Source organism: Lagenorhynchus albirostris, chromosome 4 (assembly GCF_949774975.1).
Source record: "Lagenorhynchus albirostris chromosome 4, mLagAlb1.1, whole genome shotgun sequence".
Classification (NCBI taxonomy): Eukaryota; Metazoa; Chordata; class Mammalia; order Artiodactyla; family Delphinidae; genus Lagenorhynchus; species Lagenorhynchus albirostris.
The window spans coordinates 83,728,401-84,016,758 of NC_083098.1; the positions used below are offsets into that span (position 1 = coordinate 83,728,401).

General features: G+C 42.2%; 2 protein-coding genes across 4 annotated transcripts; one reads left to right on the forward strand and one right to left on the reverse strand.

The window, feature by feature from the left end:
- Positions 1–20,944: 20,944 nt before the first annotated feature.
- Positions 20,945–187,181, forward strand: RBM47 (RNA binding motif protein 47). Of its 3 annotated transcripts, none has more exons than XM_060148307.1 (9): positions 20,945–21,154; positions 90,850–90,934; positions 151,150–151,273; positions 155,617–155,815; positions 157,959–158,031; positions 174,045–175,204; positions 176,084–176,287; positions 179,326–179,519; positions 184,527–187,181. In XM_060148307.1, the coding sequence occupies exons 4-9, from the start codon at positions 155,755–155,757 to the stop codon at positions 184,758–184,760; spliced, it is 1,926 nt and encodes a 641-aa protein (XP_060004290.1). In that variant the 5' UTR covers positions 20,945–21,154; positions 90,850–90,934; positions 151,150–151,273; positions 155,617–155,754; the 3' UTR covers positions 184,761–187,181. The 3 variants fall into 3 exon arrangements, with proteins under 3 accessions (XP_060004290.1, XP_060004291.1, XP_060004289.1); XM_060148306.1 differs by having other exon boundaries at positions 20,946–21,154; positions 176,081–176,287; XM_060148308.1 differs by lacking the exon at positions 176,084–176,287.
- Positions 187,182–234,205: 47,024 nt separating this feature from the next.
- On the reverse strand, positions 234,206–256,672 carry CHRNA9 (cholinergic receptor nicotinic alpha 9 subunit). Its single transcript, XM_060147308.1, has 6 exons — positions 256,612–256,672; positions 248,961–249,079; positions 248,529–248,674; positions 247,121–247,275; positions 237,861–238,393; positions 234,206–234,750 (listed from the first exon to the last, which is right to left on the reverse strand). The coding sequence occupies exons 2-6, from the start codon at positions 249,022–249,024 to the stop codon at positions 234,206–234,208; spliced, it is 1,443 nt and encodes a 480-aa protein (XP_060003291.1). The 5' UTR covers positions 249,025–249,079; positions 256,612–256,672.
- Positions 256,673–288,358: the final 31,686 nt, after the last annotated feature.

Genomic DNA, 288,358 nt, shown 5'->3' on the forward strand with positions numbered 1-288,358 from the left:
ACAGTTATGAAAGATATTAACATCAGGGTAAGCTAGATAAAGGGTAGCTGTGAACTCTATACTATTTTTTCAACTTTTCTGTAAGTCTATAATTATTTAAAAATAGAAAGTAAACAAACAAAAGAACTCTCTGTGTCTGACTTTAAAGCCCTGACTCTTAACCACCAGAATGCACTTTGAATTCTAGGTCCAAGCCTCATAAGGATTGGTTGATGGTTGGCTTGTGGAACTGCATTGCAAGACACCTGCCTGGTATCTCAGAGCTAAGTCATGTGTTTAAGGTAACTGGAAATAAATAAATAGGAAAAAGAATAAGTAACAGTTTGCCTTCAATTAACCTATTAACAAACTTTCAATCCGAAAACAATTAGAAAGCATGTCAGCGTTCAAATAGCTAGTATTTATATGGCACTTACTATGTACTAGGCCTTTCTCTAAGCATGTTACAAATTTTAACGTATTTAATCCTCACTCCAACCTTTTGAGGGTAGATAGCATTAATTATCCCTTTTTATAGATGATGAAACTGAGGCACAGATTTTAAGTGGCTTGCCCAAGGTCACAAAAATGATAAATGGGAAAGCCAAAATTCAGACCCAAGCAGTCTGTCTCTAGTCATTGGCATGTGCTTATCCAAATTTCTACTCTGCTCTCCACATAATTTTATTTTGAGTTACCTATGGTTTGGGGAGCACCAATGTTTGTCAACATTTAGGGTCTTGAGGCCTGTACTTTTTTTTTTTTTTTTTTTTTGTGGTATGTAGGCCTCTCACTGTTGTGGCCTCACCCATTGCAGAGCACAGGCTCCGGACGCGCAGGCTCAGTGGCCATGGCTCACGGGCCCAGCCGCTCCGCGGCATGTGGGATCTTCCTGGACTGGGGCACGAACCCGTGTCCCCTGCATCGGCAGGTGGACTCTCAACCACTGCGCCACCAGGGAAGCCTGAGGCCTGTACTTTTTAGGCCCTAAACTATGTCCAGTCATGTCCTGGTACACAGCTCAAACCCACCCTGCAGTTTCCCTGCAGGGTCTACAGAAAAGGCGTTGAAACCTCTGCCAGGTTGGCTCACTGATCTAGCTTTGCCCCAGAAACCTGGAGAGAAAAGATTCCTTTCCCAAACGCAGGTCTCAGTTCTCTATCTTAGGAGTGGGTTTTATTTTCTCTACACAAAAATAGAATCAAATTTATGCTATATAATCAGTGAGTTTGCAAAGTAAGGATTCCATTTCCCTGTGATAGTATCTGAACTGAACATGTGAACCACCAGACTCCTAAAACTATTGGTTAGTCAATTCAACTAGAAAAACAGAAAATATGCTCACTGGCATGGTTGGGCCAGAGTGGGCGGAGGAAGGCTAAATTTCTATTCACAAAGTCTGATTCATTTAGAAAAAGAAAAAAGTCACATGCCATCAGATTGGGGTTGTGTTCACTGCACTGAGGAGAAGTACAGAGCCTTCATACTCTCAGGGGTGACTAAGCCATTATTTCACTTGGAACACAAAGAACTGTTGCTTTGCACACCCCTCACTGTAATTAGCTCTTGCAAGCAGGGGATGAAGAATCAAACACGAGAGCTCCTTGGCTGTGGGCCAAACACTCAGAATTATTTATTTTATTTTGCTTAAGGAAACAGAGGAGAAGAGGGCCATGTCTAACAGCCTGTTTCTTCATAGGCCCCTGATTTATGTGCAGTGGGATGATAATTATGCACTCTTCTGTCTGAGAGCAATAGTGGGTCCTTCCAAGAGACTCAGATTGCACATGCTGGTTTGAGGCAGTGGTGCATTGGTTTGACAACCAGCTTTGGGAGAGGTTGAAGGCTGATTTGTTGTGTTTGCCAATTTCTACAGTGTAAATACTCCTACCTTGACTGGTTTCAGGCTACTAATCCGACATCACCCAACAAGGAGTTGGGAAGAGATGGGATGCACAGCAGTATGGCCATTATATACTCTTTCCACCATTCAAATGCAGTGATGTAACTAACCTTAAAAACAGAGATAATGGCAAAATGTAATGAAATAATTAGGAAATGATAAGTTTTGAGTATTTGTTACTTCATTTTAAATGGAATTTATCGAATTGTAAGCTTACATCATTTAATTTTAGTAATGGCTGTATTTAACAACTGGCTCACCAGCTGTGAGAGCCAGAACAAGGCAGCTCAAGCACCGCTGATCTGAGCCCTGTGGCAGGGGCCACTGTGTGGCATGGGCACAGAAGAACTCAAATACATCTGTCATTTCAAAACGGAGCCCACCCATTGTCATCCGGGCTTCTGTTTTCTCATTTTGTGAGAATAGTCATTCTAGAATGTCTTGCCTAGCTTTAATCACCGACAAAGCAGAGAGAAGACCATCCCTATTCCTGGTTATAGTCTGCAGGTTCTCTAATGCAAGCCTCTGGTTTTACAAAAGAGGAAAGTAAGTCTCAGAAGAGTCAAATAATCGTAATAATAGTTGACGTTGATTAAACTCCTACTATGGGGACTTCCCTGGTGGCGCAGTGGTTAAGAATCCGCCTGCCAATGCAGGGGACATGGGTTCGATCGCTGGTCCGGGAAGATCCCACATGCCACGGAGCAACTAAGCCCTTGAGCCACAACTACTGAAGCCCGAGTGCCACAACTACTGAAGCCCGCACTCCTAGAGCCCGTGCTCCACAACAAGAGAAGCCACTTCAATGAGAAGCCCGCGCACCACAACGAAGAGTAGCCCCTGCTCGCCGCAACTAGAGAAAGCCCGAGAGCAGCAACAAAGACCCAAAGCAGCCAAAAAATAAATAAATAAATAAATAAATAAATAATAAACTCCTACTATGGCCAGCGACTGTCCTAGGTATGTCATGGTTCACCAAAAAGCAGCTCCTCCTCTTGACTTTGTGTTTTCATCACGCAAGCTGCCTCCCATTTATACCTTGAGAGTAAAGACTATGGCTTTATTATTTTTATATAGCCTGCCATAACTTGCACAGAACCTTAAATATAATAGGTGTACAATAAATGTTTACTGAACTATATTGAGATATTTAGGCTCCAGACCCAAATATGCTGCTTGAACTCTTGGAAAACACTGCCCCAGTATTCCCTGTCATTGCCAAAAAGGCTTTTAGAACATTTGAGGGGGAGTAAAATATACATATTATAAAATGTACCACTTTAACCATTTAAAAATGTACAATCTAGTGGCATTAAGTACATTCACAATATTGTGCAACCATTATCACCCTCCATTTTTAAACTATTTTTAAAAAGACACCCACAATCGTTATTTTTTTGTTTATTGAATAAGTAACATATGCATATGACATAAATGTCAACAGTCTGTGAGGATTTATAGGAAAAAGAAAGTCTTCCCATTCCAGACCCTGTAACCTCCCATTTCTTCTTTCCAGAGGCAACCAGTATACATTTCTACACATCTTTGTATTCGAGGAGAACATGAACACTAGAGCTAGCTGGCATGGGTTTAAATCCTGGCTCAACCACTGACCGGCTGTGTGACCTTGAGCAAATCACTTCACCTCTCTGTGTCTCTGTAAAGTAGGGATTATAATAGTACCTAGCTCCTAGGGTTATTGTAAGGATTCATGCATTCATATGTATAAAGTACTTAGAATTGTGCAATAGGAAGTAGTATCTACTTCCTGTAAATAATACTCTGGGATTATTATCTTCCCAAAGACCTTAGTGCATATATGAATGATATGCAAGTGTGTTTGTGTCACAAGCAGTGTGGCAGCACTGAAGGGTAAGGGATGGGATGAGGCAGCAGCAGTATGCTGAGAGAACAGCATATGGAAAGTAGGAGACTGGTGATCTTCCTGTGTTGCTGACAAGCTTTGGGGCTTCAGACGTTACCTCTCTGAGCCTTTGTTTTCTCACCTGTGAAATGAGAACATTTGACCAGATGAATTTTAAGGTCCTTTTCACATTTAACATTCAGTATCTGTCTCTAACAGGTTTGAAAGGTGCCAGGACTTTTTAAGGGAACTGAAGAAATCAAATTAGTAGGTAGGGAGGAGATTTCCTCAGACAGACATTGATACTTCAGTGGGACCGAGACTCTCAGGTCAACTGTGCCACCTGCTTGAGTCATCTGGTTTCCCACATCCTCTTTCAAAGGAGCTACGCACCATTCCTCCGCACTAAGGTTCAATTTCAAGTTCACGTGGTCCAGTTCTAACAGGCCAGAGGGATTCTTTGTTGGCCTTGATGACTCATAGGGACAGTTTGCCACCTATTTTACTCACTACAATCCAGGATTACTGCACTGATAGATTCTTGAGTCTTTTGCTTGGTTTTCTTAAAAGGTAAAATTTACCGGCTGGTAATCTCTGGTTATTTTCTGGTCTGCTTGGCCAGATGGCGCTTTCAGTGATAAAGCTGCACAGCACAAAGGTTTCGCTTTGTTCTATATCTTCTCTGCACTATTTCTCAGATATCAACATTTCTACTCACGCAGCCTTTTTTTCTGAACCCAGAAACTTAGACATTCAGTGATGAAAACTGATGAGGGGGCCTTCCCTGGTGGCGCAGTGGTTGGGAGTCCGCCTGCCGATGCAGGGAGTGCGGTTTCGTGCCCTGGTCCGGGAGGATCCCACGTGCCGCGTAGCGGCTGGGCCTGTGAGCCATGGCCGCTGAGCCTGCGTGTCCGGAGCCTGTGCTCCGTGACAGGAGAGGCCACAACAGTGAGAGGCCCACGTACCGCAAAAAAAAAACAACTGATGAGGGAAGCTTCCAGAGTCTGATGAGCTTGGAGTCATCATCTAGTCACTGTTTGATTAGACATTCAAATAAAATTATGCACATTTCTTTGGAGACTCACTTTGATTATGAACATTTGAAAATTCACCGTTATTGTTGTTTTTACTACTACATTATCATTATTGTATTGATAATAAATATTGTATAGAATACTTGCATAATGCCATTCACAAAGTATCTTTTAAAATATTAGCTTATTTGATCTATATTATTATCCTTTGGGGAAATAGAGGACTGTAGATGAGAGAATAAGCCTCAGAGTTTTACCAGACTGGGTTTGAATCCCAGCTCTGCTCTTAGATTTGATTAGTCTCAATGTCCATGTCTGTAAAATGGGGATAATAATACTTAATTCATACAGCTGTGGGTGGATTTGGAAACCTAATGTAAAGAGCCTAGTTCAGTGCTTGGCACATAAAGCCCTCAATAAATGGTGGCTATGAGTACTACTGTTATAATCATTCTCCTTTTCTACATGAGGAAATTGAGGCTCAGAGATGAAGAGATTTACTCAGGGTTGTTTATGCCATAAGTGATAAATTTATGATTCAAATGTAGGTCTTTTGGATTCAAAACTTGTCTATGTTCTTTCCATGGTGTGACATTGCCGCCCAAAACAACTGTTTTAGTACACTAAAAGTGCCTAGCTTTGTGATTCAACTCGTTAAAAAGGTACTTGTTGTGTTTTTAAGTTTTATTAGCTATTTTGCTTTGTTCCCTTTTTTTTCTTGTTTTTGGCAGTGAATAGGGATTGAACCTGGGCCCTCGACTGCCAGGGAATTCCCCCCTTTACCTCTTGATAGTTTCCTCTTTCTCTTTCCATGTCTCTCTCTCTCTCTCTCTCTCTTGCTCTCATTTAACAGAACCCAAATTAGGGAATTTGAAGTGAAGAGCAATAAAAATAGTCCTTGGATTGGTTTCTGACTCATAGCGAAACAGCTCCAACTTACACTCAAGTGCCTACCTCTTTGAAAGTCTCCAAATGTGCCCTTAGATCTTTGGAGCTGGAAGTTCTCTTCCCTCTCTTCCGTGTCATCTAGCACAGCTCCTTCGTGAAAGCCGAGGAAAGCAAGTTAGCACGGGAAGTTCAAACTCGTGAAGGAGCCAGAGCTGGAACCCACATGTCCGGGATCCCAGTCCAGGTTTCTTTCTTCTTCTCTTTGCTCTTCGATGAGCGTTCTCTCTCCTCTACCCTTTTACTAAAACTAATGGACATTATCTTCATAATCCTATGTGCTGGATTCGATCATTTAAAATATCAGCTGCTTACACAATTGTAACACTCGAGACATCACAGTCATAAGACTAGCATGGCTTCTTTGGAGATCATACTGTCGAGATGGGAGTCTCCTCCCAATGCTTTTGTTCTGGTCTTAGGGTGGTAACACGAGGCTTTCTCCTGACTTACCTAAGCCTTCCTGCTTTGGGCAGAATTGAAAGCAGGGCAGTACTTGCCAATCCCGTGGTATTTCAGTGTCTCCCTATGGTCATAACCAACGTTAGGAAGTATGAAATTTTAAATCCTATGCTTGCAGGCTTCCTCCCTCCCTCCCTTCTTCCGTTCCTTCCTCCCTTCCTTTCCAAGCCAAGTACACTGCTAAACCCAAATTTGGAGATTTTCCAAAAGTTAGGCCTCTTTAAACTTGATCCTCTAAAAGATTCCTTCCCCCTTCTCTCTCCTACAGTCACAGTGCCTACCTCACAGTGCACCCAAAGGCAGTGAATTTCCAAATGCACAGAGGAGGAAAAAAATACGTGCCCAGTGTTGAGTTATGATCCCTGACTATTTTGAGCACATGACCTAAATCAAACAATGATGGTCATCTTGTGTTTTGAACTGGGTATGAATTATTTTCAAACTCTTCTTGTCACTTAAACCTAAATTTCATTCCTTACTAGCTGGGACACCTTTGGCGGGCGAGTCATTTGACCTCTCTAGGCTTCTAGTTTTCCATCAGTCCATGGCTGTGATAATAGCTCAAAGGGCTAGTAGAAGAAATAAATGCTACCTGCCTGGCACATGTCAGCCCTTAAAATATGCTAACATTCTTTCCTTCTTTGCCTCCTTAGTGCCTCTACCGCCCCTCTTCAAATCCTCCTTGGTTCTTTCCCAATTTCCACTAACAACATGGTGGAACTCAGGGTCATTTTCCTGTGCCAACTCCCATTTCTTACACTGAAGGCTGTTTAGTTCATTTCCATTTCTGCTCAGCAGGGAAGACCAACTTTCCTTCTCATGGCTCTGGAATTTGTGTTCCTCTTTGTTTGTCTGAAGTCTAACATTGTGGGGTATCAGCCTCCACCTTCGATCTAATCCCTGCTTGTCCAGGCGGACAGGTCTTCCTTGGCAGTGAGATTTTAAAATAACACCGCAGGTAAGCACTGCTGAAATTCAGCTGAAACCAGCCTTCCCTAAAGACCAGCTGCCTGCTTAACCAAAAGTCTTGGATTCCTCTCCAGGATTACATCTCCTTCTGGGCTATTTACTCAGCCCACAGCTTACTACAGAGCTGGTTTTCACCCTGTGATAAAAACTACAAAGATAGCCGCTTTCTTGAAGACTGATGGCATCTTTGAGTTGCCTCAGGCTCATCTGCAGCAATTTTCCTGTAGCCATTCCACCAAGCCACAGGCCTCTAGTCACTGGTTTTTCACACCCTTGGAATTTATTCCATGGATTGCTAATGGCTGGGCAAGTCTGTTTGGAGACTTGCCCTGCATTGAAAGGACCCTTTTTTTTTTTGCAATAAGATCACAATCAGAGTCAGTCCTGCGGGAGGGGCAAGGAAAGGTTTCCTAACCTCCTCTCAAGACACAGAATTCCCCTTGGCCCAGCAGTGCAGGGTCAGGAACGTGGCTTCCAGCTTTTTCCTGTGTACGCGGGGGTTATAGCCAGGAAACCACGGCAGAAGGTTTTTTTTTTTCTTTCATCAAATATTTATTGGGCATTTACTCTGTACAAGGCACTTTGCTAGGGCCTGGGTTGACAAGATGAGTAAGTCATAGTTCCTCATAGCTCCTAGTGGGCAAAGACAAACACACCTACACGTAATTACAATGCCATGTGACGCACATCATAAGAGAAGTCTGTGTAAAGGGCCAAGGATCTTGGAGGAAGGAGGCCCTCGCATTGGACGGTAGAGTATGGTGGATGAAAATGGTATCACAGAGGAGGTGATCGTCCAGCAGAACTTCCAGAATGGGGAGCTCAACTGACTGGAGACAAGTGGCATAAGGGCTGAAGTGGAGGAGAAAGGAGAGACTGTTTGGTTAGATTGCTCCAGAAGTAACTTCAGAGACAAGGACTTGAATGCAATAATTGATTTAGGAGATGATTCCAGGAGAGTGAGGACTGCAACAGGGATGGAAGGAAGATGCGTTATCAAGACAGTTGCCATTGGACTTCACTGGTGGTCCATTGGTTAAGACTCCGTGCTTCCACTGCAGGGGGCGCTGGTTTGATCCCTGGTAAGGGAGCTAAGATCCCACAAGCTGTGCCTCGTGGCCAAAAAAAAAAAAAAGTCTGGCATCTGAGGCTAGCATTAAAAAAAAAAAAAAAAAAAGGGGCTTCCCTGGTGGCGCAGTGGTTGAGAATCTGCCTGCCAATGCATGGGACACGGGTTCGAGCCCTGGTCTGGGAAGATCCCACGTGCCGCGGAGCAACTGGGCCCATGAGCCACAACTACTGAGCCTGCACGTCTGGAGCCTGTGCTCCGCAACTAGAGAGGACGCGATAGTGAGAGGCCCATGCACGGCGATGAAGAGTGGCCCCTGCTTGCCGCAACTAGAGAAAGCCCTCGCACAGAAACAGAGACCCAACACAGCCAAAAATAAATAAATAAATAATTTTTAAAATTTATAAAAAAAAAAAGACAGTTGCCATTGTGAGTACTTGGAGCTCAACCCCTTTGGGCAGCTCTGGGAGTCAGTGTAGCATAATGCATGGCTCACACTTACCCCAACAGAAGGGCAAAGACGTTGGAGTAGGGAGAAGCTACTTCCAGGGACACTTCTGGCTTACCCTGCCTAGGGTGCTCCTGCAGCCAAAGAAAGGCCACAGGAAGAGAGATGCAGATGTTTGCAGCAATTTTTAGTGTGGACAGGTAAATGTGGCCTGATGTGAGTGAGGTTCCCATAACATGAGACATGAAAAGAGCACCATGAATTATGGACCATTAGTGAAGGGGCAAGAGATAAAACTGAAAAAGAAAGTGGTAGTCAAATTGAATGCCTTGCTAAGGGGTTGGATTTTTATTCGATAGGGGATGGGAATCACTGAGGGATCTGGGTGGCAGAGTGCTATGGTCAGATGAGTCAAGTGCCACGGAAGCAGGACAGGTTGTGAGATGGGAAGGCAAAGCAACACCCAGATACTGGACCTGTCAGCAATCCGGATGGACAAATCAGCAGCGCTTACAGGGAGGAGTTAATTCTTCCTTCTTCAGGAAGGAACTTCAGTACTCTCAGGCAAAGCAGGACCTTTACGCTTTTATAATAATTGTACGTGCTTACTCAACCAGACCATCCGTTTACGGGATCTGGTGCCATGCACCAACCTGAGCCCAATACCTAGTGCAGGGTCTAGCACGTGGCAGGTACTCAGGAAGTATCTGACTGATGGATGACTAGGTTGGTTTATACTCATAGCCCTACCCAGAGCTATTCACTTTGCTTATAACAGGATTATCCTTGATTCCAAAGGGCGCTAGATTATATTGTGTATGCATTTTGGAAGTGGACTGCAGAGGCAGTGCTGACAGGATGCTCTGAAGTATTTTGAGTCTCCTCTGTAAGCCCAGAGCAGGTCACAGATGATGTTTCCTTCCCCCTGTGCTGCTCTCGCAAGGCCTCGGTGGAACTTTCCCTAATTGTCACTTCCATGGAGACATTTTGCCACAGTCCCTATGTCATCACCGGAGCCTGGACTTTCCCTCTGGCCTGGGCCAACTAAGTGTCCTAGCCCCCTCTTTCTGCCTAAATCGGACAGCAGTTTCTTCTGCCTGCCAACCAGAGAAAGAGGCTATCATTGTCATTCAACAAGAGGATAGTTTTCTGAAGTGGCTCTGTGACCTTTTCAGAAAATCCCCATAGAAAGGGGAAATATCCTGATGATAAACAAGAGGAAAATAGAAACAATTCAGTAGCCAAATCATTTCCGGAAGGGGCTCCACGCCCAGTGATTCTGACCCAGATCTCAAAGTAGAGGAGAGTTAATCAGATCCCACCACCACAGAGTCCAAAAAGAATCTCTAGAGGTCATTCGATCCATGACTCTGCTGTAGGCACAACCAAACTGAGTTCAATAAACAGCTGTACTTCAAGCATCTTAGGAAGGAGATTCTTTATCCTTTTCCATTAGAGATCAAAAAATTGTATGGTTAAGAAGTCCTTCAAGGAAGTAACAGAACTTATGACCTGGAAACTCATTTCATAGCTGATGAAACTGAAGCTGAGCCAGTGCTAAAACATTGTCCCTTGACCCCCAGTTTAGAAACTTCCTTCAATCACTCATCAAGCATTCCTTGAGTGCCTACCATGTGGACCTCTAGTTGGAACTGGGAAAACACAGCTCAACAAGACAGTTTCTGCACCCCCAGGAGGGGGCTCATAATCCAGTTGAGCAGAAATATTTGCATTTAATTAACTATAACCAAATGTCACCAATGCTAAAATAAAGGCATATTCAAATGCGTCTTGAAGTCTTACCAAGGTCTTTTTTGTTTAAAAAAAAAAAAATAGGTGCTAATATTTACAGCAGATTGCAAACGTTTCTACTTCTACCTCCTGCTCCAATCCTTGTGTTCATTAAGAAATGTACACATTTCATTAGGGACACACTTAATGACAATTGTGTAAATCCCTGAATTTTATTGTAAAATCAGAAAGCACACGCTCCCAACTCAAGTTGCAGTGTCAAGCTGTTATTTGTCCAAAGCGGTAAAGGAGCTGAACTGAGGTATTTACCTTCCTACTGCCTACGACCTTAGAAACTTCGTCACCGTGCTGACAATAAATGGAATCAGGTGCTAAAAAAAATAAGGAAGAATAAAGAAAAAGGAAATCTTACTACTTTCCAGGTTTATTGTAAAATCCACAATGAAACCGTTAATGCTTTTGAGGCGGGGAGTCATACAGGTCACTAGCCCATGGACTGGTTGTCATTGCCAAAGAAATAGGCTGAAGTTAGAACGTGATTTATTTGAACAATATTGTGTCAATTAGGGCCTAAAAGAAAGATGCTGGTAGACTAGCCCTCTTATCATTCTAAAAAGAAAAAATGCACTAGTTTTACCAAAGTTAAGAAAGGAGATACTACCAGGATGATAGCTTTCTGATTAGTAGGACATGAGGGGGAAAATGCCCCTGGGGACAGACAGGTAAGTGTGTATAAATTTCACTAACTCTGCCATTGCTATTTCATATGACTCTTCAATCAAGAATTGAACCTGAAAGTGTCAATCAGTGATGCATTGAAGTAAAAATGCCACTTAGATTCTGGAACCAAATCTCCTTCTGCTCCCCTATAGTCAGTACTGACCTAGTTTCAACTGCTGGCCCCATAGCTGGATGCTGTGGCGAACCTGTTCCTGGCAACTCATGGGATGCCCCACTCTCCTACCTGCAAGTCACCACCTCTCTCTGTGAATTCCTGTTTTGACTGATGGTCATATGAAGCTAGAAACCTTGGAAGCAGGTTGCCTGCTCTTTTTTCTCACTGCCACTCCCTCCCTTCTTCCTTACCACATTCAGGTGACATCAGATTCTCTCAGTTCTGTTTATTCAACAAATCAGGGAGGGTTAAACTGCAGTAAATAGAAATCATTCTAGCTGTTTTAAGCAGAAAGGGATTTAATATACACAACTAAGTGCTTATACAATTATTGGAAGTGCAGGTATTCCACTGGACCTTGAGGCCTGGCTTCCATAGTAACACTGCAGAATTGGGAGCTGCTGCATTGCCACAATCAGGGAGGTGGGGAGTTAGAAAACCACCACTGGAACTACTGAGTTCAGGGAAACACCTTTTTCCGGGGTCAGAAAGCTACCACTGCCATGTTTGCAACAAATGCATGCCATGTCTGCTAGATCCACACCAGCAAAAAATGGGTGCTCTGTGATCTACCTGTGCTCTGTGCTCTACCCACAAAGCTAGCAGCCCCATGGGATGATGCCACAGGAACACTCCACGTGTTTATGACTGTGCTTGCTGGAAGAAATAGCAGAAGCAGCCAGAAACCTGGCCCCTTCCTCACTTTTTTTTTTTTTTTTTTTTTTGGTGGTACGCGGGCCTCTCACTGTTGTGGCCTATCCCGTTGCGGAGCACAGGCTCTGGACGCGCAGGCTCAGCGGCCATGGCTCACGGGCCCAGCCGCTCCACGGCATGTGGGATCCTCCCGGACCGGGGCACGAACCCGTGACCCCTGCATCGGCAGGCGGACTCCCAACCACTGCGCCACCAGGGAAGCCCTTCCTCACTTTTATCTTCCAAACTTTGCATAAAATGGATCCGTTTGTCAGAACTCACATTGCATTTAGAGCTTCAACTGCAAGTGGTCTGGGAAATGCGGTTTTTAGCTTTCCAGCCTTTCAGGACAAGGAGGTACACTGGAAGAAGAGTAGAATGAGATAATTCACAGTATCTACCACATTCAACATCTCTTGAACAGCCACTGCCATATGGACCTGGTCATCTCATCTCTTACCTGAACCATTGCAATTTCCTCATAACTAGTCTCTCAGCTCCAAAGTTCTCCCCCTCTTCAATCCATCCTCTGTGTTGCACTTAAAACACGCCTGGGATCTTGTCACTGTCCTGCTCAAAATCTTATCACCCATATGAATATGGACCATTCTCCTTTCACGTCTCTTATCCATCTGGCCCCAACTCACCTTACCAGCTGCAAATCCTGCCACTTCACCACCCCCTAGCCTTTGGTCACACCGGGTGTTAAATGCTTTCACCACTCCTCCCCCTATCTTGCTGTTATTGTTCAAGACCTTCCCCTGACTAGAATTCCCTACTACCCTTCATTTTTCTTATTTTTAATTCCCTGTTCAAACGTTACCACCTCTAAAAAGTTCCCTTCACTTTCCCCCTCTTTCCACTCAGGCAGAATTAATGGGTTCTTCCTGGCATTTTGCATCTCTTTCTATTGCCTTCCTTGCTTTGTATTATGTATAGTTAAATATGTGTCTGTCTTTCCAATATGAGGGAATGGATCATGTTTCTATTCACCTGTGTATCTCCAGTGTGTGATTCTTGGTAGATACTCAGTAAATATTTGTTGAACAAATGAATGAATGAATGACTTGTTCACTGTGTCTAGGACACCCTATCCCACTTGACTAGCTTTCCTCTTCAGCTTATAGACATTCCGAGGCCTTTCTCCTCTCAAAAAGCAAGCTTTCCTTTGATCCTCTGGCTATTATCCTATCACCGTTCTACATTTCAAGCCCAGTTATCTGAAAGGGCTGCCTACACCTGCTATCTTCACTCCTTTACCACCCAGCTTTACCACTCTACCAAAATCACCCTTGTCTAGGTCACCAGTTATCTCCTAGTTGCTAAACAAAATGATAGTTTTCAATCCTTATCTTACTTAACACTTTGCCTCTCTTGACTTTGTGAACAAGCCTTCCTTCTTGAATCTCATTCCTTCCTGGGCTAACACTTTCTCCTTAGCCTTCTCCATGGACTCTTCTCCCTTTGTCAGGACACAGTTTCTGTCTCTAGTCCTCTTCTCTTCTCCCAACACTCTGGGTGATCTCATGGCCCCATTATCCTCCTAACTCATTTCGTATCATTCTCTCCTTCCATCCCTCCACTCCAGCTACACCAGCCTTCTAGCTGTTCTCAAATAGGCCAACAACACTCTTGCTCTGCCTGAAGTACACTTCCTCTGGGTGTTTGAGTTGCTCTGTGCCTCACCATCTTCATCCCTCTCAATGTCACCTTTTCCAAGAGGCCTTCCCAACAACTTTTTTTTTTTTTAACATCTTTATTGGAGTATAATTGCTTTACAATGGTGTGTTAGTTTCTGCTGTACCTGATCACCTTTGAAATATTGCAACCCACTTCAACTTTATTTTTCTTCCTTGCTTTACTCTTCTATTCCCTTCCCTGCTTTATTTTTCTTCATAGCTTCATGGTACTTACCATCATCAAACCTGCTGTATATTTGGCTTATTTATTATATTTTGGTGTTTTTTTGTCTGTCTCTCCCAACCAGAATGTAAACTCCATGAGGACAAGTTTGTGCCTGTTTTGTTCACTGCTGTTTTCCCAAGTTCTAGAACAGTGCTTGGCACATGGTCGGTGTTTAATAAATGTTTGTGGAATGAATGATTACCTCTACTCCAAACCTTTTTGTGTTTCCTAACTCACCCCCAATAACTGATCAGTCACTAAGCCCCATGACTCTTACCTCCTAAATATATTCTTAATCCTCGCTTCTCCATGTGCTTTGCCTCTAGTCTAGCCTCCAACAGGTATGCGAATTTGATCTCTGCACCCCCTTTTCAAAGCCCTTCTGAACTCCTTAGCATAACAGATAGTTCTCATGAACTGGTCTATCTCTCAATTTCATTTTACACTACTGTCATCCAACCCTCTAGCTATAGAGAGCTCCTTGTCTCAAACCCCTGAATCCACCATCTCTCTTGTTCTGGGGTGGTTTTCACTCTCCTGAAATACACTTGTCAACTTCTAAGCCACCTACAGGCCTCTCAGTTCTGACATCATCTCCCTTAGTCGACCCCTAAAGCCTGAGTTAAACTGCCATGAACTTCCTGGGCTTACACGCTGTAATGCCATTGGCCGGTTGCTTACCTGTTGCCGTAGAGTCTAAATTCCTTGAAGATAGGGACCTTATCTCATTTATTTTTCTGTATTCAGCATGATGCACAGAACCTAACACACAATAGATGCTTGATAAATATTGGTTGACAGTTGGATGATGGATCATAACAGGAAGTACTTACATTGGGCTTATTATGGTCTGGTGCTCTTCCCAGCACCCCAATTACAGTAACACATGGAAACTTCCCAATACTCCTAATGGTGAGGATACTGGTAAGGAGCCTAAAGACCCGGGATGGTTAAGTTATTTGCCCACAGTCACGCAGTTGGTAAGCGGCAGACACAGGATTCAGACTCAGGTATCTGGCTCCACACTGTCTGTAACACTATGCTTATACCGGTGATGGATGGATGGAAGGTGTATACCAGGATAGTCTAAGTAGAGAAACAATAGAAACAAAGGTGAGAATATTTACATTATTTTTATGTGGCTTTTATGGTCAGTAAATTTGGCCATACCTGAAATGAATTCTGTCGTGTAAAATACTCATCCCTGGACTTCCCTGGTGGCACAGTGGTTGAGAATCCGCCTGCCAATGCAGGGGACACGGGTTCGAGCCCCGGTCCGGGAAGATCTCCCATGCCACGGAGCAACTAAGCCCGTGCGCCACAACTACTGAGCCTGCCCTCTACAGCCCGTGAGCCACAACAACTGAAGCCCGCGTGCCACAACTACTGAAGCCTGCGCACCTAGAGCCCGTGCTCTGCAACAAGAGAAGCCACCACAAGGACAAGCCTGCGCACTGCAATGAAGAGTAGCCCGCACTTGCCGCAACTAGAGAAAGCCCGCGCACAGCAAGGAAGACCCAACGCAGCCATAACTAACTAACTAACTAAATAAATAAATAAATTTATAAAAAAAAAAAACTCATCCCCTACAATGTATGTGACATGAAAACCTTATTCATATTTGGACAACACACTTTGTATTCACTCTCCAATGTGACCCTAAACCTCAGATCCTAGATGAGCTAAACCCTACCTTCCTTGACACACACTTCTACAAATTGATATCAAAACATTCAAATGTATATCCACATTCACTCATTCATTCAACAAACACGTTCTGAGTGCTTCCTGTGTGCCAGGCACTGTCTTTACACTGGTACTACTGCAACTGGAGTACACACGCCCATATATAATATAATCATAGACAATATAGAATCTTTTCTGAGGCTGTAGAGTGTAGTGGTTAGGATCACGGGCTAAGGAGCCAGACTGCCTGGGTTAAACCCCAGCTCTGCCATTTTCTAGTTGTGGGATCTCAGCATTGTCATCTGTCCTGTGCATTGGTCTCTTCATCCATAAAATGGGTACAACAACAGTCTGTCTCCAGGGGTTTTCGTGAGGATTAAATAGTTAAAACATGTAAAGTGCTTAACACAGCATCTGGCAAATACTCTGTAGCAAGCACTTAATAAATGTTAGTAATTTTATGTTGACAATCTTTTTTAATAAGTTATTGCTGAATGATTGAGCTTCTTATGTGAGGCTGTCTTCCATTATAAAATAAAAAGAAACCTGGAGGTCTTCTCTGATGGGGAATAAGCCTTAAAGAGATATAAAGGAATTAACCACATTTGTTGCCATAACAAAACCATGTCTTGGTCTCGAGTGGGCCTTTAAGGGCCTGTAATTTACATTAGGGCTCCTTCTATCTCAGCAGGCGGGTGAGGCGGGCTTTGGCAGAGCTATTTGTGCAGGAAGAACGGAGGTCAAGGGACTTCTTGTATTAAAGGCCTTTCTCAAAATGAAGGATTTGGATTCTGAGATTAATGTTCGAAGTGAACCCCTGCTATACTTAATTCCTTTTTCTGTGAACTCAGTGCATTTTTAAAATTCAGTTAGGGGCCCCCCTATGGTGTGGCATGGAAACCACAAACCCAGACGCCCTTCCGATGGAGTTCACACTGCCCTCCCTCATCTTTCGACCCATGGGCTGATGACTGCATTCTAGGGTTAGTCACTGTGCTAAATTCTTTGGGTTAAAGTGTTCCCAGAAATAACATGTCTTAAATTTGCACACTTTAGATCCACTGGGGACTTAATATAAACATTTAAAAATAAAAGATTTCTTTAAAAAAGGCTTCTATGGGTAGTTAGTGGCCACCATGTGAGGAAATGAGAAGCTGTGGAAACTGTGGGGATGAGAGGTCTCTTTGGGTCGAGTTGCATTTTTTAGATTATAATAGGGTTTCTTTTCTGAATAATTTCTGTTGGGCAAAATATCAACAGCCTCAACAGAAGGCTTGGGTTCACATTGATGATTTTATCCCATCTACCAATAAGTTTTCTGTTTTAGGTAAAATTAGGAGGAATGAGGGAAACCGGTGGAAAGTAAATCCATTGAGAAGATATTTGCCTTTTTCACTTTATAAGATCAGCTCCCATGAGAAATAAACAATGAAAGCTCTCCTCGCCACAGAAGTCAACTGCTTATCATATAACCACTGTTACAAGGAATTGTTATATAGGGAAATGATTATAACAGTAATAATAGCAAACAGTTATACGGCAATTACTATGTGCCGGGCATTATTCTAAGCTCTTTGCACTTATTTGTTACATGCCTCATTTAGGCCTCACGTGTACCATTTTAGTGCATAGTCTTTGGTCTTAAAAAAAAATAACTAACGTGTTGAAACTTAGAGTGTGTCGAGCACTGTGTTTTTATGTGTATCACCTCATTTAATCTTCATGATGACCCCACAGTTAGGTATTGCATCAGCCGCAAACTGAGGCTCAGAGAGTTACGTAATGCTCTCCACAACTGCCAGGATGCAAACTTCGGTCTTATTGACATCAAGCCTGAGCTCTTTATCTTGCTGCCCTTCTGTTTGTCATAGAATTGGAAGCATACTGCACAGGGTCAGTATGCCTCACTTTCACAGGGATATTTGATGGGGTTCTTTGTGGGTTTCCATGCCTCCAAAGTGAGAAGTGTCTGGAAACTCTGGCTAGAATTTCCTAGTCCTCTCCCCACAACTAGGAGCTAAAATAATTGTTGGAACTCCTTGATTCTGTTCCCTAACTGGGTATAGGAATAGAGTAAGCATAGTTCTAGCAATAGGAATAGTGAAAAGCAGTTAAAAAAAAAAACCCCAAAAACCTGAAACAAAAAACCTTGGCTCTGCTATTTACCAGCACCTTGGAGCAACTCTTGGTAACCTCAGTTTCCTAATCTGAGCAGTGGGGTGATACAAATGATTTGTGACTTACCCATACATACACTGTTGTGATGACCAAAGATGACAATACATCATCATTGGAAATTCTATGTAGATGCATGGTTATTATTGTACTGTGGTTCTCTACAAAGGTCTGAGTCTTGCCCCTATTAATGAGGGTGTCTTGCAATAGTGTTATTTGACCTTAAATATGCGAAAGACAATTCTTTTTTTTTCTTTTTTTTTTTTTGTGGTACGTGGGCCTCTCACTGTTGTGGCCTCTCCCGTTGCGGAGCACAGGCTCCAGACGCGCAGGCTCAGCGGCCATGGCTCACGGGCCCAGCTGCTTTGCGGCATGTGGGATCTTCCCGGACCGGGGCACGAACCTGTGTCCCCTGCATTGGCAGGCGGACTCTCAACCACTGCGCCACCAGGGAAGCCCGTGAAAGAGAATTCTTTGTGAGCTGTGGAGTAGGTTTTTTCCAGGTACAAAAGGAAATACCATTTCTGGAGTACCTACTATGTGCCAGGAATCATAATGAGACTTCACCTCTCATTTGCCTCTTATAGAAATCCAGAGAGGGAGATGTTATTATTTTATAAATGAATAAACTGAAACTCAGCACAGTTAAGCAATTTGCCCAGCATCGCATAGCTAAGAGGTAAAATTTAGATTCAAACTCACGCTATGGGAAAACAATCTCCATGCTATTTGCATCCACTCTAGCACTCTGCCTTTTAGGCAGAAGGGAAAGAAGAAAACAGAAAGCAAAAGCAGGGGTCTGCAGAACTCAAATGCCCCAGGATTATGGGGTTTGCCTGAGAATTAAAATGATGGTGATGATGATGATGATAGTAATAGTAAAGACGACGAACAGACATCAAGGTCAGCCAAAAAGAAGTAATAATGAAAGTTTACATTTCTTTTGCCATAGGCTGCCACTGAAAAAATCCATTTTGTTTTCTGTACATTCCTAGGGATAGCAGTGGGAAGTAGTTAGGAATAAGAATTATACCCACTGAATAGGTGGCAGTGTACAAAACTGAGAAAGAAAGAGCAGAAGTGCCAGGCAACATTTGAGAGAAAGTAGCCAACTCAGAACTGCCATAAGGACTTGCTTCCAGGGCCATCTTCCTTGACTCCAGCTTCAGTTCACCTGCAGTCACTGACCTCCGCACTTTCAAACTCACTGTATTATTCCTGGTCATTATTCCCCAGGTTTGGCCCAGTCCTTCCTGTAGAAAAACCTGTTCTGAGGTGGAAAAAGCTGTGAGCCTGAGAATGTCCCCTCTCGAATTCTTTAACTCAGAGGGTCCCTGACATTGGGAGGCTCTCAAGGCCACAATCCAGATATTTCCGGAAAAGAAAAGAAAAATTCAAGCTAATGTGGAGTTGGAGTTTTTAAGTTGTCTTCCGGTTGTGGAGCCCTTGGGCATGCCTGGCAGCTTAGATACTGTGAGAGAACCTCGGAGAGTTCTCCATGCCTGATCTTCATGCTTCACTCTGGCTTACATACTGACAAGGAATGAATCTAAAACTCAGAAAATGTTTAATTGATCTGTTACGCCTTGTACCATAGAAAGATAAAAAAATCAAAGGGATTTAAAATGTTTCAGAGGGCTTCCCTGGTGGCGCAGTGATTGAGAGTCCGCCTGCCGATGCAGGGGAAGTGGGTTCGTGCCCCGGTCCGGGAAGATCCCGCATGCCGCGGAGCGGCTGGGCCTGTGGGCCGTGGCCGCTGAGCCTGCGCGTCCAGAGCCTGTGCTCCGCAATGGGAAAGGCCACAACAGTGAGAGGCCCGCGTACCACAAAAAAAAAAAAAAAAAAAAAAAAAAGTTTCAGAATTCTTTGCTGGTTTTAAGGAATCATTTTTTTCCAAAAGGTGGCAGATGCTGCTTTTAGATTTAACTAGAACTGAGAACAACCCCAGCCTCACCACTCAGGGAAAACTTGCACTAATTGACCTCAGTGCCTTCAATCTGCAAAGTGGGGATAAAGTACTTCATAGGATAGAACTGTAGGATCAGATAAGATGAGGTGGGTGAAAGTGCACAACAAAGTACAAAGAGCCTCATTCATGTAAAGGGACTATGATTTCTTTCTTTAAGAGTGAAGTAAAGTGGAGGCAAAAGGGTGTCAGCACTGATCACATCTTAGCCTTCAATAATCACTTTCGAATATTTATGAGGAGTTTGGAAATTATTTCCCCCGATTTCACACTGATTTTCAAATGGCAATGACCATTATTTGTCCAGCATTGGCTTTTAACTGAATAGGATAAGTAACTCTCCCAGGGTCAGACAGTAAATTAAGTGCCTAAATCCAAATTAGAATGAAGCACATCCATGGTAGACTGCAGGGTCCCGAGTTTCCTCTCTGTTAGTGAACTTCATGGAGTGTACAGGCTGATGTATTTTCACGTATCTTGTCAACCTGGCAACTTTTAAGTGAGATGGAAATCATCTGAACACTATTTTACAGGACCTTTCTTTTCCATCACATTCAAGACTGTCCACAATGAATGTAAACTGCAAAAACCTCATCGTTAGAATCTTCCAGAAACAGAGGCTGGGAGAGGTTAAAAAAAAAACAACAAAAACAAAAACACTGGCTCAAAGCCTTACAGCTAGTGAATGGCAATGCTGGATCAAGAGCCCACTTCTCTGCTCAGGACCTCTCCTCTTCACAAAAAAGCCATAGTACAAATAATAATAATTATTAAAAAAAATATATAGTGGCAGCTAACACAATGTGCCAGGCACTGTTCTAAGCTTTTTGTATGTATTAACTAATTTAACCAGCAAAAAAAAAAAATTTTGGAGTATTCCTTCACTAAAGCAGCCCAGTGAGAAGCAGCACTTTTTTTTTTTTCTCAGTTGAATGACATTGCAACCCGAAATCACAACTCCGTTTTAGGTTCCTGGTGGTGCCTGCTTCCTCTTCTAGTTTGTTTAGTCACAGAATTCGATTCCTGTTGGCCGATTACGCGCCTACAAACAGGCTTAGCGCTCAACTGAAATGCGTGAGGCTCCTTAACTCTTGTATAAACAGGTAATGCGAAGGGGTGGGGCACAGATTGCGGATTTCTTCGCGACGGGGCTGGGGTGGGAGTTAGAACTAACTACCCAGAGATCAGGCAAGGTGAAGGGAGGGCTTGGCTGCTGTTTTTAAATGCAGTGTTTTTTGTTCCCTTTCTAGAAACCAGCTGCAACTTTAGGTCAGGGCGCATTAAAATGAGCCACTTCTGAACGAGCAGCGCCCAGGCCCCAGGCCCTGCTGTGAAGGCCCCGGCAAAGGTCAGGGCTTGGTCCGCGTGACGTTCCAGCCCGTGCTCATCCAAGCGGTGCTCTGCCTCAGGTAAGGACACTCTGGGAGGTTCCCCCGTCTTCAGGCCCGCCGCCGAGCTCGCGGTGATCCTACCTGGTCAAACGACTTCTTTTCTACGGGGGAAGAACGGGGGTGGGGTGTACTGATCGGCTCGTGATTCAACAGCTGGTTCCTTATTCCTCAAACGTGGTTCTGCTTGGGTTCCCCCAACAGCCCAAAGGGGCCAGACGTCTGATTCATACAGATGTCCTCAGGTGGCGCAGGTGCCACTTCTGGGGCTGTTTCTGGCTGTCTGAAATGGATGTGACTTTTTGAGCGGGGAGAGAAGTCTGTGAGGTGAAGTCCCCAAATCTCTCCCAGTCAAGACAAGATTTTTTTTTTTTTTTAACCTTCAGCAAAGGTATCTGCCCTCCTAAAACAACAGGAATGTTGCACTGGCCTTCAGCCAGCGAAGGCTCAGCGAGCAGGATAAAATTTCAATGCAGATTTACGGGAAGTTGCCGGTGCTGGGAGTAAAAATCTGGTTTGGTGAGTTTAAGGGAAGGGAGTAGACGAGAGACAACCTTGCTACTGTGAGGCGCGGAGCCTCGGCTGGGGGAGGGCAGAGGGAGGAGGGAGGAGGGAACAGGGAAGAGCTGGAGCCGAGACTGAGCGCTCCCCGCGCGCAGCACCGGACGCAGCAGGGCTCCCTGGGCCGCCGGTCTCTCCCGGGTGCGGATCCGACGCCGCTCTGCCAGTGGAATCGCCGCGCTTTCAAGTTCACGCTCCCGCCAGGAATTTAGCCCCAGAGAGCTGCCTTCTGGTTATCGCTCCTGCTTCCCACTTTGGAATGTGCAGTTTGGGACAGTGAGAAGCCGGGGCTCAGGGAGTTTTCCTCGTAGAGAGTTTCTCTCTGCAGGTTTCCAAGGTTAAGAAATTCTGACAAACTGGAATTCCCAGAGCCTGGGAGTTAAGCCTCAAAAGATCTGTTGCTTTAAGCGGCGCGGTAGGGAGTAGCTGGACACTCCTTATTTTGGTTTTACATTAAAAAGAGGGAGGCCGAGAAGATGTTGTAGGTTACTTCCTAGCTCTGTAAATTGCTACCGGGCTGTGAATGGTGTTAATTTCTGAAGTGGGCGACTGCAAATACATAACAAAGGTAAGGTAGCTTTGGGCAATCCTTCTAACTACTGTCCCTTAATCTTACATTTGGGTCCCAATTTTGAAATCTTGTTTTCTTCCCTTTTTAGCCCTTATCTCCCCTCATTCTACCATCCCCCGTTCCGACTCTGGTATATTTAATGGGAAAGAAATGGTTTATAAAAAGATTTTAAAAGCGTCAGCTACTGGAAAAGCAGAAAATCGTATACAGTCAGCCCCATCGTTTCCTCTGGTGATGAAACCTTTTCCATACAAGAAACAGATTTTTTTTTTCGCTCTTGAAAGCATACGATTGGGCCGTCCAGAGGCACAGGTGACTTTTTAGACTCAGATTATTAAAGTTAGATTGAGGAAACCTTTATGACAGGCATCTCGCTTAAGAGAGTGGTAAGGCGGGGGTGGGGGAGGGTTGCTGGGGAGTGTGATGTCTTCTTGTACTCATTTACCTCCCAAGGTAACACTGAGTACAGGCTTAGTTGTTTAAAGTTAAAAATTCAGCCCGCATAGAAGCGTTGAGTTGATGAACTCAGACAGCTGACAAATCAATCACCGGATATTTAAGAAATCAGTTAAAATAAATGAACTGGAATATTTCAAATAAGTGATTCATTTTTTATTTAGGCAAAAGTTCATATACTCTTGGGTACTGTCCCAAGGCATTTGGAGAAGAGGCTTCTTTCTTGAAAGCTAACCAGAGATAGTGTCCTCCAGGTACTCACCCATAGGCTGTACTGATTTGAACAAAAAATCAAGCAACTTTTTTCTAGTGGCGTTGTAATGGCTCCCTCAGTTTTCTTTAGCATGAATGTAGGTTAGAAATGTGTTCTTTCAAACTTGTAATGCTGGAGTCACACAAATTTTTTAGGGCAGAGAAAGCAAAGGGTTGACAACACAAACATGAAGAGGTTGCCACAGTTTGAAGGACCATTGCAATTTAGACCAAGAGCGTCTGAGAATTGCAGGTGCCAGTCCTAAAGGGTGAAAGGTTGTCAGCAGAGTAAAACACAACCTCTAGACAAAGACAAAGCCAAGTACCCAGTCAAGGCGATGAGATAGCATTTTGCGGGAGTTTGTGTTGCTGTTAATTTAAACCATAATCCTTGTCAGATTGAGGATATGAAATCTTGGAGGGAAACAAAACTAAACCAGTCTGAAATGGAAACAGGAGGAAGGAAAGAAAGAAATTTGGGTTTTTGTATCCTTTCTTGTCTACCTCACCCTTCACCTTGTTCTGATACGTTGGGTTGGCCAAGAAGTTCGTTCGGACTTCTCTGTAACGTATGGAAAATCCCGAACGAACTTTTTGGCCAGCCCAATACATACCATTGCTTAATTACTGCACACAGGGAGGATGAGGAATCAGACATTTCACAAGAGCCCAGCTCATTACTTCAATATTTGTTAAAGGAAGAAATAAACTGACAGAAACCAATCTCCTAGCCTAACTCTGCCATGCTTCTTTACCTGACTAGGTTACACTTAAATTCTGCTCAAGAGTCTTTTGTGAACATATGCTGAAAGTGAATCAAATTTTGAAGATTTATTATCTTTCTCTTAGTTTCTGAGTTTTCAGAAACTTGTAAGATTGAAAACTCGGCATCATCACTTTACTACAATCTCTATAGTTTTAATTGTCAATGTATTTTTGATTCCCTACCTGTGCTGCTGTAGAGTAAATTTTTGCCCAAAACAGTTGGTGACGCTGAGGATGAAATCAAGATAGGAAGCAAGGAAACTATGTGCTTCTGGACACGTGTCTTCAGTACTTGCTCTGACTAGTGTATAGCACTACTCCCATTTTTTTCCCCTCACATGATAAGAGCATTCAGATTAGACAGTTCTCTTTGGTTTACTAGTAACAGAACCTGTTCTCAGTAATTTAAACAAAGATTAGAAGGTTAACGTAGACGAAGTTATTTTCTTACAAAATGAATTTGCTTTCCAAATTCTACTTTTGATCTGTTGATTAAAAATAAATCACGTCCCAGATGATTGAGCTTTGACTGCCGTAGGACAGTATTTGCCTGTTTCAGACCGGTTCCCATCTCCACATTTCAAGTCCCTTCTGATTTTTCAGGACTGGATACAGAGGTGCTGGTTGGGGGAGGGAGATCTCCTCAAAGTTGGACCAAGGTTCAAGTGAAACTATGATTCAGATTTCCCAGAGGACGCATAATCCTAGAAAAAACTGACTCTGAAGAGGGCTTAAGCTTGGGATTCATAAGACTTAGAAAAAGGATAGATTTTGCATGAATCTAGAATTTGTGTGCCACACGTTTGTGAAATTACAATGAATATGTAAATGCAGTTTAAAAAGTGTTTGTCGGAATGATTCCAAGTTAAAGGTTCTATTGGAACATTTCAGCTACTTGCCTTATTAAGAGATATATTTTTCCTCTTGGGACCAGTCTCTGTGTCTTATGACGATGTTGATTTTCTGGTTTAATATTCTAAGACGTGTGTGTTAGTCAAAACAACCACCTGCTCAGAGCAATTGTTTCAAAGGACAACTGGAAAAAGATTTTCAATAATGGCAGTGCTGGGATGACTTGGGTTATGAGATAGAAGGCCTTTAGAAACTCCAGAGAAGAACTAGCATAGAAATGATAATAAGTAATTGTTCAACTGCCACCTCAAGTTGTTCAAAACGTCTCATACGGAGGGATTTAGGGGGAAATGGCACCCTGCCACTTTTTGTGTGTGGTCCTGAATCATCTTGTCAGTAAAACGCTCCTGAGATGATCTGAGCTTGCTTTCTGATTGTTTCTGCTCCTTTCATATTTGCCTCCCCTTCTATTCTGTCAGCCTGTGTATGGGGGAAAGGAGGCAGAGGGAAAGGATATCCTTCCCTAGAAGTCAGTGTACCCCCTCTTTTCGGAACCTCTTACTTTTTGCCCGGAAAAGGGGGCAAGGAAGGAATTTTCCAGTGAAAGTAGAAGGGGAGAGAGTGTCTGGAGGAATAAAATGCCAAGAAACAAGTGAGCACCAAACCCTGTTAAGTAATGTGTTCACCCGAAAGCTCACATGGAGATTATCGATGCCCTCCCAACTATTGCAGGTGAACTGGCAACTGTAGGAATTTGAGGCTCACCCCACTTTTGTAATTCAAATGCTCCTAGTGCACTGCAATAGATGGCTCATCTGAATGAGTTCAAGATGTCATCTCTAGGTACAACCCAAAGTAAACTGATTACAAAAGGCACAAGCCTTTCTTTCAACTACGCTCCACTCTGCCTTTCCTCTACTTTCTGCAATGGTTTAAGGACACCTGAAAAAAAAAAAAAAACACAACTTAGTTTATGTAATTTAGGTATATAATACGAGCATTCTTTTTCATTGTGGATGTTGAGTTTTTGTCATCTTAGGAACTTAGTTTATGCAAAAGTGATTTGTGGGTGTGTTTAGATGTAAACAGTTTATATGTCTGTAAAATACAAAACATGAGGAAACTGATACTATGATAGAAATGCTCGACTGTATTTCATAGTTTCTCTTTTGGTAAGCCCTATCAGGTTTTAAGAGTGGGGTCATTTTAGAAATCAAAAGAACAATCTACCTTTCTGAAGGCCACTTAAGAGAGATGACATCAGAAGACAAAGGGCTGGTGTAACCCTGAAAACCCTTTGTGATTTTTGAGAAAATATCAATCCTTTGGTCTCAGCAGATTCCGGGTAGTGCAAAATGTATACTTAAAATTACAGCCATTTACATTAATCAAGAAAACAATCGCCGGCCTCAAATCACGATATTTGTCTTTGGGAATACTGTATGTTTGTGGTTCTTAGGAACATGGCGGCCCAGTGCCAAGACCATAGTAGGTGGGTGTATGTTGATGAAAGGGGATTTGCTGACAGCGTTTGCCTCCTGCTTATGCTTTGCTTTGGCTAATAGTCAATTTTGCTTATATTCCTTGAGTTTCCACCTACTGGGGAAAAAAACAACCTGATCTCAGAAGCAATGGATAATCCACATGTGAGTGAGCAAGAGTTAACTATACATAACAATGGGCAATGGGTGGAAGTGCAATAAATGTGGGGCATTGTGTAGCTGAAACAGGAACAGGACACTTCTACCTGACCAAGGAAGTGCCAGCCTGTAAAAATTATAATAAAAAATATTTACCTTTCAGAGCACTGAGACCTGGCTCAGTCATTTTAAGCATTACACATCATGCCAAAAGAAAAAAAGAAGTATTGAATAAAATGAATAAGATTTTTTTCAGATGTTAATTCTCCTAGGTCAATTTGATTGCCATTCTGAAAATGTGTATTTGGGCCTTTTGAGCTCAAGTAAAATATTCATGTTTCTGAAAAGTAGGCATCCGTGTCCATGATGATGATAGCACTGTGCCTTTTGAAAAGACAGCTTAAATAATATTTCTTTTTGTTTGCTGTCATTTATTTTTAAAAATAATAACATGGTTCTTGGTACACCAAGCCCTTGCCAAGATTAAGCCCATCTTCTCAGTCGCCTTCTCAAGACAAAGTTGCCTTTGTGTAACAACTGGGAGGATTTGGTGACACAGAAAACTCCGTGGGGCACTGCAACTTATTATTAACAGAAAATTCAATGGCCTGATGTTTTTTCTGTTGCTGTTATTTTTATTCTACCAGATAATATCTATGACATATTTCTCCATGCAGATGATCTTACTATTTTATTTTAGACTTTCCCAGGGAAGAATGTAGTGGTTGAGAATTTACGTTGGAATTTAGTTAGATTATAAAAGGCAAAAGCTGCAGCGTACTGATGCAGAGGAGAACTTGGCTCTGTGGGCTACTTTGTTCTGGGGGTAGTCAGCAAAATTTGATCGCGTGTGGAGGGAAAGAAAAGGTAGCTAGCCAGAGTGAAAATGACAACCTGGGGGGAAAGGATGACCATTCACATTAAATTTAATTTAATTTAACTCCATGGGGAAGTGTCTAAGAACACAGTCTACCTTGGTGCAAATCTTGGCTTGGCCACGTATGGGCTCTAAGCAGGTTACCTAAAAAAAAAAAAAAAAAAAAAAAAAAAAAAAAAATCTCTCTGTGACTCAGTTTCCCCAACTGTGAAATGCCTACCTCACAGGGTTGTTATAAGGATTAAATAAGTTAATCTACTGTGTAAACAGTGCCTGGTGTGTAGTCAGTATATGGTACATAGTCATCATGATACACGTCATGTTTGGATGCCTTTCTGTGTTTGAATTCTTATCTCACTATCCTCCTCCTTTCATGACCTCTTCTGCTGGTTGTAATCCAGGTTGCTCTTCCTAAGATCACTCCTTTTGACCAAGCGCCATTGCCATTATAGGCAGGCACTATTTTTGCAAGTTTCTTTTGGTTTTTGTATCTTAGTTGTATGGAGAAAATGTAACTTAGAATCACCAAGGTACTTTTTCTTTTCTCTCAGAGAGCTATATGATGTTGATTAGAAGCAAAAAGAATGATGCTATTATATCTGTCAAGTGAGAGACTGGCAAGTGTCTTGCTGACAACGGAATATAGATTCTGGAAACGGCTAATGCAAAGTAGAAATATTTTGTGTAAAATAACTTTGTTACAATACAGCAAACTTAAGTAGGTCCTATTATGACTTTTGTTGGTTAGTGTTAATTGGTCATAATCATAATCACAGTATGAGACTTTCTCAGAACTGCCACAGTGTCTTATCTGTGCACTTCTCATGGCATTTTATATCACTTGCTACTTGTACATATACTGTTTTCCCTGCCAAACAGAAATTAAGAGGCAGGATTTGTGTCTGAATAACATTTGCACCCCTCAATGTTCCTATTTTATAGTTCAGTGCTCAATAAATAAAATGAGAATTTCTTTGCCCAAATTAATTACCATCTAAAATAACGCATTTTTGCATTCCATAGGCATGTATTTTTTATATATATATATATATATATATATAGTTTTTATAGATTTTATTTATTGGCTGCGTTGTGTCTTCCGTGGCTGTGCGCGGGCTTTCTCCAGTTGTGGGGGGCTTCTCATTGCGGTGGCTTGCGGAGCACAGGCTCCAGGCACGCAGGCTTCAGTAGTTGTGTCACACGGGCTCAGTAGTTGTGGTGCACGGGCTTAGTTGCTCCGCGGCCTGTGGGATCTTCCCGGACCAAGGCTGGAACCCGTGTCCCCTGCATTAGCAGGCGGATGCCTAACCACGCGCCACCAGGGAAGCCCTATGGATCATATTTATTTGGATGACTTCTACTTTTTTCCACAAGCATTTTAGCAAAAGTTGTTGGATAGAATATGATGGAGAGGTAGTGAACTCAGAAAGCAACCAGAATGGAAGCTTTATCCACAGCTAAGCCTCTGAAAGCATGGCAGGATGGGGGAGGCCAAGGGCAGGGAGGAAGTGAATTGTTGTAGTCCTTAGGTGTGTTTAAAAGTTTATACCTCTTTTTTCTGCTCTTTAACATCCTTTTAAAGGCCCAGACTTGTTACTAGGTAATTATGAGAAGGGGAAAAATGCATTTTGTCAAAATTAGAAGGAATTTATTAGATAATTATAGGAAAAAGTGCGTTTTCTCAAAATTAGGGAGAGTGAACAAAGAGATCTACTGAGGAAGAACAATACCAAGTGAATAGATAGCTCTGTGAGCCACAGTGGTGTGGTGTTTCCAGTGGGGCTGCTGGTATACTCTTGGCTAAGGCAAAGACAAGAGGAAGGAGGGCAGGTGGCTGAAGAAATATTCAGAGAGTTGCCTACAGTGAAATTCTATTTGCAGAGCAAAGGGAATCCTGTAACAAGCTAGCTCTAACCAGCTGGTGCAAACAATAGTTTGGCCCAGGTACCTCCTTGGCTCTTTGCCCTACATTGTGGGTTCCAGGATGCACCTCAAGTTATATGTAGAGTTGCCAATGAGTAAACAGAAACTACTAACTCCGAGGGTACTAATGAGCCCTGGAATTTGTGCCTTGTATCTGCAGTGGCTCCATATTCAGAGACAATCACTCCCAGCAGATGAGACCAAGCCTGGGAAGGCAGGGATCTTAGAATATTCTCCCAGCATCCTTCCCAGAGTGGAACCTAGGAGTCACTCCCGCAGCGGGACGTGTAGGAGGCCCACAGACCCTGAATCAAATGGTAACACCCATGTTCTCACACATCCTAGTAACGTGTGAAGGGTCTTGCCTTTTCCTCATTGGCTAGAGATCAATGAAATTGTCAGGGGAACTGCAGTCTGCTTATCTGTTCTCCCTGCTTCCACCTTTGCCCTTTATCCCATATGCTTGGTTCTTGACTCAGTATCCAGAGTGACTCATAAAACAAAGTCACATCATGTCAGTCCCCTGCTGAAAACCTTCCAGAGCCTCTGTGTCTCCCTCAAAAGCCACATGAAGCACTGCCTTTCTAGTCCCATTACCTCTTCAATCACACCTCCTACCGCTGACTCTGTTAGCACTTTGCTTTAGCCACAGCTTCATGCCCCCGTGGCCTTTGCAGTCTTTGCTCCCTCTCCCTGAACCATCTTCCCCCAATACATCCACGGTTCACTCTTTCACCTCCTCCAAGTCTTTACTCTTTCTCCTTCTGTCTAAGACAGCACTTCCTCCCTCCTGTTGGCACTCTCTATCTCCCTCCCCTGCTCTATTTTTTCATACAGTACTTTTTTCCATGCTATGTGATTTTATGGCTCATTGCCTGTCTCTTCCCCACTAGAAGGTCTGCTTTATTTATTGATGTATCCCAAGAACCTTAGAGCAGAGTCTGCCACAGAGTAGGTACTCCATAAATACTTGTCAAATAAATGAATAAAACACAGGCTTTTACACAGCACGGGTATGACTGAAAGCGTAGTACTACTTGTGTGTTCTACTCAAAATATAACCACAAACACATCTTTCTGAGTAAGCATGATTTTTTTCCCCCAGACCTCTCCTGTTAAGCTGCCATATTTTCTCTGGTTTCTCTGGTTTCATTATTTTCTGTGCCACCACGAGCCCTTGATGGAGGCCATGACTAAGTAACGAGCATAGCTAAGTGTGGCCATGACTAAGTAACGAGCATAGCTAAGTGTGGGGATGGTGCAATCATTTCAGCACTTCTCTGTTTCCAAATCAAAGCCTCGTCTTTGGCAATCTTTCTGCGATTTCCATCTAAAACTTACAGCTCAGTTTTGAACAGTCTTGTGAATTGCATGCCCTACAGATAATTATGCTTGACTCACTCATGTTCCTATATTGTTTATCACTTTTTCTATTGTCATTTAATTGTAATTAACGATTGTTCTGAAAGTAACTGTCAAGACAACTTGTGTGCGCGGTTTTTTTTTTAAAACTGTCTCTTTTGACCTTTGAGATTTTGCCAAGTGCCAACTGCTGCTACAGGAGTCCATCTAGATTTTTTCTCAATTGCAGGGCTCAGTTAAGTATTTTCCCTTGACCTGGCCTGAAATGAGCGCTAATGCCTTTGTCTGAGTTGTTAATGTTTCCCCAGAACCTTTTACAAAACTTCAGTCCTGCCTTTACCAACTGGCACAACCGCTCTCTGATCTGTCGTACTGGTTTGCTAGCCCCTGCCTCACTTTCTCCCTCTGCACAATTTTCCTTGGTTTGGCAAAATTGCATTTCTTGGGTCTTGGAGGTACAGCTCCCTCTGTGCGTCTACCTGCCATTTTTAGATCTATAGCTCTGTAAGGTACTTCCTCAATGGCTGGTGGAATCCTGTGACTACTAGGCTTGGGGACCCTAGAATCGGTCTTGAAGGTGAGTGTACATTTCAGGAAGGTTCTTTGTAGTAAACAAACAAAACAAACAAAATATTATGTAAATTCTGCTGAAGGTACACCATGAAGATCCTGGCTTTATTTATTAATAAATTTATTTATTTTTTATTATTATTATTTTTGGGCTGCATTGGGTCTTCGTTGCTGTGCTCGGGCTTTCTCTAGTTGCGGCGAGCGGGGGCTACTCTTCATTGTGGTGCGCAGGCTTCTCATTGTGGTGGCTTCTCATTGTGGTGGCTTCTCGTTGCAGAGCGTGGGCTCTAGGCACGTGGGCTTCGGTAGTTGCGGCACGTGGGCTCAGTAGTTGTGGCTCACGGCCTCTAGAGCTCAGGATCAGTAGTTGTGGCGCACAGGCTTAGTTACTCCAGCAACGTGTGGGATCTTCCCAGACCAGGGCTTGAACCCATGTCCCCTTCGTTGGCAGGCGGACTCCCAACCACTGCACCACCAGGGAAGTCCAATTCAAGAAATTTTTTAAAATCCTCAGTATACCTAATAATCAGCTAATATTTCTAGTACTTTCTGCAAATCATTTTATTCCTTATCATATGTACTGAATAGGACATTAAAAATGGGTAGCATATAAATGTTAAATTAGACCTGTTTTTAACAGTATACTATGTAGATGGAGCTAGTGGTAATTATTTATGAGTTAGAAAAACTTATCAAAATATAGACCTAGTAAATAGGTATACTTGAAAAAAAAAGATGAATATGAATTAAATTGGTTTAAACCAGACGTTGAAATGACCTAGTTTTTTGGTATAGACACAGACTCAACTGTTATTTATTGAGTAGCTGTTACGTGCCAGATACTGGTACTGGGTATGCAGTGGAGAACAGAAGTTCTCTGCCCTCATGGGACTTTCCTTGGGGATGGAGATGGGACTCAGTACTCTGAAGGAACTGAGAGGTACTAGACAATAGAAGGTGGGACTCTGAGCTGGAGTGTTCTGAGACGGCTCCTCTAGGGATGTGATGCTGAAGGTGTCTGATGGAAGAAAAGGTCTAGAAGTTGTAGCATTTATGACGGTTCTAAGGCTGGAAAAAGCTGGGCATGTTGAAGGACGTAAAGGAGGCCGATGTTGCTGCATTGCTGGGAGCAAGGAGCAGAGAGGCACGAGGTAAGGTCATGGGGGTAACTGAGTCCTATAGTATGTAGGCCCTTCATGACCACGGAGAAGAGTTTTGTTCCTCCTGAGCCCAATGAAAAGCCAAGAAAAACAATTTACTTGTTAAACAATAACTGACTATTGGGTGAAGACTGAACTGAAGGGAGGATGTTGTGGCAGACAAAGAGAGATTAGAGTCCGTTTTTGAAGTTGGCAGTGAAGGTGGGGTCATGCTGGTCAACTGGGTTGACCATTTCTTCTGTGCCCCCTCTTGCCTTTTTTACAGTCTCGGTTCAGCAGTGGTATGGGTTTCACCAATGGCTGGCAGAAATAGCAAGACTTGGTGATGGCCTGGATGTGGGGTGGAGGGAAGGAATGAGGATTCTGGCTGGAGTTACTGGGTTCAGCGGGGGAGACCAAAGGAGAACAGGCTGGAGGGGGGCAGAGGGAATCAGGAGCTCAGTTTGGGGCGTGTTTACTGAGATGCCTGTTAAACATCCTAAAGAGATGTTGAAAGTTTCCCTTTTGTATCCAACACTTCTAGCAAGAATGAGAGGCCCTATTATAGGCAACTATTTTGGATTTCATTATTTTTTTTCACTGTGTCTAAATTTGCACATATAGATAAGGTGTGTGACCTTTATTTATATATAACACATGACTAAACAGTATTCGAACAAGAAATGAGCATCTGTGGTATATCGGAAACTGTGATGGGGGATGGGTTAACACTGAAGAATTTTAAATATAGCTTTAGCCATTAAGAATCTTCTAAGTCAGGGCTTCCCTGGTGGCGCAGCGGTTAGGAGTCCACCTGCCAATGCAGGGGACATGGGTTCGAGCCCTGGTCTGGGAAGATCCCACATACCGTGGAGCAACTAAGCCCCTGCGCCACAACTACTGAGCCTGCGCTCTAGAGCCCGTGAGCCACAAGTACTGAACCTGAGTACCACGGCTCCTGAATCCTGCATGCCTAGAGCCCATGCTCCACAACAAAGAGAAGCCACCGCAATCAGAAGCCTGCGCACCACAACAAAGAGTAGCTCCCGCTCACCACAACTAGAGAATGCCTGCACGCAGCAACAAAGACCCAACACAGCCAAAAAAAAAAAAAAAGAACCTTCTGGACTTCCCTGGTGGTGCAGTGGTTAAGAATCCGCCTGCCAATGCAGGGGACACGGGTTCGAGCCCTGGTCCGGGAAGATCCCACATGCCGCGGAGGAACTAAGCCTGTGCGCCACAACGACTGAGCCTGCGCTCTAGAGCTCACGAGCCACAACTACTGAAGCCTGCACGCCTAGAGCCCGAGCTCCACAACAAGAGAAGCCACCACAATGAGAAGCCCGCGCACCGCAACAAAGAGTAGCCCCCGCTCACTGCAACTAGAGAAAGCCCGTGCACAGCAATGAAGACCCAGCGCAGCCAAAAATAAATAAATTAAAAAAAACTTCTAATTCAGATTAATCCTATATATATTTAATATTTCAGTGGTAACTATATGTTTGATATTTGCATTATATATTTAACATATTGATATGCTACTATATTATAAAATATATGTGCTAAGATGATTAAATATTATATTTAATATATTTAGTATAGAATACATATTTAATATGTGTTGAATTTACATTAAATGACATGTTTAATATTGAAAACTAAGTGTAAATCATGCATGAACAAAGACTCCGTATTACGGATGATAAAAAGGAAATATTACAACCTGAAGTACAGTGGATCTCCTTGTGAGTTACAACCACTTAGAGGCATGCAAATTCATGCTGTAAATATTGGCATATACAAATGGATCCATTTAGGGCGTGCAAATATATTTCTTGTCTCTTCCTTACCTAACTTTACGAAGGGTCTGCTGCACTTCTTCACAGTATGTGAGTGGAAACTGGAAGCCAACACGGACACACTTTAAACTACACTGTGAAAAGCTGATTTGTATCTCTAGCAAACCCGTTTTTTTTTAAAATTTTTTTAAAAAATAAATTTATTTATTTATTTTTGGCTGCATTGGGTCTTCGTTGCTGTGTGTGGGCTTTCTCTAGCTGTGGCAAGCGGGGGCTACTCTTTCTTTAGTGGGCTTCTCATGTGGTGGCTTCTCTTGTTGCGGAGCATGGGCTCTAGGCATGCAGGCTTCAGTAGTTGTGGCACATGGGCTCAGTAGTTGTGGCTCGCAGGCTCTAGAGCACAGGCTCAGTAGTTGTGGTGCATGGTCTTAGTTGCTCCACAGCATGTGGGATCTTCCCAGACCAGGGCTCGAACCTGTGTCCCCTGCATTGGCAGGCGGATTCTTCACGACTGTGCCGCCAAGGAAGCCCGCAAACCCGTTTTTTGAGCTTCTAGAGCAAGCAGTTGGGGATATGATAACGAATAAGACATGAGGCTTTTGGAGCTTGGAGGGCTGGAAGCTATATCTGTACCACCACTGCAAGCACTCCTCCCCCACCAGTGGTTATTCTAAAAATAAAAAGATTGAGCTTATATTTCCAAATTTGTAGGAATAAAATGCTATATTGTGGTTTGAAGCAATGGAAAACTCTAGTCCAAAGAAGTAATGTTTTAGACAGTCATAAACCATTAATAGTAGGTGGACGTAGGAGAGGAGGTTGATAATGTTTTGCAATCACAGCTATAGAAACTGTCAACGACTGCATCTTTTCATTCTGGTATGTCAACACCAGTGGAGCCCATGAGGCATAAGCAAATTTATTGTTGCTTAATTGGGCCAAATGGTGTGGGTTTTGGTTTTGCATAAGATGGGTCACTTTTCAAAAGGATATGTAGTATTTGAAGGTTTCGCATTTATTTCAATGCTGTTTTCAATAAGGAAAATACTTTGGTGAGGAGCTACTACATGTATGTGCCTACAGCAGTGAATCATAGAGAAAAGGGGAGTCTTGTGTTTGAGGAATTGCCTAACAGCCATCTGTAACTGAATATGTGAAGTTGAAAGTTGAAAACAGAAAATAATAATGGCTCCCAGTAATCGTTGACGTTGAAGGAGAACCTACTATAACGCCAGGCATGACTTTAATCAGAACCAACTGTAAGAATTAGGTCTTCAAGCAGCTTACCCAGGGTAAATAGTGGTCAGGATTCAGATTCTTGTAAGGCTTCCCAAATGAGGTGGGGTTTGGGAAAATCCCTGGACCAGGACCAGTCTTCTTACTAAGATCTTCCCTCGGCTTAGCAGACAAGTGACTTTGGACATGGCAATTTACCTCATTGGCTTTCAACTTCTTTGCCTTTAAAATTGGATAGAAAGGAGGGGAGATTTTGGACTAGACATGTTTTGCACAGCCCCAAATTTCTCTAAGTCTTTTAAAAATTTATTTATTTATTTATTTGGCTGTGTTGGGTCTTTGTTGCTGCACGCTGGCTTTTCTCTAGTTGCGGCGAGCGGGGGCTACTCTTCGTTGCGGTGCGTGGGCTTCTCATTGCGGTGGCTTCTCTTGTTGCAGAGCACGGGCTCTAGGTGCACGGGCTTCAGTAATTATGGCACGTGGGCTCAGCAGTTGTGGCTCGTGGGCTCTAGTGTGCAGGCTCAGTAGTTGTGGTGCACAGGCTTAGTTGCTCCAAGGCATGTGAGATCTTCCCGGACCAGGGCTCGAACCCGTGTCCCCTGCATTGGCAGGCGGATTCTTAACCACTGTGCCACCAGGGAAGTCCCTCTAAGTCTTTTTTTTTTTTTTTCCCCCAAAGAAGACGTTGGGGGTAGGAGTTTATTAATTTATTTATTTTTGTTGTGTTGGGTCTTTGTTTCTGTGCGAGGGCTTTCTCTAGTTGTGGCAAGCGGGGGCCACTCTTCATCGCGGTGCGCGGGCCTCTCACCATCGCGGCCTCTCTTGTTGCGGAGCACAGGCTCCAGACACGCAGGCTCAGTACTTGTGGCTCACGGGCCTAGTTGCTCCTCAGCATGTGGGATCCTCCCAGACCAGGGCTCGAACCTGTGTCCCCTGCATTGGCAGGCAGACTCTCAACCACTGCGCCACCAGGGAAGCCCCCTCTAAGTCTTTTTACTTTCATTGTTCAAATCTGTAAAAGGTTGCTATTCATAGGATTTCTAAGGGGAAGATCAAGATGGTGGGAGTAAATGAGGACGGGGGTTAGGGATGGATTAGAAAGGCAGTCACCCTGGCATTAAGTCACAGGAAGAAAATGGCTAGGTTAGATGGACTGTACAAATCTTACAAAATTCTTACAGGCTTGATTCTTGATTCTTGAATCCCATTTGAGGTAGTGAATATTGCTGACATATAAGGTGGTTCTAGACCAGTGGTTCTTCACTGGGGGAGATTGTCCTCCAGGGGACATTTGGCAATGTCTGGAGACATTACTGGTTGTCACAGTCTGGGAGGGGCGGAACGCTACTGGCGTCTCTGGGCAGAGGCCAAGGATGCTTCTAAACATCCTGAAGTGCACAGGACAACCCCTTACAATAAAGAATTATCTGGGGCTTCCCTGGTGGCACAGTGGTTGGGAGTCCACCTGCCGATGCAGGGGACGTGGGTTCGTGCCCCGGTCCAGGAGGATCCCGCATGCCGCGGAGCGGCTGGCCCCGTGGGCCATGGCCGCTGAGCCTGCGTGTCCGGAGCCTGTGCTCCGCAGCGGGAGAGGCCACAGCAGTGAGAGGCCCGCGTACCGCCAAAAAAAAAAAGAATTATCTGACCCAAAAATCAGTAGTGCCAAGGTTTGGAAACCCAGTCCTAGGTGAGTCTTTGCTCTCCACAACCACTACAGTCTATACAACAAATAGTGTTCCTGCCTTTAGTTTTTAATAGCGTTCATCTCTTTCCTGAAGATTCAGGGTCAGAGAAGGAATTTGGGGGAGAAGGTCAGTGGCAAAGCTGAATTGAACTCTTTTCTTACGATGCAGGTGTTCACCAGCAGCCTGCTAGAAAAGTTCTCAATAGTTTATTTCTCCCTGGGACTTCCCTGGTGGCGCAGTGGTTAAGAATCCTCCTGCCAATGCAAGGGACACGGGTTCGATCCCTGGTCCGGGAAGATCCCACATGCCGTAGAGCAACTAAGCCTGTGCGCCACAACTACTGAACCTGCGCTCTAGAGCCCTCAAGCCACAACTGCTGAAGCCCACGTGCCACAACTGCTGAAGCCCACGTGCCACAACTACTGAAGCCCGCACACCTAGAGCCCGCGTTCCACAACAACAGAAGCCACTGCAATGAGAAGCCCACTCGCCGCAGCTAGAGAAAGCCTGTACGCAAATGAAGACCCAACGCAGCCAAAAATATAAATAAATAAATATATTTTCTAAAAACAGTTTATTTCTCCCTTTGCCATGGATTCAGTGCTTAATGTCAGTCACTTCACTCTTGCCTTCTCAGGTTCTGAGAATTTTTCCTTAGGTACAACTGGATGTCACTAAGATACTTCCAGAATTTTGGTAAACTTTTTTTTTCTTTTTGAGAGGCGTCTTGGTCTTTATACTTCCAGAATTTTGCTAGACTTTTTTTTCTTTTTGAGAGGTGTCTTGGTCTTTATAAATTCTAAGAGCTGGGCTTAGAGAAGGTTTGTTAGGAGGATCTTTTCAGATCTAAAGATGCCTTCAGTTTAAATCTTTAGGTTAAGAAAGAATGAAGTTGTCCTGTGCTTTATCAAGTCTGTATCTTGGATTCATCTAAAAAGAAAAAATCTTGTACAATGCTTTAAATTCCATGGAGAGAGAAGATCTATATTATATAAATACATGCTGGTGATTGATATATAGACACATTGTCAGCAACTATGGAGAAACAACAAACATTCGAGGATGTCTAGAAATGAACTCCACGTATTATGCTGACATTTTCCTCTGAAGAAACATTCTGGTCAATATGTGATGTTCTACAGATTTGGAGAAGAAAGATAAATGGATTTAGATTTGCAGTTGTTCCTGGCTGAGGGAAGCTTAGTTTACCTAGTTTCCATACGAAATTAATTACAAAGAACACTTTTTGTGTTATGCTGGGTCAGGTCATTTAAGGTCACAAAAGCTCTACAAATACCCTGTTAGATCAGGGCATTTGCAGGCTTCATGGGATATATTTTGGACAGTGTAATTCATGAATTTCTAGTTACACTCTTTGAATGTCAGTTAGATACAAACCCTAGATGCCATTATGTCTACACACGCACACATTGTGGATTCATGATCAGTGAATTCATTCAAATTCCGGGGAACTTACCTACATTTCCCTCCCTTTTACCTTTAAGATCAACTGGTTCTACAATTTACTATGTCTCATTAAAGAAGTGCTTATTTTTCTTCACTCTAAAGCTAACTTTCAGGCTTTTTAGAGGTAGCTAATTTAACTGCACCCTGGCTCTCTTGACCCTTCATGCTTTTGACATTTGAGTCCTATTCCTTTTTTTTTTTTTTTTAATTAATTTACTTATTTTTGGCTGCGTTGGGTCTTCGTTGCTGCATGCGGTCTTTCTTTAGTTGCGTTGAGCGGCGGCTACTCTTCTTTGTGGTGCGAGCTTCTCATTGTGGCGGCTTCTCTTGTTGCAGAGCACCGGCTCTAGGTGCGCGGCTTCAGTAGTTTTGGCATGCAGGCTCAGTAGTTGTGGCTCATGGGCTCTAGAGCGCAGGCTCAGTAGTTGTGGTACACAGGCTTAGTTACTCTGCGGCATGTGGGATCTTCCCGGACCAGGGCTCGAACCCGTGTCCCCTGTATTGGCAGGCAGATTCTTAACCACTGTGCCACGAGGGAAGCCCCCCGTCCTATTCCTTTTCAGTCTTCATCTTTCTGTTCTCAAGAGGCTTGTGTCTTGTATGGAAGGCCAATACCCAATGCTTGATTATTTTAGTTGCTCCTCTCATGATATTGGAGATACAGAGATACACATCTCATCTGTGATATTTTTGATGTGATGGAAAAATTTCCCAATTAACCTAAGATGATCTGTGGTTTTGCCCAACTATCAAATAACGCTTTCAATTTTGCTTCCAAAACTCTTCTTGAAAATTCTATGTGTTTTGTTGGCCTTTTCGGTAGTAATAACTCCAGCCATTTATTCATTGAGTAAATACACGTTCTATATCAGGCATTGGAGATACAAAATAGATAAGAAATACTCTGGGTTCTTAAGGAGCTCACAGATGAGGCAAGTCATGTAAGGAAAAAAACACGTTTTTGTATTTTCTATGGTAGAGGTCTTTGTTGACTCATCTAATCGATTCACTAAAAACCATTTATTTTGTGTCTACATGTATTTTCTAGAAATAAGAAAAGCTCTATTTTAAAGGAGCGTATAGGCTAGTACAGACAGACTGACAACGTTAAAAATGAGCGCCATGAAATATTCTAGATGCTGTTAGGGATCAGTAGCATCAGTTTAACCTGAGGAGGCATATGCGGGGGGAGGGGTGGGGGAAGCGTGAACTTTAGGGAACTCCTCATAAAGACAAGACCTTTAATATACTTAACATTCACATAGTAAGTGTTAAGTGCCTGGTCCTATTCTAAGCACTTTACAAAGATGAACTCATTTAATTCACATAAAAACACTATGAAAAGCGGTGCTGATGAACCTAGTGGCAGGGCAGGGATAAAGACGCAGATATAGAGAACAGACTTGAGGGCACGGGGAGGGGGAAGGGGAAGCTGGGACGAAGTGAGAGAGTGGCATGGACATATATACACTACCAAACGTAAAATAGATAGCTAGTGGGAAGCAGCCGCATAGCACAGGGAGATCAGCTCGGTGCTTTGTGACCACCTACAGGGGTGGGATAGGGAGGGTGGGAGGGAGACACAAGAGGGAGGAGATATGGGGATATATGTATACATATGGCTGATTCACTTTGTTATACAGCAGAAACTAACACACCATTGTAAAGCAATTATACTCCATTAAAGATGTGAAAAGAAAGAAAACACTATGAGGTACATACAATTATTATCCCCATTTTATAGACTTAGAAGACTGAGCTGCAGAGAGGTTCAGGAACTTGGCTAGGGTTACATAGCTTGGTAAGGGCAGAGCCAGATTTCAATGCCAGGCAACTTGGCTCTGGAATTAGATGTGATTCTTGAATGAGTCTTGAAAGAGACTCAGAGATATGAAAAACAGGTAGTTGCCAATTAGGGGGGAATCCCTAACCCCAGAGAGAGATGAGGCAAAGAGGCAGGAAGAAACTTTAGAGATAAGAATTTTATCTCATGGCCAAAGCATGTAATTTATAGACAGTAAATAAAAATGCAAACTGAAAAAGAAGGAAAAATCACCTGGGTTAAATTTGTTAAATTTTTTGTACCTTTCCTTTAAGCTCTTTGGGTAATGTATTTGCATTTTTGCACATAGTCCTCAAACCATACCACAAGTCTGTATTACTGTCCTTCATGTTAGCTCACTTAATCCTTGCACCGTCCCTGGGATATTCGTAGTCCCCATTTTACAGAGGAGGACACTGAGGCTCCATGAGGAAACAGCTTAGATCACATGGAACCCACAACCTAACCCAGGCGTTCTAAACTGATGTTCTGGTTTTTTTCTATTTCACACCTGCCTCCCAAAACAAAGGTGGATATAAAAAGAGGTATGGAAATGTATCCAGACACTGCAGATAGCTCACATGTTTCATGTCATCTTGTTTTCCCAAATCAGCGATGACAGCAGGATTAGCAGACTGACTCTAAGGAATGTTCATGTAAGACACTCTACTTCGTTGAACGGTGCCATGCTTGCAGGATTTCTGCTACTTGTGTTTACTTCATAACATGTGCTCACCCCGAGTGTGGCTTCTTTGCCAGGATCTTACTAAGAATTGTACCTGCTTTACTGACAGCGGCTTTGGCAGGTCAGTGATTATCAGAGCAGAGATTGTCATTGCTCCAACAATCTCTAAATTCAGGATTGCCATGTTTGCCGGGCACAAACAAGCCTAGTTGACAGGAGAGAAAAAGAAATCCAAGTCTAAGCTTGTTTCATTCTCGATGACAAAAGAAAGGACTTTTTATGCTGTTTTGTACATGGTCTTAATACTCAACAGGGGTTGGGGCCTCGTGTAGGCGCATGGGATCTTTGGCTACTAGGTTGGTACTTTAGAGCCTGTACGCTTGAGGACCTAATAACTCTCCGAGCCTGCTCTTCCCTCAAATGGTAATGTTCTGCTTACTCTGTCGACCCGACCGGCATTTACTGGAGCAACTACTGGTACTGGTCATTCTGATAAATTCTGGGGAGTTGCAGATGAACCACCCACTCTCCCTGCCTTCAAGCTGCTCACATTTCAGTGGGGACAGCTGACCTCTCCCACCTTACTGTAATATAACACGGCACGGGATCTGGACCAAGAGCCCTGAGGAGGGGACAGTCAGGCAAGAGAGGGGTCTTTTAGCTGGATTTTGTTTGTTTTGTTTGTTTGTTTTTTTTGTGGTATGCGGGCCTCTCACTGTTGCGACCTCTCCCGTTGTGGAGCACAGGCTCTGGACGTGCAGGCCCAGCGGCCATGGCTCACGGGCCCAGCCGCTCCGCGGCATGTGGGATCCTCCCGGACCGGGGCACGAACCCGTGTCCCCTGCATTGGCAGACGGACTCTCAACCACTGCGCCACCAGGGAAGCCCGTTGTTGTTTTTTGATACATAATTCATATATCATAAATGTCACCATTTTTAAAGTGAAAAATTCAGTGGTTTTTAGTAAATTTACAAAGTTGCTCAGTCTAATCCGCCATCTAATCCCAGAACATTTTCATTACCCTAAAAGAAGCCCTGTGCCTGTTCAATAGTCATTCCCCATTTCCCTTTCCCCCTTCCCCCACCCACTGGCAACTACTAATCTACTTTCTGTCTCTGTGGATTTGCCTATTCTGGACATTTCATATAAGCAGAATCTTATGTGGCCTTTGTGTCTGGCTTGTTTCACTTTGCCTGTATGTTTTCAAGTTTCATCTACGTTGTAGCATGTATCAGCGCTTTCTTTTTTAAAATATTTATTTATTTATTTGGTTGCACTGGGTCTTAGTTGTGGCAGGCAGGCTCCTTGGTTGTGGCACTTGGGCCCCTTAGTTGTGGCATGCAAACTCTTAGTGACATCATGCACATGGGATCTATTTCCCTGACCAGGGATCAAACCTGGGCCCCCTGCATTGGGAGTATGATGTCTTAACTACTGCGCCACCAGGGAAGTCCCTTCCTTCCTTTTTATGGCTGAAAATATTCCATTGTATGGATGTATCATATTTTGTTTATCCATTCATGAGTTGATGGACATTTTGTTTCAGCTGGATTTTGAATAAATGGACACGTTTTTGCAAGGCATAGAAAGGAGGGTGCATTTTATGGCAGATAAAACCCATCATTTAAATTAACACATATGTATGTGGCACAGTACCTGCGGAATGCCAGGCACATTTCAAGTCCTCATTACAACCCGGTGAGGTGGCAAATGAGGCAGAAAGACAATTTGCCTAGGTTACCAGCCAGTAAGTGGAGAGCTGGGGACCAAATGCAGGCAGTCTGGCTTCGGAGTTCATTGCTCAACCACCCAGTTGTGCTATGAAGCCAGGGTCGTGGGACAAGGCAAGCCTAGTCTGAGGAGCTGTCTAGGGCAAGAGGGATGCAAGAGAGCGTGACAGATGAGGCCAGACACTGGGTATCCTGCACTCAGCACTTGTCTTTGTAAAAGACACATCTGACTGCATCATTCTCCTATTTAAAAACTGCCCTCGTTCTCCATCTTTTTATATTAGTTTCCCTATGCCAATTATTTCTTGCTATCTTTATACTTTTTCCCATACCTATATTTCACATATATCATTGTTTAATATGTTCTTTAAATCAACTCACTTTAGTTTTGCTTATGCACATTTATTTAAAGTGGAACTTTATCTCCCTTCCTTAACTAGAAAAGCAGTATTTTTCTAATGCACATTTAAATAAACCAAACCATTAAGATGAAATGCCTTCACTCATTGCCACCTAAAAGCAGCTTGCACACCAGAAGGGTGTGTCATATTTATGGAGAAATTGGGGTTTGCGGGGTAAGGTTTGAACACTTTGGGCCCTTCAAAACCCTGCTTCAGTCTATGCGTAAGCCCCACATCTGGCTAGTACATAAAAGTGCCCCATGTAGTTGTCACATCAAACATGCTTCCCTTCTTCTTGGACTCATCATGCTTTTTCATGACAACATATTGTTCTTTTGACTGTCCTTCCTCTTCTCTCTCCATACTTCCTTATCACCAGCTCAAATAATTCCTCCTCTCTCAAGTCTTCTCAGATCCTCTGTGTTCCTCCAGAACTTGGCTCTCAGATGTCTTACATTGCTGTTACTTTTTTAGTGTGCCCCTATTAGATCTGAGGTGCCTCAAGGCTGGGAACATTATTTGTTGAATGAATAAATGATTGATGAGGGCCCAATAGGAAAGACCTTGAATGTGATGGTGTTATGAACAACAACATTCCCAAATCATAGAATGTTTTGAAACAAACAATGTGATTGGTCCTGTTTTTAACAAAACTTAAGTGGAGTTTGTTGTATGGAGATAGAAAGGAAGGGTGAGATCCTGGAAGCAGGGAGACAAATATAAAATAAGCACTGATTAAAATGCCAGGTGCCGGGCTTCCCTGGTGGCGCAGTGGTTGAGAGTCCGCCTGCCCATGCAGGGGACACGGGTTTGTGCCCCGGTCTGGGAGGATCCCACATGCCGCGGAGCGGCTGGGCCTGTGAGCCATGGCCGCTGGGCCTGCGCGTCTGGAGCCTGTGCTCCGCAACGGGAGAGGCCACAACAGTGAGAGGCCCGCGTAACGCAAAAAAAAAAATTAAAAAAAAAAAAAGCCAGATGCTAAAAAGAGGACCCACTAAATCTGAAAATATACATAACTTATGAGCCAGCAATTCCACTCCCAGGTATGTTCCCAACAGAAATCTGTTATATATGTTCACCAAAAGAAATGTTTAACAATGCCCTTAGCAGCATCCTTAAAAATATCGCCAAACTGGAAGCAGCCCAGATATCTATCAATAGTAGAAATAGTTAATTTTAAAACTGTGGTGTATTCATGCAATAGGATGCTATATACAGTGAGAACAAACAACTATTATTACATGTAAAAATATTTTCGCAGCTCACAAACATAATTTTTAGAGGAAGAAGCCAGGCCCAATAGAATATATATTGTAAGATTCCCATTTACTTAAAGTTCAAAAATAGACAAATCTGTGGAGTAAGAAGTCAGGGTAGCTGTCGACCTTGGCTGGGTGGTGACTAGAAGGGCACGTAAGAGGGACCTCTGGGTTCTGGTGACACACATGTTCAGTTTGTGCAATTCATTGAGAAGTACTCTCTTAACCTGTGCATTTTCTGTTTATATACATATGTCATACATCAATGAAAAGTTTATATTTTAAAAAATGGGGGGCTTCCCTGGTGGCACACTGGTTGAGAGTCCGCCTGCCGATGCAGGGGACGTGGGTTCATGCCCCAGTCTGGGAAGATCCCACATGCCGTGGAGTGGCTAGACCCGTGAGCCATGGCCGCTGAGCCTGCGCGTCCGGAGCCTGTGCTCCGCATCGGGAGAGGGCACAACAGTGAGAGGCCCGCGTACCGCAAAAAAAAAAAAAAAAAAAAAATGGGAAGAAAATAAAAGCAATTACCAAAAAATAATTTTTTAAAATTAAAAAGTCTTGTTCCAGAAAGAGATAAACAGCATACTAATGAAAAATAGCAGAGAAACTAATGATGAATGTAAGATCCTGAGCTGCTTCTCTCAGTTTTCATTTGGCTTAGTTGTCTTGGGATTTATTATCGACCATGGTTTAGCTGCAAAAGTAATAACTACTAACAATGGCATTTTGTTTTACAACATTTGAACCACATAGAGTCATTATTCTATTTCATCTTTAGAACATCTCTCTTGAGGGTTCACTATCATCCCCATTATCCAGATGAGGATGCTGAGGCCCAGAGAGATTCCTTAATTTGCCCCAAGTCACAGGACTAGTAAGTGACTGAACCGAAACCATGTCCTCTAAGTCCCGTCCACGACTCGGCCACATGGGATTGGCTTGAACTTTGAGTCTCCAGGAGCAGAGAGGAGCAGAAGGAAGCTGGTACTAATGGTGAGCCATCTACATGGTTTAACCACAATGGAAGCTTTGTGACTCATTATGTCAAGCCAACAAACAAGTAAAGCAAAACTTTTTTGGCATGTGAGTTAAATCCATTGTTCTTTTCTGCTTAAATAATTAGGGGCTTAAGTACAAATGAAAGGACCTCAAGTTAATAGAAAGAGAATGCCATTGACTCGATTGAGTTGTAATTGAAAATGTTTTTGGCCGCTTCCAGTTAGCTTTCAGCAAACAAACTTTCCATGCGTGGTCATGGAATCATCTAAGCATGTTTTCAGTTGGACAGGACCACAGGGGGTTTCTGGTTCGACATTCCATCCAATGTAGAAATGCTTCTGCAGCATTAGCGATAATCATGATCTGATAATATGTGCACTGAGAGATTGCAATGGACCAGGGGCTCATTACAGCTGTCTTGAGTTGCTGTTGTTAATATCCCTATTTTACAGATGAACAAATAGACTTCAAGAGGTTAAGCGATTTGCCCTAAAACACACAGGTAATTATAGCAAAACAGATTCAGACACAGGTCTTTCTGACTCCAAACTTGAAGGGTTTTGTTGTTGTGCTTACTTTACTGTTTCCATCTTGGCTTGAATTCCTATAGTGATGGGTGCATCTTCATGATATGTCATCCATGAGACACTTCAGGCTAGGAATGGAAAACCCTACTAGGAAGCTCTTATATTTAGCTGGAATCTTCTTTCTTTATGCAGGAATGAAAAACTGAAAATGATGCAATAGGATAAGAGCATAAATTAGCCGATTTATAAAAACCCTTTGAGTTATAGCCTATTTATAAAACCTTTCATCTATGGGGCCTAGTTTTGCTCTCAAGGTAATAATACCACTTAAGATTCCTTCTTTTGGGTGACAGTCACCACTGCAGAATTTTTTTTTTTTTGGCTGCGCAGCACGGTTTGTGGGATCTTAGTTCTCTGACCAGGGATCAAACCTGAGCCCTCGGCAGTGAAAGTGCGGAGTCCTAACTCCTGGACCGCCAGGGGATTCCCTCTCCAGAAGTTTTAAGTGAGGGGTTACATTAGTCTGTAGTTACCAGAATGATGCAAGGGCTCCAGTTATCTCTTGGTGTACAATAAACTACCCCATTTCTTAGTAGGTCAAGCAACCACCAATGAATACCTGTCATCTCTCATGATTCGGGCAGGGCTAAGCGGGGAGATTCTTCATGTTAATACATGCATCAACAAGGACCTGTTGGTGATAATCAACTGGTGGCTAGTCTGGTCCAAGGATCCAAGATGGCTTCACTCACATGCCTGGCACTCACATGCCTCAAGCCTCTATTTCATAAGGTCTCTCCTACAGGGTAGTTGAACTTCTTCCATGTCAGCCAAGCACTCCAAGGGTGACCGTACCCAGAGAGGACATCAAAGCTGCCAGTCTCTGCAGGCCTGGGGCTGGAAGCTGGCACAGTGCCACTTTCCGGTCAAAGTAGGCACAGTGCCCACCTAAGTGCACGTGGAGGGAAATAAACCCCACCTTTCAATGGGAGGAGTGTGTCAAACACTTTGCAGCAATCTTTTAAAAAATTAATTAGTTTTTGGCTGTGTTGGGTCTTTGTTGCTGCGCATGGGCTTTCTCTAGTTGTGGCGAGCAGGGGCTGCTCTTCTTTGAGGTGCGTGGGTTTCTCCTTGCGGTGGCTTCTCTTGTTGTGGGGCACAGGCTCTAGGCACGCGGGCTCAGTAGTTGTGGCGCACGGGCTTAGTTGCTCCACGGCATGTGGGATCTTCCCGGACCGGGGCTCGAACCCGTGTCCCCTGCATTGGCAGGCGGATTCTTAACCACTGCGCCACCAGGGAAGCCCAACTTTGCAGCAGTTGTTAATCTGCCATACTAAGGATCAGCGTAACTTAATCCCCATTTTTCTGGGTTGGAGGTGGTACTACCTATTTGGGTTTGAAAGTCTTGCTCAATTTATTATTTTCTCTATTTTGGGGTATTTGAACTTTAGGAACTTCTTTTCCTAATAATTATTTTATAGAATACAATCTTTATCAGTTCTAATTATTTGCTGAAGTTAAAGATGATAAGCTCATTGGTATTATAGTCCTCTAAGGACAGATTCTACATCTGACTGACAGACAAAAGACTTGCTGATATATATATATATATATATATATATATATATATATATATGATACATTTACAGTTTAAACACATATGAGTAGAGAACAGAAGGATGCTGGAGATTGGGTAGAAAAAGAATATAAAAAACCCTACATCAAAGAGTTTTTATAAATAGCTTTATTTATACTCATACTATTACATCATTTTCAGTTTTTCATTCCTGCGGAGCATTTGTGGTGTTTGTGATGTTTTGATTCTTTAAAACAGCATTTTTAAAAAGTTCTGTAATTTTGGTCAATGATATTTCTTTTTGACTTTGTTTTCCACTAGAAATTGAGGCAAAATTCAATAGTTATTTCACTACTTATATTAGTAGAAAGAATTAATTAAAATTATTTCTAATCTTTTGATCCCTGTCACACTACTCTGCTATGCAATAATACACTAAAGAATTTTCAGAAAGCAACTGTTGGGGACCTAGCCTAGCTCCCTGCCTTAAAAATGTGCCATTTTGTGGAGTTATGCTAGCAGCTGGTGTACTAAATTGACCAAAAGGTGCTGTTTTCGAAAACATAAAATGCTTTAGGCAGAAATAAAATCAAGACGCTTTGGTTGAGATGTGAATTCATTGTTGCCAGGTGCCTAGTTCTTTGTGCTTGAGATCCTGAGGAAAATCTTATAGTGATTCAAAAGCTGAAATAGGTTTTTATGGGCGAATATTTGTTTGTTTAATTTATTTTTTACCCATATAGTCATTACTGCAAAAATAGAAATGAACTTGAGCACACTCATTTTATGTGCCTTTGCTTTCACTTCTATTGAAATATTTCAGACCTCCTGAAAAGTACAAGGAATGGTATTTTTCCAAAGACCCCTGTGTCCCTGAGCCAACATAGGGAATAAAACATTAGAAAATTGAAGCCCCTTGCAAACTGCATCCCACCCCCAACCCCCTTCCTCCCTTCCCAGGAGGGGTCTCTACCCAAAATGCAGGTTTTATCATTCCCTGGCACGTCTTCTTGCCTTTACTACCTATGGTATGAACCCATAATTAACATGTAGGCTTACTTAAGGGTTGGGAAAAAAATCAAAAGAAGATCTGTTTTTGAAAATCGTATGAAGTTCGAATTTCGGTGTCCATAAATAAAGTTGTATTGGCATACAGTATAAAAACATATTGTCTCTGGTTGCTTTTGTGCAATGTGGCAGACTTGAGTAGCTAGAACTGAAACAGTGTGGCCTGCAATGCCTGAAATATTTACTATTTGATCCTTGCAAAAAATGTTTGCCGAACCCTTGTCCAGCATTCACACACACATGAACACACAGTAAGTAATCTGGCTAGAGAAAGGTTGGTGTATAGGTCTATGTGCCTTGGCCGGGAGCAGGCTGAAGTGGACAAAAGGCTTTTTTTGTTTAAATAACCCAGAAATTCTCCTTTTCTTTTGTCTCTTGACGAGAGCAATGATTGATTTTTCCCCTCCCAACCCCCATCCCCTGAATGATTATATTTTGTTCCTCTGCTCTAAGCTTCTTTTCCACTTGCACTTGCTTTTCCCACCCCCATGCCTACAAAACCAGCAAATTCCATTTGTCCTGTGACAGAAAGAACAGCTCCAAGGATAGTCACCTCCCCCCTCCTGAAGGTTCTCAACCTAGCAAAGCGCTTTGCTGGCGTCTCTGATTTGGCACATTGAGTTCCCTTGGACTTCCCTTGTCTTCTTTCTCTTAGAATTCCGGCTTATTGTACACCACGAGATTACGTCCACACCAGCTACAGAGACAGGCGAAGGTCAGCAAAGAGTAATTGAGCATATGACCTTTTAAACATAAACTATACAAAGAGTTGATGAGGAAATTTCAATTTCTTTTGCATAAAAAAATGATACCTCTCCCTTGTTTCTTTAATGATGGATCTTCTCCTTTCCCAAGCCAGAATTATGCAGATATTTGTTCCAACTGATGGTTTCCTCTTCCAGTAATAGCTGAATAATGGATGGTGCCGTGCACTCAAGGGGAGCCTGATGGTGAGCTTCATGGACTTTGAAGTCAGGCAGCCTGCCTGTTATTGGGGATACCTTGGAGTTCTCTTAGGATAGAAGAGGGGAATATGGTGTCTTTCACAAAAGACAGAATACAAAGAGTAATGATACCCAGGCTTCAATCTGAAGGAGCTTTTAAGTAAGTGAAATAAAAAGTGAACAATAGAAAATGATAAATACTACAGGGTAAACAAGCAAAGCGAGTGTGATAAAGGCTGTAAGAGAGGAACGTACAGAGAAGTTATTGGATTGGAAAGGAAAGAGATGATTTCCTTCTGGGGACAATCTGAAGGGCTTCTTGAAGGACGTGGCAGGGAAAAACAACAAAGAAGATTTGGATCAGTGGAATTTAGAGCAAGAATTTTCTAGGCCATGGGATGCATGAGCAAAGGCACTGAGGCCTAGAGAGAGTAGGTTACAAACAGATAGCAGGTCAATCTGACCTTGTATGAAGGGAACTAGGGAGATGAGAAGGGAAATGAGGAGTAACGTCTTCTGGTGAGGCAAGAACTTGAATGCCAGGCAGAGGAATTTTGTAGCTATGACAGTTTATATACTCCAACCAGTAATAGGTGTACCCATGTGATGATTGCTTTTGAGGCAGAGCTCTGGCCTCAGTTCTAGAAGACTGCTGTACCACAAGGCCTTGACTTTTCCTATCTCGGTCCAGTGTCACTCCATGCAGATTTGCTATCTTAGTACAGAAGATGTGAAAGACACTGGAACATGCTGTTTCACAAAATAACTCCAAAAGAGCCAATCTGAGCAGCATTGCACAATGGCCCCCATCCCTTCGTTATCACTTTCAAATCAGGAGAAAATCCCTGACTGTAGCGGAATTTGCTGTCCCTTGCCTTCCTCACTCTTCTACAGTTCTGGTCAGAAAAAGAGTCCAGAGTGGAAATTTTCATATTTGAAGTGGGTGGAGGAGGGGAGGAGAGAAAAAAACATTTTCTAAACTATTCCCCTGGATTGGTAGGGATATATATTTATCAGGGTTTCAAGTGCATCTAAAGTGGTCTTCCGTGGGTCTCTTTCATTTAGTAGTCAGGTATTATTCAAGGTTTCCATCTATGAAGGTGGTTTATTGAATGCAAAAATTATTTAATGTTTTTATAATAATCTGTGTCCTAAATAGTTTTCATTGATATTAAATTGGATGGGGAGGTTAGTAAACTGAACTAAGGTTCAAAGTGTCATTTCAGTGAGGACATGAAGGGGCAGAGATTCTCAAATGTGTGCAGCCTGAGTCCTGGGTCAGCATCACTCTGGGTCCAAAGCCTTGGGATCTGCATTTTGACACATACTTGAAATACAAGTTTTTTTGTTTCTGTTTTTTTATACAGCAGGTTTTTATTTGTCATCAATTTTATACACATCAGTGTATACATGTCAATCCCAATCGCCCAATTCATCACACCAGCACCCCCACACCCCCGCGGCTTTCCCCCCTTGGTGTCCATACATTTGTTCTCTACATCTGTGTCTCAACTTCTGCCCTGCAAACCGGTTCACCTGTATCATTTTTCTAGGTTCCACATACCTGCGTTAATATACAATATTTGTTTTTCTCTTTCTGACTTCACTCTGTATGACAGTCTCTAGATCCATCCACGTCTCAACAAATGACCCAATTTCGTTCCTTTTTATGGCTGAGTAATATTCCATTGTATATATGTACCACATCTTCTTTATCCATTTGTCTGTATATGGGCATTTAGGTTGCTTCCATGACCTGGCTATTGTAAATAGTGCTGCAGTGAACATTGGGGTGCATGTGTCTTTTTTTTTTTTTTTTTTTGCGGTACGCGGGCCTCTCACTGTTGTGGCCTCTCCTGTTGTGGAGCACAGGTTCCGGATGCGCAGGCTCAGTGGCCGTGGCTCACGGGCCCAGCCGCTCCGTGGCATGTGGGATCTTCCCGGACTGGGGCATGGACCCACGTCCCCTGCATTGGCAGGCGGACTCTCAACCACTGCGCCACCAGGGAAGCTTTTTTTTTTTTTTTTTTTTTTTGCATGTGTCATTTTGAATTACGGTTTTCTCTGGGTATATGCCCAGTAGTGGGATTGCTGGATCATATGGTAATTCTATTTTTAGTTTTTTAAGGAACTTCCATAGTGGCTGTATCAATTTACATTCCCACCAACAGTGCAAGAGGGTTCCCTTTTCTCCACACCCTCTCCAACATTTGTTGTTTGTAGATTTTCTGATGATGCCCATTCTAACTGGTGTGAGGTGATACCTCACTGTAGTTTTGATTTGCATTTCTCTAATAACTAGTGATGTTGAGAAGCTTTTCATGTGCTTCTTGGCCATCTGTATGTCTTCTTTGGAGAAATGTCTATTTAGGTCTTCTGCCCATTTTTGGACTGGGTTGTTTGTTTTTTTAATATTGAGCTGCGTGAGCTGTTTATATATTTTGGAGATGAATCCTTTGTCCATTGATTCATTTGCAAATATTTTCTCCCATTCTGAGGGTTGTCTTTTCGTCTTGTTTATGGTTTCCTTTGCTGTGCAAAAGCTTTTAAGTTTCATTAGACCCCATTTGTTTATTTTTGTTTTTATTTCCATTACTCTAGGAGGTGGATCAAAAAAGATCTTGCTGTGATTTATGTCAAAAACTGTTCTTCCTTTGTTTTCCTCTAAGAGTTTTATAGTGTTCGGTCTTACATTGAGGTCTCGAATCCATTTTGAGTTTATTTTTGTGTATGGTGTTAGGGAGTGTTCTAATTTCATTCTTTTACATTTAGCTGTCCAGTTTTCCCAGCACCATTTATTGAAGAGACTGTCTTTTCTCCATTGTATATCCTGGCCTCCTTTGTCACAGACTAGTTGACGATAGGTGCGTGGGCTTATCTCTGGGCTTTCTATCTTGTTCCATTGATCTATGTTTTTGTGCCAGTACCATATTGTCTTGATTACTGTAGCTCTGTAGTATAGTCTGAAGTCAGGGCGTCTGATTCCTCCAGCTCCGTTTTTTTCCCTCAAGACTGCTTTGGCTATTTGGGGTCTTTTGTGTCTCCATACAAATTTTAAGATTTTTTTGTTCTAGTTCTGTAAAAAATGCCATTGGTAACTTGATAGGGATTGCATTGAATCTGTAGATTGCTTTGGATAGTATAGTCATTTTTCACAGTATTGATTCTTCCAATCCAAGAACATGGTATATCTCTCCATCTGTTGGTATCATCTTTAATTTCTTTCATCAGTGTCTTATAGTTTTCTGCATACAGGTCTTTTGTCTCCCGAGGTAGGTTTATTCCTAGGTATTTTATTCTTTTTGTTGCAATGGTAAATGGGAGTGTTTCCTTAATTTCTCTTTCAGATTTTTCATCATTAGTGTATAGGAATGCAAAAGATTTCTGTGTGTTAATTTTGTATCCTGCAACTTTACCAAATTCATTGATTAGCTCTAGTAGTTTTCTGGTGGCATCTTTAGGATTCTCTATGTATAGTATCATGTCATCTGCAAACAGTGACAGTTTTACTTCTTCTTTTCCTATTTGTATTCCTTTTATTTCTTTTTCTTCTCTGATTGCCATGGCTAGGACTTCCAAAACTATGTTGAATAATAGTGGTGAGAGTGGACATCCTTGTCTTGTTCCTGATCTTAGAGGACATGTTTTCAGTTTTTCACCATTGAGAATGATGTTTGCTGTGGGTTTGTCGTATATGGCCTTTATTATGTTGAGGTAGGTTCCCTCTATGCTCACTCTCTGGAGAGTTTTTATCATAAATGGGTGTTGAATTTTGTCTAAAGCCTCTTCTGCATCTATTGAGATGATCATATGGTTTTTATTCTTCAGTTTGTTAATATGGCTTATCACATTGATTGATTTGCATATATTGAAGAATCCTTGCATCTCTGGGATAAATCCCACTTGATCATGGTGTACGATCCTTTTAATGTGCTGTTGGATTCTGTTTGCTAGTATTTTGTTGAGGATTTTTGCATCTGTATTCAACAGTGATATTGGTCTGTAATTTTCTTTTTGTAGTATCTTTGTCTGGTTTTGGTATCAGGGTGATGTTGGCCTCATAGAATGAGTTTGGGAGTGTGCCTTCGTCTGCAATTTTTTGGAAGAGTTTGAGAAGGATGGGTGTTAGGAAATTTTTTTTTAATGTTTTTATTGTGGTAAAATATACATAATATAAAATTTATTATTTTAACCATCTATCTCTGGAACCTTTCACCTCCCCTAACCGAAAGTTATTAAACAATAGTTTCCCATTTTCTCTCCACCAACCCCTGGCAACCACTGTTTTACTTTACTATGAATTTGACTAGTCTAGATACCTCAAAAGTAGAATCATATGGTATTTTGTCTGTTTTGTTTTTTTTTTTAGATGTTGGGGGTAAGAGTTTATTAATTAATTTATTTTTGCTGTGTTGGGTCTTCGTTTCTGTGCGAGGGCTTTCTCTAGTTGTGGCAAGCGGCAGCCACTCTTCATCGCGGTGCACGGGCCTCTCACTATCGCGGCCTCTCTTGTTGCGGAGCACAGGCTCCAGATGCACAGGCTCAGTAGTTGTGGCTCATGGGCCTAGTTGCTCTGCGGCATGTGGGATCCTCCCAGACCAGGGCTCGAACCCGTGTCCCCTGCATTAGCAGGCAGATTCTCAACCACTGAGCCACCAGGGAAGCCCGGTATTTTGTCTTTTTGTGACTGGCTTACTTCACTTAGCATAATGTCCTCAAGGTTCATTTGTAATATGTGTCAGAATTTCATTCCTTTCTAATACTGAATAATATTTAATCTATGTAGAGTACCACATTGGTTTATCCACTTAACAGTTGATGTCACTTGGCTTGATGAATCTTTTGGCTACTGTGAATAATGCTGCTATGAATGCTGGTGTGCTAGTATCTCTTTGAGTCCCTGCTTTTAATTCCTTTGAGCCTATACCTAGGGGTGGAATTGCTGGATCACATGATATTTCTGTGTTTGATTTTTTGAGGAACTGCCATACTGTTTTTAATAGTGACTGCACACATTCCCACCAACAGTGCACAAGTTTCCAGTTTCTCCATAGCCTAACCAACGCTTGTTATTTTCTGTTTTTGTTTTTTTTTAATAATAGCCATCCTAATGGGTGTGAAATGGTATCTCATAGTGGTTTTGATTTAGGTGATTGAGTCTTTTTTTATACCAAGTTTGGTAAGAGAATGTGAATTTACAGAATTGTTAAAATTACTTTACAAATGTCAGTGGTCAGAAAAACACCTTGATGTTACATAGTCCAGCTGTGCATTTTCAAGTAGTTACTTAAAAGTAACTGTGATAGAGGGTGGTGTAAATAAGAGGAAAGTAAGTTAATGCTTGTGAAATGATGCTTTCCTTGTATTCCACGTTTTTGCTGAGTCCCTATAACTGAAATCTACTCAATCCGAGGAAGAACTAAGAAAAAGGAAAAAAAAAAAGTTTAAATAGTTGGGGGAAAAAGTTGGACATTTTAAAGCAAAGGTCAAAGATTGTGCATTCAAAATCCAAATGGGAAATGGTGGCCCTCTGGAAATGAGGAGGCACTGTAAGAACAAGTGAAGCAACACTTTGTTTATGAATAGGCACTTCTCCTGAGTTGTAAAACATATTTTTGGAAGTGATTCACTCTGGGATTACCATAGAGAATCTCTCCTAGAGATGCTTTCTAGGTATTCAAAATATATATAAACTTCAAGGGATTCAGTTTTCACAGAGATTTACCTCACACCTAATTCTTGCCAGTCCCTTAAACATCGTGTGCTCTTTCTGCCATATGTCTTTTTTTTTAAAATATTTATTTATTTATTTTTGGCTGCACTGGGTCTTCGCTGCTATGCACAGGCTCTCTCCAGTTGTGGGAATAGGGGGCTACTCTTCACTGCGGTGCGCGGGACCCCCACCACGGTGGCTTCTCTTGTTGTGGAGCATGGGCTCTAGGCGCGCGGGCTTGAGTAGTTGTGGCACTCAGGCTCAGTATTTGTGGCTCACGGCCTCAAGAGCGCAGGCTCAGTAGTTGTGGCACACGGGCCTAGTTGCTCTGCGGCATGTGGGATCTTCCTGGACCAGGGCTCGAACCCGTGTCCCCTGCATTGGCAGACGGATTCCCAACCACTGCCACCAGGGAGCCCCTGCCATATGTCTTCACATATGATGTGTCCTGTGCCCTCTCTCCTACCTAGAGAACTCCTTACAATGTTTACCCTCTGGGGAGCCCTCTGGTCCCAGGTAGAACCCATCACCTGCCAAGATAGTTGTGAAATGGTCCCCACATGTCTGCTACTCCTTGTTTTTTCTCACCCCCCAGATGCTGTTGCTTTTTTTTTTAATTGAGGTAAAATTCATATAACATAAAATTAACTATTTTAGAGTGTATGATTTAGTGGCATTTAGTACATTCACAATGTAATGCAACCATCATTTCTCTCTAGTCCTGAAACATTGTCATCACCTCCAAAGGAGACCTTGTATCCGTTTAAGAAATCACTCCTCACCCCACCTTTCCTTAGCCCCTAGTGACCATTAATCTGCCCTCTGTCTCTATGGATTTATTTATTCTAGATATTTCATATAAATGGAATCATACAATATGTGGCCTTTTTTGTCTGGCTGTTTTCACTTAGAATGATGTATTTGAGGTCCATCCATGTTATAGCATGAATCAATACTTCATTCCTTTTAAGATTGAAATAGTATTCTTCTGTATGGCTAGACCACATTTTGTTTATCCGTTCATCTGTTGATAGTAGTTTCCACGCTTTGGGTGTCGCTTTTTAAGATAGCCACAGCCAAGTTTTACGCTGATCACCAAGTGAGGCACATGAGAGGTGGCAAATGGGCAGTTCACAGGCAAAATGAGGCTCCCAAGATGTGCTGTGGTTTGTTCTTCCATGTACTGTTGTCCTGCCCTGTCTTTAAAAATTGTATCAGTTGGCCTCATTTAAACTTTAAGAGAATTCTCTCTCTCTCTCTCCATCCCCTCCTCCCCACCCAATGCATGTGGATTTCTGTCTTGTTACAAAAACAAAACAAAACAAAGCTTTATCAGTCCCTGGCCTATATCCACCTGGCAACTAACAGCTAGAGTTGAGTGTGGGCTGCCCCCATCTGGCCCTTGTGTTTGGGGAAGCCGTTTCCAGTTGTCATAGCCCTCACTCCTTCTTAGCGAGGCCAAAGGTCAGACCATTTGAGTTGCTGTTTTTTCCAATTAATGGCATTAGAGGAAAGTGAAAGATGGGCTCCTGTCTCTATCAAAAGTAGAAAAAAGAGGGCTTCCCTAGTGGCGCAGTGGTTGAGAATCCGCCTGCCGATGCAGGGGACACGGGTTCGTGCCCCGGTCCAGGAAGATCCCGCATGCCGCGGAGCGGCTGGGCCCGTGAGCCATGGCCGCTGGGCCTGCGCGTCCGGAGCCTGTGCTCCGCAACGGGAGAGGGCACAGCAGTGAGAGGCCCGCGTACCGCAAAATAAAAAGAAAAGTAGAAAAAAGAAATGAAAGTGGCTTCCCTCGTTGCCTTCCATGCCCCTGCAGGCACTTAGGATCTGTGTTCTCTGTCTTACCAAGTGTTCATCGCTTTACTAATTACTAGAATTAAGGGGAAAAAAAGGTTTTATTGAGATATGATTCACACTCCCTACAGTTCAGCCGTTTAAAGTGCACAATTCAGTGGATTTATTATATTCACCAATTGCAGCCATCACCACGGTCAGTTTTAGAACTTTTAAACAGTCATTTAACCACAGTCAGTTTAGAACATTTTCATCACCTTAAAAAGAAACCTTTAGCTATCACCTCTCTATCCCCCTTACTCTCGGACGTAAGCAATCTCCGATCAAATATCAGAAGTTTTCTCTTTTTTTGTCTGGTCTTAGCTCACCGACCAGGGATTAAACCCACGCCCTCGGCAGTGAAAGCATGGAGTCCTAACCCCTGGAACACCAGGAAATCCCCAGATATCAGAATTTCTGATGGCACTGCAGAAGGGATGGAAAGGGAAGCAACACTAGACCTGTCAGCCAAAATTCCAATGCAGACACTGTTGGAGTATGACAGTGCCTCCCACTGCCACCGAAAGAGGGGGAGAGAGAGAGTGAAAGGAAGGAGAGAGACAGAGAGAGGGACTCTGACTATAGCGCTTCATCACTATATACACAGCTCATACAACTCAACATCAAACAAACAACAAAAACCCCAACTAGAAAATGGGCGGAGAACCTGAGTAGACATTTTTCCAAAGAGAACATACAGATGGCCAACAGGCACATGAAAAGATGGTCAACATCGCTAATCATCAGGGAAATGCAAATCAAAACCACAGTGAGATATGACACCTGTCAGAATGGCCATCATCAAAAAGAACACAAGTAACAAATGTTGGTGAGGATGCAGAGAAAAGGGTACCCTCCTACAATATTGGTGGGAATGTAAATTGGCGCAAGCCACTGTGGAAAACAGTATGGAGGTTTCTCAAAAAACGAAAAATAGAGTTCCCATGTGATCCCACAATCCTACTCCTGTGTATATATTTTAGAAAAACAAAAACACTAATTCAGAAAGATACATGCACCCTAATGTTCATAGCAGCACTATTTACAATTGCCAAGACATGGCAACAACCTAAGTATCCATCAGCAGATGAATGGATAAAGAAGATGTGGTATATACACACAATGGAATACTATTCAGCCATAAAAAGAATGAAATTTTGCCATTTGCAACAACATGGATGGACTTGGATGGTATGCTAAATGAAATGAGTCAGAGAAAGACAAATACTGTATGATATCACTAATACGTGGAATCTAAAAAAAATACAACAAACTAGTGAATATAACAAAAAATAGACTCACTGATATAGAGAACTGGTGGTTACCGGTGGGGAGAGGAAGGGGAGAGAGGCAAAACGGGTAGGGGATTAAGTGGTACAAACTGTTAGGTATAAAGTAAGCCACCAAGAAACTTCCCTGGTGGTCCAGTGGTTAGGATTCCACACTTCCACTGCAGGGGGACGGGTTCGATCCCTGGTCTGGGAACTAAGATGCTGCATGCTGTGTAGCCAAAAAAAAAAAAAATCTACCGGGATATATTGTACAACACGGGAAATATATAGTCAATGTTTTCATAATAACTATAAGTGGAGTATAACCTTTAAAAATTATGAATCACTATGTACACCTGTAACATATAATATTTGTACATTAACTATACTTCAATTTAGAAAAAAAAAAGATACTGTTGGTCATCTGGTGAGGAAAAGTTCAATTTGAAGTAGACTTATGTAAAGACCTTTCAGGTATTGTCATTATTCTCATTGAGGATTCAACTGTGACATTTTGAATCCTGAAAGAGAAACCACCCCAGAAATAATTCCCTTGCTGGAGAACCATTGAATTTTAAATGAGGAAGCCTTGGGTGTGCTGGAATGCTCCCCGTCAAAGCCTGCCAGACTCACCTTGCAGGCTGTCTTCTGTTTCCTGTTGGCCTAAGGTTGCCATATGAAGCAAATGAAAATTATTGGTTGTTTATCCAAAATTTCGATGTCACTGGGTGTTCTGTGTTTTATCAGACAGTCTTCTCTGGTCACAGCCCAGTAGATCTCATGGCTTCGTGTCTGCTCTGCACCACTGGTTCTTTGAGTTGCAGGGTCTGGGAGGGCTTTGCACACCTCTTAAAGAGGTGGGAACTCAGTGGGGCAGGCACTAGGCTGGGGTCGCTTTCCGGTTGACACAGCCAGGCCCCATGAACTGTCCAGGCAAAAGAGAGATTTTAGAAAAAACAGACTTTCATGTCTGTCATGGTGCTGTCTAGCAGCGGCCCAAATTTTGGGCCTGGTTTCATCACCTTGACCCAAGGCAAGTCACTATAATGTCTTGGAACTGCATTTTCCTCTTTTTACTTCCTTGAAGTGAAAATACCAGGAACCAGCATCTGTTTAGGCACTACCCTTTACTCGTCTGATGTAGCAACCCTAATTAGTGTGGCATCCCCCTCGTGCCCTGCCCTGGGTACCTCATTTAATTTTTACAATTATCTTTGAAGAGTGTCATTAGACCCGTTATATAGACAAACCAAGGCTCTGAAGGGTTAAGGAGAGAACACCACCCAGCCCTCTCCAATATTTTACTTAGTGGAATCAAATTAAAATAAATTCCAAAACATGATTTCATAGAAGTGGAAGGAAAAAGCAGTTCACTATTGTCTTCATACTTAGTGCCCACGTTCTCCCTGCCCCCAGCATCTAGTGCCTGGCACGTAGTCTTAATACATGTTTCTTGAATGGGTAAATATTTGGAACCACAGGGAAGGTTGAGGAGTCAGGGCCTCTGGTCTCTTCCTTAGTGTTACTCCCTGCCACACCCCCCAGCTACTCCCTGAGCCCTGCCTGTGGTCCCTGCATCCTGGCCCCAGTCCCTTCGTACCTCCATTCCTCAAGGATTCCCCAGTCTAAGGCTCTGAGTCTGTTTGAACTGTTCTCTTTGTCCCTTTCCCTCTGCTTGTCTCCCTCAGTACCTAAATCATCCTCATCCTCAGTCCCATTGCAGGTCCTGCCTCTTCCTGCAAGCCCTTTCCAACCATCCCAGCACAGTAGAATTCTCCATTCTTCACTCTTCAGGCAGTGAGTGGATATCACTCACACATTTTAGCCCATGGCAGAGCAGGAAGTTCCCTTTGGTTATATTCAGTCCAAACCCCTCATTTTATGGATGAGGGCACTGAGGACCAAGGAAGTCCTGTGATGTGCCCAAGGTCACACTGATATCTAAAATATGTGTTTGTCGCTTGTGTACAGCTGTTCTGAATCTCCCCCCAACCCCCATTCACTCTGTCACCTGCTGTATGCATATGTGCACCGTCTTCTGTAAGGAAACCCAGAAAACACCCTTAAAAGGGAACTCGGATCTTCCAGGTTGGCAATGGAGAGGGTCACCCTTGGGGAGGGGTTCCTGGTCCTTCTAGCTGAGACTCTTGTTTCCCAGGACAAGAGTAATAAGAGTAACAAGACTCTTGTTAGAGCCCCCGTTCCCCACCTAAATGTTCTCAGGAGCGCTGCTCCCACTTTAAAACTTGAGTCCAAGCTGGATATAGGATGCTCGAGGGGGTGGAATAGCACAGAAAGTTGCATACAGCTAGATACTCTGGCTGACAATCTAAGGCCTTTCCTTTTCACTTGTAGTTGGACCTTCACCCTCAGTCTCCTTCCCTCACATTTCCATGAAACGGAGGTTGCCGTTAACACCCTCCAAAAGTCTGACTCCTCGTCCAAGAGAAAACTCCAAATCGCAGGAGTTTCTGTTCCTGGTGGTCAAAGGCTAATCTTCCAAGTGCTGATTTTTGGTGCCTCTTCTTTTCAGGGTGTCTAACATTAGGAATGGTCACAATCTTTAAAGAAGACGCCCAGCACCACCACTACTCAACAGAGTCTTTTTTACCCCAAACCTCAGTAGGATGAACCCATCAGATCACAACACAGTTATCTCCGCATTCAGTATTCTCTGCAGAGGAGTGGGAGGTGGGGGGCTGGCATCTCCCTAACACGTTAATTCTCTAAGACGAGTACCCTCTGTTCTGTTTCTTATGGGTTCCTGTCCTGTGGCTTTAGCATGGTGCTGGGCATTTAGTAAACCCTTGTTAAACTGAGTGGATCTGACACACCAAGTGTACTTTAAGGAGGGAGCTTGGGATGGAGGAAAGAGGGTGGTGTGGGAAGAGATAAAGGATGCCATCCTGCTTACCACCTTCCAGACTGCCAAAGAATGCCTGCTCGGCCTTTGTTCCCGCAATGTATTCATTCATTCACTTATTCAACAAATATTTCTAGAGTGCCTGCTACTTGCCAGGCATTATATTTGGGGCCGGGCATCAACAATGAATAAAAATAGCATCTCTGCCTGCCCTAAAGAGCTATGTTCTCTGCATGGTGCTTGATAGATGACCTGTCGTGATCTCATTAGTAACGGTAGGAGCATGGTTAATAAGCCATGCTTGATCCTGTGCTGAAACACCTTTGTCTTCTGGAGATGGCTGGGTTGACTTTGATTTTGTTGTGAAGCATGGGTGCTAAGATGAGTTGTGCCCTGAGAAGCCCCAGCAATGTGGTTACACCAGTTAAGCAAGACAGCCAGTATGAGGCAAGAAAATAATAGGCAGCTGTGTAATGGATGTGCTTTTCTTTACACAAGACCTTTAAAGGTCAGTTTATTAGAGCCTAATGAAACAATTAGGTATATATATATATGGGGTAATTTAGTTGCTTCCTTACTTCTACAGTAAAAGTCGCAGTTCTTGATGATTGTAAACTAGTTCTGTGCTCTGAAATGAAAAAGATACTAAAGATGAGGCACAAAGGAGCTTGATATTTTTCCCTTTTCATTTTTATTTGGCACATGAATTCCATTCCATACCAATTTTTTCCCCCTGTGCATTGTAAAGTTTTAAAACAAACGGCAGCAACTCTGTTTTCCTAGTTTAACTAACATGGAAACATCTAATCCTCTTAGTTTTCTTGATTTTGCAAACAAGGATTTGTTGGGATAAAATCTTTAAGTAGTCCAGTCACATGGACTAGGTATTCATTTAATGACCTCAAGTACAACCTGTAGGAAAAGCAAAGTAATGAATTAATAATGTTCCTCGCAGTAATTTTCTCTGCCTTATTTTTCAACCACAGGTTGTGCAATGTTAATGGAAGTAGTGAATGCAAAGTTAATTCATCCTGTAAGTAGGAAACAGTCACTTCACATTATTCGCTAGCACTCCTTTCAGCTTTCTGACCTTTCCATTTTGAGCATGTGGAAGAAAACCATGATCTACAGCTATGCTTTCTGATACAATGGCCATTAGCTAGCTACTTGTGGCCACTGAAATGTGGCTAGTGTGACTGAGCTAAATTTTTAAATTTTAATTAATTTAAATGTAAAAATGGAAACAGTGTATTCTTTTGTTAAACACAACTTTATTGGGAAGCTTATATGTTTGGAGTAACCTGAATGTGTGAGTCTACTTTTTCAACTGTAAATTTTATGCAATACTGATTATTTCTGATGAAAATGTAGCATCCAAATTGCGATGTGAGTAGACCTGAAATACACACCAGACTTTGAAGACTTCGTTAAAAAAAGAATATAAAATATCTCATTGAGTAATTAATAATTTTTGTATTGACTACATGTTGAAATGATAATGTTCTGGCTATATTGGGTTAAAGAAAATGTACTAAAATAACTGTCACCTGTTTTTTGTACCTTTTAAAAGTGGCTACCATAGAACGTAAAATCATATAAATGTCTCACATGAATTAATACGGAACAGCACACCTCTGTTGGATTGGAACGAAAGGTTCCATGTCATGGTCCACAGGGTTCTCAACAGTTTACCTTGTGAGAATATCACAATGAGATCAGTTAAAAACATGAACAAGGAATTCTGTGCCACAGAAAATCATAACATATTTAATAATTCTGGGTTTTTTTTTTAAGCTTGTCAAACCCGGGTGGTCTTGGATACTTTTTGATTCCAAAACTGCATCACATATTTAATTCCACTTATCTTAGGGGAATCTCAGTCTAAGCTTTGAAACTTTAAACAACTCAGTTGGTTAATAGAGCCATTCAACAGTATGGTTTAATGAGTCTAATTATAGATAACGTTATAAAGCATTTAAATAATATTTTATGCTATAATCACCGTAGAAACTGTGGTTAAAAACTCAGATTTTAGAGTCAGGCAGACCAGGGCTCGAATTCCTGATCTGCCATTTTCTAGTTGTGTGTCCTCGGACTAGTATTTTAAACTTGCTAAGCCTTGATTTCCTCATCTATAAAATGGGGCAAGAATAGTCCCTACCTGATAGCATTGTTATGAGGATTAAAATATATAACCCATGTAGAGTGCCTGGCACATGAGAAGCACTCAGCTTGTTGATAATTGTTGATTATGAGGTTATTATTGTTGTATTATTATTATTGGCCTTATAAGGTATCCGACATTGTCCTCAAAGATCCTATCGGCTGTGTTGCTGTAGTATCTGCAAGACTTGGTCAGAGCTTCCATTCATTTGCAAGTTGTGTTTAGTGTTAAAATCACTTGCTCTCCTTGCAACTTATCTTTTTTTTTAATATTTATTTATTTATTTGGCTGCGTCAGGTCTTAGTTGCGGCATGCAGGATCTTCGTTGCCGCACGCGGTATCTTTAGTTGAGGCATGCGAGCTCTTAGTTGCAGGCACGTGGGATCTAGTTCACTGACCAGAGATCAAACCCGGGCCCCCTGCGTTGGGAGCGCAGAGTCTCAGCCACTGGACCACCAGGGAAATCCCTCCTTGCATCTTATTCTTGACATTGTTTTGTTCTTTTTTTTCTCCCTTCTTGTTCTTTGCCCCATTCTGCAATTAGCCTTTGATCCTGAAGTTTCTCTTCTCTTACTCTGTCTTTCCTGTACTTGGCACACTCCATATCTCTCCTGAAGTTTTATTTATATGAGTATGTGTTGAGCACTTCCTGTGTGCCAGGCTCTCTGATAGGTGCTAGGAATACGAAGGTGAATAACAAAGCTCCTGCCTTCAAGGCGCCCACTAACCAGTTAGTCCAGGGAGAGAGTTTATAAAAAAGGACAATTAAATGTCCCTAAGTTGGTGGAGAGTCCAGTGTGGGCAGGGGCAGTAATGAGACAATGGATTCTACCAGGGCGACGATTAGACAAGGCTTCTTAGAGAAAGTGACAGTTGAATTGTTTTGATAAATGAACAGGTATTGAGAGTAGGATTAAGATTGGAGAAGAAATATGTAGGGGGCCTGGTGTAGACACATGACACAGCCTGGAGCCAGAATAATGTGTTCAGGAAATGTCAATAGTTTGTAAGGAATAGTTGGTCATAGTACAGAAAGTTGGAGTTGGAACAAGACATCAGACTGGAGAGGGGGCAGGGAACCGCTCCCAGAGGACTTGGTATGCTTTGCTAACTAACTGGTATTGAGTGACACAATCAGACACTAGTTTTGGAAAGATCCTTTTGGCAACAAGGACTAGAGTTAGGGTGAAACCCTGTAATGTTAAACCAAGACGGTGGCTGCGGGGGTAGAAAGAAGGGAGACGAGACATGGAGATTCAAGATAACTGTGTGGTGATGGATGTTAACTAATCTTATTGTGTGTGTGTGTGTGTGTGTGTGTGTGTGTGTGTGTGTGTGTGTAATATTTATTTATTTATTCTGGCTGCGCCAGGTCTTAGTTGTGGCACGCAGGATCTTTAGTTGTGGCATGTGGACTCTTAGCTGTGGCATGCATGCGGGATCTAGTTCCCTGACCAGTGATCGAACCCGGGGCCCCTGCACTGGGAGCGTGGAGTCTTACCCACTGGACCACCAGGGAAGTCCCTAAGTAATCTTACTGTGGTGATCACTTCCCAATATTTACATATATCAATCATTATGTTGTACACCTTAAACTTGCACAATGCTATATGTAAATTTTGTCTCAATTTAAAAATTAATCAGTTTCCTCCAATAAAATAAAAAGGGGGTAGGGACCAAGAGTGGACTCGGTGAGCCTTGGCCATTGATGGGGTGAAAGCAGTGAGGAAGCAGGAGAGTCAGGCACCGTCCAGGATTCTGGCATGGTGACTTGGGGGATGCGATCCCCTTGCTAAGACGGGCACCGAGGAGGGGGAGCAGGTTTGGGGGAAAGAGGATGAGGTCAGTGTCGGACACGGTGAGAGCAGCCGGGTCCAGCTGGTAGTTGCTCTACAAGACTGGGGTTCAGGAGAGAGAGCTGGCCCACGGGCTCCGCAACTGTGTAGCTGCTGTTCTCTCTTGCTTTTTCTTTTCCCTCTTGCAGGAGTGTTGCCACACATACCACTACCAGCCCCCTCTACATATGCACACACACACCACCTCCGCCAGCCCTCTCCGGCTGTACACACACTCTGAATGCTCTCAGTGTTATCTTTCAAAGCATTTCCTGTCAGTGGGTTATGAGCTCTCTTCTGAAGAGGGGCTAATTTAACCCTACTCCCCACACCAGCCCCCCTTCTTATCCTTTCACAGGCAGACTGTACCTACGAGGAAGAGGTCTTCCTCCAAGAAAGCAAACAAACCATCTCTATGGGATGCTTTCTAATTCTCCATCTTCTCAGATGTCCCCCTGCGAAGCTCAACACTCTTCAGTGGCATCTCCCTGTATTTAGGATAAAACCCAAACTCCTCACCGTGGCTCTGAAGCCCTTCGTCACAGGACCCCTGGCCACCTCCCCAACCTTGACTCTTTCACTTCTGCCTCCATCACCAGATTTCTGTTCCTGGAATTAAAAACAAAACGAGCAAACAAATGCACTTCTCCCTGGCGGACATTTGCACAGGGCGTTTGTACTTGTTTGTGCCTAGACTGTCCTTTCCTCAGATCTCTGCTGGTCCCCCTCCAGTTCTTCTTCCAGTTCTCAGCACGAGTGTCTCAGGGCGGCCCTGGCTGATCCCTGTTGGTCTCCATCCATTGCCCTGCTTCATTTACTTAACAGCAATTATTGTTGTCTGAATTTTTAAAATTTGTATACCTGGTCATTCCCCATTAACGGGTAAGCTCCATGGTTCCCGCACATTCCCAGCGCCTAGCACAGTGCTGACACGTAGCAGGCACTCATTAGACATTTGTTCTAGGAGCTTGAAATCTTGGTGAAACAGCCTTAAATTAAGGTGTTTTCCCCCCAGCCGCTTCTGCTAAGTTGTTTTGAAACAAACTGTAGTTTCTGGAGTGACTCTATCTTTTGGAGTGGGTGGGGAGGCAGTTACATCAGTTGGATTCCCCATAGGAAACAGATGTACACTCAACAGGGTAATTGAGGAGAGATTAATAAAGGGATTATCAGGGTTTAGGGAAACCAACAAGGAATTGTGAAGTACTGCCAAGAACCCAGAGCAAATAGAGGCCCTGACAAGAGCCTTTGGTAAAGGGCTGCAGCCACCCTCTGTCACCCAGAAGGGAGGGAACCTCGGGAATAAATGCCCTGACCTTTCTCTACTCCCAACCTCTCATCTTAACATCGTGAACGGGGAATGCGCTTACAACTCCTTTTAAGAACATAGAGTGTGATAGGGAATTATTCCTCAGTATGTGTGAACTTTTAATCGCATTGAATGATATGTGAAAATTCGCTAAGTGATTATGTTCTGAAACCAGAATATTTGAGGTCAATCTTAGGAATGGCAAGCAACAATTTAACCCTCCATAACAGCATTTCGATAGTACCCCAGTGCTTGATACACCAGGACAATATATGGTCATTTTTGTGTTGTCGGTTTGCTTGTTTTAGTATATCATTTATGGCCACAGTCATAAACCTCCATTTGCGTCCTAGGTCAGAAAAAATTCCCTGTAGGGAAGCAGACAGTTGATGAATCTTCTAGGGCACTTTCTCTATCTGGGCTGACTCTACTCTCAGGTTGATAATATTACTAAAAGGTTAGTGATGCAGCCTTGTCCTGTCAAGTAATATATTTTAGGAGCCAAAAGAAAAAAAAGCGGGATTAAATTTGATGGTAAAAAAGTTAAGCTCTAACATAATCTATTCTTTACTGTTTGTTGAGAGCTCATGAGGTAGACCATGAGTCCCCAAATGTAACCAAAAATAACAGCTGCCTCTTTTGAGCTTCTGCTGTATACCAGGCACTGGAGTCCTCGACATGACATCTAACAATCTCAGGGAGTTGGTATTATTATCACAGTTTTATATATGAAATGGACTTATAGTCATCAGCAAGAAAGGGGGATTCAGGATTCAAACTGGCATCTGTCTGAATCTGAGGACAGGTTCTTGCCACCTGCACAGATGCGCTCAGACAGGACTGCTGGGATCCATATTGGAAGCTTGCAGTGGGGTAAGGGTGAGACTGTGGTCAAGTAGGAGGACAGGACTGAGGGCATGTGTGAATCACTCTTGCTCTGCCATGCCGCGGGAAGTCAGCACTGCAGAGAAGAATGAGTTGTGGAAAGGACGCCAAGGGACAGGCAGCTGACACTAGCGGTGAATGCCCGTGAACCAGCCCCCAGCTGCTTGGCTCACTGGGAGATGCTGGCAACCACAATCTCAAGCCTATTCTCCCTCCAACTTGTAGACCAACTGTCACTGTGCTTCTGGTCACAGGGTCTCTGCCATGTGTGCGAGGTTCCTCATTTGGTGTCCCCAAGGCTATCCTGTAGTGTTCTGAGGAATTCTTGGAGCCCTGAAACCAGGAAGAGGATCTAGAGTTTAGGTTCCAAATGAGGAACCCAAACTCATTTGTTGTGTAGTTTGATTATCTTTCACAACTAAGAGAAGGTACTAGAAAGTTGGAGGAGGAAAATGAGGAAGAGGAGAGGAATCAAGCATACAGGTAAGTCACTTGTATTCTAAGATTTTTTTTTTTTTAAAGTAGAAGTAAACAAATTTAGAAAATATCCATGAGGTGGAATCATTTGACTTTGCTAAGTAAACGGAGCTTAGCTGGAGAAAGATTTCCTAGTGGAGAGAGGCCCACGGTATTTGGCATGCTGCAATTTAGACAGACCTAGAATTTGGGAGTACCCTGAAAGCATTTTGGGACTCAAAAAATTATTAGATTTTGCTTAAGATTTTCTGTAAAGTAATGGTCAGTTTGGGAGGAAATACTTTGTATTTCTGCTGGTCAGTAACTATCCTAAAATCCATTTTCTCAGCATAGTAACTCCAAAATCATTGAAGAGAAATACTGCTGCTTCAGAAACTTTCCCCAGAGCTTCTTGTTAATGTGGATTTACGCATGCATGTGGCAAAGTTGCTGTGATTTGAACGACATCCATAAAATGGGCCCAGTGAATTGTCTAATTCTCCCTGAAGTCAGATCTTAGTTTTCGTAATTACTTTAAAATGTTATCAATGGAATTTTACCTACATAGACAATCTGAACTAGTAGATTCTGTTTAATTTAGGGTTTTTGTTCGTTGACGGTAACTATTATGTTTTGAGCGCCTACTACGCACCAGGCATTGTGCCAAGCATTTTATGAGCATTATTATCCCTGTCAATCCTCACAGCAAGTGTTGTTCTAGCACCATCCCAGATGGAGGAACTGAGGCATAGAGGCATCGTCCTCTCGATATCCTAAATAATATAGTCACTCTAGAAGTTAAGGTGAAGGAAAAAACTATATATATGTAAAGTTAAGAAAACTAAAAATGAAGGAAAGTAAAAATGGTGTCAGAGGGAGACCATTTAATCAACAAATAAGTGCCAGGGGGAGAAAAAAAAAACATGCTTGCGTGTTTCTTGGTTTCTTTACCAGGGAATAACACAATGGTACTACATCTGTCTAATCTCAAGATTTGTTCTGAAGTAGGAGAAAACCCCAGAGTTTGAAAGTGCCTGTGATAAGGCAGAGATTTGGGGCTTTTGGTTTCTTGTTTGGCTGCATTCCTGTCTCTCTGTAACTATAAAGGTTATTCCAGACATTTTTTTTTTTAAGCATGAAACACCAAAAGAGAGAATCAGGGAAGGGAACACAAAATTTTTAAAAAATTGGGACAGAGGAGGTGAGAATAAATGGCAGAGAGGAACATCTTTCTTTTTTCATAAAATCTGACAGGTACCTATTACTCTCTGCATTTGTTTGGACTGTCAGTCATGTGAACTGTTTCTAGAACTGTCTTCATGTAACTGTTAACTCCCTCATCTTTCTGAGGCTGCCTGCAAGGTGTTTAGTCTGCAAATAGGCTGTTAGTCTAGGACCCTCATGAGCAGGCATTTCCCTGTTTGAGGAAGTCCCTGTGGCCGCAGCGTTGGAGTGGGGTCACTAGCTTGCAGAGAACGGGAGTGTGGATGCAGTGATTAGCTAGATGGAGTTTAGCCTCTTTCCAGAACTGAAACTGGTCCCCATCCATTTGTTGGCTCAGCACTCGAGAAAGGCTGTTTCAGGAAGCAAACCCACAAGGAACTAAGAGCACAGTCATGGGTGTATGAGTGACGCACTCGGGCTTTCTGCTCCAGCACGTGACCGTCAGGCAACCAACTGCGTGGGGTGGGCTGAAAGTTAATGATGCATTAGGGTGGGGGTGGATTTTATCTGAGCAACTCTCTTCTTTCTCCTGAAATGGCTTGAGTGATAGGTAGCAACATCCAGCATGAACTTTAGAGCCAGCCTGCCTGATTCTAATCTCCCAGCACCACCAGCTCTGTGACCCTGGGAAAGTTATTTAATATCATTCTACCTCAGTCTTTTCATCTGTAAAGGTATTTACAGAGGAAAACATCTGTATTGGGCATCATCATAGTAATACTTGATAGGATTTTTGTGAATATTATATGAGAACAGATGTACAGTGCTTATAACAGTGCCTGCCACATGCTAATTATAAATGTTTAGCAAGAAAGAGAAACAACTGTCCCGTTGCTAACCTCAAACATAAGTGATTTCTCATTGTGACATTAATATGTTACATTTATTTTGTATTTTAGTTTGTGAAATGCTTTCATATGGCATTTCATGGTGTCCTTTGATGAGAGGATAGATAGTAGTTAAAATGTTTCACATTTATAAGAAATAGGCTGAGGAGAGAGTATAATCTAGGAAAGATAAGGGGAAAGGTTTCCACTCTCAAGGAATGCATTGCCTGAAGTGCTTCCCCAGGGGAAGTTTAAGAAAGGTGAACCAATGCTGATTGCATGCCCTCTCAGCAAGGTATGTGGGCCTCCAGGGCAGGAGTGTTTCCAGGGACCCTATCCAAAGAAGATCCTGGACCACTGGCTTGGCTGGGGGTAGAGCGATGAACTGTTGACAAGCCAGAGACCCAAGAGGCTCCACCCTTCCCACTGGGACTGTTTGCCAAGAGGCAGCCTCCAGGTACAGAGAGCATCTGAGGGATCAAGCCCTTTGTTTCCCTCCTGGAGCCAGACCTTAGGAGCTTGTTATGTAGAAGACGCGGCTCAGAGAAATCCATGAAGGAACCAGATTTTTCTCTTCAAAAGGGAAAAATTCCAAATGACCAAATGGAACTGTGCCCTTGGCCAGCAGAGTGGCTTCACTTGTCCTCTCAGTGCTAAAACCAGGATATTCCTGGGCAAACCCAGCAGTCGGTTACCCTGGCATACTCTAGGCCCTGATCAAAATGGCCTAAGGGGGATTGAGGGCAAAGCTATTACTCAAATCTCAAGGCCAGATAACCTGATGACACCTCTTTTTAGATAGCTGCTTCCTTATAGGTAGCTATGGTAATAATATTTTATTATTTTTAATTATAATATATATTTTTTATTTTAATTATTTTAAAATCATTTTTAAATTATTAATGTAATTACTTTGTGAGTTATAGTGTTGGTTGAGTATTTCTGTGGGGTCCGTCTCCCCCCCAGGTCAGGGTGTCTTAACTCAGGCACAGTTGGTATTTTGGATTGTCGTGGTACGTTGTCCTGTGCATTGTAGGACGTTTAGCAGCATCACTGGCCTCCACCCACTAGACGCCAGTTGCACCCACACCAAAAATGTCTTCAGGCATCGGTTGGGGGGCAAAATGGCCCCAGTTGAGGACCATTGCTCCAAGGTCCATAACAGCACCCACATTTTAGGAAAATGACCACCAGTTATCTTTGTAACCTATATGAGTTTCTCTTAATTTTTTTGTTCCTTCCCTCCAATTTTGCCCCCTTGATATTTTGATAGCCGCCTTGTCTTTTCTAGTCTCCTATCATCTATGATCATATGATTACTTATGAAATTCTGAAACATAGCTACAGAACACAATTTTGTCTAACAGACTGGAAGGAGTCATTTCATTGAGTTTTCTAGACTCTGTGGAAATTCTTTCTTGCCTCAACTTCTTTTGTCTCAGTAGGGTGTCCTCTGAGGTTCACTGGAATCAAGCATAAAAAAGTCTTTAAGGTTTTTTAGAAAAACCATAATTAATTTTGATGTTACTAGAAAGCTTGTTTCTTCTCATGGCTAGTTTTGCCCAGGCCACTTCTGAAATAATAAAATTATATTCCCTGTAAAAACTTTCGGAGGAGCTTATTACATGCTTGGAGAAGATTTTTTTTTTTTTTTTTTTTTTGCGGTATGCTGGCCTCTCACTGTTGTGGCCTCTCCCGTTGCGGAGCACAGGCTCCGGACGCGCAGGCTCAGCGGCCATGGCTCACGGGCCCAGCCACTCCGCGGCATGTGGGATCTTCCCGGACCGGGGCACAAACCCGTGTCCCCTGCATCGGCAGGCGGACTCTCAACCACTGCTCCACCAGGGAAGCCCGGAGAAGACTTTAAATAACCTGCAACACCTGTAGAGGGGCTGCAGAACTGAAGACCATTTCTACAATCCAGATTCTTCCACCTGTTTAGTCAGCCCCATTCTTTCAAATTATTTAAATGAAAAAGTATTCTAAACACTACTCTTCAGTTGCCATGACAGCTTTGTGGTAAAAGGTCATCTCATCCACCTTTTAGCCTTTAACAAATGAGTAAACCAGAGATGTCTAATACTATTTCTATAAAGTTTTGCAGACATAGAAATTCCAATTATCTTTATTAGTAAACTGTTCCAATTTTTAATTACCCTCTAAGTCAAAATTTCTTCCTTTTCTTAACCACTGAAGACAATCTCCTCCTTATTTACTTTAGTAGAACAAATTTTAATCTAATTATAAAAGTAACCACAGGCTGTTAGAGAAGCAGAGAGGAACACAAAGGAGAAAATAAAAATAATCTATAAACCCACAACCCAGACATAATGCAGATAATGTTTTTGGAATTATACGTTTTTTAAAAATGCATATAATATATGCTTATCAGATTAACTCTTCTATTCCATTCTCACTAGGGATAGAAAACAGTTCCACAATTTTGTGGTGAATTTTAATATGTTGTATGTTTAAATGAATAAATAAGGAATTTCACAGGAGAATTAAATTGACAGAGAATGCATAATGATGAAGACACAGCACTTTTTTCATTATTAAGTTATTGTTTTATTCAAATAAACGAGGTGTGGATATCAGTTGTCTTAGTTTCTTATCTATTCTTTGAGAGTTTCTTTATGCTCATCAAACAGATATACTTAAAACATCTACTCCCCTCTCCCCTTTTCCACAAAAGGTAGACTATTAGATGAATTGTTTTGCAACTTGTTTTTCTTCACTTAGCAGTACATTTTGGAGTTTTCTCAATCTCAGTACATTGAGATCTTTCATATTGACTTTTTATAAAACAGATATAGTATTCCATTGTATGGATTTACCATACTTTATTTAACTAGTCTCCTATTGATGGGCATTTGGTTGGTTTCCAGTCTTTTGCTATTAAAAACAATACTGAAGGGCTTCCCTGGTGGCGCAGTGGTTGAGAGTCCGCCTGCCAATGCGGGGGACACGGGTTCGTGCCCCGGTCCGGGAAGATCCCACATGCCGCGGAGTGGCTGGGCCCGTGAGCCATGGCCGCTGAGCCTGCGCGTCCGGAGCCTGTGCTCTGCAACGGGAGAGGCCACAACAGTGAGAGGCCCGCGTACCGCAAAAAAAAAACAAAAAAAACAATACTGAAATAAATTATCTGTACACATGTCATTTTCCAAGCATAAAATGTATCTGTAGAATAGATTCTCTAAAGTAGAATTGCTAGGTTAAAAAGTATATGCAATAATAATTATAATAGATGTATAATGTGATAGATAAGGGTCCTCCACAGGGCTGCCAGTATATACTCCCATGAGAAAGGTATGAGAGTGCCAGTTTCCTCACAGCCTTGCCAACATAATATGTTAATATGTTACTGTAAAACTTTCGGATTTTTGCCAATCTGATACATGAGAAATGATATTTCAGTGTGTTTTCAATTTGTATATTTTCATACAGTTAAAGGTCATTTGTTCTTTGTCAACTCTGTTCATCTCTTCTGCCCATTTTTCTATTGGTTTATTGATCATTTTCTCGTTGATTTGTATAAGCATTTTAAGTATTACAGAAATGAGCTCTTTGTGATGTGAATTGTGGATATTTTCCCATTGATTATCTTTTGTTTTTGTTTTGTGGTTTAAGCAAATTTTGTATCTAGTTGAATTTATCAGTCTTCTATTACGGCTTTTGGTTTACAAGTCACAGTAGAGAGGTCTTTCTCATTTCAAGGTTATAAAGAATTTTCCCATGTTTTCTTGTAGAATTTTTATGGTTTAATTTTTCACATTTAAATAGTTGATCCATTTGGAATTTACCCTGGTATGAGATATGAGGTATAGATCCAACTTCGTTTTCTAGGGGAAATGTAGATGTCCCAACACCTAGACTATTTATTCAGTAGTCTTTGTCTCCACTGGTATGAGGTGTGCCTTTCATTGTCTAAGAAATTCCCATATGGACTTGGATATATTTCTGGATTTTCTATTCTGTTTCATTCTGACTACTTATGTGACAGAATTTGATTTTTGCCTATAGGTGCCTGTGTTTATCACTCCATTTTCCCCTCTATTAGGTTGGAATTCTGTCTTTTAAAAAATATTTTTAGCATTCACTCTATATGCTACTGGACAGCTTTTAAATCAGTTTACCGACCTTAGGGCTTATGTGCTACTCTTCTCATGTATTTTAATTCTCTTTATAGTATTTTAAATTTATTAAATATGTATTTGTTTATATTAAACTCCATAAGACATTATCATGATTGTTTTATGTGGTCAATGTTTGTTTAAATCTACCATTTTTATTGTTTATTGGAGTTTTCCTCATTTTATTTTTTTATTGTTCCTCGTTTTATCCTGTATTCTCTCACTTTCCATCTTGTGCCATTTTCCTTCTGCTTAAAGAGCACTCTTTAGTGGCAGTCTACTTGTGACAAACTCTCCCTATTCATTTGACAGGATATGTCATTATTTTGAGCTTCATTTTTGAAAGATACTTTTGATGAGAATAGAATCCTAAGTTCGTAGTTTTTTATGGTTTTTGGTTGTTTTAAATTTTATTTATTTATTTTTGGCTGCATTGGGTCTTCATTGCTGTGCGCGGGCTTTCTGTAGTTGCAGAGAGCGGGGGCTACTCTCTGTTGCGGTGCGTGGGCTTCTCATTGCTGTGGCTTCTCTTGTTGTGGAGCACAGGCTCTAGGTGCGAGGGCTTCAGTAGTTGTGGCTCATGGGCTCTAGAGTGCAGGCTCAGTAGTTGTGGTGCACGGGCTTAGTTGCTCCACGGCATGTGGGACCTTCCCAGACCAGGGCTCGAACCCGTGTCCCCTGCATTGGCAGGCAGATTCTTAACCACTGCGCCACCAGGGAAGCCCCTAAGTTCGTAGTTTTGATTTGTTTCGCAGAACTTTGAAGATATTATTCTACTGTTTTCTGGCTTCCATTGTTACTGAAGAAGGCAGTTGTCAGTCTAACTATTAGCCCTTTGATGATAACTGCATTTTGCATGATAAGCATAGCTGTTTATAGTCTGTCTAATAATTTCCATATCTTGAGTCCCTGTGAGTTTAGTTTTGTTTCCTGTATTTCTGCTGATTCTCACACATGTTGTCTTGATGCACCTGGTTCTCTTGGACTGGATGCTGGATCCTGTATTTGAAAATGTTTTTGTAGAAATAATTTGAGGTTTAGCATTAAGTTATGTTCTTCCTGGGTCAAACTATTTCTTTACTGAAACTTTCTACTATGTTATGATGTTTGATATTGCTAGTGGCTCTTCTGTCAGAATTTTCCTGGTTATGAACTTTAGGATTTACTTAACTAGTTCCAAACCTCCCCTCCTTAAAAAAAACCACTCCATTGTTATTATTTTGGAGGTGAACATGTTAAATTTATATATTAATTCAAAATGGCATCTGAGGGCTTCCCTGGTGGCGCAGTGGTTAATAATCCATCTGCCAATGCAGGGGACATGGGTTCCAGCCCTGGTCCGGGAAGATCCCACATGCCGTGGAGCAGCTAAGGCCGTGCGCCACAACTACTGAGACTGCACTCTAGAGCCCGCGCGCCACAACTACTGAAGCCCGCACGCCTAGAGCCCGTGCTCCGCAACAAGAGAAGCCACCGCAGTGAGAAGCCCACGCACTGCAATGAAGAGTAGCCCCCGCTCACCACAATTAGAGGAAGCCTGCGCACAGTAACAAAGACCCAACGCAGCCAAAAATAAATAAAAATAAAATAAATAATAAATTAAAAACAAAAAAAAAAACCAAAAATGGCATCTGAAGATGTTGAGTCTATCCAAAAATATGGCAGAGACAACATTTAAAAAAAGACTTGTTGGGATTCTCAGGTGTTTATTCATTTTGGGAGTTTAAAACCATTTGCTGAGGTCATAATAGACATCAGTGTTCAGGTATGGTTTAATCTATAAATAATTAGTTTAGATTGTCTCATTTATAAAGCATGATAACTTTATCAATGCTATTGTGATATGAGACTCATGGCCTCTTGACTCTCCAGCATTAGGGGTTTTTTTGTTTTGTTTTGTTTTGTTTTTATTTATGTTTGGCTGCATTGGGTCTTTGTTGCTGCACGCGGGCTTTCTCTAGTTGTGGCGAGAGGGAGCTACTCTTCGTTGCTGTGCGCAGGCTTATTGCGGTGGCTTCTCTTGTTGTGGAGCATGGGCTTCTAGGCACACGGGCTTTAGTAGTTGTGGCACGTGGGCTCAGTAGTTGTGGTACACGGGCTTAGTTGCTCCACGGCACGTGGGATCTTCCCGTGAACACGTGTCTCCTGCATTAGCAGGCAGATTCTCAACCACTGCTCCACCAGGGAAGCCCCCAGCATTAGCTTTTATTTTTATACCTCTCTCCATCCTGAGTCTTGCCCCATCCTGAGTCATTTCGGGCAACCAAAAGCTCTGACTTTGATCTTGATTCAGTTAGGCTAGCCCTACATTCCTTTGACTTCTATGGACGCTGGGTTGCAATTCTTTCTTCAGATGTATTCGCTGTGCTTTACAGCATTGTTCGTGATACCCAACAAGCAAGCTGGCAGTGCTTCCACAGAATCTTGGGGTCAGAGACAACAAAGCACAGTGCTTCAGAGAGCTGGATCTGGTGTCTTACCAAACTGGCTTGAAGTCGTGGCTGGGCTTCTTCTAGCTTTGTGACCTTGGCTAGATATTTCACCTTTTGAAGACAAAGTTTCCTCCTCTGGAAAATGGATGTAATAACAGAATCCTCATCAAAGTATCTCGAGCATTAAATGAGAGAACTTATGCTGTGCACAGTAACAGGTGCATATTAAGTGGTCAATAAATGTTAGCTAAAATGCACTTCTCTCATTTAACAGGGACTTCTGCTCAGGTTCACTCACTTGAGTAACTTCCCTAAAATCCCCGGGATTCTAGGAAGTGGCAGAGCTTTTTATCTCTGAGGCCAGTGCTCTTTTCACAGTGCCACCAATGAATAATGAGTAAAGAATAGCTAAGGTACATGGTGCTTATCAGGTAGGTACTGTTCTTAGCACTTTACCTCTGTTAACTCAGTTTATCCTTATTAGCGAGAAGGTAGCTACTATAATTATCTCCGTTGTACAAATGGAGAAACCAAGATACAGAGACATTAAACGAGGTACACACAACTAGTAATGACGGAGCTAGGATGTGAACCAAGACAATCGAACTCTTAACGCAAAGGTCTAATTGGTCTGGTAGTCCCCACCACTGGCAGTAGGGATTTGCAGTTCTCAACAGTGTGGAGTGACCCCCTCCAGGTTCTTCTTTGCTGCTCGCCTGCCTGCCCTCAACTGTGGCCTCTTGTCTCTCCCTCTGTCCTCTTATCCTTTTCATTCTGTGTCCTTATCACTTATCCTGTTTTTCTTTTATTCTAATCCCTGTGCCTTGGGCTTGCTCTGAAGATGGTGTAAGCTAAGGAGGAGCTTTAGGGAGACTAGCTTTTAATAAACACCTACTAAACATCAGACGTAGTATCAGTTGCTTTCCTATCTATGTTCTCATCCTCATTTTGCAGTTGAGCAAACTAGGCTCAGGGAATATAAGTAATAAATTACCCACACTCACTCAGTTGGATTGTAACAGAACAGATTTGAGCCTAGGTCTGTTTCCAAAGCTTGTACTTTTCACCAGGGCTGATAAATAGCTGCATGCCCTTGATATGGCCATGCTGGTTGTTAAAATATTGAAATCTCTCTGAACCTCTTGGTGGATAGCTGCTGTTCCAAGTCTTTCATGTGTCTCTACCACCACCAGCCTGGCCTGTCTAGTCCCTTCCCCAGGAACCTCTAGACGTGCCCATAAGCCAGCAAGTAAAAGATTGATGGCCAGTCCAGCAGGGGCATCAAGGACCGTGCTCCAGCACAGAGGCTGGCTGGCAGATGTTGTGTCAGTGTCCGTGAGGCACTTCTGCTCTTAACCACACTGTTGTGTAGTATCAAGCATCCTGCTGAGTACTGCCTAACATCACTAGGGCACATCAGGATGAATGAGAAAATAACGTAACAGCTCACTAATGAAATTGCCATTTGGAATCAAATCAGAAACACTGTGGAAGCTTAGCTGAATTCATTGCCTCCCTTGATAAAGTACTGGATGAAGAATGTTGCATCTGTACAGATGGATTTTGTGTTCTCACCAAGACTGAGGTTGCTATAGAGGGAGCTCTTTCTCAACCACTACCCAGTCTCCACCCCCAGTACCCAGCCTACCCAAGCCACCCGTGCCAGGGCCCTCCTTCTAGGCCTCAGCCCCTGGGGCCCTTGCTTAGAGGCTTCTCTGCCTGCCCCCTCCACCCACTGAGGATGTTAAGGCCTCAGAGGCCCACGAGACTGACGTTACCTTTAGAATCGTTTCTATTGCACTTGGGCAAAAAAAGATTTTTTCATAGGGCGTGGGGTTTTGAACATCATTTCTAACATTTTTTCTTAGGAAAAGGCATTCTGTGTTTCAAAAAGCTACTTATAAATGAACTTTTCTAAAATCAAGACAGGTATTTTTCTTGTATTCTGGAAGGAAACTAAGTTAGTCTAGTATGTTTAACTCTTCCCCAAATCCTGTTGATTCCTTCCTGCTGTTTTGTGGTTGATGATAAACCCACAGATCTGTTACCTGAGCTGTTTATTTCTCCTACTTTAAAGCCATGCTTTTCCCAATCTTCAGAGATTCCTTGTGTATTTGTTAGGATAAGCTAAGTAGCAGTAATGTGCAGAGCCCAAGATGTCAGTGGGTTACCCGATAGAAATATCGTTCTTGTAGTCCTGGTATGTGTGCAGGTTTCCAGGGTATCACCTCCATGAACTCATTTGGAAATCCAGACTGAGAATACTTTGCCTTTTCCAACACATGATGTCCAGAGTTGCCTGGGCATTGCTAGCCCAGTCAGCCAGAAGAGGAAAGAACCCAGAGGGGAGGAGATTTTTAGGGCCAGGCCCACATCACATCATCATGGTGCATATCAGTTTCTCTCCATCCATTGGCCAGAGCTAAGTCAAATGGTCACACCCCACTGCCGTGCGGGAACTATGGTCTTGCTGTGGTCCATAGACAGGAACGACCACTATTCCTTGTATTTTTCATACCTTTCAAATATACCAGGCAGTTCTAGTTGTAAATGTGCCTTCCTGAAGGATGTACTTAGGGGATGTACTTAGGAGATGTGCCAGTGAGAGCAGGGCTGTCACTCTTTTGTTTTAATTCAAGAAGTAGCCTTGGTAACACAGCCACACTGGGAGGAATGTTTATTAGCCTTCTGGATTAGGCGAGTCCAAAGTGTGGACCAGGTGGGAGGTTAGCGTGTGGGAGAGTCCACCCAGGTTCTGCCCACTGGACATCACCGTCTCTGAGCACCACCATGCATGCAGTGGGAGAGGCCCCAGTTCCAGGCCCAGCCGAACACTGACTGGCCATGTAACCTTGGGCAAGTTACCTGTCTGAATCTGTTTTCTTATCTAGATCAACCAGCAAATATTTAAGGTATTTCAGTGTTTTAAGATGGTATGGTGCTAAGAATTTGACCCCTGGGGATCTGGTAGGGTAATCACAACACAGCCACAAAGTTTGGAGAGCATTTTACAGCTCTTAGAGCTATTTAATCATTAAAAAAAGAAAGAAAGAAGAAAAGGAAGGAAGGAAGGAAGAAACGAAGAAAGAAAAAGGAAAAAAGAAATGCACTGCAGATCATCAAAGTGTTCATTGTTTAAATGCTGTTTATGAAGGAAAAAGGATTTGTTTGGAGCCAGTCTAGTTGTGTGGTGAACAGCTCAGAGGTCCGCAATGACACTAAAATGTACTTTAGAGTGCCGGTCTAATGTAACACGTGGATCCATTCACTTTGGATGATTTTGAACTGCCGGTTTACACGGCCTTATCGCTGGGCTTAACCCTCTTTGGGATGTGGCATTTGGAGCTTCACGCCCACCTGTATGACTCTCAGCCCTTGGAGTGAATTCTTCATCGACGTCTCCTCTAAGAATAATATTACTTCCAAGCAGCCCTATATATTGAACCAATACTACTTAGTATGGAAAAAATATATTATCAGTGAAACAAGTTTTTCTTCCTAGGGAGCAGTCATAAATAGAAAGGAAGCATCTTGTGGGCAAATTATGTTATGTTTTCCACTGCAAGGAGCGGTGTATTGTGCACATCTAAGCTTCTGTAGGCTTTGGCTTGCAAAGGGCCAGGCCAGGCTGTTGAAAAAAGTATTGAGTGCGCACTTGCTCAAAGCACTGGGCTAAGGGCTGTGTTAATATTCAGAATATTACCATCAGTGTGGGCTACCTAACATTTGCTGGTCTTCTGAATATTATGTCATCTGAGATCTCAGTGGGATAGGATCTAAGTTTCTGGGACTTCACTTGGTAGGATTTGGGGCAAAGGAATGAGGGAAAAAGGGCCTTGGTTTGATAATGGAACCTGTTGTACTATTATGTTTCAAAGCAGTTTTTAAAAACTCTGACTCCCCAGCGTATTACATTGCATTGAATATATTACCTCTTACTGAGCCCACACCCGCAACAGGCTAAATGAACCGCCAGAGAACTGTGGTTGACAAACTTCCCCAATGAGTAGAATTACTGGGACACTGTTTAAGATGAGAGATTTCCAGACCCTTCCTTTAGTGGTGCTGATGCAGAAAGTCCAAGGCAAGGTCAGGAATCTGATTTTTTTTTAAGAAAATATTTATTTTTTGGTATTTTTTGGCTGCGTTGGGTCTTAGTTGCAGCACACGGGACCTTTCGTTGCGGCACGCGGGCTTCTATCTCTAGTTGTGGTGTGCGGGCTCCAGAGCGCGCAGGCTCAGTAGTTTCGGCACACGGGCTCAGTAAGTACAGCGCGCAGGCTTAGTTGCCCCGCAGCATGTGGGATCTTAGTTCTCTGACCAGGGATCAAATCCGTGTCCCCTGCGTTGGAAGGGGGATTCTTAACCACTGGACCAGCAGGGAAGTCCCAGCAATCTGATTTTTAACAAGCTCTCCAGGTGATTGGACCAGCTTGAGAAACACTGCCTCAGTGCAGTGGTCCCCAACCTTTCAGAAGAGAGTCGCCATGAGGGGTGCCACGGGGACGAGAAGTACTCCTGCTCCAAGGCCAGGGCAGAAGATCTAGATGAACACCTGGCTTGGAGCATGCCCTCTATCAATATTTGTTGACTACTGGAAATAAGGTTACTTTGAGGAAATGAGCACCTTCTCTCTCAACCTTGAGTGGATAGGGAGAAGCAAGTCATTTTGGAAGACTACTGGAAGTCCAGTGACTTTGGAAGTTCCAGTGGGCACTGTCAACTTTTATCTGTCCAGTTTTTTCTAGGCTTACCAGCAGGCCCACCTCTTCTTTCGAAAGTCACATCATTTTTTTCTTCATTCACTTTGATTTTACAGTCTTGGAGCCAGGCAGACCAGTGGTCTATTTCTGTTGCTTTTGTGTATTTTTACATCTGGTGGCTCTTAAAGATTATCTCTCAGGGGGCTTGTTCCCTGAATTGTAATCTGACTGTACAGATTGTAAAACGTGCAACTGATTTAGTAATAGCTTTTAAAATGAGTAAATATACACATTGGTTATTTGAGAGATGTTAACATGTAAAATTTGGTGTATTGTTTCGAGTTATTGAGCAGACCATACATTGTGGACCTCTAATGACTATTACTAACAGAGATTTCTCATCTCCTAGTGGAAGGATCTGTTATTTTAAGATAATGGAATAATGCCAGAAAGACCAAAGTTTAAGTCTCAGTCTACTTCTTAGAAGCCTTTTTTTTTTTTTTTCTTTTTAACGAGACACTCTGAGCCTCAGTTTCCTTCACTAAAAGCAGGCTTACCACTTCCCACCTTGCTTGGTTGTTGGAGAATTAAAACCAGACACTTGGTCTGTTTTTCTTCTGCGGTACGCAGGCCTCTCACTGTTGTGGTCTCTCCCGTTGCGGAGCACAGGCTCTGGACGCGCAGGCTCAGTGGCCATGGCTCACGGGCCCAGCCGCTCCGCGGCATGTGGGATCTTCCCGGACCGGGGCACGAACCCGTGTCCCCTGCATCGGCAGGCGGACTCTCAGCCGCTGCGCCACCAGGGAAGCCCCATGCCCTTGTATTTTAAAGGCTGACCTTAGAGAGTGCTTCAAGGATTTTTCGGGGTTTTCTGCAATTTTCATGGAGTGGATTAAATTCTGCAGGTGATGTTGGTGAAACCTTTGTCAGTGACCCTGGCCATGTTAGGAAACGCCTGACAATTGTGAAAATTCTGAGTGTTTCGGCTGTGTTTTGACAACAGCATTTCAGCTGACTGGTCTGGTTTTTCACTGTTTTGCTTCTATGAGGGTCGGGGCAGAAAATGAGAACAGGTTAATGCTCGAAAGTGAGTGCCTGGCTAGGGGTGAATGATTCACAGACCTACTTGCTAATCCATCTAACGTCTATCATAAGTAGTTGGACCAAAAAAACAAAAAAAAAACATTTAAAACTGTGTGAAATATATAGATTTAAAGGAACACCGAGTTATCTGTTTCATTTGTGCTTGACAGTCAGGGCTGGGGCATGTTTTGTGCTGCCAGCAGGAATGAGGAATTGAGAAATAAGGAACAAGTGTTCTTTCTACCCTGTAATAAAGGGCCTGACTTAGCAAAACAACAAAAAACGCTGCTTTTGTGCCACTGAGAGTTTTCCCGAGTTGAGTGGGACCTGAAGGATGGTGGAGGGGATATTTCATGAAAGTAAAAAGAACTTAGCTGAATTAAGATTTTCTCTGCCCTGTGTTGGTCCCTCACATAAGCGAAGTTAGAACTGTATTTTATATTTAAACAACACTCAGTCTTCCTGGGCCCTCTTGATTTATTAAAAAAAAAAATTTAGACACTATCCTGCCCTTGGGGTCTTCAATATTCAATAATATTACCTTTAGAAATACCTGTTTTGAGCATTAAAGGAAGCAACCACTTAGAAAGAGTAGATGCAAAATGCTGGTGAGGGAGCTTTGAGGATTTCGAGGCAGTATAACTTACACTCCATGTGCTTCTAATCTAGTTAGGAAGATAAGATCTAAACAGGTTAAAAGTTAAATAAGAATAATAAAGTGAAGAAATAACCTAAAGCTGTAGAGATAACATGTCACTGGGCCGGCATATGATGAATTGCCAAATAGAGTTACACAGCAATAAGGCTTTCACAATTCAGAGGTGGGAGAAGACCTGGTGTGTGTCTGCTGGTGAAGTGCTAGCCACCTCCGGGGTTTCTGTTGTGAAATTCAAGACTCATTCATTCAACAAGTATTTATTTGTGTCAGGTGCTGTGCTACATGCTGGGCATACAGAGGTGAGCAGACAAGGAGATTGCAGTTTGGTGGGGACAGCTAGACAGTGAACAAATAAACTCACAAGTAGTTCATCACAGGTCATGATGAGTTGTACAAGGGAAAGCTTACACCAAGATGACAAAGGGGGGAAACAATCTAATTTGGGCTGCTGTAGGGGAAGGCTACCCTGAGGAAGTAACATTTGAACTGAGAGCTGAAGAAAAGAGTTCACCCCAAGTATTTGGTGAAGTAAGAACGCTGCTGGACCCAATTAAGTAGCATCTTTTATTTCCACAGATAATTTGTTTAGAGGATAGAAATAAAAGCCAAAACACAATTTATAATTGTTTCGTGTTGTGGACATTAGGTAAAAGTCTATTTGTAATGAGCATATGCTTCCATGAACACACACACACACACACACACACACACACACACACACACACACACACACACACACACACACACACACACACACACACACACACACACACACACACACACCCTTCTTACACATTGTCCTGCTCATACCCCACCCACGGCTCTCTCACCCCACTTGACAGAGTAATGTTGTAAACGACTGTGGAAAAGGTCATTCCAGATTCCTAGCAGGTCTGCCTCAACGTTTCCTAGAAGCTCTTGTGGAGGTGAAAGTTTTGATTGCCAAAAGCTTTGTATACCCTCTCCCCGAACGTGGCCATGACTTCCCAGGAAGTCCACTGTGCTTGGGTTAACTGTCCCTATGCCTTCATTTAGCTGGCATCAGCGCTGGTCCAAGTCAGTCTTCATGGATGACAACACAAGTTTGCCCCAGCCATTCACCTTGCCGGATCCTATTTCCTGGAGCCACATCAGAAAAATAGTGGAGGCAGTAATTGCTTTTCAGATGACAGCGACATCATCGACTGGAGAGGCAGGATAATATGGTGGCCGCTAGCACAGCCTGCAAAATTAGACTGCCTGGGTTGGAATCCCAGCCTGCCTGTGTGACTGTGGACAGCTTTCTTCTCCGCGTTAATGTCAACCTGAGACATCCTCACCTGCAACCTATTGGGTCAGATGCGTTTTGGAGTCCAGAATATTTCAGATTTTAGATAGTATGTTGCAAATACTCTATATTGCTTAACACCACTAGCTGGGTCTGGGGCAGTATTCCATAATCAAACACATCACTATTTCTTCAGCAAAGCATATGGATACTCATATACTGGAAGAAAGGAAATCTGCAGAGTCTTGTTAGAAACTAGAGAGTCTAGGTTTGTCTGCTAAATGACTTCTAAAAAATACTTGGTTTTTCAGAGTTTAGTATCTTTCTTACAGGTGAGATGGATGTCTTAGGAGGATCAATGAGAAGATATATGTAAGTGCTAAGGACAGAAGACACCATGCCAGGGTGAGCTGTTAGTGTGAAGTATCTGTTATTATAAAGCCACTGTAGACTGAGAAGAAGCTGAATCTACAATCTCATTTCCTTCTGTTCTCCGTCTCAACAAATAGGCCTTGACTGTGTGCCAGGCACACTGCTTGGCGCTGTAGGAAAACAAATATGGACCAGACAGGGTTCCTGCGTTGCATTACAGTCACAGCACCCATGGTCGGGGACGCTGCCAGCATTTTTTTTTTTTTTTTTTTTGCTTTGCATATCCCACTCTTTCCTAGGTATTTTCCATGCTGGGCTATTTGAATTATGTAAGGATCAAATCAGCCCCCAGATAGACCATTGTGTCTGGTATGTTGTCATACATACAGAGGGCAGGAAATGAGGACACATGATGCAAGTGACTGGAAACGGTTCTCAGGTAGGAAGTTATAGTTGGGACAGTAATGAGAGGAAGGAAGCCAGTTCAGTTGAATGAGCACTTAGAGTAGAAGTAAGGACACTTGTTCCTTGGGCACCCTTCTTTGTGGCAGGCACCTTGCTGGCTCGTGGGACTGTAGGAATGAGAAAGGCGAGCACTCTGCGCCCTGGAAGTGCTGTGGTGTCTGCTGATGTTCACTCTTTCTGTGTGAGCCTGGAGAAACCAGTCGCCCTCTCTGAGCCTGTGTACTTATCTTCAGAACAAAAGGGCTGGAGCCGGTTATAACTAAGGCCTCATCTTACCTTCAAAAGTCTGTGATCCTAAAGAATTACTTAACAGCTTGTTGCTCAACCCCTGTCCATCACTCTGGGATTCAAGTAAAGGATATGGGCTTTTGCTGCAATAAGAGAGACTTGAGGTAGACCTAAGGAAGGACTTGTTGGTGATAGAGTGTTGGAATGTATTTCATTAGGGTTTATTATCTCCCCAAGCTGGGATATCTCATTTTTCAAATAATGAAGACTGACAAGTGTCAGTCTCTGTTTTAGGAGAGAAAAGCCCCTTCTCTCGTGGAGTTCACATTTCAGTGGGGCAGAGAGATAATAAAAAGTGATAATAATGAATACACGATGTAATTTCAGATAATAATAATTGCATAGACGAAAAGTAAAGACGGGAAAGAGGAGAGAGAGTGCAAGCAGGGTTGGTGATTGGAGGGCTGTTTTCATAGAACGGTCTGGGAAGACTTCTTGCAGAAGGTGAGTCCAGTCACGGAGAGAGCCAGGCGGGGAAGGTTGGGAAGGGCAATTCCAGGTGGGGCAACCGTGAGTTCTGAGGCAGGGAGCTGAGAAAGCCGACATGTTGGAGGAACAGCCGGGAGGGAGTGAGGGAGTGGGAGAGAGGCAGGGAAGGAAGTAGAGAGCCACGCAGGCTCCTGGAGGGAGCCCTGGGAAGGACTTTGGATTTTATTCCAACTGTGAGGAGAAGCCATTGGAGGGTTTTGAGAAGGGAAGTGACATGATTTGATTTGAAAAGAAAGCTTGCTCTACTAGAATATGGATCTAGCAGTCATTTATCAGGAGTGCCTGTGACCCTCGTGTAGGTTAATTTAGTCCAGCCTGATATGACTGGATCTGGACTAAGTGCATTTTTAACATCTCAACAGTTGAAATACAGCATCTATTTCCATCTATATCTTTGTCTTTTCTCTATGTATTTCTTTGACAAAAGGGCTTGTATGAAGATGGATTGCTTTCTAAAGAGAAAATATTGTCATCTTTTGAGTTACTGCTTGTGCCGTCTTTTGTCTTTTTATAGTGCAACTTTTGAAAAGCTATGCTATTTGCTCCTTCCTCCCTTCCTTCTTTCCTTTTTTTAAACAAATACTTAATGTTTCATAAGACACCTAGATTCCCCGCATGCGAGTGTTTGGGTAGTATTTGCTGGGTGGTGTTGTCTTCCTTTTTTGTGCAAACATACCTTGGAATATTGAATAGTATTCACAGATGGTAGAATTGAAACTTTCAGTTCTATTTTCTTTGCACACACCTTGTTTGAGACAGATGTTTGCTTCTGATACGCTGATAACAATGTTGCGAAAGTGAAATTTAAATTGCCTTAAAATGTCTCTTGAATATGTCAGCCTCAAATCATGTGTATTTTGTGGCAACCCTATTTTCTTAGTTATTAAAGCTCAGCTATGATACAAGCCCAGAATGCCCCGTGTACCTCTTGTGTGCAAGTGGCCAGCACACGCGCTCTCAGTCACCTTGAGGAATATTTGAGGGCAGGCTGGGCTTGCTAACCGAATAGCTCACTAACTGCCCACTTTAGTGCTCAGGAAATATATATCAAAGCCACAAGAGGGCAGCTTGTCCAGTGAGTCGAGGGGTAAAAAGTGCTTTAGACACAGGATAATGAGAGTGAGAACTTCTGAATTTTTAAAAATGTTTCTTGCATAAGGAAGCTTTTTTATATTCTTAGCCAGCTTCATCCATTTCAAGAGACAGTGTTTTTGGAAATTAAAGGTTTTAGGGCAAGTTCTTTCACTCAAATCTATTTTCACTTTTGTTTGGAATATGAGTACCCATTTCCCCTTGAACTCCCCTTTCCCTCATCTTCCAGCCCTTTTATCCTTGTTCAATCTTTACTGAACTATAATTTACATATAGATAACATTCAAACAATTTTTAGTGCTATGTGGAACACATACAGCCATGGAACCACTGCCCTCATCAAGATATAGAAATTCCCAGCTCTCTAGAAAGTTCTCTTGTGTCTCTTTGCAGTCAGTCTCCCTTTGCAGGTCCGACATCCCTTTGGATCATTAATCTTTGAAATTTTTATAAAGCATTTTATAAATGTAAAGTAATGATAATGCACAAATATTGGGGCCCTTTCTAAGAAGCTGTGTGAGGGCTCTGGAGAGGTTAAGGAAATTAGAGGCAACTTCTTTCCAAGACAATTACATGAGTTCTTACTCTTTGTAGTTGTGGTGGTAGTTTTAATCTGGCTCATTTTCACTGAGAGGGAGGATTATCGTTAACTGCACAGTCGATAATTATCCATTTGTTCTTTAAAGTTTATTTCTGCTCTAATAATAGCTGATTTAATAATAATGCATTTCTGGCACTTAACTACTTACTGGTATTAATGAGCTCAAGGAATCTTCTCTGTGAAGGAAGTACCATTATTATCCATATTTAGATGAGGAAACTGAGGCACATGTGACTTTGATGGATGAAAAGGATAAGCAGAGTTAGTTTCTTGATGTGAAATGTAAGATAAATGAAATTAAAAGCTTAAGAAATGCATGTTCTCATTGATCAAAGTAGTACCCTTAAAAAATTAGTGCTTCGGGCTTCCCTGGTGGCGCAGCGGTTGAGAGCCACCTGCCGATGCAGGGGACACAGGTTCGTGCCCCGGTCCAGGAAGATCCCACATGCCGCGGAGCGGCTGGGCCCGTGAGCCATGGCAGCTGAACCTGCGCGTCCAGAGCCTCTGCTCTGCAACGGGAGAGGCCCATGAACACCCCCCCCCGCCCCCACATACACACACACACACTACATATATATATATATATATATATATATATATATATATAGTGCTTCTCTAGATGCACATAATGTCCTTGGGCAGTGTCGTCTGTGACCATGGGTTGAACGCCATGACAACTTCAGTTCTGCATCCCTGACCTTGCCTGCCAGGCATCCCTCTGTCTGTTTCCCTGGTCCCCGGCTTCATCTTCTCCAGATGGGTTACCCTGCCTTTAGCCCCTCTGCATCGTGGTCAGGAGATCTTTCTAACAGGTAGTTCTGGTAATGCCACCTTCCTGATTTAAATTTTCCAGTGGTTCATTGTGCAATGAAATGTGAGTGCCTTGCCTTTTTCAGCTGCATGTCCTGCTGCCCCCTCCGCTGCCCACCCTCAGTCCAACTACTCGTCATTCTCCAAAGATGCTGCGCTCTCTCATGTCCCCATACCCAGGAACTCACTGTTCCTTCTGGCTGAAAAATGCCCTCTCCTCATTCGTTATCCCTGTCTGCCAAGCAGATTGTTATTCATCCTCCAGAACTTGGCTCACGTCTTCCTTGATTAACCTTGACAGACTTGCAGTCATCCTTCCACTTTCCATTGCCCCTTGTGTCTTAGAGCTGGCGTCCCATTGTTTCATGATGGTCTTGTTTCATGTCTGTGGTCTGCTAATCTGTGGCATCCTGGAGGGCAGCAACTTTGTCTTTTCAAATTGGCGTCTCTCGCCTAGCCCAGTACCTGGACTCCCTATTCCAGACCATTATATACCATGAAGGCAGAGAAGATGCCTCTTTTATTCACCACTGCTATACCCAGTGTCTGGCTTAAGGCCTGACCTGTAGTAGGTATTCAATTAATATTTGTTGAAAGATGAATAGTGGGTGTTTTTAAGTGTCTCATTGCAATGGTTTAGCCCAGGGATTGCCACTGAAAGATCCCCGGCATAATCAAGCCATGGACATATTCTGTGTGGCTTCCCAGTATTTTTTAAAGATTAAAAATTTGGTACCTCTCCTATTTACCACCATCTACACCACTCCTGTTATTTTTTGCTCTTAGTCTACTTCCTCATTTGTTCCCTGCCTGGTCCTGAGACATAAGGTTGGGGGTACAGAGAGGGAGGTAGTGTATTAGACTGCTAGGGCTGCCATAACAAAACATCAGTACCACGGACTGGGTGGCTTAAACTAGAGAAATTTATTTTCTCACAGTTCTGGAGGCTGGAAGTCCAAGATCAAGGTGTTGGCAGGTTTGCTTTCTTCTGAGGTCTCACTCCTTGGCTTGCAGATGGCCACCTTCTTGCTGAGTCCTCACATGGTCATCCCTTGCTTTATATGTGAATGTACCCTAATCTCCTCTTATAAGGACACCATTCATATTGGGTTAGGGCCCACCCATATGACCTCATTTAACCTTAGTTACCTTTTCAAAGGCCCTATCTCCAAATACTGTCACATTCTGATGTACTGGGGCGGTGGGGCGGTGTCAGGGCTTCAACATATGAATTTAGGAAGGATACTATTCATCTTATAACAGGCAGGAACATGCGCTCTCAGGTACTATGGTCTCTGCCTTGTGTCTGACGAGTGTTTTAGAACTCAGGAGGCATGAGAGAGAGCACTTTCCTCACCAAGGCAGAATCTAGATGGACGTAGCACTAGATGGACATGCACCTGCTCCAACACCCGATCTCCACTCTGATCACTTTGATCAGGGGATCATATTCATGTTTCCTAAACAACTGACATTTAGGTAAAGTGCCAAGTAGAACTTAGGTGCTTTTCAGTTTGGAAATATACAGCCTTTCATCCTATTCACTCCAAAAGCTGACGTGTGGGCTGCAAACTACCTTTGCCAAGGGTTCGGTGGACAGTCGAGGGAAAAGCCTTATAATGACACGGCACCACCTCCATTTGCTGTAAGCAAACATCCAGTCCTTTATTACCCTTGAAACCAGCACTCGTGACACAAGTTGGACTCAGAAGCAAGTCAAATGCCAACTTTCTGTGGGTCAAAGTTCCTTCAAGCACTGTGTTAATCAAAAGCTCAACCTTAGTTAATTAGGCCATTGAGTTGGGAAGAACTTTGGAACAAATGATTACCTAGTTCAACTGAGGGAGTTAGCAGAACTCAGTATTTTGTTTCCCAGAGGTAGCTTGCAGACTTGTGGTCTTTCTTGGAGTGGGTGGTAGTGAGACTTCTGTGGGGTTTTATTCATTCTCAGTGAGTTGTAGCATAATAAAGTCTGCTGTACAGAGCCTAGTTAATCAAATGTATTTAATTAAAGATGAAGCGGAATAGGTAGGGAATATTGTTCATATATGGGCAGAAAAGCTAGCTGCAAAGGGCTTCCAAAGGTAAAGAAATATTTAAAACACTAACAGGTCACAGGGCTTTAAACAATTTTGAGTGTTTGGTGATATACCCTGAAAGACCACAATTTAATATGCCTCTGTAGAAAAACATTTAAATGAATATAATAATCATAGCTGCCCTCCATTGAATGTTTTCTCTCATATGGGGCCCCAAGGGCTTCATATATGTTGTCTTGTTTATTGTCACAATGTCTGTAACACGTGGATAAACAGGCTCATATTAGATGAGAAAAAGGAGGATCAGAGAGGCTGAGTAAAACACCCAAGGTCACCCAGCTAGCAAGCAGTAGAGGTGAGTTTTGAGTACCTGGCCAAACCCGTGAGCTTCTCCTCCCCGTTACACCACCTCTTTATACGTTCCTCTTCTCTCCTTGTTGGACTGAGATTTTTTTCCCTTGAATGTCCTTTAGCTAATATCAACCTGAATAGCCTTGTGGAATTGGCAAAAGGACATGACCTATTTTCTCCATGTATGTGAGCCAGTGCAGATCTCTTGTACTGACCGGTTATGTAGCTTTCCTTGTAATCCATGCATACACAAAGGTGTTCATTAATCATAAAACACCATATTTCTTCTTCTTACCTCTTCCCCTCCAACCACTTAGCCATCATTTACTGCATACTTCTTCTTAGCCATCTCTGGTTCAATAGTGTTATCTTTTCCATTTCAGAGTTCGGGTAAGAGAGGCATCAGGACACCTCGCATTAGGTCACCTAGCAGAGATCAGCCACTCCTGGGCTCAGTGAGGAGGTTTGGTAAGTCATCTGGCTCCATCTTCACTGGGGCTCAAAAGAACATCATTCAGGGGTGGAGAAAAGTAGGTGAACATTACATAGTGACAGCCAAATGTTAATCCTCTCTTATTTTTTAAACCAACACATATCGTTTTTTTCTGGGTATTTGCCTAATTTACTAGGCCAGAGTACCCTGTATGTTTTTTGTTTTTCGTTTTTTTTAATTAATTAATTAATTTATTTATTTATTTTGGCTGTGTTGGGTCTTCATTTCTGTGCGAGGGCTTTCTCTAGTTGCGGCGAGTGGGGGCCACTCTTCATTGCGGTGCGCGGGCCTCTCACTGTTGCGGCCACTCTTGTTGCGGAGCACAGGCTCCAGACGTGCAGGCTCAGTAGCTGTGGCTCACGGGCCCAGTTGCTCCGCGGCATGTGGGATCTTCCCAGACCAGGGCTCGAACCCGTGTCCCCTGTATTGGCAGGCAGATTCTCAACCACTGCGCCACCAGGGAAGCCCGCCCTGTAAGTTTTGTAAGTACCATTGTCCCCAGAAGACTCCCACAGTCAAAAAGAATGACAGAAGCTATATTTGAGTGACTTCGCTTAAAGTCTTTTAATACTGAGTTTTTCCTGTAGTGTACACTGCATTTCATCAACTGTAGAATACACTTCCCCCCCACAATTTAACATGTCTGAAGTTGGGATACATCTTGTGGAGATTTCGATTTGGTGAAACACAGTATTCCTCTAATAACCCACAAATGACCAGCATTAAGTGTTGTCTGCCTCCTATTTTTCACAAAGTGCAAGTGCCTTTAAAAACTAAAATTTTTGGTGACTCCATATGATGGTTTTGAGACGAGTAGCCTGTGGACCTCCTAAGCAGCGGTCCTGGCATTCCGAACAACCCATGTGACATCACGGAGCAGCCTCTTAGGCAGCAGGTCCTAGAACAGATACTCTTATCCAAAGCCTGGCTCCCTTCCAGTGCTCTGCATCATGGGATTTACAAGTCAAATACTCTGTTTTAGAATATTTCACTACTGTGTCCTCAGAGTGATTTGTTAGCATCCATTTATGTGTGAATGAGTCCAAATTCACATTCATGTTAAATGCATGAGTAAGTAGCATCTTTGTAGAGGTAATGCCACAGAATGGACAGGATTCTCCAAGTCACATGGTTCTGATTTATACAGGCTTTAAGATTTGCAGAACCTCTGTATTATAGGGCCCCATGGGTGATAGTACATTAATCCTTAAATCAGTAGGGGTACAGGTAAATTGGTTAACTAAGGTTTTTCCCTGCACCTACTATGTGCCAGGCTCTGTGCCAGGTACTGGGTAATTGAGAGATTAAGACAGAAAGGATTGGTTTTCTGCCTCCAAGAACCTGGTCTAGTAGGCAAGGCAGACATTAAATAATTAAGTTGTGAGTGGGCTGAAGAAGAATTGCAAGGAGTTAAGGGAGTTTAAAACCAGAGGACCTGCTCTGAATGTCAGTGGGAGGAGTGACCACTGGTGAAGGTTTCTTGGAATTTGAGTGCTGTTTTAACTGAGACCTGAAGGAGAAGGAAGGAGTGGTTTACTAGGCAGAGGGCAACTGGGGGCGGGTGGTAGTGACTTATCAAATGAGGAACAGCTGGAGGGTTTCAACATGGGCCGGCGAGTGTCAGGTTCAAGGAATAAGCATGAACCCAATGGGGAAAGAGGTAGAGGGAAAGTGGCTTCAGATGAACAGACGTCTGTCCTAAAATAAGGATTTAGTCACATTTCTTGAAGAATCTTTAAAAGCCCTTAAGAGATTTTTTGTTTTTGTGGTTCAGACATATATTCTTCCTTCTCTATTAGCATCATTTCCTAGAGCTGGATTGCAAGTCCTGTTTTCCTGCCAATCCTTTGAATTCTCCCCAAATCTATGTTCTTAATTTCCTTCATCTACCCCTTATAGGAAGGTGATCAGCTTCTAGTGAGAGATTGTTTTCATTAATAAATGTGTCCACTTTTCTTTTTCTCTACTTACTTGATGGCATCAGGGAAGGGTGATCACTGGCATAGTATAATGCATAATTCCTCCATCCAAAAGCCAGATTTAAAAAAAAAAAAAAAGATGGTTTAAATAGAACAGACAGAGGCCAGCTACTTGACCCTGCTTCCATTTTGGACCATTATGAGATTCTCAGGTTTTGAAACTTCATGCTCTTTGTTCACATTTTCTATCCAGAGTACTGCTAAGCAATTGAGTAACTTAATTGACAGATTCGGAAATTCACACACGTGCATGTACACACACACACATACCATATACAACATGGAACCCAAGTTCCACTGAATTGGCCTTCTCAAGCTTGCTGGTTTCTTAGTCATGAGTGAATTTGAGTCGTCATTTTTGAGAGGTCTGTTGAGTGTAGGCCCACGCTGCTCCCGGGCCCCTTGAACTGTTCTTGTTCTGAGATATCCGCTGATGCTTCAGGCTTCAGTTGTCTTGAGAACTTTAAAAAAAAATGTCAATGCACAGGCCCTGCTCTCTGAGACACTGATTTAACTGGTCTGAGGAGGGACCCAACTATCAGTATTTTTTGAAAACTCCACAATTGAGTCTCATCCATGTCCTGTGTGGACAACCACTGTTTTACACTTTTGCTTATTAACCTGGTGAATGGCTGTGTATTGCTTTTTCCAGAGAGCATAATTTGCGTTCTGTAGTAGCTGTTTTTGGGTTTGTTTTTCCTGTGGTCTGCGAAGATGGTTTGGGCCTTAAAAACCTTTGGGTCTTAGGAAGACTTTGCCACTGCTTGGTGGAGTCCTGTCTGAGAATGGATCCCCTGTTTACACCACCCCATTACATGTCCTGGGAACCACACCTACACGTCCTCCCTATGACACTGTTCAGAATATACAGTTTAATTACTTAACACCTAAAATTTTATAGATTACAGATGTATCTATAAAATAGATACACCTGTAATAGAACTCCCGTTCTGTGCTACTGGTACAGCTTAAAGATCATGGGAACATTATTGTCTTATGACAACCCCAGCTATCTATCTGTTGTGATGTTCACTTAAAATGAACAGAGACATAACACAGACACATTTCAGTTCCATTTTAGGTCTGGGGGAAGGTCTTGAAAATCTCATCTGACCTTTACTTGGACACCAGTAAGAAGAGATTAAGAAGTTGATCTAGACCAGTCCCTAGATGCTAAAATGCAGAAACCAAGGCTAGGGGTTGAGAGAGAGGCGGCCCATTGAAATAGTCAAGCTTAGAACTCAGGTCCCAGGTCCCTTAACGCTAATGATCTTTTCCCTTCACTCTGCTGTCTCACTTAAAAAATTTTTTTGTGGCTTTTCCTCTTTATTCACACTACCACCTTCCTAGTCCTAACTTTATTCCTGAATTATTGCAATAGCCACGGAAGGGGGAAAAAAAAAACAACAAAACGCAGAAGAAACTGCATCAAAATGCCAGCTACGGTTGAGTGTGAAAGGTAGAGGTCTAGTTTTAATTTTTATATCTGCTTTTCTGTGATTTATACATTTTCTTTAATAAACAAGTATTACTTTCCTAAAGGAAAACCATAAACCATTAGTGGAATAGCCTTCTTACCGGTTTCTGAATGTATGTGTCCATTACGCAATCCTGTTTGTGGCTCGCTATCAGATCAGATTCCTAAAATATGTTTTTCTCCTGTCATTATCCTGCTTAAACCTTCAGGGGCTTCTGTTGCTCTTGAGAAAAAGTCTAAACTCCTGGAATGCAAAGGTCTCCTTAATCTAGGTCCCACTTCTGTCTGTCCCCGTATCTCCACCTCACCCAGTGCAATCTTCCCTTCTGGCAGGGCCAGCATCCCCCTTGTCCTAGAACCAGGAGAACTCTGTCCAGTTCCTCGGATCATGCTGTTCTCCCCTTGGAGAGCCCCACACTCTTTGTCCCTTTCTCTTTATGTGTCCAAACGTTGCCTTTCTAAGCTCAGCTCAAGTACTTCCTTCTCCTGTTCACATTTGTCACTTTTTATCTGTATCAAGGATGGCAAATAGGTTTCATTATATATACCAGGTCCAGACAATTGAGAATAACGTTGCATGGGGAATCCCGAGAGCTCATCCCTGCTCAGAGGGGAAGTGTTCTGTGATCAGCAGTGGTTTCTGTCAAGGGCACAACAGGGAGAAGTGACAGAATATTTGTTACCTATCTTCCATCCAGATCTATAACCATTTTTTTAGACCTGTGATGTCCAATACAGTAGCCACTAGCCACATGTGGCTATCTAAACTAATTAAAATTAAATACCATTAAAAGTTTACTTCCTTAGTCATGAGACAGGCTGGGACCTGGGACCCTTTACTGCAGTGCTTGCACCTGAACAAACGTCTCCTCCAGAGCAACAAAATACAAAGAAACTATGAGGGACTAAAAATAACTGCAAGCATGTGCAGTTGGGGCAAATTATGAGCATGTCACAAAAAAGACCAAAACCCAACTGCCATTTCTGAGGTGCAGGGAGCAAAAGCAGGGCCCTGAGCATGACCCCTGCACATAGCACCACCAAGGGGGTGGGCAGACCACCAAGCCACGCCTCCCCCCACGGATCCACCCCATCCTCACCCCATTTAGGGGACCAGCTCACCCCGCCTCGGGGGGTGAGCAAGGGAACCTATTACCTGTTTTTGCTCCCTTGGGCTATAGCAGGAGTCCCAATAAAGCCTTGCCTAACTTCCTCTTCTGGCCTCTTATCAATTTTTATTGATTAACGGGTCCAAGAACCCAGGTTGGTAACAGTAGCACTACCCACATTTTAAGTGCTCAGCAGCTACACGTGGCTGTACTGGCCACCATATTGAACAGCAAAGATAAAGAACCATTCTGTCATTACAGGAAGAATCATCAGCTCTGTTTTAGCTGTATAATTACACAACAATGTAAGACAGAATATATTTGTTTCATGTGTGTGCGCCTTGTTTTCTCAGTGAGCTCAAAAGCTTTTCATGGGCAGGACTCTTCTCTTACACTTGTTTTGTATCCCAGAGCACTGAGCCAGTGCTGGGCATGTATGGAAATACTTTATAAGTATTTGTTGAATTGAATTTTTAGTACTAACTTGGCCATGTGCTATAAAGTAGAGTAGTAGAATGAGAACTAATTTGGAAATCGGGAAACCAAGTTTCTGGCTCAAGCTCTTCTGCCAGCTAGTGTGTAACTTGAAATATTTCATTTAACCAAAGTAGGTAATAGTTTCCTCAAATGTAAACAGTTATGGACTAGGCTACATCGGAAGATTTTTCCAGGTTTGGAATTTTGTGATACATATGGAGTGTTCATTTTAAACAGAAATGCACTCATGCACACACACACACACACACACACACACACACACAGAATGGAAAACTAGCCTGTTCAAAAATATTCTAGCTTATTTTAAATGCCTTTTATCTAATTTTCTGACTATATAACACTATCATTTGAAGGTTTAATTTCCTGCCAGATCTACAGCTAAATTCTTCTTTGAAGAGGATCATAGCAAAGGGAAGATGCCTCCACAAGTGGAGAATGTCAGACTCGGCAAGTGCGATGGAGAATTAGGTAGCCTTTGTCAGTAAGAAGGCAATGGAACAGCTGTCTCATGTTATGACAACCAGACTGCGTGCAGAAACCTCCAGTTTATGCCGTCCACCCTTTGCCCTTGCTCTGAGTAAGAGATCAGCAAACTATGGCCTGCTCTGCTGCCAATTTTTGTATGTAGCTAAGAATGGTTTTTACATTTTTAAGCGTTTCCCCCAAAAAAGAAAGAGAAAGAAAAATATGTAACCATATGGCCTGCAGAGCCGAAAATATTTACTATCTGGCTCAATACCAATGGCCAGTGACCATCATGTACAGATCCAACCACTTTTCAAGGCAGATCGCTTTCTGAGATGTCATAAGGGCCTGTAGCTCAAACGCAGTGGGATAAAACTCCCTGTTCTCCAGGCGCTGAAGACAGGGAAAAGCAATGGGCTGGTGGGGCGAAGGCCGGGCCCCATGGCTCCACCGCCTTTGTATCTGAAGCAGGCAGAGGCCTTGACTCTCAGTGTTCTGAGTGCAAAGCCAGTCCTTGGATCCAGACTGTGCATTCTGGTCTTGACGTTGGAAATTTGATGAGTCATAGTTTCTGGCTGTGTCCTCCTTGACATTCAGCATTCACAAGAATAAATTCTGAGGGTTCCTTGAAGGGTAAAGCTACACTCCTTGGTCACCCAAGCTTATCTGAGGAGGGAGCCGTGCTTGCATCTCAGCTTGTTATTCTTTTTCTTTTTCCTCTCTCTGCAGACACTCCTTTCAGTGCTTGAGTTATCTAGACTGAGTGTGCAGATAGAGAGACTGCTGGAAAGGCAGATCCCGCCACCAGGGCAGGGCTGGGCGAGTATCTGAACTCAGACAGCAGCCCTGCCTGGTGGGCCTGAGGCGAATGGCAAAGTTGACAGTTTTAAAAGTAAAAAATGACTCTTTTACTTTTCCTTCAGATGCCCCACAGCAAGGGCCCTTGGGTTTCCCCAAACCCTCTTTCTCCCTCGGCCTGCTGTCTAGGCTCTCACTAAATCTTGATTTCTAAAATGCATATCTTCATTATCTAACACCCCAGTTCTGGCATCTTTTCTTTTCTGATCTACCCTTTTTTCCCCCTCCCCTTGTCTCATTCTCTCCTCCAGGATAATTTTCAAAGTTCTATCACCCTTGGCTTCTGGTTACACAACTGCCTTTAGTATAATGTAGTGTGCCTCACATCTAATAAAAATCCAATTTACAAAACAAAAGAGATTTGAAAGGTAAATCTTCCCTTTGTTAAAGAAATTTTCCCAAACGAAAGACTAGTATCTCTCTCCCTCACTCCCTCCCTTATATGTTTATCACTTTGTACATTGGTGATTGAGGGTGGGCCCCTAGTTGGCTGCAAGCAAATTCATTTTTGTATTTGCAGATCATGAGGCACCCCCTTGCCCCCATCCTGGATCATAAAAAAATTTACTTTCTCTAGTTTGTTTACTGTCAAACCTGAGCTCATTAAATATATCCAGTGGCCTGGGTCATGATCATACAAATAATAGGACCTTGGCTCACTTACAACAATGCTTGCATTTGCTTCAGCTAGTACAGCTTCATTTGGAGAACTTACCAATTTATTCTCAAGGATGATCCTAGCCCAGCACCAAGCTCCCAGCAGCTTCCAATTAACAGTAAGGAGCAGTGCCTGTGCACCATTTCTCCATTCTAGAATTCCCAGCCTGGAACAGTGCTGTTGTCATGCCCAGGGAAGCATCCATTAGGAAAGTCTGCTCTGAGTCAAATGCTGATGGCCAGCTCTGGATAGAATTCCCTGACACACAGCCTTGGTTTTCATCATTGTTCTGATAGCAGAACACACAACTATGAGACAGAGAGAAGAGAGGCAACAGAAATCGATTTGCTAAAATTTGAGATGCAAATACACAGAAAACCCCATCATCTTTGGGATTCTCCATTATTCAGAGTTCAGTGTAAGCCTAATAGTTACAAGCTGAGATTTGGGTGTCTGAGTTCTAGTCTTGCCTTCCCCCAATAACTAGCTTTAGTTAACTAGGGATCATAATAATACTTGCCACATAGGATTTTGGAATGATTGAAGAGGTAATATTTGTCAAGAATTTAGTTCTGGGTCTGGTACACAGTGGGTGTTTAATAAGTGTTGGTATTAGTGTGTTAGTACATGTGTGAGGGGCATGGTCTACTGCAGCTTTTCTCAAACTTTTTTGGGCTCAGCACATCTTAACAGGCAAGTAAAATAAAGGACACTCAATGAGATGTAAACTTCAGATAAGCAATAAGTAATTTTTTGTTACAAGTATGTCCCAAATATTGCATGGATACTTATGCTAAAATATTATTTGTTGTTTATCTGAAATTCAAATTTAACTGGGCATCTCGCATTTTTATTTGCTAAATCTGGCAACCCTGTCTTTACATTCCTAAGAATTATTGAGGAACCTGAAGTTTATTTGTTTATGTGGGTTGTATCTGTTACTATTTACCACATTGGAAATTCAAACTAAGAAATTAAAAATATTTATTTATTTATTAAGTACTTAAATAATCGTAATTTCTTATGTTAACATAAATGACATTTTATGAAAAACTATATAAAAAGTAGATGGTAGAAACCACATTATATTTTTGCAAATCTCTTTAATTACTGGCTTGATAGAAGTCAGCTGTATTCTTTTTTTTTTTTTTTTTTTTTTTTTGCGGTACGCGGGCCTCTCTCTGCTGTGGCCCCTCCCGCTGCGGAGCACAGGCTCCGGACGCGCAGGCTCAGCGGCCATGGCTCACGGGCCCAGCCGCTCCGCGGCACGTGGGATCTTCCCGGACCGGGGCACAAACCCACGTCCCCTCCATCGGCAGGCGGACTCTCAACCACTGCGCCACCAGGGAAGCCCCAGCTGTATTCTTATATCTGCTTCTGCCTTCAATCTGGTGAGATATGTTACTTTTATCAAAGTAAACAAAGAATACTCAGCTTCACAAAGATATGTAGTTGGGAAAGGGAGGGGTATTGTAATAGCCGTTTCAGATAATTGAGAACATTCTTCTTTGACATTAAACCCAAACTCTACAAGAGATAGTTTCTTAAAGATTAGTTGCAGTGTAGAATCTGAAACCATATCAATGAACTTTTCATACTCATATTAAAATCCCCTGGTTTATCTTGTACTTTGAATGGATCTTTTACTATGCATGATTCTATAACATCGTGAATTGGTCATTTGGAAAATATTAGTTTACTGAGTTGTGAAGATGATCCAAATATTGATACATTTCATTAGACAATATTTTTAAAAATCACATTTAATAATGTCACAACTAATCTCATCAGAAAAGCACTTAATTATTGGCAAGCTGTCAAGCTCATGGTGGTGAATTCAAGTTCTTCAAAATTTTAACTTTTGCTAGAAAGCTCAAATTTTATCATTGGAAACATAGTAATACTATTAGTTGTGTTCTTTGAAGTGACAGGCACACTTCACTCATTTTTCCAGAAATTGTCTACCAAAACCCCACATCTGGATAGCCATAGCTTATCTGCTTCAAGTAAAAATGGTGTTCCATGCTTTCCATGATGAAAGCAGCTGTAGCTCAGTCTGTAACTCAGTCACACACATGACTTTCCTTGAGCCTACGATCGTAATTTATTATGCAGCAAAAGTGCTCGTACTTGCTTCCCATTTCATCACAAAGAATATTTAAAAAGGTATATGCTCAAGACATAATAAAATTAATATTTTCCTGCTTCAAGTACATTCTTAAGAAAAACTGCCACTTAAGAAAAAAATAAAAACAACTTCTAGCGCCTGGCAATAAAAAAATGCTATGATTACTAGTACACATTTGTGCCACTGTCTTATTCTGTGCTGAGGTACCAGCAGTTTTACCTTCTGCTGCCTTTTCATCATTGGTGCAAATGTCAACACGGTGAAAAAAAGGGCAGAAATGTTAGTATTATTATGAAAATAGTTTTGACTTTGCAGACCTCTGAAAGAGTCCTAGGGTCTCCCAGGGGATCCAGGGACCTCTCTTTGAGAACTGCTGCTCTAGTGGCTGATGACCCAGTGAAAGACATTGCTGGACAATGTAGATTAATCACGTGTTCCCCTCATCTGTTCCACCGTCTCCTTCCTGAAGCAGTTTGGGAAAACACCAGGGACTATTGGGACCTTCCTTAGGGTTTGATTTAGGCTGGACTAGGGGACCAGCAGTTTCTGAGGCCTCACTCACAATGCTCTCTGAAGCCCTCTCCAGAAAACTGAAGGGGCTTGAGTGATTCAGGGGAGTTTCAAGACCTTTCCAAGATTCTGGGAGACCTACTAATTCCAAATAAAATATTCACCTCCTGCTGCTGCTTCCTCTCCTGTCACTAGTCTCCAAGAGAGCGCAAAACTCCTTTCAGAATCTGGAATCATCTTGCACGCCAAATATATGCTAGATTCAAATATACCTAAGCTAGAGGTGGGCCCCTGGAACTCACAGACACTCTGGAACAGGCCCACGGTGATAGAGCAGCACGCGCCAGAGGTTGATTTTTCTGCCCTAACAGAACTTGGCAGTTAAGAATACTAGGGGCACACCCGCATGCTGGCATACCCAAAACAATAGCACAAAACTCGATTTAGAATTGCCTGGCTGGAAGTGGGAAAATGCTATTGTAAAACATTGATATGGTATAGAAGGCACGGTTCTTCCTCAGGGACACAGAATTTAGTCTCTGAGCAGCAAGAGGTAGAATATTTGAATACAGTAGCACACCAAGGGCTATACATAATAACACAGGGAATTTTAACACAACCTACAGTGTTTAAAGTCAAGTATCAAATTTGTGACCATCGGAAAAAAATGAACATAAAGGCGTACGTGAAGTAGGGAAATCCATACTTTCTGGATGGTTCTTGTGGTCAAATGAGGGCCCCAATAATAGAGTTTGTCAATAGATTTCAAAGTGAGCAGGACAGATTGTCTTGGGGATAAAAAGAAAAGGTGAAAGGAAGGGATTGGGGAACTCAAGGAAAAGGAGTTGAAGAACAGGGCCAAACGGGTTCTCATAGAGTCTAGAAAGCATACACAGGTGGCCCTGGATTTGGGCAGCAGACAGTCCCTAGACTGAGCAGGCTGCAGGGTCCTTGTGTCAGGAGAGCGTGGCTCAGGTGAAGAGCAAGGACTCGGATTGGATCTGCTTTGATTCTCAGATCTGCCCTTATTGGCAAAGTGCGTGCCCTCTGGCAGGCTCTTGGAACCTATCTCCTCCTCCTCTGTTTGATTAAATTAAATGAGATTGTATATCAAGTACCTGGTGAATTGTAGGCATTTAATCATTGGTTCTTGTTTCATGGCGTGATCTGATGGTTAGTTTATTTGCTACCCTGTCTTTATAATCCACTTTTCTCATTCTCTCTGAATACAAAACCAAACCAAAACAAACCTGCTACATCAAAACCCTAAACTCTTGGGCCTCCAGCCATTCCTGGAGTTTACTCCATGGAGGCACTACTTTGGATTCTGATATTATGTCTTCACATTTTTTTCCTTCAGAATTCGAATATATTCCTTAACAGTAAGCACTGGACACTATGCTAAGGGTGCAGAGGTGGATACTCTTGTGGTCTAGAAAACTTTTGACGTACACATAAATATGCTGGTGCAGCATGGCATGGGTACCCAATAAGGAAAGACTCCTATGAAGTGAATAATTATTCCCCAGTCATGCAGCTCTGTCACTTTGGAGATTTGCTTCTCTTGGGTTTGCCTAAAGAAGGGCACACAGGGCCAGCAGTAGCCAGGAGGTGGGTCATGGGGGTCAAGTGAGATAGACTCTAAAAATAGGGTGAGAGTTTGACAGTCCAGAGAGGGGAAGAAAGGAGATGAGGAGAAGAATGCTCTGAGAGGGGAATATGCCACAATTAGCAGTGAGACCCGATTAGACCAGGTGGGGACTTTGGGGCACTGAGAAGAGGTACATTTGAGGGTGGGGAGTCGGGTGGTCAGGGCCAGGAATGGCAGTAGGGCAACCCTGGCCTGTCAGGAGAGCCAAGCTTCAGCCCCATGACCTCGGGCCAGCTGTTGAATCTTTCTGGATCTCTCTTTAGTAGAATCTGGATGATAACACATCTATCTCACCTCCCTCACCGGCTTGTTTGATATATCATGTAAAATAACAGAAGAAACAGGATGATGAGAATAATTGCTGTCCACATCTCTCTCTCAAGGATGCAGGGCAGAAAAGGAAGGAGAGTAGAAAGGGGAAAAAAGAAAGAGAAAATGAGAAAAAAAAGAAGACAGAAGGAAAAGGAAAGGGAGGCAGGCAGGTATCTGTGTTAGAGGGCAAGATGAATTTGAGAGGAGAAATGTTGTGAAAGCACAGGCGCTGACAGCCTGGGCTGGAGGCCGGGAAGGCCTCCTCACCACGCCCCTGAGAGGCAGATAACCGGGCATTTAGGATACCCACCCAAGGCAGGTCAGTCATAGCCCTAACCTGAGGCATCTGTGATACAAGGAAATAGAAAACTAGATAAGACTTATATACAGGAGGTAGGGGGGAGAAAAAAATGAACAACAACCCTAAAATGCTTTGAAAATGTGTATATGCCATTTTCTAGGCTCTCAGATTGGGAGTGCTGTCAGTTCTTTGGCAAATCTTTTCTGTTTCTAGACATTTTTACTTTATAGATGAGGGAACAGGCTCAGAGAGGTTAAGTGATTTGCTCAAGATCACACAGCTGGTGTGAAGAAAAGCCATGACAGCAATTCTGTTTTCAGTTTTCCTTTTTCCCCCACTGGATATACTAAAGGTATGAAATGCAGAATTCTAAGTATTCCTGGGGACTGGGTTAGGGGGTAGGGCCCAGAGAAATGGTTTTCGTAGTTGCCTAACCTGGCTGTGTGTGAGATTCCAAAGCCAAAGTCACTTCTTTCTTCTCCTCTCTACAGCCTTGGTCTCTTTTCATAGAGTAGGCTTGACAGTCACTCGATAATTCTGTTTTCTCATTTCTCAGTTCCAAGAGCAGGTAGGTGCAAGCGGCCCACTTGAGCTCCAGACTCCAGCGTTGTCCATATGTAGTTTCTGTAAAGCCAGGCCGACGATTCCTGGACACCCTCTCTTTTTATCTTGTTAACCCTGGTGGTACCAAGAGGCACCTGACATTCTGGGTATGCTAATAATTCAGTGCCAGCAAGTTTCTGTTATCCTCCAGTTGTAATTGTTAACTCGAATGGAATGCAAAACTTCTGGTTTGGAGCAGAGTTGGTTTTTAACTGTGAATTACTTGAGGGATATGGAAAATGGGGAGTACATTTTGTGTTTTGTGGAAGATGGTTTATGAAAAGCTTTTTTGGAGTCGGATTTCCTCTGAAAAATAGAAATCTACGGTACATGTGTAGTTGCGCCGGTGTCTACGGATTCACGGGGTGGGGTGGGGGGACTCTACCCTCTGCTAACTCTTGCCTTTAACACTTTTTCATTTAGAAAGCCAAGACTTGCTTGGGGATTAGAACAATGAGCTTATCATAATGCCGCTTTAACCAAAACAGAACACCACACAAAACTCGAATGCTTCTAGTATTAAGGTTTATTTCTGCGAGCCCTTCCTCTAGCCGCCCTCCATCCCACCCCTTGCAAGTCTGGGATTTTTTTCCCCTTAAGGGGAAGTGTGGAAATAGAGCCCGCCTGTTCATTTGCATCATTGCACATCACACGATATCTCTGCGACCATTATATTGTGTTCTCTCAATGGTGTTTGCTCTGAGGGTGGGACTCAAGGCTGTTTAGTGTCTCGTAAAACATTTACCAAAAGCACTGAGCCATGGTTTTGAAGGGCATTCCGTTGCCAGAGCGTGTGGGAGGAGAGAGCCAGCCGGGGAAAGAGCGCTCCAGGTGTTTGGCAGGTACTTGTTTCATAGTTTAGAATTTATACATGTTTAGAATTTCAGATTGCGTACCGATTCGGCTTCCCTTCTGCTGAAGGGGCGGGAATGGTGAGGGGATGAAGGGGGCCAAGTGATTGCTTTGCAAACTCTTATTTTTCCGTGGCCTGGAGTCCCCGGATAATTGTAATCTTCAGTTTCAGTCAAACGTTGTTTTCAGTTTTACTAGGGGGAGGTGTGCGTCATGGAGAAGGAGGTGAAATCTGCCTGTGCTTGAGGTTTTCCAGGGGCCTGAATCAGAACTTAGCATTTGCTCTAGCAAAGAATTTGGAACCAGGTGCGGCGTTTCTAGGAGACGACGTGTAACCTTGTGATTTGCGCTTCATTATACCCCGTGACTCATTCCATGAAGAGCTTTCGCTAAATGGTGGTTCTGGTTGCTTGAAAATACTCTTAAACTTTCTTTCCTCCCCCATCCCCTACCCCGATTAAAGGTCAGCTTGAAAGACTGCTTCTTATCCTCAACTTTTGTGTTTAGAACGCAGTTGCTAGGAGTAACTTTATATACTGGTCATACCTAGTTTTGGAGAAACTAATGACAGTATTTCTTGAGAATACTAAGTATTTCTATTCTAGCTTATTTTTTTTTCTTTTGTAGAAAATACGAGCGTACATGATAAAACTAGAGCCGTAATCAGATGTTTCCATTTGATCGAGTGTAATAATGATATCCTGGACACAGATACCTGGAACTGTGTTATTAGTGGCTAAAACCCAAACAGGAGATAGGAAAATCTAGAAAAAGAATAGCTGCAAAAGATTTCTGTAATGGCCAGTTTCTGGGGAAAGAAGTTGCAGTATAGTCTTTGCGGTGTAACAAGCATATGGAATCTTTCGTGTGTTTATCTTATGGTGGGAAACCTCAGCATGAAGAGGGAACTAAAGTTAAGATTAGACTGCAAGCCTATTGATTTATGAAAGAATGTGATTTGAGTACTCTTTTGCCCAGTGACTCTGGCAGTAAGAAGCTGAGAGTCTTCTGACAAGTTCCCAGTCATTGCAAAATGGCTGGAATAAATGATTGTTTGAAAATTAGAGGAAACTTCCTTCATGGGAAAAATGTCCCTGTGGCTTTGTGTACTTAGGCAAATGGGACTAAATCTAACAACTGTGGAGGGCCAAAGACATCCAGTTCACTTGAGGGAGAGCAGATTTAATTATTTTTATATGAATATAAGAAAATTGAATTTAGCATTGAGTCATTTCACTACCCTGACTACTGGAAGTTTATGTAACTTGCCACAATCAGATCAATATTGTTCTTACCTCTTCTAAAATTTCAAAACAGGGGTAAGAATACTTGCTCTCTACTTGTCTGTCCTATAGATGCACCTAGATTGCTTAAGAGTCTGTCAAACTTTTGACCTTCAATGATACCTCAGAAATCCAAAATAGACCCTGACCGGTGAAGGAAGTCATGTGTTAATTCCACTGTCTCTGAAGTAGATTGATACAGTTTTACATTTGAAATTTTGGCAGAGGAACAGAAAGACTGGAAAAAAATTCTAAAAATAAATCACCTTTAGATACTTGTCATTCCCTGCTTCCCTTTATTTCACTGGGAAATTCCTATTCGGTGCAGTTCCTTTGTTTGGCTTTTTAAAATTAGAAGTCCCAAAGGTCTGTACGGAATTGTAAGAAACTAAGGTCAGCAAAGGCTACATTTACATCTCTCATTAGGAGGTGTGTGTGTGTGTGTGTGTGTGTGTGTGTGTGTGTGTGTGTGTGTGTGTGTGTGTGTGTGTGTGTGTGTGTGTGTGTGTGTGTGTGACACGCGGGGCCTCTCAGTGTTGTGTGTGTGTGTGTGTGTGTGTGTGTGAGACACGCGGGGCCTCTCAGTGTTGTGTGTGTGTGTGTGTGTGTGTGTGTGTGAGAGAGAGAGACACGCGGGGCCTCTCAGTGTTGTGGCCTCTCCCGTTGCGGGGCACAGGCTCCGGATGCGCAGGCTCAGCAGCCATGGCTCACGGGCCCAGCCGCTCTGCGGCACGTGGGATCTTCCCGGACCGGGGCACGAACCCGTGTCCCCTGCATCGGCAGGCGGACTCTCAACCACTGCGCCACCAGGGAAGCCCTCTCATTAGGAGTTTTTGCAGTTACATGGTAGTTTGTTAATTGATCAACTCAGATGTCAAATTAAACCCTGCGTACATTGGCCCCTATCTCTGGCATTTTAAACTTTGCTGCTATTCGATGTGATATGTTAATAATGCTTCTATATCAGGCTGGCTTTATAAGGCATATATTTGAGTAAAGTCTCTCTGCAAAGATTGTTGTCATCTGTTCCTTCTGTCCTTTAGACTGCAAGTTCTTGGTTTACAATATGTCATAAAGGTGAAATCTCCAGGGACAATAATAGGCCCCAAATTAGGTGGTGGTTTGCAACATGCGGTAATGCCCAAGGAGTCATGGTTGTTTTGGCTTGCTTGGACAGAGCTGTCACCAGAAGGTATGGGTGGGTGACACCACCTTTTTGGGTGCCCGTGCCAGGAAGGTCACATTCATGGGAACTTGGGATCAGAGCTATGCAGGCAAACTAGAGGAATCATCATAAAGACCCAGGGCTACTTTGGGCTGGTTTTGTTTTGGTAAAAACTGAATTTGTATAGGTTAATCAAGCAAGGGTTAAAAATCCTTCACTGGTCTAGTAACTCAAGGTCTTGAGTTAAGGCAAAAAACAGTCTTCACAGTAGTCAAAAAATTAACGCCATTATGTCCGTCCGGGCCTCACTCTGTGCCATTGGCTCTTGGTTTAGACATCTTTCAGTAGAATTCCTGTTTTCTCAGTGCACAATAAATCAGAACTCTTCTTTGTTGGCTAATGATCATTCACTCATTGAACAAGTACTTACTGAGGTCTCATTCTAGGCTAGGTTCTTATCTCTCAGTTCTCAAATGTCCCTTCCTCAAGGTGGCCTTCCCAGACCCCCTAAATTAGGTCCTATACCCCTGCCCCTTTAAGATAGTCATCACCCTTGTTTTATATCAATACTTGCCTCTTCTGCCAAAAAATAAGTCCCCCTTACATTATGGATTGCAAGTGTCTTATTCACCACTGTATCTCCAGTGCTTAGCACATACTGGGCATTCTAAAGACAGGTACCAGATACATGAATAAATGAGTGAAAGAAAGCAAATGGTAAGAACCAGGAAGGTTAGCGGCAGGCATGTAACAATGAAAAATAGCCCCTGATAACAGGGAAGGGGCAAAAATTACTGTCACCCAGTTTAGAAGCAATGGCCCCTGAAGCCATCATTTCCTCTCAGCTCAGCTCAACCATATAAGTTTCTAAGGATAGCCTTGGTTCACCAAGAAGAAGAATGTGCGCAGTAGCGTTTAAGATGACAGGACTACAAATCATTTTATAAAGATTTTCATCCAAGAAAGTAATAGGTTTCTTACTTAAATGGATACATTCAGTTATTTGGAAAATTTAATATATGAGTAATATTTTATTCCTACAGTTATGAGGTACCAGTGAATATATTTATCACTTATACAAAAAGAGCCTAGAAGAATGCATGAGAGAAAAACTTCCATGTAATGAAATTAAGTCAAGTAAGTGCTTTAGAAAATATTATTTCAAATATTATTTATTCAAGTATAACATAAAGGCAGTAAAATGAACAACTCTTAAGTGTACAGCTTGAATTTTTACATACACTTGTGTAACCACCAGTCTTAGTTCAAGGTACAGAACATTTTCAGTGTCCCAGAAGGCTCCCTTGTGCCTCTCCTCTCTGTCACCCACCCTGCTCCAGGTAACCATTATTCTAACTTCTATCACCATACATTAGCTGTTCTTGAACTTCATAGAAGTGGAATCATATGTATGTGCTCTTTTGTACCCGGCTTCTTTCACTCAACATTACTTTATGTAGCTATATATTCCTTCATTGCTGCTTAGTATTTCTTTGTAGGAATACACCACAATTTAATAAATTTGGTGGTGGGGGGGATTAAAAACATGACTCTATGAGCTGCAAATTATTCCCTGTGTATGCCAGCCCTTTCAAATTAAATGATCTTATAAAAGGTGGGTTGGAAATGTTATCACCTGAAAGGGCGGAAGGAGAGAAGTCTTTCTGGGAGTGGATTTGCTAAGTACTCTGCACAGGCTGTTTGTTTAAGTGAAACCAGCACCCTAGGAGGCGACTCCCATGGTTTGCAGATGAGGAAACTGAGCCTGAGAAAAGTTTCATGACTTCACAGTTGGTCTGAACTAACACGCAAGTGGTTAGTTACAGTAGAGAGCAAACCTGTCCTGGCAGAGACTGTGCCAGGTGACTGCTGAGGCTGTGCTACCTCATTAACAAAGACTCAGCTTTTATACAGCAGTGCAGACCTGTGTGCCTCCTGCTGGAAAGCTGGCCATTGACCTGACTTTTCTTAGGTCATTTTTTCTATCTTTCCCTTCAAAGTTTGTTTTGTTTTGAAAACAAGCAAACTTTTCTTTATGAATAAATTTTTGTGGCTTATGAATTTTTTTTTGAGTTGCACGTAGTATAATCTAAAATCTAATTAGCAACTATTGAGGTTTTTTGTTTTTTTTTTAAATTTTGGCTGTGCCACACCCTGGCCATGGCAGTGAAAGCACCAAATCCTAGCCAGTAGACCACCAGGGAACTCCTTAAGATCAGGTTTCAATATCAATGCATAAAGAAATGTTCAATCACCATAAGAAAGGATGGGTGAATTTCAAGTCAGAATTGCTGAGAAATTTCCTGGGAGGCAAAAGTCACATCTTTCAATGTGGGGTTTGAAGTGTTTTAAATCCTAACTCCCAGAAGGGTCTATATGTTGAATTCTCTGACTCATCTGATCATCTTGGAAATGAACAAAATTTCTAAATTTCCTTTTCCTTACTACCTTTCTTGATTTTCCATCCTACAAGTATAGGCATTCACAAATGTTCCATTCCTGCTTCAAACTTTATCAGAAACTTGCTTAGAATGTCCTTCAGTTAGACTAACAAAAGGGAGCATATACCCTTTAGATTTTTTTTTTCTAGTTGGGAATAAAAGAGGTTATGTTTTTAATTTTGCATTAATATTGTAAGGCAGATCAGTGTGATCAGGTCATCATTTCAGTGAGACCACAGATAAGCGTCCCCCTATGCCCAGAGGAAGACAAGAGAATACCCTGAGTGTCGCAATCAATTGTTTTAAGTCACTTTTAGAAAAAGCAAGAGATGCCCAGATTCTTTGCTTCAAAGGTATCATCATTTTCTCAGTTAGTAGAAATCCGCTTTCATATGGGATGCTTGAAAGCAGTCATTGAAGATTTGATTTGATTCTTTTTAACTTGATGAACCACCACAGGAACAATATCTTGTATTTGTATACTTTAAAAAATACTTTCCCAAATTTTTATAGTTATCTTTTTTAAAAAATTCTGAGATGTAACATATACCCATTTTGTATATGAGAAAGCTGAAATAGAGAACCTAAGGTCACACCTTGTTAGGGAGAGAGGTGACATCCAGACTTTCGGCCTCCATGTTGCCACCTCTTCCCACTGCCCACATAGCCACCCAAGCAGTGTTTGGTGAACTGCATCAGCCATTAAAAATAGCTCTCCTTCAAAACCGTCTTTGGTCTGTGATGGCTTCTCAAATCCTACCATTTGACCGTGCACTTACTATGTGTCAGGCATTGCGCTGGCTACTATATGTATATTATCCCCAATTCTTGAAACAATCCTGCAAGCTAGGAATCATTAACCCCCTTTACAACTGGGGGAACTGAGTCACTGAGAGCTCAAGAGCCTTGAATAAAGCCACATCACTTAGTAAATGCTGGAATCTGCCTTCACACTCAGATTAGTTTGACCCTGAAGCCCATTCAGTTTCCCCACGCCATCCTGCCTCTCATCAGTAAATAGTGTCTTTCCATTATCTTCTCAATTACAACTGAGACAAGTGCAGGAGCCCTAAAACAAATTGTTGACAAGCCTTAACTCACCTCAACACATCTTCCTGACAAATGGGCATTTTCTTTAGAACTTAACAAAGACATGTACTGGGTTGTATTTTTTTTTTAACTCTTGGAGCCATAGGAAAACTAGATTTGGTTGCCATGTGGTCAAGTGTTGAGTGCAGAGGGTCCTGTCTTCATCAGTGAGACTGGGGGACCCCTGATGGGGATGCTGGAAGAAAGGGTAGCTCTCTGAAAAGGTGATTGGTCCAGGTCATTCTCAAGATCTCTCTAACTCTCAAGATTGTTGTGTTCTAAAAAACAGTTCCATGATGGAAAATTGGAGAGACGTGTTCAAAGCCACTGCTTATTTCTCTCCATCAGAGTTATTGTTTTCCTTCACCAAACAGCCACGTCTTAAAGTGGAATCAAGTGGTTTCCAGCATCCAAGACAACTAGAGTGTGGCTGCAGATAGGATGGTCTCAAAAAACTGAGTCAGCCAGAAAGATACCTTGGATGCCAGTTGGGTACAAAAAAACACCGTCATGAGGTTGACTACATACTGGTCTTGTCCTGTGTGATAAAACCAGAGCCAGCCAGCAGCTGAGCGTTCTGCCCTTCCCAGTACAGTGGCTTTCTCTGTACGGCACTTTTACTTTTTCGGCAAATTTACCAACCTTCTGGCAGTTACTGTTAGGATTAATTGAGATAATATGCAGTATATGAAAGTATCTGGCACATCGTGGGTGATCTTAGTTTGCCTTCCTCTCAAACAGGATTTCCTGGAAGGAAGTTGGCACATGTGAATGGAACTGGACTCTTACTTAATAGTGAATTCAGTGGATTGAACATTGTCACATAGACTTTCTTCCCCCTTAAGGATTGTGAAACCTCACCATTTAAATTCCCCATTGTTGAAGTGAGCGCAATCTCTGTGTCAATTGCAAATGCAAACTTCTGAGTAGAAACAAAACAAAGGCTTTTATTCTACTCCTCTAATTAAATGGCTTCTTATTGTAAAGCTGTAAGAAATGCCCACTCTTTCATTTTTTAATAACAAATAGCGTAGTTCATAGGCACGTTTGAATAGATATGTCAGAGAGAGTAAGATCATATAATGAGGGTGTTAAACAGGGCATCTGCACACATCACAAATGATTGAATATAATCCCATTCATAAAATGATAAGGGCTTTACTTGCTACATAATAGGATAGCTGTTTTCATTGGAATTTTTAAATGAAATATTTTGTAGAAGATGTCAGCCTCTGAGGAGTTGGGGTGCTATAGAAAGAACACTGACCAGGAATCAAGGAATTGATTTATGCCTGGGCCTTCTTCCAACTCATCTGTGACTTAGAGAAATTTCTCCATGCTTCTGGCTGCTATCTCATCTGTGTACTGTCACGTTGTATGCCTCTCAGGAACATTCTGCTGTTCATGCAGTAAAAGTTTTGTTTTGCTTTTAATTCTAGGAAGTGGCACTGATTTGGATATTGTAGTGTTATTCTACAGAAAAAAATTAAATATCAGAAGATTCTGGCCTATGAAGTTTAGTCCAACCCTTCTTTGTCTTTGCCATAAGAAAAATTAAGGAATAAAGCAGAAAGTAACACACCATTGTAAAGCAATTATACTCCAATAAAGATGTTTTAAAAAAAAAAGAAGAATTAAGGCATCTTCTTATTCTTAAAAGTAAAAAAAACAACAAACAGCCTTTTTCATTTTTATAATTTGCCTTCAGAAGTTGACTGTCCCTTGCCCTCCCTAAGCACTTCTTTGGTAAAAAAAACCTGCCGCATACAGATATTTCACAAATGGCCTATTTCTGGGCCACGTAAAAGTGGTGACCAAAATAAGAAATTTGAGTGGAATGTGAACAAATTAAGTTAATAGTGATAATTTTTGATGGGGGAAGGATTTTCGACACAAAGAAGTCATTCAGTATTTTATTAATTCAGTATTCTATTCACAAGGTCTTATCATGGAATCTGAGAAGTTAAACAACAGAAAAAAGTTGAAAGGAACAGTCTAATTCACAAAAGAGAAATACTGGTGATAACACAAGGAAGAAAGTCAGTTTTGCAAATAACCTGCAAATTAAAACAACAGTGAGGTACCATTTTCCTGCCATGAAAGCCAACTTCCTTATATATGTCTGGTGGCCACGCATATTAGTATGACCTAGTAGGGAAAACAGTTTGGCAATATATATCAAGAACCTTAGAAACGCTCAATCCAGTAATCCCATGGATGGGATTCTGTTTGAAAGAAATAATGTAGAAGAATGTAGAGGAACACCACTGAAGAATCAAACACCCAAATTCCCACCCATGATGAGAGAGAGGGTTTACAATTTTATAGTTAATTATCCATATTTCCATATCCTATCTTCTTTCTTCCCTGTGGCCTTTAATAAGAAATCATCTACCCCAGTGTGTGTGTGTGTGTGTGTGTGTGCGCGCGCACGCGCGCGCGCGCGCGCTTGTGATGTTTCTGTTTTCCATGGTGAACACTGATTTTTTTTTGGATAATCAGAAAAAGCATATGAAAATGTTATTTCTAAAGATCACTGAAATTCAAAGTCTCCTGCTGCCCGAGCCACAAGATAAAGAGAGTAAACAACTGTCCAAGGTGACGGGAGCAGAAAGCAGTGACCATGGGAAGAAGCTTTTTGACCTTCCAACTGTATGCTGCTAGTAAGAACCCTTGCACCCTCTGAGTCTTTTCAGAATGCCCAGGACTGGTGTTACTTGTGCCCACAGCTCTCCTCCACTGCCTCCTCCCGAAAATGCGAGTATGCAGTTCACCTTTCATGAATGATCTTCTTCCGTGATCTGGAGGAAACCTTCTCCTTCCAATTCCTGTCACCCACTGCTGGCCATCAGCAGCCACCAGAACCTCTGCAGACCTCACCTCTATGTAGCCTCCCTCTACCTTGAGACCACGTTGTAAGGAGGATTCCTCTGCCCAGTGCAGACTCATCATACTTCTATTGCATTTGTTCTTCTCTCTCAGCTTTAGGTTCTGATTTCAAGTCTTTGTAGTTCTTGTTTCAAAGACAGGGAGTGAAAGAAGAGGGAAGATATAAAGGTCAGATTTTAGTCACCGGTTCTGAGCCTGTGACGCAACACTGCCCTACGTCTGTTCAGGCTTAACAAATTCAACTGTTTTCAAGTTCTATATCATTGAACAGTGACTGGTTCACACAGTCATTAATCTCTCTCCCCGCCTCTCCTCCTCCGCCTCGCCCCCCATCAGAGAGATGGGAAAAACATGCACTAAGCCAGGGCATTTATTTCTCAACAACACTTGGAGAGTCCTGTCCACATCCTCATTCATACTTGACTTCTCAATTCAGACCAGGCTCATTCATTGAATGAAGTTCTGTACTCTTTTCTGAACAGAGTAACAAGGACCAATCAAACAAATATCCTCTGGGAAATAACGTCAACATGATTACAATACAACAGGCGATTTGTCCAATTCGGCAGACCCACCGTAGAAGGCAGGCAGGCAGACCTGCTTCAGACATACCCAAAACAGCTAAAAATGCCCAAACTTGACCTTCGTGTGTGTTCATTCTGGTGAGCTGACAGGCCAGAATCAGGGGGTTTTGCTGCAGACTGTGTTAATGCTTAAGACTGCCTGGATGGGAGATTGAGCTGGGGGAAGCAGGAGATGGAGGAAAGAATATGTGTGTGTGCTGGGGCTTGTGGTGGAGGTGTGTGTGTAATTGGTGGAAGTGGTTTTGTGGTTACTTAATATTGGTGTCAGGAAGGGAATTCTGCCTCTGGAAACGAAGAACTAAAAGACTAAAGTAACATCACTTGAGCTACTGAGCTTCATTTGACTCTCATCTGAACCTTTATTGAATCTTGAAAAAGATGACCTCAAATATTCATAGTGCATTAAATGATATTGGTACCTTCTGCTCACCACTTGAATGGAAAGGGCGTTGATTAGCTCCTTGCCCTCTACCAGACTGGATAACAACATTTCTAAGACTTACTAATCTGCCCCAAATCTCTTATTCTTCTGTCTGGGGGCTACCCTATGAATCTAGACCTGTGTGTCCAATACAGTAGCTAATAACCACATGCAATGCAACTATTTAAGTTTAATTAATTAAATATAAATAAATTAGGTCCTTGTTTGTACCAATACATTTCAAATGCTTAATAGCACTTGCTTGGTAGCCACTGTATTAGACAGTGCAGATATAGAATGTTTCCCCCATCACAGAAAATTCCGTTGGACGGCACTGATCAAGATAACCTGTTCAGGATCTGAGAGTATGAAGTAAAGGCCGTGCATCCCTCTACCCTCTGAGATTAGAACCATAAGCAACAGAACTCCTGGATTTGTTTATATGCCACCCTTATTTCTGTTTTCCACATCTTTGCCATACAACCTTCACTGTAACTTTTATCTTCATGTTATATGAGATATGTATGGCCTTAGGTTGCAACGGTCAAGTTCAAGTTTTGATTATGCTCAAATTAAGACCAGGGGTATTTCCCTGTTTTTATTTTACTCTTCATCATAAATGAAACCATCATCTGATCTCCTGTGCACATTTGGACTCCAAATAAAACCTTCAGTCACCTGGAGCTTTTGTTTTATTCCTACTATTTTTTTGACATTGTGGAATTCAATGAAGAACATAATTGTTCCAGAGCCCAGTTTAAGTACCTATTCCCCTTGCAGACATTTCTTCAAAAACTTAGAACTTGAAATTCATCAACAAGTGAAAACTGAATAAGAGACATGACATAGACCAAAGAGTAGATCACAGGCCCATAGTCTATGTTTTCTGTAATGGATTTATTACTAAAAAGTTGTGGTTAAAGGGAAATCTAGCAAACCAGTCGAGTTTTCAATGTGTTGAGGAAGCAAAAGAGAGTACTGGGGTAGATCATTTTGTAAAGAAAAAAATTATTTTGTTACATGACCTAAATCACCTTCTAATTCATCTGTTTGGTAAATTCAGAAGCCCATGTGTTGTGTGGTTATTTCAGTAAGGCTTATACCTACATAACCAGTCTGTTTGGACCTCAGATCAGTTCATTAAATACAAAATTAAGTCGAGTTGTTTAGGATCAAGTAGATGAAAATGTTATTGGTTTTTTATATATTTATTTATTTATTTTTGTTTGGCTGAGCCACGCAGCATGCAGGATCTTAGTTCCCCGATCAGGGATTGAACTCACGCCCCCTACAGTGGAAGTGCAGAGTCTTACTGGTTGTATTTTTTAAATGCCACACCTGGGCTTCCCTGGTGGCGCAGTGGTTGAGAGTCCGCCTGCCGATGCAGCGGACACGGGTTCGTGCCCCGGTCCGGGAAGATCCCACTTGCCGCGGAGCGGCTGGGCCCGTGAGCCATGGCCGCTGAGCCTGCGCGTCCGGAGCCTGTGCTCCGCAACGGGAGAGGCCACAACAGTGAGAGGCCCGCGTACCACAAAAAAAAAAAAAAAAAAAAAAAGCCACACCTTACGTGTTGGAATTGTTTGGGCCTGGCTGTGGGTTTTTCCTAAAGGTGTTTTAGGAATTCTTTATATACAGTGTTTCTTCATAGTTATAATTATATTACTGTGGAGTTTGCAAAAGAGACATTCACTGAATGAATGAATGAATGACAATGCTACTTTATTTAATATGACTAACCCAGTAATTCTAAGACCTGCAGTTATGACTTGGGTGTTTCTAATTCATTCAAAGGAGTCATAAGAATTTAAAAAATTCTAGTAACAAATCGAACTTAGATTCACTTTAATTTTATTTTTTTTAAGTTTTTTTTTAAATTTATTCATTTTATTTGTTTATTTTTGGCTGCGTTGGGTCTTCATTGCTGTGCACTGGCTTTCTCTAGTTGTGGCGAGCAGGGGCTACTCTTCGTTGTGGTGCACAACTTCTCATTGAGGTGGCTTCCCTTTTTGCAGAGCACAGGCTCCAGGCACACAGGCTTCAGTAGTTGTGGCTCGTGGGTTCAGTAGTTGTGGCGCACGGGCTTAGTTGCTCCGTGGCATGTGGGATCTTCCAGGACCAGGGCTCGAACCCGTGTCCCCTGCATTGGCAAGCGGACTCCCAACAACTGCACCACCAGGGAAGCCCTATACTGCCATCTTTTGTCAATTTCCCTTTTTGTTATACTCATGCCAAACTCAGGCTTTTTTTTTTTTATTTTTAACTGTTTACTTCAAAGTAAATAAACTCAAATAATTTGGAAAATTATGCGCTCTAGTTGTCTTAATAATTTCTTTTTACAGTTGGTTTCTTCATTAAGGCTTTGAACAAGGCCCCCAGAGTATGCTTAAGTCTCTTTTTTTCACCATTTTATTATTTTATTATAATAATTTCAAACATACAGCAAATTTGGATCTTACAATGAACACCTACATACCCAAAACTTAAATTCTGCCATTAGCATTTGCTATACTTGCTTTATCATTATCTACCTCTTAATCCATTCCTCAATCCATATATTCTGTATATTTTTTTGATGGCCTTCAAAAACAAAGTGCTGAACTTTGGGATACTTACCCTGAAATACTTCATTAACTAAAGTTCAATATTTGTTTATAGTTTTTTTAGATAAAATTTGCATAAAATGAAATGCACTCATCTTAGGTGTATATTTACTGAGCTTTAACAAAGGCATACCCTGATGTAACCCAAACCTCAGTCATGATAAAGACATTACCATCACTCCAGAAAATTCTCTTCGTGCCCCCTCCAAGTCAATCCCTGCCCCTACCCCATCTCCCAGAGTCAACCGCTGATGTTATTTTTCCTACCACATATTAGTTTTGCCTGTTTTCGAATTTCATATAAATGGAGTTTACTCAGCATGTACTCTTCTGTGTAAGACTCCTTTTACTCAGCATGTTTTCTGCTAATGATCTGTGCTAATAAGCTAGGGAGCCATGATATTGCATGTATCTGATTTTAATGAGCAATATTCCGTTGTATGACTATATCACAGTTTGTTTATCCATTCTCCTATTCTCAGCAGATTCTTTTTTTTTTTTTTTGGCCGCACAGCATGTGGGATCTTAGTACCCCGACCAGGGATCGAACCCACGTCCCCTGCTTTGGAAGGCAGATTCTTAACCACTGGCCGACCAGAGAAGTCCCACAATTTATTATTAATCTTCATTAATTTTTAAAAATATTTATTTATTTTCCTTTTTTCTTGGCTGCGTCGGGTCTTAGTTGTGGCACATGGGATCTTTGTTGAGGCATGAAGGATCTTTTTCCTTACGTTGTGCGATCTGCTCGGGTTTCTCTCTAGTTGCGGTGTGCAGGCTTCCCTCTAGTTGTGGCGTGAGGGTTTTCTTTCTCTCGTTGAGGCGTGAGCTCAGTAGTTGTGGCACATGGGCTTAGTTGCCCCGTGGCATGTGGAATCTTAGCTCCCTGACCAGGGATGGAACCTGTGTCCCCTGCATTGGAAGGTGGATTCTGAACCACTGGACCACCAGGGAAGTTCCATAATTTATTATTAATCTTCATTATTATGATGTTAAGGACTTCACCTACGTGGAAAAACTCAACAGTGTTCAATTAAGAAGAGCATTCCCATGAAAATGCAGTGTTTTGCCAATAAATTGGAGCTTTGAAGGGATGTGGTTGTAAAGACACTAGTGGGCTTTTGAGCTACAGGAAAATAACTATCACAGTGCCACTTGAGTTGTGAATTGATCTGGAGTCAATCATAAAGTGAATTTTACATGAACTTTGGGTTGGGAGAAAAGAAATCTGACCTTTAGTGCTAGCCCTACCACTAATTAGTAACTTTGTCATCTTGAGAAATAATCCAGTCACCAAAAGGAAATGAGGGGTTGAGCGAGATGATCTCTAAGGTGTGGTTCACGTCATTAACCATTTCTCAAATAATGTGCTAAGCTTTGAGGGCACAGTTAGGAATAAGACATATCTTTTGGTCTTCACGCTGTTCACAATGTAGGAGTGCCAAATGGTGTTCTCCAGCTGTAAAGTGTCTGTGATATTGCTGATTCATTGTGTACCTCCTTTTGGGCAAAGCACAATATAGTCAGTGGATGAATGAGTGAATTGAATGAATTAATGAATAGAAGCAAAACAAGAACACTGTAACGTAGCTAAGGTGACCGATAGGTCTACAACCAGTTGTAATATAAGCAGAATATGCTGTCTGCTGTAATAAAGACTCTGTGCTTGGGGAACAGTGGAGGAATGACTAAATAAGATGTGATTCTGAAGTAGTAACTGCTTCCTCATAGAGTCTTTAGGAAAAGAAAGTCTAAACAGTAAGTCACATTTCTGATGTAGGAAAACTTCTCCATGTATGTATTTCCATGTACCTGAAAATGTAAATAAATGATACATTTTGGAATCTAAAAGCCCTGTTGGTAGAGTACAAGATCCATATGCTGTAGATCTTAAATTTCACCCTTTTTGATTTATTTTTGAATGAATGTGTGGAGTTTTGTTTTTCTGTCTGTGGTAGCCTTTCTCCCTAATTTTTGCATTTCAGTCCCCTCCCGCATTTATATATTCATTCAACGGGTATTTATTAAGTACCTATTATTAACATGAGGCGTGAGGTGGTAATACCACAGGGAGGTGTAAACTAACTGAATAAGACTTACCTGAAGCTAACTGTAAGATCTGCTCCAGTTTGTAAAGGTACCAAATCACAGTCACATTTATACGTTGTGTTAGAAATGAAAACCTCTGTGTGTGTGTAGGTGTGTGTGTACACGCCTTATGTTTCCCAGCAAGTAGAAGCTATTATATCAACTGTCATACTTAACAGTTTTTAATAGAATGCTATACTATAGTTTGCTTTCCAAGGATCCCTAAGAGGAATTTCTAGATTTACCAGTAATTTAAGCATTTTTCATGAAAAGGAATTTAAAGAAGCATCAATTTTAGGTAACTGGTCTCCTGGGATATGTATTACTAGAAAGTTCACTGATGATATGTGACCCAAATCAATTGTGTATTCACCAGACTAAGGAAAACCAGCTTGCTCAATAAAGTAAGTTCAAATTGTAAATGGACAATAGAGTTTTGAAGGTAGGCTGGTAACAGCTTGACATTTGTCTCTTTCTAGAATTAGAGAAATTTTAAACAACAATAAGTGTTTACAGTTTATCATATAAAATGAAGGAAACTTCTTTTGAATTTATATTTCTCTGAGTTTTCACCAGTTTTTAAAGCTAATTCTTTTTTTTTTTTTTTTTTGCTGTACGCGGGCCTCTCACCGTTGTGGCCTCTCCCTTTGCGGAGCACAGTCTCCGGACGCGCAGGCTCAGCGGCCATGGCTCACGGGCCCAGCCGCTCCGCCGCATGTGGGATCTTCCCGGACCGGGGCACGAACCCGTGTCCCCTGCATCGGCAGGTGGACTCTCAACCACTGCGCCACCAGGGAAGCCCTAGAAGGAGCTTTTAAAAGCTACCAAGGCCCAGGACCCTCCACAAATTCTAGGTTGGTTTTTTTTTTTTAAGATCTCTAGCCAAGGTTGTTCAGCCGAGGCTGATGTGTAATAGTTTAGACCAAATGACAGGTTAGAAGCCATCGTTTCTGCTGATAGCCTTGCTTTGTGCTATAGATAAACAGGTTTATGAGTGAACCACTGCTTAACCCACACAGGTGCTGATCTGGTTCAACCCTGGTCAAAACTTCTCTTACAGATTTTCCATAGTTTGCTGTAAAATTTACCTCCCAACAGGTTTTGTTCTTTATTCTTATCTGCCCTCTCTTTTCTTTTTTCCTAAGAGAGAAGCAGGAGAAGGCAGATAAAATAAAAGGAAATAGGAAGATGATCAATTGTTTCTGTTCCTTTTGTGTGTGTGTGTGAAATAGATAAGGGGTAGATTTATTGAGAGAGAGACACACTCCACAGAGTGCGGTCCGTCTCAAAAGGCCAGAGCGGCCATGGGAGCAACACACTCCGAAGACAGAGTGTGGGCCATCTCGGAAGGTGAGAGGCCTGTTTCTGTTCCTTTGAGCGATCCCAGTTAACACTGCTCAGGACAGCAGGCGCAGACATGGAATCAACAGGCACTTTAAGGGGTTGCACTTTAGTGACATTTGGCTGTAATAATTGCAGAAAAAACTATCTCCAGGAATATGATAATTTTCTATAAATTTTTTCTACAGAGAGAGAGAGACCTGACCACTTTTCACAACAGAATTTCTAGGAGGAGACTTCTTTTTTCGAATGTCCTTTGTTAATTTTCTGTTTGAGCATCAGCACTTCTCTTCAAAGATAAGTCAGGGGCTTCCCTGGTGGCGCAGTGGTTGAGAGTCCGCCTGCCGATGCTGGGGATGCGGGTTCGTGCCCTGGTCCAGGAAGATCCTACGTGCCACGGAGTGGCTAGGCCCGTGAGCCATGGCCGCTGAGCCTGTGCGTCCGGAGCCTGTGCTCCGCAACGGGAGAGGCCACAACAGTAAGAGGCCCGCGAACTGCAAAAAAAAAAAAAAAAAAAAAAAAGATAAGTCATATTAGCACCACTCTTCTGTTACACCAAAAAGGATGAAATGCCCTTTTCAGCAAGGGCAAAGAGGCATAGAGTAAAATTTTACTAAAGGAATTAAGGAGGGAAAATGACAGCTTTTTATAAGACCTGGAGAGTACATTTGTGGAACTGGAAAAATGAGTGAGAAGAGTGAATTGGGGTTAGGTGAGATTACTGTGTGACCTTGGTTACCCCATCCCATGATAATACATACCAGGAAGGAGAGGTGTAGTGAGACCCTTTGCTACTTAGGATTCATTCAGTTGCAAGTGACAGAAATCCAATCCCAAATAGCTTAAGCAATCGATCAACAAACAAATATATCAAATTAAATTCTATGCATAAAATTACGTATATACATATATATTTACTTAGCTGGAAATTCCAAGGGGTGGAACATGACTAAATCAAAGGAGTCAAAAGAGGTCATCAGGATTGTTTTTCTCTATCTCTCTGTTGTCCTCTGTGTTGGTTTTTTGTTTTAACAATTCTCATTCCTATGGAAAACCCCACAGCTTTCTCATCCCCAGAAGGGCTCTGATTCACCAGCATGGTGCCACACCTGGACCTGTCCCTGAGTCCTGGGACATGGAGGGGTCTGTTGATAGGAGACATGAGAGGGTAGATGGGCAGGAGAAAGTAGGTGTCTGCTGTACTCCTTAGCTCCCTTTCCTCAGTGCAGGCGCCTAGTTGATTCCCACATCTTATGCCTCAGACTCCAAAGTTGAATTACACCGCCTTCCTTGCACTTCCATTTACTAGCATGGATTTACAGCTCTCAGGGTGGTTTATCTGTGTAGCTAAGCCTATTGATAGCTGCTGGAGGTTTTATCATTTCAGCAAGATTTTACTCTGAGAACACTGAGTGCTTGACTTGTCTCTATTGAGAAACTTTATCATTTCCTTTTTTTCCACCAAGGGGATGCCCATTTACAAATATCTAGTTCTAGAATTGGCATAAGAGTACAGATCTGATTGGGAAGGAACCAGTATTATGAACATTATTATCTCCTTGCTTTGTTTCAAGAGCAAGAAAACCTCCTGAATAATCCTTGGGGGGGAATAAATACCACATGCTATTCTGTCAGCATTACGTTTATTAAGGATTTGTATTCTCTTTCCTAGTCATTTGAAGTTTGGGGTGAGTTCAATTTTATATCTCTGTTGCGTGGTACCACATAATAGGGAGTGAAAAAATATCTATTGAATGACTGAATGAAGAGTCAAGAATTTTTGGATCATTTTACTGGATGTTCTAATTTGCCAAAGTCAGAATTATATGTTAAAATTCATAATATTACCCCAGAACATCCACATTTATTTGTTATAATTTAGATTTATTATAATTAATATGTTTTTAGTTATCATATTTATGAGCAGGAAGAAATAAAACACTGATGCCCACCCTTCTTTAGTTGAATTAACCCTTGATAATAACTGGCCAGAGCAGTGAGCGCCCTTTCCAGTTTCTTATCTCTCTTGACAAAACTTAAAATTTTTTTCGTGTACATTCCTAGGGCACTTTGTGGAAGAACTTCACACTCTTTGAGCACTTGCTGTGTGCCAAGTGTTCTGTGGACACACTGTCTTAGTGAAATCCCACAGCCATACCGTAAATCCTTCTTCCTCTTTCTCAGCTGTTAAGAGAATCAGTCATTCCCTCCTTCATGATACCATCTATTGTGGCATTTATCACACTGCACTGTAACAATTATTTGTTTGTATTTCTGTGCCTCCTACTAGACTATGAGTTTTTCAACTACAGAGTCTGTCTTATTCAGATGTGTATTCTCAGTACCCAGCTCACAGTGGGAACTCTAGAAATATTTTTTAACAATTTGGGTATTTTGTGATCTTTATTTTACAAATTAACATCTGAGGCTTGCCCAAGGTTACTAAGTGGAAAGTGATAAGGTTAGTTGTTTTTTTGTTTTTTTAATTTATTCTTGGCTGTGTTGGATCTTCGTTTCTGTGTGAGGGCTTTCTGTAGTTGGCAGAGAGCGGGGGCCACTCTTCATGGTAGTGCGCAGGCCTCTCACTGTCGCGGCCTATCGTTGCGGAGCACAGGCTCCAGATGCGCAGGCTCAGTAGCTGCGGCTCACGGGCCTAGTTGCTCCACGGCATGTGGGATCCTCCCAGACCAGGGCTCAAACCTGTGTCCCCTGCATTGGCAGGCAGATTCTCAACCACTGCGCCACCAAGAAAGCCCCTAAGGTTAGTTTTTGAGCTCATGTATACCGGACTCTGTCTTGTTTTCTTTCTGCTAAACCACTCTGGATTATTAGAAAGGAAGGTTGGCTGGAGTGATGAGGGTGACTGAGGAGGGGAAATATAAGGGAACGATGAAGAGAGTCATTGCTTGCTGGGGCTGGGAATGGAGGTTAATTATACATTGCTCAGTTTAGCAGTGCTCTGGCCCTGGCACTCCCGTCCCCAGTGCACGTGCGCCCATACACAAACACACACACACACACACACACACGCACGCACACATGCACGCATGCTCGCATATACAGACACCATCAGGGACTGCGTCACAAAGTCTGAGTGAGCAGGGACCAGAGAAAGCATTTTCTTGAAAAGCCATTCACTGTGAGGATAACAAAGAGCTGGAGCACTAAGCCATCCACCAGGACATTAAAAAAATCATTGTCATAATGGAACCTTCTCTGTAGGGTTATTCTGTGTGGTGAGATTTTACCTATATGGTTCTAGTTTGAGATGAAAGCAGGGGAAAATACGTAACATTAACATTACAGTTCCCACAGTTGCATGTCTGCATGTTATTTCTTGGACATGAGGGTTGGAATGGGAGAGATTTAGGAGAAGCCTTTGAAATAGATCCTCCTGAAGCGGGGGTGGTGAGTGTAGCATCTGCCATCTTTCCACTCTCACATGCTTGGCTTTTTTTTTTTTTAAATAACATCTTTATTTGGGATATAGTTCACCTATTTAAAGTGTACAATTAGGGGCTTCCCTGGTGGCACAGTGGTTAAGAATCTGCCTGCCGATGCAGAGGACATGGGTTCGAGCCCTGGTCCGGGAAGATCCCACATGCCACGGAGCAACTAAGCCTGTGCGCCTCAACTACTGAGCCTGCGCTCTAGAGCCCACGAACCACAACCACTGAGCCTGCGAGCTGCAACTACTGAGGTCCACGCGCCTAGAGCCTGAGCTCTGCAACAAGAGAAGCCACCTCAGTGAGAAGCCTGCGCACCACAACAAAGAGTAGCCCCCGCTCACCGCAACTAGAGAAAGCTGCGCGCAGCAACGAAGACCTAATGCAGCCAAAAATAAATAAATTAATTTTTTTAAAAGAAGTATACAATTCAATGGGTTTTAGTATATTTATAGAGTAGTTCAACCATCATTACAATCGATTTTAGAACATTTTCATCACCTCTCTAAAAAAATCCCCTGTACCCATTACCAATCACTTCCCTTTTCTTCCCACCCCCTAGTCCAGCCATATACAAAACTAATCTACTTTCTGACTATAGATTTGCCTATTCTGAACATTTCATATACATGGAATTGATACAATATGTGGTCTTTTGTGACTGGCTCCTTTCACTTAGCTTAATGTTTTCAAGGTTCACCCATGTCTCAATACTTCATTCTTTTTTATTGCTGAGTAGTTGTTTTGCATTGTATGAATAGACATATTTTATTTATCTTTATTCATCAGTTGATAGACATTTGAGTTGACTTTACTTTTGGGCTATTATAATGCTGCTGTGATCATTCATGTACTAATTTTTGTGTGGTCATAAGTATTCATTTCTCTTGGGTATATACTTAGAAGTGGAATTGCTAGGTTATGGTAATTCTTTTGATGAACTGCCAGACAGTTTTCCAAAGTGACTGTACCATTTTACATTCCCATCAGCAGTGTATGAAGGTTCCAATGTCTGCACATCCTTCCAACACTTGTTATGATCAGCCCTTTTGGTTATAGTCATTCTGGTGGGTGTGTAGTGGTATCTCATTACAATTTTAATTTGTATTTCTGTGGTGGCTAATTATATTGAGCATTTTCCATGTGCTTTTTGGCCATTTGTGTATCTTCTTTGAAGAAAGTCCATTCAGATCTTTTGCCTGCTTTTCACTTGGGTCATTTGTCTTTTTATTATTGAGTTGTAGGAGTTCTTTATATATTTTAGACACAGGTCCCTTATTAGACATCTAATTTGCGAATATTTTCTCCCATTTTGTGGGTTATCCTTTTACTTTTTTTTTTTTTTTTTTAGCTGCGTTTGGTCTTTGTTGCTGCGCACGGGCTTTCTCTAGTTTTGGTGAGCGGGGGCTACTCTTCGTTGTGGTGTGCAGGCTTCTCATTGCGGTGGCTTCTCTTTTGCAGAGCACGGGCTCTAGGGCACGTTGGCTGCAGTAGTTGTGGCGCATAGGCTTAGTTGCTCCATGGCACTTGGAATCTTCCCAGACCAGGGCTCGAACCTATGTCCCCTTCATTGCCAGGCAGATTCTTAACCACTGTACCACCAGGGAAGTCTACCTTTCACTTTGTTAATGATGTCCTTTGAGGCACAAAAACATTTCAGTTGGCTAAGTCTAATTTAATGATTTTTTTTCTTTTGTGGCTTGTGCTTTTGGCGTCATATCTACAATGCCATTGCCTGATCTAAGGTCATGAAAATTTACACCTATTTTTTCTTCTAAGAGTTTTATGGCTCTTAGATTTGGGTGATTGACACATTATTATTATTATTATTATTATTATTATTATTATTATTTTTGGCCATGCCACGCAGCATGCAGGATCTTAGTTCCCCAATCAGGGATCGAACCTGTGCCCCCTGCCTTGGAAGCACAAAGGTTTAATCACTGGACCGCCAGGGAAGTCCCTTAATTTTTGTATATGGTATGAGTTACGGGTCCAACTTCGTTCTCTTGCATTTGGATAGTTGTTCTAGCATCATTTCTTTAAAAATATATATATATATATTTATTTATTTTATTTTTGGTGTGTTGGGTCTTTGTTGCTGCGCGCGGGCTTTCTCTAGTTGTGGCGAGCAGGGGCTACTCTTTGTTGTGGTGCACAGGCTCTAGAGCACAGGCTCAGTAGTTGTGGCGCACAGGCTTCGTTGCTCCATGGCATGTGGGATCTTCCCAGACCAGGGATCAAATCCATGTCGCCTGCATTGGCAGGCAGATTCCTAACCACTGCCCCACCAGGGAAGTCCCTAACATCATTTCTTAAAAAGACTATTCTTAAAAAAAAAAAAAAAAAAAAAAAAGACTATTCTTTTCCCATTGAGTGGACTTAACACCCTTGTCAAAAATCAATTCACTGTAGACATATGGTTTGAGGTTTTTTGCCTGTTTTCTGTTCTATTCCGTTGATCAATATGTCTGTCCTTACGCTAGTACTATACTGTCTTAATCACCATAGCTTTATAGTAAGTTTTGAAATTGGGAAATGTGAGTCCTCCAACTTTGGTCTACTTTTTCAAGACTGTTTTGGCTTCTGGGCCCCTTTAATTTTTTTATGAATTTTAGGATCAGCTTATCAATTTCTTCAAAGAAGCTAGCTGGGATATTGATAAGAATTGTGTTGAATACATAGATCAGTTTGAGGAGTACTGCTATTAACAATATTACATCTTTGATCCATGAACATGAGATGTTTTTCTCTTTATTTAGATCCTCTTTTCATTTATTTCAACGTTTTGATGTTTTCATATTATTTTGTTATTTTTAATGCTATTTTAAATGAAACTATTTTGTTAATTTCAGTTTTGGGATTGTTCATTGATACTGTGTAGAAATACAATTGATTTTTGTATATTGGTCTTGTATCCTGCAACCTTGTTAGACTTGTTTAGTAGTTCTAATAGTGTTTTAGTGGATTCTTTAGGATTTTATGCATATAAGATCATGTCAGCTGTGAATATATGTAGTCTTACATCTTCCTTTCCAATAGGATTGCCCTTTATTTCTTTTTCTTGCCTAATTGCCCTGGCTAAAATCTCCAGTACAGTGTTCAGTAGATGTGGCAAAGAGTGGGCATCCTTGTCTTGTTACAGATCTTAGGGGGAAAGCATTCAGTCTTTTACCATGAAGTATCATGTTAGCTGTGGGCTTTTGTAGATGCTTTTTTATAAGATTGAAGAAGTTCCCTTGGTTTCTAGTACGTTGAGTGTTTTAATCATTAAAGGTTGTTGCATTTTGTCAAATTTTTTTTGGTGTCTATTAAAATGATTGTATGTTTTTTGTCCTTCATTAATAAGGTGTACTGTATTGCACTGATTGATTTTCTTATGTTAAAACCTTGCATTCCTAGGATAAATCACACTTGGTCATGGTGTATAATCCTTTTTACGTTGTGTTCAATTCGCTAGTGTTTTGTTGAGGATTTTTGCATGTATTCATAAGAGATATTGATTTGTAGTTTTCTTGTGATGTCTTTGTCAGGATTTTGTCGCAGGGTAACACTGGCCTCACTGAATTGAGAAATGTTCCGTCCTCTTCTATTTTTTGGAAGAGCTTGTGAAGGATTGGTGATAATCATACTTTAAACATTTGGTGTTAGAATTCACTAGCAAAGCCATCTGTTCCTGGGCTTTTCTTCATGGAAAAAAAAATGTATTACTAATTCAAACTCTACTTACTATAAGTCTATTCAGATTTTCTATTTCTTCTTGAGTCTGTTTTGGTAGAAGTGTCTTTCTAGGAATTTGTCCATTGATACATCTAGGTCATAGATATATCTTTTTTATTTCTGTGAGGTCAGTAGTGATGTCCCTCTTTTATTCCTGAGTTTAATAAGTGGAGTTTTCTCTTATTTTCATGGTCATTCTAGCTAAAGGTTTGTCAATATTGATCTTTTCAAAGAACAAGCTTTCAGTTTCATTGATTTTCTTTATTATTTTTCTATTCTCCATTTCCTTTATTTCTATTCAAATCCTTATTCTTATTTATTCCTTCCTTATGTTGTTTCAGATTTAGTTTGCTCTTTTTCTAGTTTCTTAAAGTGGAAGGTTAGGTTATTTATTGCATTTTCATTGTTGTCTTCATTATTTGTCTCACAAGACAGTTTGTGAGTGACCAATGCTGAATCTCAGCCAGTGCATTCAGACCTTCTCCTTTGGGGGCAGAATAACAAGGCAACTGGATCCATGAGATGGGTATACAGAGAATAATTGATGAAATACTGGCTTCTCATTGTGATGGAGTCCATGTGGCCTTGTAGTTCTGGGGTCAAAACATGGGCTCTGGAGTCTGGCTGCCTGGGTGTGAGTTCTGTCTCTGTCATTTAGTAGCTGTGAGACTTTGGGCAACTTATGTAAGTTCTCTAAGCCTCAGTTTCCACATTTGTAAAATCAGCATAAAGCTAGTTACTCCCTCATAGTGTTGTTGTGAGGATTAAATGAGCTAACACATGAAGTCTCAGCCCAGAGTTGGTACATGGTGAATGCTCAGTCAGGGTTAGCTATCCTGTTGTTGTTGTTGATGTTGTTAGGTCAGATGAGCCTATGCTGTGCTAACTCCATGTAAAGTAGCTTCAGAGCCTGGAGTTCTGTTTCCGTTAGTTTGTACTTCCTTGCCACCCATCCATGACCTCACCTGCACGTGCTACCAGGATGAGCCTCACCTGTGTTTGCTACCAGGCGCCGAGACACATTTCCTACTGAGGTGTGGCAGCCTACGCTGTTATTACTTCCAAACAAGAAATCTTCTTTTCTCCAAAAGATCGCTGTCCTAACTTATTTGATCATCCATCCATCCATACAGTAATGATACTATGAGAACAAAGGCAGGAAATGTATTTTCTTAAGCAAATTTGACACAAGGTCAGGATGGTAGTACCATAAATTATGAAAACAGTGTCACTAAAAAATTCTCATTTACGTTTTACAGTACTTAAAGTTCTCCTCTTGAAGTGGGGATAGAAATGCTCTCTGTGAATGCACCAGAGGAGCTAACATTAAGATTCTGGTACCTGAGGCTCCATGGGGGTAGCATGTTCTCCCATTGCAGCTTCAAGGCACTGGCTGTTGTTTATGTGCCCAATGGAATAAAAACAGTATATACATGTTATTCTCATCCTTTAGCCAAAGGATGGCCGTTACTTTTCGAAGAAGAAAAAAGGTATAGATCAATCCTCATCAGGAAACCTTCAGTTAGCTTCCTTTAAAATGAAAATACAGCCAATCTCTAGTTATTTATGAATGGTATTAGTTAAGATAAAACTAAAACCTTCAAGCAAAGTAATATTTTCATAAAAATATTTTATTAACTATAGCTAGATACTAGTTTTATGTCTTTACTATTTGAATATAAATATTAGTATTTAATGTTAAAACAATAGGTGAGCATTATTTTAATAATATATTGCGTCTCTTCCTGAAAACTCAGACCATTTTCATGCATAATGTATATTTTTCTCCCTCACAGCATCTCTGAGGTTGTTATAGGGAAATAATTATTCCCATTTTACCTGTGGGAAGAAGAAATAAAATATTTCAAAAATGTTTTCCCCAAGATCTTCTAGTTAGTAGAATAAGTACAACCAGTACTCAATTACTCAATTATTCATCCCTCCCCTTTCTCTCTCTCTCTTTTTTTCTCCATTAAACTTTTCTTATTAGAAACATCACTAAGTATTAGAAAGGATGTGGATATCCCCCTTCTTTCCTCTGTCCCTATAGGTGCAGAGAAATTCGAGAATACTAGGTTATACATAGGGAAAAAGTGAAGAAAAGAACTCATTAGTCTATAAATTGATAATCAGCTTTCTTAGTGAGATATATGTATCATTAGATGAATTTTATCCAAGGATGGGTTGAAAGTAGATTTATTTTTTGGAAGACTGAATTTAGTATGAATTAGTCAAAGATATAGTTATATTAATAATTGTTTTGTTTACCTCTTCATACACGGAGGTGAGCCACTCTTGTTCTTTGTGTAGCCATGATTACAAATAATTATACGAGGATGTGAAAGATGGGCCATAAGGGGTGCTGAGAAAACTGATGGGTCATGAGTTATAAATTAGGCAATTAGAGTGGTCTGGGATCAGCAGCACAGATGTCTCTCCAGGCTTGGGCTCCTTAAACACTTAAATGTCCAATAGAAGTTTCTGTGATATGCTGAGAATCTATAATTGAAAGTTGTTAGGTTAAATACATTTTGTAGCTCTGTGTTATCAATCTGTAAATGTTATTGGCTGTCTACTATTTTCCAAAAATTTTAGGCCAGCCAGAATAAGAGACCACCAGCACTTCAGAAGATCATTTCAAAGAGTGCCAAGACATCAAGTTAAGCTGCACACACTGAAGCAACTGTAAAGTGTGTGTGTGTGTGTGTGTATTTATTACACATTATATCTAGATAATGATTTTTCGCAGGAAAGAAATGGATGATGTAGAGGTGAAATCACTAACATCATCAGATAGTGGAGACCACAAGGAACATCTCAGTTCCTGAGACCGACTCATTCTGGTTTCTTTTTTGTCACATTCAATTCTACCTGCCAATCTTCAACACAGGTTCTAAAAGAAACTTCTGGTGTAAAAGAGCTAATAGATAAACTTTGACCATCCTATGTTGCTGCCTCCTAGGGGAGCACTGGGAATAATTTTTGGTGGCTACTGAAATCTTAAGACACTTCCACTCCAGTGAATGATCAAAATAAATTTGAATCCCTGTGAGTGGACCAGGGGTGACTTATAGAAAACAGTAACAATCAGGGATCACCTGACAGATAAGGATTGATTAAACATGTATGTGGATTATCAAGATCATAGCATATAAATTACCCAGAGACCAGCCATTAATGCTGTGTAAGTGCCTTTATGGTTAAAAAGGGTACATGTGTGCTCTGTTGAATCATAGTCACGTGGGGAATTGGTTCTACCAGAACTTCTAAATTCACAAACCAATGTCTCTCAACCCATTTCCCTTCTACCCAGCACTCACCACCCCCCCGCCCCCATTTCCTCTGAGGATTTTACAACTTCCATTTAAATCTGTAGCCCTTCCCAGGGTATAACATTGTCAAAAGTATTCCTTACATGTAGTCCATTTCTAAAAGTTGATGAAAAATTTAATTACTCCACAATCTGAGATAAAGTATGGACAAGAATGAATTTTATAAATTATACAGTACTATACAAATTAGTAATTATCCTTACTACTGAAAATATAAACATTTCTTCTTCATTTTGATAGAACAGAAGCTAGATTGTTCTCTTATGCAAATGGGAAAATTATTATATTTTTGTCATTTAACAGATTTTGAATTGAGGATCTACCGTGTAGGAATAAGCCAGTAGGTTAGGCAGCACAAAGAATATGGACATGAAAGAATTTGCTCTGTGTCCTCAGGCATCTTACAACTCCTTATCACGTCCTTATACTAGTTTATATTCCCACTAGAGTATATGTGAGTCCCTGTTTTCCCCAACATTCACCACCAGTGGGTGTTATAAAATTTTAAAATTTTTGTTGATTTGATAGGACTTTTTTTGTTTAGGTTTACATTTATTTAACTGAACAAAATTCAATTTGAATAGAGTGGAACGTATTTTTATGTTTATTGGCCATAGAATTTTTCTGTACATTGCCTGTTCATGTCTTTGCTTGTATTTATTGGGTTACATTTTCTTTATTGATTCGTAAGAGCTCTTGCACATTAAGGAAATTGACTTTTCATTATGTGTTGCAGCCCATCCTGTTTGTAGTTTGTCTTTGATTTTAATAAATATTTCTGAATTCCATTTAATTCTTGATAGAAAGAAAAGTAATGATTGGGACCAGTTTTTAGTTTGATTTGAAATTTAGATAAATTCTCAGTTTCAATCTTAGCTACTGTGTTTAGTTATTTAATTCTCCAACCTAAGTTCAACTATTAACTGATGTGTCTTTTGGCACATAGGTATGTGCATATAAAGAATCTAAAATGGAGATTTCTTATATCATAATTTTTTAATTCTTCATTTCTGAAAGAGAAGTAAGTACCATTAATGGTATTCTATTTCTTCAATTAATTATTATTATTACTATTTTGTAGTTTTAGTGACAATCACGCAAAAGAAATTTAATAAGCAGTTACTGTTAATCACGTGCTTGTAAGTTTGAGGGATGTGTCGAGTTCCTCATCATAAAAGTATGTTTTCACAGTAATGTGTTTTTTCCAATTTAAAAAATTGTCCATTTGAGTAATTATGAGGAGTCATGATCGACACTAACATTTCCATTAACACTTCAGATCAAAGTGATTTTCATATAAATGTTTTTATAGTTTCACTTGGAACTAACTCTGGGACTGATAATTTCAGTTTTGGCATTTCTAAAAACATACTGTGTTCATAAGTTGCTCCATTGCCATTTTTTTGGTTTCCTTTTCTGTAAAACAAAGCCAGAGAAATGAGGTGCTTCTCAGAGCACTGACGTGTCAAGGACACATATGGATTTCAAATTGGAAACCTGAAACAAATATGGTAGGAGAACAGCAGAGGCACATACATGTATACTCTTACTATACTTGTATACTCTTACTATTCCTTGTTTTAAATTATTATTTATTTATTTTATTTAGTTTTGGCCACGTTGGGTCTTTGTTGCGGCACGCCGGATCTTCCTTGAGGCATGTGAGATCTCTCGTTTCAGTGCGTGGGCTTCTCTCTAGTTGTTGCGTGTGGGTTTTCTCTTCTCTAGTTGTGGCGTATGGGCTCCAGGGTGCCTGGGCTCTGTAGTTTGCAGCACGCAGGCTCTCTAGTTGAGGCGTGCAAGCTCAGTAGTTGTGGTGCGGGGGCTTAGTTGTCCCGTGGCACGTGGGATCTTAGTTCCCTGACCAGGGATCGAGCCTGCGTCCCCTGCCTTGTAAGGCAGATTCTTTACCACTGGACCACCAGGGAAGTCCCTGAGTTTTCTTATTATGATTTATGGCTCTATATTGTAAGTCAAAAATATTTTACCAATAGTTTGGAATTCTTATCAAGAGCAATTGTTAAGCACCCAAGTTAGTGAATTTCTATAGTCTTAGTTGAGATCACACTATACATACGTTTTCTGTGTATGTCCTTGGCAGGGAGAGAGGTTGAAAGCAAATGGCTTGGATATGATATATTTTGTAAGGTGCTATCAGCTTGTCATGCACATATGACAACTATGTAAATGAACAACAACAACAACAAAACCGAGAGAAAGTCTTAAACTTTGTGTATAAGTTTTAAGTTTCAAATGTGGAATTATAGTTTATGCCGTGCTGTGATGAAACAGGAATTCTCATCGATTTCCAAGTCTGATTGCAAATGACGTTTGCCACACACAATTGTCAACTGTATTAAAAAAGGAATGCTGAAGCAATGTGGCAGTAAAGTCAGCTGGAGAAAGGCAGATACGTGGATAAGAAGCCTTCCTGAGGAAGATGATTCTGGAGGAGAATTGTAAAAGAAAACAAGGATCTGTTCGGACATAGGAAGTAGAAAGGTAGTTGGGGATTTTGTATGTGGTTGTGTGTCTGTCGAGGTTGAGAGGAACAAAGGGAAATTATGCAGTGGTTTGTAGTCACAAGTTAAACAGAGATTTGCAGGTCATGATCAAAAAGCTCCTAATGTTATGGATGACCAGGATCACATCAAATTGCCTTCATGGGAGTAATGTGATCCCAGCCACACTTAAGGTAGATGGTTCTTCCTGCTGCTTTCAGGATGGTTAGCAGGGAAAGTGGCTAAAGGAGAGAAGCAAAGAGGTTGTGCATGGTTAGTGTTGAGCTAAATTGGTAAGAAAGGAAAGGAAAATAATTGGCATTAAGAACTTAATGATGGGCTGAAAAGGAGAGAAGGGAGCTAAAACGAGATTATTTTATCAAGTCGTTTTAATTTTTCTGATAACCAAAGTTATGCTGAAGATAGACATGTATAATGTTAAAATAGAAGAACATAAAGAGAAAAACTTAAATCACCAATATTCTTACTATCCAGAGACAACTGCATTCAATATTTTGTAATATTTTTCTAGTTTTTATTTCTATAGTATCAGTTGAGCTCACACTATACATACGTTTTCTGTACTATTTTGTTTATCTCACATGTCATAAACCTTCATTCATGACATTAAAATTCTTCATAAATGTAATTTTTAGTGACTGAACAAATAATATAATTTTTAGTGGCTTCTGTACCACCATTTATTTAACCATTTATTTCCTCAAGGTGGAGCATTTGGATAATTTCTAAATTTATTATAAAGAATTCTGAGATAAGCATCTTTGTATGAAAACTTCACTTTTATTATTTCTTTAGGATAGATCTTAATGATATAATTGCCAAGTGAAAAGAATGAACATTTTCAAAGCTCTTCATATATATTACAGTTTTGTTTGTTTGTTTGTTTTGCGGTACGTGGGCCTCTCACTGTTGTGGCCTCTCCCGTTGCGGAGCACAGGCTCCGGATGCGCAGGCTCAGCGGCCGTGGCTCACGGGCCCAGCCGCTCCGCGGCATGTGGAATCTTCCCGGACCGGGGCATGAACCCGTGTCCCCTGCATCGGCAGGCGGACTCTCAACCACTGCGCCACCAGGGAAGCCCAACTTTTTGTTTTTTTAAGGAAAGTTTTGATCAGTTTATATTTGTCTTACTGAAGCGTGACATTTTAGCACTACTCATTAAAAATATTTGCTAATTTTGTTGGTTAAAAGTGATATTTTAAATATATTTCTTGCCTTTATTTACATTTATTTGCTTACCAATGAGGCTGAACATTTTGTTGGGTTTGAGAGTCATTTGTAATTCCTAGAAGTGAGAGATTAAAATACATATGCTATGCATATAAGTACATTAATTGGCATATTTAATATTATTAGCATACAAGACATCTAAAGAGATTGTAGAATATTATTTCAAGTGGAAGAACAGAAAGTAAAGGCCAAGTGATGTAGATCTTCCAAAGCAGACCATAGTCATGAGGGGAACTAAGTAAGTATGGGATCATGAAGCCCAACATGGAAAGAGTATGGAATAGACAAAGAGCAGGAGACTCAAAGGGCTGGGTGGAGATGAAGGCCAGACAGTAAATGAGGGAGGTGCCCACTCACTATGGTCCTCCACCTCCACCTCCACCAGGCCTCGGGAGCTTCTCAAGCTTTCCAGGCAGGCTCTTGTTTATGCAAGTCTGTATTTCCCTCAAATTTGGCAGTTTCCAAGGGTATGGACCTTTTGTATACCCTCTCTCCCACCCACCCAGTGTGTCTCTTAAATGTGTAGTTTATTGCTTTTAATAATGGAGGTTGCTGAGACTATATTTTGTCTATTTTTTGTTTCTTGGCCCTGAAGTCTGTTTTCCATAGTGTGTACATTCTTTTGAATTAAAGAACCATAAAACTACCAGAGAAAACGAGAAATGGAGAGGACTGCAGAGTTTATGCACAATACAATTTAGCAATGAAGTTAAGGACTGAGGGTGTTGGTTGGCTCAAACCTAGATTTTAAAAAATAATATTCCGAAGTGCTGCCTGGTGGTTAACAGCACTCACACTATATATTTGTGCTTTTACTGCTTATGACTGAATGCTGTGCCATGAAAAACGTTTTGCCCCGTATTACTGACACGGTATTATGGTACCACCCTTCTCCTAGCTGCTCAGGCTGAAATGTGAGTCATCCTGGACACTGCCATCCCACAGGTCATGCATTAACCAGCTCTGTCCATCCTGCCTTTATGATACTACTCAAAGTCAACTTCCCTTCTCACAACCCCAGGGTTACCAGGCTAGTGTAAGCCACCATCATCCCATCCCTGGATGACCAGAACAGCCTCCAGCCCATCTCTCCTCCTTTGCATGCCTGGGATCTCTTTTCTACACCAGAGTGCTCTTAAGAAAAAGAAAATCAGATCTCATCATTTCTCTGCTCAGAATCCTCCATTAAGCCCAACAGAATCAAAGTCCTTGCCTGTAAGCCCTTCATCTGACCCCTGTTTGTTCTGCTCACCCTACTTCAGCATCACTCTTCTTTTCTTGCTATTCTTCAGATACCCCAAGCTTCCTCCCCCACTGCAATCTTTCCTTGAGAGAAAAAGGACAGCCTCCATTTTTTCCTCCTAACTCTGCTTTATTCTTCCTCATAACGTTTGTCACTATGCCCCCTCCCCAAAACATATATATTTCCCTGTTCATTATGTTTCCTCAGTATAACAGGAAGGATCTCATCTGTCTTGGTCACCACTTTATCTTCAGGGTCTAGAATAAAGACAGTTGATGACCAGTAACCATTTGTTGAATGATCAAATGACTCACATAAGCAATTCAAAATTGAGTGTCTTGAGAAGTTACCATTTGCTCATAGAAAATTAAGTTCATTATGTCTAAACTGTTTGCTTCAGTACTATTTTATGTTGTCCTTTTTCTTTTTTTTCTTTTTTCTTTTTTTTTTTTTTTTGCGGTACGCAGGCCTCTCACTGTTGTGGCCTCTCCTGTTGCGGAGCACAGGCTCTGGACGCACAGGCTCAGCGGCCACGGCTCACGGGCCTAGCCGCTCCGCGGCATGTGGGATCTTCCCGGACCGGGGCACGGACCCGTGTCCCCTGCATCGGCAGGCAGACTCTCAACCACTGCACCACCAGGGAAGCCCTTGTCCTTTTTCTTGAACATACACTCTTTGCTAATTTTAGCATTCTATCTAAACTAATCAGCCTTGCAGTTGATCTTTTAAAGATGTCCTCGTGTTTCTAATTAATGACTTAACCAGTGTTTATAGATCCATAGCAGCTAAAGTTTTAATCTGCTAGATTCTTTTTTGTACAGTTTCTATTATTTCCATATTAAAAAATTTTTTTTCTTTACAGTATCTATGTTCTCAAAAAGTAAGAGCTTCCTTAAGAAAAAAAAAAAAATGTTCACAGTCTGTTAAAGACAACGTAACTTATTTAGTACCTTGACAGCCATTCAAGCCCCAGACAATATTCAATTTCTTGGTTGATTAAGGTATTATATTTATAAAATATATTACGTTTAAGGTTAATGCCAATGTTGATAATACCCAATTCTTGAAATAAAAAAATTCTTCAGGAAAGAAGTTTTTTTTTTTTAATCACAAAGTAAAGAGATTCAGAGAAGTGCATGTTTTAAAGTTGTGAGGTTTGTGATTGCCGTGTTAGTAACCTATGACTGTAAATCAGACTGCAGCCTACTGGCATCTCTGGCAGGAAGCTTTTGCCCGTGGACTTTGGTCAATTTGATAACACTCCCTACCTGACTCTATAGCACTTAGTGCCTGCACAGCAGGTGATGCTGCGTTTCACCCAGTATTTTATATGTTTTAATTGTTTGACATTTAATTCTCTCTCCAAAAAGATTATTAGCTCCTAGTTAATAGAGTCCACATCAGGGTCCAGGTCTTTGACTGCCTTCTCCCCCTGTGCTTGAGTACGTCCCAGAATATTATTGAAAATATATACGTTTGGATGGAAAAGCACAGTACTTGGTAAATCCAGGATGGTAGGGGATTTCTGTGGTAATTTAGAGGAAATTAGTAAAACACCATTTAATTATTAAAGAGCAAAACTTACATAATACTTTGCAAGATCACACACTTCCTGGGCTCTCATTATCCTGATTGCTCATTGGGGGCGGGGGTGGGGGGCAGTCTACCTTTTACATTATGACTTTTCTCTAGCAAATGTGGAACACGGGGCTTGGATTTTACACATTATTTATGACTTTGTAATAGATATCTCCTCTCCACTTGCATTCAATATTTATTCTGAACTTCCTCTTTTAAAAATAAAGAGTCTGTTCAAACTACAACAGGATATATAAGGGTAAAGGCTGGTAATTTTGAGACACTACAGTTTGCTATGGTAGAGGGGCAGAAAGGGATCACTTTAAAATCTAACAGGTTTCTAAGAATTAATGAAGAGTGCTGCCTAAGATAGAGGAAGAGTTTAGGGAGAGAATTGTCTTTAGATTTAAATTAGATTCTGTGACTTTTATAAATTATCATTTTACTCACCGAGCATTAAAGGTTTTCCTCCCTGGCTCCAAAGATACCATCTTATTCCAAAGGGAGTTCCCTCGCGGTCCAGTGGTTAGGACTCCGCGCTTCCACTGCCGAGGGCGCGGGTTCCATCCCTGGTTGGGGAACTAAGATCCTGCACAGCCGCAAGGCGAGGCCCCCATCCCCACCCCCAAATGTTCCAAAGTTTTCCTGTAAGTACAGAAATGCCTGTCACTGGCAGGCTCAGAGCAGCAAGGTCAAGGGTGGGTAGGTAGCTAGAGAGGTAGGTAATTAAGAGGAAAGAAAGGAGAGGGAGGAAGGGACGAAGATTACTTACCTAGATGTGGTAAAATGTGATCTCTGAGAGCCAGAGTGCCTGGGTTCAAATCCTCATCCACTATTTGCTAGCTCTTTGTCTTGATCAAGTTACTCTATTTCTTATACCTTAGATTACTCATCTGTAAAATGGAGCCATTACTAGTACCTACTGCAAGATATATTTATGAGGGATGCATGTGTTAATATATGTGAAGCACTTAGTAACAGTGTCTTGTATCTGACAAGGGCTATAGAGAGAAGTTAGCTACAGTGATTTTATTATAGATGGAGGTGATGAGTTTAAGTAAAAGTTAGGAAATTTAGGTGATGATTCTGCTTTGTGCCTCTTCATTGGCTGCTTCCCCAAATGTACCCTTGTCAGTGTTGTATGTAATAAACATGGGTGATTGAAGTCTGTGGTCTCCTCATGTCTGCCTGTGACACAGGAAGGTGGAGAGCACTAGAAGGACTGCTTTTGTGACAAATATAAATTTTAAAGTAAAAAAAAAAAGTATCCCTGGCTTGAGTAAAGCTTGGGAAGGAAGGAGTTGGTTGGATATGGCATAGGGTTATACTTTAATTTATTGGGTAAATCTCTCTGTCACTTTGAGAAGTTAGAGACAAGCTCTGTAGTAGGCATAATTAACATATAATATTGTAAAGCTTCTGGATTAACTCATGCAGTGCTGATGCTGGAACCCTAGATTCTGAAAAAAAAAGTTAGTAGACCTGATCCACGCCCACCTCTCTCTTCTTGAGTCAGTGTTCCCTGTCATGATGAACATTTCCAAGAAGTAGGGACTCAGTCCCGCATATCCCCAATAAGGGTGAGCCTAAAGACTGTGATTAAATAGGGGCAAAGGGGGTGAGCTAGGGTAAGGGTGAGAGGAGATCCCCCTGCAGCCCAGCCTGGCCAATTTAAACCCTCTGAAGTTCCTGCTAACCTGAGAAAGGAGGGGAAAATTCGTTTTACTTCAAAACAATCATCCCTGGGGCTTCCCTGGTGGCGCAGTGGTTGAGAGTCCGCCTGCCAATGCAGGGGACACGGGTTCGTGCCCCGGTCCGGGAAGATCCCACATGCCGCGGAGCAGCTGGGCCCGTGAGCCGTGGCCATTGAGCCTGCACATCCCGAGCCTGTGCTCCGCAACGGGAGAGGCCACAACAGTGAGAGGCCCGCGTACCACAAAAACAAAAAAACAATCATCCCAAAGCACTTCATTCTCTCTTGGGTTCCTTTCTGTAATACCATGTACCTGGCTCTTACTACTGTATTTAAGATGTCTGCTGCCTTGCCTATGTCCACGTTAAATAGCTATACTATGTAAGCAGGAAGTACTTGACATATGATTTAAATGAGGGTAGGTATATGCTTTAAGAGTGTATCCCACTAGACATCTAATGGATTCCAAGCTTAATTTTTATAAGAAGTAATAATAAATATACTTTCCCTTGTAAGACAGGGACCGTGCAGGATGGTCCCCCGCCGCTCTGGCCACACACACACATTTTCCTTCCCTGCTGTTTCTTCTCTTTAGCTCTTTCATAATCTAACATACTATATATTTTACTGATCTATTCATTCAATGCCTGTCTCCCCCGATGAGATTATAGGGTTCACGAGGGCAGGGATTTTTGTCTGTTTTGCTTACTGTTATAGCCCCAGTACCTAGAACAGTGCCTGCCGCTTAGAAGGTACTTGATAATATTGATTGAGTGAATGAAATACACAAATATTAGTTATTATAATTTTACTCTTTAAAGCAATTGTACCAGTTGAGAAGATAACGTTTAAAATTTTTAAATGAAAGCCCTCAGATCCTTTTCTGATGTCCAGATAAGATAAACTCGTCAGCCCAGATATGGCAATGTCCATTATCTAATTCTTCCTGTTGATACCGTTAATGGGATATTTAACAAATTAACCGAAAGAGAATACATAAAAGTAGAAAAAGACTTTTTGGTCTAAAGTAGTGGTGGAAGAGGGCGGGTAAAGGGATGTTAACAACGCATGCAGCCGAGGCCAAGGCATGTATATGTTGCGTGTATGTGGAAACCAAAAGCTGTCTTGGAGGCGTTAATCCTTTTATAATATTGCCATTCTTCTGGTGGGTTCTGTGTTTATCACATACATTCTTTAGGAGGACTCTCATATGTATACCTGCATGCCTTCAGCTCTTTGAACTCACTTTTCCAATGTCGGTTAGTTAGTGTCATGACCAACTATTGTTGCTGACACCACCAGTACAGATACATGGCATCAGTGCCAGTAATCGGCACTTTTTCAGATGAAAACTAGTACCTCAGTGTGTGTGTGTGTGTGTGTGTGTGTGTGTGTGTGTGTGTGTGTGCAGTTTCTTCCTCTTATGCTTTAGTCATGCATTAATACAATGCCCAATTTCAGCAAGGTTTTGAAATTCTAAATACATAGTGTAAAATTTACTTCTGGAAAACTATATACTGCTATTAAATAAAGAGCAAACACACATTTACTTGATCTTTACATCGGCTATATCTTTAAGCCTTTAGGTAAGTGAAAATAAAAAAGAATGTTCTCTTAGTAGGATGTAAAAGGGACTTTAATAGATATTACCTATATTTAAAATAGCCCACATAACAATTTCCTGGCTTCTTACCAGGTCTTCACTCATGCTCCAATTTCTCTTCTCCCAGGCCTGTCTGAATCTTCTTATTCCTTTTTCCAGATCTACCTTAGAGCTCATCTTGTCTCAAGCTTCTGTTTTGCACCTGTATTTTTTTTTTTTTCTCTACTGTCTCAGATCTCAGATTTGCCTGCTGTCAGTCCACTCTAAAAACAAAGTTGCCTTGTTAAAACAAAGGATGCTCTTCCAGGGATGACCAAGGCACACCAGAGCTATCAGAAGTTAAGGCAGCAAATGTAACATGTGTCTACTCTGATGCCACTGACACAGTTTTTATACTGATACATCTCCCTACATCCAGGGCTATGTAATAGGAGTCAGTGTCACTACCAGTAGAAGGGATGACTTTTACTTTTTTTGTGTACTTGTCTATATTGTGTGCATTTATAATAACTTGTGTGCATTGTTTTTGCCAAGACCGTAGATATCTGTGTGCCATATATGTATTTTTTAAATTAACTCTGTTCAAAGCAAAAGTAGGGAGAAGTTGCTCATTTTTGTTTAGGGCAGGCGGTAGTTTTAATGATTGCTTTTAGATATCCAGTGAAAAGCTGCCCTGTCCTTACCACCTTACTCTTAAAATTTATCATCCTGAGTTGGTTTGTTTCCTATGTTTTTGCATTCTTGGTAATGGTTGGTATAAGAATTCACACATAAACAAACACACACACACACTCTATCTCTCTCTCTCTCTGTCACCCACTTGACCGACACCCATTCATACACCAAACCTCCAAACCAAAAATATTCTTCCTAATGCTTAAATCATGTCACACATCCAGAATTGATAAAAATTCTTATATAATATACTCAATTACTCTTATATACAAGGCAGATTTTCTGGGTTCCTTTTGTAGTCAAAAGGAATTTAGTCTAAAGTCGATAGTTTTTTGGAAACACTGCCTTAGTATCGTTGAAAAATTGCTTCCATTTTCCTTTCATCAGAACCTGGCAATTTAGTTTTATACAATATTTAACATGATTATAATCTTAGACTTGTTCTGGATTTTGACCCTTTACTAAGTAACCTGCTGATAATTTTCTTGTCACTACTGATAGCTTTAGATTATTTCATTTGGGAGTAATAAAACTGTTTCTCTTAAAAAAATATAGGTAGATAAACAGATTTAAAACTTTCTTGTCACTCTGGCCTTTTTACTTCCCATCCTGGCTACTTCAAATTGCTAAAGTTTATGGGATTTAATAAGGTTCGCAATTACAGAATAACAACTAAGGGAAAACTTGAGGTCACAAGTTTGAAATGTTTGTTTTAGGAAGAGTTTCAGATTTGTTCCTCTCTTTGTACGCTGTGGAGCTCATGTTAATCCTGGTTCAGGTGGTCCCAGATGTCACAGGTTAGCTTTCAGGGACCCTCCTCCAGCCCATCTTCTGGTCCCTTCTCCCCTCGTCTCCCAGCTGCCTGAACTGACAAACTCAACCCCCAGAGTGGGTTCCATCTCTTCACTGCTTAAAGAGGAGTGTATTTACTCTGCTTAAGTGCTTCAGGTCCTGCTGATCCATTGTTATGTACGGACTGTTTTTATTATGCATGAATCATGTTTTACCACTCCTTTTTCTTTCTCTGTCCCTTCTGTTTTTCTCTGCCTCTTACCAATAAATCCATTTCCAGTTCCAAATGGATGAAGTAAAATAAATGAGGGTTTAGTTCTTGTGTAATTTTTGCCTCTTTTTTCTGCCAGGCTTATCATAAACCCAATTATTGGTACTGATTAGTAGAAAAGATGAAGGGCACTCACTCCAAGTTACCTACCCCAGATACAATGAAAAGAAAAAAACCCAATATTTGCTAAAAATAGAACATTTCTAAGAAATCATAGTAGTATTTTTTGAGTACTTCTGTATGCCAGGAAATTTTCTAAGCACTTTCTATGTGTGTTCATATATAAAGTGTTTAGAACTCAACAACTCAAGTGAAGTAAGAATTACTGTTTTCTTTGTCTACAGCAAGCAGAACAATGTAGTGGACATCCATCTTGTTTCTAGGAAGGTGAATTTAAAAAATCATTTGTTTCCTTTTAGTCAGTATTGGTGTATGAATAAAATATTTCAGTTAAATTTCCTTCTCTATGAAATGTCAGAGCTTTTGTCTTCTTGGGTCTTCCCCAGATCCATTTGTTACAGTAGGTTTGCTATCAAATTTTCAGGCTGCTGTTGAGCGTTTTGTATCTGGCAATTTTAACACCTCCCTTCTTTCTGTACCACCCACTCAAGTTCATTTCAGGTGCCCTTAGCAAATGACTCCCAAGGCCTTTAAGTGGCCAAAGCTCATTGACCAATGAGGAGAGGTGTGCCATGTATAACAGAGTTACGCAGTTCCTGGATCAGGAGCGAAGTTTGCTTAAGGAAAGCTTTTGTTACCATTAGCCTGTTGCATCCAGATTTCAAGACTGGAAAGGTAGGGAACACCTTATTTGTTGTAATTGGAAGAGAGGAGTTGGTTAAAGTAATTTAGATCACGTAGAATAAACAAATGATCTGTTTTGTTTTTAACCGAAGGCAAAAAAAAAAAGAAAGAAAAAAAAAGGAAGTTTGTGAGAATTTCAAATGCTGCACAGTTTGTCTTACCAGCAGCAAAACCGAAATTCCTAAGCTAAGAACATTTTTTTTTTAAATTAGTTTGTCTAGCATCTCTTCACTTTAACAATCTTGAAAAAACTAGGTGGGAAAAAAGAGTCATGTTTTCATAGATTGCTACTATTTTAATTATGGGACAAAAAGCAGGAATTTATCAATAATGTCCACATTTATTTTCCAAAGTCATTTCAGAGTCAGTCGTTAAAGAAGAAATTTTAAGTGACATGTGGTAAGGAAAAATGAGAAATTAATGGAATTAGCTCTTGAGAGTTACTGCACAGAAGTTAGTGATAATGACTTTTCCTCTGAGTAAAGTGCTGGTATAAGATATAGACTCTCTTGTATCAATCATTTTTTCAAACCAATAGTAAACTTTATAAAATGGAATTAGTTAAGTGTAGGTTTATATACTTTAAAGTCTACATGAATTAGTTTCACTTTTATTAGAACGAATAGTTTAGTTATATTTTATGTGCTGTTTAGATTTGTTCTAATATTAACTCAAAGAAACCAGAGATAAATAATCTTTATTCGCTTCTTTCTACCTGGAAATGGAGCGATTTGGATAGCATTTGAAGCTAATCCTGAAAAGAAAAACCCTCTTCATTATGAATAAAGTATGATGAATCAATGTTGCGACAAAATGTATACTTTAAAAAAACATATATTATTATATTTATTCATTAGCCTACATCTAATGTTTAGTATCAGAAGGTAAGTTTGAGTTCAAAGAAAAGTTTAACTGGTTTTCCATGATTGCTTTTTCCCAGAAATGTCTTAATATGGGCTTTAAAAGCTGTAAATTTAAAAGCTGTAAATTTCTAACAGAAATTAGATAATATATTTGTTTAAAAATATAATATGAGAGATGGTACCATCTGGTAAAAATTTTTTTTAATTTTTATTTTATATTGGATTATAGTTGATTAACAACGTCGTGTCAGTTTCACGTGTACAGCAAAATGATTCAGTTATACATGTATCTGTTCTTTTTCAAATTCTTTTCTCATTTAGGTTGGTGCAGAATATTGAGCAGAGTTAATTTCAGTGTTTAGTTAAAACTCTATTTTTGTTTAACTTGTAAAGAGAATTTTTTTAGTGCACATTATCCCTAGGTATAAATGCCCAGTGATTTCAGTTATCTCAGATTCTCCCCTTTTCAAAAATTATTTTTATATGCTCCTTTAAAAGACTTGCATCCTGAAATTTTCTGCTTATATTAGACTTGTTCATAATGCCACTTTATGAGAAGTCTACTCTCGAGATCTCCCTCCTAAGTCTCTTGCTGTGGTTGACTCTTTGGGGGAGGTGGATGTAGATCAAGAACCAGTCACGGAGTTAACTATTCACAGCAGCCATCTTCTCTGGTACAAGTAAATGCTGTTTCTCAATTCCAAGCTGAGGTTCAAAGGTTTAGACTAACTTCACAGATCAGAGGTCAGGCACGAATTGCTGCAATTTGTAGTTCAGTTCTGCCGATATGACAGAATTTCACAGCTATGATGATTGCTTTTTCCACTTCTGCACACAGGCCAGGCTGGGCAGTTAACAGCATAATTTGTACAAGTCAGCCCTTGGCACCCAAGTTTAATGAGTAACTAGCTGGTGCCTTAGGTTTCACTGGTACAAGGTGCACATTATAAAAAGGGTCAAATGTCAATGCACAAAGATGGAGGGGGGCTGGGTAGTGATATATCAATAACCACCACCTGTGAATCGTAGGTAAAGAATTAGTAACTTGCGTTAATTTTAAAAATAATTTCTCTGATGTGAATGTTAGCGTGTTTGTTTTCTTTGCTACTAAAAGAGGTAGATTATTTTATTAAATGTTAGCAAGAAAGATCTGATTAGAGATTATTGACAACCGTAGAAAGTGAAATTGCAGGCTCTGTTTACTCCTTTCATGGGGTCTCTGATTTCTCAAAAACTTCCCCAAATATGCCAGCTTTTCAAGAATCTAGGGAACAAATTGGGTAATGAGGTATTTCTGAGCTCATGATATTTATGAGTATCTAACATTCTCTACTTTTCATCCAAAAAGTTAAACTCCTATCTTTATTTCTAACCCAAGTTGAGAATATCTTTTACTGTTTAAAGTTGAATATTGAGACGCTTCAAAAAATTCTTAGATGTTGGGCCTTGAAAATCCATGGGTTTGCCATTCACAGTTCTGACTTCTCATAAATGACTCTGAAGCTGCAATATAAATACATATAGAGTAATTTGTCACTTTTGTTATAACACAAATTTTAGTTTTCCACTCTTCCAGACTGGGGTGTAGAAGCAATCGGATTCTTCCATAGAGCAGAATAATTAAGAGCACAGATTCTGGTCTCAGACCTCCTGGGGTTGAATCCCAGCTTCATCATTTACAGTTAAAGGACCTGAGCAAATGGGCACCCTCCTTCTGTTTAGTTCCCTCATCTCCAGGACGAGTATAACCATAGAATTTGCTTTGTGGGGTTGTAGTAATGATTAAATAAGACAGGGTACACGAAATGCTTAGCACGGTGCCTGGTGCATAATAAGTACTCTGTGAGTATTAGCTGTTATTAATATTATTAAGTTACATGCTTTGTGCACAAGCCTCCCCTACCCTGTACATCATCCCAACTTGTTTAGACTTGGTCTTTCCTCTGTTCAATTCAGGAGGGACACAAGATAAGGCATAGTTGGGTAAGGCGATCTGGGAATGTTTTAGATGCATTCTTTTTGAATATCATGGGGAAGCGTATTTTTAAATTCCTTGGTTTCAAGTCTAGCACTCTTTTATATGCTAGTTTTCCCCCCTAATTGATTTGCTGTCACGTGGCAAAAACTGTAAAAAAAGATAAATCCAAATCATCTGGTTTCCTTTGAGAGTTGTTTTCCTTCTGCCCTTTGGTGAGAAACGTTTGAGTTAAAAAAGAAAAAAAATCCATAAATGATACCATACCAGTGGGCTAAATTCTATCCCCGATGATATGTATCATACTTACTAGAATTCATTCTTTCTTTCCAGAAACACCAGAAATGAAAATCTTAAAAAGGTGATTTTCTGTGTTCTATTTCTTCATTTTGTTCCTATGCAACACAGAAGTGGCATCTGAATAAAAACGTGATACTACCAATGACAATATATAAATTATGTGCTTAGCATTAAAAAAGTAGTAACAATTCCTCACACTAATTAAAGTATGAAGCACCTACTCCTGTGCTAGGATTGTGTGTGGGACACTGGGATTATAGTAATGAGTCAGATCTAGATTCTGCCCCGGGCAAGTTTACAGTTGCCTGGAGAAGACTGCTATTATACCAACTACTGTAAGATTAAACCATATAAAGTTGCCCATATTCTACCGTTTTTGTCCCCCCAAACAGCAATTTCATGAGGTTCAAGCCAGTGTTACGAGAAGTGCTGTGAGGGATTATATGATGTTTCAGGAATGTTTTGAGGGGCTCCAGGGATGACCTCTGAGGAGTGACGTGTAAGGATGAGAACAAGCTGGCTAGGTAGGAGCATTGGTGAGGGTTTAAGGCACTGGGAACAGCAAGTGTTAAGGGGGAAGTGACACAAGATGAGGCTGGAGGGAGCAGCCAGTCTTCCTTATACACCTTACTAGGGATACTGATTTTATTCTAAGGGCAGTGGAAGAGAGTGTAGAGGTTTAAGCAGGAGGGTGACATGATTGAATTGTGTGTTTTCAAAAGGTCACTTAGCCTGTCGTGAGAGCCAGATTGATTGCAGCAGGCAAGAGTGGATGGGTGAAGTCAGCTGGGATACTACTGCAGGCATCCAGGCCGGAGTTGATGGTTGGCAGTTTACATGATGCGTTCAAATGTAGTGTCTCATTTTATCCTTGTAACGACTCTCACATGTGGTGTTAATAGCAGCTTCATTATACCGGTGAGGATGCTGAGGCCAAAAAGCTGAGTGGCATACAGGTGGTCTCACACTGCTGGTGGCAGAGCGAGAACCAGAACTCTGTTACTAGACTGTTGCCCTGGTAGTCTCCTGGTAGCTTTAGGCCCGTGTCCTAGCGTCCCTGGGTGTGGGCAACTGGTTTATCTTTAGAAAGGATTTTTTTTTTTGATTTTTTTTTTTTTTGCAGTACGCGGGCCTCTCACTGTTGTGGCCTCTCCCGTTGCGGAGCACAGGCTCCGGACGCACAGGCTTAGCGGCCATGGCTCACAGGCCCAGCCGCTCCGCTGCATGTGGGGTCTTCCCGGACCGGGGCACGAACCCGTGTCCCCTGCTTCGGCAGGCGGACTCTTAACCACTGAGCCACCAGGGAAGCCCAGGATTTGTTTTTAAGAAACAGAATTCTCATTTGTTGGTGGAGGAGTCAGGGTGAGAAAGTTATTTTTAGCCTTGGTTTATGCGTGAGAGTTGAGAGAAGCAGAGTGTGACATGGAACTTGATATTAGATTGGAACATCCTTTGGGAAACAATACATTTATTAATTTCACATACTTATTTACACCCTGCCTCATTGCAAAAGTGGATTTGAACTGCTTTCAAAAATACATATGGTAGACAAAATAAAGAAGAGAGGGTAAAAAAATCAGGGTAGGCAAATTAAGATGATGCCACAGGCGTCATAAGTCCAACAAACGATTGCCCTCAGATCCCACCATTTGTTGAAGAAGGACCCATGAGTAACTCTTAAGATTCACATGCCTGAAAAATTGAAAACAAACGAGTGTTCTGCTCAGAACAGCTTTTTCTTCTACTGGAATCTAAGAAAATTTCCCCAGTTGATCTTCCTAAAGACTTCATGATATAATGGACAATATCCATAGCTTTTTCATACAACAAGGAATGGGTGAGGGGTTGGAATGAATTAATTAACCCAGTTTATGTCTGGAAATAATTCTTTTCTCTAAGAACTTCCCCACAAATTTTACATGACCTTTAGTAAGACAGTTTCCTCCACAGTAAAATGGAGGATTTGTACTAGAGATCGACTTCTCAAACAGGTTGCCCCGAGACACCCAATTTTGTGTCAGGAGGAGTGTGAAGCCACGGGAAGAAAGTAGCATGTGGGTTTCGCTTGAAGATTTTTATGACAAAATAATATTAAAATATTTATGAAATGGGTTATGTTTGGAGCCATTCTGGAAAATCGGATTTTTCTGGAAACAAATAGTCCGAAGTGTTTTATTTGGGGGAAATTTTCTGTTACTTGAATAGCTGTGAAAGGCACTTGAATAATTTTTCTTCCCATCATTAAGATTTAGCACAAAACTATATAAAACCTATAATTTCATTTATATATTAATAATTTGCTTCCAATTCATAGAGTTTACATGTCCATTACCATGATATTATTTCTCAAAGGAAAAAATTTGCCATTATAGAGAGAAAACTTACAATTCTGCACAAATATGTGCCAGGAATGGTGCTTTACAAGTATTTTCTCTGTTCTCCATGCAGTCCTGCAAGGAATTAGCTCCACTTTATGGATGTGGAGACTGAGGCTCAGAAAAGTTGAATAAATTTGTCTGGATTCACTTAACTAGTAAATGAATAGTGCAGGAGTCTACATTTTATTCTGTTGCCTTGACAGGGTAGAATTAATTTCAGGACACGGCTTGTGTAATTTGCACATTTATTTTTATTTATGAAACACTGTGATGCTGATCATTAGGTATTATCCAGGATGTAGCATTTAGAAAATCGACCTCACAGAGAGGGTGAGGATTATATGCTTTGAGATGTACAGAGTTTAACAGCAATTACTCTATGATTTATTTAAGGGTGTGGCTTTTTTTTTTTTTAGTAGATCATTGATAATAAGGATTAAAGCCAGCTCACAATTTAGTCATTTTTTTAAACATCTTTATTGGAGTATGATTTAGTTTTTTGTTTTTTGTTTTTTTAACTTTTTTAATTTATTTACTTTTGGCTTCGTTGGGTCTTCATTGCTGTGCGCGGGCTTTCTCTAGTTGCGGCGAGCGGAGGCTACTCCTTTTTGTGGTGCTCGGGCTTCTCTTGTTGTGGAGCATGGGCTCTAGGCGCGCGGCCTCAGTATTTGTGGCATGTGGGCTTAGTAGTTGTGGCTTGCAGGCTCAGTAGTTCTGGCACATGGGCTTAGTTGCTCCGCTCCATGGCATGTGGGATCTTCCCAGACCAGGCCTCGAACCCGTGTCCCCTGCATTGGCAGGCGGATTCTTAACCACTGCGCCACCAGGGAAGCCCTGATTTAGTTTTATTGCTTGTGTTCCCATAAAGTTATGAATCCCATTGAATGCCTTGCCAGTCATTGCATTATAGAGATAGTTATGGCAGAATAATTTTGGAGCTGTAACTGACTTTAGAAGCCATTTATTTATTTGTTTGTTTATTTATTTATTTTGGCTGCACCGGGTTTTAGTTGTAGCACACGGGATCTTCGTTGTAGCATGCGGGCTTCTTAGTTGCGGCATGCGGGCTTCTTAGTTGCGGCATGCAGACTCTTAGTTTAGGCATGCATGTGGGATCTCGTTCCCCGACCAGGGATCGAACCAAGGCCCCCTGCATTGGGAGCACGGAGTCTTATCCACTGGACTGCCAGGGAAGTCCCTAGAGGCCATTTAATTGGCAGGTTCCAAATTGTGCTCTGTGGTCCTAAAGATCCTATGGTGTTTCCATACAGCCCCCATGGATGATGGAGCAGAATGGGTAGAGATGCTTCCCCATATCATCCCCAACCACCAGTTGAGCCAGCTCCTGTTTTATCAGTTTGTTTCTGCATCTAGGTAAATTTTTGGTGGAAGAAAGGACGCTACACCTAAAAAAACGAAGGAAAACAAAACAAATAGTAAAAAACCAGTTTGAAAACTACTGGTAATCCAACTCTTTTATTTCTTCAGGGGAGCAAACTTTGGCTCAGCCAGGTAAAATAATTTGCCTGAGAACACAGAACAAGGCATGGCAGAGCTAGAGTTAAAATCCCAGTCTTCTAGGTGCTCCGAGTCTGGTGTTGCAGCCACTGTGCCATATTGAATCGTGGAAGTCATCTGGATCTTCAGATGGCTTAATGAGGGCTCTCCATAGTGAGGAGAGAATATTCCTGAAGTTTGGTAGATTATATTTTCAGATGTGAAATACAGGTAAAAATTTTGTGCTTAGGATATCTTTTAACGTCTCATCCAAAATACCCTTATCTTGAACTTAAGTTTCATAATCTGAATGTTTTCTATATCATGATTTTTAAGATTATCCTAGGATCCCAAATCCTACTTTTTATAGTAGTCCATGCAAAGAACATCCTCAGAAGAGTCTTAACTCTTCATTTTAGGGCAGAATAACAAGTTGCTTTTATACCACTTCTAATCAGTTGGTAGTGGTTGGCTGGAGCGCTTGTTTCAGTGGTTTTTGAGACCCTCTTTGGATTCTGCAGGCAAGAATGTGATGATCCATAGTGATGTGTGGTATAAGCCCCCAAATGGGGCAGGGGGAGTCCATGAGCTAGATAGTATCATTTCTGTAAAGAGCACCACCTCTTCTTTTTGTGAATCTATAAGCATAAAATATAAGCTACATGTGTATTCATTCCTAAACATTGTGTTGTGCATTTTGGAGTCGGTGGCGGGGCGGGGTACGGATAAATAAGACAGAGGGGAAAATAAAACAAAGGAAGAAATTGGTCATTTTCTTATTACTCTTCCCTGTCTTTTCAAGGATAGAAGGAGGAATAAAGGGTTGCATTACTTGGTTTGTAGAGACTATGTTAATTAGTAATAGTAATTCATTTTTTGAAGAAAATGGCCCCAAATTAGTAAGGCACATACGAAAATTATATTCAAATAGAAAACATTCCTAGCAATTTTTTTTTTTTACCTCTTAGGATTTGCCTCAAAGGGCGCTCCACAAATTGAACTGAGAAATCCCAAGGAAGCTGCCTGAATCTCCTTGCATATTCGTATTCAACATTGTGTAAAGGACCAGACAAATCAAATTGGTGGTTTTTGGTAAGTACACCCGCTGGTGTCCTTTTCTTCTTCACTTAAGGAAAACGTTAAATTTTCATTCTTATGAACGAAGATGTCTGCTGTATAGACAATGTGTACCTGGTGTATGTTTATGTCGCAACGTTAGTAGTACATAGAACTTGGTAAGTCATTTGGTAAGTCATTTTGAACCGACAATATAAAATCCTTATTTCTTTGTTGTTTACATCTTTGTGGCCCAAGAGGAAAAACTACTGCTGCTGATATGTGAGCATCTTAGGAATTAAGGAAAAATGTGCATTGCTTATAAATGTCTCGCTCACAAAAAAAAAAAAAAAAAGATCAAGGGTATTTCAATCAGAGTTGTCTTTCGAAATTTTGGATGCAAGGAAGGGTCCTTTGTACAAGCTATAGAAGATACTGGTGTGTTCTCGAACAATCCTTGTGCCTTCTCTAATTTCTGTTTCCTCACCTGTCATATAAGGTAAAAATAACTACTGTTATGTTAGACTCTCCAAATCATGGCAATCCAATGAATTACAACATATGTAAATATACTGTGACAACTATATAATTCTCCACAGACAGAAGGTATTATTATTCTGTGGGTGATAATCCTATGTATGCTGTGGCAGGGATGGGGGCATAGAAGAAAGAAGCTGCTCGTATCAGCTTCACCCAGAACCTTGGATGGGCAGCCCTCCCGGCCACAGAAATGGCCCTCACTTAGCTTTGAAAGGTAGAGGCAGTAGATCCCTGTGTGTTAGGGAGGGGCTACTGGTGACACTGATTGCCCAGCAACTCCCCATGCCCCGCCGAAGTCCCTTTTCATATCCTCTAGCCTGGATTCTGGATTCAGGGACTCAGAGAGCTAAAATTGTTTTAATTATATATATTTAATTGTTTTAATTATATTTATTTTTTTCTATATATTTTTATATATTTTTTTTCTTTTTCTGAAAGCATATTAATTAAAGGAAACTTGGAAATTAAAGAATAACATAAAATTATTTATAATCCCACAATCGAAAGGTAACCACAGTTAACATTATAGTATATTTAGTCCTTTTAAAGTTTTTAAAAAAATTTCATATATATTCTAAAATATTTTTTAACAAGGTTAACAGAGTTGAGAACATGAAATAAGCATTCTAGCCTACAACTGTGCTGTAATTTTTATAGCCATTTCCATACTGCTGAACATTGTTTGTTACATCACATATAAATACATGCTATTATGTTCATTACGTTATGCTATAAATACCACAGTAGTGAACATGCCTGACTATAAATTTTACTCATGTCTCCAATTATTTTCTTGGGGTAAATTTCTATAAATGGAATTAATGAGAAGGAACTGCTTTTAATGACTACTGTAAAGCTCTTGATGTTGTCAGACTATCCTCCAGAAATGTACCAAATTATATTTGCCTTCCCATCCCCACCTATTATATATGACAATGTTCATACCACTACACACATGTACAGATTGAATTCTATCACGTTGAGAAGATGTAAAATTATAAATATTTCTACAGAAGCTCAGGAAGTATAAACCTGTTCCCTCCCCCTGGCCCAGCCCAGCCTTAACCAACACCAGGTCTCTGAAGTAGAAGACAGTATCATCCAATCGACACTGCATCCACCTTGATCTCTCAGATCTGTTCATGGGGGAAAGCACCTATGAGGCTTGCATTCATTCACTTGGCATTCATTACGACTGCTTGTGTTCATTTCTGTACTATGTGCTTCCGGGGAACAAAAGAGCTTTTCTTTGTCTCCGAGAAGCTTAATTCAGTTGGTGAGTCCAGACAAACAACAACAAAAATACTTAACCTTGGATAGGTCACTTAACTTCTCAAGACCTGCTTCTTCTTCTTTAAAGTGAGAGGTTCAATTTGTCTATATCTAAAGAGTGTCTGAGGTGGTTTTTAGTAAAAATATGTGAGTACACAAAGTAGTGAAAAACAGCAATTAAAGATATCTAAACTTTGAACGACACGATGTGTTGTATAATTTCCATTATCCCACAGTGAAAGCACACCAGTTCTTTAGGAGAAAAAAGTTTCCCTGCGTTAAATACTAGGAAAAAATTTCAAGTTAATCATATTTTAAAATGTAGAAGTAAAGTAATAGGAAAATCCTTCAAGATGGCCTCTAAGGTTTCTTTTAGCTCTAACATCTATATTCATAAGTAATAGATAAAATAGCAAAGGCCGAGGACCCCCAAAGCAAAGGGATGTCAGTGGGCTTCACAGAAATTTGGAGAGTCATGACTAGTATTTTAAAGTGATCGTTTCTACAGATGAGTTCTGTCTAATCGTCATCCTCACCACCCATACACTGAAAGTCTGTCCTAGTACTGGTACTGTTCATGAATTTTAATCAGATTTTCAAACTTTGGAACACACCAAACAGGTTTAAGGAGTAAATAAGCTTATGAATATTTAGCTATCCTTCGCCATTACCACTTACATCCACCAGGAATGTTAAAATTGTCTGACTCAACTACTGAGATACACTGAGCAATGTCAGGGAGACTGGGCCAAACTTTGGCAAGAAAGTCTGCCACTGGCCATTGCTCTCTCTTTGAAGCAGACTGTCCCTTGCATTTTAACACACAGTAGATACTTCATAAATATTTGCTGGATTCCTTTCTACTCAGATTTTGTGCCACTTTGTAATACCGGTTTGTTTTGTACTCAGAAAAAAAAGTTACATATACGTTGGAACAACTTCCAAAATCTAAAAGCATGAAGGAATTGTAATAATACCTCAGACTAGCTCTAATCTTAATCTTGGAACAAGGACACGTTTTGACTAGATTTCACACACTTGAAAAGTCTCAGTTGAAAAGCCAATATATTGATCATTTGCCTCTCTTTACAATTTGAATCGTAAATATGAAGAAAAAAGCTGCAAAACCTAGAACATCATTTGTCTAATCATTTTCCCATTTTCTCCTAAAGATCTGCATTCCTTCCTCCCTTTCATTCCATATATTAACTCTGCTGGTTTTCCATGACTCTTTTTGTGTGTGTGTGGTAAAATATGCATAACATAAAATTTACCGTTTTAACCATTTTTAGGTGTACAGTTCAGAGACATTAAATACATTCCCATTGTTGTGCAAATATCACCACCATCCATCTCTAGAACTTTCTCATCTTCCTGTACTGAAACTTTGTACGCATTAAACAATAACTCTCCATTCCTCCCTCCCCCCAGCTCCTGGCAACCACCACTCTATTTTCTGTCTCTATAAATTTGACTATCCCAGGTATCTCATGTAAGAGGAATTATACAATATTTGTCCTTTTGGGTCTGGCATGTTTCACTTAGCATAATATTTTCATGGTTCATCCATGTTGTAGCATGTGCCAGAATTTCCTGCCTTTATAAGGCTGAATAATTTTCTATTTTGTATATATACTACATTTTGTTTATCCACTCACGCGTTGATGAACATATGGGTTATTTCCACCTTTGGGCTATGTGAATAATACTGCTGTGATCATGGGTGGTACTAATATCTGTTTGAATCCCTGTTTTCAATTCTTGTGAGTATAAACGCAGTAGTGGAACAGGTGGATCATGTGATAATTCTATGTTTAAGTTTTTGAGGATCTACCATACTGTTTTCCACAGCAGCTGCACCATTTTGTATTCCCACCAACAATGCACAAGGGTTCCAATTTCTCCACATTCCTGCCAACACTTATTTCTGTGTTGTTTTAAATCATAGACATCCCAACAGGTATGAAGTGGTATATTATTGTGGTTTTGATTTGCATCTTCCTAATGATTAGTGATGTTGAGCATCTTACGCTTATTAGCTATTTGTGTATCATCTTTGGAGAACTGCCTGTTTAGCCCTTCGCCAATTTTTAAATTGGTTGGCTTGCTTTTTTATTGTTGAACTGTAGGAGTTCTTTGTATACTCTGCATATTAATTCCTTAATATTTTGAGAAATTATTTTCTCCTGTTCCATGGGTTGCCTTTTCATTCTGCTTACAGTGTTCTTTGATTCACAGAAGTTTTCGTTTTGATGTAGCCCAATTTATCCATTTTTTTCTTTTGTTGCCTGTGCTTTTGGTGTCATAGAAATCAATGCCAAATCCAATGTCATGCAGTTTTTCCTCTATATTTTCTTCTAAGAGTTTTACAGTTTTAGCTCTTACATTTAGGTCTTTGATTCACTGTGAGTCAATTTTTGTATATGGTGTATGGTAAGGGCCAGGCTTCCTTCTAAAGAGGTACTTTTCAATCCCATCATGTCTCAGTGAAGGTGTGTGTCAGTTAAGCAACTGGCACACGTATTCACATGTATGCTCATCCTCACTCACTTTTCTTTCTCGTGTAGGCTTTGGTGGTTTCCCAACAGACAGATGAGAGAAAGCTGAAGCAATTGGGGAACTAACAGCCCAGCAGGCTCAGCTCTTATAACTAGGATATAGCAGTGAGAGCTGTGAGGCAGTGGCCAGGATCAGCAAGCATTTTGATGCAAACATGCTTGATGAAATCCCCAATAAAAGAACAGCAGAGGTGCAGTGAACACTGTGGTACATGACTCTTTTTGAATTATGGTTTTCTCAGGGTATATGCCCAATAGTGGGATTGCTAGGTCATATGGTAGTTCTAGTTTTAGTTTTTTAAGGAACCTCCTTACTGTTCTCCATAGTGGCTATATCAATTGACATTCCCACCAACAGTGCAGGAGGGTTCCCTCTTCTCCACACCCTCTCCGGCATTTACTGTTTGTAGATTTTTTGAAGATGGCTGTTCTGACTGGTGTGAGGGGTGGGATAGGGAGGGTGGGAGGGAGACGCAAGAAGGAGGAGTTATGGGGATATATGTATATGTGTAGCTGATCCACTTTGTTATAAAGCAGAAACTAACACACCATTGTCAAGCAATTATACTCCAATAAAGATGTTAAAAAAAAAAAAAGAACAGCAGAGGTAGATAGCATTTTAGGCTGAGAAGAAAAAAGGGAGTGTGTGTGTATGTGTTGTGTTCGTGTGTGTGTGTGTGTGTGTGTGTGTTATATGTACATATACTTGGCAGCAGAGGGGAAGAGAGGTCACTCCATGCACTGTGACTGTGAATTTTGGGCTACAGCAAATTTTTATTTATTTATGTTCGTACAAAAATAAATTTCTCTTGGTGCTGCTTTAGAGAAACCAAACTAGATTAGCCACAGTTTTGTGGCAAACTGTATTTCCAAAACAGTTAATCCTAGTTCTGTTTTACAGTGAACAGAACCTAAATGTGCTTACAGTGTAAAATGTGAAGGTCTGCTTAGCCTTCGCTTGCAGAATCTTGAGAAGAAGAAACTACCAGGCGGTGTAAGCTGCCAGTATCACCAGGACCAAAGGTCTGCCCTGCACTCTGCTCTGACAGGCTTGGAGATAACATCGCCCCACTCACATAACTCATAGTTGCAGGATTCTGCACATGAATTAGATCCTCAACATTAGAACCCAGTATTGGCAGTTGGGCATCCAAATCTCAAATAAATTACTGTTTATCTACTAAGACTCTGACTTCAGGACCTATGAGAAACACACTGTGACCCAGTCTGTCCCCTCTTGTTTTTCATGGGGGCTGGTTTACAGACATAAACTGTTTGCTGCTCTGGGTCCTCATCTTCTCTTTACCATAAAAGGCGACTTAGAGAAAAAGGAAATAACTAAGCCTATTAAGTTTTCTGATGTCAGGTGGGATAAGCTAAGCCACACTTTCTAAAAACAGTTTGCAAGACTGGTGTACTATATTTCCCTTGAAGCATTAAAATCAGTTCATACTTTATTAACTCAAAGAACATCCAGTATTTCCCTGTGAGACTGAGAATAAATGACCAGCTTAAATCAGGGGCGTTTTTGCTGGTATGCTAAGTTTTCAATTGAAATTTTAACTCCAAGTGCACACAAGGAAAGTACAGACTGCGTGAGACGTGAACAGCAATTACATCTCCAGCAATAGTCCCAGGAATTTATTATACCTGAAAAATCATAAGCTTCCTGACACTTGACCGTTTTATTCTAAATGCCCTAGGTTCAGGAAAACTCTGGAGATATATTTTCTGTTCATTTCCATCCTTAAATTTCAGTCTATATTTCATGAGTTTCTTTAACTAAGTTCTGCTTTCTGTATAACTTTTATATTCTATGTAACTTTTATGTAAATTTCCAGTTAACTTTAACTGCCTAGTTAAATTATAGAGACTGGGAAAACTGGTTCTCCTTCCCCTCCATCCTCTTTTCTTCTCCTTCTTTTAATAAATACCTTTCCTAAGAATAGAGCAACTTCCCTATGCCCGCCCCACCAAAAAAAAAAAAAAAAACCTTAGCAACTTAGTATTTAAATAATTTGTAATTGAGAAACTCTCTTCCTTTCCCTAGTTTAAAACCATATATTACTACATTTTGTTCAAGTGGTGAATACCCGGTAAAAAGTGGGGGGTGTGTGTGTGTTATTTAAACAAGGATTAAAGCAAACAGCTACTAATCAGTAGCATCACTCGATTCCTGTAAGTTACCCTGGGGTACTTAGTAACCAGGTATTTACATTTGAAAACCAGGGATATTAAATGAGAATTTAAGATGAGAAAGAGAAAAAAATAATTAAGAAAAAGAAATTATGAAGAAATATGAATAAGGAGGAAAGACGGCAATAGTGATTTTTTTTCTCCCCTAAAACCAGAGGTCCCAGTGCTGCTTCCCCACTTTTTCCCTGCTGAACAAGAGGTTGCTTGCCTGTGTGGCAAGACAGATAGGTAAGTGACACTACTGGATCAAGAAACTTGGAGATTTCCTACATAGACATTTGTGAACTTCTATATTCTATTCAGTATCAGATTAGTTTGTGATTTCTCTTCCACGTCATTAAGACCCACTACTGCATGGTAGAGAACTGCTCGGGAGCAGAGAGAAAAGGACCCTATCCCATTGTGTGAGCTGAAGCAGTGTAACACCCAGCCTTTCAAAACACCTGCACATAAGAGAGCATATGGAAACTGCCTTCATGGTCAGGCACTGTCTTTGTGCCTATTTCCTTGTGGCGGCAGAAAATCTCTACCAAATCCCTGAGACAATACAGTAGAAGCTAAGCATATCGGCTCAGGCAAAAAAAAAAGTCATGGAAGTTCTCCAGCTGCCTGACCAGTGCCTGCTTTACCAAGAAGTGTCTAGGGAGCCTTCGATATAGTCCATCAATCAATGGTTGGCGGGGCTTTTCCCCTTGACACTGTGCTGATGCCTGAACTGTGTATTAGAAATGCCAGCTCCTGTACCAAAGCTGACCTATCCATTCTTCAGTGTGCTCCTTCTGATTATGTCGACAGACCCTGGACAGTACTTGGCATGGCTGTTTGTACACAGTTCCAAATGCAGGTAAACCACAAAAGTTAAATAAATAGATAAGTATAAATAGAAAAACATATCCAGAGCAATTTACTGGTAGTTATACATAATATTAAAATTCTTTTTGTAGCTTTATCCTACCATGTTTCTTATAAAAGGCAGTGCTCATTCACTGGTTCTTTCATTAATTTTTTCCTTTATTGAAATATTTTTTCATTCAGTGCTAGGCACTGGGGATACCAAAATAAAGGTCCCTGCCTTTGAAAAGCTTCAATTATACCTAATGAGATAAACCATATTCTTTTAATTTTTCTAATACATTTCAAACAGTGTAGAAGAAAGTGGAAATAGCCTAAAATGTCTAAAATCACTTCATAATAGAAAGTGAATTTGACTTTTTCTGTTATAAAGGGACCTTTCTCCGATGGCCCCATTTCTAATAGAGTCCAAGTTTTTATAATAAGAATTAAGCTACTGAGTATTAGGGTTTAACTTTAGCCATACTTTTGCTAGAAGGACCTGTTCTTTAAACTATCATTTTCGTTTCTCACTGTATGCAAAATAATAATAATAATAAACCAAATATCACCAGAGGAAGACCAAAGGTAGTAAAGGGAGAGTAATATTTAAACATATAATGAATAAAAAAATATAATTTGGGGGTTAGTTTAAAGTTGCATTTTCATGCATATCGTCTTTGCCTCCCACTATAAAGTTTACTTTCTTTTATATTTTTTTTCTCACAAAGAGCCTATTATAGTCGTATTGTTGTGGTATTTAAAAATATTTTTAATTTCAAAAATAACCCGCATTCAACTTAAACATTTGTAGAAGAAAGTAACCCATGGCTTATTCAGCATTGAGAGTATTTCTGGCCAAATGCTATTTCACTGTAACTATTGCCTTGGGATACTTGGCAATGAAATACAAGGACATCAACATTAAACAGGATCTGGTTTTTTTCTGTGGTAGCAGATATTTTTTCATAGTCAGAACTGAAATGACTAATGTTAACCAAACAAAATCAGAAGGTCACACCTAAAACTGAAGCTAATGTTTGACTATGTCACTCCATTTCAGAGTCTTTGTTTCAGAACAGACAATTTGTCATTTTTCTTACAAAGAGACCTATGATATTCTTATAGACTACTATTTGACATACCACCAGAAGGTAATATAAGAACATATCCCATAGAGCATTTACTCATGTATAATATGGCAGAGTAATAATAGACCATATTATTACTATATAACTTGCAAATATAGTTTGAAATTGGAGGAAAGGAAGAGCATTTACACATCATCATAAAGACTGTGTAAGCTTATGTTTGGGAAAGTTCACTTTCTAAATCTGTTTTGGCATAAATTCAAGAAACTAAGCAAAATGAAAAATATTCTTTACACACAAATTTTAGAATTTTTAAAAAGCTATAGGTATCTGGATCTCTACTCTATTTGGACTGCCCAGATTTTGTCTTGAATATAAATGGACTCTATTGTCAAACAGAAGTTAAACTAGAGACTATCATCCCAAAGATAAGGTTCCTTTATTAAATTATAATTCCAATTTTATCACTGTGTAATTGTGATCTTGAGCTTAAGCACATGATCATCCAGTTTCTCCATCAAGCAAATGGGACTGATACTTTGGCATAGTTTGTAGGTATATATCAGTATAGGGAAGGTATATACAGGAAAGATATATATAGAGAGAGAGAGATCGATTTTGTAATAACTTGAATCATATTCTAGATGACATAGGGGACTTCCTATCTAAAGGAACTCTATTATAAATCCCTTTGCAAATTAAAGAATATTTTTATAATAAAAATAACCATTCATCAAACTACCGGTTCATATATTCCAATGATGGCACATAAAGTTTTTCTGTGAATATTATTCCCAGGTAACTTTCTTAAACTTGCAGTGGTAATTTGAATATATCATAGTTAATAAACAATATTTACTGCTACATTCAATGGGTAGACACAAAGCATTAGTGTAGGTATACTAAGTAGTGATAAAAAGAATATAATACACAATTGAACAAATATCAAAAAGAACATAGTGCTTGCTTTTTGCATAATCATTAGCTTTAAAAATGCATCATTATAACATTTCACATTTACAATGTCTTAAAGCATTTTCCTATATAAATATAGAACATAATAGCTATAGAAGTTCCCTTCCAGTTTATCCACAAAACTCTGGGAGTAAATTCCCTCAGATTCTTTAGCTTTTAAAATTAAATTGTCAAGCAGACAATTCGTGATTCTAAGCTGTGGCTATATAGTTCTCTCCCAAGAGAACATCCTTGAAAAACGTCTGCTATTTTGCCCAACTGAAATAATAATAATTTAAAAATTATATAGGATATGAAAATATAAAATGTAGTCAATTTGAGCATTTAATATAGCCCAGTACTTTTCTAAGTGCTGTATATGCATTATCATTTAATCTTCACAACAGCGTGAGGTATATTATTACCATTTTATAGATGGTGAAACTGAGGCGCACAAAGATTAAAGTGACTGGTGTGATGACACTTGTTTCTCAAGCGGTGGAGCCAGGGTATAAGCCAGGCAGTCTGATTCCAGAGCCTGGGTTGGGTAAGCCCATCCCACTGCCACATCGTGGTCCCATATTCTCACTTAAAACATTTGGATTATGTGAATTCTAGTCCCTAAACATTTCCATTTAAGAATTTAATTCAATAGATTGTTTTAAGTCTAAAAATTATCATTTGAACCTATTAACTACTTTATAAAGGGCCAGAAATAGGCTATGGAACAGTTTGTAGAACTCTCTGAAGAGGAGTGGGGAGGGTGGGAGGTGCAGTGAGGCATTTGGTAGAAAGGAATGGTTTTCCAACAATTTTGCTGTGGATCTGTGCTTGAGTTTCCCTTCAACTCTGTTAACCAATGTCCATCTCTCCTTGATATTGTTTTTATTCTGTTAACACTGGCTATCCCTAACTCTCCTATTACTAAGAAAATAGCAAAGGCAGAGTACCATGGTAGAAAGAGCTTGGACTTTGTCATCAGCTAAATTTCAATTCTGAGTGGTCTTGGGTAAGTTATTTGATTGCTCTGAGCCTCGAGCTCCTGATCTTTAAAAAGGAGGCAATAATAGCCAACATTTATCAAACCCTTAGTATATACTTGGTTTTGTTCTAAGCACTTGGTATATATTGTGTAATTTATTCCTCACAGTGACGCCCTGAAATAGTGATTATTATTACCACCAGTTTCATTTTGCAGATGAGGGTGGTGCGGAACGAAGACTTTAAGTAACTTAACCAATGTCATACAGCTCCATAGTTAAAGAACTAGGGCTCAAACCCAGGAAATCTGACCCTAGACCAGGTCTTCTTCTATAAAGCGCCAGACAGTAAATATTTTAGGTTTCGTGGACGACACTAGTCTCTGCTGCAGCAGTTCAACTCTGCCATTGTAGCATGAAAGCAGCTGTAAACAATATGTAAACAAATGGGCATGGCTACATTCCAACAAAACTTTATAAGAACAGCCACAGGGTTGAATTTGGCCCTCTGGCTGTAGTTTGCTGATCCCCTGCTCTAGAGCCTGCATTTTAAACTTCATCTCATAGGGATGTCACAAAAAATCAAATAACTTCCTTAAGGTGACTTATGCACATAATAATTGCTCAAAAATCGTAGCTATCATTAACTCAAGAGTTTTTAAACCATACGTTACGGAAATTCTTTGATTATTTGTGGCCCATCTCCTTCCCTCCAGGGAGGATTGCATTTAAGTCATCTATTGTCTTTTATGCCACCCTCTTCGTAGCATGTAAGTAAAATACACTCTCCAGCCACATTTCCAGAAATGCTAGACATGCCTGAAATCATCTCACTGTGCTAAATGATGGCAGTCAGCAGAGTGTTTGGCTTATAAAGATGCTCAGTAAAATTGATTTTGATTTTCATGATTTTAATTAATTCATTCCACTACGACATCATCGGGTATTATGTTCGCAGTAATGCGATATATGATAATGTAACTTTAAGTGTAGGAGGATAAGGGGAGCTTCACCTTGCAGAATTTCCATCTGTCTCTAAATGTAATTAAACCAGATGCGCAGATTTTCAGTCCTTGTCCACCTGTTATAGCTGGGTCACTCCTTGGGTTCTGTTTTGACCCATGGTTCATTGTTGCTTGTATACTTTATGAAGGCACTGTCATACCTTCGGCACTCAATAAAATGTTAATTGAAAGAACATATGTGTCCTCCTAGGGTTAAATCTTAAGTGGCTGCCCATCTTTGCTCAGGATGTTTGCTCTGCTCTCCCTCCTCTCCCTCCTTCTTTGTCCACCCTTGCTAGACTAGGAACCCTAAGGACTGTGCAGTAGTCACCACTGTATCGCCAAGCACCTAGCATGGCCTGGCATACAGCAAGTGTTCAGTCACTTCAATCAGCAAGTGTTTGATTGAATGAATGAACACATACACAAATATTGTTTGATCATCTATTTCATCAGTTCATTGCCTTCTGCCTAAGGGGTACAGAGGTTGATTTTAGTATCAGTAAATTGACTGTGTTCCAGGAGCACATTTACAGTGATTGTTCATAGTGTGTCTTTAAAAAAAACAACTCTGAATCTTTTTTTTTTTTTTAATTTATTTATTTTTGGCCACGTTGGGTCTTCGTTGCTGTGCGTGGGCTTTCTCTAGTTGCAGCGAGCGGGGGCTGCTCTTCGTTGTGGTGCGCAGGTTCCTCATTGCAGTGTCTTCTCTTACTGCAGAACACGGGCTCTAGGCACGCGGGCTTCAGTAGTTGTGGCACACGGGCTTAGTTGCTCCGCGGCATGTGGGATCCTCCCGGACCTGGGCTCGAACCCGTGTCCCCTGCATTGGCAGGTGGATTCTTAACCACTGCGCCACCAGGGCAGCCCACAACTCTGAATTTTTTTTTTGGTACGCGGGACTCTCACTGTTGTGGCCTCTCCCGTTGCGGAGCACAGGCTCAGCGGCCATGGCTCACGGGCCCAGCCGCTCCGCGGCATGTGGGATCTTCCCGGACCGGGGCACGAACCCGCGTCCCCTGCGTCGGCGGGCGGACTCTCAACCACTGCGCCACCAGGGAAGCCCACAACTCTGAATCTTCAGTGAAGCTTTCTACATAATTAGAAACGAGCAGTGACACCAGAGAAAGGTCTAAGTCTTAAAAACCGGATTGTCAGCGGTTTTCACATGTCCACGAAGCAGAGGGGTCTGAATTTAATGAGGCATTTCTATAGCTTGGCAGATCCTTAGCCTGACTGCAAAAGTGGTATTTGTGTGACCCAGGCCTGTCAGTTTGCTGGATGACAAATCAGTTTGACGACAGAATCAGTGTGATAGAGCTTTATGGTGGTAGTTCTTTGTGTTGAAAAATAAAATTGATAGGTTTTCCACCAAATTAAATGAGTAGTTTGGTAACAAAAAAACACTACCTTGGACCTTTGAAAAATGTTGCGCAGTTCTCAGTCTTGACAGCCTTGACAGGAAGAGCCAGATCAAGACATCAAGGCCATGCTGGGTGTGGAGGTGCTACTATTTAATTAGTACCTCCCATGGGTAAGTGTATAATCTGTTTAAAACTCCAAGATAGACTCGATCAGTAATTCTCAACAGGGAGCAATTCTGCCCCCCAGGAGACAGTTTTGGTTGTCACGCATGGAGGGGGTGTGGGCATGTAGAGGGTAGAGGGCAGAGATGCTATGAAACATCCTACAGTGCACAGGACAGCCCCCCAAAACAAAGAATTATCACACCCAAAATGGCAGTAGGGAATGAAGTTCAGAAACTTTGGATTAAATGATACCCAAGGTTCCTTTGCAGCTCAAGTTCTGGGATTTTAAGATATTAGATTATGTACGTGAAAGAATTTTATGAGTTGCCAAACACTGTACTATAAATTCAAGCTACTGTTATGATACAAGCCATCGCTGCTCTCCTCCTCCTCTCCGGTATCTGTCTGGCAGTCATCCTTTCTGTTCTGAGCCAGATCCCTCAAAGGTGTAGGTCAAAAGAGCCAAGATAAGGGGTGAAACTAGAAGTCCCTCCTACTGCTTGTTCAGAGTTTGAGAAAATCCAGTAGACAGATGTGGCCAAATTTGCAGGTTCATTGTTTTCAGCATTATCCCATTAACCTGTTGAGAAAAAGTATACGTGTGTAATGCTTATTTAAAGGGAACCGGATAGCCGATTCTTAACGGGTATTTATGTGCTGCCAAAGCCCCATAGAAAATTCCCCCACGCCACCTCTCTGGAGTGGGTGGTGCTACCCCTCTCCTGGTACACAGCCAGAGTCCTTGGGAACCCACAGCCAAATGCCTTCTTTTCAGGGATGTGCTGATAGAAATGCCTGGGAAAAGTGAGCCTCTTGGCTTTCATCTGTTTATCAGTCATTCACTGAATGATGCGCCTTGCCGTAACAAAATCTGTACAAGCATCAATACAACTTAAGCAACAATACAATTAACTCTTCTCAGATTAGCCAGGACCCGACAGAAGGAATGGCCCAGAATGTCATTATTCTAGTGCCTCTTTATCCTTCCAGAATTTTCCCTAAATAAAAGAGAGTCATGGGAGGATTTTTGTGTCTCCCAAGGATCGTGCCTTCAAATAGCACAAGGTTGCCGGCTGAGATAGAAAAAAAAAAGAGAGAGAGAGACCAGGCTTCAGTCTTCAGCTTACTGTGTGGGACCCCAGGTAAATTCCAAGTGTTCTGCCTCTAGTTTGAGCAGGACTTCTTTTACACGTTCAGACTGAGGTAACAGAAATGTCCCCATGCCAGAGGCCGGCTTGGTGGTGGGAGTGTGCTCTCTGCTGTTTACTCTAATGGGTGGTGGTAACTTGACACATGAGCAGTAAGATAACCACTCAGCGTGAGGCCAAATCTTGGAAAGTTTTTGCAGGAGCTGGTCTTCGATTCTGTTCCCCCTGATGTGTGGCACTAAATGTCATTTGATCTTGGAACCAATACTCTGAAATGGGTGCTATTACTAGCACTATCTTAGAGATGTAGACATGAAGCCTCATGTGACATGGCGAGTAAGTGGCACATTCATGATCTGAACTCCTATTTCTTCAACTCCAAAGTCTTTGCTCTTAACCAGAATGGCTTATGTTTTATTATATCTACACATTGTGTATATGAGGTCATGCCTAAGAAGTGACTATTAGTAAAGACAAACATTTTATGGTATTAATAAGGGGACGTTAAGAATAGAACTCTAACTGCAAACAGAGATAGAATTACCTCTTGGATAAATACATTCTAAAACCTTCTACTGGATTAAATTCCATCTAGTGCTGGAAGACACTGCTCACCACTGAATATTAACTTCAAATTGCAGTGTGTCCGTTGGTCAGCGAATAAAACTCTTCCAAGAATTCCAGTTCCAAATTGCCTATTAAACACACACACACACACACACACACACACACACAACACACACCTGTGAACCAAAGCTCACTGGTAGTTTGCATAATTCTAGAGTAAACTCATGCTCATTTTTGATCCTAAGACTGGTTGGTAAACACTGGAAATATTTCCCAGTACAGTGTTTACAGTGTTATCCCTTGCCCTCTAAAATGTCCCACTTCAGGGAATTCCCTCGCGGTCCAGTGGTTAAGACTCCACGCTTCCACTGCTGGGGGCCCGGGTTCAATCCCTGGTGGGGGAACTAAGATCCCGCAGGCCCCGCAGTGCAGCCAAAAAAAAAAAAGTCCACTTCAAAGTTAAAATCTTACTGAAATGTACTCTAAACTGGTACTACGGGAATTCAGATCCTTGATGATTTCTAGTTTAAGTCTGAGTTAACCCCAAAATGTTACGTTACCCCAACAAGCTCAAACTCAACCTAAAATAAAGACAACAAAAATTCTAGCTAATAGTTCAGAATAATAATAGCTTGATTTGAAAGTATATTCTCCTCTGTTTTACATGCCAAACTGTGAATAAATGATTTGTTTTGAATATACTGCCATGTTTGTTTAATGCAAGCAGCCTTCAATGAAGACTAATGCGTTTTTAGTGTGTGCGAGCTCGGCTCTGTGTTGGGAGGGTCCTGCCTCAGGGGATCTGGCATCCTTGTGAACGACTGCACCATTTGCATCCAATGCAGCAAGTCTCTTCAGGTTCTTTCTGAAGAGCCTCTTGCAAACTGCTGTAGCCAAGGGTTAGGTGAGAAACAGGCTTACACTTGGACGCCTGAGCCACATCACCAAGGGAGAATCACACTGCCAGACAGCTTACCTGCAGTGAACAGAATCTGGGAGGCTCTGATATGCCAGTCTACACCAGAACTCACAAGCTAGGCTTCTCATTCTGACTGGTTTAAAGTTGGCTGGGGTAATACCTCTTGCTTATTTCCCTATAAACACAAGAATCCTACATAGGGGTAAGAGTCCTACCTCAAGTTCATATATCTTTTTCTTTTTCTAAGTTCAGATTTCTTATGCTGACATTTCTTGAGCACTTGGTGCTAGGTTCAGCACTCAGAGCTTTGCATGGATCATTTCAGCCCAATGGTGAGAGTTAACTTAGTGCAGCTGTGGTACAGACTCTAAGCCACACTGTGGGTTCAAGGTAAGCTCCGTGAGGATGAGGTCCACAGGCATCTGGCACATAGTAGGTGCTCAGTAAATATTTGCAGAATGAATGAGTAAATGAACACAAACTCTTCTGTGTTTGTGTCACTTTTAAAATCTTAAGAAATTGTTCACATAAAAGTGTTAGGAGCTGAGCCAACAATCTTTACCAGATGTCTCTTCTTCTAGGCCTCACAAATTTGACCATGTAGTTAAATGGAAAACAGCTTAGAATGAGGGTGGGAAGGCAGCTCAAGAAGACTCTTTAAAATATGTTAGAACTTAAAACTTCATCCTGAAATTAAGTCACTGCTCAGCATAGGAAACAGAGGGGAAAGTGACTGTAATACTTAGCAATAGGAATCTCTGTTACTTAGTCTCATTGATGTTCTCTGCACATCTCCTAGAGCAGAGGTTGGCAAACTTTTACGGTACCTGACCAGAGAGTAAACATTTTTTTTTTTTTTTTTTGCGGTACGCGGGCCTGTCACTGTTGTGGCCTCTCCCACTGCGGAGCGCAGGCTCAGCGGCCACGGCTCGCGGGCCCAGCCATTCCGCGGCATGTGGGATCCTCCCGGACCGGGGCACGAACCCGTTTCCCCTGCATCGGCGGGCAGACTCTCAACCACTGCACCACTAGGGAAGCCCGAGAGTAAACATTTTAGCCTTTATGGGCCATGCAATCTCTGTCTGAACTAGTCAGCCCCACCACTGTACTGCAAAAGCAACCATCTTCAAAAAAAAAAAAAAAAACGAGTATGTATGTGTTCCAATAAAATTTTATTTACAAAAACAAATGGCAGGCTATATCTGGCCCATGGCACAGTTTACCAAGCCCTGGTCTAAAGCATGTCTAATTGTCTTAAGTTTTCTGTTTCATCTCTGACAGAAGGATCATACGGCTAATGCCGTATAGTTCCCCCTTTTTAAGGCATTAAATAAACCATATATCTTTCACATATCTATGCCTTTGGCCTTGAAAACTCATTGAACAGCACACCATGTAATTTATTTAACTGTGGTATATTATCTTATAAAGACGAGAAGAATGGAGTTCGTAGCCCATAAGGTTTTATTGAATGTACCATTTTTTTTTTTTTTTTTTTTTTTTTTTGTGGTACGCAGGCCTCTTACCGTTGTGGCCTCTCCCGTCGCAGAGCACAGGCTCCGGACGCACAGGCTCATGGGCCCAGCCACTTCAAGGCATGTGGGATCTTCCCGGACCGGGGCACGAACCCGCGTCCCCTGCATTCGCAGGCGGACTCTCAACCACTGCGCCACCAGGGAAGCCCGAATGTACCATTTTTAAATGGCCTCTAATGAAATCCTAATTTTATGGAATCTTTTAATTCTTTTTGCATCTCTGAGCTTTCTCACTCTTTTTTTTTTTTTTTAGTGTGTGTGTGTGTGTTAAAATATACATAACAAAGTTAACCGTTTTACCTGTTTTTAAGTGTCCAGTTCAGTGGCATTGAGTACATTCACATTGGTGTGCAGCCATAACCACCAGCCATCTCTAGAACTTTCTCATCATCCTTCACTGAAACTCCATAAACACTAATTCCCCATTCTCCCTCCCTCCAGCTCCTGGCAACCACCATTCTACTTTCTATCTCTATGACTTTGACTGTTTAGGTACTTCATCTAAGTGGAATCATATAATATTTGTCCTTTTGTGTCTGGCTTATTTCACTTAGGATGTCTTCATGGTTCATCCATGCTGCAGCATATGTGAGAATTTCCTTCCTTTTTAAGGCTGAATAGTATTCCACTGAGTATACATGCCACATTTTGTTTGTCCATTCATGTGTCAATGGACTTTTGGGTTGTTTCTACCTTTTGGCTACTGTGAATAATATTGTTATGATCATTGGTGTACAAATATCTGTTTGAGTCCCAGTTTTCAGTTCTTTTGGTTATATACCCAGTAGTGGAATTGGTGGATCGTATGATAATTGTTACGTTTTTGAGGAACCACAATACAGTTTTCCATAGTAGCTGCACCATTTTACATTCCCACCAGCAATGCACAAGGGTTACAATTTTTCTACATTCTTGCCAACGCTTATTTTGGTTTTTTGTTAGTTTCTATGTTTGGTTGGTTATAATAGGCATGCTAGTGGATGCAAAGTGGTATCTCATTGTGGTTCTCAGTTGTTTTTATGCTAGTGTTTGTAGTTAGTGTAAAAAATAGTTCTTTTAAACACTACATTAATTTATATCTCATGCAAATTTTATATATATATATTCACATATATGTGCATTTATTCCTCTCCTAATGCCAAAATTATGTGAGATGGCTTCCAAGGACATGAAAACAGTAAGATGAATAATATACATAGCTAAATTCATGGCACTGGGGATATAGAAGACTAAAAAAAATGAACCAATAGCCACGATTAAATGAACCTGAGAGTGTGTTGTGATGTCCTATACAATTACAAAACTAAAGTGACAAAGTCAATCCTGAACTTGTTAGTGGCCAAAGAAAAAAGGGAAAGGGGGCCAGTAACATGATTCACTTATTCCAGATGATGAAAGCGCAGGAAAAAAAGGCTTTTCTTGGCTCGCAGATATAGGAAAATAAGCTATAACTATTTTAAAAGAGATGATATGTTACTGAAAGCAGCAGAATTTTTGGTGAAATTAATGGGGCTGGAATTGGGAATGACTCCTCTAGCCTGACTGTTATACAACTTTTTTTGTGTTAAATGGTAGTTTCAAAGTACAATTTTAGGGAAATAAAAAGTCAACTCCACATCTCTCAGGAGAGCGATAAGGACTATTCCTTTGGACTTTAGTCACTGTTTTATGTAGGACAACTATGTAAGATCTTGAATTCCCTCATATATGTTTATATATGTACCTGGCATTTGCTTCCCAGGTCACAGATTATAAATGCATATGTGTTTGTACAGATAATCTTCTTAAGAATATATCCTTATCTTCCTTTTGGAAGGAGGGAAAGATCTTCATGTTCAAATTTGATATTGAAATTTCTGCTTCAACTTGAAACTACAGGAACTGATGTATATTTTCAAATTTATACCAGAAAAAAGGCTTCATGATAACTGGATATGTTGCCAAACCAGCCTTCAAGCAATTGAAGAGCAAAGCAAATTAAAAATAAGAATAGAAGCCGTATCAAACAGATGTTTTTAAAGAACTGAGAAAGTGTCAAAATTACTCTAAAACTGAAAGAATTGGTCTGAAGTTTTACCCAGAAGTTTGGATGAAGAATAATAACTGACATTTCTTGAGCATTTACAATGTTCCAGGCATAGTTCAAAGTGCTTTGTATGTATTAATTCACTTCTCTAAACTCAACAAAGTTAATACTACTGTCATCATTCCCATTTTATAGATAGGGAAACTGAGGCATGGGGTAGCTGAATATCCTTGCTCCAGGTCATACAACTAGGAAGTGTTAGAGCTAGGATTCACACACAACCACGCATTCTGGCTCCAGTGGCCAGTCGCTGACCCACTAAACTGCAGGGGTCCCCAGCCTCTGAGGTACCGGTCCCTGGCCTGTTAGGAACCTGGCCACACAGCAGGAGGTGAGCGGCGGGTGGGCGAGCGAAGCTTCATGTGTATTTACAGCTGCCCCCATAGTTCACATTACCACCTGAGCTCCTCCTCCTATCAGCATTATGGTGAGTTGTATAATTATTTCATTATATATCACAATGTAATAATAATAGAAATAAAGTGTACCATAAATGTAATGCGCTTGAATCATCCAGGAACCATCCCCCACCCCCACCCCATCCGTGGAAAAATTGTCTTCCACGAACTTGGTCCCTGTCGCCAAAAAGGTTGGGGACCACTGCTAAACTGTACTGCCCCTTGATGTTACAGCAAATGAACCAAAGAAGTATTGGTTGGCCAATGGGCAAATATCTTCTGTTGTGTCCCTATATTTTCTTTTGTTTTGTTTTGTTTTCTTTAAATGATCAAACTTACCTTAATTATCCTTGAAATTTCCCTTAATATCCTTATGTAGAATTCCCAGTAGGAAATTTTTTTTTTAACATCTTTATTGGAGTATAATTGCTTTACATGTATCCCCATATCTCCTCCCTCTTGCGTCTCCCTCCCACCCTCCCTATCCCACCCCTCTAGGTGGTCACAAAGCACCTAGCTGATCTCCCTGTGCTATGCGGCTGCTTCCCACTAGCTATCTATTTTACGTTTGGTAGTATATATAAGTCCATGCCACTCTCTCACTTCGTCCCAGCTTACCCTTCCCCCTCGCCATGTCCTCAAGTCCATTCCCTACGTCTCCGTCTTTATTCCTGCCTGCCCCTAGGTTCTTCAGAACCTTTTTTTTTTTTTTAGATTCCATATATATCTGTTGGCATATGGTATTTATTTTTCTCTTTCTGACTTACTTTACTCTGTATGACAGTTGCTAGGTCCATCCACCTCACTACAAATAACTCAATTTCGTTTCTTTTTATGACTAATATTCCATTGTATATATGTGCTACATCTTCTTTATCCATTCACCTGTCGATGGACGCTTAGGTTGCCTCCATGTCCTGGTTATTGCAAATAGTGCTGCAGTGAACATTGGGGTGCATGTGTCTTTTTGAATTATGGTTTTCTCTGGGTATATGCCCAGGAGTGGGATTGCTGGGTCATATGGTAGTTCTATTTTTAGTTTTTTAAGGAATGTCCATACTGTTCTCCATAGTGACTGTATCAATTTACATTCCCACCAACAGTGCAAGAGGGTTCCCTTTTCTCCACACCCTCTCCAGCATTTGTTGTTTGTAGATTTTTTGATGACGGTCATTCTGTCTGGTGTGAGGTTATACCTCATTGTAGTTTTGATTTGCATTTCTCTAATGATTAGTGATGTTGAGCATCCTTTCATGTGTTTGTTGGCAATCTGTATATCCTCTTTGGAGAAATGTCTATTTAGGTCTTCTGCCCATTTTTGGATTGGGTTGTTTGTTTTTTTAAATATTGAGCTGCATGAGCTGCTTGTAAATTTTGGAGATTAATCCTTTGTCAGTTGCTTCATTTGCAAATATCATCTCCCCCCCTCCCCTTCTGAGGGTTGTCTGTTCGTCTTATTCACAGTTTCCTTTGCTGTGCAAAAGCTGTTAAGTTTCATTAGGTCCCATTTGTTTATTTTTGTTTCCGTTTCTCTAGGAGGTGGGTCAAAAAGGATCTTGCTGTGATTTATGTCATAGAGTGTTCTGCCTATGTTTCCCTCTAAGAGTTTTATAGTGTCTGGCCTCGTAAATTTTTTTAAATGATAAAAAATGGAAAAAATTTAGTTGAATGATGAAACCTTATTCAGCTATTATAAATTATGTTTTCACAGTTTTAAGAGTGTGGAAGAATGCTTTTAAAATGAAGTAAAGCAGCAGGATGTAAATTTGTTGGAAGCCCAGCTCCACCTCTCCCACCCTCCAAAAGAAAGAAAGATGGGAAAGTTTAATTGTGGCTATCACTGGGTAGGAGAATTAGGAATAACTTTTTTTCTTATTTTTCTTAATTTCCATAGAATTTACTTGAATACTATCACAGACCAAAAAAATGAACTAAACTTCATTTTTTAAAAAGCTAATCAGAGCTGTTCTCTACAAACGCAAAATACGAAGCTCCTAGTGATAATCTCACTGCATAACGTAAAATCATTTCCATGAGCCCTATGCTATAGGAGTGAAGGTGGCATGATTTAGACTTGCACTGGTGTAGCTATTTAATTTTAAAGTAAAATGAAAAATTCTGCAATAGTCGCATCTCCAGTATTCAGTAGCCACAAGTGGCTAGTGACAGGTTTTCCATCATCACAGAAAGTTCTGTTGCTCAGCACTGGTTTCAAAGAAAGAACATGGAATCTGGAGCCATACGCCTTGAAATCAAGTCCTGATATGAGCTGATACTTGCTGTGTGAAATGAGCAATTTACTCAACCTCTCTGAGCCTATTTCCCCATAGACATTTGGGATTAATGATAATATCACTTCCCATGAAAGGAGATTAAGAAGATCAAATAAGATAATGCATGTGACAGTTCTCTGAAAACTATAGTGTAGTTTAACAGGTTGTTGCTGCTTCAGAAGTCCCCCAGCCTGAACTTAATCTAGCTCTTTGTGCACTGATTCCAAATCCATGAATGATTCATACCAAGAATTTTGCAAATAGGGAACAACACCGTAAAAATCAGACTTACCAGCTCTTAGCACAGTTCCCAGGACAAGTCCTTGGTAATGTGGGTGTTCCATTTCTTCCTTGTAAAAAGCTTCCACACACAGCTCTGTATCTTCAGTAACACCTCCTCGGTTTTTTCCTTAACAATATAAACACATTGCCCTCCTTCCATTCCTAAATGAAAAAGGCTGTCTTAAAAAAGAAAGCAAAGAGGTTTTGTCTGTCAACGAAATAAAGGGGGTAAAATGCTGTAACTAAAAGGAAGTCAGTCTGACTTGACAGTGCAGGAATTAAGCAAAAGATGTTGCCAACTGCTGCAAGAACGTGAAGTTTTCCCCAACAATGACAGCAGGTTCTCTATGGTTCAAAGCTATTGGGTTACTGACTAAGCGGAAGTACTTGCTCATTCTGATTTTTTTTCCCCGAGTCACTTCTGGTTTTTCCTGCAAAACACCTTGCCCAATTGAGACAATTTTAGGGCTGCTGCATATCTAGAGTGGTCTCCATCTTATTTCTCATTCAACCCCCTGATAGTTAAGCGTGAGTCTTGCTTGTATGGCTTTGAAGAAGAAAGAAAGAAAAAAAAAAAAAAAGTCAAGTTCTGACTCAACTCGGTAAAGATTCCACACTCACCCCCTCCCTCCTGCCTCCCCCAGGTTTCCGCCGGGCTTGGATGCCTTTGACATTATGACCGCAGAGGATTCCACCGCAGCCATGAGCAGCGAGTCGGCCGCTGGGTCCTCCGCCAAGGTGCCCGAGGGCGTGGCGGGCGCGCCCAACGAGGCGGCGCTTCTGGCGCTGATGGAGCGCACGGGCTACAGCATGGTGCAGGAGAACGGGCAGCGCAAGTACGGCGGCCCGCCGCCCGGCTGGGAAGGTCCGCACCCGCAGCGCGGCTGCGAGGTCTTCGTGGGCAAGATCCCGCGCGACGTGTACGAGGACGAGCTGGTGCCCGTGTTCGAGGTAGTGGGCCGCATCTACGAGCTGCGCCTCATGATGGACTTCGACGGCAAGAACCGCGGCTACGCCTTCGTCATGTACTGCCACAAGCACGAGGCCAAGCGCGCCGTGCGTGAGCTCAACAACTACGAGATCCGCCCCGGCCGCCTGCTCGGCGTGTGCTGCAGCGTGGACAACTGCCGCCTCTTCATCGGCGGCATCCCCAAGATGAAGAAGCGCGAGGAGATCCTGGAGGAGATCGCCAAGGTCACGGAGGGCGTGCTCGACGTGATCGTCTACGCCAGCGCGGCCGACAAGATGAAGAACCGCGGCTTCGCCTTCGTCGAGTACGAGAGCCACCGCGCCGCCGCCATGGCGCGCCGCAAGCTCATGCCCGGCCGCATCCAGCTTTGGGGCCACCAGATCGCCGTGGACTGGGCCGAGCCTGAGATCGACGTGGACGAGGACGTAATGGAGACCGTGAAGATCCTCTACGTGCGGAACCTCATGATCGAGACCACCGAGGACACCATCAAAAAGAGCTTCGGCCAGTTCAACCCGGGCTGCGTGGAGCGCGTCAAGAAGATCCGCGACTACGCCTTCGTGCACTTTGCCAGCCGCGAGGACGCCGTGCACGCCATGAACAACCTCAACGGCACCGAGCTGGAGGGCTCGTGCCTCGAGGTGACGCTGGCCAAGCCCGTGGACAAGGAGCAGTACTCCCGCTACCAGAAGGCGGCCAAGGGTGGCGGCGCAGCCGAGGCGGCAATGGTGCAGCAGCCCAGCTACGTGTACTCCTGCGACCCCTACACGCTGGCCTACTATGGCTACCCTTACAACGCGCTCATTGGGCCCAACAGGGACTACTTCGTGAAAGGTTAGTGGGGACTCCTTGCCTGGGTAGGCCCAGGGATCCGCGTCTGCCGGGCGGGCGGCGTCGGGGGTGTGGTGGCTGTCATTTACCGAGCCGGTGGACGGCGACCCCCTTACCCACCCTCGTTTGGGTGTGGGTTCTGGGTTCTGTTCTTTGCTGGAGCTTAAGGCATGCACTTCTACAGCACTGAGAGAAATGCAGATCGTTAGTATGTGTGGGATGAGTGGTAGAATCATGGGCGCATGCAAGCTCTTCCTGCGCTCAGCCTTTCCAGGGCCTACCTACTGTGGGGCTAGTCCGCAAGGCTCTGGGTTCTTAGGTTAAAAACTACGTGTGAAATGAAATCTTTAGAATGTTGGGGATTAGGGGGCACAGTGTTGTCGTTGGGTTTCTTGTTGGGGTTGTTTTGTTGTTTGTAGTCACTGGCTAGCCTGTAATGAAACCAGGCATTACACCGGGAAGCAGAATGCTTAGCCTCTGGGTCCTGTTCTCTGATTAACTGCTTCTGTGACTTAAGTCAGCCCCTCTAACCTCCCGAGGCTTGTTTTCTCACGCATAAAATGAGAAAGGTGACTAGCAGTTCCCCTTCCACAACTAACTTTGTTACAGTCTGTGAACATTTTTATTTATTGGAGTTGCAGTTGCAGTCCTAGGAACTCACCCTTCAAGTTCATCTCTTGCATTAAGCAGACATTTTAGGGTGCACCTAGGCTGGAACAGAAGGTGTGAAGCATCTTCCGGCTCATTGAAGGGCAGAGGTGTAGCCACCTGCAGCTTAGAGCCAGCACAAACACCTAAGTGCCAGGAACCTTGAGCTAAGGTCCGCCTCCTGTACTGTTGCTATTGGTAGCTCATCACGTTTTGTGTTGTTATTATAAGCAGGCAGCATAAGAGGCCGGGGTCGAGGTGCAGCTGGCAACAGAGCCCCAGGGCCCAGGGGTTCCTACCTTGGGGGATATTCTGCTGGCCGTGGTATATATAGCCGATATCATGAAGGAAAAGGAAAACAACAAGAAAAAGGATATGAACTTGTACCGAATTTGGAAATCTCTGCCGTCAATCCAGTTGCCATTAAACCTGGTACAGGTCAGTATAAACTGGCGTGAGAATGGATCTTTTCAGTCTGAACCCCAGCCCTCCCTTTGAAGTGGCTTCCTTGGGTACTTTTATCTGCATATGGGTTCCTCTTCTCAAAGGCAACCGAAGATTAGGCAAGGAATGTGGCCTCCTGGGCCTTCTTATCTAGAACTTAGGGAGATAGTCTAGTGTCTAGTTTTGACCACGTTCCAGTCAAACTTTCCATTAGTGGGTTTTTCAAATGGGCATCACCAGTTGTTAGGCTTTTTTTCAATTAGGCAGATTCTCAACTAGGCAGATTGGGATGGGGTGTGTAGAGATAGAAGAACACGAGTCTCTTCTGTGTCTTCTACCAGCTAACAACTTTCTTCTCCTTACTCAAGCCTATTTCTACCACATGCATCGGAAGCCAGAAGGCGCATTTCTGTGCTAGTTCTGAGAGTTGCTGGGAAGGGTAGAAAATTCCCCTTCAGGAGCAAATAACACTGCTGTCTCTCGTCATGGTCTTAACAAACCAGAATGCCTGGGAGCAGCAGTGAAAGTTTTTGGGGCTGATTTCCAGCTCTCATTTCCGCCTTTTGCTGGATCCGTAGATTGGGGGTAGGGGCACTCAAGTAATTCAAGCCAGGGACCTTGAACTTTGCTTCCACCCTCCACAAACCAGGCCCCACTAACCAGTTTTCCAACATTGTTAGTGCTCGTTGGCCTAATGTGAAACAGGTCTTTCTGATCCTAACCTGCAAGGAGCTTTATTTAACTCCACAGTGTGAACATAGCACAGACTCCCTATTTACACACACCACACAAGCCCACACATGGGAGATTCTTCCCTGATCCTCCTCCAGACCTTTTCCCAGTCTCATGGAGGGTAGATTGAAGAACTCTTTGAGAACATCCTCACTTGGAAGCTCAGCCTCTCTGACTTTCTGTTGGCTGAGGTCTGCACTCCTTCTCCTGGCTGAAACAGACTCAAGGGAGCTGTGCGAGTGGAGCGTAGGTTGGCATTGGCCACATAGAGCTTACAAAGCATTTTCCCAGTAGAGCTTCCTTTTGAAGTAATCCGGTGATTTTTTTTTTTTTTTTTAATGCCTGTGAAAAAATACTGCAATTTCTGCAGTAAGTGACTCCTTAGACTGGATTTCCTTATAAATGCCATTGGTGCTTTAAGCAGTGTAAAACAGATCCTGTTTCTCCCTGTAATTCCATAAAGCAGAGCCTGGACACAAGACTTGTCACTTCTACTTGTTGGGAAAGGGACTCCTGTTGGCATTAGCTTAAGACTTAACTAGAGAAAAGAGCTCTTAAACAACCTTTAAGCATATAGTTGTGTTCTGGGGCATGTAGTAGCTGACAGCCAGAATAATCCAGAGTTGCTTAGTACAACTCAAATATAGCTCAAACTTATAACCCTTTCTGGGCCCTATCCCCGTGACCTCTATTTCTGATTAATCCAGAAATTTAGAACTATGTATTTTAGGAGGAACACCAGGGCAGTAGTGAAGTATCTGGGCACAAGATCACATGGATGGAAAGGCAAGTAAAAGATTTGGTTAAGATTTTAGGTATATTTTGGGCTTCCCTGGTGGCGCAGTGGTTGAGAGTCCACCTGCCGATGCAGGGGACACGGGTTTGTGCCCCGGTCCAGGAAGATCCCACATGCCGCGGAGCGGCTGGGCCCGTGAGCCATGGCCACTGAGCCTGCGCGTCCGGAGCCTGTGCTCCACAACGGGAGAGGCCACAGCGGTGAGAGGCCCGCGTACCGCAAAAAAAAAAAAAAAAAAAAGATTTTAGGTATATTTTATTGAATGGCTGTATCGTTGTTTAGCCCACAGTCATTTCTCTTTACCTTATATCGTCAGCTTTTATTAGAAGAAATTACTTACAGTTGGAGAAAAAACATAAGTGAGAGGTTCCTTTGTGTATGCATTTCAATATTCTTGCTCTTCCTTGCAACACACACATACCACACACTCACGCAAACTCCCCCACATCAGGGCTAGTATTTTTTTTTCTTTTTACCTCTCCTTATCATACATTGACATTCAATAACCGCTGTCTGTTTGAATCTCTGGTTGAAATGAGCCCTTTGGACTTGACTCACAGAAACATGTCTTTGAATTGGCAGGTACCACCAAAAAAAGCAGTCACTCTACTGCTTTGCTATTATGACTGGCCATTAGAAAATTAGGGAATTTTCCGTTTTTTATTATGTATTTTTCCTTGAGTCAGTAATATTGAAATCTGAAATGTGGGGTGGGGAGGATGTACACAGACCTCTGAGTTCTCAAAATGAAACCCTCAACAGCACCAGCTTTTTAAAACGTGGTGAAAGTGAAAAGGGCAGCGGGTCTGGTAACGAATTAGATGAGTGATAAGGAACCAGCAGCCTCCTTCTCACACTCTTGGGCCTCAAGCCTCTGCTCTCACTTCTTTTTTTTTTTTTTTTTTTTTTTTTTTTGCGGTACGCGGGCCTCTCACTGTTGTGACCTCTCCCGTTGCGGAGCACAGGCTCCGGACGCGCAGGCTCAGCGGCCATGGCTCACGGGCCCAGCCGCTCCACGGCATGTGGGATCTTCCCAGACCGGGGCACGAACCCGTGTCCCCTGCATCGGCAGGCGGACTCTCAACCACTGTGCCACCAGGGAAGGCCCTGCTCTCACTTCTTATTCTGAGACTGTTTTCTCAGAATTAGAAGGCCCTTTCTTGCTCTGTAGAACCTCAAGAGTAAGAGTCAAAATGCGATTTTCTGTTAGAAGCAGTAGGAAATGTGGGTGCAGAAACCTAACTCTAAGCTTTCCTTCCCTGATGATCTGTGGGGAGACCCCATTGGTACCCATGTGTTTCCTTTTGAAAGTCAAGTCAAGGGGAGGAGGGGTACCTGCCACCTCCTCTCTCTTCCTCTTGGGTAGCACCTGTACTGAGGGAGCATTAGTTAGCAGGGAGAGCCCTTGGCTGCTAAACTTGGTTTTTAAAAATATTGAGAAAGTGATGGACCTCCTTCAGTGACTGGATGACTGACCTGTGTTTCCTTCTTACTTCTCTTGCAGTGGCCATCCCTGCCATCGGGGCCCAGTATTCCATGTTTCAGGCAGCTCCGGCTCCTAAAATGATTGAAGATGGTAAAATCCACACAATGGAGCACATGATCAGCCCCATCGCTGTGCAGCCAGACCCAGCCAGCGCCGCCGCGGCCGCGGCCGCCGCCGTCATCCCTGCCGTGTCCACGCCACCACCTTTCCAGGTAGGGTTCTTACTGCGGTCGTTGCGTTTGTGTGAGGCCTCATGTGTCGTGGATTCATTTAATACTCCACAGGAGAATTTACTGTGTGCCTAGCTCTCTGTTAGAACTATGGGACTGGATGACAGACAAATTTTGTAAGATAAATCATGGCAGGACAGAAAAAATTTTAGTAATAATTGTACTACCCCAATATCGTCACTGTATTAAAGATGGGAAGCAATATGCAGAAATGGCATGTGTAATTTTTCACAGTGTCATAATATTATACATACTATTTTTTTTTATGATACTGGATAATTTTTAACTCATGTTCTTATTGTTAAGGAGCTGACACACAAAATCCCAGGAGATAGTTCACGTTTTCCCATTCCAGATTATAGTTCAGTGAAGAGTTATTTAAAGTTCTGCTGCTCCCTCACTCCCTTCCTCCCTCTCTGTATCAGTAGATACATATGTATACATGTATACATATATATACGTGTGGCTGTAGAGAGAGAAATGCCTAGAGAAATATCTATAGAGATAAAGATACATGAAACTTTACAAAATCTGCCTTTACTCCTCTCTTACAACCATATCCAACTATTCCCATATCTCCTCCCAATCCAGTCTTACTATTCCATCCTCCTTCCCCACCTCTACTTACTCATAGTGTTCTCCTCTCTGTGGTTTCTTCTCTAGAATCTTTCCCATCCACATCTCACCTTGGAAATCATGTCTCCCATACTTCTCATTACCTACAGTATTACTTGGCATTTGACTGCCAGTGTGTTCTATCTCCCCAATTAAAACGAAGTTCTTCCAGAACAAGAGTTACGTCTTATATTGCTTTATATCTGCAATGTGTAGCACACAGGGAATACCTATGTGATATATCATTCATCCAGACAGAAAAATAATCTCGTTGAAGCTCTCCTTTCTGAGGCAGTGCATCTCAACTACCTTATCAATCAACAAGCATATTAAAAACTCAGGCCGGGGATGTCTTTTATCTAATTGAGTAAGAATTATCCAGGGGACATGTTTATATTGATAAAACAGAGATTCTTAGATTCAAAGCCCAGAAGATTCCAGTTCAGCAGAACTGGGCTGGGGTTCTAGAATCCATATTTTGTCCCAGCTCCTCAGTGATGCCGAAACAGAGCCAGACTGTGAACCCTCACAGTAGCCTGCTGTTTGCTTGCTGTTGCCCACTCTGAGCCCCAGTCTTTTTTTTTTTTTGCGGTATGCGGGCCTCTCACTGTTGTGGCCTCTCCCGTTGTGGAGCACAGGCTCCGGACACGCAGGCTCAGCGGCCATGGCTCGCAGGCCCAGCCGCTCCACGGCACGTGGGATCTTCCCAGACCGGGGCACGAACCCGCGTCCCCTGCATCGGCAGGCAGACTCCCAACCACTGCGCCACCAGGGAAGCCCTGAGCCCCAGTCTTGACTGCACTATTCAGAAAGGGTCAGGCCATGTGAAGTTTATTTATCTATCAATATATCGTCAAGTATTCTTTAACTGCAAAAAGCCAAAAAAAGGCATAGGTTGGAAATGACTCACAAAGTAGTTATTCCTGTGGCCTGACTATAAATATATACAGTAACCTACAGGCGTTACTTTGTGGAATTCTGCTAATAATTTCTAATTCGTCTTTACTAAGAAACTCGTGAACTTTCGTCTTTGCTGCATGGTCACAGTTCTGGTGGACCCCAAGTTCCAGGCTTCATGATCACATTCTGGAATGCAGACTGTTTCTATCTTATGTCAGTCTGCACTGGATGCCGCCGTGGGGTCTTTACACGAAGTTGTGGTTTGGGAATCTGTTCAGTGTGCTGTCATTAGCAGTTGATTCCTGTGGAGATCGTTTCCTTCTCCAGTATATTCTGCAGAATGCCAGGAGCTACTTCCTTTGTAACGTGGGAATGGCGTCTTTGAGTGTGTGTGGCCCTGCCACTCTCCCTCAGGTCTAAGTACTCTGTGTCCTGCCTCGAGTTCATTGACCTGGGTTCTCTGACATGTTCAGTCCTCTGCCGCCTCTGTGTTCTCTGCCGCCTCTGTGTTCTCTGCCAAATTGCAGCAGAGGAAGGAGCTTTTTTTTTTTTTAATATTTATTCATTTATTTATTTGGTTGCACTGGATCTTAGTTGCGGCTGGCGGGCTCCTTAGTTGCGGCATGCAAACTCTTAGTTGCAGCATGCATGTGGGATCTAGTTCCCCAACCAGGGATCAAACCCAGGCCCCCTGCCCTGGGAGCACAGAATCCTAACCACTGTGCCACCAGGGAAGTTCCCAAGGAGCATTTTAAGCTCCACGGATTGGTAAATAGAAAACTTTTTGGAGTAGAGCAACACTGGAAATCAGTTCCCAGCATGGCTTCCAGAACCTTCTTGGGGAACACCTTCGGTCTTCCTCCTCTGTTTTGCAGGTGCTCAGGGATGTTCCTGTTTAGCCATTTTATATCCAAAGTTTCATATAGCCTTTGCAAGCAATTAAAAAAACACTTGCAGGTATAGACAATCGTTTTTTCACATTGATTTCTCAAAGTGTTCTCAGTCTTCACAACAAGTCGGTGGTATAGGTAGAGCAAAGATAACCATTCGTTTTTTGAGAGGAGCAAAATTTGAGGCCTTTTTCTCTCCCCGTCCCCAACTCCCTATGCTCAGCCCAACCCCATTGCGCTCACCTGAGCCCAGGTGTTGGGCTGCACTGTAGCACATGGAAAGGTTTTTCTCAGATGTCACCTTCCCTGTGATTCCTTCCCTTTGTGCATTTGTCGTTAAAGAGATGTCCACACATTTGGAAAAGATGGCTTGCTGTCTTGCTGTAAACCACAGTCTTCTCAGTTCCGAAGATTGTCTGCCTGGTCGTAAAGCGTTTCTAATAAGATATTCATTGTGACTGCATTGTAGGAGGCAGGATAATGCAAGGCTAAACGCACAGGCTCCAGAGTCACACATCCCCTTGCTTAAAAGCTATGTCACCGGGACTTCCCTGGTGATGAAGTGGTTAGGATTGCCGTGGAGCAACTAAGCCCAGGCACCACAACTACTAAGCCTGCGCGCTAGAGCCCACGAGCCACAACTGCTGAGCCCGTGAGCCACAACTACCGAAACCTGCGTGCCTAGAGCCCGTGCTCTGCAAAAGAGAAGCCACCGCAATGAGAAGCCTGCGCACCACAATGAAGAGTAGCCCCCCGCTCACCACAACTAGAGGAAGCCCGCGCGCAGCAACAAAGACCTAACGCAGCCAAAAATAAACAAAAAATAAATTTATAAATAAAAAGAAATAGGTAAAAAAATATTTTTCAAAGAAAAATAACATACAAATAAGGCACTTAGAATAGTGCCTAGCAGACTATAATCTCTCTGTTATTGTTATCATTTAGTATAATTATTATTTTGGTTACAGTTGAAAGAAATGACTCTTAGGTTATGAAGTTCCTTTGCACATAATTCTGTGATTCTGATTTGCAGGTATTGTAGAGGAATGATAAGTAATTCCTTTATAAAAATCCAGGAAGAATAATTTTTTAAAACCTAATTCTCCATTTCACATATCCTGAATTGTTTATTTTAAAGATACATTAAGACAAGGAGACCACAGCAGCACGTACTAGAGGGCATTCTGTGAAACATAAGGTGCACCAGATGTTTTGTTAAATGTGTGTTTTATTTTACCAAACATCTATCTACTTTTCCATAAAGCAGCTCAGAGAACGAGCTCCGTAGCAAACAGTTCGGGAAATACGGAACCAGTCTTCCCTGCATACTCCTATTTGTTCTGAAAACATAGTATGTTACACTTACAAATGGAGGGAAGGAAGCAGCAGGGACTTTCAGAGCCAGCATGGCATCTGCAGTGAGGCAGCTTCAGTTAGCTTGTCTTTCCCCACTTCCTCCTCGTGTGGAAGTCCCACCTTATTCTTCAGAACCCAGCTCAAATGTCTCCACTTCTGAGATGCTTTCTCTGGCTCCTCAAGTTAGTTGGCTCCTTCTCGAAGCTTCTGCAGCAATTTGTTTATATAGTGGTGTCATATCTTAGGTGGGAGATGGTTGAAGAGATCACATTTGCTGAAAATTGTGTCTGGTCACAATCTTTATAGGTCACAGCTTAAGAAGCTGACCCTTTGGAGATCTGTGTACTTTGTTCCGTAAAGTTGTCACAGACTCTGCTTCTTTCTCTCCGTTCTTGAAACATCATGTTTCTTCAGTTAAGTATGAGTTGAGGCAGCTGGCATGTATTTCAGGAAAAATATTTCTTCTTAGTTACAGTGAGATCAACTGAGTAAAGGGTAGACCTCAACTCCCATCTCTAGCTCACTCTGGGGCATAGGCTGATTGTGTGGAATGGTGGGCAGAAGATTCCAGAGCATTGGAACTTTCCCAGAGCATTCCAATTCCATCAGTGTCACCAGCTGAATTCGAATGAGCCTTGAGGATGCAACTTCACCTTACTTTAATGGCTCCTGCCTCACTCCCTTACAGTTACTGTTTGTCTACCGCTCTGCCTTTCTGCCCTGAGAATGGCAACTTTTGTTTTGTTTTGTTTTTAAATAAATTTATTTATTTTATTTGTGGCTGCGTTGGGTCTTCGTTGCTGCGCGCGGGCTTTCTCTAGTTGCGGCGAGCGGGGGGCTACTCTTCATTGTGGTGCGTGGGCTTCTCATTGCAGTGGCTTCTCTTGTTGTGGAGCATAGGCTCTAGGCGCCTGGGCTTCAGTAGTTGCAGCACGTGGGCTCAGCAGTTGTGGCTCGCCATCTCTAGAGTGCAGGCTCAGTAGTTGTGGCGCACGGGCTTAGTTGCTCTGCGGCATGTGGGATCTTCCCAGACCAGGGCTCGAACCCGAGTCCCCTGCATTGGCAGGCGGATTCTTAACCACTGCACCACCAGGGAAGCCCAAGAATGGTAACTTTCGTTTCTCTGTCTGTTTCTCCTCCAGACTCCTGGGAGTTGAATGAATCAATGAATGAATGGATAAGTAGCTACACATGTTCAGTAAGGGTTCTTTCTCTCCCTCCTCCTCAGGGCCGCCCAATAACTCCAGTGTACACGGTGGCTCCGAACGTTCAGAGAATTCCCGCTGCCGGGATCTACGGGGCCAGTTATGTGCCATTTGCTGCTCCGACCACAGCTACGATCGCCACGCTGCAGAAGAACGCGGCGGCCGCCGTCTACAGCGGGTACGCAGGCTACATACCTCAGGCCTTCCCCGCCGCTGCTATCCAGGTGCCCATCCACGACGTCTACCAGACCTACTGAGATCCACCCACCACGACCACTGAAGGAACACTTTACTATTTATGAAGAAAGAACGTGTTGGGTTAGCACACACGAAACCCGAACGTGAAGAATGTTATCAGATACCATACTGGAATATTTTATATACATGAAGTTTTCACTAGTTTTTTTTAAGACTGTTTTCAATTTAGCAGACCTGTGTTTGTACATTTCTAAGAGGCTTGCAATGGTTTGTGCCTTAAACACCATCTCTTAAAAATTTGTATGCTGTAGTACATTTGTATAGAGGTTTTCGTTTTTGTATTTTTAAGGATATATTTTCAGTATGAAGGTTATTTTCTTAACTTCTGCACTCCAGAGATTTCTATTTTGTAGTACCTTCAATAGTAAATATATCAACTATATATTAAAAAGCACACTTGAGCAGCTAGGGAACTATTTTGAAAAATATATTCAATATTTAAAGATACAAACAATAGTGCTTTAAAAATACTACATAAAACGTTATTTTAAAAGTTATACTGGAAAGTGCAATTTTAAAATGAGTGAAACCTCTATTTCTGCTGGAATTAAAAGTTGACGGGTGTTACTATGTGTTATCCACGACGGTTCTGTTTTTTAAACACTCGACCTCTCCTTAAGCCAACATTGAAAGACTTGTCACACTTCTGAGTCCAAACACTGGAAAGCTCTCTCACCTGCCACCATCACCCTGGGTCCCTGTTCCTTCTCCAAGTGCCTTTGCTCTTAGATAGGTTCTCTCTCCACCCACTAGCCACCCTGTCCCCCTGTTCCCAGACCCACCTTTGTGTTCGGCAAGTCTAGGACAAACGCGTTACTCTGACAGAGAAAACATTGATGACTTTTATACTTCTTTTTGTTGGGGTTTTTTGTTATGGGTTTTTGGTTTTTTGGGGGCATTTGGTTTGGTTGGGAGGTATTTTCAATAGCAGAGTATGTGTAAGCACAAGATTTTAATAGTTTGCATAAGACATCTTTGCATAGCTATTTAATTGTCCAATATACAACTTTCATTCCTTTCCTAATGCTTTTATGTTATTATTTTTGTTTTGAAGTATAAGTTTGTAGAGACAGAGAATGTTATTGTAGACAAGACCCTGAAAGACTCTTGTCGGCAGATATGCTTCTAGTTGCCTTACCATGTTTCATGCGAAATGTCTGTGGTTGTCACGGTGTTGGAAATACTGTTTCTTGAACAGGGCCTCCCTCCGTTGCCATGCAGGTGGCAGGTGAACTGAATTGGGGCATGCACAGCCAGGAGGAGGAGGAGAGACCTGCAGGAGTAACAGATAGTTTGTAAATATCTCCTAATCCTTGTTTTTAGCTGTTTTATGTTGCAGAAGTTCATGGTACCTAGTTGAATGCAAAGTGAAACCATTTTATTTCAATGTTATTGAACAGTTTTGTTTTAGTAGGAAGTAAATGTATCGTTGCAGTGTTTTGTGCCTGGTTAAAGGCCTTTGTTTAGCAGAGTGAATGTAAAATACAGTAAACTGTTAAGATTGTCATCTACTTTAGGAAATACACCAACTTGGAATTTTTCTTTTTAAAGGTTCTATCAAGGAAGTGAGGTGTGCAATAGATGGCACGGCCACAGTTGTGTTTTTATGTCATATTGGAGATTCCATCAAACCTTCTACTCACTGAATTTTGCTGATGGCTGCATTCTTATTGTGGATTAATAATAGGATAGTGCCCTTAGCAAACGTTATTAGTTTTGTTTTACATTTTAAATTAAGAGATTCCCAAATGCCCTCTTCTCCCTCATCTTAGGGTGGGTTGAATTTTTTATATATAAGCAATATTTATTTAACTATTCTATAAAATTATTGAGTGCCTGCGAAGGCCTTTAAACATTCCTAACCTTCCTTTCCATCGTTCTTAAATGACATAAAGTAATTGTGCAATGTTCCTGATTCTGTACCCAGCAAACTGCATCCAAACTCAAATCTGTTGTTATGAGTAATCCAACACAATGCAGTCTGGATTAGATCCCCATCCTTTGACTTTATATGAAAGAAGTACTCTCCTACTCTCCTTCCAGTGAAGGATTCATTATCACAGAGGTTCACTGGATGAGACTGACCCAGGGGTCTTACTGTATTTTACATGTGCCTGTAAATTATTTGCAAAAAAGAAAAAGGAAAAAAATGGTGTCTTAACATGGCAACTACCAAACTACCTTAAAAATAAGTGTTGCTGACATAGCCCGTTAAGTATCAGTGAGCCTCCTACCTACCTATGGTCTGTCTGTTCCTGTTGTTTGAAAAACATTTCACATATGTACACTACTGAGGTAAGTTTGTAACTTGAAATGTGAACTTTTTTTAGGGTTAAGAACAAACTATATAAATGTTTAAAAAAAACCAAACTTTCGAGTTCTCTGTTTTCAAACATGCTAGCAGTTTAGTTGTTATCTTTAGTTGCATTGTATTTGAAAAGCTTTTAAGTTTATTTAGATCTTGCTTCATTTACAATACATTCTTAGGATGTATGTAGTAAATAAAGCTTTCTTTAAAGCAATTTCAAGACCTTATTTTAAATCGTGTTTTTCTTTATACACATTTTTTTTCCTAACAAAATTAGAATAACCCTTACAGCATAGAAGGAACTGACTAATTCATTATTTTCAGCTGGAGAAAATCATATCTTTGATCTGGAATTACTAATGAAGATGAGGCACATAGTAAACATTGTAAATTATCAGTGTCTTCAAACTTGTGCCCAGGTGGTGGAAAGTTGAGCATTCATCTACTACTCAGCATCTGGATTAGAATGGGATGTGGCAAAGCCTGTCACTGTTCTGGGCACTGGTTTGTTTATGATCCCAAGAGCTTTACACTCAGAAATCTACATGGAGGCAGTTGATGTGACCTTGAGTTGTTTGGTGGTCTCATGAAAGTGCTGGGGTAACCTAATGTTGGTCACCGCATTGGAAACCAAAGCCCTCTGTTTCACCTTTTTCACAGCACCCAGCAAGATTAGCAGGGTACTGCCTTTTTCTCTAGAGATCATCACTAACTTCAGGTAGGATCCATCAGCAAAGACAATCAAATGATTCAAGGGAAACTGGTAGGTTGTCAATGGAATTACTTCTAAAAACTGCCCCACGTGGCTTTGCCGTTGATTAAGAATTTTACCTTCTTAGTCTTGAGCAGCCTGGGTCATGGCCTCCCGACCCACATTTCTTAGAATTCTAACTTCCTGCTTCCTCTTAAAAGGAAAAAGCCTCTTTCAGAGGCAGAAGAGGCCAGGGAGCTTCCCAAGATGACAGATCATTAGCCAGTATTTTCTAGGGGAACAAGATCTGCTGACTCCTTCTTGTTCTAGGAGAAGAGTACAGATGCTTTTCAAGTTGCAGAATCAGAGTTTGATTGCTCTTGTCAGAAAAAGAATTAACAGTCTTACAAAATGCATATTACACCTCTGCTAGATGCTGCCCTGCCCGGCTTTGTTCTAGGAGCTGCGGTGACTACAGCATCAACAAAACCAACAAAACCTTGCACACATAGAGCTTACATTCCAGTGGGAGAACACGGACAAAATAAGCAGGTAAATAGTGTGTTGGGTGGGGATAAAAGCTTTGCTTGGGTGATTCATTAGGCTTTTGGCTTCCATTGCCACGGGACCTCACAAGAACTCAGTGAAGTACGCAGAGCAGATGTGTGACCGGCCAAGGTCCCACAGCTGGTAGGAACCAGGGCAGAAATCTGTGCTCAGACTCCAAGTCCCAGACACTTTCGAACAGCAAACACACTGACCCTGGACATGGACAGATTCGGTAGTGCCAACAACCAACTTCACGGTCAACAAAAAGAAAAGGAAAGCTTTTCTCCAAGTGTAGTTTCTTTTAGTGTGTTTCCAAATGCAGCCTCTTTCCTTGGGGGGATGGGAACTGAAGGAAGAATGGCTGAAATGCCTACTTTCAGCCTGGAAGACATAGCACTAGGTGAGCTGCTAAAATTGTCTGGTAGATTTAAGGAATTCGATCTACAGTGCCGTATCAAGGATTATGGAGAGGGCTAAACAAGTATTGTTAAGAAGTCAACTATACCCTTCTGCTTCTTCACTAGGATAGATGCCCCAATTTGTTTTAATTCCAAAAATATCTGTCAAGACAACGTGCATAAGCACTTATTTAGTTGGAAGTCAAAACAGCTAGAAAACAAAGTTCTAATTTTTCTTTTCTCATGAAGGGTAATCCTATGGACAGTCCAACATTTTATTGGGTGCTGTGACATGGCCTACACTGTGCTGGGTATATTTTGTTAACTATAATTGATTCTACTGGCTTGCCAGGCCCTGTTTTAAGGGCATTAGGGTAGTTGACCATTTTCAAGAGATGTATATAGTATATTACATGATATTGGGTTGGCCATAAAGTTCATTCAGGGTTTTCCATAAGATGGTATAGAAAACGCGAACGAACTTTTTGGCCAGCCCAATATTATAAAGTCTTTTGGGCAACCTTTATCTCAGAGTTGGGTGTTTTTTAAAAACGAAATGTGACATTTTGGCATTGCTATTTTGATGAAATCACATTTGGCACAATGACCCTAAAAAAAAAATTATATCTTCATCTTAAAAAAAAATTACTGATAGGATAACAGATGTATTCACTTTATCCTTGCCCAACCACTTCCTTGACACACTCTCCATCTCTTTGACCATCCAAGGTCAAGGACAGGAGTAGGTTTAAATACAGAATGAAACTCAGGAGATGAGTTTTGCTTCAATTCCAAGTTCTAAGCTATCAGATTGGATACAGCCTTTCTTCTCTTTCTCATTAGTTTTCCCTCTCTAGGTGCCCAGTATTCCTCTGTTTCCTAACTCCTCACACCAAAATGTAATTGTCTAAATACTTGTCAAGCACTGTGGCCTGGTAGAACAGGCTGGGCTTACAGTTGGGATGCCTAGGGGCTGAACCTCCAGCTTTGCTCTTTACCAGCTGTGTGACCTTGGAAAAGACGCCTTGCCTCTCTGAGCACCAGTTTCTTAACTGGTAAAACAGAGAGAATAATCCTGACCTCATCAGGTTATTGGGAAAATCAGATGAGTTAATGAATCTTTAAAAAGCCTGGTATGTCAAAGACAAAGTTATTTCCTTTCTCTTCCTCTTTATAAACTGTAGTGTGAATGCGTCCCCACTGTATTAACTCGTTTAAGCCTTTCCATTTGGCACCTTTTTATGCTCTTGTTCACCCATTTTTTTCAATAAACATTTGTTGAATTCCAGCTACGTGCCAGAACAGCATGAGGCACTGGAGAGACAATGATCAACAAAATCGACCCCCTCTGCCCTCCAGAAACTCCCGGGCGTGATAAGGCAGTGTTGCAAGGGCCATGAAATAGGAGGCGCACCCAGGCCTGGGCAAGGGGTTAAGAAGACTTTGGGGAGGAAGTGGCATCTAAGCAAAGAAGGACAGGATGAGTAGGAGGAAGGACAGATGAGCAGGGAGGAGAGGGAAGAGGAAATGCCCAGGCCCAGAAGAAAAAGCGTGGTATAGTCAAGTACCTGAAAGAAGTTCAGTGTGGCAACCTCAAAAAAGGAGGAGAAAGGGTGTGGAGTGGGGAAACACAACCTTTGTTCCCTCCAACACTAAACATGATTGATAGGCCCATATTAACTGTGGAAGGAAGAGATTTGGCCTGCATAACAAGGAAGTAGGAAGAACCCTAAATCATGCCAATTTAGGACTTTGAGTTTCTTTTAGAAAATGGGGGTGCCCCACATTTACCTACACTGAGAGGCTGAGGGCTTGTCTAGCAATCGACAGTATGATGCATCTGAGCACTCCCCTAGCAGGCAACTGCCTCTCTCGGGCCTTCCTGGCCCCAGGTGATGCCCACCAACACTGATCTTTCCATGGGAGAGTTTGTAGGGGCAGCCAAGGCTCTTAGGGTTCCCACCCCTTCCTTCTCTAGATCCAGGTTCCACCTTCTGGGGACTTCCAGCCTTCCTCTCTGGAGTCTTACAGCAGATACAAGCATCGGCCAAGCTCTCCCCACTCTCCCTCGCCACAGGAATGCAGCCTTCTCAGCAAAGGTGATGGAGGCCCGTAGTCCTCCAGGTGACTGTGAGGGTAGACGAGGGTCCCACGTAAAATCTCCAGACACGCACTGGCTTCCTCAACCGGGTTATATATCCTGTGACTCCATTCCACACGGTTATACCCACAATCAAAAGCAACACCAAACCTTGCATTTGCAAGAAATATGACCTTTCCTGAGCTAATTTTTAGCCACCCTTCTTTCTTGGCTTGTTCTACTTTGTTTGGCAAAAATCTTTAATGATTAACCAAACACGAGGCTTAAATAGGCCTTAGTCATTCTGAGGCAGGTAAGACAAGTTGCTGGAGCCCAATTGTTTCTGAGATGACCTTGCTGGGGGCGCTGGGTCAAGACATTTTGAGCTCATGGTACCATGATAACAGTGGGTCATGCCAGTTGCATTCTGCTGGGATTTTTCCTCTACTTTCTCAAGACTTTTATTCCAAACTGTGGTGGCACCAGGGAATGGTATTTCTGTCAGCTTCACCCACACCCCAATTCAAATATGGCCACCGACACTTTCTCAGTCTTACAAAGTCGTATACAAACTCAGCTTCCCAACAGGCACCTAATCTCCCCTTTCCATATAAGATGCTCTCCTAAGAGGAGAAATTCTGGAAATGCAACTGATTCTAAATGTGCTTGAGCATTTATAGAAAGAAGCATTCTGAACATGAGACAATAGCAAAAATTACCTATTTAGCATAATTTCCTAACCCCTAAGTACAAATATCTAAACCATCGAGTGCCCAGTCAAAGCCTGCCCTCTGTGAGTATTTCTCTTTCTTGTTTGTCATTTTCCTTGTGTTTGGGAATAATGTTAAAGCCTTAGAGGGTGATCACTCAGCCAGAGAGAAAAGGAATTGTTGACAGTAACTTACTATATGTCAAGTAGTTTACATGGATTTTTAAAAAACTTTTTATTAAAAAATAACATAGATGCAGAATTATGCACATATCATATATACAGCTTGATAAATTTTCACAAACTGAGCACCTCCATGTAACCAGCATCCAGATGAAACATGACCAGCATGCCAGACGCTCCCCTATGGCCCTTTCTAGTTGCTACCTCCTCACCGAGAAGTCGCCATTCTGACTTCTAACAGTGTAGATTAGTTTTGCCTGGGTCATTTTTTCATACCTGAGATAGCTACTACCATTATCCCCATTTTACAGATAAAAAGCAAGCAGGCAGAGGGAGATTCAATAACTTCCCCAAGACCACATAGCTGCTAAGTAAAAGAGTCTGAATCTGAACCTGGCTCGTCTAACTCCAGGGCTGGGGATGCGGTAGGGAAGTGTAACGATAATTCATCCATTTTGCGAGGACCTAAAGTCACTTGTTTATTCTAGAAGCTACAGTGATCTCCTAACTGAGTCACCTGACCACAAAGGTCATTGGAAAAGAGAGATTAAAAATCAGCATGTATGGCAGAAGATGGGGCACCAAACCTTCTGGAGCCCCCAGGCCCTGTAGGATGACCTTTCTACGTTCATTTTTCCCTGGTGGCTTCCAAATCTCTTGCACCTTAACATCCCCTGTTATCAAACTTCACTCTCAGTAAGGGAAGCAATGAACCAATTCACACTGAGGTAGGAAACACATTTTCACTAAGGGCAGATCCCTTGTTCAATAAACTGAGGAGCAAAGTTCTAATTTTGGAATTTAAGGCCATACCCAGTTAAATACAGAGATTAACTTCAAGGGTCCGGAGGTCCTCCGCCTGCCCATGACACTGTACCACAAAGGCAGCCCGGTCGAGGGAGCTCGGCGTAGGAATTCTGAGTTGCTAGGGGCCAAAGAATTAGACCCCTGGAGAGTCCATTGAACAAGGCTAAGGAGCAGTGTCCCAGATATGAGACAAACTGAATAAAATTCTGGAAAGACATTCCAGTCAAGGAATTTCCTTTATTCTAAAACACTACTCGTGATTCTAGCTTATTTTCGAACAGCATTTCGCTGTCCACAGAAGGCTTTCTTCAGGCCTATCTCATCTGAGCCTCATGACAGTCTGTAAGATAGTTATGAAAGACATTCTTCTTTCCTCCTCCTCTTTCATTCATTTATTACGAAATGTTTTTGAGCATCTACTGTGTGCCAGGCTTTGTGGTGGAGCCTAAAAATACAGTGGTGAGCATGATCTCCATTTTATCAAGGAAGAAATTGAGGCTTAAAGAGGATAAATGACTTGCCCAAGATCACAGGTATACTCTAAATTAAATAATATGGTGTGACCTTTCATCCTGCACCAGACTTTTAAATGCAGGGTCTCATTAAATCCTCACAACAACTCTATGAGGCAGTTCCTATTATTTTACCTCCCATTTTACAAATAAAGTAACCGAAGGTCAGAGAGGTTATATGACTGCCCAAGCTCTCACAGCTGTGTAGGTGGAAGGGCCAGCATTCGGATCCTCATTGGTCTGACTCCAGAAATGAGAGCTTAAGTATTACCTTGTAGATTCAACCGCCGATGATATCACTGACCCATCTGGGCCCTAAATAGAACTCATGAGAGTTTTGACTCTGATGGCGAATAGTAGGGTAAGAGCTCTGTGGTTCTGTGGGAGGCCGTACAATGACTTGGTTGGCTCAGCAAAAGCCCTACTTCTTGGGTTAAACAGACATTTCTGTGCATCTCTTACAGAACAGCCTTTTCACCCCAATGTTAAATGTATCCATTCAAACAGAACTAGAAATAAAGTCCTTGAAATCTGAAGTTTTAAAAAAACATGCCACAAACTAATAAAGATGTACTGTATAGCACAGGGAACTCTCTACTCAATACACTGTCATGACCTATATGGAAAAAGAATCTAAAAAAAGAGTGGATATATGTATATGTATATTGATTCACTTTGCTGTACACCTGAAACTAATACAACATTGTAAATCAACTATACACCAATAAAAAAAATTTTTTAAAGGATAAATAAAAAACATGCACGATAGCTTGATGCCTTAAATACACCCTGCCCTGAGTGGAGCTGGATATGCCAGAGATAGAAGGGAGATCAACCACTGAAGGCTTCACTTCCACTTTTCAGAATGCTCCCCCTAGTAACCTGAGTGTTTCTATACCTTCCTTTCCCCCAGAGTTAGTCCCATCATGGGCAATCACTCGAGGAGTGTCTGGCTCCTTGTGTTTTGAGGATCCAGAAAGCAGAGACAGTGCCCCACTTTCTCTCTGGAGCACCAGTAGCATCTAGAACCATGTGGCGACCTAGAACATTGGTGCTGGCAGCCTCCACATGGGCCTCCCTGCCTCCATTCTTGCTGCCCTTCCGCTTGTGCTCAACGTTATAGCTAGTGATCTTCCTAAAATCAAATCTGAATGCCACTCACATCAAAAATCTTCAGCAGCATCCCACTGCTGACGGTACAAAGTTCAGACACTAGCTTAAAACATAACGGGCCCTTTATAATCGGGCCTCTGTGTCTCTCTAGCATTATCTCCTGCTGGCTGCACGTGGCCAGAACTGATATTCAGACAGTATGTACCACCAGTATCCCTGTGATTAACCAGAGCCTGTGCTGGTTACTGAAGATTCTATGTTCCTTTCACCTGGTTACCATTTTCTCCAGTTACAGACCCGACCTCATTTTATTGTGCTTCACTTTATTGAGCTTTGCAGATACTGAGCTTTTTATTTACAAATTGGAGGTTTGTGGCAATACTGCATCGAGCAAGTCTATCAGTGTCATTTTTCCAAGAGCATTATTTTTAAATTAAGGTATGTAGATTGTTTGTTTAGACTTAATGCTATTGGAGACTTAACAGACTACAGTGTAGTGTAAACATAACTCTTATGTGCATTGGGAAAACAAAAAGATTCGTGTGACTTGTTTCATTGTGATATCTTTGTTACTGCGGTGGCCTGAAACTACAGTATCTCTGAGGTAAGCCTGCATACCAAACCATCTGCAGCTCCTGTAAGAAGGTTCTGTCCCTCTAGTAGTGTCCACCCAACAAACTTCCACTCATTTATCAAACATTTATTGAGCACCTCATATACTAAGTATTGTGCTAGGCATTCAGGGTAGGGACTCCAGCTCTCAAGAAAATGCTGGTCTAGTGGGAAAACAGAAAAGTTAAGAGATAGTTATAAAATAGCAGAAGTGTTTGGACAGAGAGAAACTTCAGTGTTTGAAGAGAACAGAGAAGGGGCACTTAACACAGACTCAGGGTTTAGGGAGTTTTCCTGGAGAGGGGAGATTTCTGCTGGGGTTCTGAAGGCTGAGAAGGGACAGAAGGAATCTTGATAAAGTAAGTGATGAATCTGTAAATAGTACAAAAGAAGTAAAGCCTAAAATGAGAGTTGAGGGGACTTCCCTGGTGGTCCAGTGGTTAAGAATCCGCGTTCCAATGCAGGGGCGCAGGTTCAATTCCTGGTCTGAGAACTAAGATCCTACATGCTGCAGGGCAACTAGCCTTTGTGCCACTACTGACCTCACGTGCCTCAACTAGAGAGAAGCCCGCGTGCCGCAACTAAGACCCAAAACAGCCAAAAATAAATAAAATAAATAATAATAAAAAAAATAAGAGGTGAGCCTAGTGATGTGTGGTTGAGAAGTGTGTGTGTGTGTGTATGTTGCGGACCATTCAGGTGTGAGATTCCATCCTGACCACAGTGGGGAACCAATAATTGATTTTCTTCAGGGAAGTGACTTGATTAGAATTGCATGTTACAGAGAATGTTCTGGCCAGAGCATAGAGAGCAAGCTGGAAGGGAAGGATGAAAGGAAGGGAGACCAGTTAGGAGTCTGTTGCAGGAAACAGATGAGAGATGGTAGTGGGCTGGACTAAGGCACTAGCAAAGGGGTTAGAGATGGAATGGGCTCAAGAGGTGTTAACTAAAAGTCAACAAACACTGGTGACTTTTTAAAGATGGGGCAAAATGAAGACTAACTCCCAAGTATCTTCCCTGGGTAACTGGGTGGCTGAAGATGCAGTTTTACATAGCTAACATGATATAGCACTGTTCTGTGCACTTTACATGAATTGACCAGTTTAATCCTGTTAACAACTCCATGAGATTATACCTTTTTTTTTCTTTCTTTTTTTTTTTTTTTTTCGGTACGCGGGCCTCTCACTGCTGTGGCCTCTCCCGCCACGGAGCACAGGACCCGGACGCGCAGGCTCAGCGGCCATGGCCCACGGGCTCAGCCGCTCCGCGGCACGTGGGATCCTCCCAGACCAGGGCACGAACCCGCGTCCCCTGCAACGGCAGGCGGACTTTCAACCACTGCGCCACCAGGGAAGCCCAGATTATACCATTTTTATTCCATTTTATAGACAAGGAACCTGAGGCACAGAGAGGTTAATTAAGTTGTCCAAGGTCACACAGCTAGTAAGTGACAGAATCAGGATTTAGACTCAGGCAGTCTGAGAACACAATTCACATTCTTAACCAGTACCACTGGATTGCAATTTACTGAAAGGAAAAGTATGGAAGGAGTAGCAGATTTGGTTGAGCATATGACAAGCCCAGCTTAGGACATGCTGAGCTTCAGATGCCTGTAGAGGATCCAGGTAAAGTCCAGAAGGTATTTGGCTATATGGAGATGGGCTAAAACTATGAGTTTATAAAGTATGACCCTTTATAATCTAATATTACTTCTGGCATTTTTCAATGGATGTATTTTTCATTTGCCTTAAATCATGGTGTCCCTAGGGCATTCGTGGCTATGCAATTTCCTCTTCCTCTTGGGAGGGAGCCTAAAGTAGACGAGTTCCCCTCTGTTCTTCCCTCTCCTATGTCCTCCCAAACCCAGTTTTGCCTGTGACCAGGGGGTGGGTAATTCTGCTGCATTTTGGGGCTCAGTTGGCAGGCGCATTTGGCTTTCATGCCAGGCTAAGTCCTCCAACATCCTCCAATCTCCTCCATCAGTAATAAACAGGGTACCCACATCTCCATTTTTTAAATTGATGGTAAAATTAGCATAATATTCACCATTTTATTTGGAAGTAGACAATTCAGTGGCTTTTATTACTTTCACAGTGTTGGGTATATTGGGTAACTATCACCACTATATAATTCCAGAACATTTTCATCACTGCCACCGCCCCCCCGCAAAAAAAACCAAACCCTTACCCATTAAGCAGTCACTCCCCATACCCTCTCACTCCAGTCTTTGGCAACAACCGATCTGCTTTCTATCGCTATGGACTTGCCTATTCTGGACATTTCCTATAAATGAAATCACATAGGGCTTTCCTGGTGGCGCAGTGGTTAACAATCCGCCTGCCAATGCAGGGGACATGGGTTTGAGCCCATCCGGGAAGATCCCACATGCCTCAGAGCAACTAAGCCTGTGCACCACAACTACTGAGGCTGCGCTCTAGAGCCCATGAGCCACAACTACTGAGCCCATGTGCCACAACTACTGAAGCTCACGCACCTAGAGCCCGTGCTCCACAACAAGAGAAACCGTGGCAATGAGAAGCCCGTGCACTGCAACCAAGAGTAGCCCCTGCTCGATGCAACTAAAAACAAAGCCCGCACGTAGCAACGAAGACCCAATGCAGCCAAAAATAAATAAATAAATAAATTTATTTAAAAAATGAAATCATATAACATGTGGCCATTTATGACTGGCTTTTTTCCCTCTTGGCCTATTTTCAAAATTCACCCATGTTATCCCATATATTAGTACTTCATTCCTTTTTACGCCATTGTATGGGCATACCACATTTTATTCATCCATTCAACAGCTGATGGACGTTTGTATCGTTTCTAATGTTTTGGGTATCATGAATAATGCTGCTAGGAATGTTCATGTTCAAGTTTTTGTTTGAACACCTATTTTCATTTCTTTTGGGTGTGTACCTACCTAGGAGTGCAATCTCTGGGTCATAAGGTAATTCTGTGTTTACCTTTGAAGGAACTGCCAAACTGTTTTGCAGCAGCACCATCTTACATTCCCACGAGCAGTGTATGAGGGTTCCGATTTCTCCATATTCTTGCCAAGGCTGTTTTTTTCCTCTTTCCTTTTCTTTTTTTTTTTCCCAGCCATACCAGGGATCGAACCCACGCCCCCTCTGTGGAAGTGCAGAGTCCCAACCACGGGACTGCCAGGGAAGTGCCTCTTTTTTTTTTTTAAATTCGAGCCATCCTAGCGGGTTTGAAGGGGTATATAGAGTGGTTTTGATTTGCGTTTCCCTAACGACTAATGATGTGAATAATGTTTTTGTGTGCTTATTGGCCACTTACATAAATTCTTTGGAGAAACATTAAGTCCTTTGCTCATTTTTAATTGGGTTGCCTTTTTGTTGTTGAGTTGTAAAAGTTCTTTAAATATCCTGGATACCAAACCCATGTCAGATACATGATTTGCAAATATTTACTCCCATTATATGGGTTACCTTTTCATATTCTCTTTTTTTTTAATTAAAAAAAATTTTTTTGGGCCACGCAGCGTGGCTTGAGGGATCTCAATTCCCCAACCAGGGACTGAACCCAGATCATGACAGTAAAAGTGTTGTATCCTAACCACGAGACCACCAGGGAACTCTCATGCTTTTCATATTCTTGATAGTGTTCTTTGATGACAAAAGTTTGATGAAGTCAAATTTATCTGTTTTTTTCTTTTATGCTTGTGCTTTTGGTGTCATATCTAAGAATTCATTGCCAAATCCAAAGTTATGAAGATTTTTCCCTGTTTTTTCCTAAGACTTTTCTAGTTAAACTCTTACATCTTTGATCCATTGGGTTAATTTATGCTTATGGTGTGAGACAGGGGTCCAACTTAATTCTTTGGATAGTTTGTTGTCCCAACACAATTTATTGGATACCTATGATTAACTCATTTTAGCCCCAAGATATAAAGATTTGTTGTCTGTGATGAGTAGGTAACGAGCTAGGGCAGTGGCTTGCTAGTAAATGTTTAACAACTGGCTCTCAGGAAAGAAAAAGCCCTGATTTGTAGCCTTTGCCAATTTCCATGGTCCAAGTAGTCCCACCATGGCTGATTTCAAGGTGCTATCACCAAACACCAACTTAGGAAGAGAGTGCAATAGTCCAGCATTATTCGGTATTTCCACCGTACAGATAAAACAGGTGCAAATAACCTTAACAGCATAGATAATAGTGGCAAGTTTTAAGTCTTTATCACCTTTGTTTTTACTATATATAATTTATGTTATTATAAGTTTATATACACTTTGTTTTTTCAATAATGGCTGTGTTTAACAATTGGCTCACAAAATTCCTGAAAATTAAAGAATCATCTCTCATGAGCTAACACAAGTCAGCTTCATCCTGGGCTATAGGCACACTTTGAGCTAAGGGACACATGTCCTTGCATAGACACGAGAGCATGGCCATGAGGTCAGACAGACCTCTCTCAGACTTTCTCCTTACGAGAATTTGGGAAAGCCACGAAATCTCAGTTTCTTCACCAATAAAATGGGATGATAGTATTTCTTTCTCAAGGTCGTTATAAAGATGAGAGGTAAATATACAGAGTCTGAGCCATAAGAGGTGTTCAAAAATCCTAGTTTAACATTATTTTCCATAGCTTTAAGCATAGCATCATTTTGTGTGTGTGTGGAGGGGGTGGAGTTGAAAAGAAAAGACAATTGAGAGTTACCCAGGGTATAATTGGGAGATACCAAGTCCCACACTAGGCATAACATTTGTGTAAAGACACAGATCCAAATAAATTTCACTTATTATACACTCGTCATGGGCAGAGACTTGGAAATCTTGCCTCTGGGAGTTTGGGAGGAGGGGAAGCAGAGTATCAGGCTCATGGCAACCCTAGAAATTGGGGAATCAGACTGTGATTATGTGTCTCCCTACAAGGTCTTCCTGGCTCCCCACATATATTCCTGACAGACCACTCAGGAACTTGACTGTTCTACCCTTTACATTTCAGATGTTACCTAAAGGGAGGGAGGCTTTGCCCTGAGCCCGTCATAGGGATCAGCTTATCAGTCAGCCTGGGGGGCAGAGAGCAGGGCCTCAGAGAGATGTCACCTGGGGCAGAGGGGGGAGGACTGGGCAAAGCTCCTGGCCTGGAGTAGGGCTTTACAGGGGGCTGTTGGGACACGAAGGAAGGAAAGAAACCACGCCGCAGTGAGAGGGAAGGGTCAAGAAGAGGCACAAAACCAGTTCTGCCCCACCTCCCAGACCTGCCCACGGACTCCGATTTCACACCACCCCGTGAGAAAGCTAACATCCTCTTTGCCTTTCTGTGTCCTCAGCTGCAAATACCAGGGACACACTTAATCAGGAAGTAAATGCACAGTGGCTGGCACTTGATCCTGTTTGTCAACATTTCGCAGCCTCTTTGGAGAGGCCTGTGGAAAGATGAGCCGAAAGGTATAATCCTTTTGCCCTGGGGAGGCCAGGTTCTTTGTTTTTTGCACCCTGGTATACTGGTCACTTATGAAACAGCAGTTGCAAACTGTCGATCATGTTTTAAGCATGGAAAATCCAGCATGCTGACAATCCCACCAAAACAGGTTCTTATTTCAGAGAGCAGTGGCCAAGCGTGTGCTGGGAACCTGGCTTTGTGCTCAACTGGGGGTCCCTGGGCAAGTCACTTGGCTTCTCTAGGCGTCCATATCCTTTCTGTAAATCACAAATACAGTAACAGTACCTACCTTGTAAGGCTGTTTTGGGGAGACCTAGCCTAATGCAATGCTTTGCCCGATGATAGCTAATGTAGTAAGTGCTCAATAAATTGGAGCAGCTGGTGTTATTACTACTGCCTGTGTGACCTTGGCAAGTTATTTCATATTTCTGGGTCTCAGTTTCCTCACAAGTTTTTGTCTTGCGGCCCAGATGACCTTGGAGGCGTCTCTGGTTCTAGCATTCTATTATTCCCTGACAAACAAGATTCTCTGCCTCGACTCTGGCCCTGTTTATCTAAAGCAAGAGATCAGACCATTTGCTACTGCTGTTGCAATGCTCAGATAGCAGAGACCTTTGACAGCCCAGAAGGCTTGTTCACCCTTCCCCCTGAATGGAGTTTCAAGGCTCTGGCATAAGTAGCAAACTGATGTGTTTCCCTAACCACAGCATTAGAAGAGGGGGCAGGGTGCTAGGCAGAAGGACCTGGATGTATTGAAAACAATCGCCCTCGAAATGCTGCCTAGAGGGGAGAATAAACGTGCTCTTGGGCCAAGGTCATGACAGACATGTCAGCATTTGCTCAGGGACCCAGCACCATCTCCTAGGATTCTACCCCCAAAATAGGTGGTGGCCGAGGCCAGAAGACAGGTCTCCACTTTCAGAAAAGAATTCCCCTCTGGACTCCAGTTGAATGATACAAAGCTTTTCTTTCTGAATGAGGCCCTGTGAATGAGTATAAAAAAGTGTGAGAGAGAGAGAGGTGGAGAGAGAGGGAGAAATGGATAGATGAAGTCAAACTTTGTATCTCTGGGCTGAAGGGGACGGAAAGATAGGTTGAAGGCCGGTGGCACCCTATTAATGCTCTTAGCCCTGCCTAATATTTCTTTCTTTTTTAACTTTTTGTTTTTTTTTTTTTTTTTGCGGTATGCGGGCCTCTCAGTGCTGTGGCCTCTCCCGTTGCGGAGCACAGCCTCCGGACGCGCAGGCCCAGCGGCCATGGCTCACGGGCCCAGCCGCTCCGCGGCATGTGGGATCCTCCCGGACCGGGGCACGAACCCGTGTCCCCTGCATCGGCAGGCGGACTCTCAACCACTGCGCCACCAGGGAAACCCTAACTTTTTATTTTATACCGGAGTATAGTTGATTAACAACGTTGTATTAGTTTCAGGTGTACAACAAAGTGATTCAGTTATACATACACATGCATCTATTCTTTTTCAAATTCTTTTCCTAATTAGTTTGCTACAGAATACTGAGCAGAGTTCCCTGTGCTGCACACTAGGTCCTTGTTCTGCCTAATATTTCCAGTTATCCTAATGTCCTTAGCTCAGGCACATAACGCGACAAGGATTGAGTACCTTGGACACAGAGTAGAGGGAGAGGCTTCTTTTCCTCAGACCCAGGTCCCTAGGGCAGAATGCTAAGGAGTTCAGACTGACTTATTTCCAGAATATCTTGGGTCAACCTCATCTCCATAACAAGGGAAAGAAAAGGAAAAATACCTATGATTATGTACAGAATGCGTTTTCTACAATCCATGTTTTCTCAGAGCCTCACTTCTTTGGGGCCTCCCCTGATTTCCATTAATGATTTCCAGATGTCAGCTAAGGGGCTGGTTTCCAGCTGGTAGGAAGTATTGCTCATTAAGAATATTCACAAGACCCCAGGCCTTTAGATGACAAGTCACAGGGCTTCTGTCACCCTCCCAGCTGGAAGATTTCTGCTACATGACAAATTTCCTGACGTTTTTCCTTACACAGCTTGTCCTGTGATCAACTTTCAAGATTACATTTCAGTTTTTTATACTGTCTCTCATTTTGTGCCACTGGTTCCATGCCTCCCTGTCAGTACAAAAGAAGCATCTGTCAGAAAAATGGCTTGAGTGGGTAAGGGCCACCCCCTACCCGGCTGCCATCTTTTTGTGCCTCTGTCGCTCTGTCTCCTGCCTGGACTCAGAAGGGTGAGAGCTGCAAGGAACCTTCGAGATTATGTGCTGTCAGTGAATACCAGCCTGCTCACTGATCCATCATGCCATGGCCACATTTTATGCTCAATAATGGCAATATATCTAGCATTATCCTCAGAACGGGAGCATTGACCTGTAGAATGCCCTGCTACTGTAAGAAGTATGCCGGTAATGGGCTCCAGGTGGGGCTCTCTTAAACCATGGGACACTCGCACAATTCTGTTATCCAGGCAAAAACAAAGAAAGGTGAGTGTATTCGTTTGCTAGGGCTGCCATAACAGAAGACCACAAACTGAGTGGCTAAAACAACAAAATTTATTTCTCGCAATTCTGAAGGCTGGAAGTCAATGATCAAGGTGCTGGCTGGTTTGGTTTCTACTGAGGGCTCTCTCCTTGGCTTGCAGATGGCTGCATTCTCGCTGTGTCCTCACATGGTCTTTCTGCTGTGTATGTGCATCCCTGGTGTTTCTTGGTGAGTCCAAATGTTGTCTTCTTATAAAGACGCCAGTCAGATCAGATTAGGGCCCTCCCTGAGGCCTCACATTAACTTAATCACCTCTTTAGGGTCCTCTCTCCAAATACAATCACATTCTAAAGAACTGAGGGCTCGGGCTTCAACATATGAATTTGTGGGGACACATTTCAGCCCATAACGTGAGCTTTTCTGCTCTCTGTTGTCACTGACGTGGCGGAAGAGGAAGAAGAGGAAAACATACTCTATCATTGCAGAGAAATATAAACACTCAGGACCTATCCAGAGGTTAGCAACTAGGACCAAGAAAGTGTAAAAAAGGGAAATCACTGGGTCTGAAATAGAAAAGGCTGATTTCTTTCATTGAAATATAGGGTGGCGGGCTTAAATATCCTCACCATCAAACTTGGGTGTGCAGAGAAAATATTTTCTTCGTATTCTCATCTTATTTGTTGTTATTTGCTAGGTAAAGAGGAGAAAGATAACTGAATGCCCAATCCAGCTTAAATCTCAGTCTAAATAACATTCAACTGGTCCCTTTTGGGTTCTGGCAATGATGCTGGGAAGAAGGCACCCTGGCTTTGTGCAGGCCCTTGGGTGGGTGCCTGGCCCCCATTTCTGATGTCTGCATCTGGCATAGCTCCTGGTCTGGACTCCCCCTCACCTGCCTCCAGCTCCTCTCCTCACCTCAGCTCCTTCTGGAGCTATGGACCCTTCAGAGCTCTGCCCCAGCCTCCTCCTGCTGTGCTGGTGCAGTGGGCCTCATTGCTGGCTCCTGGCTCTCCAGCGGGAATGGAGGGAAGCTCGGGACTGAGTCCGGCCCTCTCTCTCTGCCTGACATGCAGCCTGCCTTTTGTACCATGTTGGACTGCCCAGCCCTGCCACTGTCCCAGAGCAGAGTCTGCTACCAGAGTTCTCTTCTCAGCTTATCCAGCATGCCTTTCATCAGAACATGTAAACTCACCACTTTCCCTCCTAACTCGGCTCTGTTCGTGGCCTCTTCTTCCCACGATGCCCCCGAACGAGAAGAGGCAACTCATTTATTTCCTCTTCCTTATAACTTCCCAGCTCTAACCCAGATATAACCTATAGACTCCTGACTAAAACTCCTAAATCATAAACAGAGTTATCTTCTGTCCTATGGGAGAAACTCTATGATCTAGACCAACTGGGAGTTTAAGTTATTTGGAAAAATCCTTTCCCTCACTCCAAGCCTAGCGTTCAAGTTATTGTCTTGCTGTGAAATCCTATTTTCAATGCCAGAAACTGAATACTAACTCTCTTTCTCCTTGAATTCCTTCAGGAATCATTCTAATCACTTCTCCGGATAAAAAAGATTCCTCTAGTCAGTAAGGAGAAAGAAAAGCACATTAATCCCCCCAATTATAACTCCCATAACAATAGTTTGTTACTTCTTGACATGCAAAGGGCAATTTGCCAAAGCACTTGCTTAATGTTTTTCAAGGAAAGAAAGGAAAGAGAGGGAAAGAAATGAATATTTTGTAGGTCATAACTAATTATCCATGATCTTGACAGGGTAGAACAAGGCATATTTGGTTTCAATTGAAATGGAAACTGCTTTGAGCAGTCTGAGAGAAGCTGAGCACGTAACCATACTTGAGAATTAGAGTAAAAAAGGGTCATTGTGGTAAAGAAGAAGAGATGAACTAAATGATCTCTGCAAACTTCTTCTAGATCCCACTCCTGCTCTAACCCCGAGGAGGCCCAGAGATGATGTTGGAGCTATTGTTTCTGGAGTCCAGTGTATACATGTGGCCAGGGGTCCTTCCCCAGCATGGTAGGAATATGATAGGGCCGAGAAGTTCTTGGTTCCACAGAGAGTCCGTGACATCCTTCCCAGCAAGGTGGCTGAGGTTCAGTAAACTTCAGGAGACGTGGAAGCTTCCAGGAAGAAGAAAATCAGAAAGGCAGCTGGGATTCCTCTACCCCTGGAGGTGGGGAAGCTGAGAGGACCTTGAGGAGAGTGAACCAAGCCCACCCGAGGCGCTGCTTGGTGACTCGATGGGGCCTGGTAGACAGGGCCCCTGAGAAAAAGGTCATACGGCTTCTCGAAGCCTCAGTTTCCTCAAGTGTAGAAAGTGGGTATCGGTGCCGACTGCCTGGGTTTACTGAGAGGGTTACTGGGATAACATAGACCCAGAGCCTAGCACTGGGCCTGGTACAGAGCAAGTTGTCGGCACACGGTGGCTGTTTTTGTGACTGCCATTATTTTTTTATGAAACCTGAAGAAACAATACAGGGACAGCAGAGTAGAAAAACCTGCAAGAGGATCCTCTGGTATATAAAATAAACAAAAGATCTCTTTGTATGGCCTTTTTTCCTCCTTCTGGGTAAAACCAAGGAGCACAGATCCGATTCTAAAGTTGCAGTCCATATTGTCAAAAATGTAACCAGGATCCTCTGGGTGTTTACTGAGAAAATGACAAGGATATTTAACCCCATGCTTAGGGTGAGGGTCACATGCTGAGAGCGCAGCCCCTCTACTGTTCTCTCGTGACCCAGGAAAAGTCAGAGTCCTCAGGCTGAGTGATCTGGGGCAATGTATGCACGACACTGTGTGGGAGGACTCCGGGTTGAGCAAAGAATGGAAAAATCCCCCTTTTTACTGTGGCTCCATAACTGGTGTGTTAAAAATGAACAAAAGGGATAGAAATAATGCAGACCAGAATTAAGAGTGGGAGAACCAGGAAAGTCAGGAACCCAAGAAGTGGAGTCGAGAAAAAGAAGACATTGGTGTTAGAACCATCATCACTGTGATTCAGCAGCACAAGAACTCTTTATAGTCACCATCCCCTGGATTTCCCAGAAAAGGAAACTGAGGCTCATATAAAGTCAGATTACTTGCCCAAGTCCACGGTTAACCAATCTGGGTCTCCTGACTTCAATCTATCACTCTTGCCATACCCAGTGATCAGACAGACGACCCTCAGAGGGAGAAGCCAAGAAGGAAAGAAAAGGTCATTTCAATCCAAGTCCCAAGATCTATGATTGGTTAGCTGGCAACGTGCAGCTTCATGAAAGGAAACTTGACTCCAAGACTTCAGCCCGGAGAAGGCCCTGGGGATGGAGGCCCAATGTTAAAAACAACAAGCAGCTGGAGTTGAGCAATGGATGGCAGGACTCCAGGCACTGGAAGGGAGCAAATGCACCTGCTCAGGTACTGAAGCATGACAGGTCTTGGCCAGGCCCAAGCTCAACAGGAGAGAAGGTGGAGGAGGGCGGAGCAAAGGGCTTGGTTGAAAAAACTCACTTTACAACATTAAACATGATTCCGGCTTATCAGTGGACATTCTATTTCTTCCCCTTGCTGTTTAGTGTCTAAATCCCCCTTCCTAATTTGGAGGAATCCCCCCGCCCCCATTGTGAGTCAGAGCCTTCTTCTGGCACCAGCATCTCAAGAGTTAACCAGAGGATGTGAACCCAGCATAACTATGCTGTATGTTCTGAGTGTTAGCCGACACGTGCATAGTACAGAAGCGAAAAGGCGGAAAACCTCGCACTTCTTGTCCTCGCTGCTGAAGGGACCACACAGGGTCTAGGACACCCCCATCCAGGACTCTGAATTGTGCAAAGTCATAGAAACAGTGGTGTTGGCTCTGTGGTGGTGGCTGACGTGGCCTAGTATGAAGATCAATGTCCAAGGACTGCGGCCATGGTTGGCAAGGGTGGTGGCGTCCCGGCCACGCTGTGTCTGCTGCTAAGCCTGCCTGGTTTCCAAGCCTGCTTCTCCTACCTCCTCCCTTTCATTGACTCATTTCTATCACTGTTGGCCAGCCTCCAACTACAGATAGCTGGTTGCCACAGGCCCTGTGCCTCACCTGCCACAGGAGCAGCCAGGGAGTTTTAGAAGGCTAGGACTCAGCTCAGCTGTGAATCTTACAAAGGCAGAAGATGTGAGGACACGATGGATGATTAAAAGGTTCACGGTGGAACACATCCAGCGGAAACACGTTTACAAACTGTCTCTTATACCTGCTCAAACCACTTATCTGATTCTGGGGGAGAGATTTGGCCACTTGGTCCTGCCACTGCTGCTCTCCATTGCGGACAGACCCACGTTCAGGCCGGAGGTTTAAAAACTTGCCCAGGATCACACAGGTAGCCAAGGGGCATAATGCTTGGAAGCTGTTAGGTTCAACTGGGCCTTGAAATGTCAGGAAGAAAAGAGGGTTTGATTCTTTTTAAAAAGAGGCCTTAGGTGCTAAAGGTCTGAACTGGATTATACAATCTGCACCAAGAACTTCCTCGGTTCCATAAACAATGAATCATTGATTGCCGGAGAGAGAGTCGAGAGCTGTTTCCTGATTGGAACAAAGAAGACAACCTGTAAGCCACGCTGAGAAAGTTACATAGCCATACTATCTCCCAGCTCTTCCATGCTAAAACAGGAAGAAGGGAGAAACAAAAAATAAGTAAATAAATAAATAAATAAAATAAACGAGGAAGAAGGGAGAAATCCATGGTGGATATAGAGAAATACCCTCTGATCTTCTATTAGGCTACCATTCTCTATCCAGCCTCTGGACTCCCTTTTCTTTCTTTGCAGCAAGCCCCAAAGACTTATCCTGTTTCTATTTCCTCTCTAAAGCTGCTTTCATTCTCTCTATCCCCTAGAGTTCTTACCACTCTTCCATCCCACCCCAAAATGGCTACAAAGTAAGAACATCTCATTCCAGCTGCCCCCAAAGAGGAATCCAAGCCCTTATTCTCTTAAGGATTTTCCTCCTAAGAATTCAGGACAAACAGGGGGACAACAAAAATACAAACAAAGGGCTAGTTCCAAAGCTTAAGAATCTTAAAAGGTTCACATAGTCCTGGTTCTTTCATACTGCAAGATGTTGCTAACATTTACCAGGCATTTGTTATTCACCAGGCACTGGACTAAGTATTCCACAGGTGTTATCTTACTTTATAGTCCCAGCAACCCCATGCATTTTATTAATGGGACCGAAGCCGAGAGAGAGATTAAGTAATTTTCTAAGGTCAATTGGTAGTTAGCTGCAGAATTGGAATTTGAACTCAAGTCTCTCTGACTCTATATCTGGTGCTCTTCTTTTAAATTTTATTTTATTTTTATAATCTCACTTCCATTCTTGTCCCTTCATCCCATCCCCATCTTCCCCTTACAGATAATTTATAATAATTTCTGATTTACCTTTCTAGTGGTTTTTTTTGAGAATATACATACACACAGAGAGATTAAAGCTCGTGCTGCTTACACTATGCCTAGTTGAATGCCTACTCTGTCTTTTTAAAAACAAAACAAGGGACTTCCCTGGTGGCGCAGTGGTCAACAATACGCCTGCAAATGCAGGGGACACGGGTTTGAGCCCTGGTCCGGGAATATCCCACATGCCACGGAGCAACGTGCACCACAACTACTGAGCCTGCGCTCTAGAGCCTGCAGGCCACAACTACTGAGCCCGCGTGCCACAACTACCGAAGCCCGCACGCCTAGAGCCAGTGCTCCACAACAAGAGAAGCCACCGCAATGAGAAGCCCGCGCACCGCAACGAAGAGTAGCCTCCACTGGCTGCAACTAGAGAAAGCCTGCGCACAGCAACCAAGACCCAACGCAGCCAAATATAAATTAATTAATTTAAAAAAAAACACAAAAGGAAAGCAAAAAATCAGTTTAGTCAGAAGGAAGGTGTTTTTTCAGAGCCACATCAGAGGGGATTTGTAGGAAGTAAATGCTTCTATAATGGGTGAAAACAGGTATGTAAGGATTTTCCAACATTGCCTAAAACTATTCCCAGATAGCTTTTTTAAGTGTCTACAGTAATAATACTAGTATTTGCATATCAGAAACAGAAGTGTGAAAAAATTGTTTCCCTAACATAAAAAACAGGTCTAACCCTAACAAAAGCCGGGTGTCCATGTGACCAAGTCTCTGCATAGAGTCACAAATAAGGAAGCATATTACTGTGCCCCAAAGTAATAAAAGCTAGATTCCAATATTTACTCGTATCTCTCAAAGACTATCAACAGAAACCCAATTCGTAAACCTCAGCAAATTTCCCAAATCCAAATTCTCTCCAATACTCAGTCTATGATATTTTTTCTTCCTCCCTCCACCTCTCCCCTCTCCCCTACCTTTTTAGTATGTAAATCAACTTAGCTTCCGTGCTAAGTCTTCTGTGCTTTCTTCCCACTTCTCAGATTTTGTCTATTTCTTCGTGTCTCTTTATTCCTCCAAGGATCTGGGAAACGGAGCTGGCAATGATCCTGTAGAGGGGAGCTACTTTAAAGAATGGCTTCTGTGTTGATAACGCAATTCCCTGAATAACACCCAGTAACTCATCATTGGTAACAGCTGCAGTTTAGCGGAGAAACAGATCAGGTGTGTTTCCAGGAAGGAGAAAGAAATCACACCAGCTATTTGAATAAGGAAACTTTAACATAAAGAACTGTTAACTAGTAGAAGGTGATTAACTACTAAGAGGAGTAAGGGAGCCCCCTAAAGGGTTCAGAAGTATCCAGTGCAATAAAAAGAAGCTTTTACCTCTAGGCTGAAGAAACTGGACAAAGAAAGAATTAAGGAATTAGGAAACCTCTTCCAAGAGGATGTGGCTACTACAAGAACACACAGCCTGGGGCTTCCCTGGTGGCGCAGTGGTTGAGAGTCCGCCTGCCGATGCAGGGGACACGGGTCCGTGCCCCAGTCCGGGAAGATCCCACGTGCCGTGGAGCGGCTGGGCCCGTGAGCCATGGCCGCTGAGCCTGCGCGTCCGGAGCCTGTGCTCCGCAACGGGAGAGGCCACAACAGTGAGAGGCCCGCGTACCGCAAAAAAAAAACCCCAAAACAAAAAAACCACACAGCCTGACAAGACGAAGAAACAGCAGAGTCAGACTAGAGCTGTGTCTAGAAAGAGTTCTCTATTAACAGAGTTTGTGAGCATGAGACAGGCCAGGACCTGGGGCCCTTTGCGGCAGTGCTGCAGTGCTTTCACCTGGATAGGCTACAAAATACAAAGAAACTATAAGGGACTAAAAATAACCGTGTGCACGTGCAGCTGGGGCACATTCTGGACAAACGATACAAAAAGACCAAAAAAAGCCCAACTGCCACTTTTGAAGTGCCTGGAAAGCAGGGTACTGCGCATGCTCCCTGCACACAATACCAAAAGGGGTGGGCAGACCCCCTAAGCTACCCCTACAGCCCGACCCCTGGACACACCCCTACCCTCACCCCGTATAAGGAACCAGCTCGCGCCCCCCCTTGGGAGCAAGCAAGCAAGGGAACCTGTTGTTTGGTCTCACTCCCTGCTGCTAACCCTAACTAACTCTAACACTGTAACCCGTGTTTACAATGTCTGGCTCTGATAACACAAAGCTGTGTAAAGAAGGGTAAACTTGGAGCTGAGAGACAATAAATTGATAAAGGTACAGATCCTGACCAGTCAGAGTGGATGCCAGCCGTAAACAACCAGTACAGACATACTGGTGTGTATTAGTTGAGTATCACCCTGCAAAGATGTTGCATTTTTCTAGACTCTTGTTTCAGCTTTCCGCTGCATCCCTAGAGCTTGCATGTAAGAAAAACCTGGGATATAGGTTCTGTACTCAGAAATCAAAGAGATGCGATTGGAACAGGGCAGGTGATGAGGAGTGGGGTGTCCAAAGGATAATTTTTATTGGAGACATTTATAAAAATACAAGTTGTGAGCCATTGTTCTTGACGACTTGTATGCATTTTCTAAGTTAGAGCTTACAGCAATCTTAGAAGGCTGGTGTTATTCCTGTCTTCCAGGTGAGAACACTGTGCTTCACAGACGCTAGGCAACTTAACGAAGTCACACAGCTAGTAAGTGGCGGAAAAAAGATAAGAGCTCACATCAGCTTGATCATCACCAAGGTCTGCTCAGTCCTATTTTCTTAGGGAAATGTGTTAAACTGCTAGTTTTATAAGCTGTTGCTTTACATGTTTCCAGGCTATCTTCTTAGGTGCATATCTGTTCATGGTTCTTGATGTAAAGGTCTTAAAACTGCACATAATGCCCCCCCTTGTCTCTTATGATGATATGAAATTCTATTTTATCTATTATTGAAATTGCTCTCCCACCTTTCCTTTGGTTTCCTTGTATGCGTTTTCCTATTCCTTATTTTCAAGTTCTCCATATCCTTTCATTTCAAAAATGTCTCTTAGACAACATGTTACTGGATAGAGTGGAAGAGGATGTTTTGCAATTATCATTTAAAAAAAATTTAATCTGAGAGTCTCCTTTTTGCCTTTGATTCTAAAGTCTGTGCACTTTAGAAATAAAGTGCACACTACATTTCTCCACAGAACAAGCTGGCAGGCAGTTGGGGAGATTCAGAAGCGAGGGAGGACCAGACATGAGACCAGTGGTCAGTATCTGGGTGCCAAGCCCTGCAAGGGCTGTGGAGAGAAGACCAAGGTAGGACCTCAATTTTCAGAGAAATAGGATAATAGACGAGAAAATGATGTAGAGCCAGGGACCTCTTCTTAAAATTGGGGGTGGAAGTTGGGAGTCTGGTCATGGGGGCACAAGCAAGGTTTGCATTATTAGAGGTAAAGTCAAATGAAGTAAAGTAAATGAAAGAACATGGTGTTTACAAATATTAAAATATTTATGATTCTGCATCCCTATATCACAGGGACTTCTTTAGCAGGTGTGCTAAATGACTTTTCTCAGTGATGCATTCCAAAATTAGCGCTTCCTTCTTTCAGTGTTTGTGTCTTTCCCATTTTCGTTGTCCTAATGGTTGTATTTGAGGGTAAACCAAATTTCTTGAAAACAATTGAACAAAACAGCTTCTTGCAATTATTCTTTTACTGGAAGGTTGAATTACTTAACCATCTTTCTCCAACCAGTTCTTGTGCATACTCCCTGCCATCAAAGCCACTCCTCTCTCGTGCAAAAAGAAATTGTCATCAGACACCATATATCTAGAACTATTCGTCACAGAAAAAGAACTGGAAAGACTGTCAACAAGACACTCCCAAAGAGTCATCCATTTGACTGATTTATTATTTTCCCCTGATAGTCACTCAGATTATTCAGTGTCCCAGAAGAGGAAAGTTTGGAGTTCTACTGATTCTTGCTTTTGTTCACTAACTATGGAAAAGTTATCTTGTATTATTTGGCAAGTGGATACAATCTCTTACATAGAGAGAGCGTTTTCCAGGTTTTGAAACACTGTGAGGTGTATTAACGCCATTTAAAGCCTCCCATAGCTCACTGAACTGGAATTTAATCGTTGGGGAAATGAAGGCTGAGAATGGTAGAATGATGTTTTAAAGATTACAGAGAGTCAGTAACTACACTGGGACTCAAACTCAGGACATCTGACTCCAAATTCAGTCCTCTTTTCAGTTTCATTTTTTTACCTCCTCTCCTTCAGTGATTTTTGTCCTCTGTCCTCCCTCAACCATAGCCATGGTCCTACCTTAGACCTTGCCATTACTAACAATCTACTTATCATGTTAGTTTTAAACATCCCAACTACCACCCACTTTTATTTTTCCAGTGTACTCCCTCTTGACTCTGACCCCAACATTTCTTTGATCCTACCAGGACCTATAATCCTACCTCTTGACCCCATGTTCTGACCTTCTGACTTTCCCAGCTCAGATTCTACAGTATAAAATTGTCATCGTTCCCATACATACATCTTCATCTCCCTTGCCCCCATCTCTTTCCTCATAGATCTCCAACCCTGGTGAAATCTAATTTGCCACCAATTTTGCAATATGGCAATTGGCAGCCAAACGTGGCTGAGAAACACCGATACACACACACACACACACACACACACACACACACACAGACAGACTCATTATCAGTCTCTGAGGGTTTCCCTCAATAAACAGCATGCTTCTTCCCCATCCATGTTCTCAACAAGTTAAGAAATAATGTAGAATAAATACGGAGGCCAAAATCACCTTTATGATTGACAGAGACCAGATTAGAGGACAGGCTTTAGGTATGTTGGTCAAAGGCTTGCTGATACTAAGTCCCAGGACCCACCCAGCCCCAGTAGCAGTGGCAGCAGCACTGAACTTAGAGCTCTACCTTCAGTGACTTCCATAATTCAATCACTCCTCACCATCTTTTTTTTTTTTCATTGCAGTACGCGGGCCTCTCACTGTTGTGGCCTCTCCCGTTGCGGAGCACAGGCTCCGGACGCGCAGGCTCAGCGGCCATGGCTCACGGGCCCAGCCGCTCCGCGGCACGTGGGATCTTCCTGGACTGGGGCACGAACCTGTGTCCCCTGCATCGGCAGGCGGACTCTCCACCACTGCGCCACCACGGAAGCCCCGGAGTGAGCCTTTTAAATCAGTAGTCCTCAGCCTGTGTAGCTAAAGTTGAGAACCACAGCAGTCAGATGTGTCACTCCTCTGCTCACCCCCCGCTCCCCACCCATGACCTCCCATTTTGCTCAGAATAGAGGGAAAAGCCCTTTAAAAGGCCTGCAGAGCCTCATGGGACCCTCCGTAACTCCCAACCTCACGTCCAGCCACACTGGCCTCCTCGCTGGTCCTTAAACACACTAAGCCAGCTCTTCCTTGGGGCTTTTACGTGCTCTTCCCTCTGTCTAGAAAGCCTTTTCTCAAGCCTTTCCTCACTCCCCCACTTCCTTCAGATCTCTGTTCAAACATCTCTTTATTAAGAGGCCTTTTCCAAGTATTCTGTCCGAAGAAGCACGTGCGCGCACACACACACCCCCATCCTGTTCTACCCTCTATTACTCTGCTGAATTTTTCTTCATTGCACTGTTGACTGTCATTGATTGACTCTCACCCCCACTAGAACAGAAGCTCCATCAAGGCAGAGATTTTTCCTGGTTTGTTCACAGCTATGTTCTCAGCGCCTAGAACAGTGCTTGACACAGAAGAGGAACTTAATAAATAGCTGTAAATGGATGAATGAATGAATGAGCCTCTCCTTTGCAAACTGTCAGCTCAACCACGCTGCCTTCTTCTTGATCTACAAGACTCAAAAAGCAGGTTATCATCAACCAAGATATATCCAACCCAGGACACCAGCTATGACTTTTAACTTCCTAAAGAGAAATATTATTGCATAGGAAAACTACCCTCTCTCCTCTCTCCTTCCCTCTTCCCAAGCCCTTCCCAGTTCCTCTGGAACAAAATGAACTCTAAGCAGTGTATGCTGAATGAAGCCTGAGTGTCCCCACGGGCGAGGTGCCCTGACCAGTTTGGCTTTGATGAGAAGCAATGTGGCAGGGTGTTCATGGATCACTGCCACTGAGAGCATGTCCTGCAGGGGTCCGTCCACACTGGAGGAAGTCATACAATCCCAGTCCACAGCCTGCAGCCAAATCAACAAAGGAAGAGAGGATCAAGGACAGAATCCACAATGGATCATCCTGTGCCTGTCATTAACAGAATCCCTAGGTCCTGGGGTTGCCAAGGGAGGGAGGCAGAGGAGGAACAGAAAGGAGGAAGTGGATTTTTGTTTAATGCATTTATTTAAAAATATTTTTTTCTTATAAGTAACATATTGGAGAAATTTAGGAAAATCTTATAAGTAAACTGAAACAAATAATTTTTCATGATCCCACTACCCAAATATAACAACTGCTCAGTTTTTTGTTTGTTTGTTTGTTTGTTTTTGCGGTACGCGGGCCTCTCACTGTTGTGGCCTCTCCCGTTGCGGAGCACAGGCTCCGGACGCGCAGGCTCAGCGGCCATGGCTCACGGGCCCAGCCGCTCCGCGGCATGTGGGATCTTTCCGGACCGGGGCACGAACCCGTGTCCCCTGCATCGGCAGGTGGACTCTCAACCACTGCACCACCAGGGAAGCCCAACTGCTCGGATTTTTATGAGTTTCTTTATAGTCTTTGTTCTATGAACTTCTTTTTTCTTTTTCTTTTTCTTTTTTTTTTTCGTTACTGATGTAAACAACACCATGGCCTGCCTTGGCGAAATTTCTGATCATTTCTGTAGGATACTGCTCCAAAGTTTGCACTAAAATGGATGATAATTTTAAGGCATTTTGAGATACACTGCTTTATTGCTTTATAGAGAGGTCATACTAATTTACATTCCCTCCAGCAGGGCATGAAAATACATACCTCACTTGGCCTCACCTGGTCTCACCTGACCTCACCTCACTTCACCTTACCTCACCTGCCCTCACCTCATCAGTGCCAACCAAAATCACCTTGAAAACATTTGAATCAAAACACTGTGTAAAAAGATGCAGTCAACAGGCATTACCATCTGACTACCTTAAACCTCCCAGAGAGGCAATGAAAAGGCAAGGGGAAAAGTTTGACAGATTGAGATGCCCTCTTAGGCTAAAAAAAAAGTGCTTCTCATCACCTGCCTTGTCTTTTATAACCACCATTGACCACCTCCCCACTTCTCTTATCAGATCTGTGGCCAATCAAACCCTTGTCCCAAGGGCTTCTCTTCTTCACTAAAGCCAAATTAAGCTAGCTCTGTCTTTTTTTTGGTAATTTCCCTGCATTAACTCCTTAGGAATCTCCTGAGCTCAGAGCCCACTGCTCTGGCCACAGCAGCTTTCTCAATGGCTCTCGAATTTGGCCTCTCCCATTCTTGATTTGCTGCATTGCTTTCTCTTCCTCTGTCATTGGGAGATTAGGAGGAAATATGCAAGCATCCTACCTTGGGTTTTTCTTCTGTGGGTGTGTATGTGTGTGTGTGTTTAAGGACTCAAAATACTTCAGAGTGTGGTGATGACGAAGGTGATGACGTCACTGCCCTCTGCAGCGATGCCTGGCATTGACTGAACATTCCAGTCACTGTACTCAGCAACAGGAAACACGTGTCCTTTTAACCCTCACAGCTGCCCTATGGGCTGGGCACTGTTATTACACCCATTTTATAGATTAAGGAGCTTTAGGGAAGGAGGTTTGATTTAGGTCCCTTAACCTGTAAATAGCAGTGCCATGCCTAGAGCTCTATCTGACTCCAAAGATGATGTTCTTAAACCTTCTTCCCCTGGGTTCCCCTCATATCCATGCCAAGCATTCCCAATGTTTCCACTCACCCATTCTTTTAATAACATTGTCATCATCGTCAAATTTTGAAATCATATCTTATATATTTGCAGAAAATGTATTTTCCTTCCAAAGATTTCTCAAGATCTTGGAGAAGGGGGAATGCTATTACCCCTCACCGTGGACAGCTGCTCCAGGCTACTTTATGGATCGTTCCTCCCTTCTTATAACTTTTCTCCAGGTGGCGGTTCATCCCAAACACCCCAACACTACCTCTGTCCCAGTGTACACATAGCTTCACTCTGCTCTCTCCCTTCATGACACTGGTATACCCAGAGTTGGATAGCTTTGCTGAAGACTTAAGAGGAACAGGAGGAGGTTATTACAGAACAGGAGGGCTTGAAACCGGCAATCAGATTTCAATGCTGCAAAGTCTGGTGATGAGCCAGTATAGTGGAGTGCATTCAAGATCAGAGACTCTGGAGCCCAAGTTCTTGCGCTACCAAAAAAGAGCCTTTTCGTGGTTGGGGGGAGGGGGGATCCTGGTTGTTAACAGTGGCCTCTGTTCTGACTGGTTAGAATTCATGCCCGCATCTGTTCAGATTGGTCAGTTTCTGCTGGTGTCTATTTTGTTTGCTATCAGCACCATGCTGGTTATTAAACTTTTTGAATATCACCTTCTTAGTATTGGAATTGTAGCATTTTTGTGCATTTCCTCGTCTTTTTGCCCGAGGCCACAAAGCCCTTTGGGGTTGGAGTAGGGGAGGCTACTTATTGTGGTGACTGGCATCTGAAGATGGATAGGAGGAAGCTTAGAAAATGAGACAGCTCTGCACATTGATGCTGAAATAGACCGTCAGCTTATCCCGTGAGACTGGACCCTGAGTGGCACCATAAAAAAGTCCTAAATTCATATGACCATTTGCTGACTATTACAATTTCATGAGGGCAAAAGCCATTTGTGGTCAATGCTATAAAAAACTCCTAAAGTCACTCCTTGCAAGAAAACAGCTTACCATCATCTGCCCGAGGTGAGTGAATTTCAGATAAATGAGCGCCAGAGGAGTCTCTGGAATTAACATAAGAGATTTCCTGGGAAATTGACAGAATTATACAAAGCTGCTACTTTTAGACTAAGCTTGCCTCAGAGGAAGAACTCACAATAGATTTAACTATATAAAAATGTAAATTATTTTGTTTAAAAAAATTATAAAAATGCTAACTACAAACCAAAAATATATATGTTACAGTATATGGCAGACAAAGAGCTTAATCTCTTTAACATATAACATACCCTTTAGTAATGTTTGGGGAGAGGCTGTGTAACAATATAGAGAAAACATTGTCTTTGGACCCTAATTTTTTTTGTTTTAATAAATTTTATTTATTTATTTATTTATTTTTGGCTGCATTGGGTCTCTGTTGCTGCGCGCAGGCTTTCTCTAGTTGCGGCGAGCAGGGGCTACTCTTTGTTGTGGTGCACGGGCTCTAGGTGCATGGGCTTCAGTAGTTGAGGCACACAGGCTTCAGTTGTGGCTTGCGGGCTCTAGAGCGCAGGCCCAGTAGTCGTGGCGCACGGGCTTAGTTGCTCTGCGGCATGTGAGATCTTCCTGGAGCAGGGCTCAAACCCGTGTCCCCTGCGTTGGCAGGTGGATTCTTAACCACTGAGCCACCAGGGAAGCCCTGGACCCTAATGTTTTTAAATGGCCAAGAAACACGAGTAAACAAAACAGAAAGAGTAAATGTAAATGACTTAAAAAGTTTTTGAAAAAAAATTCTGCATCATTGATAACTAAACACATTTAAATTTAAAAAAATTCTTTGCCTGTCAAATAATTTATTCATATTCATTATATATTTAAAAGTTGCTAAGAAAGTAGACCTTAAAAGTTTTCATCACATGAAAAAAAATTGTAACTATGTGAGATGATAGATGTTAACTAGACTTACTGTGGTGATCATTTTGCAACGTATGCAAATATCAAACCATTCTGTTATATACCTGAAACTAATATAACGTTATATGTCAATTATATCACATAAAATATTTTATTGCAGGCTTCCCTGGTGGCGCAGTGGTTGAGAATCTGCCTGCCGATGCAGGGGACACGGGTTCGTGCCCCGGTCCGGGAAGATCCCACGTGCCGCGGAGCGGCTGGGCCCATGAGCCACGGCCGCTGAGCCTGCGCATCTGGAGCCTGTGCTCCGCAACGGGAGAGGCCACAACAGTGAGAGGCCCGTGTACCAAAAAAAAAAAAAAAAAATTTTATTTCTTCAAAAGATAAATATTGAGCACATGTTACATACAAGACACTGTTCAGGCTCTGGAGCTTCAGCAGTCAACAAGGCATACACAAATCTCACCTTCTTGGAGATTTCATGCTAATGTGAGGGACAGATGAAAATAAGCAAAGAAATAAAATAAAATGTATAGTATGTTAGATGGTGGTAAGTGCTCAAAAGAAAAGTAAAGCCAGGGAGAGGAGGGCCTTAACCGTGGGGAGGGACGAGTGCTCCTTTTGACAGGGTGGCCGGGGATGAGTAAGTAACTGAACGAGATGAAGGAGTGAGGCATGCAGCTATCTAGGGGAAGGGCTTCTCAGTAGAGATGCCAGAAAGCTCAAAGGCCCTGAGGCCAAAATGCGGCAGCTGTGTTCAAGGAACAGCAGGAAGGCTGAGTGGCTAGAATGGAATGAGCAAGGGAGAGGGTAACAGGAGTAAGGTTAGAGAAAGGGGGTGAAGGCCAGACGATACAGGGCCCTGTAGGTCATTGTAAGAACTTCAGCTTTAACTTGTAATAAGATGGGAAGCCACCGGAAGGTGTGGGGAGAGGAGGGTGTAATCAGATGTTTCAGTTTGCTACGACTGCCATAACGAAATAACGCAGACTGAGTGGCTTGCACGAGAGAAATTTATTTTCTCAGTTCTGGAGGCTGGAAGTCTAAGATCAAGGTGTGGGCAGGTCTGAGGCCTCTCTCCTTGGCTTGCAGAAGGCTGCCTTCTTGCTGTGTCCTCACATGGTCTTTCCTCTGTGTGTGTGCGTCCTTAGTGTCTCTCTGTGTGTCCAGGTTTCCTCTTCTTATAAGGACACCAATCAAATTGGATTAGGGCCCCCCGGATGCCTTGTTTTAACTTAATCATTTCTTTTAAGGCTCTATCACTAAGTATAGTTATATTCTGAGGTACTGGGAGTTAGATCTTCAACATATGAATTTGGAGGGACACAGTTCAGCCCCCAACAACTGATGTACGTTTTAACAGCATCTTTCTCACTGTTGGGCTACGAATAGATCTAGGTTCCCAAGGGCAGAAGCCAGGAGACCAGTTAGGAGATTATCTCAACAGCCCAGACAAGAGATAATAGTGGCTGGGACCAGGTAATAGTGACAGAGGTAGTAAAAGGGATTGCATTCTGATCATTTTGAGGATAGAGAGAGCTGATTGGATCGACTGATGGACTGAATCCTGGGTAGGAAGAACAAGACAGGAGTCCAAGGATTTTAGCTTGAACAACTAGGAAAACAGCTCCTGGTTATTGATCGGGGAAGAAGACGGAGGTTTTGTAGCAGAGGGGGAGGGGTGATATCAGAATCTCTGTTTGGTATTTGGACATGTTAAATGTGAAATCCCTGTTAGACATCCAAAAGGTAGTTGGATCTATGAATCTGAAGTTCAGGGGAGAGATCAAGATGGACATAAAAATTTGGGGCCTGGAATTCATTTCAACCCAGCCCAAGACTCTCAGGGGTGGGCGAAGAGCCCTGTTTCAACTCTCCAAGATCTTGAAACAAGGCAATTCACTTGCTTTGAGTTTTTGTATCAACCTTCTAAACTTGGGACCTGCAAGTGGAGTTATTAGTCTGTAAATGACTAAAGTAAAATCAGGCTCCAATGACAGTCTTCAGGCCAAAGAAAACTTTTCTTTGGTTTATATCCAGAAAGGAGACCTCATAATCAGAGTTTGTTAAAATGCTGTTGCCCTCCCCCAACTCTAGGAATTTGACTACTCTAGGTACCTCATATAAGTGGAGTCATACAGTATCTGTTCTTTTTATAAATTCCTTCTTAATTTAAAAAAGACTGAACACATAAGAACCAGTTCAACTTGGTTGAACCCCCATGATCACAGCAATTACCAGTTCAAACATGATTTAATCTGTTCCCTCAATGTCTCAATAGGACAAGACCTAGCAATTTCTTGGGAAAGACACATTTTTTTGTATATTCCTATCACTCCCAAGTTCCCTCAAACCACTGTGGATGGGAGTGGAGCAGAAGTTCCAGAACGGGGGAGGGTTTAGGGATGCTAAAACATCATCGTGGGCCTGTCACCTCACCCCAAATGACCGTTGGCCTGAAAATATTTGTTGTAGAGTAAGAACTATAATGGGATTATTAATAATTAGTTATACCAGCTGTCATCTATTAAACACTTACTGTGGGCCAGGTCCCATTTAAGCGCTTCATAGGTATTAACTCATTCAATCTTCACAGCAGCTCTGTGAGGACAGGTATAACCATTATCCTCATTTTGCAGATGAGGAAATTGAGGCACAGGGAAGTTGAGTAACTTACTCACGATCACCCAGTAAGTAGTCGAACTGGTTTCAATGAGAGCAGCCTGGCTCATTGCCCATAATGCTCTTCACCAGCGGTTCTCAAACATGAGTGCACATCAGAATCCCAGGAGAGCCTGTTAAAACAGATTGCTGGGCCCACCTCAGAATTTCTGATTCAGTAGCTCTTGGATGGAACCCCAGAATTTGCATTTCTAGCACAGTCCTAAGTATGCCACGCTGCTGGTCTGGGGACCACATACCGAAAACCCTGGCTCCTAATAAGGAGTTAAAGGTAACTGCATCTGCTACGAATCAGGCACTTGACAAGTACAGCAACACTATGAGGGGTTGTTCCCATTTTCAACTCAGGATTTGAGCATCATCGAGATTAAGGGCCCACTTAAGTTCACAGAGGTGGAAGTGTGAAGCCTGCGTTCAGGACCAGCTTGCTGAATGCCATAGCCCCCTTCACACCCACCGTCTCCCTGACAGAGCCACATGGGGTGCTCTCGACAGGGTAAAAATTGGGCACCTCTTCAAAGCAATGCTCAGTAAATATATGTTGTTTATGCTAGTGGAGGCAGGTGAAATAGATTTCCTGTTAATAGAATTATACATACCTGGCACATATATCTTTATGTTAAAAAGTAGAATGAATCCCTTGCGTTGAATGGCACCTAACATTTTAACCTCTTTGGCAGTGTCTTTCATTTTATATTACTTCTGTCACTTATAACTGGGTAGTGTTTGGTCATTCACAGTCATTAAGGATGACTTAATGGATGTAGTTTCAAAGTCTTGTTCAACATTTATGTTTGTTTCTATTTTCTTTTCTGATTTTCATGTTGGCATAATATTTCCTTCATTTCTAAAGTTCTTTTTCAATTGATCAAACCAGACAAATTCTGAGAAAAACGAGTAAAGGGTTTAAGTTTCAGACTTTCAGCTGACTCTAGGAACCAACTTTGTATTACTATCAGCTGATTGGTCTCAGAATTCGTGAGGTCTTTAATTGGGCTACTTGCAACATACTTGGACCCAGAGCAGTTTTTGCTTCTCATTCCAGGTTGCTGTCTACTTTGGCAAGATAGGGACAAATTTAAATTTGTCCTCATTACATAAAGAATGGTATGTAGATACCTGGATTACTTGGTGCCCTATTTCTATTTTTTCCCAACGTTGCTGTGGTCCACACAGTTGGCTACCCAACCTAAATCTTCCTTGGCAATGCAGCCCTGCTGTTGTTCAGTATTGAGAGTGCAGCAATGTGGTGAGGGAAAGTGGACCCTTCTCCCAGCTGCAGGGAAAAAAATCTGATTGTTCTAAAACCAGTTATGCAAAGGTGTGGTCTAACCTCTGTCAGTGATTGGACTAGGGGTATACATGTGACCAAGTTCTGGCCAATGAGATGTACAAGGAAAACTGCTGGGGCTTCTGGGAAAGATTTTGCTCCCTGATAAAAGTAGAGAAAGCTATTCTACTTCTTTTTCTTTCTCTTTGCAAAAAGTTTTATACTACTTGTTCCCTTTGCAGAACATTTAAAAAAATAGTGTAAGTTACTGCCTAATTCTCTAGTAAGCATTGAATCAGTGGTAAAACTGCTCTCCCTGAAGGGATAGAATATCTGGAGTTCTATAGCTTTCACCCTACAGCAGTTGGGGCAGGGTCTGCAATGCTTGGAGTCCACTCCTAGGGACAAAGAATACCTGGATGTCAGCCAGCTCTCTGCCTGGTCTCTGGACATGGGCCCAGTTATCTAATATGGGAATCTCAGTTGCTATATGTTCTACAGCTAAATTACATACGAATTACATATGGAGGCTCAGATAGGCTTATGGCTTAAATAACTTCCCACAAAACCAGCCATTAAGAATTCAATGTAGCTGGTGCAGAATAAGACAAATCTCTATAGGTAGGTTTTCTGGATTCCAGGGACTCCTCTGGGCTACATTTAGGCCCTTGCAACTGTTTAGTTGCTATTGCAGTTGTACACCACTTACTAATTAAATTATCAAGAAACCAAGGACTATAGCAACAACTTTGGCCTGGAATTCATTTCAACCCAGCCCAAGACCCTCAGGGGTGGGCGAAGAGCCCCATTTCAACTCTCCAAGATATTGAAACAAGGCAATTCACTGCTTTGGGTTTAAATATCAACCTTCTAAACTTGGGAACTGCAAGTGGAGTTAGTCTATAAATGACTAAAATAATCAGGCTCCAATGACAGGCTTCAGGCCAGACACAGGGCAAAAAAACTTCTCTTTGGTTTGTAGCCAGAAAGGAGACCTCACTGCCAGAGTCTGTCAAAATGCTGTTGCCCCCAACCTCAAAGAAGAACCAGACTTTCATTGTCTCCATGAAAATATTGAACTGTTTTATAGTTTATGATTCTGAATTATTCTTGCCCAGTGTTTTTCAACTTTTTAAAAAATTAAATCAGGGGCTTCCCTGGTGGCGCAGTGGTTGAGAATCTGCCTGCTAATGCAGGGGACATGGGTTTGAGCCCTGGTCTGGGAAGATCCCACATGCCCCGGAGCAACTGGGCCCATGAGCCACAAATACTGAGCCTGCACATCTGGAGCCTGTGCTCCGCAACAAGAGAGGCCAAGATAGTGAGAGGCCCGCGCACCGTGATGAAGAGAGTGGACCCCGCTTGCCACAACTAGAGAAAGCCCTCGCACAGAAAACGAAGACCCAACACAGCAATAATTAATTAATTAATTAATAAACTCCTACCCCCAACATCTTCTTTAAAAACAACAACAACAACAAAAAACAGAAACAGGAAAGAAGTGAAAATTAAAAAAAAAAAAAATTAAATCATGTCCCCTTTAGAGCTTTCTCACACTAAATTTTTATATCCCTACCAGCCAAGATTTAGTCAGTTTTGTTTCCTGTAGTGTGATGAATGAAAACAATAACTATACGGCATAATCTTTTCTGAACCAAAGACACTTCTCCATTCTGCTATGTGCCCTGGAGATAGTGCCCCATCCCCGATTTGAGAATGTGTGTTCCGGTCTTGAATAATCCTAATCCTTGCACTTTCAGCCTGAGGTGAGTCATTTATTTCTAAATGTGAATAAGGTACATACTGTGTAAAGTAGAAATTTTATTATATTTGAATTTCTGTGACCTGGGTAAGAAAACCTGTACAAAAGAAAGAGATCTTTCATAATCTCCACCCTTGCTTTTCTCATATCTACTTATTTTATTTTTACTGCTTCACTCCCCCCAGTTGGCATGAATTATTGGTTACACATCAGTGCGCATTTTGCTTTTATTACACTTTCCCTTGGATCACTAGAACTTTATTGCTTGTGCTATGAATATTTCTTTAATATGAAGAGCCTGTGACTTCAATTAAATTAAAACATTATTCTATCAAGTATGTACTACATGCCTGTTATAGGTTGAATTGTGTCTCCAAAAAGATATGTAGAACTCCTAACCCCCATACACGTGAGTGTGACCTTATTTGGCAATAGGGTCTTTGCAGATGTAATCAAGTTAAGATGAAGTTATACTGGATTAGGGTGGGTCCTAAATCCCATGACTGGTGTTCTTACGAGAGGAGAGAAGTTTTGATACAGAGACAGAGACACAGAGGGAGAACACCATGTGAAGACAGAAGCAGAGACTGGAATGCTACAACTGCAAGCCAAGGAATGCCAAGGATTGTGGACAAACACCAGAAGCTGGAAGAGGCAAGAAAGCATCCTCCCCTTGAAACTTCAGATAGAATGTGGTCCTGCCGACACCTTCATTTTTTATGTCTAGCTTCTAGAACTGTAGGACAGTAAATTTCATTTGTTTTAAGCCACCCAGTTTGTAGTACTTTGTTACAGCAGCCCTTGGACACTAATACAACATCCAACTTGATGATTTGATATATAAAGATAAATAAGATACAATTCCTCTCCTCAAGGTCCTCACAATCTAAGAGAAGACACAGCTCTGGACATTTTTAAATTACAAAATATTAGTGTTTCATAGTGTGAATATAGAAATCTGTACATGCTATAGAGACAACACAAAGGAGGGAATACAGGAGAAGCTTTGTAAAAAATGTGAATTTTAAAAATTCTTAATTTTTTTTATATGCAAAAACACTGGCCTTTTTAGTGAATCCTTTTTCTCTTTTTTGTTTGGTTCCCTTCCTTTTATCCTCCCCTTTCAACCCATATCAGTAAGCACTCCCTTACTCTAGTTAACCTTGTTAATACTCTGGTATTAATTTTTTCATATTTTTCTCCAAGCTTAGGTAATCAATCGTATTCTTACACACATATATGTTGTCATTGTTTATTTTATAAAAATGTGATCATATTGTAGATATTTTATGTATCTTTCTTTTCTCAACAAAACCTTGTAGAAACTCCTCCATTTCAATCGATATAGCTCTAAGTCATTCTTTTTACTGAGTGTATAATATTCCATCCTGTAAGTATACCATTCTTTTTAAATATATGCCAGCCAGCTTGGTAAAAAATGACAGCATTACTTTAATTTGCATTTCTGGACTATTTGTGTATTTTAGCAACTTTTTATGTGTTTTTTAGCCATATCACTTTGGCTTTCTTGAATTGTCTTCTTATATTGTTTGTTCATTGTTTTGATTGGGTTGCTTACTCTTTCTAATCAGTTTTTAAGAGTGTTTTGATTATTACCAGTATTAATGGTATATCCAAGTCTACTATTTATCATTTGATTTTCTTCCTTCACTATATTTATCATATCTTTGTCATAAAATTTTTGGTTATATCATCAACTATGTCTATCTCTTTTTTAATAGCTCCTGATTTCTAGTTTATGTTAGAAAGATCTCAATACATAAGTCATGGGGATGTAATATACAACATAGTGACTAGAGTTAATAATGCGCTATTGTATATTTGAAAGTTGCTAAGAGAGTAGATCTTAAAAGTTTGCATCTCAAGGAAAAAATTTGTAACAACGTATGGTGACAGATGTTAAACTAGATTTATTGTGGTGATTATTTCACAATATATATAATTCTAAAATCATTATGTTGTACACCCAAAACTAATATAGTACTGTACATCAATTATAACTCAATTAAAAAAAAAAAACCTCCTCTGCCACTTACATGTAGCCTCCTAAATTTTCTTTTTTCCCAGCTTTATTATAGTTAAAAAATGAAAATTATGTATATTTAGGTAGTACAATGTGATTTTTTAAGGTGTACAAAGTGATGATTTAGTATATGCACACATTGTGAAATGATTACCACAATCAAGTTAATTAACACATCCATCCCCTCACAGTTACTATTTTTTTGTGTGTGTGACTAGAACACTTAAGATAACGATTTTAATCCTTCATTCTGTTAAGGTGTTGTATCATGTTTATTGATGTGCATCCCAGGAATAAATCCCACTTGATCATAGTGTGTGATCCTTTTAATGTGTTGTTGAATGCAGTTTGCTAATATTTTGTTGAGGATTTTTGCATTCATGTTCATCAGGGTTATTGGCCTGTAATTTTATTTTCTTGTAGTGTCCTTATCTGGCTTTGGTTTGAAGGTAATGATGGTCTCATAAAATGAGTTTGGAAGTGTTCTCTCCTCTTCAGTGTTTTGGAAGAATTTGAGAAGAATCGGTATTAATTCTTTATATGTTTGGTAGAATTCACCAGTGAAGCCAGCTGGTCCCCTGGGCTTTTCTTTGTTGGAAGTAATTTGATTACCAGACTTAATCCCCTTACTTGTTATTGGTCATTTCAGATTATTTTTTTAGGATTCAGTCTTGGTAGGTTGTATGTTTCTAGGAATTTTTCTGTTTCATCTAAGGTATCCAATTTGTTGGCATATAATTTTTCATTGTAGTCTCTTATGATCCTGTGTATTTCTGTGGTATAAGTTGTAATGTCTCTTCCTTCATTTATAATTTTATTTATTTGAGTCCTCTGTCTTTTTCTTTCTTGATTAATCTAATTAACAGTCTGTCAACTTTGTTTCTTTTTTCAAAAAACCAATCCTGAGTTTTACTGATCTTTGCTTTTGCTTTCCAAGTCTCTATTTCCCTTATTTCTGCTCTACTCTTTCTTATTGCCTTCCTTCTACTAACTTTGAGCTTAGTTTCTTCTTCTTTTTCTAGTTCCTTGAAGGTGTAAAGTCCCTGGGAGGACAGGTTTGGCCCCTGAGGATGGCTGATAGGAGCTGAACCAAGTCAGAGGGCTGCTTCAGAAGCTGCAGTCAGACCAGAGCTGGTGGGCTTACCTTTGGTTGGTGGGTCCAGGAGGAGTGTGTCTCCCACTGGGTCTTGAGTGGGCAGGACTGCTCCTGACTGCAGCTGAAAGGGGCAAGAACCGAGTCATAGGTCTGCTTCAGGCTCATAGTCAGACTGAGGTCTGCAGGCCTACCTCCAAGACACAGAGGGGCATGTCTCCTGGTGGGCCTCTGGGCAGACAGGAGTATTCCTGGCCCGTGGCTGAGAGGGGCTGTAGCCCAGATACAGGCCATTTCAGCATCTGTAGTCCGACTGAGGTGGATAGGCCTACCTACAGGGACACAGATGGGCATGTCTCCTGCCAGGTCCCTTGTCAGATGGTGCTGATGGCAGGATCAAGGCCAAATGGGGCTGTAGCTGAGTCCACAGGTTGTTTCCAGGTCTGTAACCAGGACCACAGTTGGTGGATCCGCCACCTGGACACGTGCCTGCCTTCTCAAATGGGTCTCCTCCGCCTCGGGCTCCACCAGGGTTTCACAGTCTCCTCTCTGGATCCCACAGGACTCCCACACAGGCGCTTTTGTCTGTGAAAAGTTGCCAAATTATTGTTACTGAGGGGGAATATAGTGGGGGACCTCCTATTTCACCATTTTGCTGATGTCCTTCCAGAGTTTCTTACAGAATTTATATTTTTTTATTTTGCTTTTTACACGTGTCTTTAATCTTAAGTTTTTTTTTTTTTTTTTTTTTTTTTTTTTGCGTTACACGGGCCTCTCACTGCTGTGGCCTCTCCCGTTGCAGAGAACAGGCTCCGGACGCGCAGGCTCAGCGGCCGTGGCTCATGGGCCCAGCCGCTCTGCGGCATGTGGGATCTTCCCAGACTGGGGCACAAACCCGCATCCCCTGCATCGGCAGGCGGACTCTCAACCACTGCGCCACCAGGGAAGCCCTAAGATTTTTTTTTAACGGATAGTCTTTCCCCACTGATTTGAACTACCCTCATTATCATATATTACATTCTTACACACACTGAGATCCATTTCTGGATTCTCAGCTCATTTCTACTGATTTTGTTTGTTTGTCTGTTTGCTTGTTTTCGTCTGTTCCTAGCTTAATCCCAATTTTATTTACCTTCAATGTCTTCTCAGGCAAGCACGCTTCAGTCTCCTTTTGCATATTTTTCTTGGCTATTGATATTTAGTATTCATTCTCCCATATAAACTTTAAGAATCAAGGTCTCAGGTGGGGTACATGTCTAGCACAGCCTGAGTCACATGCCCAGGGTGGGAAGCCAGTCTGGCTGCTTCTTTTCTAACCATCAAACACCAAAGGTCTTATTTTGATTGCTCCCAGGGATCTCAGACTCTCACAACAGAAAACGTCTGATAACTTCTCTTGCAAGAGATAGCAAGGTGGTTACTTTCTATGCCAAGAAGATAATTTACACTCCTGGGGTGAACAAAGGAACATCTATTAGTAGAGCAACAAAAAAGAAAAAACACACATTTTTAATCTCTGCTGTATCATATTAAGGAAGTTGGCGTTTATTCAACGTGTAGGTATTTAGTTAGCCATTTAAAAGTTTTAGGTGCAAGAGTCACAAGATCAGTTTGGCAGCAGTGAAGAAGACAGAATACAAGGAAAAGAAACCAGAGACTGGAGGCCCAGTTAAGGTACAACTGCAACAGTCCAGGCAGAGATGACAAAGACCTGAAATAAGGCAATTGCCAGGGATGTAGAGAGAAGAGGACAGATGTGAAAACCATTCAGCAGGTAGAATGGACAGGGTCAGTGATTGGTTTGAGGTTGGGTTAGATAAGAATCCAGAATGACTGCTGGATTTCTAGCCTGGGTGGCAGAGTGGATGATGTACAGCTAAATGACACAGCAACACAGGAGGAGGAGTAGACTTGGATGACAGTGTAGATTATGAGCTTAGTTTGGGCGCACATTGAGTTTGAAAGTCTGTGAGACGTTCAAGTGGCAATACTTGGTTGACATGAAGAGTATAGTGGATTTGGAGCTAAAGGGAGAGCAAGACTGGACAAGTGACTTTGAGAATCACCAGGATATATGTGGTAGTAAAAGCCATGGGGAGGAGAGCTGAGGATGGAACAGTGAGGGACACCAACATTTACCAGAAGAGGGGCATTGGAGACAGCAAGGGGTTCTGAGAACCAGCCATTTAAGAAGCAGAAAGTGATAGCACAGAAGATCAGAGAGAAGAGCCTCAAGAAGGAGGAGGTGGGGCTTCCCTGGTGGCACAGTGGTTAAGAATCCGCCTGCCAATGCATGGGACACGGGTTTGAGCTCTGGTCCGGGAAGATCCCACATGCCGCAGAGCAACTAAGCCCGTGCGTCACAACTACTGAGCCTGCGCTCTAGAGCCTGTGAGCTACAACTGTTGAGCCCAGGTGTCACAACTACTGAAACCTGTACGCTTAGAGCCTGTGCTCCTCAACAAGAGAAGCCACTGCAATGAGAAGCCTGTGCACCACAACAAAGAGTAGCCCCCGCTTGCCACAACTAGAGAAAGCCAGCCTGCAGCAACAAAGACCCAATGCAGCCAAAAATAAATAAATAAATACAAAGAAGGAGGAAGTGGTCAGTTGTGCTGACGGCAGCAGAGAGGCCTGAAAAGTATCCAGTGGATTTGGCAATTACCAAATGGTGAACCTGGTGAAAGCAGTGTCAGTTGAGTGGGGTGTAAAGAAGTCAGTTTTTTTTTTTTTTTTTGCACGGTATGCGGGCCTCTCACTGTTGTGGCCTCTCCCATTGCTGAGCACAGGCTCCGGGCGCACAGGCTCTGCGGCCATGGCTCACGGGCCCAGCTGCTCCATGGCACGTGGGATCTTCCCAGACCGGGGCACGAACCCATGTCCCCTGCCATCGGCAGGCGGACTCTCAACCACTGCGCCACCAGGGAAGCCCAAGAAGTCAGTTTTTAAATGTAGAGTGAAGTCAAAGAGTGAGAGAATGTGTCAGATGTCTCCCCTTTGTCCGTCCAGATCCACACTCTACCCTTCACCACTGTGTTCTTTGTCCCAGATATACAGTAACATCAATACGTTCCCTTGACGCTGTTGAGTTTGACCAATGGTGAGCCTTGGGAGGAGATTGAAGGGAAGAAGGAGAGTGAGGTGGGGATATATATTCACCCAACTCCCTCCCTACGGGGTCTGCTGCATTCACTCAACCATAGTTCATAGCCTTCTCCAGCTGGGTTCAGGTAACCACTCCCTCCTGCCTCCTCTCAGGCCTCAGAGTGGTAATAGCTCTGCTTTACTGGTCCTAGGGTTTTCTACCACCCCTTGTGTTTCTCTACATCCTGCTCACAACTTTGTAAATAGTCCTTTATTAAACCTTCCTCAAATTATGCAAATTCGAGCACACCATTTGTGTTCTGCTGGAACCCTGAATGATGGGGGGGAACCTTGGCTGGGAAGAGTAGAAAGATAGAAATATGCAAAGACAAGGGAAGTTTTGTCACAGGATTTATTTTTTAAGGGTTAGAGAGCTTTGGATATACTGACAAGTTCGTGGAGTTTTAACAGCCAGGGCCTATTTCAAAGGTGTGATCTGAGAGGAAGGAAGAAATAGAGAGCTCTTTGCTAGCCTCTGGAGTTGATGACAGTACAAGTGGCCTCACCGGTGTTGCTCGAGACATTCTGGATCCTGTGTTTCCAGTTTGACCAAGAACAGTCCATTTGACAGGTTTGCCCATGGTTGTGCTGGCAGGTGTTGGTCTGAGCAATGAGCTGATAGAAAAGTAGACACAAAGGCTAAAGAAGGAAAATGAACAAAGATCGGGACCTCAGCAAACCCAGGCACCCCTCATTGCACCAAGGCAGTCAGACAACGAACAAAGTTGTTGGTATTTTGTAAATTTTGCCAGGCTCTGCGTGACCCAGCCTTGCTTACCTTGCCAGTCTCGTCTTTCGTGTCTTTTGCAGGTCGCTGATTCCATCTCTGCCCCGGGGGCCTCCTTTCTCTTTCTCAAATAATAATAAGCTCTGTTCTGCCCTTGAGCTTGAATTCTGACCTTTCCACTGCCTGCAACCTGTCACTCTCCCCAAGTCTCATCCTGGCTAACTCCTTCTCATGCTCAGAGCTCATCTTCAAGGCCGCTTCCTCAGCAGGCCGACCACCCCAGTTCAAACCCATCCCCTTGGTTCCTCCCCGTCAGGCAGCCCTGGACTCCTCTTTCAAAGCAGTCGCCACATCTTAAAATTTATGGAGGTGGAGAATTTTATTCAGAAAGTCAACTAGATTTTATTACAAGCCTTTTGTTTTTGTTTGTGTTTGTTTTTTTTAAATTAATTAATTTATTTTTTGGCTGTTGGGTCTTTGTTGCTGCTCTCAGGCTTTCTCTAGTTATGGCGAGTGGGGGCTCCTCTTTGTTGTGGTGCGCGGGCTTCTCATTGCGGTGGCTTCTCCTGTTGTGGAGCACAGGCTCTAGGTGTGTTGGCTTCAGTAGTTGTGGCACGTGGGCTCAGTAGCTGTGGCTCACAGGCTCTAGAGAGCAGGCTCAGTAGTTGTGACACACGGGCTTAGTTCCTCCGTGGCATGTGGGATCTTCCCGGATCAGGGCTTGAACCCGTGTCCCCTGCATTAGCAGGTGGATTCTTAACCACTGTGCCACCAGGGAAGTCCCAGTTTTTGTTTGTTTTTATATCTAAGTCTTGAATTCATCTGGACTTTATTTTTGTATATTGTATAGGATGAGGCCTCTTTCACAGTCTAAACTTCTTAGCACTTTGCTGGACCCTCTTAAGCACTTCCTTTCACTCACTCATTCTTTCAATAAGCATTTAATGGCTAATGACCTCGTACTACACCCTTTATTGCACACAGAAAATAAAAGAGAATATCCTTATTGCAAAGGATAAAAAGAGAATAATGACCGAGCTACTGGGCCTTAGGACTAGAGAGGACCTCAGTATGTTTGGGGAAGCAGACTTGTGAATGGAAAAATGACAGCATAACAAGGTAACTGCTTTAGTGATGCAGGATGATTATAAACTAATGGAATTCGGGCAAAGAATGCATTTCTGTTCATTTGAGTCTTGCACTGTTTGTAACATATGTCTTACCCACTGGAATCATTTAATAAATACTTTAACAGTTAACCTGAGTGTAAATTTTTTAAACTTTCACTTTTCTCCAAAGTTCCAAATACGTGTTCAGTTACTTCCTATATTTCTCCACCAGGATGTCCCGTAAGCATTTCCAACTCAGATGTCTTAAATTCTTTACATCAAAACCTGGTCCTCCTTTACTCTTTGCCTCAGTTGTCTGAGTTGGAAAGCTCAGAATCATTCTCAATGCCACCCTCTACCTAACCCGACATCCATCTGGTCACCAAGTCCTGTCTAGTCTAGGTCATAAATACTACGTGATCCATTTTCTTATTCCCACCGTCTTGGGTCAAGCCTTCATTATCAATTCCCTGAATTGGTTAAAAAAAAAAAAATTCCAATAGATCACTCTGCCTCTTCTCTTTTTTCTCTACAATCTTCTAACTGCCACCACAGTGTTATTTCTGAAACAAATCTGAATCTATCGCTCCCTTGCTTGAAACCCTTTTGTGTTACCAAATATTTTTAGGATAAAATTCCAAATTTTTGACATGGCTCAATAGGCCTGCCTCTCTCTGGCTATAGACAAAGCTATCTCAGACAAATAATCTAAAATATGGAAAAAGTTATATATGTAAAATCACTCATTGTATACTATATAAGTTTTCTGTTGCTACTGTAATAAACTACTGCAAACTTAGAATTTAGTGCCTTAAAACAACACAAAGGAAAGATGGGAAGATCCCTGGACTTTGTAACTCTGAATTTATTTTTGTGTAGATGAATAACCTCTATCTGCTTAAGTCATGGTCCATTGGGTTTTCTATTATTTGCTGCCAAATGCAACTCTAATTTATAAAAGTACTTCTATAATTAAAATAAAGAAAAAATCATCTGATTCTAAGTTACATTTCCCCAATTCCTTCTAATCCCTTTAAATACTCACTTCTTTCTCTGTCTAGCAAACACCTACTCATCCTTCAAAGCCCAGCTCAAATGTTACACCTGTACAAAGTCTTTCCCAAGCTTTCCCTCAAACAGATTAATCATCATTGTTCCTGTGGCATTTTGTCCATGCTTCTATGATAGCACTTTTACGCTACATTCTTCTATTTTCTTGACTGTCTCCTCTACTGAACTACAAGTACCATATGAGAAACCAGAGGGTTGAAACCATGTTTTATATTTGTTTCCTTCAAGGCTGACTTAGCACTCAGTATATAGTAGGTACACAATAAATATTTTATGAATAAGTAGACAAAAGAGTAGAAAACAATGTCTATATGTTTAAACCAAATATCATCCTCTCTTTTCTAGGTTAACACTTGTCCTCTCTCCACTTCTGTTCATTTGTTTATTTGTTTTAATTGGTAAAAGAATAGTTGAGGAGTTGGAAGTTAGGGAATGGGTAGTAGTACTCAGATCATTTTAATCAAGATGGGAGTAAGGGAATTTGAAGACATTTGACTGAAAGTAGGAAAAAAGTGGAGAAGTACAGGAAGAAATTGAGGGCAGAAATTCAGAATTAAGAATGAGAATCCCTCAGTCACAACTATCCTAAATCATGATCTGTCATGGCCCAAAGCAGTGTGGTTTTGGCACACCTGGCCTGAACTCACAGGGCTAAGGGTTTATTTCCCAGCTCTGTACGCCGCTTAGCTGGATGTGGAGGTAGGTCACTTACACCCACCTTCCTCTGACCCAGCTTCCTCCTCTGAGAAGGATAACTAGAAATACCTGCCCACTAGCTCACAGAATTGTAGTGAAGATCAAAAAGGGTCAGACTTACACATAAGATTTGCTATGACTCCCATTGCAGATGGGAATCATGCAGCTTTATTCTATGTAGGAGAAAATAAATGTTTGGTGAATAATTGAATGAATGAATAAATAAGCCCAGTTTGCTGACGATCTTATTTAACTCCAAGACTAAATGCAGGCATGACTTCATCTTTAAGGTTTATATAAAATATAACCAACATATATGACATCATCATTACAAAGAAAACTCTCTTCCCCATTAAGTCACTGATCCTTAGACCTTCTTTATATGGGACAACATTTTTTATTCCATCATTTGAGATATGGCTTGAAATGCACCAGGCCTGAGAAAGGTAACAGTGAGACTTAAATTACACTAAGGAATATATCACTATTTTCCTTTTTTAAAAAGCATGTTCTAATAGGGACTAAGGGGAAAATGAGTTTCTTTTGTTTTGCTTTGAATTTTAAATGGAATGTAGTGTGCTTTTTTTTATCTGTACTGCTAAAGGAGAGAATAACTGTGTGATCTAGAAGCCAGACACCTACCACTCTGGTAGGTTATAAAAGGGGTCCTTCTCTATTTCCTCCGTTTTCCTGCCCTTGAAATTTTGGACCTCCTGCTTGATTTAACCTGACGGATAGCTATAATATTGATCTGAAGTTGAAAACAAAAAGTAAAGACAACATAAATCCTAATTTATATATATCTGTGTATATATAGATATAGGTATTTCTAATTTGGAAGAACATTAGAGTCGATCACAGGGGAATTTTATTGATTTATCCCCACATACCAAATGCTCACGAATCTGCTCTTGCTATGATCAAAAGAGTCATCACAAACACCATAATAAAAAAAATCCACATGAAGAATCGGTCTATGACTTTTGCAACCTTTTTCCATTCGCTGCCCTTGGAATTGGTGGCCTTATGGTCTTTGAGGCATTTGGCAATGTATTCGATATTCCTCGTCAGCACTTTGTACCGTGCACAGTAACTGTCAACATCCTGCGGGTTTTCACCCTGGTACCTCAAGTCATTCTTTAAGAGTTTGTTCATTTCCTTCTTTCTGGGAAGGTCTTTATTTCTGGTCGTCTTCAGATTAGCCTCTGGAAGGTTGCCATAAACCTTCGTGAGGTGGTCCTCCTCCCTGTCTTGGCGGGATCTAAGGCAGCTCTCACCCACGTCGTAGACAAACAAGATCCTAGACATGTATTTCAGGATGACTACCCTGGCCCAGTGTGGCACTGGCCGGGCCTCAGCCCCGCAGAAGTGGATATTCATCACCATAATGGTCAAGGCAGTGGAGGCTGTGATCAAGGCCATTGTGGCTATGTAGTATTTGCCTGGAAAATAACAACAACCAAGTTAGCTTAAAACTGTCCTTGTGTTTGGCTCAAAAAGAAACAAACACCTTTTCTAAGGAAGCTATATACACTGATGGTTACTATTACAGACTTTTGAATAAAAGTGGGTTCAAATCCCAGCTCTGTCATCACTAGACTTGTGACCTAGAGCAAGTTATATAATTCTGGTAAGCCTCAGCTTCCTTCTTCATAAAATGACTATAATATTAGTATCTAACTCATAGGACTATGACGAGGCTTAACTGAGAAAATACAGGAAAAGTTTTCAGCACTGTCCCTTGCCCTGAGTTAAAAGGTTTGTAAATTTTTGCTGAGGTCATGTTGTGAAAAACTTCCACTTTCAACGAACAAATAAGTAAACAATGAATGATCTTGGTCAGTTCTCAGAATTGTCTTTGGACCTTGTTAATATGAAAGCTCATTACCATTGGGGAAGAAAGGAGACACTGCGTCACTCTCAGTCTTTAACATGTGATTGCGTAAAGCAAATATTCATGAAAAAGGAAAATTAAGGAAGGAAACAATAAAGATGAGGGTACAAATTTCTGAAATGTAGAACAAAGAACCTAGAAGTTGAACAAAACCAAAAGCAAGCTTTTTCAAAAGTGTAATAAAATTGATAAACCTTTGATGAGGCCACTCATGGAATAGAGGTGGGAGAAAGAAAGAAAAAGGGATGCAAAAGAAAAAAATAAGAGAATAGAAATTTAGAAAACAATAAAATAATATTACAAATAGCTGTATGATAATACATTTGAAAACCTAGATGAAATTTCTGCGAATATATAAGATGTCAAATTTAGTGTAAGAAGAAAGAACACTTAAATAGAAATAGGAATTAACCAAATACCTCTACCCACCCACCTTCCAAAAAGCTCTAGAGCCAAAAGGTTTTACAGGTGAGTTTCACTGTATTTTTAAGGAACAGATAACTCATATCTTATGCAAGTTGTTCCAAAAATAGAAAAGAGGGAAAACTGCCTAGAAAATCTCATTTTATGAAGTAAATTCAGGCTTGGTTCCAAAAGTAGCAAGAAAGGAAATATTAAGGCCATTTCATTCATAGACACATTTGAGAAAGTCCTATAAAAATCATTGGCTAACTAAATACTACAGTCTTTAATTGATAATTCATCGTGATAAAGAAGAGTTTAGTTCAACATCAGAAAACTGTAATATAATTCACTAAGTTAATGGAGGAAAAGAAAAAAACTCACACGATCATCTTAACAGATGAAGACAATGCATTTGATAATGATTATCATCTGTTTATTATTTGTTAAAAGCTTTGAGTAAACTAAAAATAAATGGAATCTTTCTTAACATTGTCAAGGCTGTGGGCCAAAAGCCTGGATCAAATGCTATACTTGATGCAGGAAACTTCAACACACTTCTATGGGATTGTAACTCTATTTCATAGGTGCTACAATAACAAATTGTGACAATTAATAAAGTTCTCAAGATCTGTGTACACCCTTCCAAAAAAGATACATTTCATATTATCACAGAAACAGAAAAAGTAATGCTTGTAAAATTCTTGAGACATGTTCTGAGACATCTTTCTTTAGAAATTGATCCAGCTTGCTTTTGAATCTTACTGCTAAAGAAGAGAGAGGGATCTGTCAACTGATCTTGCCTCAAACAGGGTTATTATTAGATGTTGTCACTGTCAATCATTTCTGCCTCAGGAGAGGTGATAAAAGTACCAATAAACGTCTTCCTCTTTATTAGTGGTGGTGAGAAAGGAGAGAACCTTCTGTGTCTATTTCTTAAAAAGGTGTACATGAGTGTGTGTGGGGGTGGGGGGTGGGGAGGTGTTGCTGGGAGAGACGTAACAAGGAAGAGATCTCCAAACAGAGAAACCAATGTAGTAACGTCTAAATACTGGGTAATACTGGATACAGGAGAGGGTAAAAGGGCAGTACAATACCCCTTTTATATTGCTTTCTAAGTCTCCTGGTGTTCTGAAATTTCTCCTCATTGATTACATTAAAGAACTAAAAATTAGGTCTAGCTTCTGATTCTCATAAGCATCTATTACAACAGCAAGTCATTGAGATAGATGTATTGATCTGGGTGTTATCCTTGGTGGCAGGAAGTAGGTATTAAAGGTGTTAGGAAGGATCTCAGAACAAGGGAGGTAAAGGAAAGGGGAAGCAGGGATGGCAGCCACAGTCTACACTCCTTCCCTTAGAGGGACATTTCATTATTGCAAAATTTTGAAAATGTGTTCTATTTGAGAATCACCTCAGATTCCCAAATCTTGCCCAAGATTGCTTAAAAAGAAAAACAACCTCTTTGGGTGTAGGAACCTGCATTTTTAACAAGCTCTCCCACACCTACTATACCCAGTAAAGGTTGAGAATTATTCTATCAAGGGTAGACGGCAGGCTTAAAAATCCAGCTCATCATTTCCAACACGTTTATCACTCTTCCCAAGAAGAAATCCCTTGTAACGTGATAATAATAGTCACTTTTCTCTCAGTCCTTACCATATGCCAGGCTCTGTGTTAAGCAGTGGCACAATGAGGTAGCAATTACACAAATTTTGCTGATGATGAAGTAGAGACTCAAAAATTAAGTAACTCTCTTAAGGCTGATCAAAGAATGAGTGGTGAAGTCAGAGTTCAAACGCAGATTTCTTTGACTTCAAAATCAGGGTCTTAATCTATAAGCCAGTGGTTATTAGACTTGAACAAAAAGCTCATCGAAATCACCTAGAAAGCTTTTAAAAACATTTTGCCAGGCTTTACGGCCAGAGTTTCTAATTAAGTAGATCTAGGGTGGGCCCTGAGAATTTGCATTTCTAAAATGATGCTTATACTGTGGGTCCAAAGACCATACTGTGAGAACCACTGCTCTAAACCATATTGCTCTCATTCCTCTTTTGGGTAAACCTGGAGACAACAAGACCAGCTTTGTTTCCAACAGCCACATCTCTTTTCAAAGATGCCAACTGAAGACACCAAATGAAGTATGTGACAGCCTGTGTTGAGTCTGAAGTTGACCTCATTGTTAGGAGTTTAAAGATACAGATACGACCCCAGTTACCACAGTGCTGACTCAAAGTGTAAGACACTTGAACTCACCTATCAGAGGGACATTTTCTGAGGCTGGCATGATCTCTGCCACCATGAGCTGAAATACAGTCATAGCCAACAGTATGGTCACTCCCAGGGAGACCTTTTCCCCAGAGGCTGCTGGGAGATAAAAACTCAAGGGAGCCAGAAAAGATATGAGGACACATGGGATGAGGAGGTTGACGATATAGAAAGAGGACCGCCTCTTTAGAAGGAGAGTGAATGTCACATCCGGGTAAGGCTCAGAGCAGCAGCCATAGGAGATTACATTCTTCACAGCAGGCATGCCATGCACCTCCCACTCTACATCTTCGATGAAGTCGGAGAGGTCTCCGCTGTCCAGGGCGTTGAATATATCCACCTGATTGCCATTGTAGGTCCAGGAACCAAAGGTCAGGTTGCACTGCTGGTTATCAAAGGGGAAGTAGGTGACATCCACCACACAGGAGCTTTTGGTGATGGCTGGTGCATCCCAGGTGATCAGCCCATCATACCGCAGGACCACGTTGGTGTTCACAGGCTCAGAAGATTCATCATCAGCCCTGGAGGTCAGAGGAGGAAGATGAGAGCTGCTCGCCAGGACAACTCACCAAACTCCTTACCCCCGATAGCTCAGCGCCCCGTGCCCATCACTTCAGTGTCTTGGTAGTGGATCACCATTCCTGTCACCCTGGCTTGAAAGTCTGGAATCAACTCTAATTTGACCTCTTCTCCATTTCCTGTGAATAGTTAGGGCTGAGTTCTCTTGGATTCTTTCTTTAAAGCATCTCTGCTTTATGTCCGTTCCTCTCCATTCCCAGTGCCACTCTCTTGGTCCAGGTATAATGATTCAAACACCCAGACAAAAAGTAAATGAGGCTAAAATCTAACAGGGGGCTCTGCTTACCTGATTTTGTTAACTGTGGGCACAAGAATATTAAAGTAACTTTTTGTTGCTGTTGAAAGAGTTGTACATGTTTACAGTAGAACATTTGAAAAACACAGAGAAAAAATTATTCACCCATAATCTAAGAGATAATAATTTATTCTAGATATAACTTCTTTTTGCTTTATCAACATTTATGCCTTACATCTTGGGGGTACAGAATTTCTGTTTCACTTTGGGGAATGACTCTTTCTCCATGACCATTGTAAGGCAGATGAAACAATGATCAAGGTTCCTCAGCCACCCTTGGCCAGGGGCTGGCTGTGTGACCCGAGCTAGGTCCAAATGATTCACTCTCCCTGCAGTTTAGATCTTAAGCAGAGTGACCCAAAGACCAAAAAGACTCACACTGGTGATGGCTCCCTATAAAAGTCAATTAATTATTATTATTTTGTTTAAAAAAATCTCAATATTCCCCACTGTCTTGAACTGTAGAGTAGTCCTGGTTTGTCCTTTCCAAGACCTGGTCATTGATTTTTTTCCCTTTAATTCAGTGAGCTGTACGATATCCTTCCAACAGATTCCCTTTGTCACAAGGTAGACAAAGTCAGTTTCTAATGCTTACAGTCTTAACTGATATGTTTCTGTTAATATTTTAATGCACATTTTTCCAAGTGTTCCTTATGATTTTTTCCCTACAAAATATATTATGGCTAAATGTAATGTGGTTTGCTGAATTAGATTCTTACAGAAAAAGTACATTAGTGGAAAAACTGGTGAAGTCCAAATAGTCTGTAGTTTAGTTAATAGTATTGTATTAGTCTTGACAAATGTACTATGGTTACATAGATGTAACATTAAGGGAAACTGGGTGAAGAATAAACAAGAACTCTGTACCATCTTTGCAACTTTTCTGTAAAATTATCTCAAAATAAAAAAGTTAATTTACAAAATAACATTGAGACAATTTAAAAACATTTATGATCATCTGTTCATATTCTTTTGCAACTTTATTTTTGTGGCTAAATGGTGTTCAATTACATTCCATTATAGAGATGTGCCATAGTTATTTAACCAATTCACCTATTTTCAACATTATGGTTGTTTCCAGTTTTTACATTTACAAGCAATGCCGCAGTGAACATCTCTGTAGTCAAATTGTTGCGTTTATCCACTGACTCTTTCCTTAGGTTAAATTGATAGAAGAGGGTGTGTTAGATCAAAGAACTGGCATGTTTTAAAAGTTTTTTTCCTACTTATTAAAATTTAGGTACCACAATGTTAACTGTAATGGTCTGATTGGGTCCACTGTAATCAGAGCATTACAGCTGAATTGTGGCACTCGATTTTTAATGGAGGTCTAGAGAGGGGATCTTTAACGTGGTCTTGTGAAGAGAACAAAATGAATATTTTGAAAATGCCTGAACCTACCCTCTGTAACAATGAGAAATATATATAGTTAGCTATACGAGAAGTGAGAACTGGAGGATGGGAACTCACCCATCCTACCTTCCTTGGTGTAAGAGATCTCGGGGTCAGAGAGAATCTATCTGGAGTTAGAATAATTGTATTAGTCATGGTCCCTGCAGAAAGTGGATGGCCCACTCAAATTAGATAACTTGAGGAGTGTTTAATGCAGGGACTATTTACAAAGGTATGGATAAGGTGTAGGGCAACCACTCCAGGGCTAGTAACAGCAGAGCTATTACCATTCCTGGGCCCAAAGAGGTGAAGGGAAGGTGCAGTTACCAAGACCTGGAAGGAAAGACTTGCTTAAGAGGGTCACCACGATAGGAGCTATACCTTTCTGTCAAGGGACACAGCAAGCCAAAGATAATAACTCTATAGGAAGAGAGTAAGGGAATACATGCCCTAACCTCACTCCCTTTTCTCCCTCCAATTGCTCACTGGTGCTTCTCATTGACCCAATCCAACCAGAAGCCAGAGGGCAAAGGAGCCCACTGTCTGAAAACATCACCCCAGCTACTCAGGAGAAGTTTAAAGACATTACTATTTAATTACTTCATGACCAATATCTTGTTTTATCTCCCTGGTTTCTCTGATCACATCTTGTTACAGCTCAGCACTTGCACTGGTTTCCTATGGCCGACCAAATACTCCCAAACCTCCTAAGTTCAGTGTCCTAGACGTTCCATGATCTACTCCCATCCCACTCTGTAGCCTCCCACTGGTCTCTGATGTCTCCCGCTGGTCTCCTTCACTCGCACACCACCAATCAAGGCTGAAACCCTAACAGATCCTGTGATTGTCTCTCCTTTACTCAAACTCTTTCTTCTATCTATAATACCCGCCTCACTTTCTGCAAATATACATCTAATACATCCTTCAAGACAGCTCAGATGCCTACCCTTCTGAGAAGCCCCGCCTGCCCCTCCAGTCTGATGAAATCTCTTCACCTTTGAAGGGCTCTGGTACTTTATTTCTGTGTTATGAGGGGCTTACGTTTTACATACATTTCTTATTGGACTGTTCATTGAGGTCAGAGACTGAGTCTTAAAATCCTAACCCCTCAACACATGACTGAATGCCTTGCACAGAAGAAGGATTTAACAAAGAAAGGTAAGTGGGTTGATTGGATCAATATGGCTCATTCTCCTTTAGAAAGTAGCAATGACATCACAGAAATATCACAGAGAGATTTGGGTTAAAATCTTGGTCAGTTTCTGTAACCTTGAGCAAGTAACATTTCTGTCACCCACCTGTAAAAGTAGAGGCTATAATACCTTAAGGTTTCTTTTTAAATGTTATATTAAGTAAATAATTAATCTATTAATTTCTTATTGCTGCTGTAAAAAATTACCACAAACCAAGTGTCTTAAAATAATACAAATTTAGCATCTGTACAGTTTTAGAGGTCAAAAATCCGAAAATCAAGGTTTAGGCAGGGCTGCGTTCTTTCCAGAGGCTCTAAAGGAGAGTCCATTTCCTTGCCTTTTCCAGCTTCTAGAGGCTGCCTGCATTCTTTGGTTTAGAGCTCCTTCCTTCCATCACTCTGATATCTGCTTCCTTTGTGGCATCTGACTCTCCCACCTCTCTCTCTTATAAGGACTTGTAAGGTTGTTTCCATTGGCCCCAGCAGGGTAATCTCCTCTCCAATCCTTAATTTAATCACACCTGCAAAGTCCCTTTTGCCATGTAAGGTGACATACTCACAGACTTCAGGGATTGAGATGGGGACACTCTGGGGGCAATTATTTTGTCTACCACACTATGTAGAGCCCCAATTCACTGCCTGACACACAGTAAGTGTCCAATACATACGAGTTTCTTCTCTTTCCCTTCCCTCTGTTTCTAACTGGGTTCTATTTTCCCAACTAGAAAATGAAAAAAATTACAGGGACAAAATTTCAAAATGGAGGTCGAGAGGGCAGCGTTCAATAATATGACCCTAAGAGATTATTTAAATTGTTTTCCTCTTACCTTCCCTTTCCTCCAACACTTAGTGCCCTTCACGCAGTCCCTTCTCCCCTGATCAAAGACTGAGCTGACTTCAGCTTCGCACTTGAGCAGAAAGACCTTTCCCAGCAAGGGCTGTAGGAAGCAAGATCTCCAGAACTGGAGAAGTGTGGGCTGGTGAAGGAGAGAACAGTGAGAATCAGCCAGTTTTTCTGGTACCAGACAGTGCCTGGAACCTCGACATAGGCTTGTCTCCTTACTCAGTCCCACAATCCACCCTTTTTCCTATCTCCAGTCTCTCCGTCTTTCGTGTGTCCCCCTTATCTTCCCTTCCACGTCAAAAAGAAGTCCCTCTCGGGCTTCCCTCGTGGCGCAGTGGTTAAGAATCCGCCTGCCAATGTAGGGGACACGGGTTCGAGCCCTGGTCCAGGAAGGTCCCACATGCCACGGAGCAATGAAGCCCGTGTGCCACAACTACTGAGCTTGCTCTCTAGAGCCTGCGAGCCACAACTACTGAAGCCCGTGTGCCTAGAGCCCGTGCTCTGAAACAAGAGAAGGCACCGCAATGAAAAGCCCACGCACCACAATGAAGACCCAATGCAGCCAAAAATAAATAAATTAAAAAAAAAAAAAAGAGGTCCCTCTCTTTCTTTTCAAGGCTAACTTCTCTTCTTGTACTGTGACTTCTTTCCTTCCAAGTCTCTTTCAGGATTTCGCCTCTCTTGGTCTCTCTTATTCTCTCTGGCTCCTCTAATCCCTCCCAACTCTGTTCCCAAGTCTCCCTACCAACTTCCCTTCCTCCCAGGCCCCTCCCACCTCTCTCCTCTGCACACCGCTCTCAAGAGTAATTGGTGCCTGCTGCTTTCACTTCCCCATCTTGCTTGTATTCTTGCAATTTGGCTTCTTCCCAGCTTTCAAAGTGTGCTCTTTCAAAGGTCACTCATGACTTGCAAATGGGCAAATCTAAAGACTCTTCTAAGAGTCTGTCAACCCTTCCCAAGCACTTCACTTTGAGTTGTTCCTAGACATCGTTTCTTCCTTTGGTCTCTATGAGGCAATTCTCTCAGTTCTCCTTCTACCCCTTTAACCATTTCTTCTGAATGTTCTCTGTAAATTTCTTCAGTGAAGAAATTCTCCAACTTTATCCTCAGCCATTTTCTTTCCCTCCTTGAGCAGTTCTATAAGGGCTTAAAGGGCTTTTGATAGCTCTAGCCATGACCTTCTTTCCAGGCTGAAAACTTGCCTTTGCAATCTCTTTGTTGGTTGTCTCCTCTGTTCCTTTGGTCTCCCAAACTGAACAGGTCTCACACCAAACTCATCATCTTTTTCTCCAAACCTGTTCCTCTTCTGCCTCCTTTATTTCCAATGTCATCTTTTTTTTTCTTTTTAAGGCGTTTTATTGATGTATGATTGGCATACAATAAATTGCATACATTTAAAGTATACAATCTCATAAAATTTGACATATGTATATCTAATCTCATCTTACAGTTTTTCCATCCTTTCAATTCTCTAAGCTACTTAAGCAGAACTTAAAGCTAAATTGTAGACAAATCTTTCTGAGTACAACAGGGTACCCAATTTCTCACTAGGTCTAAAATCCAAGTATTAAACCGGTCCATTAAAATCCAACCATTAAAACTCCCTCATAGGGCTTCCCTGGTGGCGCAGTGGTTGAGAGTCCGCCTGCCGATGCAGGGGACGCGGGTTCGTGCCCCAATCCGGGAAGATCCCACATGCCGCGGAGCGGCTGGGCCCGTGAGCCATGGCCGCTAAGCCTGCGCATCCGGAGCCTGTGCTCCGCAACGGGAGAGGCCACAACAGTGAGAGGCCCGCGTACCACAAAAAAAAAAAAAAAAAAACTCCCTCATAATAAACACACTTCTGAAATTTCTGTAATCCACTCTTTACCTAACCTAAAAATGTCAGGAATCCTTGCACCCTCATACTAACCATTATATTGGCCATATACCTATACTAAACAACCCCACCAGAACTTTATTCCTTTACTGACTTGGTAACAGCCAATATCTGCTTGAGTCATTATATTGTTAAAGAGCTCACTACCTCTTGGGAAAATTCATTATTCAAATTATTAGTTTTTTTTTAATTGCATTAAAATGCAATTAAAAAACCCTTTAACTTCTACTCAGTGTTTTGGGTTTTGCCCTCTGGAGGAATTTTCTCTTCTTTCTCTACCTTATTTTTCCTATGATTGCCTATGACAGCCATCAAGTCTTCCTAAGGACCTCTCTCTTCCAAACTAAGCATCAATAAATTCGACTGCTCCTCATATGAAATAGCTTCCAGGCCCAGGACCATCCTCATCAATCCTCAGCAAGTCTAACCCATGGATTCAGGCACCAATGGCGAATCTAGATGTTAAGCATCTTCCTGCCCAAACTATCTTTATCACACATGACTGGATCACCTGTCTTATACCCCTCTTTATTCTCCTTACCACCACTCAGGAAGCCCATTTTGTGGTCTACAAGTTTCTGTACCAGTTTCTGAGAAGTACTTATATTATATCAGGGAGCAGAAGATTCTACAGGTCCAGGGATTCAGGTAGAAGGACCAGGGTCAGGGTCCTTCCTGGGGACCCCAAAGGACTGGGGTCTCTCTTTTGCCTGATCCTGTAACTCTCTTCTATTCTCATTTCAGTTGTTTAAAGGAATGCAAATGACATCCAACCATAAGTCCATTTAGGGTTTCCTCTGAATAGTAAAACTCTGATGTTACTGAGAAGGAGAGCACACAGGAAAATAGAGGATCCAAAACAGAACTGTCCATGATAGGAGGGGAAAGAAGACTAAAGAGTCAATCCAGAGGAAAAGAAAAGAGTTGATGAATCAGTGTGGTGAAAAGGGTCTGTGTGTGAAAGAAAAGGGGATCAGAACTCACACTTCTCAAAGCCAGCGATCTCGGGAGGAAAGGATGTAGAACGGGGACAAAATTTACCAAAGACACAGCAGGCTTGTGTGAGCTCATGAGTGCATAGCTGGCTTCTCTGATAAAGGGGGACTGGGGTAGGCTTAACTTAGGTCATGCCAGCTCGGAAAGAAGTGTTTCAGTAAGAGCTGGGCACTGCTTCAGTCAATCAAAGCAGGAGGAAAAGGAGAACCAGCCTTCTGTTTTCCTTCAGGGAGAATTTTGAACTTATAGAATGCTGTAAGTGTTCTATGTAAAGTGTATCCTCTGCTTACTCTCCTGCACCCTGTGTGTGGGACGAGGTAATGGACATCCTGGCTCATTCTCTCGCCTGCTATGTACGTGTATGTGTGTGTGTGTGTGTGTGTGTGTGTGTGTGTGTGTGTGTGTGTGTGTGTTGAGGGGGGTGTGAACCAGAGTACTAAAGCACCAGCACTTGGATGTGATCTTGCTTGGGAAGGGGTATGAAAGAGTTGCCATTCCAGAGTGGGGAATGGACAACAGCAGCATCAGGACTATGACTCATGAGGTCATGACCCTCGGACAAGCTCTCTGAGTAAGGACTGAGACTAAAATCCAGGCTGCAACCTACCAGTTGCTTCTTGAAGGGAAACTCATGTCCAGTAGAAGGCTCAGCTCTCCGGAGAGTCCCCCTGAGCTGCTCCTCATTCATATGGCTCTGCTCAGAGGAACCTTTCCCAGCCCTAGAAACTTGAGTTGCAGAATATAAAGAGAGAGGAGTCCCTTGGACAACAGGTGGAGCATCTGAACCTGAATTGAGACAGCTATCTGGTTCCTTCTCAAAGTGTGATCCGTGGAACAGCAGCAGTACCGTCTGGAGCTTATAGAAATGCAGAGCGTCAGGCTCTACCCCAGACCTACTGAATCAGAATCTGTATTTGAGCAAAAGCTCCTCAGATGATTCGTGCACACTTTACAATTTGAGAAACTTAAACCTTACCTACCCACTCAGCAAGGCCCCTTGCTCTCAGACCAGGAAAAGGCCAACTGGTGATCTTATGATCTAGTTCATCTTCCAGTCCATACAAGGTCCAAATTCCATAGGCCAGCTTCTAGCAGGCCCATTCTGATTTAATCTTAATCGTATCATGTATTTTTGATACATGATCTTAGACAAGGGAGCACCACTGTTAAGGGTTGAATTGCATCTGTGAAGACTTCGTATGTTGAAATCCTAGCCCCTGGCACTTCAGAATGTGACCTAATTTGGAACAGGGTCATTGCAGATGTAATTAGTCTAGAAGAGGTCATACTGGTGTGGTGTAAACACCTAATTCAACAAGACTGGTGTCCTTATACAAGGGAAAATATGGACACAGACCACACGCAGGGAGAACACCATGTGGAGAAGAAGGCAGAGATTGTGGTGATGCTTCTGCAAGTCAAGAAACTGAAGATTGCCAGCAACCACCTGAGAAGCCAGGGGAGAGACAGGGAACAGAGTCTTCCTCACAGGCCTCGGAAGGAACCAACCTTACCAGTACCTTTATCTTTTTTTGTTTGTTTGTTTGTTTTGTGGTACGTGGGCCTCTCACTGTTGTGGCCTCACCCGTTGTGGAGCACAGGCTCCGGACGCGCAGGCTCAGCGGCCATGGCTCACGGGCCTAGCTTCTCCGCAGCACGTGGGATCTTCCCCGACCGGGGCACGAACCCGTGTCCCCTGCATCGGCAGGCGGACTCTCAATCACTGTGCCGCCAGGGAAGCCCCAGTACCTTTATCTTGCACTTCTGGCGTCCAGAACTGTGAGACAATAAGTTTCTGTCATTTAAGCCACCCAGTATGTGGTACTTTGTTACAGTAGCCCTAGAAAACTAACACGGCTTCTAATACAGTTTCTCATCTGAAAAGGGGGCTGTAACTCTAAGATTTTATGACCTATTGTTTTATTATCTGAGGTTTTATGACCTTCACTTCAGGGACTAGGAACATGAATAGACTTAACCTCATGCAAGTTTTAAACATTCCTTTTCCATTATGTTTACATTCTGTTACATCAATAAATTCATTCCCGAGAAACTACTGACTTGCACTTACTTGTTATACAGGACAATATCTGGCCTCCACACCAGGTCGCTGGGGATCCTGATGGAGTCCAGTCCATCATACTGGTCTCGATCCCACGTGAGATACGCATCATGCCAGATTTGGCGGATCCACAAATAGGCAGTCAGAATTTGATTTCTTTCATCCTGCACAATTAACCCAGATACAACTTTATCCCATCAACACCTCAACCGAATGCACTTGTCTCTAGAACACTCATCTTCAAAACAGGAATTCCAAGAGCACTAGTCTATTTCCAATAAGAAAGTGATAATTTTTCCAGTCTATCCCCTTGATTGACTGCCAGGGAAATGTTTTTTTCTGTGATTTAGTGTTCGGAATGTAAAGTGGACAAATATTTAAATCATCAGATCTCTGCATGGATCAACTGCCCAAATTTCTCTGAAAATAGATCAACCGATGATTCTTTTGAATGAAAAAGTCGGCAAACATCGATAATGTACCAAAGAAAAGTCTTTCAAGTTTCATAACTTCATGTAATTAAACACATATAAGCATTATATAAGGTAAGTCATCTTAAAACAACAGCTTTTGGGCTTCCCTGGTGGTGCAGTGGTTAAGAATCCACCTGCCAATGCAGGGGACACGGGTTCGAGTGCTGGTCTGGGAAGATCCCACATGCCGTGGAGCAACTAAGCCCGTGCGCCACAACTACTGAGCCTGCGCTTTAGAGCCCACGAGCCACAACTACTGAAGCCCGCACGCCTAGAGCCCATACTCCGCAACAAGAGAAGACACCGCAATGAGAAGCCTGTGCACCGCAACGAAGAGTAGCCCCCGCTCGCAGCAACTAGAGAAAACCCACGCTCACCAACAAAGACCCAATGCAGCCAAAAATCAATTAATTAATTAATTTTTAAAAACCCCACCTTTTAAAAACTGGGGATAAAATTCACATTACATGAAACTCACCACTTTAACCATTTTAAAGTGTACAGTTCAGCGACTTTCAGTTTATTCACAATGTTGTGGAACCATCACCATTCTCTACTTCCAGAACATTTTGTCACCCCAAAAGAGGAAGCCTATGACCGTCAAGCAGTCTATCACTATTCCCCCATTATTCCCACAGCCCCTACTCTGCTTTCTGTCTCTATGGTTTTGCTGATTTTGCACATTTCATAGAGATGGAACGTGTAATGTGTAACCAACTTTCTTTAGATGATCTAAGACTGTTAGTGTTAATGGCCGGGATTACATAATTTAGTGAAATTAATTTTGTAGAAAGCTTTCTTCCCCTGGAGTTCCCTTCTCCCATCAGCTTGCACAGAGAGCTCTCTGTTCTCACTTTCTCTCAAATTCCCAGTTCAGACATTCCCTTTGGAAAGCACTGCTAGTTTCATTCTAAACATTTCAGAGTTACCACTATGTTACTCACCATATCCTTAATCTGAGAAAGTGTAATCTGGAGCGTGACATTCAGAACTTTATCTGTATCCTCTACTGGACGAAGAGCATTGGAATAATCTTCAAAAATGTCATTAAACAACTTGTGAGCATATTTTCCATCTGCTGTTTCTCCAGCTGCTCAAAAGAGGGACCTGATCAACCTTCAGTGTCATGTATATTTCAAGGCAAAGAACAACAGTCCAAGGACTAGCGTTGGGGATAACGTAGCATCAGCTGGGGACAAGCTCTAGGTCGACGGGACTTATTTTTCTGGCACAGCCTACAGGATTAGTATGAGTCAGTAAGAAGACGAAGTACCTCCTTGCAGTTAGAACATTTGTTCTTTTTCCTGGCCCACCCTAAAACCCAAAGAAGTGGCCCCAGATGAGTGACAATGGTTACACGCCCACCAGCCTCTTACCTCTCAGTCTGGAGGCAGCAAAGTAAATCCAGCAAAAGGAGATGCAGAAGTGGGGCCAGTTCATCTTTTCCCTAAGCCTCTGTAAATTCCAGCCAGGCAGTGCGGTCTTCCAGTTCTCTCTGTGAATGGGAAGGGTCTGGTCACAAAGCACCTACTCTGCCACTGTCTCTGCACAGCAAAGAGCTCAGGCTTGCAGTGCACGGAGGGCCCTAGGTCCTGAGATCCCTCCCCACTGGTAATCTGAGACTGGCAGCTCCAGTAGCTGAGAAGTCAGGAGCCCCAGGTGTGTTAGGTCAGGCAGTGCTGTTCTGGGGAGCCACCCTGGTTGAGCATCCCTAGCTACCTTCAGCAGGAATATCCAGACCAAACATTCAGGGGAAGAGAGATAGGAGTCTGACACTCCCTGAGATTCCACCTAAGCAGACCGGACACTTTCTATACCTGCAGCAAGAAGACTCAGGCGGGGACTAAGAAAAGCTGAACTGACCCAGCCATGGGACAGCCATCTGGAAAGGCCCTATGCACTTGGAGTGGCTTTTGAAGAGGGAAAGAGAAGCAGTTCCACAATCTCCGGAATAGACTGGCATTTGGGGTTCTTCTCTGCCTCTGCTTCTCACCACTCATTCAGTTGTCCCACTGAGCACAGATCTTGTATAGGAAGGGGTGTGTGTGTGTGTGTGTGTGTGTGTGTATGCAGGTGGATGGGGGGCAGAAGAGCATTCACTTGCTTCAGAAGCAGCGGCACTATGATTTGGATTAGCAGTGCAGGACCTAGGTTTGACTTCCAGCTCAAATCCTCCCTCACAATACAGAGCTTTCCTGAACTAGAAACTGGGAAAATAATATCCCCTGTCTCCCAGAGCTACTGGGATACTGTATAGAGAAGCACTTTGTAAATTGTAAAGCACTATGTAAATGTTAGTAATTTTCACCTCTGATCAGCTTTGCAGATACAGAATTTCTATATTTACCAAGTCACCCAGTCTTTACTAGCTCTTAAAAAAAAAAAGTTTCAAAGGCTAACCAAATCAGCATGAAAATGATTCATAACTGGTGATGAAATTACTAAGGATGCTTTGCATTTGAATGCTACTTCTTATAATTTCAGTCATTTCTCATATGTGATCTAATTTTGCTCACACAAAAGAATGTCAGTTTCCAGTTGCCACAGCCTGTCCCTTCTCTTGCCTGGGGAAACTGCCTTGGGAAACCAAATTAAGATCATTCAGTTGCCTGGAATCAGAGCAAGGAAATTGGATAGCTGTACTTCATCAAGTTACAGCCTTCTGATGAGTCACCCTGTCCCTCTTCAGGAACATATCTTCCGAATGGAACAGACACTCAAGCCGTCAGCTAAGTGCGTTTCCTAATTGCCTATGCCCTTGTGTTGATTGTGAAGACGTTATTTTTCTGACGCCCTGAGTCTGACTCACTCATCACATGACACAGTTCCCGGTGCCCACGCACAGGCCTTCCTCCTCCAAAAAACCATCGGCTCTGGAATCTCAGAGGCTGAAGGTCCTTTTGAAATTGAGTTGAATGCCTCATTTTCTCCTGAGGAAACTGATGTCTAGAGATTCGAATGGCTTCCTTCCAGCAGCACTTGGCCGGAGACAGACTCCAGGCCACCCACACCAGTCTGATGTGCTCCCCACGTTAGTGCAGCCTCTCCTTCTCATGGTGAGAGAAGCTCTGTCTTATGTGTCTTTGATGCCTCACATCACTGAGAACAGCCCCTGGGAATAAGTGCTCAGTGAACACGTGGTGTTAGCTACTGCAGCTGCTGCTTGAAACCTGCCTCGAAAGTAATCATCTCTGGTAGTCTGATTGCTTTTGATTAACTCAGTTCATTCAGTTGGTCACTTTAAATATAAAAAAAGATGGTAACACTTGATGCTCACCTGTCAATGTTAACACAAACCAAATTAAACCAATACTTTTGGGGGGAAAATTCTGAATGAATTTTGAAATTCTGAAATTAGAAATTTCAAAATTTGAAATTTTGAAATTAGAAAGTATAGAATGAATTCTCAAATTCATTCAGAATTTTCAAATTCTGAATTGAGAATTCAAATTCTCAAATGAATTCTCAAATTCATTCTAAAAACAACCACTAGGTGTTTTCCCTGGGACCTGTGCACTTTTACTGTTTCCCTTAGCTCCAAAACACACCAAAAAACAAAAACAGAGGGCTTCCCTGGTGGCGCAGTGGTTGAGAGTCCGCCTGCCAATGCAGGGGACACGGGTTCGTGCCCCGGTCCGGGAAGATCCCACATGCCGCGGAGCGGCTGGGCCCGTGAGCCATGGCCACTGAGCCTGCGCATCCGGAGCCTGTGCTCCGCAACGGGAGGGGCCACAACAGTGAGAGGCCCGCGTACCGAAAAAAAAAAAAAAGAAAAAAAAAAGAAAGAAAAGAAAAAACCAGAGAGAGAGAGAGAGAGACCTTTAACATAGTGGTCCTGTAGCTTGTAGGAAAATTATGGAAGAAGTAATCCGTTGAGTTCACCACTTAGAGCTCAATAAGGCTAAAAAGCAGGCAGATATGCTTTAGACTGATTTTCTAAAATACGGGTTCAGACAATGAAAATAATCTGAATAAACCTCAGCCATCTAGAAATTTGGAACCTCCAGAGTACACCCTATTTCCTGAGAGCCCATTAACAGGAATGGTCGTATCTGTTGGCATATTAATTCAGGTTCACAGAGCCCTAAATAAGTTGGGAAGTTCACGATATTCATGCCAGCAGCTACCTTTCCCCAGCTCATGGGTAGAAATTCTGAGCAGCATTTCACCACAGTTTGTGTGGTATCACTATCTGAGGGAGTATATTCTGACCAGAAAAAAGGGACCCACAATTCAGAAAATTTCTAGAGAACACAATAACCCTTTCAATGTCTGCACCTTTTGAGAAGCAGCCTTCCTTGCCACAATAAAGGATTCCAGTCATTTCAGAGTCGCTGGGAGCCAAATCCTCCTCTATGGACCAATCTTGAGGGACTTGTCTATTCCCAAAATATAATATTAGGCTATTAGAGACATTCTGTAAGATCTTAATTTTTTTTTTTTGAGGGGTACGCAGGCCTCTCACTGTTGTGGCCTCTCCCGTTGCAGAGCACAGGCTCCGACGCGCAGGCTCAGCGGCCATGGCTCACGGGTCCAGCCGCTCTGCGGTATGTGGGATCTTCCCGGACCGGGGCACAAACCCGTGTCCCCTGCATCGGCAGGCGGATTCTCAACCACTGCGCCACCAGGGAAGCCCCTTAATATGTTTTAACACAATTTTTGTTGTATAAGAAATACATGTCTAGTGTAGCAAGATTAGGAAGTATAGAAAAGCACAATGAAGGAAAAGAAAGGTCACCCAGAAGAATCCAACCAGGCAGAGACAGACAGTGTTCATGCGGCAGCCACCTTTTTCAATGGTCATGGAACTGTGTTGTCATGTCCTGTGAGATCTGGAGGGACCCAGGTCAGTAGCAGAACTCTGCCTCACTCCATGAAGATTATGAGTACAAAGAAGCGCGGAGGGTGCTTCTAAATACTCCTTTCCTGTTCGCATGGCGTTGCATTGTAGTTCACGCAGGATCTTCCTTGAATGGTTTCCCATCCTTTCCTACCTTCTCCCTCCCTCAGGGTCCCAGCTCAACCCTTTTTGGCTGAAGCTGCTGAGAACCCTTTGCCCATTGAGCTCACGCCTTCTGGGGGCATCCCTGGCTCCATTCCAGGAGAAGGATGGCAGTGCTTCTGCTGTTTGGAATAGAGCTCCTGCCTGACAGAGAATCCTAGTGAAATTTTTGCCAAAAGACCTTCTCCCCAGTAGCAGAGGGGGAGGGAGGGGGAAAGACAAAGGAGTGAAAAGCACAAATACCTTCATTCTGTTACATGTATTTTTTTAGCAAAAATCAAACATAATGCTTTGTAAAGGATTTCCCCCCTACAAATTAATGTGGCATGGATATTTTCTCCATTTCATTACATCTAGAATCAGAATATTTTTAACCTTTGAAAAGCTCATGGAGACCAACTAGCTGATCTCCCTTGTTTTACAGATGAAAAGTCTGCGGTCCACCCAGAGAGGGGGTAGACAGGACAGGATGACAGCTCTCCACTGAGAGCCAAGCCAGAGACCCTCAGCCTCCCTAGGAGCCCAAGCTCTTAGCAGAGGAGAGCTGTCCTGGGTGCTCAGAGCTGTGGCAACTGCTAACCAATGCCTCCCAACTCACTGAAATCTCAGGAGGTTCCCTGATGGGCCTCTGACGCCCTATTTCACACTACTTTCTAATGGACTCATCCTGGACATGTGTCTCGAAATTAAAAAATTAGAACTTTTTTAAAGGAGTAATCTCCAAATTCTTTTACCATGCACCAAGGTTTGGGATAAGGATTGGTAGCTAAGATGTCAAATCATGCCAAAAGGGCTACTACCCACTGAGGCTATACTCACTGAACATGTTCCAGTTTGTTTTGTCTTTGTTTTCATAATCAAGAAAAGCAGTATAAAGTAGAATTTAAGAACATAAACTCTGGAGTCAAACTGCTTGGATTCAAGCCTTCCTGCCACTTCCTAGCTGTGTAACTCTGGAGACATTCCTTAACCTCTCTGTGCCTCTGTTTCTCCATCTATAAAATGGGGACAATTATAATAGTATCTGCCTCTTAGGGTTGTTTTGAGAACTAAATGAGTTAACATATGTGAAACCCTTGAAACCAAGCAGTACCTTTCAGGGCCTTCCCAGGGATAGATGCTTCCCCACTATGTCCCCACCTCTTGTTTGTAGAAAAGCTATAGCCTTCTAGGCCTTCCATGAGTTCCAAAGAGCAAATTTAATGAGAGAAGTGAGAACATGAGGAAAAAAGGAAAGAAATCAAGCAAGACAAAGTTTAGCCATAAAACAAAGTCAAGGATCTTTAGTTCCTCCTCAAGGGCTATAGGTAACATCCTGAGCCATATCTCTGAGTTGTTTTGCAGGTACTGAAACCCCTACCAGGAGGAAGACATTAGCACACAGACCCCAGACTGGTTGGAAACAGAAGGCTGATGATGCTGACTTCTGAAATACCACCCAGTTACCTCACCACCAACCAATCAGAAGAATGTCCATGAGCTGATTAGGCATCCCGCAACCCTCACCCTTCGTGTTGCTCTTAAAAACCTTTCGCTGAAAGCCATGGGGGAGTTTAGGTCTTTTGAGCATCAGTTGCCCATTTTCCTTGTTTGACACCTTGCAATAAACGTTATACATTTCTTCAGCACAACCCTGTGTCAGTAGATTGGCTCTGCTTTGAGTTGGGTAAGCAGATACAAAATGGGCTTGGTAACACCCTAAGAACAGTGTTTGACCATAAAAAGTGCTAAACAAGTTGATGATTAAAGGGGGAAAATGCAACCCCAGCATTAAAACTTGAGCATGTAACCTGTAGTCACAATTTACCTATCTATCTATCCATTTCTCTCTCCTACCCCCTGCCCCCTGCCCTTCTCTCTCTCTCTCCACCAACTTCTTGACAGAACTGATTAGAGGCTATTATCTTATCTGACAAGCAGTTTGTACTATGAGTGGGAGAACATCAGTCCTGCCATTGTCTTGTCTTCTTTTTCACTGCAATATTAATATTATTGTCAATCCGCTGTGGATTTAATTACTTACATATTTTTGTAGCAGTCTTTTAAAATCTTCTTTTCTGCTTTGTGAGAGTTAGCAGATCTAAATCTATTACAGAGGTTGGCAAACTCTTTAGGTAAAGGGCCAGATAGTAAATGTTTTCAGCTTTGCAGGCTAAATGGTCTCTGTAGCAACCACTCTTCTCTGCTGTTGTGTTGTGAAAGCGGCCAAAGGCAATATGTGAATGAATAGGCATGGCTGTGTTCCAATAAAACTTTCTTTATAAAAATAGGTGGCTGGCCAGCGTTTGCTGACCCTTGATATATGTCATCAAACCCTTAAATCCACTTAACCAGGCTCAAGCACCGCGATAGGGGTCAGCATCCCAGATGAAGACAGAGCACAGCCTGAAGGGAAAAGAGAGTCACGATGCAAAAGCTTGATGTGGGCAGGTGCGTGGGGAGGCCAGGGCCGACATTGAGTGCAGCTCAGCTGGTTCCATTAAATCCCACCTGTCTTCCAGTGCAGGAGCCCGGGAGCCCCGTACAGATTCCCAGAGAGGGAGCTCGCCCACATAAAAGGAAGAACCTGAAGAACCAGAAACACATGGGAACTGGAGAGTCCACAGCAGCCCTGCTTGATGTCTGGAGGCTGGACAGGTCTCCTCACTTCCCTGTAGTGACAATTAGAGTAAAAGCCCAAATCCTTACCAGCTTTCCATCTCTAACCCTCGCCCCGCACTCACTTCACTCCAGTCAGGCTGGCCTCTGCCGTCCCACAAGCGCGACGCCACCCCTGCTCAGGGCCTCTGTTCCTTCCGCCTGCGGTGCCCTTGGCCATATCCTCTCAGCTCCCTCTCTCTCTTCCTTCTTGGTTCAGTTCAAATGCCGCCTTATCAGAAGTCCCTTGCCAGACAACCGTACATAAAACAACACTCCACTCCAATCTACTCATCTTCCCTGCTTTACTGTCTCATCCCACTATGACCAGCTGAAGTATGTGCATGTCTGTGTGCACTTGCTTGTTTCTTGTCTGTCTTCCTACTAGAAATTAAGCTCCCTGAGAGCGGGGGCTTGGTCTTGTTTTATGCTGTACTCCTAGATCCAGAGAAGACACTTTTTGATTGAATAAATGAGTAATATCTGGAATGAGAAAAGAAATCCAAGGAATTAGAAAGCAGGGAAAAGGTCAGCTTTCAGACAAAGGATGGTGGATATATTTCCCATGATTTATAAGCTTACCAGAATCTTTTTAGCACTCGTGTTATTTACAGCCTTACATTCCTAGTCTACTGCCGTATTATATTTTAACCTATGTCAAAGCAAACTCCTTGAGAACATGGATCATAACTTCTCTATTTGTAGCCTGTGCCTCGTACATAATCCTAGATCAGAGGGAACAACCACCAAGATCATCAGCAGCATCTGCCATGGATGCAGGAGGAGGGCAGGGAGGCATCTCCCCCATGTCTCTGCTGACCTAATGCAACAGAAAGGACGTAAAGACACAGAAGGAGTCCTGTGGCCCAGGTTCAAATCTTGGGACCACCACTCACTACTTATGTGAGCTTGAATAAGTCACAGAACTTCTTTGAGTCTCAGTTTCCTCATTTGTAAAAATGATAACTGTAATATTTACTTAAAAGGCTTATTGTGAGGATTAAAGAGAAAACAGATAAAGTGCCAAACACATACTTGGTGTATAGCAGGGTCCTGATAAATGTCAATATGATTCCCCTGCTGAACCACGTGGGCTCCAGCAATCAGCAAAACCTCTACTGGTAAAAAGAGAGCCATTACATTGCCAGCAGAAGAGCGGTAAGCAGGTGATAAGGGATGTGCAGTTTTCTGGGTCAGGAGAGTATCTGGGAGTATCTGGGCTGATACTTGATCTAGGGTATCCGATGTGTCCCGGCGAATGATCTGGGGACTGGGGCCGGCTCTGGTGTCTGTGCTTTGTCAGAGGGCGCATGCTCTTCTCCCTGAAATCCCCCAGGGGGGTATATTTGAAAGCCATAACACTTTACACAGTTGTATAAGGTGAGTACCTTCTAGATTCCTCTTATTCTGGGGGTTCGTCTTCACCGTGTGCTGAGGAGCCCCATCCATGAGACCAGTTGAGCCTCCTTTGCAAGGCCACTTGCTTCTCAGGGCTTTTTTGAAGTTCTTCTTTGTTCTTGAGTTTCTGATCCTTTTTCACCCCAATATGTTCTCAGCCCACTGGTTTTATTTCCTCTTTTCACAGCGGCTTGTGTGTTTCCAATTGCACAATCTTTTCCTACTATTTGCAGTCACCGTCTATCTGATGACCACGCAGAGTTAGGTGAAAGACAAGCGGGGAGGATGCAGGAGGGGGACTCTCTCCTAGCTACTGATGTCTCCCACAGACGTGCACCCCCGAGAAGCAACATGGCCCCAAGGTCCCAGATCCTCAACAACCCCACTCCCATGTCCTGCCCTGGTCCTGGTGCATGGGAACTAGGGGGGCCGTGTTAAACCCAGAAAGAGGTGAGAGGGGCTTTCTCACCAGCGCAATGTCCTCCTTCATCTCCATTCCCACCTGCCCTCAGTGTCTGAGTCTCATCGGCTCAGGCCCGCTTAGCAGAGAGCCCTAGGCGTGAATGAGTAATTTAGGCCCTATTCCTGAGAAGCAGGTTTTGGAAGAAGCAGATGAAGGAGGGTGCTGAAAAGGAAAACAGGAGAAATGGAAGAGTCCATTCCCAATTTGTTTCCCCAGGGCCACATTTAAGTTTTCTATTCTCTGTTTTTTCTTCTTCTCTATCATTGCCCTTGACCTAGCCTCCTTACTCTTGACCAGGATGAGAGGAGACAGGGAGAGACCCAGGAAGGACAGGGAAACCATGGGTCGGGGTGGGAGTGGTGGCTGTGCATTCATTGAACATGTGTGAGCCCTGTCAGGTGCTAGGCCATCGAGTTCATTGCCTCTTTTCAGGCCTTTTGGAGCCGTATTGGGGCATGGGATCAAAAGGGAAAATCAATAATACTGATCCTGTATTTACGATTTTGATATTTTTGTTTATAATGAATTTTTGGCATTAATTTTGACTTTTTAAATTACTGCATTAGAATGTGATCTATACTCATTACTGACGTTTTTACCACCTCCTTAAATTTGCATCACCCTAGTCCTGGCCTTGGGTAGATCTAGACCAGCTGATAGTACTGGTCAGTTCACCTGGTTGATGGTTTCTTTAGGAAAGAAAGGCTGGAGGCTATAAAAATAATCTAAAAGAATCAAAGTCCATTTTTTAAATACGTAACTGCAATCCTACAAAAAGAATTGGAACAAAGAATGAAATTCTCTACCACAAAAATAAACCAAATTTTAGACGCAATTTATCCTTTATCCTTTTCTAACAAAGCCAGGGTACTTCACCTTTACAGCCACCAGGTGTCGCTGTAAACTCCCCGCATGTCCTGACACAGGGCCTTGAAGATGACGTCATAAACGAAATCTGGTTTTTAACCAGCTCTAAAGAGATGGCGCAAAAAAACAGCTTGAAATGTAACAGTGTCAAACGCCAACTCTTTAGAGATCCATCCGTTTATCTAGGATTTCTGACTAATAGCTAAATGCTTATGATACTACAGCCTACCAATAGATTTAAGCTATGAAGTAGATTATTAGAGTTAGTGTGTCCTAATCAATATACTTTCTAGAATGTTCCTGCGTTATTCTGTCCTCATCTCTTAGCCAGATCAATTTCTAACAGAGCACAATCAGGTCTCAGAGGAATTAACTCTTCACGGGGTTTGTAGGACTAGATATCTCACTTCTTTTGGGCAGGGAATTTTGAAAACAGTATTCAAACCATTTGCTTATGTTTTAAAAAAATGCATGAAATGCTATGGTCAAGGTCCAGAAAACAAAGTGGTGGAAAAGTCATGCCATTTGCTAAAAATCAGTTTACTTAGACATGTTATCATCCTCTCCCTTCACACCACTCACCCTGCCCTCAGAAAGAAATGTAAACACTCCAGTGAACAGACTATTTCCTCTGACCTTAATTTTTTTCTGAGTTTATTCTACAAATCAGCCCTTCTTCATTCAACACTCTAGAGGGACCATAGATCCTTCCTCAAAGGGTCCGGAAATATTGCTCTTATGGGAAATCTCAGTGATGATGCTTCTTGGGTTTCCCCAGCTTGTCCAATATAGCCTCGGTTCTTCATTTTTTGTTTTTGTTTTTTTTCTTGCGGTACGCGGGCCTCTCACCATTGCGGCCTCTCCCGTTGCGGGGAACAGGCTCCGGACGCGCAGGCTCAGCGGCCACGGCCTACGGGCCCAGCCGCTCCGCGGCATGCGGCACCCTCCCGGACCGGGGCACGAACCCGCGTCCCCCGCACCGGCAGGCGGACCCCCAACCACTGCGCCACCAGGGAAGCCCTGTTCTTCATTTTTTAATTACTACTACTAATAATCACAACAGGAACAATGTCTGATGTTTGTGGAGGGGCTTACTACATGCTCCTCAGTGTGATAAGAGAACCTGACAAATATGACCTTGAAAGGCCTTTCCCATGACTCTGTTGGTTTTTTCCTAGATTTCTGGGCAACTTGTCCTCATCTCCCCGCTCCTTCAATATTGGATTCCTCAGATTCAGTCCCAGGCCCACTTCTCTCGGTCAATGTAGTAGAAATCTTAGCAGTTAAAATAAAGTCTCAAACTATAAGAAAGAGGGGGAGCAATAGTGGGTTTCAGGAGGATAAATAAATTGCATGACCCAAAGAGGAGTGCCAACTGCAGGCTTGATCCGTCAACTCCAGGTAGATGAATTCTTTATATTAGGGCTTCTCAATGTTAAAATGCAACCAAATCACAAGGTAGAAGGAGGTCTTGTTAGAATGAAGATTCTAAGCCTGCTGGTCTGAAGTGAGATTCTTTGTCCATAGGATGCTGATGCTGCTGGTCCATGGACCACACTTTAAGTAGCAAGGTTCTAGGTGATGCTATCATTATAATGAGCATCATTATAGTGCATATGCTTTAGATATAAAACATGCCTAAGTTGCCAATTACAGCAACAGACCAGATCAATATATTATAATGGCTGAATTATGGGATGGGGAATATTGATTGTGAACATTTTAAAGAATGCATGCTTCTGGTCTCCATGCTTTAAGTCCCTTTGAACTTAAAAGGGACTTAAAAGTTCCATGACATCAGAAATGAGACTTGATTGTCTTCAAAAGGCTCAACCTAAAGACTAATTGTGAGGGTTTGAGTTGCTAGTACAGTTTCCTCACTAAGAATCAATCATGTGATAACTCAGAATCTGCAACTTTGGCTCGTCTGATTTTTTTTGGTATTGGTAGGGGAGGGGTGAGGCGTATGATTATTGCCACCATAAATTGGTATAGAAATAGAAATTCCAGGAAGGTATAAAATAAAAATAAGAATCAAAATAAGACTAACAATGGAGATGAGAACAAACAACCTTAAATCCTTGATAGTAGCAATTTTTAAATAAATTGAACATGATTATTTCTGTAGCCATTACAATACTTAGTGTGTGTTTTGTCAGTTTTTTAAGGCGTTTGACGCATTTATGAAAATCCAGCGTGTCATGTTGTGATTTTAATTAAATGGATGAAAGAATTTAATTTAGGTTTGGAATCAATGCTTAAATGTTTAGGGAAAATTATTTTCTTAAAGTCATAAGTTTTGCTTTGTTAGTTATATACGTCCTATAGAGAGAGAAATACTGACTGTTGAAGAATTAAAAGAATGCTAATTGCTTAATAAGTTTACGAGACAGTCTTATTGATTCTTTTTTTTTTTCCTCTGGCTGCATTGGATCTTCGTTGCTGTGCGCAGGCTTTCTCTAGTTGCAGCGAGTGGGGGCTACACTTCGTTGCCATGCGCAGGCTTCTCATTGCAGTGGCTTCTCTTGTTGCAGAGCACGGGCTCTAGGCACGCGGGGTCAGTAGCTGTGGGGCAAGGGCTTAGTTGCTCCGTGGCATGTGGGATCTTCCTGGACCAGGGATCGAACCTGTGTCCCCTGCATTGGCAGGTGGATTCTTAACCACTGCGCAAGCAGGGAAGTCCCCTTGCTGATTCTTTTAGTGTATCAGCCACTCCGAGTTCCCTGTCAAAGCAAGACTTCTGCAGTTCCCTTCTCCTAGAATGTGTGCTTCCCCCATTTCACATGTCTATTTGTGTCTTAGAGCACTTAATGACTCTTACCCTAGATAGTGATCTCCTTACCACTGTCTGTAAACCTCATAGCCCTAGGGAGTTATTAGTATTATCCCATGAACAGACAGAGGAAGCAGGCTTGGAGAGTTTTAAGTAACACACCCAAGTGGCAGAGCTGGGATGGAGCCAAAGTCTCTCTGACTCGTGAGCCCATGACCATTATGATTACACTGAATTTAATAGCGGTCTCTACTGCTGAATGGTAATGCTGGTCAGGGAGACTTCTGTGGTCTGCGAACACAAAGTCACACAATGACAGGAACCCCTAGAGCTTTCTCCGAAAAGAAGATCGGGGACAAATCATTGAACACCGCTTCTTTGAAGGAACAATTATGGGAGAACACAGTGAAAACATTTACCTATGATTTAGGCCTTAATGTAAATTATGCAACTTTCCCTTCACAAAATCCATGCAGTGATAAGAAACTGAAAGTTCTACAAAGCACTTTTTTACATGGCAAGGCAGCATAACACAGTAGTTAATTGCTTCTGAAAGGACTCTGGCCCCAGACTGTCTGGGTTCAAATCTTGGAACTGCCACTTTTTAGCTGAGTGGCCTTGGGTAAGTCACTTAAACTCTCTGTGTTCAGTTTACTCATCCCCAAAAGAAGCCTAATAAAGGACCTACCATGAGCCTGTTCTGAGATTTGAAGGAGCTTAAAACTGTGACTATATCTCTAAAAGCAGTTAGTAAACATCTACTACACATCTGATAATCTATTACAGACACCTAACCAGTTAGTTGAGGAATCAGTACTTGAACCTATGATATTAGACTCTAAGCTCTTTGGCACCAGAGCAGATCCCTGCCTTATCCACTGTGGCTGGACCTTGCTAACATGTGTACCCAGTAGGCACGAGATGCCATCTCTCTGCCCCTCTTTCTCGCTTCCACTGCTGCATTTCTTTTCACTGTGGAATTGAAAACCCCAACTGCAGAAGAAGGTCTATTTATAGCTGGAAAAAATTAGTGTTATTTAGCCTGAGCTTTTCTGCAACCACCAGTCCATTACTGTAAGAGCATCCACATTTACATTGCAACATCATTCTGTTTTCCCAGTGCCCTGTAATCATTAATTAGCTTCTCAAAACAATGTTTATTGAATGTCTGCAGAGAGAGAAGCCTGATCCAGCCTTCTTCCCTCAGAAACCAGCGTCTTCCTGGAGCTCAGACTCCCACATACCAACCACTTACTAGGCAGCTCTGCTTGGACGTCCCACAGGCAATTTTAGACATGGCCAAAATGTAACTCACCCGCTCCCCTGACCTTCTTCTCCGACCCCAGCCGTGTGTTCCTGATTTTGGTGAATGGGGCCACCATTCCCATCTGCCCATGCCAAAACTGGGAGTGTCCTAGACTCCCCCCAGCAAACCGCCACAGCCCATCTGTCACCAGGCTTCATCAGTCCCATCAGCTAAGGCCACATGGCCTCTCTTATCTCTCCTGGCACAGAGTAGTATGGCCTGGATTTCTGTGATTGCCAGCCTCGCGCTGGTCCCTCTACTTCAGGCTCTGCCTCCTCTAGTCCTGCCCTCACATTATGTAGATATTTAGAAATCTGTGTTATACCCCCTGTGGTTTGAAATCCTTCCAGGTTCCCCCATAATCCATAGGACGGAGCCAGAGCCCCACCTTAAATAGATGAGAACCTTCCTATTCTCAGCGCCTTCCCCACCAGACTCATCTCGGGCCATCTCCGTGTAGCGTTCATAACAAGGTGGATTTCCTACACTCCTTCTGCCTCCTTGCTCTTGTACATGCTGTTCCCTGGGCCTGGAACACTCATCCCGCCTTTGCCAACCAGTGAACAACTTCTCTTTCAAGACATTTTGAGAGTCACCTAATCAATGAAGATTTTTCCAACCTCCTGGGGCAGAATTCTGTACTATTTCCTCTGTGTTCTTGAGGTTTCTCGTAAGCACTTCTATTCTAATATGTATCCAATCGTTTGTTTACATGTTTGTCCCTGCAACGAGACTGAGCACCTCTAAAATGCCCTATTTGTCACCATATCCCCAGTGTCTGGCATAAAAGAAGTGCCCAATAAATGTTCATGAAATATATAACAGTTGACATCCTCCCACATCACACTTGCCCCTGGCAGTCTTGGCCTGCTTCCCCTGAGGACTGGCACTGTCTGATGTCACCTGTGGGAGGACAGTGGGAGCTGAGTGCTTTGGGTCTTAATCTTACTGTGCATGTACCTGTACCAGGCGTGGCTCCCTGGAGGGCAGCCGTAGGAGGAAGATGAAACAAACCTGGGTATATTGCAGTACATAATGCGATAAATACATCTGGCAGGGAAGCCAGCTACTTGTTCCCAGGTCCGTCAGTGTCCCAGCTTGTCAGAGCAGGACCCTGTATTTGTCCTGGGAACCAAAAGATTTCAGTTAGAACAGAAGAGTCTAAGTGAATTTAGATTCCACCTTTGACCCAAATCCAGTGTTGTAACAGCCCAGTTATGTATGTTCTCAAGATTCTAAGCTCCTAGAGAAAGAGATCTGCATTTAATTTATCTTAGGTTGCAAGCCCCTCGGTGGGGAGTAAAAAGTCACTTAATTAGGTGTTTTTGATGAGAATAAATGTTTTCAGATAAAAATTAAATTTTTTTGCTAGTTTCCTAGTACAAACAGGCCCTGGGAGGTATATTTTGACCAACACTCTGCTGTTAAATTCACTCTTCCCGCAAATATTTACTGAATGCTGGGCAGAGAGTTTACAGAAAAATTAATATATTACCCCGTCCTTCAAGATGCTTATGGACTGTTTGGAGAAAAAAGCAAACTTCTGAGGAAAGTTGAATGATAGTAAGAGAGTTAAAGGGGTGACTCACTGACAAATGAGAAGTTCAGAGAAGAAGGAAGACATTGGCCCCCCAGGGTGGACTGACTCAAAGGAGAGAGACAGTGGGGCTTTCACCTGACAATTTGGACCAGCAAGACAGAGGGCATGAGGTGTCAGGAGGGGGCATCTTGGTAGAAAGAAAAGAGCAGGTCCTTTGGAACTTGGGGTTTGAATTTCTATTTTGCTATTTATTAGATAGATAGCTCAGGCATTCTTGAACCTCTCTGCACTTTAGTTTCCTCACTGGAAAAACAAGGGTAGTATTATCTACCTCATGGGCTACATATAGCATTCAAGACCACAAACATTTCACACAAACACATGTGCTAAGCCCTGGAGTACAAAGACAGAAAGAAAAGGGTCTTGCCCTCAAGGGCTACCACATGAGGAAGGGTAGGTAAATATTAGTCCCCCTCTTCTTTTACCCTCCAGGTATCTGTCACTTTAAAGGAGAGGTGGCCAGACCCAGTGGACCACAACTAGGTGGAATTCAGGACATGGGTTCACAAGTTTGGAGACAAAATAAGCTCTTAACATCCTCTGTGGAGGATTCCTGCCCTCCGGTCCCACCTTCTATTAGGAAGTGCATCTGTACCTCTTGCGGCCACAGCTTCCCCCTTGAGCTTTGATGAAATCTAGAGGGAGCCAAGGTCAAAGGCACTAACCCTTAGTCAACTGCTCTCCTTACCCCAAATGCCTGCTATTTACTTCCTCACTTAATTTTTGTAATTACAAAAGGCAACCACTAGGGGGTGTAGGAGCAAGAAACTGAGCTCTGATCCCATTTAGCAGGCAGAATGCCTTTTGTTTTCTTGCTGAAAAATGTAGTTGAGGTCCACAAAGCATACATTGTGGGCTGAGAACAGTACTTTCTGCATCTTGTACAAACTCTTTGTAAAGAACATGGCTCCCTTAAAGCTAAAAAATCATTCTTGACTCAGCCCAGTCTGATGGGCCAAGGGTTTCTTAGTTCTGGTTCCATTTTTCAGTGTTTCCTCCTGATTAAAAGCCCTTTGGCTCAGCAGGATTGTCTATAATGACGGTAAATGGCTCACCGGATGACGAGGCAATCTTTTCACATCTTGCGCTGCAATCCATCTTGTAAAGCCTCACCACTGTCTGAATCCACAGCCCTGGATTCTTAGGAAAGCCATCTACCTGGGGTTATTGGTTTGGGCTCCTGTTCCCCATCCCCACCCCCTACCCCAATTTCCCACACCATTTGCAGAGACTTGAATAGCTATCCTACTCTACTTACCTATGGCAATCCTCATTAAAATCAAGCACTCATTCGTCAGAAAAAAAACCCCAAAATATCTCAGATCCCTATGTGACTGGGGTCACAATTACTCAAGCCCCGGTGACAAAGCTTGTTTTTCCTTGAAGGAGACCGCTTTCGCAAGGGTTCATCTCTTACATTTTCTTTGAGACACTCATGCACACTCCAGCAACAATGGAAAGGAACATGATTTCCCAAGCAGGTTGCCTAGAAACCACTCCTGTGTTTCTGAAGCTAATTTAAACATGAAAATTCAGTTCCTGACTCATGCCAGGAATGCATGTAATGGTTTTCTCAGTATTTTACTTTCTTTTTCTCCCACATTACAAAATAACGCATGCTCATTGCACAAAAATTGAAAAGAATATGAAAATATAAAGGTCCAGAAAGAGAAAAATCCCCCATAATCTTACTATCAGAGGCAATCACTCTTGTCATTTGGGAATATTTTCTTCCAGGCTATTTTTTTTCCTATGCATTTGTAACGTCATTGATACAATACTGAATTTACACAGAGCAACTTGCTTTTTTCCACTTAACATAGTGTCAGCCTTTCCCCATCTGGCTAAAATTTTCAGAAAATTTGTTTTTTAAATGACTGCATTATATTACAGTCCATTTTCTATTATTTACTTAACCATTCTCTTCATGCTAGACATTTAGGTTATTTCCAGTCTTACACCATTAAAATAAATGTTGTCATGATCATCTTAGTATAAAACATTTACTGTGTATTTCCTTAGGATAAAATCATAAAAGGAGTTTCAAGAAGACTGATCATTTTAAAACCTTTTTTAAAAATATTGAACCTAAAAAAAAATTGAACCTTTTATGGTTTATTATTTATTTGTTTATTTTTATAAATTTATTTATTTATTTTTGGCTGCATTGGGTCCTCGTTGCTGCGTGTGGGCTTTCTCTAGTTGCAGCGAGCGGGGGCTGCTCTTCGTTGTGGTGCGCCGGCTTCTCACTGCGGTGGCTTCTCTTGTTGCAGAGCACGGGCTCTAGGGCACCCGGGGCTTCAGCAGTTGTGTGCTCCGTGGCATGTGGGATCTTCCCAGACCAGGGCTCGAACCCGTGTCTCCTGCATTGGCAAGTGGATTCTTAACCACTGTGCCACCAGGGAAGCCCTATTTATTTATTTATTTAGGCTCCGCTGTGTGGCCTGTGGGATCCCAGCTCCCCGGACCAGGGATCGAACCTGGACCCTCAGCCATGAAAGTCCCAACCACTGGACTGCCAGGGAACTCCCTATTTATGATTTTTTTAAAAACATTTAAACAGTACATTAAAACATGAATTTCTGTCTCTATTCTGTCTAGTACCATTTCCTAGAGGTAACCACTGCTACCAGAAATTTTCTATGAATATAGAAGAACATATATATTGTTTGTTTATTTGACACGGTACATTGTTCTACCACTTGGCTTTTTTCACTTATTGTATCTTGGACATCTTTCTACATCAACCTAAATTGATCTATTCTTTTTAGGAGTTGATAATATTCCACTAGATGACGTACTATCACTTATTTGTTGTGAAAAGAACTTCTTATATATTCAGTGAGCTGGGCTCCCAGTGGTGGATCTGAATCTACACTGCTACACTCACATCATACCTTTGCTGGCAGAGGGAACAGATGGTGATAAAAGCAACAGCTCTACCCCTGGAATTAGTATTATGGTCTACGGAGGTCTCCAGAATTTCTGTTTTTGTTCTTTTTTTTTTTAAACCTAAAGTCGCTACTCTTTTACTAATCCCTCCCCTATTTTCCCTACTCCCCAGGCTCTGGCAACCACAATTCTACCCTCTGTTTCTGAGACCTTATTTATTTATTTATTTGATTCCATACATAAGTGATACCATGTTGTCTCTGTCTGGCTTATTTTACTTAGCATAATACCTGGGATGAATCTGGAAATAGCAGGATTTCCTTCTTTTTAAAGGTTGAATAATATTCAATAATAATAACAATCCATATATATATATATGTATATATCACATTTTCTTTATCCACTCATCCATCAACAGACACTTAGGTTGTTTCCATAACTTGGCTATTGTGAATAATACTGCAATGAACATGGGAGTTCAGATATCTCTTTGAGATAATGATTTCATTTCCTTTGGATATATACCCAGGAGTGGGATTGCTGAATCATACAGTAGTTCTATTTTGAATTTCTTGAGGAACCTCCATGCTGTTTTCCATAGCGGTTGTACCAGTTTATATTCCTACCAACAGTGCCCAAGCGTTCCTTTTTCTCCACATCCACTCCAGAATTTGTTACCTATTGTCTTTTTGAAATAACATCCTAAGAGGCGTGAACTGACATCTCATTGTGAGTTTTTTGTTGCTGTTTATTGTTTGTTTGTTTTTATTTTGGCTATGCTGGGTCTTCGCTTCGTTGCAGCGCGCGGGCTCTTTGTTGCGGCGCATGGGCTTCTCTAGTAGTGGGGGGCGGGCTTAGTCACCCCGCAGCACGTGGGATCTTAGTTCCCCGACCAGAGATCGAACCTGCGTGCCCTGCATTGGAAGGCAGATTCTTACCCACTGGACCACCAGAGAAGTCCCTCATTGTGGTTTTTTGTTTGTTTGTTTTTTTGCAGTACGCGGACCTCTCACTGTTGTGGCCTCTCCCGTTGCGGAGCACAGGCTCCGGACGCGCAGGCTCAGTGGCCATGGCCCACGGGCCCAGCCGCTCCGCAGCACGTGGGATCCCAGACCGGGGCACGAACCCGTGTCGCCTGCATCGGCAGGCGGACTCTCAACCACTGTGCCACCAGGGAAGCCCCATTTTACTCTTTTGATAAGAGCAATGTGATTGACTATGCTTCATTATATTTAAAAATATTAGCTTAACATCTTCTATTACAGTTATTCTGGGGTTCAGCTTATTTCAGTGGTTGATTTTAAGGATTGTCATTGCAGGAAGAGACGCTTCACACAGGTATGTAGGTCCAAACGGAAGAGAAGTGTTGCTGGCCCCTCTTAGAGTCCTGCTCACCAAAGATGCAAAGTTGTCTTCCTAACCCTGAGCCTTCATCCTAGTCAAAAGGAAGATGTGATTCCAGATGCTACATGTGGGAGTGCCCGTCCTCCTCATGAGACAGGCCAGTCTCTGGGGAGTTTCTCTCAAATCAGGAGCAAGGCTCCCTGGGGCTGACGGTCCAACAGGCATGTAGACTGGTGCCTCATTTCCTGGTTGGATCTCCAATTTTGTCCTCTTCCTGCCGCCATGTATAGCTCATCCACTATGTCACACAGAGCTAGAAAAGTAATATCTCATAGCCCTGGTGACCAGCCAGTGAACTGGTCCACTTTCTGGCCCCAAGAAGCAGACAAGGTGGCATTTTTGTTTGCAGATTAGCCATGTATTAAGGCACAGATGCTAGTGTTGGTTGGTTATTTGTAAGGAAGTGAAGCAATGGCAGCTTATGTTTTTCTCCATCTGGGTGGCGGAGGAGGTGTTTTTTCAAACATAGTGTGTGTCTTAGCAACTGAAAGGAACACTAAAAGGGCCCCTTTCTGGTCTGTGGCTAATCCAGGTGCCTTGAGATCCCCATTTCCTCAAGATTAGCGTGCTTACAGCAGATACCCTCTTTATCAATTGGCTGCATATGCTTCCTGTCCCAGCGGTTTGAGATGGGCAATTGCAGCCACTACTACTGGATATAAACAGAAACTTTACAACCATGAATTTCCTTGTCGGTGGCTTTAGCCCTCCAGCTTCCAAAACTCAATGGAAAATAAAGTGGGTCTCCTGGCCAGCAACTCCATCTCAAGCTAGTTCCTGCAGGAAGGAGTCTTGTGGAAGGATGACAAGGTTAAAAGGATACCTGGGGGGCTTCCCTGGTGGCGCAGTGGTTGAGAGTCCGCCTGCCGATGCAGGGGACAGGGGTTCGTGCCCCGGTCTGGGAAGATCCCACATGCCACGGAGCGGCTGGGTCCGTGAGCCATGGCCGCTGAGCCTGCGCGTCCGGAGCCTGTGCTCCGCAACGGGAGAGGCCACAACAGTGAGAGGCCCGCGTACTGCACCCCCCGCCAAAAAAAAAGGATACCTGGGAGCCAACAATTGGTAATCTACCCTTAGTTACCCACAGCATTTAATGATCACAGACAAAAGAACAAAGCATATGTTATTTTCTATTTAACTGCTTGGTTACAGACATCAAGACACTGTTATATGAAGTCATACTATTAGAGCAGGAAGGGATCCTGGAGATCAAATTATGTAACCTTATTTTAGAGAAACTGAGGCCCTGGAATGTTAGACTTCTCTCTCAAGGCCATGACATTGGCTAGCAGCAGAGCTGGAACTAGACCCTCGGTGACCTGGCTGTGGTCTAAAGCATTGTCCCTTGCACCAGTGGCATTTTCACAATGGCAGAAGAGAAATGTGAGAGCCTAATTTTAGTCCTGGGATCCATTCCTACTTGGGTCTGAATATTTCTCACAACCCTAGGAATAGGCTTATGGAAGAGATGTTAATTGCCTCCAAAACCCAGTCTCCCATTCTTCAGTAATAAAATACCAAATGTTAGCAGGGCATAGGCTGCTCAGGAAAAAATGTCACATTTACTAGTATGCTTTACAATGAATTCACTTCCGAGTCCTGGCCAGCAAGATGTAAAGGAAGGTGGTGAGTGCTTTAAAGGACTAGAGGGTACCCTTCTCTGGACCGTCCTTCCTGACCAGTGACTGGAATGCTGACCCAAGGTCTGGAGCTGGAGCAGCCATCTTGGGCCACAAGGTGGAAGCCACACACTGAAGAGGGTGAAAAAACAAAATAGAAGGAACCTGGTGTTCAGGGACCCACCATACCAGCCCTGGGTTGCCTCTATTTACATAAGAGAGAAATATTTTAAAATCTTTTTTAAACCAGTGTTATTTCAGGTTGTTAGTCTCAAGCAAAATAATGTAACTCTTACACCAGCAGTAAAACTATTTTGAAAGCTTGTAGAATTTCTTGGAAAGAAATGAATGGATTTCATTTCCTGGATCTAGATGCCTACTTAAAGAGAAGGGTATGTTTCATAAAGAAAGGTGAGAGCCAGAGAAGGATCCCCATCCCCAAAATACAGCCACTGCACTTCTTGTCAATTTGACTTCATTTAGTTTAAACCAGTTCCTCTTTTAAAACAAATGTCGCCTGGGAAAGCTAAGCTCATTGGTGGTTCACACCTGAGAATCAGAAGGTCCTCTGCTGATTTGTAAGGAGTCTGGGAAAGGGCAGTTGTTGTGACTATCTGGGGGAGACAGTGACACTGGGGAGGGTAGGCCAAGGTGGGGTGGGACTGATGGGGGTGGGGGAGTTTCAGAAGCAGTGTGAGAAGAGGTGAGAAAGGGGCCAGAAAGGGCAGTGCATGGGTGCTGGGTGCTAGATCGCCCTGGGTCAACTTTGACTTGTACTCAGGACACTGGAGCCAGCCCACGACCAAGAGAGGGCAGCAGTGGGAGGTGAAATTCCAGGGACTCCACAGGGCAGCTAACTCCAGGGCCCCGGAGTAACCCAGCCTTCCCATTCAACCTGGGTCTCCCAGGTTTTCTTTGTCCAAAGTAGCCCTCCTTAACCAGGAGGAGTGGGGAAGGAGTCACTTCCCAGCAGCTTTCATACTGGCCCAGGGTTCCCTCCCTACCACGTTTTGCCATCTCCACCTCACACGTTTAATATTTTATCAAAATAGACTTAAATTGGATTGCTTTTTTTTTTTTAACTTAGCCTTGCCCTAAGCAATATGACCTGTGAAATGACACATTTGGCATGATAGTTATCTATATGTGGCTTAATTATTACATTAAAAAATGTATCACCAGAAAAACTATATGCATATCGTGCTTAGAAAAACATTGCATTCAGTCTCCCCAATGACCCAACAAAGAAGATACAAATATTAGCCCATTTTATTTTATTTTATTTTTAAGTTTATTTATTTATTTATTTATTTTTGGCTGCGTTGTGTCTTTGTTGCTGTGTGTGGGCTTTCTCCAGTTGCGGCGAGCGGGGGCTACTCTTCGTTGCGGTGTGTGGCCTTCTCATTGCGGTGGCTTCTCTTGTTGCAGAGCACAGGCTCTAGGCGCGTGGGCTTTAGTAGTTGTGGCACATGGGCTTAGTTGCTCCGTGGCATGTGGGATCTTCCCAGACCGGGGCTCAAACCCACGTCCCCTGCATTGGCAGACAGATCCTTAACCACTGAGCCACGGGGGAGGTCCCTAGCCCATTTTATAGATGAGAAAACTGAGGTTAAATAGCTTCCTCAAGAGTTTTCACCAGAGCTGAGATTTGAACTGTTAAGAAACAAAATTCAACTGAGTAAATTTGAATATCAAATTAGCTTTATTCAACAGTTCATGAATCAGACAGCATCCCATCTAGCAAATAAAGAGCAGCTCCAAGGAGCTGTACAAAATGGAAGACTTTTACAGGCAGGACAGGGAAGGGATAAGGAAAGAGCAATTACCTCATCTTCCTTTGGGGAATGAAAAAGGGTCTACTTGGCAGATTACTTCATTGGTGCTGACCAGAAAATCCCAAACTGGAATTGAGATGACATTCCTGGGGGATATTGAAACTGCAATTAGGTTAGGTATTAAGTTTCAGTTTGATGACGTGGGCTTAGCACAGGTGACTCCATTTGGGGCCTGTTGTCTCTTTTTTAACAGAACCAAGGTCTGTTTGATTTAAAAGGCAGTGGTCCTTGCTTTCTCCCCAGAGAAGGAAGGCAGAGACCCTTAAAGCTAAAGAGAAGGAGGAAGAAGAGCCAAGACTCCCGGCCCTACGTGAACATCCTCCCTTCAGCTCTCCCCCCACTTCCTCCCTTTTCTTCTTCGTCTTCAATTTCTAAGAATGTCTCCTCACCAAGACAGAACATTCCAATGCATCCCTTATGAATAAAGGCTGCCAACTCCACGTCAGGAAGAAAATTACCTTTGGGAATTTTTATCGTATCTAAGGTAATGATAAAGAAATTCAGCTGTCTGTAGTTCTGCCTGCACCAGGAGAGAGGAGGGACTGAAGTTTCTGGGGAGCCTCACAACACACCTGTGGGAAGCAGAGTAACATGTGCTTATCACGTTGAGCCCCAAGGACTGCTGGGAATAGAAACCTTAACACGAAGTAGCTGCTCATACCTGAGAATTATGGTGACAGGTGTGGTAGAAAGAGTAAACCCCAGACTCTGCCACTGACCAGCTTAGTGACTGAGGGCAAACCACTTACCCCCTCTGAGCTTCAATTTCCCCATCCATAAGAGAGGATAACAATCCCCATTTCAGAGGGTTATCACAGCATTAAATGAGGAACCTATAACCTAGTGCTAAAATACACTACCATTATTATTATTTTAAATTACTGCCAGAGTAAAGAGGGCCTTCATTTTCAGAACCGAATCAGCATAAAGTAAACTGTAACTCTTGGTAAATATTGCCTTTTCTACTTGGAAACTTCACTTTAAAAAAGAAAAGAAAAGGTGAGGTGAAAGAGCAAAAGGAAATTTTTATATTTGAACTATCCCTGACCTCAAAGTCCCTCTTTAGACACTGTTTCCTCTTTCCCTAGTATTCTAGCCCAACATGCAAAACCCTTTGCTTCTACCCCAGGGCCACACAGGAAGAACGGACAGGACAGATGGGACATGTCTTTGCCCAAATTAGTTTCACTTCCTCTCCACTAGGTCAGGGTCACGGTGATGGAGAACTGTTGTCCATGGACCTGAGGGTTGCATTTCTGTTTTTATCAGTACAAGGCAGGCAAGAGACTTAAGTCAGAGAGCTTGGTGAGGCAATGTATTTTCCGGTTCCCAGCTACTTACAGTCCCGGACTTAACGATGGTTCGAGTTATGATTTTTCAACTTTATGATGTTGCAAAAGTGATACGCATCCAGTAGAAACTATAATTTCAAATGCTGAATTTTGATATTTTCCAGGGTAGCATTATCCTCTCTTGTGATGCTGGGCATGGGCAGCGAGCCTCAGCTCCCATCAGCCCCTCGATCTCACAGGTAAACAACCGATGCATTTACAACCATTTTGTATCCAGACAGCCATTCTGTTTTTCACTTTCAGTACAGTATTCAATAAATTACATGAGCTATGTAACACTTCATTTTAAAATAGGCTTTATGTTAGATGATTTTGCCCAACTGTAGGCTAAAAGAAGTGTTCTGAGCACATTTAAGTTAGGCTAGGCTAAGCTAGGAAGTTCAGTAGGTTAGGTGTATTGAATGCATTTTTCATTTCAATGTTTCTATTTATATCTTTCCCTGTTCCTGTCTGGAGAATGGTATTCGGTCAATTGAGACTCATTCTGTAGAGCCTGATTGACACAGGGGAGAGGACACCATTCTCCTTACAGCCTGAATGGGACCCCGGGCTGGGACCTCACCACCACTGAAATGTAAACAGTTACATCTTAGACAACCTCTCCATTTCTGAGGATTTTATCCATCTAACTAATTGACTTAATATTGAGGGAGTTTGGAGCTGTCAGACACCCGTCAGTGGCCCAGAGAGAAGGAACTACATTAGATCTGTTAGTAGTTACTTTGTGCCAAACAGAACTGGCATGTGTCTTATGTCTAAAAAGCTGGTCATTGACTTTGAATGGGGTTTTGCTGATGCTGTTAGAAAATATTTTACCACTAAATGTGAATAGAGATGAACCATTTCCCTGAAGAGGCAGAAGGTAAGAGGTCATTAAACAAAAAGGAAAAATGATACAATTTTGCTTCACGTTTGATGGCATTACTTGTCCCAGAACATTGCTTTGGGAATCATCTCCCCCTTTGATCTTGCAGAACAGTGTGAATGGACATAGAGGCATCTATATAAAAGAATAACCAGGATACATATGTCAAAACAAAAGAATCTGCCAGGTGTGGGAAAAGGATAGTTCTTTCAATAAGTAGAAACTTTAACTCCTCTGTCTGGTTAACGATTAAGTTGTAATTCCTTTGCTACTCCATATCCTACCAACCAATTAGTCAGCAATATCCTTCAATGTAAAGAGCGTAGTAAAATTTATTTTTCAGACTTTTCTCATCTTGCTGCCAGGTAATCCCTCCCCAGAGAGTTGCACTCATCCTGATCTTCTGTACAGCATGGAGGCCTTAGGACGATCGGATGCAGGTATATAGTCTTTTCAACGTGTCCCTCTCCTACTTTCTTTTCTTGTTTTCCTGCCTCCATTACAGGTTACCCTCCTTACCCAGATACTTCCGTCCCCAGCAGTTTGGTCCATGATCTCGCTTGTCTCCTCTTTCTGATCAGGTCAGCCTTAGAGCATCCATAAGGCTGCATGATGTGGAATGAACATAGGTCACCAGAGTGTCAAAACTCTGGCTTTTTACTTCCTAACTGTGTGACCTTTGTCAAGTTAACTTTTCTTAGCACTTCTGCTTTAAGAAAAAAAGAGTTATGCCACCTCATAGGATTTTTCAGATAATTAAATGAGAAAATGTACATAACATTTATGGCACATTAAGTGCTCATTAATCAATAATTTTTCTTCTCCTGTTCTGTTCCCCAAAATAGTCCCAGTCTGGAGACCTCTGTCACAGGAAAACTAAATAGTTTGGCATTATTATTACCCAAATTTCATTCAGTACTTTCATTCATCATTCTAAAGGACACAATAACATGCCATTTTTGGCACCTGCCTCTGGGGAGTAGTAAGTTCTTTTTTTGTCATACATCATTTTCATAAACAGCCCTTTACCCTCACATAATACAGCAGGGTCTGCTCAGATCAAAACTGTGAGGATCCTCAGTGGTTTCACACTTACTAGAAGCCTCTCTTGGACCCCTGGAAGCCAGAACAGTACCAACCAAGAAGTTTCTACTTCTCTTTCACTCAGAGGGCAGTGCCTAGAAAAGGTGGGAGGGCTGCCTGCTCAAGTGAGGCCTTCAAAGACGAGGTGGAGGTGAAGAAGAGATGAGAATGTAGCCTGTGGACCTGAGACATGTAGCTGTGGATATAGTAGCCCCTGAGGAGCCATGTGGACAAATCATCCACAGACAGAAAATGGTACCACCTGCAAACAGAGCCTGTGACACATGGCCAGGGCTTTCCAATATTGCTTTAACCATTTAAAAAATGGTCCCAGCTCAGCTGTCAGTGAAATTTGATTTGCAATTAAATGCTGGCCACATAGGTCCCATTTACAAGGAAAAACAACTTGCAGAATCATACATTTTCTTTTCCTTTATATATCTCAATTCAAATTAAGCCAAGTGCTACAGACTCAATTGCAAACAGGGTTGTATTAGTTAAGATAGAGTTGAGGCTGCTGTGAAAAAGAGACCTAAGAATGGAAGTTCATTTTCCTGATATAACAGTCGGAGCATAGGTTTTCCAGAGCTGGTATGTAACTCCTTGATGTTGGAGACCCAGTTTCCTCCTATTTGCTCTGCTATTCTCAATACGTAGCTTCCGTCTTGTGATATCAGATGGATGCTCCAGCTCCCACCATCACGTCCACTTTGCAGCTGGTAAGAAGAAGAAAAGGGGCAAGAGAGGGCATCCTGCTTTTCTTTAAAAGCAATCTGGAGTTCCAAACATCCATTTCATTTGCACAGTATTGGCCAGAACTTAGTCATATGACCACACCTAACTGCAAGGGAGGCTGGGAAATGTAGTCCTAGATGGGCAGTCATGAGTACAGCTGGAACATCACTATAGAAGAAGGGGAGAATATAATATTGAGGCACAGTTAGCATTCTCTGCACAAAGGATCGGACAGGACCATAAATCAGCGAAGCCTGCTGGGTATAAGGGCATATGCATATTTTATGTGGGTGGTAGGTCCTGAAACAAATAGGAGAGCCCCACTTTGAGTGGCAGCCACTTTCACCCTAGATAATTCTGTCATGCAGAAATTCAGGCTCAGTGTTCCAGATCTGTGGTTTTCAAGAGAAGAAATCAAAATCAACATTTAAAAAAAAAATGTGTCTCCCAATTTTAAAATGTTGACCCCCAATATTTTTTTTAAACACTGTGTGAGCCAAACACATCTGTGGACTGACATCTGAGGCCCTTTGTTAGATTCAATTTGCATGAAAGTATCAATTGTGCTTCGCTCTCTGCCTGAAATGCAAAACTTTTGAAATCCAAAATTAGAGCTAAAAGACAAAACAGTTAATAAAGTTGTGCACAAGATAAACTCTTTAAAGTAAGTAATGTGTTTGGCTTGTTAGTTGAGCATTGAGACAAGAAAATCATTAGTTAGCCAAGTATTATATTTCAGTTTTGGGTGTGCGGTAATTTTAATCTCTCTCTGGGTTGCAATGACCGGGTGTTAGTTAACCGGATAAATGAATTGGAGAAAACACTCAGGCTCCTTTTTTATGAATAAGATGGAGGCGATCTTCACGGCAGTCACAAAATGTGCTGCTCAGATCTCCTGCTATGGGGGGCATAAGTGACCCAGATGCTGCCCTCTGGATTCGCCACCATGTTCACATCAAGACCATACTTCCATGAGCTGCTCCCAGCCAGTGACTGAGCACAGAAGGGGGACTTCTCCAGGGGTCGACTTTGACTCCAGAACTCCTCATCCACCTGGCCAAAGCTTTCTTGTAACTGCACCGAAGTCTGAGACACCTTCAGCCCAAGCCACCTTCCTTTCACAGATGTCAGAACTTCTGTCTCCACTTTCTCCTGCTCCTTCCTCCTTTATCCCGCACAGACCTTCCCCCTCATAAATCCCTTGCACATCTAATCCCATGTGGACACCTGCTTCAGAGCAGACACAAACTCACAAACTAACACATGATGCTAATGATAAAAACAGCAATTACAGGAGCAGTTACACTTTACTGTGTGCTATGTACCAGGCACTGTGCTTACATAAGCACAGTTTCCTGGCAATAATCATCATAATAAAATATAATGGCTAACTTTCTTGAGTATGTTCCAGGACCATGCATTACAGCCTTTCATGCATTGTCTTCACAAAACCTAAAGTGAATAATGAACTGACATTCTCATGATTTTACAGATCTAGATTACAGATCTAGTGGAACTAGATTAAACAGCTGCTCAAGGTCATGCAGCTAGTAGGTGGTAGACAGTGATTCAAGCCCAAGTTTGTCCGACTCCAAAGCCTAGTTGCTCATATGTCAGATATTTGTGTACTCCCTTCCCAATTTCTACCACACCCAAATATCACCACATACTAACCCCATGACTTATACTATTTATGAATAGCACCTGTACAATTATTTACTTAATATTTTTCTTTAAATTAACTGATTTGGGGCTTCCCTGGTGGCGGGCGCAGTGGTTGAGAGTCCACTTGCCGATACCGGGGACACGGATTCGTGCCCCGGTCCGGGAAGATCCCAAATGCCGCGGAGCGGCTGGGCCCGTGAGCCATGGCCGCTGAGCCTGCGCATCCGGAGCCTGTGCTCTGCAACGGGAGAGGCCACAGCAGTGAGAGGCCCGCCTACCGCAAAATAAATAAATAAATAAACAAACTGATTTTTAAAACTCGAATACATTTATTTTAAAAAGAAACATAATATGCCTAAAATAAATGGTAAACTGCTATCCCTTACCATAAATTAAAGATAATCCTAAAAATAATCACAACAAAAAATTATCAAATTTTGTCTAGGCAATATTATAGCATTTAAGAAGATATAACATCTAACTAAAGACTCCAAATCTGAGGTCTATACTCATTTGGTGTATGTGTGTTTTTAAAGGGAGATTAACTAGTGTTAGATGTTAAAAAAAAAAGAGAGAAAAATATAAGCTTCAAACGAAAATTGTTTTCCTGACAAAACCAGAACGATTGAAAAAAAATTAAAAAGGGACTAAGTTTCTCAGTCTGTGACCCAATACTCTTTAATGCTGTGTCCGCGTATCCCTAAAATCCTCTTGGTGGTACGGTTTGAGAAATAAGGACTAACAAGAAAGTGAAGAATGCTCATTTGGATAGAAAAATAATTTTGTACAATTGTCCCTTGCCCTCCAAGGAAAGAAAATCAATTTCATTCCTTTTCAGCCTCCACAGGTTCTCAGTGCACACAATTGTACCCTCTGGTTTATCTGGAGGGTGCAATCTTTCAAACAAACCGGAGCCTGCAGCATGAGGGAGCGCTGCGTTTTGGGCAGGTGTATCCGGTAGAGAAACAAAACACTTCTCTCTGTGGTTAGGCCGCCTAGTACACTGGAGTTCAGCACATTCACAAATCAACCTGCCTGGGAGGGGGCTGCACCACACACATCAACAGCTTGGAGCCTGTGTAAAAACTTCCCAGCCTCTTCAGGTTGGGAAGGCAGCGCTGATCGGAAGCTGAGCCACACTGATGGGAGAGAGAGGGCCACACCACCCGCCAGGCTCCGCACTGGGCCCTTTCCAGCCAGAGCCTCCACGTTACTCATAGAGACAGCGGAAGAAATCCTGCTGCAACAGATCTCCCAGCTTTCCAACACATTTTAGGAAATCATAGCCCTCTCTAGAGCTTAACCCCAAAAAGAAGAGACCAGAATCTGGCCACTAGGGATTGGAAAGTGCTTGAAACCCAGCAAGGAGGTGGAGAGGGCTTGTCACCAGCCCTCCTTTCTGACTCTGAGTTCCTGAATCAATTTCCATTATGTATGTTTGTGTTTGGTTTGGCAAGTGGTTTGCAAACTTAGTTGGACCTGGAAATAGAGAATGGCTTGGGATGCCATAGTGGAGAAACTTGGGATGCCTCCATTTAGCATCACAAAGTCTCAGTCTTTGTGATGGGAACATAGAGTCACAACCGAAATTTCACAACTGAGGTGAGGTCTGACCATGGGTCTATGGCTGGTTCCTCATTTTGTACTTCCTTAGACCTCTGGATCTTTAGTATATTATCCTTTTGATTAAATCACCATCCTAGCAGACGTAAGTAGTAGAGGAGAAGGGGGAATAGTTAACATTTGTTGAGTGCTAAACACCTTAAATACCTCATCCCATTTAATGTTAAAACCTCAGTGGGGTTTATATATCATCCCCTCTCTGCCAATGAGAAAATTGAAATACAAAGAGGATAATTGTCAGAGATCACCCAAAGTGAGGTTTCAAGCCCAAGCATTAGGGTTCTGACCCCAGGGGTCACACTGATAACCACTATTCTGCCTTTTGAGTCAGACATACCTGAGTTCAACTACAGGCTCTATCTGCTAGTAGCTGTGCAGCTTTGGGCGAGTCACTCAACCACTGCAACAAATGTTTTCTGTAAAGTGAAGATAAAAATAGTGCCTATCGCTTAACACTTGTAAGAAGAGTTGTTAAATGACGTAATGCAGGCAACACGCTTTGCACGGAGCCCAGCATACAAGAAGAGCTCAATAAATGCTGAGTATTGTTAACAACATAATCATGGCCCAAAAGACTGATCCACTTCCTCTTTGCTTCTGCGATGGCTGTCTTCCTCATAGTTACTACCTGTTGTTGACTTAAGTAGAGCCTTCCGTTTTACCTCAGTCACCCCATGCAGCTGATCTGGGGAGGGAAAGCCCACAAGACAGAGGAAAATGCATCCAGCCTCCTCATACAGCCTTTCCCCCTTGGAGCTGCATGCAGAGAATCATGGCGGGCCCCACAAAGCACTTTCAGAACCATCAAGTGTTTTTAAAGGCAGTGACAAAATCCAGGAGATAGATGGCATTGCAGAGCTGTTTGTCCTAAAAGGTAATGCACCTAATACGGGGACCTCTGAGAACAAGTGTGCTGAAGGGGACCTCGAAGTGTGCTGAAGCTTTCCATGTGCCCCAGGACGTTTCAGAGAATGAGCCCACTCTAAGAGTGAACAGAGGAATGACCATTCTCTATGAGAACCGTAAAGTTTGAAGAGTTTCTACGTATGATGGTTTTAAAACATGTCTGTGAATTCTTTGACACTCCTTGCATCAAGAGGTAGAATCTAATTCCCTTACCCTTGAATATGGGCTGGATTTAAGGACACTGTGTGACTTCTGAGGCTAGGTTATAAAAGATGTTTTAGACTGGTTCTCTCTCGGGTTTTTACTCTTCAAACCCAGCTGCCCTGGTATGAGGAAGCCCAAATGGCAATGGAGATGCCAATATATAGATGTTCCAGTTCTCACCTCCAGTCAAAGTCCTAGAGAACAGACAGCCTTTGAGATGCTTCCAGTCTAAGTCACCATCTGACTGCAACCTCATGAGAGACTCCAAGTGAAAACCACCTCCTGAGACCAGTTAACAACAAATGATTCCTGCATTATACTGCAGTAAATAATTGGAACGCTACAATATATTTCAGAAAGCTTTGCCTGTGGGTCACTTTTAGTTACCATGAGCTTTACTGTTTATTTCTTAGAAACTATTAGTTTAGCACTTATTCTCATGATGCATAATAATTAATTTTTGTTAGGTATTTATCAAATATTTTTATGATCCACAGTAATCATTTTTATCAATTTTTAAAAATACAACTGTAATAAGAACTGGATACATGTCACTTTATATGAGTTCTCCTGAGGGAAGAGCAACTATTTAGGCTTTCCTTGGAATAAACCTGAGAAGTGTTCTTTAGCTGCCTAAGTCATCAAAAATGGAGAAGCTTTAGCCTGAATTGACGCTTGAAGTCCTCTCTGAAGCAGGACTGGAGCCAACAGACAAGCAGAGCCTTGATCCTTAGGTAGCACCAGCATGTCAGGCTGTGAAATAATAATGCAGAGGTTGTCTGCAAACCATCAGCCAATTGCCGAGTGTTTTCTAGGAGGTAACTTTTTCATCAACTCTTGTGAATGTAAAACCTGCAACCCTTAGCAGCTTCCCCCCAAAATGGGTATATATATAAACATGAATACATATATATACACACATACAAATGCACACACACACACACACACACACACATAGGGATCCACTATCTTACCTATTGTGTGTCTTGAACAAATTACTTAATCTCTCTGTGTCTCAGGATTTTTGTCTCTAAAATAGAGATAATAAATATTTTCCTCACTGGATTGTTGAAAAGTAAATGAGCTTATACTACTTAGAGCCTTGGAGTAGACCATGTTCAATGAATATTAGTTATTATAATAATCCAGACATATACATACACACTTAGAAAAGAGACTGGAAGAAATTGCACCAAAGAGTTACTGTGGTTGTCTCTGGGTGATGGGATAATGGATGCTTTTTATTTTCTTCTTTATACTCTTCTATGTTTTCAAAACATTCTATAATGAACCTGTATTTCTTCCATTTATTTTTTAAAAGACATTATTTCAATAGAAACTCTTTAAAAATCTTAAATGGAGGTGTTTACTGCAAAGATTATAGGATTATGGATAACTCTTTTAATGTTTTGAATTTATTTTTTCAGTGCTCTGATTTTCTTAAATTGATCTTATTAGTGGCATTTTTATGTCTAGGAAAATGGAGAGGGAGGATGAATTCATATTCAGCCATGTGGTACAGATTCATGATGTCATAGAGTCTCATTACATGGTTAGATACAGATCACTGAGGACTGTAGCAATCATGGTGGGCTTCTCAGAGGTGGTGGGGCTTAAGGTAGACATGGGAGGGTGGGGACCTTTTCCAGAAGACTGGTTTCATTCATGTCACACACACACAGACACACACACACACAGACACACACACACACACACGCACACACACTGTTTTGAGCTCCAACTATACCAGTTGTCAAGGGAATAAAGAAATAATCCCTGTTTTCAAAAGTTTACTGCCTAATGGGGGAAATATACACATAAACAAGTAAGCTTTCAATTTAATGAAGTAAAAAAACATAGCTACATGCACAGGTTTCAGTGGGAACACAGGCAAAACACATTAGCCCACCCTGGGGTTTAGATCAGATTCTTGGAAGTGGAGTTTCTTGAGCTAAGGCTTGAGGAATGTCTTAGCTAGCTCAGGCTGCTATAACAAAATACCATAGATTGGGTGGCTTAAACAACAGAATTTCATGTCTCACCGTTCTGTAAACTGGGAAGTCGAAGATGAAGGTGCCAGCAGATTCAGTGTCCAGTGAGACCCCCCTCTTCCTGGCTTGCCCAAGGCTGCCTTCTCAGGGTATCCTCACATGGTGGAGAGAGAGAGAAGGGGCTCTGGTCTGTTCCTCTTCTTATAAGAGCACTAATCCCCTCAACGGGGGCAGCACTCCCATGACCTCATCTAAACCTAATTACTTCCCAAAGGCCACACTTCCAAATACCATCACACTGGGGATTGTGGCCTCAGTATATGGATTTAGGAGAACACAAACATTCTGTCCATAGCAAAGGAAGAGTCGGTCCCAGGCTTAGAAAAATGGGCATTCCCAGGGGCAGGAGCAGAGGAGCAGAAGTATGAAATGGCATGGAGTGTGCAATAAGCGATGAACAGTTCGGTGTTGTCAAATGAGTCCTCTTCAAACTCCCCCTTCCCCACTACACACACACACACACACACGGACTCCTTTCTCCAAACAAAAAATTTTACGTGGGAACCCAGTAGATAAAATAGATACAAGTAGGGGCTGTAGGGGAGACCTCTCCCCAGAGGTGGCTGATGGGGCATGTCCTCACAAGGCCTGAGGCTCCAAAGGCAGGGTCGGGGGCGTGGCTAGGACTAGAGATCCTATAGCACGGAGGTCAGGTCTTGGATGGCCTAATGTACTCAGCCTTGTGGGAATGCAATGGAGCACCACTGAGCGGGTTTCATCTAAGGAGTTCAGATTTGTGCTTGGGAAAAGGGAGTGGCAGCATGAGAAAGAAGTGCCTGAACCTAGAGAAAAGGTCGTAAAGGCTTGAACTAGGGCAGAGGCCGTAGCAAGAGGGTAGGTCATTGGAGCACTTCACTGACACTACTTCTCAGAAGACGCTTTTCCACTAGCAGATTTTGTAGAGGGAGGCCTGGCTGCCTATATGGTGGATGTCAGCCCCTACAGCCATCCCACAGTCCATCATTCCTACCAACCTCTTTCCATCTGCCATTTACCCATGCAATCCCAATAGCCCAGCTGAATCTATGCCTATTTTAAAAATAAGGGCTAAGATAAGGGTCTGTGGCTGTGGTGCTGAATTTTACATGTCAACTTGGCCAGGCCAGTATCTAGTGGTACCCAGATATTTGGTCAAACACTGGTCTGATGTTGTTATGAAGGTATTTTTAGGGTAGATTAACATTTAAGGGACTTCCCTGGTGGCGCAGTGGTTAAGAATCCGCCTACCAACTCAGGGGTCACAGGTTCGATCCCTGGTCAAGGAAGATTCCCCATGCTGTGGAGCAGCTAAGCCCGTGCACCACAACTACTGAGGCCACGTGCCACAACCACTGAAGCCTGTGCGCCTAGAGCCCATGCTCTGCAACAAGAGAAGCCCGTGCACCGCAACGAAAAGTAGCCCCTGCTCGCCGCAACTAGAGACAGCCCGCATGCAGCAACGAAGACCCAATGCAGCCAAAAATAAATAAATTTATTTAAAAAAAATTAAACCAGTGGACTTGAGTAAAGCAGACTACCCTCCATAATGTGGTGGGCCTCATACAATCAGTTGAAGGCCTTAGAGAAAAGGAAAAAGAATGACTTCCCTGGGGAAGAGAGACTTCTTTTGCAGTCTGCCCCTCTTCCCTTGGTCTCCAGCCTGCCAGTCTATGCTCCAGATATTGGACTGTGAGTCTCCACATTGCATGAGCCAGTTCCTTAAAATCTCTCTCTCTTTCCATTCTCCATATATATGTATACTACTATTACTCCTATTATCATATATACTATTGGTTTCTCAGGAGAACCCTGACAAATGCAATGGCTTAACCCATTGTCCAGTTACCCTATTATTGTCCAGATAGAGGCAGGAATAAAATGCCAATTGGTAACAACTAATTAATTCAACTTCACCGCACCTCCTTCCACAATGGTGAGTTCAGAAGGCGGAGCAGGTCATTCTTTTAATTGGCGTTCCTAAGTCACGGCTCTTATAACAACACCAGCCCGCTTAAAATCTTCAGTGATTCTCTGTAGCCTTTCAGTAAAGCCCCAATTACATGGTCTAAAATTCAGGAGTCTCCGTGCCCAGAATTCAATCTTCATTCCCAATCCTGCCTCTTGTGACCTGATAAATGGATTATTGTGCACCAGTATCCACGCCCTCCCTCTAATAAGACTGTCCATCCACACCCTTTGCCTTGTGATTTGTAGTCTCCCTGTGGAAAGAGGGATAGATTCCTGCTCCATTGATGTGGGGTTTGTCCACATAACTTGCTTTGCCCAGTGAAATGTAGTCAAACATGATATACACCAGTCCTAGCAGAAACTTTAAATGCTTGCGTAGTTTGGCAGAACTGAGGGCAGATGGTCTCTAGGAAGGTGGGGAAGGAGAGTGTAAAACTCTCTCACAAAGATCATTTTACTTTTCAAGTAACAAGGGTAACAGCTGCCCCTCATGCAACTTTTTCTTGGAAGTCCAGATATTCCGCTCTGTCGTAGGGTAAAATTTTTTCATTTTAAGGCAGTGAGCCGCCTCTTTTTCTTGAGGGTTTGTTCAGTCACTTAGGATTTGGGATGTTTACATGACAGGCCAATGGATTTCTTCGGATCTTAACTCAGTATTTTGGAGGGAAATGTCTTAAAATGGTGCCTTGTTTTATTTTTACCAGGTATCAGGTAAGAAAAAAAATCTTAACATCTGGCACCAACTCCCAATTTGAATATAAAATGTCTTTGTTTAGGACAATAGCTTTATTGGTCCTTTGGGATGGAAAGTGAGATCCTAAGACATGGGAGAACAGGTGGGGGGAAAATGAGAGATGGCTAAACTGTTCTGAAATAAGAATGAGGGCAGAATGGGGAGGCAGAGGGAGAGTGCTGAAATTAAAGGAAAGTGGAAAGAGAGAAAGAAGAGAAAGAACAAGTTTAAGCAAAGGGCAAGAGGCTGGTTGGTTGAAGCAGAGACCTCCAGTTATCTTCAAAACCCTGTTCTTCCCTTCTTGCATAGTAAAAGACTTCCAGCTGTGCACCTGACAGCCCTGTCAGAGACTACACTTCCCAGGCTCCACTGCAGCCAGCGTGGTCACATAACTACATCCTTGCCAGTGAAATGAGAATGGAAGTGATGTGTCCAACTACTTGGTCAGGAGGAAATCCTTGGTCTCCATTCCCTCCTCTTCTCCCCTTACAATGGGCTGTTTGTAGATGTGGTTTGACCTGGCTTTGACTATACAGATCAGGACACAGTCACTCCCAGGGGATGGCAAAGTAACAAGACAGAAGGAACTGTGGTTGGAAGTTCCTTCTTCCAACCACAGTGGGAAGCAAAGTGTCCACTCAGCCTAGACTGGGAGAGAGAGATAAAGCCAAGTGTTTTTTCTGTGGGAGAGTCAGTGCGCCAAGGGGAGGATCTCATTGTTTCAGCAGCTTAGCTGAAATCTTGTCTAATACAATGGCAAAATCACTATGGGACTTTTGAAAAATGGAGATAATTACTATTCGGTTTTTTTTACTTTGCATTTTTCTGTGTTATAAACCCTTCGCAAAATGTGTTACAATGTATGAATAAGTAACCTGGCAGAAATCAGGGAGAGTATCTGGGTGCCGTAGCTGGGCAACAGAGCACAGACAAGGAAGAGAACATGTGCAGTCTGGTCCAGAGACTGAAAGAATTCCACAGAAGCAGGAGCTCCAAGCCAGATTGCCATAACAAGGAGAGCCCCCCTGAATCTCAGGGAGGGTCTGGACTTTGCACAGGGTATGGAATGGAGACATGATCCAGTTCAATCTAGAACCTTGAGGTCAGGATAACTCCTACGAACACCTGGATCAAAACAGTGATTAATCCAAGAAGGCAGGAATATGTAATGATTAAGAGTACAGATTCTAGGGAATTCCCTGGCAGTCCAGTAGTTAGAACTCTGCACTTCCAGTGCCAGGGGCCCAGGTTCAATCCCTGGTCGGGGAACTAAGATCCTGCAAAGCCACACGGCACAGCCAAAAAAGAAAAAAAAAAAAGAGTAAAGATTCTAGAGTCAGACTGAATGAGTTCCAATTTCTGCTCTACCAACTACAACTATGTGACTTTGGGGAAATAATTGAAAACCCTAGCCTCAGTTTCCTTATCTGTAAATTGGGTATAATAAAAATACCTCCCTCATAATGTTATCATAGAGAATAAAAAGGAATCATGTACGTAAAACACTCAGCAGAGTGTGTGAGGTATGATGAGGGATCAATACAGACTGGCTTTTATTAATAATAATATTAATTAACTTCATCATGATATTTAAATGAGATTCTAGTTATTATTCAAGGTTTAGAGAAAAATCATTAACTTTGAGACTCCTCTGGCAAAGTCATAGGCTCAAATGTTTCTGATTTGACAAAGTCATAGGCTCAGATGGTTCTGATTTGACAGAAACAAGTGGAAGGGTTGGGAGCAGGGCATTACCCTAGCGTGTGAGGTGTGGCAGGACCAAGTATCAGTGGCTCCATTGTTCAGCCCAGAAAACAAAGAAGTTGAGAAAGGTGCCTGAGGTAGCAAGTTAGTGGCAGAACTAGGACTAAGATAGGGGTCTCTAGTTCGAGTTCCAAGGCATTTTAGCAAAGCGAGGATGAACAAAATAAGAACAGTGTTAACCTGCAGTTTCAGGTGCCCTGGGGCCTGTCCCCATACCTCGTTCCTCCTTCCCACGGTGTCCCCCTCTCAGTAAGCTACCCACCATCACTCAGGAACTCAGGCAGGAAAGCCACAGTGGTGCTGTACTTCCTGTTTTCCCTCACCCCTTACTTCTAATCAGCCCTCAGGTGGTGTCTATTTCATCTCCGAAATCGCTCTCAAATCCATCCACTTCCTTCTACCTCCACTCCCAGCCCACTTCAAACCAGCTACAGTAGCCTCTTAATTGGCATCTATGCTTGCTTTCTTCATTTTTCTCTCCTCTTGGCAGCCCTAGGGATTTTTTTAAACTCAAATATCACTATCCCTGTCCTGCCTAATACCTCCTACTGGCCTCCCACGGCCCCAGGATGAAGTTCAGCCAGCTTTACCCTGTTAGTGTCAGCTCAAACCCCTCCCCACTGCTGCTCTCGAAGCCCAAACCACACCAGACAGTTCTTCTGTCTCTAGAACAGAGAACAGAGTCCCCGAGCCTTTGAATGCTGTTTCCTCTGCTAGAACACTGTTTCCTTCTCTACCTCCCTTCATCTAACTAATAACTCATTCACTCAAAAACATCTTTATCAAGCTCCTACAATATACCAAGCCCTGTTCTAGATCACAGATAAATAACTTCTTTGTGCCATGATCTCTATTAGAAATCTTGTGAAACCTATGGACCACTTTCTCAGGCTAATGCCTCTTTTTTTTTTGCGGGGGGATGATGAATTCTATATAAATATCACTGTTTATTTCACTTGCACCTCAGCACTATGGTTAGATAAGGTAGATATTATTGTGCCTCCCCTTTTCCCCAACACATTACAAACAGGGTTGAAAAAACTACAGTGAACATTGATATGGGAGGCAGAATAATGGCCCCCCCAAGGAAATGACCAAAGAAATTTTCACATACTGATGTATGGGAAATCATTCTGGCTTATACATGAGTTAACTTGAAGTTTATGCTAACTAGAATAGCCTATTTGTGGCCTAAAACATATATTGTACATCTGCTTTAATTATTAAAGAGAAGGGCACACTGACCATAAGTAGAGAATATCCATATTAAAAATAAAGATTAAATGCCTTCCTTCCTGGAAAGCCAAAGCTGGTACTCCTCCCATGATAAGATTCCCTTCCCATGTGCCAAGGCCATACTGACTCGCTGTGTATGTGCTGACCTGCTTTTTTTTGAAACCTTCAAGGAATGTATCCCTGACTTGTTTGATGTTCTTTGTTCTGAGAGGAAACCATGTTTCTCCAGAGCAGTTCCTCAGCGTTGTCTGAGAGACTGTCTTTTGGGCCAGAATCCTCACTTTGGCTCAAATAAAACTCTTTTCTATTCCTAAAAAAAAAGGAATAATGGCCCCCCCAAAGATGTCCATGCTCTAACCCTTGGAACCTGTAAATATGTTATGCTACATGACAAAAAAAAAAAACAAAAACAAAAACCAAAAAACTTTCCGAACGGAATTAAGGACTTTAATATAGGGAGATTATCCCTATGGGGAGATTATCCTGGATTATGCAGGTGAGTCCAATGTAATCAAATGGGCCCTTAAAAGTGGAAGAGGAAGGCCGGCAGAAGAGTTAAAGAGATAAGATGGAAGGAGAGGTAGGAGAGATGTGAGACTTGAGAGGGACTTGACCAGCCATGGCTAGCTTTAAAGATGGGGGAAGAGGTCTATTATATAGGTTGGATTATGTCCCAGGCTGATGATTTTTACATTCATAGAGCAAATGCAGGGAATCGTAAAAGAAACCAAATGTATTGAAGTAGTTAATGAAATATCTTAAAATTGTGATACAGTAACATATGTGTTTCTTTATCATTGCGTTAAATAACAAG

Excerpts from the sequence above, each read along its gene's own strand:
- CHRNA9 (XM_060147308.1), bottom strand. The coding sequence starts at position 249,024 with ATGAACTGGCCCCACTTCTGCATCTCCTTTTGCTGGATTTACTTTGCT. Across the intron at positions 248,675-248,960 it reads TGCTGCCTCCAGACTGAGAG|CTGGAGAAACAGCAGATGGA; the intron begins GTAAGAGGCTGG and ends TCTTTTGAGCAG. Across the intron at positions 234,751-237,860 it reads AGAAAATGTCCCTCTGATAG|GCAAATACTACATAGCCACA; the intron begins GTGAGTTCAAGT and ends GTTATTTTCCAG.
- RBM47 (XM_060148306.1), top strand. The coding sequence starts at position 155,755 with ATGCAAACATGCTTGATGAAATCCCCAATAAAAGAACAGCAGAGGTGC. Across the intron at positions 176,288-179,325 it reads TGCCATTAAACCTGGTACAG|TGGCCATCCCTGCCATCGGG; the intron begins GTCAGTATAAAC and ends CTTCTCTTGCAG. Across the intron at positions 179,520-184,526 it reads CCACGCCACCACCTTTCCAG|GGCCGCCCAATAACTCCAGT; the intron begins GTAGGGTTCTTA and ends CCTCCTCCTCAG.